The 209997-nt window shown below is 36.9% G+C and overlaps 9 protein-coding genes across 65 annotated transcripts; 3 read left to right on the top strand and 6 right to left on the bottom strand.

Annotated features, from left to right (window-relative positions):
* Window positions 1-11962: 11962 nt before the first annotated feature.
* Window positions 11963-24758, bottom strand: LOC139121519 (semaphorin-3D-like). Of its 8 annotated transcripts, none has more exons than XM_070686470.1 (8): window positions 24564-24758; window positions 22539-22752; window positions 22114-22185; window positions 19904-19950; window positions 18167-18199; window positions 15751-15837; window positions 14247-14446; window positions 11963-12682 (listed from the first exon to the last, which is right to left on the bottom strand). In XM_070686470.1, exons 1-8 carry the CDS (start codon window positions 24700-24702, stop codon window positions 12677-12679), a joined length of 798 nt encoding a protein of 265 aa, XP_070542571.1. In that variant the 5' UTR covers window positions 24703-24758; the 3' UTR covers window positions 11963-12676. The 8 variants fall into 8 exon arrangements, with proteins under 8 accessions (XP_070542571.1, XP_070542573.1, XP_070542574.1 ...); XM_070686472.1 differs by having other exon boundaries at window positions 11964-12682; window positions 14247-14443; XM_070686473.1 differs by having other exon boundaries at window positions 11964-12682; window positions 15751-15813.
* Window positions 24759-24820: 62 nt separating this feature from the next.
* LOC139122219 (semaphorin-6D-like) lies at window positions 24821-33028 on the bottom strand. Its single transcript, XM_070687643.1, has 10 exons — window positions 32414-33028; window positions 29838-29982; window positions 28208-28494; window positions 27825-27912; window positions 27472-27606; window positions 26445-26533; window positions 25856-26000; window positions 25564-25615; window positions 25046-25196; window positions 24821-24862 (listed from the first exon to the last, which is right to left on the bottom strand). The coding sequence occupies exons 2-10, from the start codon at window positions 29968-29970 to the stop codon at window positions 24821-24823; spliced, it is 1122 nt and encodes a 373-aa protein (XP_070543744.1). The 5' UTR covers window positions 29971-29982; window positions 32414-33028.
* A 6638-nt stretch (window positions 33029-39666) lies between these two features.
* Window positions 39667-136881, bottom strand: LOC139121513 (semaphorin-1A-like). Of its 50 annotated transcripts, XR_011549299.1 has the most exons (23): window positions 136727-136881; window positions 127264-127355; window positions 111318-111424; window positions 94195-94268; window positions 81346-81508; window positions 64081-64228; window positions 61696-61982; window positions 61345-61432; window positions 60822-60956; window positions 59727-59815; window positions 59154-59298; window positions 58837-58888; window positions 58344-58494; window positions 57874-58075; window positions 57150-57363; window positions 56714-56785; window positions 56165-56211; window positions 54597-54629; window positions 52216-52302; window positions 50845-51021; window positions 47525-47722; window positions 46988-47072; window positions 39667-44397 (listed from the first exon to the last, which is right to left on the bottom strand). XR_011549299.1 is itself a non-coding variant. In XM_070686424.1 (22 exons), the coding sequence occupies exons 6-22, from the start codon at window positions 64214-64216 to the stop codon at window positions 44111-44113; spliced, it is 2478 nt and encodes an 825-aa protein (XP_070542525.1). In that variant the 5' UTR covers window positions 64217-64228; window positions 81346-81508; window positions 94195-94268; window positions 111318-111424; window positions 127264-127355; window positions 136727-136881; the 3' UTR covers window positions 39667-44110. The 50 variants fall into 50 exon arrangements, 44 of the variants coding, with proteins under 44 accessions (XP_070542525.1, XP_070542526.1, XP_070542527.1 ...); XR_011549300.1 differs by lacking the exon at window positions 52216-52302 and having other exon boundaries at window positions 50845-51024; XR_011549301.1 differs by lacking the exon at window positions 52216-52302 and having other exon boundaries at window positions 47525-47725; window positions 50845-50916.
* Window positions 136882-140333: 3452 nt separating this feature from the next.
* On the top strand, window positions 140334-144615 carry LOC139121518 (heparan sulfate glucosamine 3-O-sulfotransferase 1-like). Its single transcript, XM_070686469.1, has 2 exons — window positions 140334-140721; window positions 141828-144615. Exons 1-2 carry the CDS (start codon window positions 140664-140666, stop codon window positions 143021-143023), a joined length of 1254 nt encoding a protein of 417 aa, XP_070542570.1. The 5' UTR covers window positions 140334-140663; the 3' UTR covers window positions 143024-144615.
* Window positions 144616-146522: 1907 nt separating this feature from the next.
* LOC139121520 (uncharacterized) lies at window positions 146523-148619 on the top strand. The gene is made up of 2 exons (XM_070686479.1): window positions 146523-147352; window positions 147752-148619. The coding sequence occupies exons 1-2, from the start codon at window positions 146851-146853 to the stop codon at window positions 147895-147897; spliced, it is 648 nt and encodes a 215-aa protein (XP_070542580.1). The 5' UTR covers window positions 146523-146850; the 3' UTR covers window positions 147898-148619.
* A 2-nt stretch (window positions 148620-148621) lies between these two features.
* Window positions 148622-150138, bottom strand: LOC139121521 (protamine-like). The gene is made up of 3 exons (XM_070686480.1): window positions 149863-150138; window positions 149267-149481; window positions 148622-148813 (listed from the first exon to the last, which is right to left on the bottom strand). The coding sequence occupies exons 1-3, from the start codon at window positions 149951-149953 to the stop codon at window positions 148748-148750; spliced, it is 372 nt and encodes a 123-aa protein (XP_070542581.1). The 5' UTR covers window positions 149954-150138; the 3' UTR covers window positions 148622-148747.
* A 5608-nt stretch (window positions 150139-155746) lies between these two features.
* LOC139121512 (CST complex subunit CTC1-like) lies at window positions 155747-179557 on the bottom strand. The gene is made up of 29 exons (XM_070686422.1): window positions 179390-179557; window positions 178602-178719; window positions 176224-176391; window positions 175091-175227; window positions 174376-174460; window positions 173938-174055; window positions 173565-173630; window positions 172861-172936; window positions 172416-172502; window positions 171932-172024; window positions 171525-171728; window positions 170848-170909; window positions 170411-170510; window positions 170015-170095; window positions 168928-169055; window positions 167761-167805; window positions 167305-167464; window positions 166551-166730; window positions 163286-164170; window positions 162715-162888; window positions 162301-162410; window positions 161830-161960; window positions 161302-161440; window positions 160313-160420; window positions 159678-159854; window positions 158631-158732; window positions 158178-158340; window positions 157658-157808; window positions 155747-156233 (listed from the first exon to the last, which is right to left on the bottom strand). Exons 1-29 carry the CDS (start codon window positions 179441-179443, stop codon window positions 156091-156093), a joined length of 4245 nt encoding a protein of 1414 aa, XP_070542523.1. The 5' UTR covers window positions 179444-179557; the 3' UTR covers window positions 155747-156090.
* An 861-nt stretch (window positions 179558-180418) lies between these two features.
* On the bottom strand, window positions 180419-185921 carry LOC139121510 (telomere repeats-binding bouquet formation protein 2-like). The gene is made up of 6 exons (XM_070686421.1): window positions 185708-185921; window positions 185478-185559; window positions 184806-184945; window positions 183316-183481; window positions 182429-182499; window positions 180419-181387 (listed from the first exon to the last, which is right to left on the bottom strand). Exons 1-6 carry the CDS (start codon window positions 185778-185780, stop codon window positions 181293-181295), a joined length of 627 nt encoding a protein of 208 aa, XP_070542522.1. The 5' UTR covers window positions 185781-185921; the 3' UTR covers window positions 180419-181292.
* A 244-nt stretch (window positions 185922-186165) lies between these two features.
* Window positions 186166-197247, top strand: LOC139121508 (methyl-CpG-binding domain protein 2-like). The gene is made up of 5 exons (XM_070686419.1): window positions 186166-186610; window positions 188465-188765; window positions 192303-192393; window positions 192973-193070; window positions 197060-197247. The coding sequence occupies exons 1-5, from the start codon at window positions 186498-186500 to the stop codon at window positions 197240-197242; spliced, it is 786 nt and encodes a 261-aa protein (XP_070542520.1). The 5' UTR covers window positions 186166-186497; the 3' UTR covers window positions 197243-197247.
* Window positions 197248-209997: the final 12750 nt, after the last annotated feature.

Below are 209997 nucleotides of genomic sequence, written 5' to 3'. Positions count from 1 at the left end.
ACAGATGGAAAAATTTGTGAATTGAGTTCTTGTTGAACTCACCTTCTGTTTTGAAGCCATCAAAATGGTGCTGGGAAATTGTCTTGGTTTTTTGTTTTAAACACTTTGATCATTAACAAATTTAGACACCACCCCGGTTGGCTCAGGGAACTGAGTAATGGCAAGCGGTGTGTGGTGTTCAGTGCAGAAATATAGGAGAAAGCAACAACAAGAATGAAGAAACTATCTGTTTTGTAAAAGGTAAAAGAAAAGAAAGTTTAAAACAATATCACTGCGAAAAATAAATCATTTCACTCTGAGGTATAATATGCCTGAATTACATGTGTATGAGCCGGTCAGTCTCTTCCTTCCTCTTTGTCATTCAATTTCAAAGTTTGGAAATCTTAAAAGATAAAGGGCAAAAAAATTGAAAAATTAAAAAGTGACCTTCCAATCCTCCCAGCACCATAGATTTATGAAGAAAGAGAGAGAGTACTTAAATTTTACTTTGTAAATATTGTTTTGTAAAATAATTTTAAAAGTGCCTTTTTTGTAAAGGCCCATAGCAAAGCTTACTGACGGATTGACTCTGTACTTTAAAATTCTGCAATGAGATGTTCTGCAGTATAGAAGTAAACAAAATTGAACCAGCCAATGATAGGGTTGTCCTGATGAAAAATATATGATATAAGATTACACTTTGTTCAAGAGTATATACTGGTCAGTATTCCAGATTAGAATAAGTAGATTTGACAAATTTGTATCAAAATTCTCAAGTGCCTTAATTTTCCTTCACAGTGTAGAATTTGTATACAAGAAACTATGTGTTTATACCAGGCAGAATGACAAGCAAGTGGAGCAAAATCTTACTAAAGTGCTGCTGCCCTCATTGTCAGACATTGTGTGATATCTTTGTTTTTGTGGAAATCCTGACTGAGCGTTTCTACTTAAATCCACAATTTTCAATCCCAGGTTCTCGCATTAGTGAAGTTCTCCTCCCAGTCAAACACTTGGCCAGTACGATGTTTGATTTCTGTAACATTAATTACCCAAACTGATCTCAACCTTTTGTCACCCTTTGCTAATCCTGCAAACAAAGCTTATACAAGCATTTGATTGATGGTCGCTTCAAATCGTCAACGGTCATTGATTCCCCACCACTCAACGCATAAAATTTCCTAAAAATTGTCTTCCAAGTCGTGTTAGAATTTGAATATAACCAAAGAGTTCGATCGGCAGCAACTTCGCGCTTACCGCTTGGCAGTCTGTCTGCGTTTTTGCAGCCAGAAAAAACTAAAAAGTGGCATTTTCTGGAGCTTGTGCCCACATGTTTCCTGTTTGATGTCCACTTACACAATGAACGCGGCCATAGCTTGGCGTCCTTTAAAAGGGAGGCTCCGCCTTAAAGGCACACAGTCTTCCGTCCCAAGATTCAAGTAGGGCTGTGTTTGACTTTTTACAAACCTCTGGTGGATACTGGTTTAAGTCTTCATACAGCATACTAAGTATTTTATTTTGATAAGTCACAATGAACTTGACAACAAAGATATATCACTGAATACTTAAAAAGATGTCTTTTGAGGTAGCATGCCTTTTTTAGCTGATGTTGCTAGTCAGGGGTTTGCTGATTAAGACGAAGCTAATTGAAACATTTCCCCACATTAACAATTGCATAGGTGCCTTATTACGTACAAGTGCCTTATTTCCTCAATTAGGAACCTAGTTAATCACTTCAAATTCCAATCTAGTTATGAATGCTGGTTATTCAAAGGGTTGTACAGTATTCTGATACATGAAATGGACCTCTGGACAGCTCTCCTTATCTGAGCAATCATACTCAAGGACCATCAGTTTCCATGAAAAATCCAATGACATTTCCTGTGGTATTCATAGAAAAATTTACATTTTTGTATGGCTTTGTTTTCACTTTTTAAAAAAAAATCATGCAATTTACAATAACTTTGATCTTAAGTTTCCTTCTGAGCTGTTATAAGGAATTCTATGTTCTTGCATTGTTTTGTAAATGTTAAACTTTAATGTATAGGCTAGAAGTGTAAAGTATATAATTTGCTGCAAGAAGAAGAATATTATACTGTGTTTTATGAGCAATTTATGAAACATGACCCGAGTGCGAATGGTCAAAGCTTTGGTACAGTATTCTACAGAAAATATAGGAATTAAAAAAAATGCATGAAACATGTTTTCCCTTTGTGGTCTGTCATGTTCAAGTGAAGTGTATTGAACGACGTTACGGATATGTGTGTATGTGTACAAGGTATCATTTTCAGCTTGCATTTGGTATATGAATATATACCAAGGAGAGCTTATCTTATAAGGTGAATCAGTTCATTTGCATTTCATTTGCATGTCTGTATATATGTATGTATGTGTATACGTCTGTTCATCCGTCCATATCAAAAACTCAAACCACAGTACCTACCATCTTAGTATTTGGTGAACAGGCGCACCCAGGGATGGAGATGTGAATTTGTTCAAATGAACATGCCAGTGTCAGAAATATGCAAATAAGGGGAAAAAAGGGAAAATTCTGCAAATTGCTAAAACTCTGTAACCGTTGGTAAGATTGGGTTGAAATTTGGTATGCAGGTTTCTTTAGGTCTTCTAAATTAGGTGTGTACAAATTTGGGAGAAATTTGCATGTTTGTAAGTTTTTTGGTAATTTTTTCAGTTTTTCATCAAAAAGTCATCTACTCTGAAATACCTTGTCTGATTGCTTCGAAAGTTATATCCATATTCCTCAGGATGACCTCAGTCAAGTTTGTACAAATTGTAGTGAAATTTTGGTATTTGTAATTAAGGGCAATTTTCGGTCAAAAATTGTTTTCGTCAAACCTGCTGATCTGATAGCTTTGATATTTGGTGTACAGGTTCCTAGGGTTTATCTTAATATGTTATATTGAAATGAAATCTGCAATTTTGTATTTTGTGGTAATTTTTGCCATTTTTGAACAAAAAATTTGTTTCTCAAAAACTACTTGTCAGATTAGCTTTGATATTTAGTACACATGTTCCTACAGATGATTTTAATGAAATATGTTCAAATTATATTATAAAATCTTTAATTACCGCATGTATTTTTGCGGCCATTTTGGGCTATCAAAGATTATTTTCTTCATCAACACATGTCAGTGAAGTAATTACATGTAGAAAGAAAGAGGTAGGTGTCTTCTATTTTGTCACAACAAAGTTTACATTTTCGTTACCTTTATAATTTGCCCAGTTGAGTATGTATCCCTCAAGATCAATAGAATTTGTTCTAATTTTAAAAATTAAAGACTAATTAATTAATTAATCAATTAATTAATGGGCTTGCAGGTGCTTTACATAATTGTCTAGTGTATTATCTTTTTTGAATTCGGAATTGTGTTGCGAAGATTTCATATTTTCAATGGTTTACCAAAACATCTTGAACTAGTCAGCTATCTTGTATAATAGAGGACCTTATTTATAGAGATGATCTAATCCATTGTCAATGAGAATATCATGTACATACTTTGGCCAATTCCATACCAACTTAGCATTACTTTGATATAATTTATTGAGAGTAATAAAGACTACTTTGGTCCAATGTCTATTTTTTGTAATCTATCTAGGTAATTTACACATGATCTATCAAGCAAATTGTGAATATCCATCCAGCCCAGATCACCTAAAACTGCAGAGCTGGCAACGTTTTTATTTTCTTTGAAAAGAAATTTTTCAAATAATGGTATTGTAAACTTCTCAATTTCCTAGTATCTTCTTTATTTTGTAACAACTATACACTGCTGTCATAGCTGATTGATGGCAGAACAATATTGGTCCATAGAACATCACCATATAGAAAACTATTATGATGATTAATGAGTGATTTACAGTATACAATCAGTTTCATTCCTTTTTGGTAAATCATATTAAAATGTTCATGATCTTTTAATGAGCTTGTGATAGTCAGCCCTAAGTAATTATATAACTTGGTTTTTTTAAATATTATCACTAGATTTTAAAACTATCTTTTGTATGGAACTTTCTACCAAAATATACAATTTCTGTCTTCTTTTGATTAAACATTTTCTGCAAAATTAGCAGAAATGTTAAGAAGAGTTTGTAAATCTTTGTGATTGTTGGCTATCAATGAAACATGATAAGCCCAAAAAGCCCTGGCGTTAACTGTTTATTAATGTGAACACCTAGATTTGAATTATTCAGCATTTTTTCAAATACATTAATATAAATTGAAAATAGCAAAGGGCTGAGAACACACCCTTGTTTTACACCTAGTTTCAAAATAATCTGTTTCAATGTCATTAGATTTAAGGTAGTATATGCGCCTTGAAAGTGAAAGACTTAAACTTTTGCTCAAACTTTTCTATATGAAACTTTTAACCATTCTCTTACCAAATCAACAAAAAAATTAGACGTCACTTTGCACAGTTTGGAACTAGTGAAACAAATTAGCCAACATTTTGCTATATTTGAAATTCAAAATGGCCACCATGGGAAAAAATACAATTTTGGTTTTCCAAAAACTAAGACGATAAAAGTTTTTCTTTCTCCAAGAGCTTTAAAAAGAGCCCCCACAGGTGGTAGACCAGAAAAGAATTGTGGAAATTTGAGAGTCGGAATATCTGTCCCTGAGGTGCATTCTACCTGAAGTTAGGCTCAGAGGCACCCTATCATACATGTCATCATTTAGTTTCTCATCGTATTCATATTGCATAAAGGATGCAGTGACACAGTTTTTAGTCCCCACAGATATAGTCCAGGGGGCTTATAGATTGGGTCATGTCCGTCCATGAGTCCATCCGTGAGTCCATCCGTTCACACAGATATCTCAGACACTTTGTCACGTGACCTTGATGACCTTTGACCTCAAATATACATATTTGTCCATAACTCAGTAACCACAAGTGCTAAACCTTTCATATATGGTATGATGGGACACCCTATGACGCCACATATTGTACCTCATTAATTATGCACATATCTAATTTGAGCGAGCCAATAGAGCTGAGGTCTGATTTTTGGTATATATGGATAACTTAGCATTACAATTTTTTTGACAAAATGTCACTTAACCTTGGTGACCTTTGACCTCAATATACATATTTGTCCATAACTCAGAAACCACAAGTGCTACAACCTTCATATTTGGTATGATGGGACACCTTCTGACGCCACATATTGTATCTTATTAATTATGTGCATATCTAATTTTGAGCGAGCCAATAGAGCCAGAGGTCTGATTTTTGGTATGTAGGGATAACTTAGCAATACAATTTTTTTGACAAAATGTCATGTGACCTTGATGACCTTGGACCTCAAATATACATATTTGTCCATAACTCAGTAACCACAAGTGTGCTACACCCTTCATATATGGTATGATTGGACACCTTATGAAGTCACATATTGTACATCATTCATTATGTGCATATCTAATTTTGAGCGAGCCAATAGAGCTAGATGTCTGATTTTTGGTGTATAGGGATAACTTATCAAGACAATTTTTTTGGTAAAATGTCACGTGACCTCGGTGACCTTTGACCTCAAATATACATATTTGTCCATAACTCAGGAACCACAAGTGCTACACCCTTCATATTTGGTATGATGGGACACCTTATGACGCCACATATTGTATCTCATTAATTATGTGCATATCTAATTTTGAGCGAGCCAATACAGCTAGATGTATGATTTTTGGTATATAGGGATAGACTATAGGATAGAAATTTTTTGACAAAATGTCATGTGACCTCCATGACATTTTACCTAAAATACACGATTATGTCAATAAATAAGTAACCACAAGTGCTATGTCCTTTATATTATGTAGGATGGGAGACCTTATGACAACACATGCTTTACCTCATTAATTATGCACATATATAATTATGGGCAAGCCAATAGAGCTAGAGGTCTGAATTTTGGCATATATGGATTAATAAGCAATACAATTTTTTTCAAAATGTCACATGACCTTGATGACCTTTGACCTTGATTATGCATATATATGCATAACTAAGTAACCACAAGTTCTTTACGCTTCAATTTGATAGGATAATAGGCCTTAAGCTGTCACATCTTGTACCTCATTTATTATGCGCATATGTTTTTCTTGGCTGGCCAATACAGCTAGAGTTCTGATCTTTTTTCCCGATTTAGAACCATAATTTAGACATGGCTCATGTTTTCAAATTGGGAACAATGACATAGACCTATGTGCCCATAGATCTGAACATACACTCCAGTGATACTTCTTAATGACCACATTTCCCTGCCCCATCAAGACTAAAACTCCTATTACAAGTGGGGACTATGTCATTGTCAATGACTTCTTTTCCAAAGATTCCCTCTTATCTCCACATGCCATAAAATCACTCTGAGACCATCATGCCATACTTGGTCAAACACTTTGGAGAAGTCTACACGAGCTACGGGAAGCATGATGGGCCCTCTGGTGCTTTCGTAGTGAGACTTATTCATTGACTTTCTCAAGGCAGCTATACCCTTCAAAGTAAATATATTATCCTCACAACATCTATTACCTCTAAAGACTCCCTGGATTTCTCCGAGTGTATTATTATTTTCAATACAAGCCTCTTACTTTTGTTTCAATAATTTTTGAATACAGTTTTGATACACAAGAATTTAAAGTTATACCTTTGTAGTTGTTTAAATCTTTCAAATCTCCCTTTTTGTGTATTGGTATTACTATTCTTTGCTTCCATTTATCAGGAATTTTTTTGGAAGTATTTTTAGAGCATTAAAAAGACACATCTGTGACAAATTTTGCTCAAAATCACTTTTTGCAAAGATTTACTCAATTTTCACTAATTTGTTAACCCAAGATTAAAATATTGGTTGGGTTCACCCTGTAGCAGAATCAGCAGTTGTAAGTTTGGTGAAGAGAATTGTAAATTTATGCAATGTATGCAAATCACCCAATGACCTAGCTTCTTTTTTCTCCTGTTTTCAACATGTCAAAAATATTTTACTCCAATCCTGCCAGGTAAATTTCTTTGAAATTTCACATTACATTTTCCATGTTCTTTAAGTACTATATAACACAAAGGCAATTTTGTTTGTTGATAAATTTCTTGCATTTTGAAAAAAACATTTCAAGTTTGCTTATCATGATTTTAATGATATTTTTAATGACAGTCTTTCAACCCCCGCCATTTATGAATAAGAATAGATAATGCGAAACAAAATAGTCCTTTTTTGCTCACGTGTTGACACACGTGAGCATATGTCGCAGCGATGTCTGTCTGTCTGTCTGTCTGTCTGTCTGTCTGTGTGCTCAATATCTCAAAAACTGCTCATCAGATCAGAATCAAATCTGGTACATAGATTCAGTTTGCAAATGGCAAGAACTGATTAGTTTTTGGTGGGTGTGGCTTGCTTACTTTTTGCTCATTTGCATAATTAATGATTTTAGAAAAAACAGATATATATTGACAACGACTGCACACAATTTGATGAGATATGCTACAAATGTTGATCTTACCAAGATATATCAGCTGTGAAAGATATTAAGGGGTGACATAAAAGATAATGGATAATTTGCATATTTAATGAACTTTCCTAATTAGGGATATATATCTGATTTGGCTTGATCAAAATTGACAAAACTTGGTATGTATATTGAAGATACTATGATTTAACATTATTGAAAGTCATTAAGCATTTTTACTTCATCAAACTCTTAATTTGCATATTTAATGAACTTTTGAAATTAGGGATATTTATTTGAATTGACTTGACCAAAATTGATGAAACTTGCTATGTACATTAAAGATACTATGATCTAACATTTTTGAAAGTCATTAAGCATTTTTACTTCAGCCAAATACTTATTTGCATATTTAATAAACTTTCCTAATTAGATATATATATCTGAATTGACTTGACCAAAGTTAATGAAACTTGCTATGTACATTGAAGATACTATGATATAACATTATTGAAAATCATTAAGCTGTTTTACTTCAGCCAATTCCCTATTTACATATTTAATGAACTTTACTAATTAGGGATATATATCTGAATTGACTCGACTGAGGTTGATGAATCTTGCTACATATATTGAAGATACTATAAAACAACATTATTGAAAGTCATTAAACTTTTTTACTTCAGCCAATTTCTAATTTGCATATTTAATGAACTTTCCGAATTAGTGATGTTTCTCTGTATTGACTGGACCAAATTTGACGAAACTTGCTATGTACATAGCAGATACTATGATACAACATTGAAAGTCATTAAGAATTTTTACTTTAGCCAATTCCTTATTTGTAAGTTTAATGAACTTTCCTAATTAAGGGTATTTATATGTCTTGACTAGACCAAAGTTGACGAATTGCTTTTTACATTAAAGATATTATGATACGAGATTATTGAGAGTCATTTAACATTTTTACTTCAGCCAATTCCTAATTTGCATTTTAATGAGAACATTTCAGTCAATTCCTAATTTGCATATTTTAATGAACTTTCCTGATTGGGGATATATACTTGGCTTTAGAATCAATCTGTGGTAAATATTATTCATTATGTTGATCATAACACTTTCAATGAAGTTGCAAACATGTGGCGAAGGTTCAAATTTACAAATAACTGCAATATATAATGAAACACGTGAGCATTTACAGTTCATATCTGGTTTCTACATATGCACTATAGTTTCAAATGAGATATTCAATGTCATAGCTAAGTAATATCAAGTGTTTGACAAATTGATTTTTATCAAAGTTTTTTACCAAAGTTGATGTAATCTACCCTAAATATGTATCCCTTTATTCTTTGAGTAAACTATTGCTATAATACTAAATTTACATTCTCTGTTTTTTGAAAAGATATAGTATGAATATTTGCAAAAAAGTGATTGCAGTACACCCTTAACAAACACACATCTTTTCAAGTGTTTTCAGTATTTCTTATCAAAAGTGATATGCTATATCTTTTCAAAAAAACAGAGAATAAAAATTTAGTATTACTGATGAGTATGTGCGGTTGATGGCTGATGTATGAATTACTCGGCTTAAGTTGAGAGATAGTTTAAGGTGTGATGAATGGTTGCAATGATGCACCAGAGGTTACACAAGAGAAAGACTCGTCTCTATACATTTAAATGCTTTTTTGCTAGGACTTGTAGATTAAAATATGTCTAAACAAATGGAACTAGTCTTTAGTTGGTGATCACCATCTATTTGACTTACAGATTGATATATGGCTGGTGCCACACATGGGGCAGGATATGTTACTTTTTTAGAACCACCTGACATCACTTCTTGGTATTTTTGCCAAAGATCCATATATTGTCAACTTTATCAGATAAACAGCATGTCGGGCATCAGGCACTTCCCTTATCGTCTATATATTAGACTCTTAATTAGATGTTATTTGATATTATCGATTTTATTGGATATTATCCAATAAACATCATGTCGACCATCGACCACTTCCCCACTTGTCTAATATTAGACTTTAACTTAAATGTTAGACAATATTACCAATTTTATCAGATATAGTATCCGATAAAACAGCATGTCGGGCATCAGCCACTTCCTCAACCTTCTAATATTAGACTCTAACTTAGATGTTAGATGATGTTATATCGATTTTATCCAATGTTATTTGATAAAACAGCATGTTGGGCATCAGCAACTTCCCAAACCTTCTAATATTAGACTCTAACTTAGATGTTTGATGATATTATCAATTTTATCCAAGATCATCCAATAAAACAGCATGTCGGTCATCAGCCCACTTCCCAGCTCATCCAATATTAGACTCTAACTTTTATCTCATAGTGAAATGCCTTCTACTGTTGGGGTGATTTAATACGACATCTGGAATTATCCTGGATCCAAATTTCTCATCAATTCTTGTGTGTCTTACATAGAAAAGTTGCAAAAATTGGTCCACAATGAAAAAATTCACCTCAGCTTTGTTTTCTGGATCAAATTTTCCAACAAATTGATGATTATGTTCACAGCCGTCGAAACTGTCTCACAACATATCCTGGGTTGGTGTAGGTCAATTAAGGTCACAAACTGAGAAAATTACCTAAAATATGAAACTTTGGGGGTTTCCCAACACTTTGAGCAGAAAATTTATCTCATAACATCCCTCAGGACTTTTGTACCAAATTACAAAGTTATCAGACAAGTAATTTTGGGAACAAGTTTTCTTGACCAAAAGTGACAAAATTGTCTTAAAAATTCAAATTTGTATATTTCAGGACAATTTCTACATATCTAATTATTGTCATCTCTGGAGATCTGTGTACCAAATATAAAAGCTGTCTGTCCAGGGACTTTAAAAAGAGAATACTTTTAAGATTTTTGACCAAAAATGATAAAAATTGCCCAAAATAGTAATTTTCCCAATTTTGTCATAATTTCAATTAATTAGAAGAGTAACACCCTCTCAAACATCCAACCAAAATTTGAGAGTGATTGGGCTGGCGGTTTAAGAGAAGAAGAATTTTTACTTAAAATGAGAAAAATCACCAAAATAATCAGCAAAAATACAAAATTAAAGATATCTTCACGATATTCATAAACTGTATAAAGTTCACCTAAGGTATTTGCACAAAAATTTTCAAAGCAGTCAAAACAGCGGTTCTCGAGTTATTAATTATCAAGTTAGCTTGACTGTTGATAGTCTATTATACACCAGAATTATTTTATTGTAGGCCTTGGAAAACTTCCATTGCTGAAATAATACGCCATTTAAGCATTTTTTATATCATAACACAATGGTTCAATCAATGTATATTCATCGTATTTGATTTGACATGCTCTGGATTTGAGTCGTTCAAATAAGAAAGACACCTTGTGCATGCGTACACACACATCCTCAACATCCTTTAACATGCTTCACTTGAACATGAATTAAATCACGAAGAGAAGACAGTTTTCGTGAATTGCTCATAAAACACAGTATAATTTTATTGTTCTCTCAACAAACTGTACACTTTTTACTTCTAGCTTATACTAGTATATTAAACATTTACAAGACCATGCACGAACGTACAGTTCATTGAAATCGCTCAGAAGGTTATTAAAACTTGCATGATTTAAAAAAAAGAGAGAAAATAAAGCATAAATAAAATAAAAATTAAATCTCGTTATAAGTCGTATGTGGTATAAAATATGTTATATAAATGTTTAATAAAAAAAATGGCTGACTTTCTCCCTTTAAGTGTGCTGTGACAGTGGTTCCTCCAGACATCACTGGACATGTGAAATTCCATCGAGTTCGAAAATCTCCCAAGTTTTTGACTTGAGATCTGTTGGCAAGCTCCTTGAAAGACCTCGCTACAGTTTATATTGCCTATATATACTATATGTGTGAACTGGTTATATTATGTGATGTTCAAGTGCAATATGTGTTATTTACACAGAATGGCTTCCACACAGACAGAAGTACTGGTACTGCGCACACACAAAGAAATTAATACATTTCACTGTTCCTACAATCCACCATGTGCATTACCATATAATACAGAAACTGTTACAGTTCCAAAAAATGCCAACGACTCAAATACAGCTTTGACACAAACAAAGTCTCCAGTCTTCATACATATTAAACAGTGCTTCACAGACTTGTCACAAATGCAGAACAAAGTTATCCATGTGCTGTTCACAATGTTTTGATGCAGATAAATGCATGCAGGTATATTTTTCATCATTGCTTGAATAGGTATGTCCAGAACCAATTTTCAATGACCTATTTTAAATGACCTATTTTCACTGCTCTCTGTGATGAAAGCATCAGCTCTTTTCTTTTTATAATGATGTCCTACTGATTGTCTCTGCCTGTGCCTGTATCTCTCTCTCTCTCTCCCTCTCTCTCTCTCTCTCTCTCTCTGGCTTTCCTGGTGTGTTTGCTTAGCAGTGTGTATAAGTTTGGTGCACATGTTGCTGACTCTGTGCATCAAATGATTCAAAATGAGAGAGAGCGGTCTTGCAACACTGATTTCCTCTCTCGTTGCTAAGCGTCCTTCTGCGACCTTAGTTTTCCATGGGCCACTGGTTGCTGTGGATAGATGGTGACCAGCACTCTAATCCACGGAGTACCCTTTACTCTTCATACTCATTGTTACATGACATCTTGATGGGTAATCCAACTTGTACAGGAATTTTTCTCCATGATCTTTTTCTGGGATTGTTTGTTATTCTTCCAGTTCGGCAGAAAGTAAGTAGTTGGATTCACCTCTCTCATGAAATTTAACAGTGTTTTGCCAAAAGAAAATAAAGTATATAATAGATGCCAATTTTTTCTTTAACATAAAAAGGGCTTTCAAAATAATAAGTGGTCATATGTCTTGGAAGCTTATGTGCTAGCAACCACACTTTTTTCTGCTTTCAATGCCACTATCATTCTTGGGCATCAACCTTTTCACCTCCAATTGGGAATTTCAGTGAGCTTCCTCCGTTGCTGAGGATGAAGCTGTTTTTCAGCTCCCTGTTAATGTCTTTGATACTGTCCCTTTGCATGCTGGCTGGCCTGTCTATAAGACTGTCCCTTTGGATGCTTGATGGCCGGGAGAGAGAGTTTTGGTCGTAAGTCTTTGGCTTTGGTGGCACCGGTGGTTTACTGGGCTTCTCCATGTTGTCCTGCTGGATGTTTTTGGCATTTTCTGTTTCGATATAACTGAACACTGGTGATTCTGGAGCTTTCAACACTAGAAGAGGAAGAAGGGATTTAAAAAGTTGAAATTTTATGTCATACAGCTTTCTGCATAAGCTTGTAAATAACCTTACTCTTGTTTCACCACTACCTTTTTTGAACACTGAGGGCAGAAGGCCCAAATGGTTTCCTATGTTGCCTCCATGTCAGTCCAGGTGTGTGTGTGTCAATCTGTCCAAAACTATCTTTCAGAATGTCATGCAATTTGGTACATTATCATCATAGAAAGATTCAGATCTGTTCAGATTTTGGTGGATGTGATTTGCATAATTAAGTTGTTAATAATTAATGAATTTTGCATTAGGATTTATCTCAAGAATTACTTCACCAAATGTGATGAAGCTATGCAGGTACTCAAACTGTTCTATGGTCTAACTATGCTAAAATCTTGGTGGGTGTGGCTTCCATATCTTAGCTCATTTGCATACATAATGAATTTCTGTAATTAGGCTCTTTATCAATACTAAGCGCCAGATTTTGACAGGACCCATGGTGTAAATTGATCATACTTTGGTCTACCTATGATGTAAATTTCATGAGCATAGCATTCTAATTATTGGCTCATTTGCATATTTAATGACTCTGTAATTAAACTATGTATTAATATTGAGGGCACAGATTTTAACAGTACCTCTGCTATTAATTGACCATACATAGGTCTATGTTGTAAGTTTGATGAGCATTTTGATTGTTAGCTGATTTGCATATGTAACGACTTTCTGTAATTAGGCTCCGTATCAAAATTGAGAGCATCAATTTTGACTGGACCACTGCCATTGGTTGATCATACCTAGTGTTAGTACAGTAAAAGTATGTTGAGCATAGCATTCCAGAAAATGTCTCATTTGCATATTTCATGAAATTCTGGAATAGGGCCATGCATCAAAACTGAATGTACTGCATTTGATTGAACTTCTGGGGTACATTACTGTCACTAGTACTGGTTATAAAACTTAGATTTTAATATTCATGCTAAAACTTTGATGACCATGAAGTGCTTATTAACAGCTTATTTACATAATTAATGAAATTCTGTTTATAACTGTAAGCTACAGCAGCTGCACTTATTCCAACTCATGCTGGGGAAAAAACAATCCATGTAGTCTTTCATGGAGGCAGGTGATCTAATTGTGATAAGAATAGTCTTTAGCGTTCCATGAATTACTAATATCACATGCTATATTGTAACCCTATAAATGATATGAGACAAAGAGAAACGAACTATTCTCAGCTGTTTAGGGGTAGTAGTACTCTGACAACACGTAACCGACCAAAAAATTCCATTGTGGGTGTCAAATGGAAAAAAGAATGACAAAAAAATTGGAAAAGTAAGTTTCTTTACAATTTTGTGCTTGTATATGAAGGTTAACATGATGCAGGAAAGTGCAGATAATATCTTTACAGCAATCTAATTTTCCAGCATTGAATGAACAGGTAACATGGAACTGAACTGAAAATAACTCAATGTTATTGTGGTGCATGTGTATTAATGATTGTGGATATTTAGCCTTTTGGTCAAAAGGGTGTTGTGATAAATGTACCATGGGAAGATAGCTCACCTTGTTCTTGATGTTTACTGACATCCATCTGCTCTCTCTTTGAGTACACTCAACCCTTTGCCTCGCCCTCTTGAAACAAAAGTAGATTATAAGAATGCTGCCAAGGATTGCAAGAAGAATCCATCCAATGATTGCAATTACTGTGAGTGCTGTACAGTCACTGCTAGGGTCGACATCTTTTTCTGTCCTTCCGGGAACTACTGAAGCAGAGGGAATATTTCCAGATTGTTATCGAAGTACTATTGCATGCAAAATATATGTACTATACAGAACATATATTGACCTGACACAGTCACATTATTCCCCAAAGTGTACCAGAATACACCTACAGTTATTGTAAATGTTGTTATATTTTTAATTGTTCTGACTTTCAAATGCAAAACAGATAGGCCTGTGCTATTCAGAGAAATGAAACGAAACAAAACCAAACGGAGAGGTGAACCAGTACTCCTGGCAGGACTTAATTTGTCAGTTTTAATCTTACTATTTTTAGTTTTTGTTCTATCTCTATTACTGATTTTAATGATATTCAGGTATCAAAGAAAGTGTTTCCAGTTAAAGCTGACGTGAAAACTGACTGACACGATCACCTGTATTCAAACAACAATGTGAGAAAGTTCAAACACTAATATTTAAGTCACTTTGTTGATGTTTTTCCGGTAATTACAGAGTTCACTTCAAGTGCCAAGCACCTTCTGTCGAGAATGACATTCACCTTTAACTTGCCCATGTTGAAATATGACAAATGATTTAGTTTCGTTTTGCCAAATAGTAATAGCCATGTGGGTATTGCTATTCAGAGAAAGGAAACGAAATGAAACGAAACGAAACGAAACGAAATGAAACGAAACGGGGAGGTGAACCAGCACTCCTGGCTGGCCTTACCCTTTTAGTTTCATTTTTACTATTTGTATGGTTTTCTAACTTTATTACTGATTTAATGATATTTGGGTATTTGCTGAAGACAAAATATATCAAAGTTGCCAGTTAAGTCAAATGCTTGTTAAATTAAAGTCGGGAACATGTCATGGGTTTGTCCCTGGAAGTTGCTTTTTTATGATGTGAAGACTTTTTCACAATCTGCTGATAAGGGGAGCAATATACTTGTACACAGGTTTTGGCGCATAATCAAATAATAATCAAATAATCCACTTGTGTCTGTCGGAATATGAGCTAATAGCGGTTTGCTGGACATATTTAACACTTTCCAACTAATGGCAATTGATATCTTATGAAGTATGGATGACAAAAATGTACAGCTTGCAGACATTTGGAATATTGAAAAAATTTCGAAACAGTCAAACCAAACAAAAGCATAATTAAAAGCAAGGGCGCAAGTAAATTAATATGCAAGACTGAAAGCACTCAACATATATTCTGGCGCTCAATATACATCGTGGAGAACCAGAAATTACCTTTATTGAGATAATGAGAATATTTTACAACACCGATGAACCTTAAACCCACACAACACCAATCAGATGGAAATCCAACTATGAACTACCTGTCATATTAGTTGTCGACTGACACTCGGGACTAATAGTACTGGTAGTGGCTGTAGCAGTCACTGGGGAGGGAGTAGATCTAATCTCTGTTATGATGATGAGAACAACGAGGGAAAAAAACATTACATGCAGTGAAGGGGTGATTGTGTGGGAGGAGTCTGGGGGGAACAAAAAAACAGAGACAGAGGAACAAAGCATTAGCGACTTGGTGTTAACCCTTTTGCAGGTGTTTCTCAATTAAAAACAATTGTGTACAAATTGCCATTTTTTCTGAAATCATATGTGTTATATCTTGTTAGTGACTGATTACATGAATTCTGTGTCTCTTTTAACAGATACTTATACATGCAAATGTTAAAAGCACAATGCTCTAAATTTCCTCCTAATTTCCTTATTTTGATTGACACCAGCAAAAAAAGTCATACCAAGTAGAAGCACATTGACAGATAAAGAAGGCAAGCAGAATAGGGGACAAAGAAGATTTGAGCATCATGTAAGCAATGAGTTGTTAAAGTATATTTTTTGCAAGTTTCAAGAGACAGCATGACAGAGGAGATGAAGCATGACAATTGGATGCATATGTCAAGGCATCAAATGATATTTATGGCATAACAAGATCGTGGCAATGGAATAAATAAGCAGTTAGTGGCCATCCAACCCAAGGTCACATATCAGCCATCTTCAATAAGGCTTTTCTAAAGTGTGATACCAGCACCAATCTCAAAGTTTTCATGAAAAATATACACATCTCAATGAGACTTTTATAGATGTGGTGTTTTTTACATCCTATTAGTGTTAATTTAATTTACATCAGTGCAAAAGGCGGTGAGTCTGAACCTCACATGTTAAACCACTCACAGCACATTGAAAAACAAGCAGCAACACACAAGTCTATCTAGTCTAGAGCTCACTACTGCTTTTTACACTTTTTTATATACTAAGGAAGAAGATCCATAAGTATCTTGCTGCAAGTTTTCTCAATGCCAGCAAGGGGACAGTTTAGAGTAAACACAACATGACAGAGATGTGGGTGTGGTATGTTTGTTGATTCTATGATCATGAGTGCCTGTGTTTCTAAATTTGGATGAACTTATATCTCAGGACCATTTGGGCAACATTGACAGAAAATCCCAAATATACTACTGTAGAAACTTGTAACATTAGCATGGATTACAGTTAAATATAAATGATACTGACATATGCCAATGATATGCAGTGAATTTTAATGATTATTTCTAAATGACTGTTCCCTTCTGGTGGAAATGGTACATTGAAATGAGTTATGTAAATGACCAGTATTATACATAAATATATTTAGACATTACATAAAATGATTCATTCTTATGAATTAAAAAATATTTTAATGTAAATGTTGTTAATGAGTATGACAGCATTTTTCATTGTTGTTTACTGATGGATAGACCATAACTGCAGTGTCACGGATAGCACACGAGACATACACTAAAAACAAACACACAGACTGAAACACATACCACTCTATGACTTGTGTTAGTATGAAGTCAATAATTTATGATTTCTGTCTTTACACTCCACAAGGCAGTTACAGGCCCAACAACTGGAAGTGTGACTGTCTTTTGAAGCTCAATGATACAATGTAACTCTCTTGAGAGAACATTGCTTCAATGTATTACTCTCTTTGGAATACAGTGAAACAGTGTAACTAATTCAAGAGGTAGGTGATACAATGTAACTATCTCAAGAGATGGGTGACACAATGTAACTATCTCAAGAGATAAATGATACAATTTTACTCATTTTTGCTATAGTGAGACAATGTAACTATCTCAAAAGATAAATGTTACTCATAGTGTATCTCTTTATCACATATGATGACACACTTGAAATTCCTTTTTGAAGCATGCTGATACAATGTATCTGCTGTTTAGAACTTTGTGATACACTGTAATTACCCTATTTTGGAGCAGACCTGTCAGCCAGTAAATTTTCATGTTCATTCCACACTTTCAAGTAGTACTGAGCAAACTCTCCATCTTTGTACTGGAATGTTGTGTTTATCTTTTTCAGTAAATTGTTTTCAGCCAATAAGATACCACAAATGTAGATCGGGCACACTTTGTTTGAAAAAGAATAATATGAAAGCAATGTGTACCAAGCCAAACTGAAAGTGTCATACAGACACAACATGCAAAACTAAGATTTGTGTATAAAATGTATGTGCTTGAAAAGCTATAAAAATTGAACGCTCATACTGAAGTGAACGATACCAGATGATGTGTATGGAATCATCGCACATGCCAACTTATGGCTGACATGCTTGCAAAAAGCATACAGGAACTTATGAAAAGAAAGAGACATAAACACATGAACATGAAAACAGAAATTGAATAAAACACAAAAGAGAAAAAAAACCATAAGCAAAGCATGAGAACTAACCGGTTGGGGGTTCTGGGCATTCACAGGTGATCTCTGGGCGGTGGGTGTGATGGTTGACAGCAAATAATGAACAGCAGGTGACAAAATAAATGGTTGCCCGCACACAATGGACACAATGGAATGGAATGAAATGGAAAGGGGAAAAAATAAAAATATTTCATTAATGTTACTGTAATAAATGAAAAGAAATATTATTTGGTGACTTATAAGTCCATAGGGCCGGGCAACTTGAGAGTTGCAGGTCACAATAATAAATAAATACTACTATTACTACTACTACCATTGAAACATTACATCATTATTTTACACACTTTAAAAACCACAAGATATATCTATATATATATATATATATATATATATATATATATATATATATATATATATATATATATATATATATATATATATATATATATATATATATATATATATATATATATATGTACATGTCGTACTAGAGGGGTTTATAGGCATTTTACAGAAACCAAAAGCCATTTTTGGAAGAAGACAAAGTGACAAAGTGACAAGCACTCTGTAAAGCTTTAATGTTTGATGTACAAGCATGTTTTTTCAATAGTTGCCTCTTTCTTTCATCGAGACCCAACACAAGTAAACACTGACTGAGGTTTTTGATTGAGCTACAGTATAGACAGAGATAGTAACATTTGCATACCAGTAGACAAGAACACATGAGTCTTGAATGATACGATAGCATGCACACAGGGAGAAAAAAGTACTACTTTTCACTTTCCCTAAAGTAACACTGATTCCCTTCCACTGAATTTGTGTAGAACAATTGCTGTAAGTGTGGTGTGATTATCGTACTTGTATTGTGCATAGCAAATCATTTATTGGTCTTTATTCCACCACCATGTCTGCAACTAAATCTGGTCTTTCACTAGCAAAAATGTGTACAGCACCAATAGTTTTTTATTATCAACTGTTTTGTATTGAAACTTGACCATAAATGTCTCTTATCTCACACACTAGGCAATAAATTATCTTTCTGGTTTTGGCTGATTTGATATTTTGTTTTGAGAAAATGAACATGTACCTCTCATATGTCACATCTTAATAACTGAGAGGGGGTTCAATAAAACAAACACAATGACACTTAAATACAACTATTGTTGATGCGAAGAAAAGATACAAAGTTAAATCTGATAATTAAATGATGTGGTTTCATATTCTAACCCTGACACCACTTCATCTCTCTGAGCAGATCCAAACTTCTCCTTTCAAAGTGTCGGGGAACAGATATAGACCCAACAACGGAGACAAAAGACTTAATTGACACACAAATTGCCTTTAAAATTTACAGGTAAAGTTGCTTTCATGCCTTTAACCTGTTCTCTCCACATTCATCATCTATAACAATGGGTGCGGCCCAAACCATGGTGGTGACAGGGTTAATGTGACACACATTAGAATTGTTTCTCATGATGCAAAAGAACACTAGCATTTATCTGAAATAACCATCTTTTGCATCTTCTGCATTAAAAGCACAATGCCTGATTATGGCCAAAATTCTCTCAAACCTTTAATTTGCTGACTAAAATTATTGGATTAGCAATACATTGTAAAATTATTTTAATTTGATTTTTTTTAATCAAATTCAAGAATTTGATGTCACTTTACTGTATGTGAGCAATGACTGCAACCTCAGCATTGAAGAGGTTAAGCCAATTGTTTCAATTTTGCTCTACCTTTCATCAGTTTTTCTCGGTAGTAACTTACCTTCGACAGGACAATTCTCTCTGGCAGTGATATTTTGTTTGACAATGCTGAAAAAAATACCAGTCATGTCACATACTGTACACAATGGTTATGTCAAGACACATCAAAAATAAATCCCTGTTCCACAATAGTGTATACTCACAATCTCTTTATACAATAAGTCTTCTGCCATTTGCATTTGAATTTATAGAATTAATTATTCTCATTCATTGAAAAACAAAGGCACACAACATTTACAGTATGCCATTCCCTGTGTCACGATAATAATTGTAGGTTTCAGGACATAACATCTTTTTCAACATAAACTGTCATTTACAAATGCAGTGTTCTCCACAAATGAAAATTAAAGGCGGGCGGCTAATTAGCATATTTATTTGCATAATATTTGCATACAATTTACATATCACCAGGGCTATTCACAAGACATTCCAGTGATGAGATATACTTCTGACATTTTTAATATTTTTCTCCATTCAGCAGTGATAAATGGCAAGCTATACAATTTATTTTTAAATTTAAATTTAAATCCTTTTTATTTACATTAAATAAATAATAAAACATCAAAAGTGAAAAAAAAATGAACAAATACAAACAATACACAATTTAGTAAATATATTGCACAATACCAACATGAAAATTCGAAAGTAGGCCTACATGAGAAGTAATCAGTGTTCAAAATAATCGGTGGCAAATGGTGGCCTTTTTTCATATGATCCTCTGTTACTATATGTTTGTCTGTAGCCCGATTGGTAAAGCCATGAACGTCTTTTTTTACGTGCGGCGTCCATGGCAAGTTGATACGGGACTGAATATTTGCACTACAATGCGGAGTCAGAGGAGCATGCCTGCAGAGAAACATACGTTGACTTTAAAACTCTATTCATAATAAAGAGAGGCCCGAAAAAAATGATACCAGGTATTTCCAAGAGAAAGATTTGAAATTTCATCGACTCATAGTTCGGCAAACGTATAAAACTTTGACAACTGCGCGGCGTAGGCTGCCCTGCATGTTTGTGTGGAGCACGCTGGCGCTCTTGATCTCGATCACACGCGACCTTTGAACTATGCAGTACAGAACCGTATGTATTCGGATGATCACACGAATGATGATTTTAGCTCGTGCAGTTTCTTTTTACTTCATTTCATTGTGCCTTTAATATTTTAAAATGGTCACGGATTTTGAAACTTGATCAAACGCAACTGCTTCTCAAAGTCAATCGAGTGAATCGCATGCAAGTTACGAATGCGTGACAGGAAGTGACACTCATGGCTTCAACGTCATGTGGACGTACACGGATCTCAAAATGGCTAACTCGGCTGGCGGCTCGGATACGCAACGACCTGAACACGCGAAGTACCATACTTTTTTGCATCTGATATTTGTGTCGACCAATCGTACGATTTTAGCCACATCTGATCGAAATCACTTTTCCTGACCTTCGGATCCTTACAAGTACGAGACATGGGCGGCAATGGTAGTTGCCTATAGTATAGATGCTTTGACTGAGTGCCCGCTGGCAAAAATGCAACACCGAGCCTTGTACCGTGTCCGTTGTATGAAATGGACGGTGTCTGTACGGTACGGTCGGCAGCTTAACACATTTCAAGCTTTTTGAATTGAAGTCTTAGCCAATGTTCATCGGCACTACGGCCGTTTCACACTAAAAGCTCGCTGAAATAAAAGCGTGACAAAATCGCCGCTGAGAAACAATAGGTCTTCAACCACATTTACTAAAGAGTATCGGCGGATATGAAAGAGGATCGAGCGAAAAAAATAAAGGATCGGGGCCGATCCTGTTAAACGGCCTGGGGAGAACATTGACGATTGCATGCAGTCGCAAAACAAACCGACAGATGTGTGAACGGCCCCTCTTTATTACACGACGTTGTCAGTTGCTGTCATTTTTATTCAATAGGCTTTCAGATATTGTTCGGACAACTGACTGTGAAAACAGTTTAGGCTACAGAAAACAAAGGTGGGCGGGCAAGATAAAAGGTGGGCGGGCGAGATTAAAGGTGGGCGGCGACAAAAAGAAGCCGGGCGCACCGCCCGTCAAAAACCCCTCGTGGAGAACACTGAAATGGACATAAAGCTTAAAACTAACCTTTGTAAATTTCTGTGTTACTATTGAAAGAGATTTGACTTTCACTTTTGTCATATTTTTAAAATATAGAACAATATTTTAGAAGGAATAAAATTGTAAACTTACATATTGGGTTTGTAAATTTTACATGTCTTTGAATTTCCATCCCAACCACAGTAGGGGTCTTGAACACATCCACTATAATGAAGACAGAACAATGCATTGATGATATTGATAAAGGTTTGACTGAAGCCAGAACTGATTATCAAACTACTGGTATTATGAGATTTTATTGATGGCGTCAACATTTCTACTATTTTCTTCTCTATTGTATTTTCCTTTGGCATATTTTTTCTGGCCTTAGCAGTGAACTTTGAGAAAAAACCTGCTGAAAAATCCTAACAGATCCAGGATCTGAATCCAAAATTAATCTTGTCATTTACATGTATATTGAATATAAGTATCTTCAAACGTATTTGTCTAAAACACATTGTAGTCAACCTAAATGAACCAGCAATTACAGTGTAGTAAAATTCTTGCAATGTACTCACCATTCTTTTAGTTCTCCACACCTCTGAACATTGATAAGAACGATCCCACTTGGAGTGCCAACCAGGATAAACTTGTCAGTTTGGTTCCCTATGAACTCCATACTGACAACGGGTTCTGGTTTCTCAGGATCTGTCACTGTTATTTCATCAATGAGATTGCTCTGCAGTTTGCCATTTATGGTCATAATCACAACTTTCAGAACTTTGCCATTATCTGAAGGTAATAATAAAAATAGTGACAATGTCACTGGTCGCTCCCATATAGTTATCAAAACAAGCTAAAATCAAGCTAAAAGATTTTTTTATCACAAATAGAAACAATTCCCCCAATAAAATAAAATTATACAAATTTCACCAGAATTTGATCAAATCTTACTGACGTCACCCGTAAAAACCTCTACACTAAGTTTCAACTCAATCGGACATGTGGTTTCAGAGTTAAAAAAAATTTTTGATCAAAAATGAAAAAAATAGCAAAAAAATGCAAATATGCAAATTTCACCACGATTTGCCCAGATTTGAGAAAGGTCACTCCTATGCACTTCCATACCAAGTTTCAAATCAATCAGACTTGTGGTTTCAGAGAAGAAGATTTTTTGACCAAAAATGGGAGAAAATTACAAAAAAATTCATGAAAAAAAGCAAGTCCAAGATACTGACCCAAGATGTGCACAATCATTTCAGGTCAGCCCAAAGTACTTACATGCTAATTTTTCATCTAATCTGCTCAGTGGCTATTGAGATTTTCAATAAAATGTAAACTTGTAAACATATATACATATGGCTACGGGAGATAACAAGTGACCCAATGGTCGACAGAGCTCTGCTGTGTTATGTAGAGAGCAACGTTTTGTGACATATGTATTGATGAAGAAGGTTGAGATCTTTGATAGCTCATTTCAGGATGGCCTGACCTAAAATGGCAAAATTAGCTGCAAAAATACAAAATTGATGATTTCATCATAATTATGTATAAAAATGTATACCAAATATCAAAGCTATCACATGAGTAACTTTGAGAAACAAATATTTTGACCAAAAACGGCAAAAAACTGACCCAAAAATACAAAAATTGAAGATTTCATCAAATTTCACTATATCACACTAAGAGAACCCCCAGGAACCTGTATACCAAATATCAAAGGCATCAGACAAGTAGTTTTTGAGAAACACATTTTTGACCAAAAATGGCAAAAATTGCACCAAAAATACAAAATTGCAGATTTCATCATATATTCTGTATATCATATTTAGTTTATCTGTAGGAACCTGTATACCAAATATCAAAGCTGTCAGACAAGCGGTTTGATGAAATAAATTTTTGACCAAAAATGACAAAAAATTCCTTAAAAATACAGATTGGCTTATTTCATTACAATTTGAACAAATCAAGTTGGGCTATCCCTAGAGACCTGTATACCAAATATTAAAGCTGTCAGACAAGCGGTTTTGATGAAATAAATTTTTGACCAAAAATGACAAAAAAATTCCTTAAAAATACAGATTTGCATATTTCATCACAATTTGAACAAATCCACGTTGGGTTATCCCTAAGGACCTGTATACCAAATATCAAAGCTGTCTGACCAGCGGTTATGAAGAAGGAGATTTTTTACCAAAAACGCCTTTTTTGGCACTTATTTGCATATTTTTGGCAATGACAACTTCATTTGAACAAAATCTCATCTACAGCCCATCCTCTATGTACACACCAAATATCAAGATGAAATGTGCAGCGGTTTTGGAGTTTTTGATGTTGACGGACAGACATACAGACATACAGACATACAGACATACAGACATACATACATACAGACATTTTCCTAGCCTATAAGAATAGCTACCATTGCCATATATACATATGGCTATGGGAGCTAATAATAAAAACAGACAATCTCAGTGTAAATAGTAACGATGGCACTTTGAAATCAGAAAAATCTTTTCATTGAAAATTGGCACAACTTGTGTTTGATGCAAGTTTAGAAATGTTCTAAATGCCATACAAAATTTGAATGATCCACCAACCTGTTCCAATAAACAGTATATCGTAGACTGTTTCCTCAACATTTTTAACAACCAGTATCTGAGTGAACCTGTAGTCTTCCCTTGTCATGGTGAACAATGGAAGTCCATCATTATCGCTGGGTTCTACGTTGTCGTGCATCAGCGTATGTGATTTGGCAAACAACAGGACATTGTAGCTGAGACTAGTCGAGTCATTTGACACTGAAATTCAAAATAACAATTGTTAAGAAATTAAATTTAAATTTTGACTGCTTCTCTCAGAGATTCAAATGCTTAAATTTTAGGTTACGGTTAAGTTTCTGAGACAGAGCAAAAAAATGCCAAAGAGATGTTATGAGTCTCTACAGCATCCAATCTGAAGCATGCAGATGTAGTCATTCCGCATTTCCTATTAAAGACATACAAACTGTATCTACACAAACATTAAAGCTACTTTGCCGTGAGGCATTAATCACAAAAGAAGGCAGAAGATTACAACTTACAGATCCAGGCCTTGGGCTGGGCACTTCACTGTCGGGAACAGGCAACCATGCATGCTGGGCTGTCTGTTGTTCCTTGAACTTTCCCTCGTCAAATACCTCGGTGATGCTGCTCAGGTCATAGGTACACACCGCTGATCCTGGGATAGAGTTACTAAAAACAGACAACAGAAATATATTAGGTATCAGCAGAAGTAATTAACAGGTAAAGAACTCATTTCTACCGTCTACTGCTGACTACCATCAGATGACAAAACATGAAAAGTACAGTTACTTATACAACGAATGGAGTAATTAATAATATGTGTAACTTTCAACATCTTTTGCAATCAAAAGTTTTGGCTGAAAGGTACGTGTCAAGTTCACAGTAAGTGGATTATTATTTTTGGTTGAAATACCTGACAGCTTCAACTGCATCAAACTATATCTAACCTCGATCATGAAGTCTATCAATATTTTGTACCAGAACAATACAACTGTCCTGACCTTTTTCATCTAATCTATTTCAGGGGGGTACTTACTTTGGTGTTGTAAAAACTCCATAAAATTTTCCATTCAGTTCAAAAGTATCCTCTGTAAAAAAAAACACAAAAGGCACACTGATGACTGCACATATTGTTAAATAGGTAAAAATAAGAAAATACCTGATTGGCTTGCCTGACTTCATATATGACAAACACAACACAACTGACCAATGAGTGGCTTCTTATGACAGTGTACATTAATGCAACAGCCATACCTTGACACACATTTCAATCAAACGGAAACACATTTCCCCTAACTTCCTGAAGCTGGTAGAGTAATTGTACTTACGAATCTCGTTGAAATAGAACGGAAAGTCTCCCGGAATAGAGCAGACTATCCTTGCTTTGAGAAATGTTGTCCAGATATTATCTAACAAGTGATCACTGCCGCCCTTGTCCTTGGTACACACCCTTGCCACTCTGGAAAACCGGCTCTGTAATTACATAATCATATTTTGAGGTTACCATATCTTACTATCAACTTGTGGTAATGTATTACCTTGAATGGAAATGATTATTGGACCAGTTTAATGTCACATTGCTATAGATATGAAATAAATCTTTTTAATAGACCTGTACTGTCCATATCTGTTTCAGCCTGCCCAGTTTGACCCTCACAATACAGCCAAAAATTTTAAACATTTGTGACTACAGGAAATTTGACTATGCAGACATAAAGGGAGGGAGGCAGCATGTTGATCAGAAGTGTGAAACTCCTGTAAATCATCTACTCAGCAAACATATCAAAGATCAAAAGATTCTGTGTTACATCGAGCATTAAAGTAATTGTTTCATGTAGTGGGTGGCAGAGAGGAAAGAACTTGAATAAACAAATCACATTGTTCTGATGGATTTTTTGAAACTAAAAATTTTCTCACCTTGCCAACACTATTATACTCAACTGCAGTCTCCCGCAGGAAGAAAAATACTTCCTCGCCGAGATGATAGGATGAAATAAAATCAGGTTCTGAAAAATGAACAGGGATGGATAAAGAGATGAAAAAAATTGGGCAAAAGCCAAGCACGTACATGAATGCAAAACAAGTAACATTCTACAACTTGTATGTAATGACATATGAAATGAACATTGTTCAATTTTTGTTGATGTCAACTTGTGTGCTTTGAAAAATACAAATTTCATGTGCATGGTTCTCTTCTATAAACTTTAACCAGCATCAGCCTGCATTCAGGACAAGCTGAAATCACCTGATATATTTTGTGCATTCCAAAGACAGAAATATACTCTTTGATTCTGTTGGCTAGGTCAGAGAATAGCAAGTCTGATTCACATGAACGTATTTCACTTTGTGTTTTCCCTGATACAATAAACACGTTTCTTCACAACTCAGTGATGTCAACCTTCTGTTTCATTTCAGGTGACAGTGACAAATGTTCCCATGGTCCTTTTGATCAAATGTCCACAAAAAATATCTTGACTTTTTGGAATGTTAATCACAGGAATCACCGTTAAAATTTTATTCAAGAGACAAAGTCTACTTCATGTTCCTGATTGGAATCTGTATATTCTACCTGTGAGTTGGCTTAGAAAAGCTGGCTGTTCAGCATGTTCCAGAACAATATCCTTTATTTTTACCATGATTCAAATTCAAAATCCTGGAATCACAAGCTGTCAATTATCCATTACCCACAAATACCAATTTTCACTCAGGTGTTAGTGATGCCTACATGTAATTTCACCTGAAGTCAATATTCGTACCCAACTTTTTAACAACCACAAGGTAAATTTAAAAGAACAATGTATCCAATTTTTTTCATGTCCAAATATGGATGAAAGCATGAACAAAGTAGGTACTATCATGGTATCACACTGAAACTAAAACTGTTTGAAAACTGACAAAACTGACTTCAATTACGAAGTGAAAAGGCAAGTTTCCGAAACCTTACCATTCAACCATTTGGAATCAGAATCCTCTGTTACGAGGTCCGTTTGAAGCATGACGGCATTTGTATCTGCACTGCGAACTACTGCTGATTTAGTGCCTATGGAGTCCAACACGGTACCAGCGTAAAGGTCCCCATCTAAGTGTGACAACAGAAAGAAGAATTAATTTCTGAGTCCACCACCTGCTAAGGCTTCATTTAATGTACAACCATGTATTTGTACAAGGTTTCCCATAAATTTGATACTTTCATGTCTTGAGACTGCAAGTATTCTCAGGTGTTGCCACAGGTGTTTTTTTCAAAAGCTATAAGATTGCTGACCTGCAATTGGACTGAAAATTGCTGAATAAACTTACCTGCAAAGATTGCTTGAGTCCGCTGACCAGCAGCGAAGGGTGCTTTGTATAAACCATTTATCGTATCACTGTTGGTAAGACTAGAATCCTGTAACAGACAAAGTGGGAAAAATGTTGGAGGCCTCATTAAATTTGTTACTACCATGCTAATTAAGTTCCCTTCAAAGCAGAGATATATGTGACCTGTTTCTCTCCTACTTCAAATGGTTTTTGTTTGTTTCCTTGGCAGTACATATTACATTAATTTTTAGTTTTTGTACAAATCCATAATTGCAAATCTTTTAAAGTTGCTTATCTGTTTTCAGTGATAATTAACTTTTCTAATCAGATCAAATTGTCATGATCAGAAAGACACCCTCTAAGAGATAAAACTCAATACTCACATTAAAGTACTTGCAGCTCGGCGCATTGGCATTGGTACCACACACAAGAAGTCTGTTTTTGTTTTGTTCAATAACAGTAATAAAATTTTGGCATTCCTCCTCTTCTTTGATTAACTTACAAAACCTCTTGTCATCTTCATGTGGCGGCCATGAAATGTCATGTTGTAAATGAAAATTTCTGTTTGTGTCATACGCATATAATGAATTATTCGACCCAATATAAAGAATTCCATCTATGAGTTTTGATATGGAAATGGGTCCTGCATGGATTTTTCTGATATCTGAAACTAGAACAGAACAAGAACAAATATTTACTTGTTTATGACGTAGGGCAGGAAATTTCATGGGAGCGTTTTGTGGATAGAAGCTAAACGCAGTGGCTGCTACTCTTTGAATTTTTAAAACAGACAAATGATCATGAACATAATTCTACAAGTAACATTCAGTAGATAACAAGTCATCGTTGATGACACAGTCCCCACTTGTTAATGGGTATTTTGATTACAGGTCCTAAAAGAGGATAGAGTCCTCTTCATTAGGTCTGTGATAAAAATACTTTTGAATGAATTCGCTTGATACATGTCTGAGTTATGGTTCAGGACATGAAAAAAATCGTAACAAAATGGTCGCACAGTGGCCATATTGGATCGCATCACAAAACAAATTGATGTGCGTAGCTATGACATTGGTCGATGTCCTTGTACCAACTTTGAATAAAATTCAAATAAAGATATGCCTGAGAAATGGCTCTGTACATGAAAAAATCATAATAAAACGGCCGCACAGCGGCCATTTTGGATCGTATCACAAAACAAATTGCCTTGCACAGCTATGACATTTGTCAATGTCCTTGTACCAACTCTGAATAAAATCAGTCGAAACATGCCTTAGTAATGGCTCTGTACATGAAAAAATCGTAATAAAATGGCCGTCTGGCGGCCATATTGGATTGCATCACAAAACAAATTGATGTGCATATCTATGACATTGGTCAATGTCCTTGTACCAATTCTGAATAAAATCGGTCGAAACATGCCTGAGTAATGGCTCTGTACATGAAAAAATCGTAATAAAATGGCCGCCTGGCGGCCATATTGGATCGTATCACAAAACAAATTGACGTGCATCTGTATGACATATTTTTGAAGTAATCCTTGTATCAAGTTTGAATGAAATCGCTCCAGGCATCTCAGAGATATCTGCGTGAACGGACGGACGCACTGAGGCACGCACGGAGGCACGCACGGACATGACCAAACCTATAAGTCCCCCCGGAGACTAAAAAGAACTGACTCATTTGAGTGTCAGGATAGAACACACATGTTTTACTCCAGGGTCTAGTTCAACCCAGGCTTTGTCCAAACAAAACATTTCAACAGTGCCAGAAGGGTGCATGTCTCAGGGAATGTACAGTACCTTGTGTTTTCAATCGTATGAACACAAAATTGTACAGAAACAATATGTTTGTGATGTTCACGATATGAATTTTACAGTTTTCATGGCAATCATTGATCGTAGCCAATTTCTCATAATCATAATTTGTGTTTGTTCAGCGGTATTTGACTTTGACAAAACCACTGTCAGTTGGCAGAGAGCAGTAACATTCAGTTGAATAAACTCACAAACTCACCTTGCACGGTTTTAGACTTTGGGACTTGGTCTCTTGGAAAACCACTTGTGGATGCAACGTCTAAAATTACTAGAAGACAAATGCTACAGAGAAGAATGCTCCTTTCAAATAATAAACTTGTAGAAATTGCCATCTTGATCTCTATCTGTAAGATAAAACACCAAATCTCATCAGCTGCAATGTCACAAATGAAGGAATGACAGCAATCCATGTGCGTGAAGTACGTTTTCTGGATTGACAGGAAAGCAAAAATGACTTCATATTTCTTAATTTTCATTCTCTACTTGAATACATGTATGGTAAAACCCAAAGACAGTCCAATGATTCAACACCAAGTTTTACACTCCATGAAACTCTGAATAATTTGTAATGACAACATTAGTTTCACATTCATGTTCTTAAACAAGGAGTTCCTGTATTCCTGATTCCTTTCAGGACATTGTGAAATGAAATATCTAATTTTCTCACTGAGATAACAATTTATATGAATACTGATATTTGCTCATGATCACCTGTGGACTTTACAGTCCAACACAGATGTTTATCATAATATCCATTCTTTGTAATCTCATTTCAGCAGTTGTGGAAACTCATTGTAGAGGGTAGTCTGATGTATGTGTGTAGCGCCCTCATCAGGTTCAGTTTTTAATTAAAGTACCGGGATACAGTTCTGTCCTCTGCTGCTAATGTGTGACTGAAGACTACTTCTGGTTTTCGATGGAGATGGACAAAAGTTTGAGCAACAGAAGGCAAAGTTTCTTGGATATTTGAAACTGTAGAAACTAAAGGGACAAAGTTAGCCATTTTTCATGAATTTTGTTTGATGCAAGATACTACTTATATTGTGTTTGACATGTCGAAAGAATGAATGGGTGACCATGCATATATTCAACCCTGGTTTTAGACACAATAAACGAAACCTGTATCGTGAAAATGAATTAATGGTCATGAACATTAATTCATTTTCGCAATGGTTATGAACATGGAGGCTGTAAGCGATATTAGGATCTGGGCAATCCCTTAAAGGACATTGTCATGACACCAAAAGAAACGGAGGTGCATCCAAAATTGAAGAAGTACTGTATATGCATTTCTTGGATGATAAAAGTGTCTATAGTGGGTGTTTTTTTTAAATCTAGTATTAAACTAGCCATAACGAGCAGTAACAAGCAATAATGACCTAGACAGAACAAAGCCATTATGACCCCAAAAAATGAAATGTCCATGAATTATATTACCGGTACAAGCGCAGTTCCTGCCAATCCTGAAAATCACGCCCTCTATGGCATGTTTGGACATGGTTGCTTGACATATCACCCATAACCAAAATTCCTCAATATGCAACTTAGCAATTCATTGACGTAGTGGAGCTACAAGTTTTTGTACGCCATCACAACATAGTGTAAGATTAAAATCTGTACCAAGTTCCATCAAATTTGATGCAGTATTTCTGGACATATCACCTTAATTACGAAAATTAATTAAATATGCAAATCAGCACTAATTGACATGATACTGCTAAATGTCTTTACGTACTTTTACAACATTGTGAGGTCAACATCTGAACTAAACTTTTGTCAAATTTGCTGCAGTATATCTGGACATTGCACACTAATTAGGAAAGTTCGTCAAATATACATATTTGCAATAAATTGATATGATACTGCTAAATGTCTTTGTACACTATTATGGCACTGTGTGCTCAACATTCCCCTGCCAACCAGTTAAACTAAGCACCACTCATGTAATCTTTTGAAGGACAATGAGGTTACACAGGTCATCTTCATAAATTTGTGAAAAAAAAAGACAAAAAAGAAAGTTACCTTGATAAATCTCTGCTCCCGAGTATATACCCTAGTAAGGTACCTGTACTGGATACAAAATTAACCCTACTACAAAAATTTCTTGGCCAGTAAACAGGCACTTACTTACACTATGTACTGATTGTGATTTTACTGACTTCCCATGTATCGGGGAAGGGAAAGCTTGAATGGTCAGTCACTTCCAGCATAAGTTACACCAAATAGGGGAGTGTCAGCGTGGGTGTGGAAACCAATCAATGGCTCCTATGGCTGTCACTTAATCATGCCTGAGTGTTGTGGCTGTTAAGTCCCCTTTAGAGGTAGTCTCTTAATAACACGTTCTGTCACAAGGTGTAAGCCCGGAAGACGGTTTATCCTTTATGAGGTTACACAGGTCACCCCCAAACTTGTGAAAACAAACCCACACACTACCTTGATAAATTTCTAATGCTCCTGTTCCCGAGTATTTGAAGATACCATATACCCTATATAATATACCACATATTCTAGATAATCTACTGGATACAAAATTAACTTCGATACAACAATATCTTGACTTGATATGCGAGCACTTACAGTGGATTGTGACTGCACTGAGCTTCAATGTCAGGGAAGGCGGGGAGATCTTGACACACTCACTTCCTGTGTATATGTGCCACACCAAATAAAGGGGTGTCAGCATGGAACAGGAAACCAATCAATGGCTCCCATAAAGGCATAATGTATGACTAAGTAATCAGGCCTGCAGCCTGATCAGTGTTGTGAAATACCCACCTGTTAAGCCTGGCTGTTCTCCTTCAGAGGGATGGTCTCTTCTTCTGTTAAAGGTCTTGTGAAGAGTAAAAATGATTAAATAATGCATGGAAAGGCACAAGTAAAAAAATTACGGCAGAAAAATCGCGTATTTTCCGAAGCTTAGTCACTTTTTCCCGCGAAGAAATCAAACCCGGAAGTGTGACGTCACTTAAGGAGCAGCCTATCTAGTATCTGTGCTTGCCATGCCTCTGCCTTGAACGCGATGGTGACCTCTGAGCTCTGTGTAGAGGACGAACAACAGCTAGATTTTGGGATGTACATGGTAGCTGTAGGTCTCTATCACATTGTGTCAGTCATACTGACAAAACGCTTGCCGGCTCTATCGTACTGTCGTCCTCTGTTATGTTTAGTCCTACAATGGATGCTGTTTTTTACATCCATGGTCCTACTGAAAAAACGCTCGCTTGCACTGTGTCAGTATTATCCATGAAGGTAAAACTCTTCAGGTACCGCCGTGGTATTATCGCACTGTCTTCCCTTTCAGTCCTGACAAAACGATATGGGCTATAGGCTGCACCGCTGATAAAGGCCGAAAAGGCTGCTGTCATCGCCGAACAAACCAGGGTTGACCAACTGTACTATGTCAAAGGTCACGCCCAGCCAGGGCTTGCCGAGCTTCAGGGCACAGCGCAGCCAGCGGTAGAAATGTGCTTTACATGTGGATCAATCAATCTTTATGGTATGATACATCAAGATGTGTTACAAATGTAAGTGAACAATACAGAGAAAGGAAAACAACCATTCAACTCTGTAATACGAAAATATGCAATAATTACATGACCCGACATTTGCCAAAGTTTTCCGAAGATTTGTATCTTTGTTGCCAAGGGCGTCGCTAGGGCCTTTACTGGGACCTGCAGGGAGTGCAGTTTTGAAAAATTCCAATGCAGATCTTTTTTGGCCATTTTAAAGGTCTTGTGAAGAGTAAAAATGAATACTTTGACGAATAAAGCCTTACATAAGACTGTTTACCTCTGAATCAGTAGCCTGAGTAGGTGAGTTTGGTTTATACAAGTATATGAGCGTTGGTGAGGTGTCGTCCGCCTGAGGTTTGGGTCCAGTTCAGGGAGCCATCATTATTTACGGCCTGGGGGGTCGGAGGAATTGCTTTAGAAACTCCAAAATTTCGAGTAACCCCCCCCCCCCACCAACCATGACGTGTTTGAGTAACCCCCCCCCCCCGCTCTCTGCTACAGAAATTTTGAGTGACCCCCCCCCCAAAAAAAAAAAAATTGGGAAAGTTAAATATCTATACAGTAAAATGGATTGCTGCTGCAACAGGCCCTGTACAGACCCTGATTAAACCCTGTGGTACAGGTCTGTGTTGGAAAGAGGTTCCATTGCTGTGACAGGGGCTGATGTACAGGTCTGTATCCAGTGCTCTGATGACATGCAGTGTTCTCTGTAGAATTTGTTTACAAGAGGGCGAAGATGTGGTGCGAAAGCACCACAAGCAATAGCATAAGCGGTCGCGGGGGGAGGTCAGGAGGGGGGTGTCCCCACTTCTGCCGTTGGAGCTTTTAAAAATAGAGATTAAAATGGTGTTATTTGGTGGCACTTGGGGAGTATTTTTTTCAGATTTTTTTTGTATAAAAAACTCAAAGGAACAGAAATCTGAGACAGTATTCCAAAACTTATATTCCAGTTCACTGATTTCAATTACATTTTTTGAAAACAAAAAAATAGCGACAGACATACATTTATTCACATTTATTATTTATTATTATTTTCCTGCAATAAAAGATGGGTTTGTTGTCAAGGCATTCCACTGGTTTTAAACTTTATAGAATCAGAATTAGCTTGCTTTACACATTTTCCCCTATCGATAACCTATACAATGTAGAATATAGAAAGCAGACGTTTCTCATGAATGATCAGGCAAGTATATCAATCTTTAATCAGGAAATACTGAAAAATGTACTCAGTACTAGCCTCTAACATAAGGCTTGCCACGTCGAATAGCAGATCATTCTCGTCTGAAGATCACAATAACGTGAAACACATAGTGTAATGAAATTTTAGTTTCTACTTGAAACCACCTGTATATATATATATATATATATATATATATATATATATATATATATATATATATATATATATATATATATATATATATATATATATATATTTGTGTGTGTGTGTGTGTACACAAATACCAGGTATGAATATACATATCTTTACTATTATTGTTGTATTAATTCGTAACTCCACTAAATGCTTCAGTACACATCAACAAAATTGAGTAGCCCCCCCTTTCTTGTTTTCCACTTTTGAGCAACCCCCTTGTAGCTTTCGATTTTTTGAGTGCGCCCCCCCCCCCCGATTCCTCCGACCCCCCGGCAATAAATAATGACGGCTCCCTAAGTTCCAGCTAATACTGGCATCAGTGATGTCTGGTTTAAATACACAGCTGGTGTTGCAATGTAATACTTTGCGACCTGACCCTGAGACACTGTCTGTGGGGTAATGGTACCTGCCAGTTATCATGGAGATAATCTCATGGCCTGGCTGTTCTGAAGAGGGTGATAAGACAGTTGGTCCAAATGACGTCAAAATTACACAGCAGCTAGTGAATATGTAATTGTGATGACAAGATAAAAGTCTGAGTTCACTGATTTTAGTTTGAAAACTGTAATTTGTGTAAATCAGTAGTGGCACCACATTGTTTGCCAATAAAGCTATGAATGAAATGCTGACCAATTTAGTTTGTCAACAAAGTTACTTCCAAATTTCCAGAAATTACTGAACTTTACAATTTGGGCAAAACACTGCACTCGTTGTCAACAGTTGATTATAGCAAACCATTAATTAGGTTTGATTTCTATGCCATGGATGTAACAACCAAAGTCACTTACCATTTCTCCAGTTGTTTAATTCGATCTCACTATAACTGAGCCAATTAAACTGACAGGCTGCTCTATAACACTGATATTTAACTAATTTGAAAGTCAAGGATTACTTATAGGAGAATGATATTATCCGCAATCATGGTCTACATGTGCTATATTTATAATTCTTTGTAAATCTTTGGGTTTATTTTTTTATTCTATGTTATATAACTTGTAATTACCTACATGTACAGATTGTCAGAGTCTTTAAGAAGCAAATGAGTTCAAATCACTCAGTAATTCATTTTCTTCCTCCTAAATGTATGTATTTGACTCATTACTTACATAATTTGCATATATCAACTGATCCCATGTCCAGTCAATTGTCAATTCACTACATTCTTTTCAGAAGAGCAATCGTATTATAGTCTCTTATCAGCAATTTTATGAGCTACTAAGGCTATGTTTTTACCGGTCCGATGGAATGAACAAGTGTAAGTCTCTTATCAGTCATTTTATAAGCTGTCTTGATGTAGAGGGAAGGCCATGTTTTTACCGGTCTGATGGAATGGGTCCTTTAAAAATACCGTCAAGGACAGTGTGCTCATATTTGGTTTGAATTGGTCCATCAAGAAATATTTAAACCAGAAAAACAAGAATGAAATAAGGTCTGAAACTTTAGATACTGGAGGTCAACTTAAGGAACAGGCTTAGCAGAGGAATGTTTCAACACAATCCTTCATGGTTTCAGCAGGTCTGCCAATATGTATCAGTTCATGAACAATGACAGGAAATGACTCGAGGTCAGTGGAGTGGCCTGTTTCAGTTAATGCCACCAGTCCCGCACACTTGCAGGATTTCCCCTTTTTCTTACCTCATTTGCATATTTTCGACACTAACATGTTCATTTGAACAACGTCATATCTCAACCACTGGGTCTACCTGACATTAAATACTGTGATGGTAGGTGTGGCCGTTTGGAAGCTTTTGCGTGTGACGGACATACATACATACAGACATACAGACACCACAGACTCACCATATACGCTCTTTTTGGTATTTATATACATACCAAATATGAGCTAACTAGAGTGAACTTTTATCACTTCCTACATGTTTGCACAGTGTATATTATAGCCAAAACATGGAACTATGTGCCCAAGGGTAGGTGACCATTTGCCTGACGTAAGGAGGGTGGAAATGGTCTCCTGCCTTGATGGTACATAGTCCCTTGTTTGGGCTATAATATTTTTATTACATAACTCTCTTACGCAATTTTCACTCTGAATATTTAGGTTTATTGGCAAATGATAATCAAATTCTTTATTTCCATTAAATCCGTTAAAAAAATGGAACGATTCTAGTCATTGAATGGCGCATTGATATGTTTAAACCACTATTATGCGGTTTATTAATTTTTTATACAAAATTTTCCAAAAACAAGATTTCCTAAGCAAAATTTCAGCATTTTCACATTCAAAAGTTGTCAAGTTGAAAATAGTTTCGGTTCAATTTCAGTCAAGTGATGACAATTATTAAGTGATGACTATGACCACTTTGTTTGATGATACGAAACCCCTCCTCCAGAATACTTCACTGGAAGTGACAAGTTCATGCATAGCTGTGCGATCAATTAGTGCCTTTCTAGTGGGATATCCTGGAAAAGCACATTTTATGTAAACTAAGGGATTACTAATTTCTTCATTACACAGAATTTTACTCAAAGCGATGGTAAAAGGGTATAAAATTCACACCACAACCACAGAAACCATTGCCTTCAAAGTCATGGTATTTCAGTCAAATTTAGCTAAACAACCAAAGTTCAAAGTTATTATTATTTGATGTTCAAACATGATAATATTGTTTCAACAGCAGTAATTTATTTGCAAACATGATGTGCATAAAGCATTATTTGATGATTAATACTATTTTAATTGTTCAAACTGTATAATATAATGTTATATAGTTCAAACATTAGGAGGTTATGTGCTCAAAGAATTATTTTTTGTGCCGTTTAATGATTTTTTATGTATATATCATAATCTCACATGAAAAATAATAAAATATTTGTTTTCTCAGCAAATGCCACGTATTATTTGTATAAGCCACTTTTTATTTGGTTTTGTCTTAGTGTTATAACGTTATGTTAGAATGTTATGAACATGTATGAGCTTTCTATATTATATTATATTATAAGCTTTCACTTTTCCACCACTAGAGGGCACTTTTTATGGCACCAATCAGGTGAGGAATTGTAACTTTGCCAGGGTTGTTTAAGTTGAACGCTACCTGTTATCGAGCAAGGTCAGCTAGAGTGACACCTGGACCACATCAGGGGCAGAAACGGAAAAGAGATATATGGACTTGGACCAGTCATTTCAAATGTCTCACAGATTGCTGTGCCACTAAGGTACTGTCAAGTGTAAAGAAACAGATTCTGGATAAAGCAGAACTAGGTAATAAGAAAATCAAATCAGATGTTGAATGCAATGTTCCACAGAGGATTGAAAATTTGATGTCTGCTGAAATGACAAAAACTGACAAAGTAAAGATGACCTACTATATAACATTATATGGTACAGTTTGAACTTTAAATAATGGTATTTAATCAGCAAATAATGCCTGTTGCACATAACAACACCATGTTTGCAAATAAATTGCTACTGTAAAAACAATATTATGGTGTTTGAAAATGAAATAATAGTAATTATATCATACCAGTATATCGATGGTGCAAATACAGCGATCTGATTGGTCAAGATACGAAAAGAACCATGGTATATTACCGATATACCACAACTGGCATGCTGGCATACACGTGAGCTCTTAGCTTGAGCAGAAATCCGTATTTGACGTTCAAGCCAAAATTTTGATATACTTTTGAGATATCGCACGCAGCAATGGTATACCACTTGATTTTGACCAGTTCACTTGCTATCGCTCATGCATATGTCGTGAACTGATCAAAATCTTGTGGTATACTGTGGCTTGGTGTGCTTTATTACTTAAGGATGTACGAGCGGTACGCGCGCGTGGAATTTGTCATTTCCCATAGGATTACATTGAAATTTGCTGGAAAATCAATTTCTACTAATGTCATTTTCATGAAAATTTGCACCAAAGCTCAGTCTAGAGAAATAAATAATACTGATCAAATAAAATTATATGGTCACCGCGCTAAATTTTGAGATAAACAGCATTGAATTATTTCATCCATAGAAAATGCATTGGTGAAAAAATGCTGACTCAGCATTTTTTCTCACAAATGGCAAAATTCATGGTCATTTATCATTTATCTCATAAACGAGCGCGGTGACCCCTATATTTTATCACACATTTTGATAATACTTACAAAGGAGAATCCAAAAATTGACAATTCAGAGAAATGACATTACTTTTAATTTTACCGATCGTACATCCTTAAATAAACTTGATATATACTTTATGCAAATAATATCTTAATGTTTTCACATACAGTAATGCATAATGAACATAAAAATATAGTGTTGGCACATATAGTATTCTTCAGTGATAAAATAATTATGCAACACCCTAGTATACTACTATCTGTAAACTTAAGTTAGCTGTGGCTTTCCATCAGAGTATGTACTACACCTTCATAATTTGGGCATAAAAACTGATCCTTATTCAGGATTCAAGTGCAGTAGGGTACTTTTGTAGGTAATAATTATAGAAATATTAAATTTTTATCAACAATATTTCTAATCAAAAAATGATTAACATGTTATGGCTAATAATGCCTTATTCATTCCATTAAAGAGCAGTCAAAGTTTTGGACCAATTCTTTTACCTAGATATGTAAAGTCCCAATGCCGCCTGTCAGCAGTAAAATTATCATGAGAAATGATGCATCTGGGACTACCAAACTTGTCAGGATCACAGCATTAAGCCTTATGGTGATCCTATGGACTACTATTAGTCTGTGGGTTGAACCCTGAAAAAGGCTCTAGAAATTGACTTTTTTCAAAGAGGATATTGGGCACAACGCAAACCACTGATATGGCTTTACTTCATATACATATTTCAATCAGACACTATGTCGGTACGACAATAATTGTCAGCATTTGTCTATGAACAACAAAATTGCAAGCTAGAGGCTACAAGGTAGCTTGACTGTTGATAGTCTATTGTACCCAGAATTATTTTATTAAAGGCCTTGGAAAACTTCCATTGCTGAAATAATAGCATTTTTTATATCATAACACAATGGTTCAATCAATGTACATCCACCATATTTGATTTGATATGCTCTGGATTTGAATTGGCCAAATAAAAGACACCTTGTGCATACGTACACACACATCCTCAACATCCTTCAATATGCTTCACTTGAACATGAATAACCACAAAGAGAAAACATTTTTGCATGAATTGCTCATAAAACACGGTATAATTTTATTTTTCTCTCAACAAATTGTACACTTTTTACTTCTAGCCTATACATTAAACATTTACAAGACCATGCAGGAACGTACAGTTCATTGAAATCGCTCAGAAGGTAACTTAAGATCAAAGTTATTAAAAATTGCATGATTTTTTAAAAAAAGAGAAAACAAAGCATACAAAAATAAAATTTGTCTCATTTTCACCTTTTCCATGAATATTAAAGGAAATGTCATTGGATTTTTCACAGAAAATGATGATGGTCCTGGAGTATGATCGCTCACATAAGAAGGGTTGTCTGTCTAGAGGTCCATTTCTCATAAAAGAATACTGTAAAATGCTTTGAATAAGCAGGGTCCGGTTTCTGCTAATAAGAATTTGAAGGATTTACTAGATTCCTAATTTAGGTTACAAGAAGCTTTTATCATTGTTAGTGTAGGGAAATGTTTGAATTAGCTGCATCTTAATCAGCAAATCCTTGACTTGCTAAGTTAGCTAAAAAGGCCTACAAGCTGAAAGAGACGTTTTACAGTATTCAGTGGTAGATCGTTGTGGTCAAGTTCATTGTGACTTATAGTATTAAATAAATTACTTCTATGCTATATGCAGTCTTACACCAGTATCCACCAGAGGTTCTTAAAAAGTCAACATAGTCCTACTTGAATCTTGGGACGGAAGACCTTGTGCCTTGTGTAGAAATGCTCAGTCAGGGTTTGCACAAAAACAAAGACATCACACTATGCCTGACCATGAGGGCAGCAGCACTTCAGTAAGAGTCCATGTTTTGCTCCACTTGTTTGTCATTCTGCCTGCTATAAACACATGGGTTCTTGTATACAAATTCCACACTGTGTAGGAAAGTAGGCACTTGAGAATTTTGATACAAATTTGTCAAATCTACTTACTCTAATCTGGAATACTTTCTCTAATCTGGAATACTGAGCAGTATATACTCTTGAACATAGTGTAATCTTATATTATATATTTTTTATCCAGACAACCCTGTCATTGGCTGGTTCAATTTTGTTTACTTCTATACTGCTGTACATCTCATTGCAGAATTTTAAAGTACAGAGTCAATCCATTGGTAAGCTTTGCTATGGGCCTTTACAAAAAAGTCACTTTTAAAATTATTTTACAAAACAATATTTACAAAGTAAAATTTAAGTACTCTCTCTCTTTCTTCATAAATCTATGGTGCTGGGAGGATTGGAATGTCACTTTTTTATCTTTTTAATTTTTTGCCCTTTTTTTTTTCTAGAGTTCCAAAATTTGAAATTGAATGGCAAAGTTGAAGGAAGAGACTGGCTGGCTCACACAAACATGTTATTCGGACATGAAGCTCAGAGTAAAATAATTTATTTTGTAAACTCAGAAGGAATGAATATGTTCAAATGGTGCTACGATAAGTCATTTGATGACAATTTTTACTCAAAAAGAATCATTTGTCCCTTTGACCAAGCAGGTCTTACCTGTGGCTGTTTTTGTTCTATTGCAGCTTGAAAGATGTAGTCGAGTAAAAATTATTTGATTAACAATTCTTCTGAACACTGCTTATCATGATCGCTGATTACTATTGCGCCAATATAACTTAATCAATGTCAAATTTTAACATATTACACTGTAGTTTAATAACCAATGGGCTGATTATAGGACAGGCCTGTAAAAAGCTAATCCTCTTATGGGTATGTCCAGGCTAAATAAGAGCTACAAGAATCTCCAGGCTCTTAATTCACTTAAAAAACAGAAAAAGGTTCAAAGATTTTAATGCTATTAAAACTTCTATCAAATGTAGAAATGTTTCAATAAGCGCAGAAGTACTCAAAACATGAGAGGTACACCCTAACTGCATCCTGGTATGTAGAATTAATTACACCTGCCTTGTGTGTGTATCAGCCAGCCATGAGATAAAGGAATGTGTTAGTCTACACACATAATCTGTGTCCCTCACCGAGAGAACAGAGTCTCACCCTGCCCAACTACTAGACCCCATTTTTTGTCTTCAACCTAACTCATCCAAGGAGCTAACGAGTCAACTGGGGTGGTGTCTAAATTTGTTAATGATAAAAGTGTTTAAAACAAAAAACCAAGAACATTTCCCAGCACCATTTTGATGGCTTCAAAACAGAAGGCGAGTTCAACAAGAACTCAATTCACAAATTTTCACCGTCTGTTTTTGTAGACATTTCCCAATCCTAATGAAAAAAATAACACCAACATTGCATAGCAAAATCCAAAGAGATGAAACTCAACACCATAAACTGTAAAACAATTCAAATAACAGCCAGGAAAAATATAATAAACTGTACAAATTATAAAGAATCTTATTTGCACACAAAAATAGATAAAACCATTTAGAATTTCATCGGAGCATGGCTAGACTACAACAAATAGTTACCAACTACTGTCTATTTGTTTTTTAATCTATCATCTATTCACCAACTAATGTTTTTTTTTATCTACGAGCATCTAACTGGCAGTGATATTGTTTTAAACTTTCTTTTTTTCACCTTTTACAAAATAGATTGTTTTTTCATTCTGGTAGTCGCTTTCCTCTACATTTCTGTGCAAAATACAGCTTGCCATTACATTGCAGTCAAAATTCAGAAATTTGAACACCCACCGTAAGTCTATTTGTTTTTAAAAGTTCATGTCGTGCCAAAGAGAGTGGCAGTGAGGGTTACATTATGTTTTGAGGAGCAGTACATGTATATTACACAATGGAACTTCAAAAATCTTACTTTTTACTAACAAAATTGCTTTACAACGGCATAAAGGGACAAAGGTTTTTAAAACAACGTCTATAGTTAAAATTCTATGAACTGATTGGTCTGAGGTATCCAATTGCAAAGGCCCTTTAGTTTTGTGACAATTAACAGGTAAATAGACCTTTACAGATATCACGTTGACAAAATTATCCCCAGATGGATTCAATGGTTTTTACTGCACAATTTTTGATGACGAGCAGAACAATAAAATTTTAAACTATGAGAAGTGTTTATGCAGATTACCTCTAGGACTAACTTCAACTCCCAGAATCAATCTTCTTCCATACCATAAGCTGCTTTTTTACAGAAATAGCAGTTCACACATCCTGTACTGTTCCATTTGAAGTATAGGCATGTCGATAAGGATACAGTTACTAACGTGCTTAACCTTCTTCAAGTGACTAATTTTTTTCATTTTTTCATTTTTTTAAAAAAAACAGAGTTGTCGCCATGATTTAAGTGTACTGTGATGGTAGTTCCTCCAGACATCACTGGACATGTAAAATTCCATCAAGTTTAAAAATCTAAGTTTTTGACTTGACGTCTGTTGGCAAGCTCCTTGAAACATCTCTACATTTTATATTGTCTTATATATGACTATGTGTGAACTGGTTATATTATGTGATGTTCAAGTGCAATGTGTTATTTAGGCAGAATGGCTTCCACACAGACAGAAGTACCGGTATTGCACAAACACAGCAATACATTTCACTGTTCCTATGATTCACCATGCTACCAGATATGCGATACCACACAATACAGAAAGTGTTACAAGTTCCAAAAATGCCAACGACTCCAATACAGCTTTGACACAAACAAAGTCTCCAGTCTTCATACATATTGAACAGCGCTTCACAGACTTGTTACACATGCAGAACAAAGTTATCCATGTGCTGTTCACAATGTTTTGGTGCAAATATATGCAGGTATATTTTTCATTGTTGCTTGAATAAGGTATGTCCATGACCTATTTTCAAACCAAGGAATCTGGTTCTGAAAATTCCAGGCACTTGTCAGTATGTCTCTGTGACGAAAGCATCAGCTCATTTCTTTTTATCATGTTGTCCTACTGATTGTCTCTGCCTGTGCCTGTATCTCTCTCTCTCTCTCTCTCTCTCTCTCTCTCTCTCTCTCTCTCTCTCTCTCTCTCTCTGGCTTTCCTGGTGTGTATGCTTAGCAATTTGTATAAGTTTGGCGCGGTGCACATGTTGGTGACTCTGTGCATCACATAATAACACTGATTTCCTCTCTCGTTGCTAAGCGTCCTTCTGCGACCTTAGTTTTCCACGGGCCGCTGGCTGCTGTGGATAGATGTTCCTTGGTGACCAGCACTCTAATCCACAGAGTACCCTTTACTCTTCATACTCATTGTTACATGACATCTTGATGGGTAATCCAACTTGTACAGGAATTTTTCTCCATGATCTTTTTCTGGGATTGTTTGTTATTCTTCCAGTTCAGCAGAGAGTAGGCAGTTGGATTCACCTTTGTCGTAAAATTCAACAGTGTTTTGCCAAAAGGAAATAAAGTACATAATAGATGACAATTTTTTTCTTTTAACATAAAAAGAGCTTTCAAAAAATAACAGGTCATGTCTGGAAAGCTCATGTGCTATGGCAAACATTTTTTTTTGCTTTTGATTCCAGGTACTCTCAGACCCTGTCACCACCTCCAATCGGGAAGTTCAGTGTGCTTCCTCCGTTGCCTATGATGAAGCTGTTTTTCAGCTCCCTGTTAAGGTCCCTTTGCATGCTGGCTGGCCTGTCTATAAGACTGTCCCTTTGGATGCTTGATGGCCGGGAGAGAGAGCTTTGGTCGTAAGTCTTTGGCTTTGGTGGCACCGGTGGTTTACTGGGCTTCTCCATGTTGTCCTGCTGGATGTTTTTGGCATTTTCTGTTTCGATATAACTGAACACTGGTGATTCTGGAGCTTTCAACACTAGAAGAGAAAGGGATTTAAAAAATTCAAATTTATGTCATACAGCTCTCTTCATAAGATTGTAAAAAAAGTTTACTCTAGTTTCACCAGTACCTTTTTTGGACACCGTGGGCAGAAGGCCCAAATGGTTTCCTATGTTGCCTCAATGTCAGTTCAGGTGTGTGTGTGTCAATCTGTCCTCCAAAACCATCTTTCAGAATGTCATGCAATCCAGTACATAGCATCATGAAAGATTTAGATCTAATTAGATTTTGGTGGATGTGGTCTGCATAATTAAGACATTTGCATAATTAATGAATTTATGCCTTAGGCTATATCTCAAGAATTACTCCACCAAATTTGATGAAACTATGCAGGAACTCAAATTGTTCTGTGGTCTAACTATGCTAAAATCTTGGTGGGTGTGGCTTCCATATTTTAGCTCATTTGCATACATATAAATTTCTGTAATTAGGCTCTTATCAATACTGAGTGCCAGATTTTGACAAGACCCATGCTGTAAATTGATCATAGTTTGGTCCACTTATGATGTAAATTTCATGAACTAGCGTTCTAATTATTGGCTTATTTGCATATTTAATGACTTTCTGTAATTAGATATACATTAATATTGAGGGCACAGATTTTGACAGTACCTCTGTTATTAATTGATCATACTTAGGTCTATGTTGTAAGTTTGATGAGTATTTTAATTCTTAGCTCATTTGCATATGTAATGACTTTTTGTAATTAGGCTCCGTATCAAAATTGATAGCACCCATTGAGACTGACCTTCGCCATTGGTTGATCATACCTGGTGTTAGTAAAGTAAAAGTTTGATGACCATAGCATTCAAATTAATAGCTCATTTGCAAATTTTGTGAAATTCTGGAGTACGACCATGTACCAAAACTGAATGAACAGCATTTGATTTAACTTCTTTGGTTCATTGGTTATAATTAAATTTATTCATGCTAAAAGTTTGATGACCATGACTTGCTTATTGATAGCTTCTTTACATAATTAATGAAATTCTGTTTATAACTGTAAGCTACAGCAGCTGCACTTATTCCAACTAATGCTGGAAGTTGATGGGAAGACATATCATATTTAGCTCATTTACATATTTAATGACTTTCTGTAATTAGGCCACAATCAAAAACTGAATGGAGAGGACTTGATCAGATTTCCAAGGTGGATTTGACATACTTACTTTTGCTAATGCGGAAAGTTTAATGATCATGACATCTTTATATTATACTTACATTTCGTCAAGCTGGAAGTTTAATTAGTGCGACATATCATAATTAGTTCATTTGCATATCTACATATGACTCACTGTATGTAGGACAAATAGCAAAGCTGAATATTGTGAATTTGAACAGGTACAACATTGATGAATGACCTGTGTTTACCTTCAACATAAGTACGATTAAGAAGAATCGAGTTTGTGTGTAGCATACACAGGTATGGATATAAACACCTCTGTTTGTCATTTTTGCTTACTTCCATACCATGTTTCTTATACTTTCCTTTTGGCACACGGTGTCCATTTAAGTCTTACTTTAATTGAGTGATCTATTCTCCTTATAACATAATGTTATTGAATTTTCTCAATGGCTTCATAGACTCAAAAGCTGTTTTCCAAGAATACTGCCAAGTGTTACCAATTTTGGAAATTAAAATCAATTCTTCACTGAAATACCATAATTGTAAAAAATATGACCAAATGAAAGACAAGGGGAAGCATTCTCAAATCAATACGAAAACACATTCAAATCATTTCAGTGTAGTCATAAATCCATTCTTTTATCCTCTTTCTACCAAGCATGTTACAGTTTAAAATTGTCACATTCAAGAAAGTTGAAGTAAACTCAATTTTCAATCAACTAACAGTCAAAACTATCTCCAAGACATTCCATTTAATATGAGAATTCATCCATTAAATGTCAGTTGACAGTGTGAACATGGAGCTTTATTTTTTTTATATTTAAAAGTGATTGAACTACCATTTCTCAGTTGTTTTCAACTTGAATTTGTGATACTTTAAAGATGTCAAAAATCAAATGTTGCAGCAAATTCTACTTGGCAGAATGAGGATTGAGCAAAAAAGTCCTTTCTTTGTTGCGACTGTTGTTTCAAAAACTTTCAAGTCGTATGAGCCAAGGCAAACTGGTGCAAAACATGTGAAGTCTTGAAGAAAGAGAAAGCCACCAGTTAATTTAGTGAAAGCTTGGCAGCTGACAAGAACCACAACACCACTGCAAAGCCTGATGGGAATGATGCATTGTGGGATGGATTGTGAGAAGTGTGCCCTCTAGCTCATGAACTCTTTGCATTGATTTCAAAATTCTGAAAATTTCCTCTGCATAAGCCCTATACCAGTATGTGTAAAATGTGTAAACTTTCAATTCAGCTAAGGAGCACACTGTTGGTGAGGCTGCATGGAAGATATCTAGTAAAAATGTTGTTAAGCATGCGGAAAAAAACGTTGCTGCCAAAGATGGTTTATCGGTTTAAACTACTTTCTACTTGAAACAGGATAGGCAGATGGTCTACATATCCTTTTTTAACATTTAAAACAACACAGAGAGAAAAACAACCCATGTACCTTCATGGAGGCAGATGATCTAATTGTGATAAGAATAGTCTTTAGCGTTCCATGAATTACCAATGTCACATGCTATATTGTAACCCTATAAATGATATGAGACAAAGAGAAACGAACTATTCTCAGCTGTTCAGGGGTAGTAGTACTCTGACAACACGTCCTACCGAGCCAAAAAATTCCATTGTGGGTGTCAAATGGGAATAAGAGTGACAAAAAAATTGGAAAAGTAAGTTTCTTTAGGATTTTGTAATTGTGATAGCTTGTGTACGACAAGACAAATAAATAATTGTTGACAGACTGACGCATAGCATGATAAATGTTGAAAAACAGTTTTTTGATATGAAGGTGAAAATGATACGGGGAAGTGCAGATAATATCTTTACAGCAATCTAAATTTCCAGCGTTGAATGAACAGGTAACATGGAACTGAACTGAAAATAACTCATGTTATTGTGGTGCATGTGTATTAATGATTGTGGATATTCAGCCTTTTGGTCAAAAGGGTGTTGATAAATGTACCATGGGAAGATAGCTCACCTTGTTCTTGATGTTTGCTGACATCCATCTGCCCTCTCTTTGAGCACAAACCCTTGCTTTGTCTCGCCCTCTTGCAACAAAAGTAGATTATAAGAATGCTGCCCAGGATTGCGAGAAGAATCCATCCAATGATTGCAATTACTGTGAGTGCCGTACAGTCACTGCTAGGGTCCACAACTTTTTCTGTCCTTCCGGGAACTACTGAAGCAGAGGGAATATTTCCAGATTGTTATCGAAGTACTGCTATTTTATCTTTCACAAATCAAGAAGCATACTGCATGCAAAATAAGATACAACGGAACATATCTTGACCTGACACCACCGTCACCTTATTCCCCAAAGTGTTCCAGAATTCACCTACAGTTATTGTAAATGTTGTTATATTTTTTATTATTCTGACTTTCAAACGCAAAACAGATACTTATATAATTGAACACACCAAATAGGTCATACACAGCATGTCTGTTAGATTGTTATTAGTTTCTGGATTAGTTCTAATATATTAAAACAATTGTGTCTCGCATGTGCATGGCTTCAATTCTGTTTCCAAATTAGCACCACATTGCTCTTCCCTTTCAGGTATAGTACCTGTGTTGTTTAACATGTGATGGGAGCAGTATGTAGATGTGTGAATATGTAGCTGTGTGAAGCGCACATGAAACAATGAATGTATGTGAAACAGCAATTCACAACTTTGGTCCTGAACAAATCGTTGTCATGGAAAAGTGTGTTCAATGTTATGGATGTGAGTGTATGCAATTTCTGGACTGGGTACAAGACAGACTGCAAAACACAGACACAGTTGAGACAGGTTTCAATAAACAACAGCAGGTTACAAGAATTTATATCTAAGAAGAGGTTCAATCAGCAGGAAGCTTTCATCCTTTTGGCAAGAAATCGAAATTTGCTACGTAGCTTTTTGAAACTTCACTTAGATTTTGAAATGTTTATAAGTACTTTGTGGGAAAGCTACTGCTGGTATTTCATCAGATGTTGTGTTGACGTGCAGAGAGAGGTATACTTTTCAGTTCAGGTCGTTCGGTGCAGGGAGGGATAGTGCAACGTTTTTCTGAAAGGATCCACACTAAGGGACATCAATGCCAAGGTTAAAATCCGGGTTAATCATGCAATTAGAAGGACCAGTTAAAAGAATACAAGGAAAGCAGTGATAGAATTGGGCAAAAGTTCATTTGGGAAAGCTGTTCAAAATTTCAAAGGTTGATTTTTGGGACATAGGTTTACTGAACCGATCTTGTAATAGTTAGTAGTACTATGGTGATAAAGTTTGCCATTCTTCTTTGGACATATGACAATTGGATTTGACCACTTTAACTTGTCGTCTCACGGTTGACTTAGTTTATTGTCTCTGACTCTCATTTGAGGAATTTTCAGAGAAAATATCAGAAAATTTATTTTTGTTCTTTTTTCTTCTTTTAAAATGGTGGGTAATATACTGAATTCTCCACCACTTCAATGACAGGGATGTAACGTTGATGATGATGATGATGATGATGTGAATATTTGGAAGCTCAAAGCTGCTGTGGCGGAGAAGTTGAAGTCTTTCGCAAGCTGAAAGATTACTGAAAAATGCATTAGTGGGTTGGCGCACTTAGGGAAATGAAAAAACAGAAAAGAAAAAAAAGACTTTTAAATGATGAAGACATCACGCTAGGAAGAGGCAATAAACAAGTTTGGTTAACTTGCTGTAGGCTCTGCAACCATAGAAGTATTTTGGTTTCTTCTCAACCATTATGGTAGCTGCTCACTTGTTTTCAAATTTTCCTATGGTCTCCATGACCACAACAACATTCTCAGAGCTGACACCATAATTGGCCAAAAGGCTGTACTGAGCATGCTCTATCAATATCAGGCAGTGAATTGTGGGAAACAGGGAGGGGGAGTGATTGACAGGTGCTACTTGGGCATTAATAGAGCATGCTCAGATGTGGTTACAGATTTTTTTATGTTTCCACAATGGCGGCAATACAAATGAAAAGAACTATATGAATACACGGTCTTGGAAGAGAGAACTTTAATTTGTTCTAAAAGGATTACAACTAATTTTGGTAGATCATGCAGAGTTCAGTGGAAGAAGTAAGTACAGAGGCAGAAAAGAATTATTTCTTCCAGCGTGCCGGGCAGAATGGGATGACAAGGATTGGTACAGGGAGGCTTAAGACATGCACAGGTTAACAAAAGAACACTAGTAAAACAGACCGGAGATGATCATGTTGAAGTTGAAAAGGAGACAGACAAGAAACATACTTTGTAACATGTATATCATGAATGATATGAATGCGGTGGTGAAACTGAGATTTCCAAGCTTTATAATCAAACAGACATATCAGTCACAAACATGTGTAGCTCCCTATACCAAACAACTATCCATGGCACACATATAGACATACATATATACACATTATACACATTGAAACAATTGATATCCATAGATTCTCTGACACTGTCTTTTGTTGCGTAGGCAACAACAAACTTACAAGGCACAGGCGTCTCAGCAACTCATGCTATGTTTTGTCTCAATCAAACAATTTGCGTGCAAATGTTTCTGCCATGCACATGCTGCGGCTTGCACAACTATACTAGGTTGACTTGGTTTTTTGTTTCTATATTTTCGGCATATTGTTTTTGGCATGTTACAGCAATTTAGTTAAGCAAATGTCCATGAGATATTTTGCACCCACTTTGTAGCATTTGTAGCAAATAAAACTGCCAAGCTCAGTTTAAGCATACATTGCATTGCTCTATTTCCTAACTGCCTGAATTAGTGCAAATTTTTATTCCCCTCATTGGCAAAAAAATGGTCACCTTTCACAACATTAGTGCATGTGTACTGTCTGATGGTGAGACAACTTGCAACAAGGCTTTCGTGATGTTTTTACTTATTCCATTTTTGCAGGTATAAATCTATTTTGAAGTTTATTTCCTGTGAGTCTCTGTAAAAAAATGCATCTGCAGATCTTGCTGAATTGCACTTGACCAATCCAGTGTAACAAAAATGTTGATTGCATAAGTCCATCTAACATAATAGTGTGGGGATACCCTTAGAACAGATGAAAACATCACCAGTTGCAGTTGTCTCCCCTTCTATAGTACATATTGCAACCTTGGGCACTTGGTAGTAGAATTTTCTCATTTGCCACCAAAAACATTCTAAATCTACATCAACCTATTACTTAAGCAAAAACCAAAACAAAACACGACACGATTAATTATTTTGCATGCTAAGTATTGTTATAAATCAAGGAAAATATAAAAAAAATAACATTTGCCGCCATTGTGAGAAACTATTTTATGGGCCTTACCAATTGGTTGAATCGCATTGTCTATATCAGTTGTATGATCCCTCTGCCCGCTTGTGTCTGTCGGAATATGAGCTGATAGCGGAGGAAGTTTATTATCAGCAGTGTGTTTGGGGGATAATGAAACACCTTTGGTTGTTTGTTCTTCAACCTTCATAGTTGTGACCCGGGTTGACGGCACTGCTATGATGCAAAAAATACCAGTTTTTTTACATTTTTTGGTTCGGATTTCTTTGTGTTTTGTAAGAAAAAAATGCACAAAATGAGACAGAGGAGGGGACAGTGTTGTTATCTTAGACAAAACATAAAATGGGCAGAGAATTTTTAAAAAATGAAAAGTAAAAAAATGTGCTTTCTCACTGCATGCTATTTGCCGACAGGGTGAAATGATATGAGGGATGGCATTTGAAATGATCTACAAACTACTGTGTGCCTCTAAAAACTATGTGCCTGAATTTATCACATATCTTTAGACCTACATATGCTTAATATATTTATAAGACTACGGTTAGTTAAACTTTGGGAAACTGTTATAATTTTTTTATTTGACTATCAAAAATTACTTATAGAATGTTAGAGTTTTTTTTACATTTTAGTTAGATTAGAATGAAGAGTTAGACTGACTTTAACAAACCTATTATGTAATTCATGTATTTTGTGCTTGTGAGTGTCTGCATCATGGTTGCGATGTTTCGAAATTTCAACAACAGAAAGATCAAAAAAGTTTTGTCTCAGTCATTTTGCACTTTAAGAATACGGAGTCATGAGAAATTTGTTCTGGTTTTGCCCAAACCTGTTGAGATGAACTTTCATGTCCTCTGTCAAAACCAACTTTACAGTTTGAAAATACAGAGTCGTGATGGCACCTGACTCTGTAATTTCACTTCAGAAGTTGGCTGGCACCGATCAATTCATACAAAACAAAACAGAATTATAAATGTAATAATACTCTTTTACAAATTGTATGCATTTCAAATTCCTACACGGTATACTCTTGAATCTAACACTATTTTTGGTAGTTAAGTTCGCTGGACATATTAAACACTTTCAAGTAATATCTTATGAAGCATGGATAACCAAAATGTACAGAATGCAAAAATTTGGAATATTGAAAAAATTTCGAAACAGTCAAACCAAACAAAAGCATAATTAAAAGCAAGGGCGTTACGCTGTTTACAAAAAGTCAATCCTTTTAAACACTCGTAAGTAAATCAATTTGCAAGACTGAAAGCACTCGGCCTACATTCTGGCGCTCAATATCGTGGAGAACCAGAAATTAGATACCCTTTATTGAGATAATGAGAATATTTTACAACACCAATGAACCTTAAACCCACACTACACCAATCAGATGGAAATCCAACTATGAACTACCTGTCACATCAGTTGTCGACTGACACTCGGGGCTAATAGTACTAGTAGTGGCGGTAGTAGTCACTGGGGAGGGAGTAGATCTAATCTCTGTTATGATGATGAAAACAACGAGGGACAAAAACATTACATGCAGTGAAGGGGTGATTGTATGGGAGGAGTCTGGGGGAGAACAAAAAAACAGAGACAGAGGAACAAAGCATTAGCGACTTGGTGTTAACCCTTTTGCAGGTGTTTCTCAAAAACAATTGTGTACCAATTGCAATTTTTTCTAAAATCATATGTGTTATATCTTGTTAGTGACTAATTACATGAAATCTGTTTCTCCTTTTACAGATACCTATACATGCAAACATTAAATGCACATGCTCGAAATTTCCTCCTAATTTCCTAATTTTGATTGACACCAGCAAAAAATGTCATACCAAGTAGAAGCACATTGACAGATAAAGAAGGCAAGCAGAAGAGGGGACAAAGAGGATTTGAGTATCACGTAAGCAATGAGTTGTTAAGTATTTTTTTGCAAGTTTCAAGGGACAGCATGACAGAGGAGATGAAGCATGACAATTGGATGCACATGTCAAGGAATCAAATGATATTTATGGCATAACAAGATCATGGCAATGGAATAAATAAGCAGTTAGTGGCCATCCAACCCAAGGTCACATATCAGCCATCTTCAATAAGGCTTTTCTAAAGTACGATATATACCAGCACCAATCTCAAAGTTTTCATGAAAAATAAACACATCTCAATGAGACTTTTACAGATGTGGTGTTTTTTACATCTTAATGAGTGTTTAATTTACATCAGTGCAAAAGGCGGTGAGTCTGAACCTCACATGTTAAACCACTCACAGCACATTGAAAAACAAGCAGCAACACACAAATCTATCTAGTCTAGAGCTCACTACTGCTTTTTACATTTTTTTTATATACTTAGGAAAAAGATACATAAGTATCTTGCTGCAAGTTTTCTCAATGCCAGCAAGGGGACAGATTAGAGTAAACACAACATGACAGAGATGTGGGTGTGGTATGTTTGTGGATTCTGTGATCATGAGTGTCTGTGTTTCTAAATTTGGATGAACTTATATCTCCGGACCACTTGGGCAACATTGACAGACAATCCCAAACATACTACTGTAGAAACTTGTAACATTAGCATGGATTACAGTTAAATGTAAATGATACTGACATATGCCAATGATATGCAGTGAATTCTAATGCATTATTTCTAAATGACTGTTCTCTTCTGGTGGAAATGGTACATTAAAATATAATGAGTCATGTAAATGACCACTATTATACGTACATATTTACATATTATGTAAATGATTCATTCTATGTAAATGTTGTTCATGTATGACAGCACTTTTCATTGTTGTTTATTGATGGATAGACATAACTGCACTGTCACGGTTAGTACAGGAGACATACACTAAAAACAAACACACAGACTGAAACACATACCACTCTGTGACTGGTGTTAGTATGAAGTCAATAATTTATGATTTGAATGTCTTTTCACTCCAAAAGACAGTAACAAGGCCAACAATTGGAAGTGTGACTGTCTTTTGAAGCTCAATGATACAATGTAACTCTCTTGAGAGAACATTGCTTCAATGTAACCCTCTTTGGAATACAGTGAAACAGTGTAACTAATTCAAGAGGTGGGTGATACAAAGTAACTATCTCAAGAGATAAATGATACAATGTTACTCATTTTTTACTATAGTGAGACAATGTAACTATCTTAAAAGGTGGGTGATACAGTGTATCTCTTTATCACATGATGATACAGTTGAAACTCCTTTTTGAAGCATGCTGATACAATGTATCCCCTTTTCATATCTTTGTGATACAGTGTAACCCCCTTTTGGAGCACATGTAGATACTTGCAAACCTGTCAGCCAGTAAATTTTCATCATGTTCATTCAACACTTTCAAGTAGTACTGAGCGAACTCTCCATCTTTGTACTGGAATGTTTTGTTTATCGTTTTCAGTTATCTGTTTTCAGCCATTGATACAATATAAAGGCTAACACAAATGTGGATAGGGCACACTTTGTTGGAAAAAGTAATATGAAAGCAACATGTGGCCAGCCAAACTGAAAGTGTCATACAGACACAACATGCAAAACTAAGATTTGTGTATAAAATGTATGTGCTTGGAAAGCTATAAAAATTGAACGCTCATACTGAAGTGAACGATACCAGATGATGTGTATGGAATCATCGCACATGCCAACTTATGGCTGACATGCTTGCAAAAAGCATACAGGAACTTATGAAAAGAAAGGGACATAAACACATGAACATGAAAACAGAAATTGAACAAAACACAAAAGAGAAAAAAACCATAAGCAAAGCATGAGAACTAACCGGTTGGGGGTTCTGGGCATTCACAGGTGATCTCTGGGCGGTGGGTGTGATGGTTGACAGCAAATAATGAACAGCAGGTGACAAAATAAATGGTTGCCCCGCACACAATGGACACAATGGAATGAAATGGAAAGGGGAAAAAATAAAATAATCTCATTAATTTTACTGTAATAAACAAAAAGAAATGTTATTGAAACATTACATCTTCATTATTTTACATACATAAACAACCCAGAAGATATGTAAATGTACAGCACAGCTCTTTGACTTAAGCAAAACATTTGTAGTGAACTAGAGGGGTTTATAGGCATTTTACAGATACCAACAGCCATTTTAGGAGGAAGAAAAGCACACCATCATAGGAAAAAAGTGACAAGCACATACTTTGTAAAGCTTTAATGTTTGATGTACAAGCATATTTTTTCAAAGTTGCCTCTTTCTTTCGTGGAGACCCAACACAAGTAAACATTGACTATCGTTTACGATTGAGCTACAGTATAGACAGAGATAGTAACACTTGCATACCAGTAGACAAGAACACATGAGTCTTGAATGATACGATAGGATGCACACAGTGAGAAAAAAGTACTACTTTTCACTTTCCCTTCAGTAACACTGATTCCCCTCCACTGAATTTGTTTAGAACAATTGCTGTAAGTGTGGTGTGATTGGTACTAGTGTTGTGCATAGCAAATCCCCCACCATAACTGCAACTAAATCTTTAACTGGTCCTTCACTACCAAAAATGAGTACAGCACCAATAATTTTTTATTATCAACTATTTTTTTTGAAACTTGATTATAAATGTCCCTTATCTGATAGACGAGGCAATAAATTATCTTTCTGGTTTTGGCTGATTTGATATTTTGTTTTGAGAAAATAAACACGTACCTCTCATGTCACCATCATAATAACTGAGAGGGGTTCAATATAATCAACACAATGACACTTACAACTATTGTTGATGTAAAGAAAAGATACCAAAGTTCAATCTGATGTGGTTTCATATTATACCCTTGTCACCACCACATCTCTCTGAGCAGATCTTAACTTCTCCTTTCAAAGTGTTAGGGAACAGACTAGACCGAACAACGGCTACAAATCTTAATTGACACACAAATAGCCTTTATAATTTACAGCTAAAGTTGCTTTCATGCTTTTAACCTGTTCTCCCCAATCTCAAGTACAAAGGCCCACATTCATGATCTATAACAATGGGTGCGGGCCAAACCATGGTGGTGACAGGGTTAACATACATTAGAATTGTTTCTCATGATGCAAAAGAACACTATGTCAGAACCATTTATTCCTAAATAACTATCTTTTGAACCTTCTGTATAAAGCACAATGCCTGATTATGGCCAACATTCTCTCAAACCTTTAATTTGCTGACCAAAACTATTGGATTAGCAATACATTGTAAAATTATTTCAATTCAATTTTTTATCAAATTCAAGAATTTTGATGTCACTTTACAGTATAACTTACGTGACAGATGACTACAACCTCAGCACTGAAGAGGTTAAGTTGGGTGTTTTTATTTTGCTCTGCCTTTCATTGGAACTTACCTTCAACTGGACAATTCTCTCTTGCAGTGATATTCTGTTTGACAACACTGAAAAAAATACCAGTCATGTCACATTAACAATGCTACATACTCTACACAATGGTTATGTAAAGACACATCATACAGAAATCCCTGTTGTACAATAGTGTATACTCCATTATCTTTCTACTATAGGCCTTTTGCAATACATGTAATGTATTTGCATTTGAGTTTACAGAATTGTATGTTAATTGCTCTCATTCAGTGGAAAACAAAGGCATACAACTATCTACTCTATGCTATTTCCTGTGTCACATAACAACTGTAGATTTAAGGATTTGCCAGCTTTTTCAACATATAAACATTTACAAATGACATCAAAGGAATTAGAAGAATAAAACTTGCCTTTGTTAACTTCTGTTACTGTGGAATAGGGATTTAGACTTTTATATATATATGTCTTTTCTTCAATATAGAATAATGTTTAGAAGGAATGAAATTATACACTTACTTTTGTCATATTTTTAAAATATAGAACAATATTTAAGAAGGAATAAAATTGTAAACTTACATATTGGGTTTGTAAATTTTACATGTCTTTGAATTTCCATCCCAACCACAGTAGGGGTCTTGAACACATCCACTATAATGAAGACAGAACAATGCATTGATGATATTGATAAAGGTTTGACTGAAGCCAGAACTGATTATCAACCTATTATGAGATTTATTTGATGGCGTCGACATTTCTACTTTTTAATCCTAGCTGCTTATGTAAGAATGACAGTTTACAAATTACTTGTCATTGTATTTCCTTCTTTATTGTATTTTCCTTTGGCATATTTTTCTGCCTTTGACAGTGAAATTTGAGAAAAAACCTGCAAAAAATCCTAATAGATCAAGAACAAATCAAAAAATCTTCTCATTTACATGTACCTTTAATTTAAGTATCACACATGAACCAGCAATTATGGTGTATTAAAATTCTTGAGTTGCAATGTACTCACCATTCTTTTAGCTCTCCACACCTCTGAACATTGATAAGAACAATCCCACTCGGAGTGCCAACAAGGATAAACTTGTCAGTTTGGTTCCCTATGAACTCCATACTGACAACGGGTTCTGGTTTCTCAGGATCTGTCACTGTTATTTCATCAATGAGATTGCTCTGCAGTTTGCCATTTATGGTCATAATCACAACTTTGAGAACTTTGCCATTATCTGCAGGTAATAACAAAAACAAACAATCTCAGAACGATGCCATTACCTATAGGTAATAATGAAAACAGACAATCTCAGTGTAAATAGTAACGTTGGCACTTTGAAATCAGAAAGATATTCTCATTGAAAATTGGCACAACTTGCGTTTGATGCAAGTTTAGAAATGTTCTAATTTCAAATCAGTGCCTTTTAAAGGAAACACTGTACTCCCTTCTAACAAACTTTATTTCCCTCGTAATGTTGAGTTAAAGATACATTTTTCTTTTCACTTCTACAACTGGTCCAGAAAAACACACCATCATAACCTCACCCTCTTTTTGTGTATGGACACTTTAAGGCACATTTGGCAAAACACTTTGTTTTTGACGGTGTGTAAAGAGAGGCTAAGATGGCCCCAAGAAATGCTGAATACAGACGAGCAACATAGACAGGTTTATGTGTCACATAAGGTATACACAGAAAATCTAGATATAGATTAAATGCCATACAAAATTTGAATGATCCACCAACCTGTTCCAATAAACAGTACATCGTAGACTGTTCTCTCAACATTTTTAACAACCAGTATCTGAGTGAACCTGTAGTCTTCCCTTGTCATGGTGAACAATGGAAGTCCATCATTATCGCTGGGTTCTACGTTGTCGTGCATCAGCGTATGTGATTTGGCAAACAACAGGACATTGTAGCTGAGACTAGTCGAGTCATTCTGACACTGAAATTCAAAATAACAATTGTTAAGAAAGGAAAATTTTGACTGCATCTCTCAGAGATTCAAAAACAATATTTTAGGTTATGGTTAAGTTTCTGAGAAAAAGCAAAAAAATGCCAAAGAGTCACTATGTATTTCTACAACATCCAATATAAAGCATGCAGACATATTGTCATTTCGCATTTCCTACAGACATACAAACAATCTACTCAAACAGCTACTTTGTTCAGAGGCATTTATCCAAAAAGAAGGCAAAGGGGTTGCAACTTACAGATCCAGGCCTTGGGCTGGGCACTTCACTGTCCGGAACAGGCAACCATGCATGCTGGGCTGTCTGTTGTTCCTTGAACTTTCCCTCGTCAAATACCTCAGTGATGCTGCTCAGGTCATAGGTACACACCGCTGATCCTGGGATAGAGTTACTACATAACAGACAACAGAAATATATTAAGTATCAGCAGAATTAATTTGTAACAGGTCAAGTGTGCTGACTACCATCAAATGATAAAAACCATGAAAATTACAGTTACTTATACAACTGATGGAGTATTTAATGATATGTGAAACATTCAACATCTGTTTCAACCAAAACTTTTGGCTGAAAGGTAGTGTTTACAAAGTGTTTATTGAATTTTGTGATGAAATACTTCACAGCTTCAACTCAAACTGTATCTAAGCTCATGAGCAATCCACCTTACATTTGTACCAGAACAATACTACTGTTTTGACTTTTTCACCCTACCTATTTCAGGGGGGGTACTTACTTTGGTGTTGTAAAAACTCCATAAAATTTTCCATTCAGTTCAAAAGTATCCTCTGTAAAAAAACAACACAACAGGCACTCTGATGACAGCACATATTGTTAAATAGGTAAAAATAAGAAAACAACTGATTGGCTTTGCCTGACTTTATATATGACAAACAAAACAAACTGACCAATGAGTACTTGGCTTCATATGACAGTGTATACGGGTGAACTAGCAATACCTTTGAGTTCATGCAACAGCAATACCTTGACACAAATTTTCAATCAAACGGAAACACATTTCCCCTCACTTCCTAAAGTTGGTAGAGTACTTACGGATCTCGTTGAAATAGAACGGAAAGTCACCCGGAATAGAGCAGACTATCCTTGCTTTGAGAAATGTTGTCCAGATATTATCTAACAAGTGATCACTGCCGCCCTTGTCCTTGGTACACACCCTTGCGACTCTGGAAAACCGGCTCTGTAATTACACAATCATATTTTGAGGTTACCATATCTTACTACCTTACCATATCTTATGAAATAAATCTGTCAGACCTGTAATGTCAACATGTGTTTCAGCCTGCCCGATTTGACCTTCACAACTCCCCTACATTAAAGGTAATACAGCAAAAAAAGTTGAAATATTTGTTGATACAGGAAATGCCACTATGCAGATATGTGGGAAGGTAGGCATCATGTTGATCAGGAGGTTGGAAATTAAACTCCTGTAAATCATCTACTTGGCAAACATATCAAAGATCAAAAGATTCTATTATCTGTGTTACATCCAACATTTCAAGTCAGTGGCTCTCATGTTGTGGTTTATGAGGTGGCAAAAAGGAAAAAACTTAAATCACCCAATCACATTGTTCCGATGGATTTTTCAGAAACTAAATATTTCCTCACCTTGCCAACACTATTATACTCAACTGCAGTCTCCCGCAGGAAGAAAAATACTTCCTCGCCAAGATGATAGGATGAAATAAAATCAGGTTCTGAAAAATGAAGAGGGGTGGATAAAGAAATGTTAAAAACCAAGCATATACATGAATGCAAAACAAGTAATATTCTGTAACTTTTGCGTAATCAACTATTTATTTGAAATGAAAAATGTGAAATTTTTGTTAGTGTCAACTTGTGTGCTTTGAAAAATACAAATTTCATATGATTTTCTTCTCATAAACTTTATCCAGCGTCAGGAAATCAGCATTGCGTTCAGGACATGCTGAAATAAACTGATATACTTTGTCCATTAGAACGAGGAAATAGAATCTTCTGATCCTGTTGGCCAGGTCAGAAAATAGGAAGACTATGTTTATCCACATGACCATTTTTCACTTTGTGTTCTCCCTGATACAATAAACACCATTTAGAGATTTCCTTTAAAAGTGTGATGTTATAACCGTCTGTTTCATTTCAGGTGAAAGTGACAAATGTTCCCATGATCCTTTTGATCATCTACAAAAAACATCTTGATCTTGTGGATGTTAATCACAGGAATCATCCACCATTAAAAAATTAATTCCAGAGACAAATTTGCCTTCATGTTCCAATTGGAATCAGTACTACCTGTGAGTTGGCTGTAAAAGCTATATTTCACACATTTACAATTAGTTCACAGACAGAATCCTGCATTGTTAATCACTGTTTCACGTTTAAAATCCTGGAATCACAAAGCAATCAATTAATGTTCACCCACAAACACCAATTTTTAACTCAGGTGTTAGTGATGCCTTTATGTATACTTCACCTGACGTCCATCTATGTTCCTTATCTTACTACTGTTTGTATGCAATTGTTTAACACCCACTCCGTACAAGGTTCATAGAATTAGGACAATGTATCCAATTTTTTGACAGAGAGCCCAATGTCCAAATATGGATGAAAGCATGAACAAAGTAGGTACTACAATGATATCACACTGAAACTAAAACTGTTTGAAAACTGACAAAACCGACTTGAATGCTTACAAAGTGAAAATGTAAGTTTCTCAAATCTTACCATTCAACCATTTGGAATCAGAATCCTCTGTTACGAGGTCCGTTTGAAGCATGACGGCATTTGTATCTGCACTGCGAACTACTGCTGATTTACTGCCCATGGAGTCCAACACGGTACCAGCGTAAAGGTCTCCACCTGGATGTGACAACACAAACAAGAATTAATTTCTGGCCATGAAAAGTAGTGTGCTGTAAAAGGGGCAGTCTTCAATCCCTGGTTCTCGCATTAACATTTATTGACATCGACTGTTTAGGTGATTTCAGTCCTCTGTTCTCTTTGAAAGTTGTGCACGTTCAGTCAATTTGTTCACAGCTGAAGCTGATAAAGAAACTGCCCCTTTTCACAAGAGTCGCCCACCTGGACAACCATTTATTTGTACAAGGTCCCTCCATATATTTAGTATTTTCATGTCTTTATAAGACTACAAATATTCTAAGATGTACCAAAGGTTTTTTCAAACACTCTATCACAGTTCCTGACCAAACTGACTGCAAATGGACTGAAAATTGTTTAATATACTTACCAGCAAAGATTGCTTGATTCCGCTGACCAGCAGCGAAGGGAGCTTTGTATAAACCATTTATCGTATCATTGTGGGTAAGACTAGAATCCTGTAACAGACAAAGTGGGAAAAATGTTGGAGGTCATATTGTTCCCTTCAAAGCAGAAATCTTGTGACGAGTTTCTCTCCTTTGTTAAATTATTTCTGTCTGTGGTTTCCTTTGCAGCACATTACATTTATTTTGTTAAAAATCCATAATTGCAACACTGTGAAATTTGCTTATCTTTTTTTCAGTGATAATTAACCTTTCTCATCAAATCAAACCGTCATGATCAGAAAGACACCCTCTAAGAAATACAACTCAATACTCACATTAAAGTACTTGCAGCTGGGCGCATTGGCATTGGTACCACACACAAGAAGTCTGTTATTGTTTTGTTCAATAACTGTAATAAAATTTTGGCATTCTTCTTCTTCTTTGATTAACTTACAAAACCTCTTGTCATCTTCATTGGGCGGCCATGAAATGTTATGTTGTAAATGAAAATTGCTGTTTGTGTTGTACGCATATAATGAATCCTTCGAGCCAACATAAAGAGTGCCATCTATGAGTCTTGATATGGAAATGGGTCCTGCATGGATTTTTCTGACATCTGAAACTAGAACAGAACAAAAACAAATATTTACTTGCTTGTGACGTAAGGCAGGAACCCTTTTATTGAACTTAAGTCTTTTCTGCATAAAAGTTAAAGGGCAGTGGTTACAACCCTTTAAATTTCTCAAAGTGAGACATGATTATGAACAGAATTTTATGCAAAGTAGGCATTCACTGTTTGAGTAAAAACAGCAGAGAACACTGAACTGTCATGGGTTTTAAAACAATCATGGAACCACATGATGACAAACACATGATTCTCTTGTGTATATGTAATATGTATATATTTTTATCAGTTAATCAACAAGTCAGCATACAACTTCAGTATACCTACTTTCACCAAATGACCAATACCTCATGGCATATATCTGTCAAAAGAAACAAAACACAGCACACTCTATTTCTTCGGGTAATAAGGAGCGGCTTGTGATTGGAATTTCTATTCTTCAAGAAATCATTCTTTCCTCATAACTAGCACAACTGCAAACTTTTCATTGACAAGCAAGTATGGTTGTTCACGTAAATAGGACAAGGAGGTGTATGAAAATTTGTGGCTGTCCATTTCTGGAGTTAACAGGTTATTGTCCCCTGAATACAATCACCTACTTCCTTCAAAGTCTACTTATTTCTATGACATTAAACCTTCCGGGAAATCCATCATGATTTCAACACCTGGAGGTTCACTTCACCAAACTATTTTGAGTCAGGCTGGACTTCGACTTTGTTGGTTGGCTATTTGGGACAAAGTAACATCCAATACATGGAGTTAAAGGGTAGATTTGGTGGGTTTTCCCGTATGTGAGATACTTTTGTGTTTCCTTTTGCACATTGTTTGAAATATTGGTACCAAGAAACAGAACCTGTACGAGCACAAGTTACAAGTCTCTCTATCGTTGAAGTACGTGAAGACCTTCAAGTAAATATTGATTAAACCGTCCATCCTCAAAACAAAACATAACAACCTGACGACAATGGACACACAGTCATTCTACCTTGTCGGGTCACATCAGAAGTCAAAACACAACAAAGGTAATGAAAATTCCTGTCTGATGACACCATCTGTTGATCATAAAATTTGATCCTATTGTCTCTGAGGTGAAAAATCGGACATCCTTGATACCATGTGACTTGATTATTTGGAAATAAATTTGATCAAATACAAATTTAAAAGTTTGAGGTTAATACATGTCTAAGAAGGAAGAGGACAACAAGATCCTCGCAATTCAAAATGCCGATTGTTTCCTCTCTCTCAAAATAGGCAAAGTTTGTGAATGTTGAAACAAGCATATGAACAAACATACAGTAGGATCTAATCAAGACATGGGGCTTCCACTTGTTAGGTTCCTTCAACCAAATCAATGAACCACTTCAACGATCACTGCTGACCTCACTGCTCCCCTTTTTCAGCAACTTTATATTTCAAATTCCTCATTTTCACCTCTTTGATTTTGATTTGCCATTATCCGACCTGCGGGCTCAAAGTCTTTCACGACTTTGTTCAAAACTTCTCAATTATATAGGAACTGGCCATTCAAAGAGACACAGAAGTTTAATGGGTTTGGTCGGAATTACCTTGACACCGGGTACGGCTTGCAGCAATTTTTTTCCTCCTAAATTGAAACCCTCTTCTTGAGAACACCTACGCACCATTCACATGCAAATTTACTACACAATGTAACCCACTTGAAACCAAACTATAGTGGCACATGATTGTGTGTCTTCATCCTGTCAAAGTTTGTATCTCCAGACAAAAATTTGTAACTGACACAACCAAACAATCTTAAGCTATCTGATATAGTATTTTGATTTGCCAAGTGTGATTGGCTCACTTGAAACACTGGAGTGTCACCTCATGGTATCTCACAAACACACATGATGAGGACATGTACTTCAGATAATTAATTACAGAGAAACTTTTACAATATCTGTACTACAAGACTAATCAAACCATAGCGCTAACTTGTCTGTTTCCTGACAGAACTATAAGGGACTTTTTCAATTAGCTTTACCTGCTGTAGTTCCCTCTGGTCACAGGGTCACAGCTATCTAGCTTTTTTAAAAAAGATGCTTCAGCCTGAATAAGAAGAGTTGTACAAACTCACCTTGCACTGTTTTTGACTTTGGGACTTGGTCTCTTGGAAAACCACTTGTGGATGCGACGTCTAAAATTACTAAAAGACAACAAATGCTACAGAGAAGAATGCTCCTTTCAAATAATAAACTTGTAAAAATTGCCATCTTGATCTCTATCTGTAAGATAAAACACGAGATCTCATCAGCTGCAATGTCACAAATGAAGGAATGACAGAAATTTATGTGCGTGAAGTATAAAGTTTTCCAGGATTTACAGGTAAGTGACAATGACATCATACTTCTAAATTTTCATTCTCTGTTTAAATGTGGTAAAACCCACACACAGTCCCGCGATAGAACACAACGTTTCACACTGAATGAAACTCAACCAATTTGTAATGACAATATCAGTTTGACAGAGTTTCTGTTTCAGAGAGTTTATTCCTGGTTTCATTCAGGAAATTGTGATATGAAACATCTTATTTTCTCAGAAAGATAATAATTCACATGAACACTGATATTCGATCACGTATCAAACTTTGTACTTGACAGCCCTACACAGGTATTGGGAAGAGAAGTGCTACACACAAATACACAATGTAGTAATGCTCACACGTACACACATTAAATTAACTGATACATACTCAGGTACACACTGTCCAAAACCACACGTACAGGATACCATACAGCCACAATTTTAGAGTGACTCTATGAGACACACACTCTGTGGACTTTAACACCAAATAGGTATAGAATAGCCTTTAAGTACGGCAAGACTTTAAGAGACACCGACATTGCCCACTGAAAAAGATCCGATCAATAAACGATTTTTGATGTTCATCCGTGAGGGAATTGTCGCCAATCAATAAAGCTGGCAAAAGAGCCGGTCGTCCGTGAACAGTTTACCAAATGACAACAGTGTGTCAAGGGGAACTTCAAGGTAATCACCAAAATGTGCACCGAGAAGAAATGACCTGCCAAAAAATAGAGGTAGAGGTACAAAATTTCCATACAGTACAAACATGACGGCTCAAGTTGTCTTCCACTTCAGTTTCACGGTACATGAGCACATTCATTCACTGAAATTTGCATTTTTATGTGAACAGCTAAATGTTTTATAACCGTCTTGAGTTTTCAAAATAGTCAATACAACAAGCTAGTCAACAAACTGGAAGAATGAAGAAGCTAGAGTACTACCTAGAGCTGCTAAACTGTCAAAATTGTTAGAATAAGGTGGACTGAAAATGGATTGTCAAGTCCTACAAGCCACTAATACAAAACCAAGTTTTGATTTTAAGGAATTCAAACTACCGTCAATGTTTTCTTTGGCTCACTCAACATTGTGAGAAGTGATTAGGGTACGGAACAATTCAAAACTGGACAACCATTTGGAGACATTAACACATGGTGTTTAGTACAAGTAGTATCATAAAAGACACGATTCTTTACATTCGCTCAAACATTTTCAATCCAATGTCATGGAGGGTATGTCGATACACCTCCTACCAACCAGTAAAACCGAGCACCATACGTAGCTTGACCGTTTAAAGGCCAATGAGGTTACACAGGTCAACCCAAAACTTGTGAAAACAACAACAACAAAATACATTACCTTGATAAATATCTAATGCCCCTGTTCCTGAGTATATGGAGGTAGATAAATAATCTTCTGGATACAAAAATAAAACTCTGATATAAAATTTTCTTGGCTAGTATAGGAGTACTATTTACACATTATGATTGCACTGAATTTCCATGTATCTGGGAGGGAAGGCTTGAACAGTCCACACACTTCCTGTGTATGTGTCACACCAAATACGGGAGTGTCAACATGGGTGGGAACCAATCAATGGCTCCCATGGTTATGACTGATAATGGTACCGGCCAGTTGTCGTGGAGATAACCTTATGAACCCGGCTATGCTTGAGAGACTGATTAGACAGTCTGTCCCAATGACGTCTTTTACACAGCAGTGTATGTAAATGCAATGACAAGATAAACAGTCTTGAGTCTTCATTCAGTGATGTTAGCGTGAAAGACGGAAATTGTGAACAATGCCGCCACATTGTTAGCCATAAAGCTATGAATGAAATGCTGACCAATTTACGGTTTGTCAAAAAGTTACTTCCAAATTTCCACAAATTACTGTACTTTGTAAATTGGATAAAACTGGACTGGCGTCAAAAGGTGATTAGCAAACCAAATTGATTCCCATGACACGTACATTCGACGTCACTTTCCATTTCTCCAGTTGTCTTCCTCACTACTGAGCCAATTAAAATGGTAGACTGCTCTGTAACGCTGATATTTAACTAATTTGAAAGTCAAAGATTACTTAGAAGAGAAACACAATGTGATTAACTGTTTGAGCTGATGATACCTTATCCGCAATCATTGTCTACATGTGCTGTTTCAGTACAAAATAATTCTTACAAACTTTTTAGTTTTTTTTCTGTTATTTCATACAACTTATAAGCTTCATACAAATTATCAAAGTCTTTAAGAAACAGATGAGTTCAAATCAAATTCATTTTTCTTCCCTTTGTACGTGACTCATTACATAATTTGCACACATCAACAAATCCCTTTTCCAGTCAAACACATTGTCAATTTAGGAACACTACATTGTTTTCTGAAGAACGATTCGAAGTCACTCATCAGTAATTTTATAAGCTGCTTTGCTGTAAATAGCTGTGTTTTGACCAGCCTGATGGAATAAGTTCCTTTTAACCAGACTGAACTTTGAACACTTAGTACCTCTCTGCATGGTGTATATCTCATGGCTGTACAATTGAGAAAAAAATTGTGCTTGACTGCGACCCTGGAGGTGTTTTTTTAATTTAGGAAACCCCAGATGAGATGGTACTTGAACTGATGGTGCTTAAATTTTTGACTACTTAAAATGTACTTGGAATACTGCACATATTTTACATGTGCATCTATGGGTCAAAATTTAAACACATTAAAAAAATCAATATAATCAGCGTCATAAATATACTCTTTTCTTAGACGATTAATAGTATATTTGTTTACCTAAAAAAAGACTAATCTGTCAATTTTCGGAAACAACTGAAGGCCACAGGTTGGATTTAAATTTACAGCATGTGATAAAAAAACCTACTAAAAGTAATATGAAGAGATTTGACATTGTGACTCGTGTGTACACAGTAATATCCTATAAAATTTTTCTCAAATCCTGTACGACTGACTGTCAGAATTTTTGTCAGCTGACCAGACAAGGGACCACTTGGTTTGACGATACGAAACCCCTCCTCCAGAATACTTCACTGGAAGTGACAAGTTCATGCATAGCTGTGCGATCACTCAGTGCCTTTCTAATGGGATATCCTGGAAAAGCACTTTTTATGTAAACTAAGGGATTACCAGCTTCTTCATTACACAGGATTTTCACTCAAAAAGGTGAGGAAAGGGTGTAAAACTCACAAGACAACCACAGGGACCCACCCTTGACATTCATGGTATTTCAGTCAAGTTCAGATTAACAACCAAAGTTCAATTTAAACATGCCCAGGTGTTCACAGGAACCACATTTCCTCCCTACGGCTAACATCCTGAGACAAAACACTTGTGTCTACAAAAAAATGCCCAGAATAGCCAACATACAAAATGAGTACAATGCACATACAGCCAAGACAAACTGTGCTGGCATGAAAGCTCGAAAAGGTGGAGGGCATTCACATGGCAATTGTCTCCTGTCATCCAACTTGATTTTACACTAGACAGAACGATCATCACTTACAGAATAGTTCAACACCACCAATCACAATCATGCTACAGAATATTACGACACAAATATTTCACTGAAGTTCAATTATGTCAGGAAAGATTTTCTTTTAAGATTGCCTGTTCAAACTCACAAACAAATGTCCTACAACATATTCAGCTGGCCTTTCAGAGTTAAAAGAGACTGAATTTGTATACATGAAATGACGGTTGACCACAGAAGTACGTGACCCGCATCACAATACAGGAAGAACCTATAGCTAACAGGACCTTGGTTTGAACAGGTAGCCACGGAAACTTCAGAGGAGATAACCTCTATGCGATTGCAGCGACAGGTTTGGACAATCAAACCAGGGAAGGAAAGGTTCGGAGGTCAATGGAAAAAATCAGGCCTGAGCTGAGGGTCTGTGACCTGGGTTATATACCATTGTTCAAAATAGAGCATAAAGAACCTTTGAAAAATTCATCATGATGGGACCTTTAATTAGACTAAGCCAGAGTATTCAAGATTATTTGGGAACGAAGTCCAGATTATCTGCAATACTGTATGTAGGGATAAGTCCAAGATTCAAAGGGTGTTATTATTTCTGCAAGTCAAAGCCACTCCATACAGACCAAGTCCAAGAGCCGGCCTTGAGTTTGTATGTAAATTTAATTGAAAACAACAACCCTTTTTGTCAATGATTTACCACCAACAGCTTGGGATAAATTGTTATCTACTACTATCTATCAATCCAACTGTTACGATCTCAAGGTTCTGGGGGTCACAGACAGGTAAAGATATAGGAATTTCCAACTGACAAAAATGATATACTTAAAACGGGTAGAAAGCTGTTGGATTAGGGTCTAGGGATCTATTAATAATTCAGAACAGGTTCTTTAAGCACCCTGACAGTTACAAACGGTAACACATTGCCATAATTCATGAAATACTAGTACACAAAACTTTAATCATGAATAAATTTGAAAGCAAACCAATGTGCGGTCACACCTAAGGACATGGTTGTTGTTGGTTTTTTTGCGTTTTGTTTTCATTGCAAGCATTGTCTTTGTCTTTTTTTTTCCACAATGCATGTTGAAGAAAGACCGGATTTGGACATCATGGCAAGCTGTGAGGCGCATAAGTGGCAGGTACTTTTTTTTTTGAAATGTCCGTGGAAAGTCTGTTGAATGGTAGTACTATCTACAGGCAGACTTATACAGGGCCATCGGCACGTCTGAGGGGCAGTGGCGGGAAATGAGGCAGGTATACAGAAGTGTAGAGTCTTCCATTAAGGTGACTGAATTGCTGTCGCTGTGCACATTTAACCAACAGCCATCCAAGCAAGCACTGAAACCCTAAACAATGACTATGTTGTTATCAATAGGGTTTCTTTTTTTCTCTTTCCTTTGAGCTCCTCTCTATAGACAGGCTCACAACGGTTTCACTGGGGGAGTATTTATATGCAAATTGGAACCTCACCGATCTTTTCAAACTGGACCTCAATGGACAGACCACTGAACAAGACTTAAGACATCAAAAAGAGTCGAGATGAAAGACCAGGGGTCCTTCAGACTTAAAAAACCCAGTAATGAGATGGTATCATAGGCCTTGGGAGGAAACCTGTTTTTCACTTGCTCTGTTCACATGCAAGCTACTGAGAACGGCATCAGCTTCAGTACTGCTATTTAACTGCACAGTGATTTTTGTTTCAACATAAAAACTGCAACAACTGCATGCATGCACAATGCTTCACTTGGCCTGAACTCTGACCGTGTTGAGGTGATTAATTAAGCGCTGCAAAAGTTGCAGCTTTCTGAATTGGTCAACAAAACATGATTCTGCAGCCCGGGGAGAAACCTTTGCACACGGTGGAGGACATCAAAGTGTCTGCCAGGTAACGAAGCCATGCATCTATTGACCAGCTCCAGGCTATTAACCTAAATCAACACGAATGCACTGAGCACTTTTGTGGAAACTCTCTGCGAGCATGACAGTTACAACTGTCCCTGCCCCCTACAACCGCCATGCAACACAATCAACCCACATTTGCACTTTGAACTTCTTCATCACGCAGTAAAAACAAATGCAACAGGTGGGGCACTATACCTGATAGCTTCGTCAGGATGTAAATCAGGCACACAGGTCCACTACCTGAAGGAATATATCCAAATGTTGGCAAAATTTTCAGCTTTTCCAAACATGGCTGGGACAGTTGCAGCACTAAGATATCCACAGGTCAATTGTGTACACACAACAGGTTGAATTTTAACAGTCAAGGGATTAACAATAGGCCGTACCATTATAAGAAGGGGTGGGTAAGCCTCATTCAAAGGGGTTGGCACATTAAACGATGTATGAAAACCACTTGTTAAGCTGTTTTAAGTCAGGTAAACACACCAGCTTCGAATCTTTTCCTCTTTCGCTTTCTCTTTCACCTCGGTCAGAATTCAGTCAGACAAGCTACGAAAAAGAAAACAATCTTGCCAAGGTGGATTTCACCATGATGATTTGCATTTTAAATGGAACAATGCCAAAGTCTGCCCAAGTGTGTACACAACTAGCACTTTTCTTGTTCATGGTCCTGTTGTGTTGTTGAACTGCAATTAAGAGGTTTCACACTTCATTTTACACAGACAATTCCATTGCACACACTCAAATTCAACATTAGATTTGGCACTAGTTTTGCCTGGTTACTACACACAAGATAATCCATAATACCCCATAATTGGTGGCTACAGCAGAACAACACGCAGGCCAGTCTGCATGTAAAGATGTATTTATTTCACAGATCAAAGGTCCAGGCTAACATAATCATGCAACATTTGAAAATAATCTGCAAACTCTCTCTAGCATAGGTAATTTACACTATAATTAGCCTTTAATTACACTTTATCATGGTAATTATTGCATTTACATAAGCTTCATCCTCTCATTTTAATTTCATTTCCTTTATTTTTAATTAACAACCAAGACTTTTTAGTCACCTCCTTTAGTTTTCATTTCGTTCCACCATAGACAGTCTCCCTTCTACTGTATGGTTCGACAAACCAGTCAAGACTCTACAACAGCATATGTATATCATATTTTGGGGGATGAAATAGTAAACAGCCTATCAAGTGTGCTAGCCAGGCTTGCTGTAGAAGAATTGTGTGTGATTGTAGGAACAGCAAGTTTGTTGGCATATGTCCAGAAAAGACTCCATGCCGTGAAAGAGATCTTTAATAAGAATGGTCTCTTGTTTCAACAGTTGGCTAGGCTGCAATGACTTGTGAAGATAGCAACAAACCAGGGTGTATTTAAGCTCTGCATGGCATAGGGTGATAGTCTGCAGGGAATTGGTAGAAGTCTGGGCACTGATTAGCTGTTGCTTTGCATGAGCATTCATAGAGGAACCAAACATTGACCAATTTTTCTACCACTGAAAGAACATAAACGCAGTCTGTAAACAGCATATGCTCAGCAAACACTACTCAGATAAACAAGGAGCTGCATTGGTCTAAAGTCCACAATCAAAAGAGCACTCCTGTGAAATTTGTTTCACTCAAAGCAAATCCTCATTACTTCTTAGGAGCAGAAAAAATGAAAACACTGCATTTCGTAAAATATGCACCTTTCATAGAGTTTATTTCTCAAAGAACTGTTGTGAATGACATGCCATACATCTCGAAGGAAGTCTAGCCATCTGATGGTTGCTAGGATACCACTCATCTTGACTAATCAATAGAAATATCTTGGTGTCCAAACTTTGCAATCATGTCACGATGTTATATTAAAGAACATCAACAACTTGATGAACCAATACACAAATCAAAACCAATTACTCAAGATTAATAACAATGACAAGACAACTCATTGGGTTAGAGAAATCTTTGCTCAGATCTTGCTCTGGTGTATGGTAATATTTGCTCCCAAGAAGTGTTGTGTAACAATACAGATATATAATGGAATCACGTTTGGGACACCTGAGTAATTCATTGTTCCTTTATTTTTTATTTTTCTGCCCATTTCCTTGCTTGCAATCGTGCAAACATATTGAAATAAATACCAATTTGACTGGTACAACAAGAATGTCATTATAAACATTATCTGGTTGGATAGGACGTTAACAATAGGTCTTTTCAAGACACTTCACTCCATGCGAGGAATTCCTTGTAAAACCTCCGTCTTTTTTATGATATTTTTAATAGCAAACACTACTATATTTATAAGTTGACAAAGTGGTGCTAACACTGGAAAGATATATTGAGTTTACTGTGGAGATCAACTAATGATTGCTGTAAATGCCTATGCAGAAGAGTTTCCAACTCCACAAACTTGCATTCATAGCTTGTCTTACTGATACTGTTGTACCTATTTGTGTATGGTTGTTGTGTCAGGGTTTTTTCACTGTTTTTGTTGTTGAGTTTTTCAAATTTTGAAATGGGCGGACAGTCTGATTCCACTTCAGCTGTTGTTGTTGAGGAAGGTTTCAACATAACAAGTGTGTTTTTTTCTTTCACATCTTCAGTGTATGGCAACACGCCAGTTAGCACTCCTTCAAATTAAGTACTCTTTACTTTCATAGTAGATCACGTTATATTTAAGATACAATACTTTACAAAATTGGGTCACAACCGCTGGTTGTTGAAACTAGATTCAGGACCACAGTGACAAGTTACTGACAATCTCATTTCACAGTTTTTTGCATAAAGCTTAGTTGAAGGTTGTTACAAGGACAACCGAGGTTGCAGATGGTCTACCCACAGTACTTCATTTTTATAAGTAAAATTCTGGAGTGAATAAAGAGCACACACAGCCCTCCTCCTGGACCCTGCCACCTTCAAACAATGGTGCAGCCCTATTGTCTTGAATAAAAGTTTTGGAACTTTGAAAGAGAAAATGGGGTGAAATAACGGAAAGCTCATTGTCATTTATAAGTATTGGTTAACTCATGTCGCATTATTCAGTTAAGCACATATTGGTGGGTATGATTTTAGTATGCATAGTACGCTTACCATGTTATGACCAAAGGACTATGGAAAGCTTGAGAACAAAAATGGCAAACCGCTAACCACATTGGATCAAAGCACAAAACAAATCAATGAGCATACCCTGGATGTCTGCACACCACAGGTCAAATGTGAAGTGACATATATAGCATGCCAGACAAAGCAATAGATATGAGCAAAATCAATGGGTGAATCTTCAGCTCATCCTCTGGGATCACAGCAGTGCAAAGACTTTAACCCTGTGAGCTCCAAAGTCAATTTTTGTTCCCTTTATAAATATACCCCAGTCACTTTTTTTCCAGAATTTGGCAACAATTTTGATAAAAATCTATGGCCGATGAAATGTGATGCCATTCGGTCCAAAATTATCAAATAAATAACAGAAAAATTCATAAAAATTGGTAAAATGTTGCACTAAAATTTTGGTGGGAAAAATTACAGCATTCAAAGGGTTAAAATCCTGTGCTCCAGGGCATTGTGAATGACCGGATAGTTTATACTTATGTTCTATCTTTAGTACAATACACACTGTTTCCGCTGTGATATGGCATGACTGAGAAATGCTAAGAAATACACTGGGCCAACTTCCTTCACACTTGGCTCATGATCTACTGTAATCATCCAAATGGTTTCTGTATGGCTTCGTTTGTATTTATAACTACTCCATAATGGCAACCATACAAGTCCACAAAAGTCCTTGAAATGGATGCACTTACATGCATGTAGAAATTTTGATTCGTTCCACTTCTTTGCTTCTTCCTCGGCATAATTGATCCAATATACTGAGTTCCTAATGTGGTGTAAGTCATACAGCTATAGTGCTGCTATGCTACAGCTTAGCTACAGGTAATTCAAGAATTGAATTTTTATACTCGCTCAAAGAAGCGCAACTACCTGGTTTCAGACAAGTACCACAGAATAGACCTGCAGACCATTTTCTTGCTATATTCAGATACCTGTCAACCTTGTGAAAGTGATTGAAATGAAACAGATTATCTGGAAATAACATTTAAAAGCAGAAAACCCTACAGTCCCCGGTCAAGGGCCACAAAATGTTTCAGCCTTGACCAGTGAAGCATTTGCTATGGATACCGTATATCCACTAGTTCACCAGACTCATGAATGCTAACGGTACTGTGTAATGAAGATGAGTGTACGCCAACCAAACTTCATTTAGTCTGCAGAACTGCCTGATTTTCCCTGATAGTGGTTCCATGGCACTCAAATCCTCTAATCCTTCACTGATTTGGTCACCCATGCAATCTTTTGACACTTGGAAAACTAGTTGCGACGGCTCAAGTTTTAAAGGCACACATGTTTCTATGAGAACAATTTACACTTGTTTTTTGTGTTTGTACAAGAGCCAGTGATCACTATCTACATGAAAACCATCAAATTGTTCTTTGTTGTGGAAATCTTTCCTTCTTTCTCAGAAGCGTTGTAAAAACCAGGTAACTGTTTTTTGTTATTGTTGTGGAACTAAAAACCACTTGCTGGCTCACCGAAGCATGACCACACCCAGAGGAAGAAATCATAGCAACGGAACATTGGCGTTGTCTGTTGCCTCGAAATGTTTGGCAGAGATCTCGATTTGATCCATAATCTTTCCATTCACATCATGCTTTGTGGCATCAAAATAATCAAGAAAAATGTAAACTTCAATCACAAAAATTGAAAAATATACATGGTTTCTGTTGATAAGCGTAACAGACCTGGCAGCAAGCCAGATTGTCAGGGTTTTTATGATGAATAATGATGACATTCAACACAGAGAAAAGAACTAAAACAAAAACTGAAACAACACAGTGGTACATTGATTTCAGAGTATTATCTGCTGTATCCCTTTTGATCTCTATGAAACAAAATATGTGTCTTCATCCATGTCCCACTGGACACCAATCAACATCACGCACGACATGTGAGAGACAGCAACCAGCATCAGATGGTTTTGTGTCATGATAAACGCCACAGGAAGATGCTGATGCGTTCCCCTCTATTTTTTACCCACTTGGGCTGAACCAGACTTTTGAAATATATGCAGTCAAACCAGTGACCCATTGGAGGTAAAACAGGGCCTAGGGTGGGAAACTGCAATTCACTGAAGGATAGCAAGGCTTTCGGTCTGCTGGCAAGTGATAATGACATATTTATTTCTTTGTGTACCTCAATCTCTTCAATTGATGTAAACCTAGTGAATCAATAAGATAGCTCTACCCTAGGGGTTGTAAGTTTTCAGTACAGACAATAATAGTGGAGCCTCCATAAATCATTGCCAACAACACCAATTGTAAACATATCTCAGCCAATAGACAGGTAGGCCTTTTTATGGGCACTTGGTCGTTTCTGTTGTCTTCCAAAAACAGATTTATGGTGTGCCAGAGAAGGACAACAGGCATTAAAGAAACAGTAAATGTGGCCACTGCATTGATTTATTATGGCAAAAACAATAAAAGTGCGTCAAAGTATTTAATATATGCATTATTGGTGATTTTGAAATTGAATACATGGTTGGACACCGAGTGTAGCTGCATATACCTTTAAAACGATTGGCAAACGTGTCGCTGTGGTGGCTGGCTCACTGTCCGCTGGACTGTGCATCAGAGTTCATGTGTGTCATGTCAAGGTCAAGGACAAACCCCTATATTTAAACTTGGTGCAAAAGGGGATTAACGAGTTCAACCAGGTATAACATAATGGTCCTCAGTAATAATAGGTACGTTCACAAGTTTCTTTGCTTGTAAACACAAGAAAAAGGCCCCATAGGTGACTATGAAAATGGAGCATGCTCAGTTAGGTTCGCTCCATGAGTTCCTCATGACATTATATCTGTTATCCTCTCGTTCTCACAGAAGTAGAGCTGTAATAGCTTGCCCTAAGCATTTTCCACAACCCTGGAGTAAAAGTCTAGGGGTATTGAGCCTTCGCTTACAAATCTCCAGCTATTAATGGAACTTTGAGATTGGGAACCAAATCCACGGACCAGCTGAATGAGTTGCTGAAGCCATCTCCCCCCAGGGTGAAAGACTCCTTATAGATCAAGTTTCCCTGACCTTTCACTGTTGCGGTTGAAGTATTCTATCTTGCTTTTACAAAGTGCAGACATACCCATAACAGAATACCCATATTTCTGCAATGTGTCTGAGGTCCCTAGAAATGGTGAAATTTTGAATGTCACTCTGACCACCATCAAATCTTATGAGCAAACAGAAGTTTGCGTGTGTGCAACCTGTTGTTTGAAGGGATTGACCATTTGATCTTGGGAGGGGTGGTTAGAATGCCGACATGCAAAGTTTGGTTTTCATGTTCCAAAATTGAATATTTTTTTCAGGTTTTGCATTGCACATATTCTGCTTTCGAGACTTCTACGCGTTTTCGGGCCAACTGTCTCATGAAATTTTATCTTCCCCGGAGCAGCAAGACCGGAATGAAATATTTCTCTGCAGGATTTTTTCTCCTTTTCTCATCCTCTCAAAATTTTCGAATGGTTGACTCCCTGTGAATTAATCAATGAAGCCATGGAAGGTGCCATCACCTGCATCACCACGGGCTTTCCACTTGCCGTTTGTTTAACACATTTACAGCTGAAGCACATTGTCACCAAAGTATCAAACAGTGGACTCAATATGGTGTTGACTGACAGTATTTGACTATAAAAACACAAAATGTTTGACTGACACGACAAGAAAATCTTGGAGTATACTCTGGCTGGACAGGTAGACAGAGAAAAATCAGAAACCTAATTTTTCAATGCAGAAAAGCAAATAGGGCCAAATAAGCAATATGGATTCAGAAAGTAAATGATCTTGGCTATCACTCACCAAACCTGATATAATTTCTGAAAGTTTATAAAACACAACCTGTCGTAGTGCAGTGAACAAACACAGCAGGAAAAAGTTCATGCTAAGTGTCACAGAAAACACCATGACTCAATATTTGATCTCAGGGAATGCAAATAGGGTGCTCTGCATTGACTGGAGGGGCTGTTCTATCTGTTGTTTACAGAACAAGCGTCCATCCAGCCCTCAAATCGATTTGAAGTGTCTGAAAGATAACAGTGTGCCCTGGCATTTGCAACTGATTGACTGCAGGTGAAAAACCACAGTATTTGTCCAAACAGGTTAAATCAAATTTTACCATTTGCATTCGCTAATTGAAGGAGCATGATGTAACATGACTGAAGCAAATTTCAATTATCGAAAAAAGAAACACAACACAACGCATCTTCCACAGCAGTGACACCATTTGCAAAAACGATCACTTTGCTTCTGAAAAGATCTCCTTTGCAGACGTAGAGAAACTGGCATAATTTTGTGATCGAGACCTTTACTTATTCAAAAGGATTCAAATAACTGACAAAATATGCTTGAATGGCGCAACCTCTCAAGCTTTGAATACACACATTCACCAGGCTATTTTTGTGCCTCTTGACAAACGCCAAAAATCCAATCTTGGAAAAGCAAGTCGTTGCACCAGCCAAAACAAGCACTCTGGGTGTTACAAAGCCACATTGCAACAGGTCACCGACTCACTATATTGATCAGTGTCCATGAGTTCTGCATCATTTGATGTGAATACACACAGCCTGAAACAAACTTTAAGTCACGGGACAGGAACCACAGAAAAATACCTACAATGTCGCAGCAAATTCTTCGCCACCTATCCAAGCATTCGCATGCACCCCATGACACAGGAAGTTGTACATCAAGCAAGACTTGAGCATGGATAAGGTACATAAACCGGCTTGGAACACCCTGTTACGATCAGTGTACCTGCCAAAATTTTTAGCTCAGACAAACATGTTGGTCATGCCCCTCTACATGCAAGTTTCGCCAGCCGTTCAATTATGCAGGCACCAGTGTTGGTTCATCAAATACCAATTTCCTGATAAGAATCATATTTCAAATCCTTGATCAATCTTCGTGTTTTGATGACATGGCAGTGTGGAGTCTGCCTGGCATTGGCTGGGCGTGCAATAATTTCATTCTTTTACATGTATGAAAGTTTAGAATACATTGGGATCAATTTGAAATCAAACAATCAAAATTGGTAAAAATATTTATCGTAGAATGTGGACAATTTTTCATATCTTTGGTTTTAAAGCCACGTGGATACATAGTCTGTGCCATCACGAAAGGCCATGAATGAAAGGGCCGCATCTCAATATGCAGTGGACTTTTATGTAGTGAACTTTCCCAAGGCAAGTTTGCCCTGAATTGCAAAGCTACATATAGCCTTCTTTCATTCCTGCCATTTCATATAATTTAAGATATAAACATAATATGCAAACATTTATATACTTATCAAACAACATAAATATGAATTCACAGATAGACAAGTGCATACAGCACAAAACTAAACTTTTTTTCTGTAACTGTATCCCAGAAGCTTCCATCAATATCTTCATGCTCTTTTCCACAACCAGTGCCATTACCGAAACCAGGCCACCCTAAATTAGCCGGAAGTAATATTCCTCTGCGATGGTCTTAAAAAACCCACAACAGCCTTCACTGCTCACTCAAGAAGAAAATCAAACGTTATTGACTAACTTTGTCTTTCTCTTCTGATATTACAGAAAGTCTAATTTAAAGTTTCCCTTGGCATCCTGAGGCCATGATTTGCAAGGTAGTTAGTTGGCCTTATAAGGATAGCAAAAACTTGTGCCTTAGCTCATGCCGGCACTTTCTAACAAATCTTTGGCATCTTACAGACAATATTGGCACATCAGTGCATAAGTGCTATGTTTTCAATTCAGTACAGCAATGAAATTACTATTTTCAAGTATCTCTAATACACTCAATCACACTGGTGTCTGCCTACCTGCCAACCCGTGCCAGTGTGAAGCAATTTCCATGATTCACAAAACTGAATATATGTATGGTGAATTAATTACTAATGCCCTGAAACATAAAGGTTTATGAATTTCAAAACCTCAGCCTCAGATGTATATATTTTTAGAGAAAAACACAATTAAAAAGTTGACATGCTTTCTCCTATATTTCAAATCAAGTTCATGATAGGGAAGTACAATTTTACACAGTGATACTGCTGCGCAGGCTTTTTTGATGACGTTGAATAAAAAAACTGAAGTTCCTTTAAATTTGAATTACCATGACGCAGTCAAACCACAGGCGGGCAGGAAAATGGGTCAAAGGGTCAGTAAAATACATTAACCTGAGAGACCTATTGCATCATGCAACGTTGATTGAAGTGGTCAAAACGTGCAAATCCTCACACGTTATACTAAACACATCATGATATTCCTATACTCTCATTTGACACTATTTTCCTGGAGATTTCTTATATTTCTGGTGAATGGCAGGAAGAGCTAACAGTTGCTGGGTGTTTTGAAGTGATCGTGTTACATAAGTAAAGAGGAACGACCTTCATTCAACTCAACACTTCTGAATTAAACACACATGCAAGGTAACCTACCTGTCACGCAGACAGAACAGGCGATTCAGATCAGAAATTTGAGAAAAACAATTCCCTCTGTTTGTATAACAAATATTGGATGGCATTGGGTCCATGACCTGTTGTCAAAATTCTAGAAACACTGGGATAGATGTGACAGCAACAGGCTACACAATCTTTTCGCAACAGAATAAGTATTTTTTGGTTTATTTCCCGTTGGTTTGTTTCCTCACATAAGGGTTTCTGTAAATTGTACTTCACCTAGGGGTTCACAGGCACATTCAAGGACAGACATTTTCTGATGTTGTCACTTTTTCAAACAGTACATACAGCATCAGCACATAACCCCTTTTTGTGCACAAACCAAGGTCAACATATAATTCAAAATCATAAAATTAATGCGGATTTCACCGAAGGTCAACACTTGAAGGGGCAATCGCACGTACGGTTAAACTGTGTACGACCCTTGATAATGTAATGTATCTCATAGCTGAGCAAGAGCCGGTGGATTTGCCAAAAGCTAGAACTTCAAACTTAATACTATCAATTGACTGGTATTGCTCTTTCAATGGTGGCACTGATTGTCAACAACAGCCTTGCCTGAAGCAGGAATTAAACTAACAGAGTTGAATAAAGGAAGCAGCTTGGAAGCACAAATTTGCTTCATTCTGCCTCAGCGACCCCTACCAAATACACTGCTATACAAGTCACAGCACGTATTGAAGACTCTGTCAGACCAAAGAAAACTTGATCTTCGCCAACCATTTCACCTTCAGTTGTTCATGTAATATGTATTTGTTGTTTCAACAGTTCCTTCTTTTTAAAGCATTCCTGTTTCTCTACTTTGTAAATGAAACCAAACAATCTTACGAGTCACACTGCGGCAAAAGTATTTTTTAAACGCAGCACCATTATTTTTATCATGCAGCAGAATGTTAAGAATTGAGGCTAAATATATAATTGGACTCAAGACACTTTAAAGGAGGTGAGAAAATATTAAAACTGCACTAAAATCCATTCATTAATGACTTCACTGAGCTCTTGGTGCATTGCGGGAGATCAGAAATGTTAAGAGTGGTCGATGGGAAAAAGGATGTATACACAATTTGTCCTTTGCTGATGGAACTGAGACACTTTCCCTCACTGGCAGGCCTGCTTTGATCCAAGTTAAGTGTTGCCAACCTGAAGGACACAGATCATTTCACTGTCCAATTTCTCACTTTTCAAGCACTACCAAAAGACGCACCTGAAATAAATATGCCACTCAGGGACAAAGCCCCCCACCATCCCCCCCCCTCCAAAGGTGACTGCAGTATGTTCAAAGCACGCTCCCCTGACCAAAAACCGCAGAGATATTATCAGCAACCAGGTGTCTTGCTTCAGTCAGACAGCTGAATTTACTGAAATCCTGTACTTCTGTATACCGTTATCCTGGTGTCGTGTCGAATGCGCGACTTGTTTTCGTCATGCCATCCATTATTGGCCCGAATGTGCAACATTCTCTGAGTCCTCCAAGCAATCGAAGTCAAAACTTGCATAAGTCTCCTGTAAATCCTCCCTCTCTCTCTCTCTCTCTCTCTCTCTCTCTCTCTCTCTCTCCTTCGACAAACAAACAAAGGAATTCATATCAACTTTGAAACACACATTTCACAAGGTTTTTTTTTGCAAACCATTATAACATCTCCACTCATCCAGAAACACAGGTATCTTACATGTACGTGTTATGAAAATTTCCCCACAAAAATCACCCCAAACTGCTGTCATCAAACACAAATCTCTCCAAAATTACCACGGCTTCTGATTAGTCTGCCAGCCTGGTCATTTTTTTTTTGAATGAAAGCATTCAGACAACTGCTCAGACCTTGGATGTCTGGTGCCGGCATGTATCTGTACAACAAACAATGATTTCAAGGCAATTTCTGAGGAAATTTCACTCAACATGGTACACACAGACCCTTAGAGAAAATGTTTGACTTCTCCAAATCAAATGCAGCTGTCACAACACATCACTTCATCCAGTGACTTATACCATTCCTGTCTCCTCAAATCAAATTCATCCCTTCTTTGCCAACCTTTTCCACTCATCCCTCATTATCTTCCAAACTCTTTCACTCTATTTTTCTCACTTTTGAATCAAAAGATGAAAAATCTGCATCGGGACTACTCACCTTATCTAAAGTATTCTGTGAGTAACTACATAAATGTTGAGGAAAATGATAAAATCTTCAAAAGATCTTCACACCATAAATTTAATCAGAGAGACTCTTCTGACTGCTGTGTGGAGGCAGCACTCTCTTTGTCGAATATATGCAAACTGCACGGATTTAAAACCTGAAATGAAATAATAGTTTCAGGTCACAACAGGCTGGAATAAAACACATTTTAACAATAGTGCATGCTTCCTGTGATAAAAAGAAAATATGAGTAAAGTTTCACACCTTACAGGGGAAAGTTAAATTTGCATACTCGGTACAAAACCTGAGATTACCTCCGTTCCAAAAGTAAATCCTTTCAATTACTGAAATTTTCAAATATGACAAAATTTCAGCAAGCTGGCTGGCTCTTCTTTTTACGCAACAGGCAAAGACAAACACAGCTGACAACATTGACGCAGGCTTGATACTGAAAGACTTTTGAGAGGGGAATGTGGTGTTTCAACAAATAGTGAAATCTACACTGGATCACCTCACAGCACGAGTTTCGAGGGCATCGTGACCTGACAGACAGAAATCCAGTGTTTGATTACGTGTTCCTTGAAGTTCTGAGAGTTATGAAGTCACAAGTACCGAGAACTCCATCTTACGCAGTACAATGTAGGTGGTGTTTGTACCAATTAACACAAATGGTATTCTTCCTTCACCTAGGCTGAAAAAGTAACGATGCTATGACCCCTGGCTGTCTTATCATCCATCTAGGGGCCAACAGCTCAATATCTCTCATAATCAAAATTGCCAGTACGGGATATAAACAGTGTAACACCATAAAGATATTACTCCTTAAACAGTCATTATGAGCAGTTCTATCGTATACTGGCATGACGGTTTTGTAAGGGACAATGGCTGCACTTTTGGTAACATTTTCATTATTCTTATTGATCTAGGAAATGACCATGTTTTCTCATTCTTCTCAATAGCATATATGTCAGCCGTGCCATCAGATCACACTGTGTACCACATATGCAATGTTATGATTTTCAACAAATGACTTCTAGTTTAGACTAGAATTCACTTGTCAACAATGACATTCAACAATAAATACCCACAATTGCAACATGATTTAGGAAGTAGAACAAGAAACCACATTTTACAGCGAGGAAGAAATCATGAAAAAAACAATGAAAAGTCACAGCTAAGACCCACTAAGAGCAAGGGGTATTAATAATTTACCCTGGGTTCAACTTTGCTTTTGTTTCTATGTGCCAAATAAAAGTGATGCTCATCTACATGTAAATGTATAATACCTTTTGCTCTTTATTATCAACTTAATATCTATTTCAGCCAGAGCAGTAGTATCATGCTGAGTAAAGAAAACTATCTTCATATTTAAACATCACTGTAACACATAGGTACAACTTCGGTAAAATTTGTACAGCAAAAATGAACCTTGAAATTTCACGGTGAATTTTCAAGGCCTCGTCAAAAATTATTAAACTATTATTATAAATTAAAAAGTTTTACAAAATGTACTGATAAAGAAACAACTCTGTACATTGTCTTGTAACTCACAGCTGCAATACCGTTGATATACATACTGGCAGCATTTAGGAACAACATACGTGTATGTAGCCTTTGTCATGTATCAGCTAGTAGGTGGGAGGTGGTAGGTGGTGGGTGTCAACAAGTGCCAACACCATAATGTTCAAGTTTCATTATGAAAGAGGCTGGAACACATTTTGCATTGTTAACTATTGGGATTTTCATTGCACTACAAAATATAATTCCGTAGGTTTCGGTTCCATATCATTGTTCCAATGTGCACGACGTCAGTGGGCACTCATGGTGGGATACAACACAATTCGTGATTGTTGAGCGTCATTGTTGTGGCATCAAATACCTGAGTTGCTCAGAAGGAAATCTGTTTCAGTGTTTGTATTATTGCAGAATAAATGATAAACCAATGACACAACATGATATGAGGGTTTTTTTATTTCTCAGAAGCAACACTAGGGGTCTCTCTACTCTGAATACTAAGGTGAGGTCAAGTCGGTGCAACGAGGTATTGAAAGGTCTGCGTCCCTCCTGGGGAGAAGTTTATTATTCTTCTGCTGACCTGGCCATGGGCAGGGTAACCTGTTAGATCGGAATTGACTGAAAAACACCAAGATACAGAGAGTGGATTGGGTGACTGCACGCTACAGGTTGACTGTCCACAGGCACAAAGCAAGAAATCAAATGCAAAACTAACATAGCACCACAGGGGTGCTTCAAAGTTATTATCAAAACTGGAGGAAAGAAAACACACACACAGTTGCTATGACAACATGCCAGAACACCAACAACCCCTACAGATGCAAAGTTTACACTTAAAAGCACTGTCTTTGTAGCGGTCTTGCTTTAAATTTGCTAGGGTCACAGAAAGTTCATGATGGATTAAAAGTACCTAGCAATACAGAAGCTCGTTTGTCATATACATCAGGGGGTCATGACCCAGCATCCTGCCACAGGAATTTCCATCAGATACCGGCACTGGTGTCTTGCCAAGACCGGAGCAAAGATGGACGTTCAAACTAAAAGAGTTTCTTTTGAGATTGACGTCCAATAAAACGCTGTCAGTACTGAACTCTTGCTAACAAGCAGCGCCATTTACAAACATGCATGTGACACGTATCACGTATTTCTAGTCCTCAAGACTTCCAGGATAAATAAGTATCCAGATGTAGACATATGGCATGTTCTCATGATGCAATTGCGTGAAGTCTTCATTCCCGCAGTAAATAAAATGAATCAAGTTATACACAAGTAAACATATGATCATTGTGTTTTCAATGATAACATTTTATATCCTAGCATTCCGTATCTAACAACAGCACACGGTCCCTCATTTTTAGGTCCAGCAATATGCTGTGTATGAAACTGCTGTAAAATTAAGTACAGGTAAAATTGTACCAGGGTTGATCTCTTCAAGTGAATGTTTAAGGGCAACCATTTCTCTTTTTTGCAAAATCGTGAAAGTGGAACCGGTTAAACTGTGATGATAAATGATGTTGATGACTATGCAAAGTGATAATAATGATAAGATATGGTGATGATGATGAAAGTGATGATGACAATGACAATTATGATCATGATGATTATGATGATGATGATGATGATGACAATCAATATGATGATAATGATTATGGTTGTGATGATGGTGATATAAGACATAATTTGACAAAAACAAGAAATTACGACTAATAGTGATGGTTTTGTCTTGCAAACAGTGACAAAACTGTATTGGCGCTGGTGAAAAGAGTACAAAAAATGGTAAAATACGATGAATCTAAGATAATTTGTTTTCATAAAAACATATATATGCATGGAAGAATTATTTGAAACTCACGTAATTATTTGAAACTCACGTAAGTTAAAAATTTTTTATGATGATCATAAACTAATCAGTCTTTTCATAAAATGCAGTGAAAGTTATAAAATGACATTGTAACCTAGCAGTACAAGGACACAGAATTGGGTCATCCAAATTACGAGGCAAGCAGTAAATTTATTGGATTTTAAATTTAAACCACACTGACACAATGTCATAGATATGGTCTTTTGGGGTTACAAATACTTTTGCATGGCCAGCTTAGTCTTGACCATTAAGGAAAGAAAATATGTCACACAAAAGTTTTCGTTTCAAAATTCTTATTCAATGCTCACTTTTTGTGTTATCCATCTCTGCTTTCCATTAAAATATTTGCGAAATTACCACAGGTCTTGTGGCAAGACGTCACCTTTCTTCAAACAAAACACAGCAACAACATAAACTGCTCTTTTCAGCCCAGTGCGTTAAACATCACTTCTATGACATGCCATTTCACTGTTGGCAAAAACCCAAGACACATCTGAAGAGATGGCCGTATCTTTTTCATGTGCACTTCCTACGGACATATGAAGATAGCTGATGACAGGTGCATATCGCCCAATCACTGTGCAACTCAGCAATGTGTGCAGGTATGGACAGACAAATTTCACAAACAAGTTCCAACTGACAAAGTACTTGAAGAAAGCATCCTGTCCAGAGATGGGTCAAAATAACACAATAAACACACTCTTACAAACACACACCAACTAACTTGTGTGAAAGAGTACATACAGTCTCCCAGCTACACGTCTAACAAACTCCCATGAGATATATGTAGAGTAGACAAACAAACAGTAATCTATCATATGGTATTCCACTGCTGTGTGCCACTGAAAGATTTTAAAAGAAGACACTGTCCGATAAGGTGTTATCCATATGTTATCGACAGCAACTTGCATACATCGCAAGGTACATCGACACATTTGATCATCAATCACTCCACCTAAGAAATCATCCACTCTGAAACTTGATGCAAACAGGCTTGATATGTATCAATATTTCAACAAAATTACCTCCTGCCTCAATGTAGCCGTTGGCTTTTAATGCATATGCTATTTCCAATTTCCAATATCTCTTTTTTATGAGTATTATTTCATAATTTCCTGCGTGTCTTCTTTGACAATTTTACTGATCCAGTTTCTAATGCATACGTAATAAGAGTGGATACGTTTGTAGAGAGGCAGGACAAACTGAGAGATGATCTTGATATACATCCTGGACGTTATCACCGATAGATGCATTATGCATCATCGATTTGAAGTTGGACTTCCAAAGGAAATTTAGAACATCTGTCCGTTCTGAAACAAGAAACTTTTAGTAAATCACACTGGTCGGTGGCAGTTCTTGGCATCAATGATTTGAAATGTCACAGATCTGTTAAGGCGACTAGTGAAGTGAGACCAATTTAAACGTCATTTTCAGTCAGCCAAACCAATAGGAAGGAAGAACTTCACCTATTACCAAAATTACACCCTAAAAAGCGTACCACACTCTAGCCCTTGCAAACACTAACCTAAGTGCAAATGCTTGTACTGGGATAATCACAAACAGACCATCACCATAAAAGGTATGAATGAAATCGCACGTACAACTGAAGCCATTAGTGTCAATTCAATCCCAAAAGATGAAAAGAAACCACTGCTAGCAAAAAATTTACGAGCCTTTTAGTTTCACCTTGTGCACTGCAAGGATAGCACAGCACAATCATACTCTGTATGAAGTTTTTAGGTTACACTTTTTTCAGGGTTAGGCCTATTGTAATACATGACAGGAAGTTGTTTTTTTAAGTAGAGTGACCTATGACCTAAGGATGAGAACTGATATTCTGCATGGTGGGGGAAAATCTGCAATCGGTCATATTCAAGGCTGGTTCTTAATACCGCTTTTCATCCACTGAAAGCAATGATGATGATCTGATGTCCTCCTTCCAAACAAAATCATGATTCGCAGACAGAAAATGTTCCATAAAAATTTTAGGGATGGGTCGGGATTTCAAGCCATGGACACCGCCTCTATTGTGACCTTTCTAGTGACCTTTGACTGGCACTGACACTCCTCTTTGAATGTCACTGTCCATACGTACGACTCTTAAAAAGAGCCGCAACAGCAACACAAGCTTCAGAACTCAAAATAGAATGGCAACTCTTTCCTATTCTCTGGTTACAAAACATTTTAGCATATGTGATTCTCATCAGCAAACCAATCCCTCAAGAATGCCAAGAGATCAATGCTCAATATCCAACTCAAATCCTGAGCCCTTGGTGCTTGGTATGTGTCCCTGAGGGTACTCGAACGAAATGACACGACTTAATTTTCAAACCATCAAGAACAACACCACTTGATCATCCAATTTGCGAAGAAAATAAACTTTGCATGGGGTTGGTATGTGCTACAGTCCCTCTCGATTTAACTGGGCCAAGATGCAATATAATTTATCAACCGCAAAATACTTAGGCCATTAATTATTAATGATGAAACAACCTCTGCTTCAGGAACGTGGCAAATATTTCATGTAAAATGGTTTAATCTGTACATACGCCCTGAGTAATAATACTAAATCTTGGATTGTGGTACAAAGAACAGTGACAAATAAATATAGAAGCAACAACAAGAAAGTCTTCATGCTGAGACACATACACAGATGTATAGAGACACTAAAGGGTGACTGTCCGATGATACTGACAGGAGCAAAGTTTTGTTTCAGGGATTCTAAAGTGTCTTATAATCCTCTTTTCTGTAAATATTCGACTGCGGGAATCGTAAACACTTTCCATGTGGTTAAGTGTCGACATGTAACCTTGCAAGGCTCAAAATCCCACCCAAACAGAATAAAGCTATATTTGAACAGATAGAGAATGGAACTGCAACCCATATGTTTCGCACTCATTTAGAACAAGGCCTCTTTGGTTTCTTTCAGCATGATTATAATTCCGTGATTGTGGTTCTGACATTGGTTTTCCAGATGGGCAGCCTTGGGCAACTGACAAGCAAGGCTGGGGCAAGCCACAGTGACAAGTTTGTGAAATATTGGAATAAAAGCCTATCAAAAAGGGCTTTAGCATGTTCTCTCAACAACATCTACACATATGCCAGTCTGCGCGCGCACGCACGCACACACACACACACACACACACACACACACACACACACACACACACATAATCACTTCATGTGCAAATGAAGGCTGAAGCACAAAGAATAAGATGCAGGATGGAAAAAAGAACTGTACTTTTGCACATCGCTCTCCTTCACATCTTCTTTTAGCATTTCTCCTAATCCAAGTCATCATTACAGAATACATCTCAAACCATCATACTCCCACAAATTTGTTTTTCCAGGGGGGGTTTAAATTCACTTTAACTTTTTCCCCTTCCACCAACACGCATTTCGTAAAACACTAAGTCCCCCTTTCACAAGCTTCCTTTCCAAGTGCTATGTGTCTCCCAATCATTCCTGTGATTTTCCACATGACATCCTGTTCACCACCTCTTTTCCTACTTCCACTTCCTGGATTTTGACATCCCCCATCACCCCCTCCCCATTCCGTTGTCCATCCTCATCTGTTCCCTTCCATCTTCAGACTCGGCGGCTCCATGCTGACTCAGTGTCTGGAAAATCACATTCAAACACAAGATCTTGCCTACGTGACTCAACTGCCGATATGCTATAGTCTGTCACCTTCAAATGCCAATGGGCTGAGAAATGAGCTGAACATGAACCAAATTCCAATTTGAGAAAACGAGGCTCTTTTTCTACAGATTGTATTGAAAGAGGAGATAGCTGTTCAAAGAAGAACAGTGTGAAGTAACCTATAGAAACATTATCAGAACTTACTTCATCACCTCATTAGCACCCAGCATGAGCACATCCACCGTCTTCTGTGGACAGAACGTTAACGTTCCTACGTCTGGTCGACATGACAACACCACACTCCATAAATCGTCGCTGAGCATGCAGCAAATTGGAAGACCTGCTCATTCCCTTTAAACCCACGTACCAGCTCTTGTAATCAGATATAAATGAATTTGGCAGCTCCTGGTTATAGCTGTCCTTGCTCAAAGCGCCAATGTCTGGACAGACTGCGGTAATGATCTGTCCGACACTGCAAATGTTCATGATAGTGAAGCTGTGTCAAATCCCAACGGCACAATCAAGTATCCCATCAGACCATGAACAGGAAGCCACATCCTCCTTCACAAAGTGTATCACAATCAATATCAATAATTAAAAAATTTCACTTTTCAACAATTTTTTATTATGTTGTTCACCCTGATGTTTCTTGTAATGAAGCTAAGATCACACCCCTTATACATTTCTGTTATTTTGAAAAACATACACCATCGTTATGATCACTCACAAAATGAGTTAACCAAGCTCAACGGTGAGGTGATATTATGATACACAGGACAAAAACAGCAGCATTTACTTTTTCCATGCCCAGTGACGTCAAAACAAGACTGACTAAACAGGAAATTATGATAAACTCTAATGAATAACTGATAATTTCTGCTGACGACGAAACCACTTTATGAAACCACTTTACTCGTTCACAGCACATGCAATTAACGTTGAATGTTCTCCAGGAAGTATTTATGCATGAAGGACAACTATTTATACATCATTTATTTTTACACAGGTGTTGAACAATGGCCACCTTACAAATCTCCAAATGAGAGCCATTTCCGGAAATGTTTGTAATTATGAGCGTAACTGTGGAAAAACCCATAACTCCTGCTGACATTGACCTTTACATCGAAAATTTGACCATCACTGGAAATTACACATCCGAATAAATCCGAAACTTCATCATTGAAATTCTTATGTAGACATCATTGAAATTCATAAGTAGGCAAGTGGTAAAAGTTTATCATATTTTTCCTAGCACGTTAACTTCTCATTACTGCAACCCAGTTTCCTGGACAATTTTTAGAAATCGAACAGTCTGATTCTTATCCGTTATTGAGTAAAATTCCAATTACCGGTGATTCTGTTTGATCATATGCTTGTTTGCGATTGAAATGGAATTTCTCTTTGCGCTGGCATTAAAAGAAATGAGCAGCAAATTTATGTTCGATGCCAAGTACGTGATATTAATTCTTGAAAGTCAACATTTGGACTTAAACAAATGTCAACCACTTGGAATTTACTTGACAAATGGCTTTTACCTTTTTAATGACATTTTCGTCCTTAAATTCATCTCAAAGTTCCAGATGACGGAACTTACAGCTTTTTAAACAGAAAATTCAATATCTAATCAGTTTCTTTCCCAATTTTTTTATATTGTTACAGCTATAGTTTATGAAGTGGCTTCAATCTTGATACCATCTTTTTAGTGAATTGTGGCTCCCTCTACAGGTTTCTAGATATTTGTTGTTGGTTTCTAAGATAAAACATTTATTTTATGCTCACCTTTCAAATCTAGAAATATTGGCCAACTTTCTAGATTCATCCCTGAATTACTTCAAGTACACATTAATATTCAAAATGCACAATTGGTCATTTATGGCACACAGCGATAAAACATGTAAAATTCAATTTGAAGTTACAGCGAGTGGGAGTAAATGACATACCTTTCCTTAGATATCACACCGAAAATGACCAATGATATCTATCTTGATTCTGTGATTTCTAGATTCTTAACGAAAATATTAGAAATATTCCAATTTTGAATGACACGTTTCAATTCTGGAATATTTAAACATGTGTGCCACTGCACCTGTCTGCAGATGTTCCTAAAATTATTACCCGGTAATATTATTCACGCAATCAATATTTCATACTTCAGTTACATTTTACGAGACTCGTTAAATATATTATGTCGTAAGTTCTTCACAGCTTTTCCCGAGAGTAAAGGTGCTGAGATGAGGGCCATAACATGTGCTGGTGTTTGTTGGATGTTTTGAAGATCACATTTTACATGTTTGAGTAGCGTTTCTGTTTTCGCAATATCCATCATATAAATGAACACCTCATGTTTCATCTCATTTTCTTGAAGTGTTTAGTCGCTTGATAAGCAAACATTTTTTCCCCAGTATTCAATATCAAAATTAAAAGACTTACACTTTTGCCCCTACTTTCCTCAAGAAAACTTTCAACCATTCCCTTTCGACTTCAAGAATAATAATCAGGGGTCACCGTGCAAATTTTTGTACTAGACAAACAAATAACCTGACCTTTACCAATATTTGAAATTAAAAATGGCTGCCAACCCTGCATTGACTCTATCGGGAAAACTTTATTTTAGATTTCAAAGAAAATAAGTCTGTTAAAACTCGTTTACTTCGCAAGTTTCAAAATTGGCCCCACTGTCACAAGTAGTACAACAAAAAAGTACTGTAAAAGCTTGAGAGATCAATTATCTGTCCCTGGCGCGCACTCTGCTTCAAATAGGACAAACGGTATTTTATACATGACATGAAATTGGAATCTTGAAACATATGTATGAATATAACAGTTTCAGTTGATGAAATTTACCTTCTTTCATGAGAAACAGAGTTTGAAAATTTATAACTTTACATTTTCAACAATGTTAACTATATTTTGGTCTATCAGAAATTTCAATTGGTGAAAGGTTTGTTTCTCTGTAAACAAACAATAAAGTCGGTAATATGAAGCTGCAAATTCAACAATTTTCAATTAATTCTCTGTAATTACTTCTTCCAATCAACTGCAGATGAAAAGAAATTACCCAATGGACATTTCCTGTGTACTAGTTCTGCCAGATGATAGTATTTTTATGAGCTAAAAGTATTTTCCATTTGAACAGAAACAGATGAAGAGTTATCACTTCTATGGCCGTGTGACTGTTAATCTCCACACTAAGACTGCCGCCTATCTGGCAATGGTTTGAGCAACATTTCCGTACCTTTTGACTGCAGCAGATGTCTACCCCGGAGGAGTTGTTGTCATACCCTATGGGTGCGAATCTGATAAAAAATTTTAATACTCAGATGCAAAATCAGACAACTAACATCAGATTGTGCCAAAATTTTCAGGTAATACAGCCATGAAATGGAATTTTCCATCTGGCAATACCATATCGGATATTCGATTCAAGCGACTAAAATTCAACAATCCATGGATGACTCATACAGTTTATTCTATCAGAGGAGTTACAGAGTGTTTTATTATGCAAAGATTAAGGGTCGGATTAGCCTAGCATTGACGAATATTTTTTTCAGGATGTAATTTGCTGGGATTCATTTGCTACAGCTAATTTTGGTGGCCTGTCTACCAGAATATATGAATGACATTCCAGGTTAAAAATATCGTTGGCCATTCACGGCAACCTCTGGAAAATCACTTAAGTCATTACGGCAGTGGACAGCTTCAACAACATTCAGTTAGATATCAATTTCCACGTGTCAAATTTAATATAGCAGTGGACAGGTTGACAAAGATATCCCAGAGCCAAGCTTGCCGAAAATGTACGAATAAATTTGTTTTAATTTGCAGGGTAATATACAACAGCGGTATAGATCTGTATCAAAATGTACATTAAATGAAATTGTTAATTGTGCTTACAGTAACCTTAGGTACCCCAGAGCTTAGAGATTTATGTTTAACTCAAGCTTCACCAAGTATCTTAAGTTGACACATTGACAAATTAGAAATTGTACAAGCTTCATCAATTTTTTCTATCCATATACACCAATAAATCACAATGTTGAATTCCTGCCCTTAGATGCCCGTACCCTGAATTAATGGAACAGCTCAACATCAAGTGCAAAGCTCTTTTATCATTGCTGACATCTATACAGCCAACACCCAACATGCATACAGCAATTATCCAACCAATCATTGACAGCTGCCTGTGCCCTATCGGAAAAAATTTACAATTCCACAAGCGCTGGCCAAGCAAAATCCAATAAAACTTTACATCATGGATTTGGCAGTCACTCAACTCTCTAGCTGAATCATTGAGATGATGACCTACTTTTACGCTGGAGGTAATACTGTAGATTGGATACAACATCTCTTGAGGATTTGTACAATTCCAAAGAAAACATAGGAGGGGATGATAAGCACAGATCCTGTGCTGATATCGGTGCCTATGGAGGTTCCTTTGGTGATTGTAAAAACTGTAGACTTCTTGTCTGTCCTTGAAATTCGTGACGGCATGAATTCGAAAACTAGCAATGTCAACTTACACACTTTGCTAGATAATTTATGGGCTATTCAGAGTATCAAATGTAGTTAAGTCACTGCTCCGACACAATTTTGCTGACATTGCTCATACTGGTTCATTGAATCTGTGAACGTGTAATTTCATCAAATTTGACTAATTTTTGACAGGGTTATGTGAATTTGACTCTGGGAAGGGGACCTGCACCATTGCTAACACTGTCACTCAAAATCTATCATGATTGCATTCTGGAAATTTCTAAAGTTAGATCACGACAATCTCAACCTCCTCTGTGTTAAATCGGACAGAAGAGACTCACTTCATCATTTTTTCATCGCAAGCAATTATGTTCCATATGACTGATTGTTGCTATGGTAGCCAGTGGAAGAAGACATCTGGAGACTGATTTTGTTTGGGAGAATTGATTTTGCTCTCGGAGAATGTCACAGACTGAATCGAGGTCAGCGTTTCACTGATAATTGCAGCGCCATTAGAGACATCATCATACACCGTAATCATCCCTCATCAGATGTGTTGTCATTCCTTTCAACTTTACACAGTCTCTCATCTCATACTGTTATCTCTTGAGAGATAGAGGGAAGGTTTACATTTTTAGCTTTTACAGGCAAATTGACAGATTTTCAAAGATGAACACCGGCTCAAGCTGATTGAACATAATGTATGTCATTTCATGCGCAGGAAACTCAAATGACGCAAGTCAGCAGAACAGAGAAAACTGGGCAAATGGATTTTGAATTTGCGATGAATCTTTTCTCCATTTCCGAAATAATCTCATGCCCTGAGCATTTACAAAACAGATTTTCAAAACCTTCCATCACTCGTAAGAAATGTCTCCTTTCATGTCAGAAACATCTGATGATTAAGACGCCTGCTCCATCCAAAGCCTGACAACACAAACAGAACCCTCATTACCTCAGCATCCTTTCAGCACAAGATCTATTGCTCCTGAAACGTGAATGCAAACAAATCGAACACGCAATTTTTCATCAGATAAAATGAACCTTCCTGTGTGCTGCTATGAGTCACACACACAAATACTGCAGGATACTTTGTAACATGTAGACCGTCTGCTGGGTTAATTTACAGTAACTATCCGCCTTGCAACAGACAGCGACCTTGGATGAAACACTGTGAAAAACACTCAGGAAGAGACTGCTAATGAGTTGTTCATGTGTGATATCAACTACACATACATGCCTTAGGCTGAGATTGTCTTATTTGTATTCTTTCTTTTAATTATATAAAATCAACTCAAGGATTTTTTTTCATTTTTTGCCTAATAACTTTAAAATATTACGAAAAATCTTACCTTACTCAGTTTCTGGCGTATCAACCAGCATTAATGGATATATAAGTATTCTTTCAGGAATCTACATGTGCGACCTGCAAGTGAAGCAAACATAAGATGCTACATGAGTACTGACTTCTGGAACTGTGATGGTTATATTAAAGGGACAAAGTCGGCCATTTTTCATGAATTTTGTTTGATATGAGATACTATTTATATTGTCTGACATGTTGAAAGATACTGAATAAATGGGTGGCCATGCATATACTTTGTCCCTTAAGGTGAAGTACTACGAATTACGTCAAAATTAAGTTGTGGTGTCATTTTCTTGAAACTTTGCACAAATATTCTTGGAAGTTGTGCAAGTGCAAAAATAAAATAAAAAATGGGGGTTACCACGCTCGTTTCCATGGAAACGGCCGTTAAAATGGCGTCGTTAGAAATAAATAAAAATGATATAATTCACTTAAACTAAAGAAAGTAATTATAAAAAGCTTAGCAAATGAGTAAATTTTAATAAATACCAAGACTTAAGATCCATATCTATCAAATGTATAGTTTTCATGATGTTTGTAAAGAAATTTTTACATAAGTATCGATTACAAAATGACGATATCGAAATTACATCACTACATAATTTTCGAACTTTCTTCCTGTCGCTTTGAATGGTGTCATTTTGACCAAACTTGGCGAATAAAATCCTGACATAATACAATTTAGTTTACACTTTTAACAAGTCATCGTGGATGACACAGTCCCCACTTGTTAATAATGGGTACTTTGATTACATGTCCTCAGAGAGGATAGAGTCCTCTTCATTAGTTAGGTCTGTGATAAAAATACTTTGATACAGATGGCGCTCAATGGCCAAGAATGAGTTCCATGGTGATGAAAACATAAAACCAATGTAGGCCACCATCCTAAAGTTCATAAATGAGTCAACTAGGAATTAATCAACAGGATGTTGCAAAACATTTTTGCATACAATTCTAACACTTAACAGATTATCACTGGTACCATATTTCATAAAGTTTGATGCAGTATTTACAACACTATGAGATCAACATCTGTATCAAGTTTCATCACATTTGACATTGTATTAATTTGGCTATATCACCCAAATTAGGAAAGTTCATTACTTATGCAATTACAAATTAATTAAAATGACACTGATAAATGTCTTTTTCAATGTTAAAGCAATGTGAGCTTAACATCGGTTAACATCTGTATAAAGTTTCATGAATTTGATGCAGTACATATTTCTTGACATATCAGCCTACTAACGAAACTTCAATAATGACATGTTACTGCTACATGACGTGAAACAAATTGATGAGCATATGTATGAAATAGGTCAATGTCAACTTTGAATGATACTGGTGGAAATATGTCTGAGTTATGGCTCTGTACATGAAAACATCGTAATAAAATGGCTGCCTAGCGACCATATTGGATCGTATCACATAAAAAATCGACGTACATATGTATGACATAGGTCAATGTCCTTGTACCAACTTTGAATAAAATCGGTTGAGATATGCCTGAGTTATGCCTCTGTATATGAAAAAACTGTAATAAAATGGCCGCCTAGCGGCCATATTGGATCGTATCACAAAACAAATTGACGTGCATATCTATGAAATTGGTCAATGTCCTTGTACCAACGTTGAATAAAATCGGTTGAAACATGTCTGAGTTGTGGCTCTGTACATGAAAAAATCGTAATAAAATGGCCGCCTGGCGGCCATATTGGATCGTATCACAAAACAAATTGACGTGCATATCTATGACATTGGTCAATGTCCTTGTACCAACTTTGAATAAAATTGGTTGAAACATGTCTGAGTTGTGGCTCTGTACATGAAAAAATCGTAATAAAATGGCCGCCTGGCGGCCATATTGGATCGTATCACAAAAAAAATTGACGTGCATATCTATGACATTGGTCAATGTCCTTGTACCAACTTTGAATAAAATTGGTTGAAACATGTCTGAGTTATGGTTCTGTACATGAAAAATTGTAATAAAATGGCCGCCTGGCGGCCATATTGGATCGTATCACAAAACAAATCGACCTGCATCTGTATGACATATGAAGTAATCCTTGTACCAAGTTTGAATGAAATCGCTTGCTGCATCTCTGAGATATCTGTGTGAACGGACGCACGCACGCACACACACACGCACGCACGCACGCACGGACGCACGGACGCACGCACGGACATGACCAAACCTATAAGTCCCCCGGATGGTGTCCGTGGGGACTAATAAAAGGGTGTCACCATGCTACTTTTTACAATATCTCCAGGTGAATGGGTAATATGCGCCATGTAAATGGGAGAGAAATGTTAATTTTTCGCTCATATGAATAAAACCAGCTTCCTAGGGGGTCAAAATATGACAAGGTTATAGGTCACATGTATTTCTAAGAGACTGGGTCAAAAAATTAGGTAAAAGCGCAATTTCAACAATGACAGGTGATGTTAAATACATGCTACAAAGTAACCCATTTGCGACAGGCTGGAGTTAAATCTGCGCAGAAACGTTCTAAAGCGTGTGCGCGTCCGAATTCGTCGCCCTTTACCTAAATGTCAGTCAATTTGCAGTTGTTAAAATATCTCACAACATTTTATGGACAAAAGATTTTGCAGGTTTTTACATTAAATCTGGCAGCCAGCAAGTAATGAGAATTTTTTAATCCCTAAGTCTAATATACATGTACAAAACGGTCCAAAAATTGAGTGAATTTCAGTAAAAGTGTACTTGCAGATGATACAAAGATTACAGCAGAAAGAAAATAATTGAAATGTTTCCCATTAAAATCATCACATGCTGTGACAAAGCCTCAGTACCATTAATGGTTGTGAGGGGATTAAGATGAGTATATAAATAGAAAAATGAGTATGTAAATAGAAAAATATAAACACTGTGATTACACAAAAAAATTTATAAAAAAACATCGCAAAATTTAAACTGTAGTCTGACAAAAAGTAATAGATTCATCAATCACTTTCTTTGAAGAAACATACGCTATATATTTGCATCCAGTATTTCAATTATAAGCAAATTCTCTCCCAAGTTGTATCCAGTCTCCTTTATTCTGCAGAGACACACTGTCTTTTAGGATATTACAACATGGTTCGGTAGAACCCGCTCAACCATTGCTTCCGAAACCACTTCAGGCAATTAATTTTTATCAGTGTTGGCTTTACGGTTCCTCAAGTAAATTTTTTCAATTTGCATAATCCTCAAGGACAGAGCAAAGGGAGCTTATCTCACTGCAGAGGCCTCACTGTTGCTCTTATTAGATGGTTTGGATGAAATCACGCAACACCAGTACAGCATCTCTGATCTTTCACAAGGATTGATATTAATTTTGTAACAAAATATACAGAGATTGCTGATGAAACACTTACACTGGGAACACAAAATATTTAGGACAGCAGAGCCTCTCCTGGTATTTAAAGCATTCGAAATCACTGTGGTCATATACACCAAACTGCTGAGATCTACTGCCAACTTTTTCATATCTTTCAGTGCAAGCTTATTGATTTACAGTCTCAAAAATTTTTAATAAAATTTTACATAATACAATCACAACCTATCCCCGAAATATGAAACACTCAGAATGATGTAGTTTCATTCTTGTAGACTTTATTTTGCAATTGTCCTTCACCCTAGAACACCCTTGAACACTAAGTGCCAATAAAAAATTCCAAATCCATTCCAATAAAATAACCAGTCTGTATCTTGAATTACCATCACTAGTATCAAGGGTTGCGATCCATTTTGAAGCAAGCATCACATCAATCTCCAACAATTACAGCTACAACACTGGTCATCAAAATGTTGTAATATCTTCAGAAACAAAGCAAACATCACAGGTTTTTTTTTCCCCCGACTTAAGTTCTTCACAATTTCTCGCAAAAAAGTTACCAAGATTATTGTCCAATGCTCTAATACAGTGATCACTGGGCAGCCGAGTTACTATAATTACTGAGAACATTCACAACATAGCAATGAACATCAGTCAGAGATCTAGATGCCAATGCCTACAATAAGCCAAATTTAAAAAGTCAAAACTTTGTCAAGTTTAGGGTGGCACACGCCAAGTCTTATTTTTATATGCAGATAACTGTAATGCTAGCTCTGTCTCATTTTGCAAAATGGTAAATCAATACTCTATAGACATTCTAGTCATGCCAATTTACAGTTAATGGTTTTTTAAAATTTTTATTTCTTATCACTGAATGATTCAATATTTTCCTCTCCTGTGACGCCATAAGAATTGGTGACTCATTTATGTAAATGCCACAAAAATATCCTTTATCTAAAATATTTCATGATAAAATATCACAATGCTGGACTATTTACATATAAACTCTATCAAGTAAGACAGCAGGGGCCTGGCAGTAATTATTACTGTTTACAGTCAACATATACCACAGCGCAAACAATCTATTGTTTCAGAGTCCAGGGTCACTCTTAACGGGATATGGAATTATGTTTGTGATTTCTTGTAATCTTTGGTCATTGCAAACACAAAAGTATCAACATGTTTATTCCATGTGAAGTGGACATGTGAAGAACACAAAGTGATCAAGCTGGGGCTTGTTCATATCATGTGCACCAGAGCAGTGTACACACAACCCTCTTCACATTTAGGAGATCAAAATACCGACGCAGCTCACAGATCAAATGGCATTGACCTTTCTCTGTAAGATATACCAGTGATCCCTCCTATGCTTTCTTGATGGACATTCAGTTTTCTATTCAATCGAGTAACACTGCATTATGTTATTAAAATTATTTGCCAATCGCTTGAGTTTCAAAGTCGCAAATCTGAAGAGGTTTTCAAACTCTTGCAAGTTTGTCCTTGAGTTCCGAAATCTGGCTGTCTATTAACAACAACTGTTATCTTACCTGTCACAAATATCCTGACAAAACCAACAATCAATCCTGAAGACAACATACAGATATAGCTTTTATAGCTCAGGCTACCATTTCATGTAATATGCAACCAATACGATGCAGCAGATTTCAAGAGCAGCTTTACGTGTTATGCATATACACATACTGGGATATTTTATGTTGGTTGAATGCCAAATGTTTGCATAAACACAAAAATATCTGATAATATTTGGCACTCACATTCAATGACTGACAGCGCATTGTATTGCCTACACTGAGTATTTATCTGTAACATAACTACAGGGTAATGACAGAAAATACACTGTGTATATACTCACAATGTTTGCTTTTAAAAGTAATCCAACTGCAGCATGAGGCAGAGATATGGATCTGCCAAGTTCATTATGAGCAGTTAAATTGTTTGCTGTGCTAGCTTATCAAGAGACAGCCCATCCCATCAGTGACGGGCCAAGGTTGAAATCTGTCACACTGATAATAATCCGAGCATTGATCACAGCAGCTGACCCAAGGTCATGTGTGTAGGGTCAAACCATGCACAAAGTCCTTGGCACCTCGACAACTGCACAGTGTTTCCAAAATGGACTGAAGATAGGACTTTGTATGCAGTTTCTGATGTGCACATTATGTCAGCTCCCAATCATGGAAAATGCAGGACGTGATATAGAGAAAAAATCTAAATTTATGTTTATATAGTTGTGAAGTTATAAACCATATGATAATGATGGGGAATCCCAGATCACTCACACCAGACTAAATGACCAACACACTCCAAAGTTTTTACACACTCTGTCCCTTCATCCCTTGCTAATGGTCCATTGGAAACAGGGAACCATGACTGTTCAGACTGTTGGTCGCATTTAACATCAAGACAACCCTCATGAACAATAACTACATAAGAACACTGGGTAAATAACAGTGTTTATTGTGTAAATATTAAATAAAAGACAAAAAATTCTTTCTATTTTAAATTTCACAAAAACAATGAATGTACACACCCATAAATCAACATTGATTTATACAAGCCCCTGTAATGTGTTGAATCAATTGTTCCAGTTCCATCCTTCTGAAATGCAGACAAAAGGTCTTTACTGCTGTGTCTCATTTTTATGACATCATTAAACGTGATTAGCGAGCTATTGTTATAAATTGCTGCACATTCACCGAGCCCAGGAGGGAGACAGGGCACTGCAAGCCTGGTTGTTGTTGTCCAGTCTGGCAGCTCAGCTCCAGGGGAGAAATATAACAGCAACACAAGTTGATTATTCACCGGTCGGACAGCTTAGCTAGAGGGGGAATGGAAAGTTTAACCTTTTTTAGGCCGGTCTATGGTTGCAGGCGATGCTCTACTGTTACAGGCGATGGTCTTGAGCTCTACGGGTTACTGGAACTGGGAATCCCCCTGAGGAATTGGTTGGTGAAAGGCAGAACCAAAGTATAGGTTTCAGAGGGCCTCCTACTGATTGTTTGGTTAGGTTCCTAATGAGTGTTTCACTGAATGAAAGATCATCCCATATTCAATAGACAAACAGGGCAGTGGCTTGCTGGGTATTAGTACAGCTCAGTCTGAGGTAGAGGGGGTAGAGTGGATTCCAGGGGACCTGTGCTCAAGTGGCAGCCTTATAGGAAACTTCCTGGAGCAAAGTTTGTTTCTGCCATTTCCACCAGCTATTCCATGCCTGGCTACTGTTTTGACATGCACTGGCGCATGAAGCAGGTGGCACACACACCAGTAAGCTGTCAACCTAATGTCTGTTGCTCTTCCTCACCTTCTCGTGTGTAAATTTGGGAGCAGTCGAGTCGTGCTTGAAAAGTTGTTAGGTTTGTACAACCAGAGACAATGTATCCAAAACTTGTCATCATGCATCTGCAACGTAATCCTTGGAACACTATACTTGTTCACTCATCATAATGCGAAATATCTGACATGAGCTTCTATCAGCACAATGAAGGTTTATACAGTTGGGTGTACAAACTCACTGCTTACATAAAATTTCAGAAATGATTCATTGATATAGGAGAACACAGACCACAAGGAGTCTACATTACCGGGAACCTTAATCACTCCAATGATATACGACGATTGCTGCACCTTTTTGACCCATCAACTCAAACTTTGATTTGTCCTTTTGACACGGCTAAAACACTACTGACTATTAATAAGAGTCAGGCTGACAGCCAATGCTGTTTACATGACGGAGTACACAGTTACTATAGTAAAAGCAAAGCCATCTGCCCGGATCCATCACTACTTGCATGGTTGACTACTGTCCATCTGTTGGTAATATCTTACCTCCAATAACAAGTCATTGGAAAACACAGAGAGATTACAAAAACATATTGATGACCAAGACGTATCATAGCAGTAAATGCTATTGGCTGAAAATTCCAACAGATTATATTTTGGAGGTTGGTTTGTTGTTAACCAAACCACCTTGACTTGAGGGTTTGCTGTTATTTACATTCCAGTCAATGGTTAAGCTGCATCTTGTAGACTTAGAAAGCCATTTTGCCCAGCAAAACATGATCAAACAATCAACTTGTTCTGGCTGAAATATGTAAGCCAAATTATTAAATGTTTCACACAGATTTACAATCATTGATTATAATTATACCCTCATTACAATCAACTACATCTTTAGAAATCTGAGCCGGCGAAAAATGAGTAATTCTTCTGCCACACCATGTCATCCAATCAGTAAAAGAGTCCAGCTGAGTGATTGATGCACAGTCTCGGATTGTTCAAGATATCCAGGCATGAAAGTGGAAATGTCGTACCGAGTCAAATGCAAATCTAATCACAACATTGATAAATACTTTATCTCTGACAGGATTACATTTTTCAAACTTGAATCAAGCCTTGCCAGATCGCTGGCCTGATTCCAGAATCCAAACTAATCCGGCTGCACAATATCGTACTTGCAGAAAGCAAAACTTTATCCAATAGGTTAGGGGGTCTACTTATGCACACAGAGGATGATACTAACTGTCCCTGGAGGTCTGATCTCCAGGGTCACATGTCAATTGATGCAGACAAGTCTTATTGTTAGAATCAACAGGAGATGGCTACACATGGGGGAAACAAATTCAAAAGCCAGTGAACTTGAATGTTGGCATAATCCCTATAGGAATCCACCTAGCTAGTGCAGAATCCCTGAAACTCAAAAAGAGAGCCAAAATTAACAAACAACATTGTATTCTATGATGGAGAGCATTCTGTTGGGTAATAGAGTAAACCAATATGATTTCAATGACATTGTACCTATGCTGCATCAGTATGCTTACAACAATAAAACACTGAATATACTTTTTACACATACAAAATATCTGAAACCATGCATTGTCAGTGGACTAAGCCGGCAAAATACAAATCCCTCTGACGTGTCTTTGATGCCTTTTTGGATCCATCTACAGCTTGCCCAAGGCCATCCAGACTAAATCCCATTTGGTGAACCATTTTGACTAGTTTATAAACTGTGCGAGGTACTGAAGTAAACAGTTTGCATTTACAAATACAACCGCATGTATATCAGCCAAGATGATACGTCTCATTCACCATGACAGAAACTTATCCAAGCTGTTGATATTTCTGAATCAAACATAGCAATGGATGGAGAGTCTGAGGTGCAGAAGATCAAAGATAATAAAACTGTAACTCAATTCAGGATGGGTATATTTATCAAATCAATTATCAAGCCAAAATCTTTTGACAACAAACTTCATCTCCAATAGAACAGCAACATTGAAATCTTCCTGATTCACCGCAGCGTGTAGCTACTATGCGAAAAGGAAAAGCCAGACAGCTGTACCTCATAATGTAAATCACCGTACACAGTTTGATTGAGGCTCAATTTGGCACCACATCTTTCACGTCAGCACAACATCGGAACTGAAATTCAAACAGCGTCTGCTTTTGATTTGCAACACAGTCGAGCCATTCTCACACTAATTCTAAACAAGGAGCATATTATTCACAGAGAAAGTATAAGCTTTGTTTAAAATTTGTTTGGGCAGACCTATGTCTTGATCTCAACAAAGCAGGGGATGTTGTGGTGAAAGACACAGACAGAACCATGGAGTATCTTGCTGTTGTCCATGTTCATGTCTGTATATAGGTCAAGTTGCAAATTGTTTGAACAAATTGCGACGGCGAGTGAATTTAGCCTGCGGGTGCAATGAATATATTACATTCAAAGCACCACAAGAGAGGATTAATCATCAAATGAGAAGTACAGGAGATCGGTGAATTTATGTCGAAATATCTTGCAAACCTGAATTATCCATCATACTCACCGACCGACCTTCAAGCAAATTTAAACCATGCACAGACATGGACATTAGGTCACAGTAATGACACACATTCGCCAAGGATATGAGGATGTTCCAGATCTGAAGTACTACATCAGATGCATCTTGGTGGATTTTACTCAACGAGTTGTATTCTTGTACAAGCTATAATGCTCTCCTACCCGCACCAGTAATCCAAAATCTTTAGACTTCGATAAAAATCTGGCAGAAATCAAACTTGTAAGTTATTTTACCAGTCTTGCTGAAAGTCCATGGAGGGTTTTGATTGACTGATGAAACACGGCCCACTTCCTCACATCCGATCAAGCATTTCTCCTCCTCTGCGTAGCCTGTACCATTCTAAGCTCATATCCATATGCAAATGAGCTGGCGAATCTGCCCTCTCATTGGCCCCTGTTCAACCTATGTTAATTTTTGGTGTAAATTGAGGTGGTTGCCTGGTTACAAGGACTTCACAGCCTGTTCTGGACACTAGGAGCCGGAATCTCCAGCATGGCTCAACTAATTTGGAGCAAGATTTGCCTTGAAGCATTATACATGTACCTATCTATGGACAGTAATATTCAAATGAAGCTGACAAACCTTTCAACAGCAAATCCATATGGAGTTGATTTTACGACCTTTTGCTCAAACTGGAGCACTGTCGGCCCAGTATCATGATAAATGACTATATCAGTATTTATATATGACACACCAGGAGTGAAATGAAAACATGGTAATGGAAATGCAATCTACAGCCATAGCTGCATGACTTCAGTCAAAAGCCAAAACCTGCCACCATCAATTCTCCAAAAAAAATTAGGTATGACATAGAGTACGTCTAATGCAACTTTGAGAAATAATTTTTAGTAAAGGGCCAAGTGGGCAAATAATATTTCTTGTTCTGGGGCTGGGAAAACATCATTGTAGATCTCACTGGGGAGTATATGAATTTGTCATCATCCTGGTACTCCTCAGAGCATTGTCATCTGTAGGGATGTACATGCCATGCATCATTAACATCTGTCACTGTATAAGCTATATTGGAACATACATCACTTGGCCATTTGGCCCAATCCACCTCAATGTTATTAGTCTCTCCCTTGCTCTTCATACATCAAAAACTCGTGAAGGCAAAGATGTACCTACAGAATGCTGGTGTACAAATAACTCACTGACCGAGAGTAATCACATGATTTGTTAGCCAGGACAGGAAATGAAGACAATTGGAACAAATGAGAAATTGCCGGTGTGGTTGCCGAACTGTTACAGGCAGGTATACACGTCACAATGCTCCCGCACAGGGTGGAGTCATCAACAGCAAGCGAGGACAATTGTCACAAAGAGAAAGGACAAAAGGGTGACCGTTTTCACTGTCACTGGCCATGGTGGTGCAATATTGCACCGTTTTACGCTAGAAAATGCCGTCATGGACGATATTGTCCTGACAAGAAACCTTAAGGTCAAAGGTTTCTGAAAAGAAGAAGACATGACATCAGTGATATTATGAATGCAGTACAATGGGGAAAGTACAAAGGAGAAAGTTATGGAACACCTACATTTATTGGGGAGGGCCTAAACCATGAACCAGTGGGGATTTACTTCCAAAAATTTGTATGAAATTCTAATACTTTCAAAAAAGGTGACTCAATATCAAACACTGGAACATACAATCACAGCATTATAGCCACCATTCACAGGTGTTTCATATGGGCTCTTTGAATGTTCCCACTGGTCGAAACAGGACCTCACGCACAAACATTTAAAGGATAAGCCAGCTCATTGGCGCTACCAACTTAATACAACTGTTGTTCTTATCACCGTGAGGAGCTGCTGGTATAAGACATTAACAAAACACGGTGGTCAGAGGGGAGTCCTAAAAATCTACGGAAGCAGACAAGAAGACAAAACACTCTTGCTTCCCAGATTTCTATTTTCTGGGTTCCTATTGTTCAGCATTAATAGCGCAATGTGTGCTTGCCCGCACCTTGTTTGATGTACATGGAACAGAACAAGAAAGCATTCTGTTGTAATTTGTACATTGTAAGAACAATGAAATGCCATGAAAGATGATATGCGGGGAAATGTGATAAATGCCGGGAAATTTCATGGTTGGGGAGACAGAGACAAAACATTGCAGGTAAAACATTGAAATGACTGAATCAGTTGTTCTGCTTTGTGAACAAAAAGTGTTTGCACACAAAGTTCTTTTGTTTCAGCAAGAGAACCCGCTGAGTTGATCCTCATAATTTGCTCTTTTGTGATACTTCTTTCCTTGTCTTTCCGGCATTCATTTCCTGTATAACCTCCCTTTCCAGTGACTCTGTCCAGGTATGCAAGTACAAAACGACATCTTCAGCTCTTCAGAATAATTCAAGTTTTCATTGAGCATTTGTAGTGATGATGTTTTGAATTTTGCAGGGACGTATTTTGGCAGTGAAAGTGCTAAAGATTTTTCTCTCATGACAGAGCAATAAACTGGGTCTGTATTTTGAGTCTGCTGAGCAGACATGTTAATCGCTTAGCAATTACACATTTGCAATTCAGCGCTGCTAGAAAATGAACACTTCTCATGCCGTTGTAATTAACTTATAACAAGTAAACTGGTTCACAGATGCTACATTATTTTTCTCCTTCAACCAGAAAAATACCAGTGTCATCAAAGCAAACTGGCCTTTGTTTCCATATAGATGCATTTTCTCCTGGATGCTATTTATCAACCTGACAACAGATGGAGTTGTTATTTTTGGGATGAAAATTTATCAATGACCTAGATCTCCCTCTATGCAACACCACCTGAATACTAATCATCTACAGTACTGTGAATGGACTGTCTGTCAGAGCAATTCTGATCAAAGGTAATATCCACAGTCAACAATGGGTTCTTTTTATTACTGTCCAATTGCTATACGCATGAATCATACCATGGATTATGCTTCTGTCAAAATGGCAAACTTTTTAATGCTGAGAGGACAGATAAAATAATGAAACAGAGAATACATGGACACATACGATTTAGGACTACGATGATTCTATTTGACTATGTTACACAGGCGAGTTGGAATGAAAATCTTAAACCTTACCAGCCAAGATGACAGTTCCCCTCAATCGCTCGGTAAAATCTATGGATTTGTGGATTATGCCAACTACCTCAAGACGCAAAACAATCAGTGGTATTCCATTCACTCATCTTCAAACACAACACGAGAATACCAATCCACAAATGTGTACATGCTGGAAGATTCCAGGGTCTAATAAACAGGGAAGGCCTGGAATCTGACATACATTCCATGGCTTTCCAATGTGTGTGGAAAAAGTTACGGCACAAATTTTGAATGGAATACTTCATCGTAAAATTGATGAAATTCCAGGGATGGCATGCACTGTGGGACGCAAGGAGTGTGTCCACACTTGTGTCATTAATGAAGTAATTACACAAATGTGTTATTATTCTCCACGGACATGTTTTTACAGAAATTAGCATAAATACACCATCATAACAAAGTTAGGATGAAAAATGTTGGAACAGCAACTGATGCCCTAATATTAAATTCATTATGAATTCCATTCACACAAGGTCCAATATATCAAATTGATGAACTCCCCTGATACCTCAACACACAGTACTCCAAATGATAACAATATTTCAACAACTGCAAGAATAATTAATATAGTCATCCGGTAATCATCACACATGCCAGCTATGGACACCTGACAACACATCAGCAGACCAAAGACTCACAGAGGAATTGATGCGGAGACAGCTGGCAGAAATTGGCAACCTTCTATGGATGCAAACAGAACCAATGAATGTACATATGAGTATGTAAATGTATCCGTACGTACGCCATGGCCAGAGAACTTGGAACCTGTGAATTCCTTTGATGGCAGATGTCTTTGAGAGAGAAGTATCCACCAGGGCAATGTAAGTTCCACACGCATATCTGTGTTGATCACCTGCCAGCAAAAGACAAATGCACATTCCAAGTTTTTTCAGAATGCATCATTTCATATCTTTTATATGAATTTTCATTTTTCCTGAGATTTCCTTTCATTTAAAAGTTGTTTCATTCACTTCCCATATACGGTATAAAACTGCTTAATTCTGTAGAGATTCACATTTTCTGTTCTGAAATCCACACAATATCACCAGGACGAAGTATTTCATTCCATGCTAATTCATCTGAAGAGCATCATTAAAAACTTACAACATTCCCTCAACTCTGAATGATTTTTTTCCCTTTTACGGCAGTTTAAAAGCTCATTTCAAAATCCTTATTTGCCTGCAAAGCTAAAACTATTGATCTGACCGAAAAAAAAAAAAGGATGAAAACACGACTTACAATTGAAAGGAATATCATTCACCATGCCATCATTTCAAGCTTGGATTCACATCCAGTTATATTATACAAATACTGAAACACACCATTCTCCGGGCAAGCAGAAGAATGTACGTGTTTTATATTTACACTGCGCTAAAATTGGAAAGAATTGAAAATGAGCTTTTTGTTTTCCATTCCAGCAGGCACGGCTATGGGTTATGGCTAATTTTCTGTGTATCTCCACATGACTGCACATGCCTGCTCCAGATGTAACAACAACTGTGTCGCCGGCCATGCTGCTTTTACACAGTTCGGGGCATTGGTGTACGCATCACTAGAAGCGATTGAAAAAACACTTTGAATATTGATATTCGTCTACACTGTGTGCTCTTGGTCCATTTTCAGGAGGGGTTGTTTACAGAAGGCAAGCTGGACTCATCCAGACAAAAGAAGTGATAGCTGTAAAGTAGATGAGGAAAAAGGCCTCTGCACAGATGGGTTGACTCGTCTGCATTTCCATGCTGTCTTGATTCTTCCTCCGGAAAGAGCATGCCAGTTACTTCCTTGTTGTTTTTGGTGAAGCCAAGATGTACACGTACAAATGCTATTCCGATTTACGTTGGTCAGTAATGCTGTTGTGATGTGCTATCACAAAGGATAATTCACTGCTGCACATTGTGATAATACATGCACACATGTGTACAGACACACACACACACACTAACACCATTATATATATATATATATATATTTTGTGTATATATATATATATATATATATATATATATATATATATATATATATATATATATATATATATATGTATAAACACAATACATTTTTTGTTTGATGTGTTTTTTTTTGTTTTCAAGTAGATTTTGTTCTTGACTATATATTAAAGTGTGATGTCCACAAAGATTATGATGTGTTATGACATGATATAAATTCATAACACAATGGTATTTTCAAGTGCTTAATCATGCAAACCATACATTGCTATATGCACCGAACCTCACTGAATCTGATTTACATGTGTTTTGGTCAAACTTCATGATTTACTGTTGTTTAAAAGATGCTCCTGTTTCATGACCTGAAAAACAAACACTTTAAATTTGATTGATAAACAAATTAGCACATTTCATACCAGCTATTCAATGACTTTGTTAAAACAAATTAATGTCTGCACAACTTTACTGCCACTCTGTGGCACTTTCTTCAAACTCACAACCCTTCTGAATATCAAACTAATACAATGCAAGTCAAATGAACAAACCAAGCCTGTTCAGACTGCTTTCATATTAAACTTACAACAATTATATGTGAGCTGAGTCAAAACAATGTTTACTAAATGCAACACCACACAAGAGTACCTGCACACCCAAAGTGCTTGTCAAATACATCTATCATAAATGTATAGTACATTATATACACACAGCCTCTTGGTTTGCCAAGTCATGAATTCAATCAGGCTTGCTATTTTATAAAGCGACTACTATGAAGAATGCACAGCCAGGGCAGACAGGTAACTTTTTGTTAAGGTCAGCACAACCCTCACCAGGGTGTTTGCATGCAGCTCCAATATCTGCAGCATCAAAGTCTAACGACCTTTTGCAATTTCCTCCACATGGATAAACCTGCAGATATCTCCCCAGCACAACATTATACACAATGAAGCCCCATTCACATCTGAAAGCACGCCTCCATAATCCAGCAATTCCAAGTCAGTCCGGCGATGAGAAGAGGTTTTAAGGATCAATAAGTCAAGACCTTTCCTCCGTCAAACACCAGTCAGTGAACTTTTACAGGGACCACACCTTACCAGGTTTTACTCATGCACAAAAAGCGCAAAGAGACCAGGTGAGTGCCTAAACCCATTTTGGACAGAGTTGACGGAAGGGATGAAGCTGTCTCACTTTTTTATCTGTCTGTTCAAACAACAGAAGGGATAAACCTGTCTAACTTTTTACCATCCCTCTGTTCAAACAAAATGAAAAGAAAACCAAGACAGCAGAAACCGAGCATCAACTAACTCCCTGAACTGTTTATAGTGGCGTGCCAAGGCATTGAGACCCGACTGCATAAACCTTTGACAAGCTGATTTCCAATACTTTGAAACTACGGCTTCATTCGCTTGACTGAGCAATGACAGTCCAACAAAGCTGCTCATCTCTCCCTACTTATCTGTCTTAAAAGCCTGTCTTGCATTCATACCCTCAACAAAACCAACACAAACATCCTCAAAACAAAATCTGCCGGTCGTCCTAGCATCTGTGTTTTCAATACACTTCAGGGCCAACTATCCATCCAGATTTTACCTTCGTGCAAAAAACACCCCATGGTTTCACAGTCACTTTGTAATTGCCTGTATTTATTTAGTAGCAAGGGAGCTCAGAAGACAAGATCCTTCTCACCAGGAGTTTTTGCTTTTACATGTTAATTCTGGACAACAGGAGGGCCGATCATGGCTGGACAGCTGGATGAGCACGCTCTGAGACGATGGGGGAGTATATGTACGTAACACATGTGTCCGGTAGCCAATGTGATGAGCCCATTCATAACATATGCAGCCATCATCATGCTGACTTACCGCACCACTGAACAGCATGTATCGAACATTTTCTTTGTTTGTAAACATCTCCTGAACTTTTCAAGTAACACTGTGTCATTCAATGTATAATTACTTTTTAAGGTAAAGTAGTTTTACGAGGGTTTTAAACTCATTTACAAAAGTTTCTCAAGGTGTGTGTCCACAGTATTTCAGAAAGCAATGTTACTATATGCATAGTAGTTGCCTATACTATATAATGCCTATACATCGCAAAATCCTAGTACACACTTGGCTCTAACCATAGACCCTCGAGAAATCACTTTATATTCAGAGAGAGGGGGTTACTGTAAGAGTGATGACAGCCAAATATGGAGAAAAACTTTCTGTAGCTGAGAAGAATACAACAAACAAATACTTGGAAAATTTGCCGTCATGGAGACAAGAAAAAAGCTTGCTTGTCAGAAACAGTCCTCTTGAAATATAATATGATTCATTCCCTAGCACAAAAGACAGTTTGAGAGAAGTATTACTTCATACATCATAATGCAACATCTTCAATGAGGGACATATGTGCATCCCAGAGCAGCGGTCAAATTTCAACTTTATGAATGGATAAACCAATTTCCATCACCAAATCCTCTCATTAGAAACACTTTGAATCATCTCAATGTAATTCTAGAGGCACAAAGGATAGAGTGTTATTACTAACCCATCAACATCTGAAAAGTAAGCATGACTAGATTAATATAGTGAATCCTGTTCCTCCTCAGATATTTGTTTTAGACAATTAGTTTGAAAGTTTGACTTTCATATGAAGAGAAAGATTATATTGACATGCTTACAACATACTGCAGACAACATAACGGACAGATTAAGTCCTTGGTATTTAAAAACCACATAACACTTCCTGCCTGTTGATGGAAAAAGTCCTGGCAGACCCAATTAGTTTCCGATGGCTGGAAGCACCACACCATGTAATAAGTCTGAGGTGCAGAAAGCATGAAATCTTATCAAAGCAAACACACTGGGAGAAAGATGAGACAGCAGACAGCAAGTACCTGTCCTTGGATGCTGATAGCATTTACATAAAGCGCTCCAGTTCCACTTCCAAGTCCGAAACAGGATCAGAGTCCAGCACACTTCACAGACAGGAACCAACAGAAATCTGCAACGAAACAACAGAAGACAAACCAGTCCATGAAACTGGAATTTGTAGATACATGAGCTGCGAGACAATAGCAAATGATAGATACCAATACAGGCGGTGATTAATATTAAAATTTCTCTTGATAACTATACATATACTGCTGTGACCCTTCACCATCTGTTCACTGGTATCAATTTCTGTCTGCATCTTCAGCTGTTTAACATAAACCAACTCCCTTTTCACAGTGTTCAATTACCTTTTGTCAAATGTTACCTTTGTCAAATGTTTCCAAGGACTCATACCCGTACGTTTGGGTATTTGACATTCAGATAAAATGTTCAAAATTTTTCTGTAAAACAGACGTAAATAGTACGCAAGCATGGCTGTTGTATAAATAACAGCTTTTAAAACCCTCAAGGACATTTGATAAGCTAGCAGATGACAACAACATCCTCTTTTGCCAAAGGATCATTCAAAATCAGAATTTTCATATCAGCGTTTTTATGTTTTTAAAACAACTTGGTTGTAAGTTATCTTTGTCTATCTAAAAGTGAACGCTATACTACACAAATTAAATGAAAGCAAGTGCACATCAAAGCAAACCTTGTTACATTTTCGAAAATACAATTTTACAAATACGCTTCCTACCCCAACTTGTACTATGCCAGTCCAACTTCCACTGAATGCACATGTGTTATTCCAAATTTAATTATTATAATGGGGTTCTAGAACCATTTGGGAAGCCAATGAATATAGTTCAAAATTAACGGTACAATGAGATTTGTAGATCAAGATATCAAAACTGACATCCACAAAAGGTTATGATAAACAGTCACATGCATCCACACAGTTGTATAACCAACAATAACGTATCTATTTTTATAAAAACTTCTAATGAGTTATCCGTTCTTTCATATCTACATTTTTATTGAAGAGGCGGCGCCACAAAATCTAACTATTTTATTTTATTTTCTGCTGGAGAGTTAGTTCCCCTAGCTACTGTTATGTGACCGAACAACATGTGGTGTAATGTTTTGTGAGGAAAAAAGAATTTATAAGTGATGTTAATATCTTTCAACAGATAGGTGCTATTTTGGACATCAACACAAATATTTTCATTTTCCTTTGCATAGGGCATGTTAGGATTGTTGGCAACAATGTGATGTTATAACATTTATACTGTACACAGCTTCAAATGTTTGAGCTGGGATGGTTAATTTGTACATACTATACCGGTATAATATTTCCATATTCATATGTTATCTCAAACTTGAAACATTTTTTTGCTATTCAATAAACATATAAACAGCCTGCCATCAAAAACAGGGGTAGTAGTACCTTGAAAGTTTTTCACATTCGATTCACATGAACGGACCGCAGCAGAAACTGATGGTATTGCACTTACCGCTGCCTTGTGCATAAATGGATGATTTGAAAAAACCTACTATCACCTTTTCCAGAATTACCTTGTCCAATATCACTCATCAACCTCACCTCTGCAGATATCATCAAAATTCTTCAAGACTGAAGTCATAAAACACAGCATGGAACAACATTCAACTTCAAAACAGACCGCAAGGAGGCAGAGAAATATTTCACTGTAGTACACATTGCCACATAGGGAGATCTGCTCATTACATATGCACAATGAAATATCAGGTCTACTTCCAACAGGGAGACATATACTGTCAGTTGGGAAATCGTCAGATAAAATGATAGCCATATGCTGCCATGTCTTCCTCAGACTGCCCTGTCCAAAAATCATCCAACGTGACCGAAAATAAACTATAAGGTACCTTTAAACACAAAACTCTACGCATGGAACTATGAGCTGCATTTATATGCCATTTCTGCACAAATCATGGCACACTTTCATCGGATAGGTCAACCTCTAGATCAGCAGGTGCTATGTATGTCAAAATTCCAATGACATCATGGATCTGGCCCTACATAAAAACTATCACCTCCAGCCAGTATCCCCAGGGTTGCAATACTGGGAAAGGTATACCCAGATGGCCTATATAACGTTGTTGAGTCTTGAAAACTTTGAGTTACTGCCTGTAAGTAGTAAACCGAGCTGTTGCTGTATCAACACATCAGCACAGTTTAAACACTGGACTCACAATCCTTTGATCCCCTCCCTGTCTCTGCAAAAAAGAGTACGTCAGGCTATTTATACAGAGGCTCCAACATATGTATTAAGTGGAAAATTGATCTTCTCAATTAACTTATCTGGACGATAAATTCAATGATTTACTTTGGCCATCAACAAATATTGAAGATTTCAAGTTTGTTTAGTTTTCTTTTGGTCAATGTATCTGAGCAGTGATACAGAAAGGGGAGCACAATCTCATGGCCAAGGAAGTCTGGTGTGCATCTTCGGTAGCTATCATCCAATTGGGTGGCTGAATCTTACAGTATAATTAAATAATACAAATAGACTCTCTAAGTTGCTCTGAATAGTGACAATCGACCAATTAGATTTAAGCTTCCAAGGACACTGCACATCAGCAGCCAAGGAATGGAAGGAAAACCCAGGTACTGAGTATATCAACATTATCAGTCTGTTTGGCCAGACTTTCATTGCCCATCTACTGTCATATACAAGTAACAGCTGCCTTGCCTCCTAAATACAGTGACCTGAATTCTGGCCATTACGGGCAGATACCCAATTGGGACAACACATCATGTAACCGAGGATATATACTATTCACACCATACACATCTCATAAATACAATGGACCGGTGATCCTTGGATGTGCAAAGTACACAAATGGAACTAAAAGCAGATGGATTCAGTTAACTGGAAGAGTTCGTAGATATCATGGACATACCTTGATTGAAATTGTAAACATGTGCTACTAGTGCAATTTGAAGACACCACCACAACTTATCTTATCAGCCCCTGAAAAATCGGAAGCATGACGTTTCTTCATTTACATATTCTTTTTCATTGAACAGATTTACCCTCCTAACTTTGACAAACAAGAAAAGTTCACTTCCGGGCATTCTTACCATGCCGGTTGAGATTCTCAACAACCAACTGTAATCATGACATCAGCACTGCTTTAACGTTTTTCATGCAAATCACAATAACATTTGCATGACAAGGCCTTACTTTACCAGGCTGCCGCTGTAAAGCTTGGACTATTCTTTGTCCACACAGAGACAGTCCATGGTCTTTTCCTCAGAACAGGGACGTGGGAAGTACAAATCAGGGGGATTACACCAAATTAACAAGAGGAAGAATTAACCTTAGCGCTATTATTAAGAGATTAAAGGAAATCCTCTGAAACGGACGTCATGGTGATGATGAACAAGCGGAAAAAAGAGAGAAAACTTGTACAGCCTGTTAAACTAAATTGCACAATTTTTACAAACAAGACTACAAAGGCGGCTTGGTTGAACTTCAACCTTTGAACTATGCAGAGATCTGGATATTGCAATGAACCAAGAGTAAACCATGATTCTGATTCTGTGTTATTGTTACCTTTAACAAGTTTAAAGTGGACGTAACACAAACACACGTCTTGTGTGTTTATTGAAATGCCCTGCCACACGTCTTTGTTTTCAAAAAAACTGCCTTAAGCTAAACAAATCCATTTGCAGGTTGCGTCACTGTAAACAAGTAATTTAATGAATCAGACTACCCTTGTTTGTCACGGTACATTTGTTTAGTCCCAGCTTTCACTCACAAAAGACACTTTTACACCAATCCCAGGCTTTTAGGTTTTACGTAAGTTGAAGATATTTTAAACATCTCCCCCCAAAAAAAAAATTTGAATCTCTTTACCAGTTTGGATATTTTGTTTAAGAGCATTAAACTTATTTAAAGGAACTCTGCAAAACATACACCCGGTCTAATTAACCTGTCAATACCTTCTTTCTTCCTCTCATAAAGATCTACATCAGAGACAGCCATGGTTTTGAAACTGAAAGTAATTAAAAGACTAAAACAGGTAATAGTTTTTATGTGAGGCATAAACTTTTACGACAGTATCTTTTTTTGAACTGACCGCCCTCCTTTCTTTTTTGAGCAGACAATCCTGTGAAGTTAGGCATTCCCTTGATTGAAGTACTGACAATCAAAATAAGCCATACACTTAAAATAGAAGAGGATGTGGCATCACGCACTGACAATGCCGACCCAATTGTGAGTTCCTGCAGTAAGTTCTTGGATGATCATCAAAGATTTGTTCTCAGTGGTGGTCTAGAACATCATAGTACTACTGTAGTTTGAAAGTATACCAAAAGTAGTTTGAAAGTATACCAAAAGTAGTTTGAAAGTATACCAAAAGTAGTTTGAAAGTATACCAAAATCTATGGGATGGTTCAAGAACTACAACAGTGGCGACATCATCATCCCCCCTCCCCTCACAAAAACCACAACAGCAATGAAAATATCAGCAAAAACATAAATTTCCAATATAAGGCTTTTCTGACCCACAGAAATTCATCCCAATAGCTCATGGATAAAACATACATACATACAGACATACAGACGCCACCAACTCACCATATAAGCTCTTTTTGGTATTTATATACATACCAAATATGAGCTAAAAATTGGTTCTTCAAGAAGACGCATACAATTTGTATTGAATTAAGTACCGTGACTAACGGCTCTTTCAGGAAAATGGCTTTTGAAACAACGCAGTAACTAGCTAAATGTTTGGCAAAAATTTAACACAGCTAAAAAATAACTATGTGAGCTACAATGATTTTCTTTACGCTAATCTGCTAATATCTGTTTTTCTCCCCCTCAAAAAGTTTGAAATCATGAATACACTTTCCTGTATCAACTTTCAAGGGTTTTGCTTGGGGAGGATAATATACAAGGGTAACAACTAAGCACAAGTTCTTGGCATTTCAGAATACGGAACAGAACTGCAATCGTCAATAGAAACAACAGCTGACAGACATCTCTTAACAAGTCATTTACAGTCCAATACAAAAAGCAGTTTCATTACTGAATGGTCTATCTCCCAGCAATTATGATGAATTCAGCTTCTTATAATGATGTAAATCTTGCAAGCATGCCGTACGACGGCAGCTGTAAATTTAGTTTGACAATATTTCAGCAACTGACATCAAGAATCAAAGCTTTTATCCAGTTCAGCATATTGCATGTTATTCTGGAACCTAGTTTTGCAATTAGAGGAAGAGACTCCACACTCTGCAAAGTGTTTGCACATGTTTACTTTTTTGTACTTTAAACCAGTCAGAACAGTCTATGACCTTTACATCATTTCAGAAATTCATTATCAATTATCAACCTGTAAAGAAACAAAACAGAGTTCCTGTTTCTAAGTTTAGCAATGTGCCAGGCAGGAAGACATACATTATTTTTATCAGAAAAGAGACTTCTCTCGTCTGGATGACATCCAATTCACCTTGGAATGAATAACCATGTGGCCAAAAGAGAAGCATTAAAATATATATTTTTCTTTTCAACCGTATTGTGAATTCGTTGTTGTTGAAGGTGGTATTATGTCCAGCAACCTTTGCGGCCTGAAAATTCTGGACTGACAGAAGTACTGAATTTTCAGCAAGCGATGGTGATTGGAATAATGACTAGAGTGATTAACAATCAGTTTGAGACAGATAGGTATCTGGGTTAATCCATGATTTGCAAACTTATCACATGCTCCCACCAACATCAGCGTGGCAATGTCTTACAGAAGCAAATCCCAAGGCGGCCATTTTCTTGTCTGTGGTCATCCAGCCTGTCTCTGAATATAATCCAGTCTAGGTCACCTGTGACTGAAAAAACAATCTGCATCCTCTCCCAGCACTTGAACGACTACAGGTGTATAGACGTCAACAGGAAATATTTTAATCTTGGATCATAAAAGCTGTGAAAACACCGGCACCTGTTTTGATTTTTGGTGGCCTTGAATCCAGCTGACTGGCAAATCCTATCCCAATCCAATGACAACATGTGTTCATGAAGAAACATTCACATAAGTCTTCTGACCTGCCAAAGACCCTTGTTCTCTCCATTTAGTCCTCTATGTTTTCAACTCCCCACCCCTACCCCATCTCAATAGGGCTATACCAAAATACAGGGTGAAAGGGTTATCTGTACTTGATATACGAAACTCTCTTGCAACATGTGCAAAAGAAAGTCTTTAGAGTTTGATGAATGGCGCTGGCGAGAAAAAAACTTTACTACCACCTAAGCTGCCTACACAGCACAGATAATACCGTGTAATAAAGTCTTGCACAACAGTGATATATTACATTTGTATCTCTAGGCTAAACCATAAAACTTAACACTTTTGTATAGCTCTCAGCTACTGCATGAACGAGATTGACGAGTGCATTGTCTTCCCTTCCTGAACCATAAAATGAAGAGGTTAAAAGATGTGCCTGTCGTGTCATTTCAGTCTTGGGCTAGGTGTGTCACTGCTGTTTCAAATCCTTTTTCTTTCTCCGTAAATTGTACGGCCAAAAATAAACTCACAATAGGGCCGTTCACAGTTTACGTCACTGTTCTCTTATTAATATGCAAAAATAATATTTGTCCGCATTTTCAGATAACGCTTTTGAAAATTACGCATGCAAGAACGACGAAAATACATCTCAGTGGGTGACTGCTAGTGTAACAATGAATACTAAAAAACATATTAACGACTCTGAGTAGTAACTGCAAAAACGGCCATGTATGCAACATTGATAAAATTTGTCCGCATTTCAAGCTGCGTGTGCGATGTCGCGCGCGTACAGCTATATTTAGTAACAAACCTGTAACCGTGAACAGCGCTATTGAATATCTTGTAATGATCTACCTACCAAGGACAGTTAACTTTTCACTTCATGGGTACCTAACTACTTGGAGTCATTCAAAAGATACCTTAGAATGATAAATTGAATTGATCCTTTATCAATCTCCCTGCTCCACCCTTCTTATCAATGTCTTCTTGCTCGACGGAAAAAAACAGACCGGATTCGTAGGAAAATTAAAATGGCTGTTCAGATGATCACAGTTCCGGTATCGAGTGAATTATCAGACTTGACAATCTTCTGATGTTTTTCAGCTGTGTGGCTTCCTTGTTCCCTGTTGGCTATATCGCAACAAATCAGTGACTCTCACAAGATTCTGCAGTTTTTGATATGAACTTACACTCTATAATCAGAACTGGCTATCTATTGATAAGCAAAGACCCTGGTGTAGGCAAGCAAAAATATTGTAACATCACAACAGCCGTCACAACAATGTACAAAAACACATGTAACAGTGCTCAAACTTTCTTTTTTCTCCTTCTTAACAATTTACTCTATTATACACTCACAAGAGGGTGTTTTGTTGTAAAGAAATAAACCACTTTCAAAATATCAAGAAATTATCAGCACGCCTGTAACATTCAGCATTTGTCACATGACCCTTGACCTCTGTCTACTTGCCCACATCCTTGCCTTACTCCACACAGACACTTGCTTGTTTAGACAAGGGGGAAAAGGTGTGTTGCTTGACACTTTCTGCGTGGTAGGTGATGACAATGGTTTCAACAAGAAAGCAAACGCTTTGATATCATCTTAGACTTGAGGACAGCCAGTTACACTATTATGTAACACTGACGTCAATCAAAGAATTGTTGGCACTCTGCCACCACTGGACAAGGCCTCATCATGGTCGATTCCTCCAAACCGATCCATTAAAACTGTACATCAAGTTAACTGCCTCTCAACACATAGAACTGTGGCAACATTTATGTTGGGTAATTTGTAAGTCTCTCAGGGTGAAAGCTATGATGTATACAGAAAGGAGACATTACTTGTATCATTACTTGCAACATAAAACTACTACATTAGGAACATGAAGAATTATGTTTTACTGACATACTTGGGTCGGTGGAAACATTACCTGGTTGTCAAGATAAGAGGACATCTCTCAAAAGCCAGTGCTGCATCATGGGAGCAGTTGACCATTGATAACAGTGGGATTCATCCAAAGTACTGGCAAACCGCCAGAAGAAAAGACCATGTATACAGAGTCTTGTCACTTGTCACGTGCTCAAGACAAACGAATAAATAATTGCCCAGACTAAACTCAGCACCTCCTGATTGGTTTCTTTAAGTGTGATGTTTGCACAACCCAGAAAGTCAGACACAAAATAAGCAAAAAGGATGGACATCATTCTAGAATTACTTGTACATGCTCTGAGCTACAGTTGATTTGACTAAAACCCCGACTGTACTGTATTCTGATTTCAACTGTGTTAAAAAAAACAATTCATCCAAACTTTTCAGAGATACAACAAACCACGCCCTCAAGACAACTCCTTCAGGATTAGTGTTTTATCTTGTTATACACGCTTTAGTTTTACTCTACATAACAATAGAGAAACATGAAACCAACACAACTAGTACAAAGAAGTATTACAGACATACCAAATATCAAACTCCCCCAACCCCAACTCTGGTCACCACACACCCACCATGAGAAGGAAGCACTACGGAAGAAATATCAACCTGTTGAGTCTTTCAGATCCATATTTATCCTCTTCAAACGAACCTGTCTTGTTAGTACGGGAAGATATGTCTTCTTTAACCACTTCCACCTTCATGAGAACACCCAAAATGATGACGTATAACCACTATGTTTCCTTTTTCAAGTTCCTACTGAAAATATTCTCATAATCCTCTTCGTGGTTTGAAATTGCTGTCAATGACGATAGTCATCAGGTTAATTTTTAACCAGAAGAAAGCAAGTCACCATACTCATATTGAAAGATGGAGGAATGATCAGTGAATCAGCACATAAATACAGGGACAGGTGGTGGTATTGTGATGATATTTTCACTGAGTACCAGTACTACAGTGTCATTTACCTTGGTTCAGAGCTCACATATAGGGAAGATACCACAAAATTCCATTTCACCTCATTCAGGAAGTCCAACACAGCTGTAGGACAAATATGATATTCTTGCGGCCACAGCCAACCCTTTTTTTTGTTCACAGAAAACAAAGGTAGTACAGTACAGGGACATAGCACTGACACATATCAAATACGTAATCACATCACCACAAGTCTACTGAAAATGATACTGAATGCGCCAAAATACGACACTCAAAGGTTTACCACATGTAAGAAACACAAATTTTAGAAAATCAAAAGTGCCTCAGTCCAGGAACAATGCACAACACACAGTATGACTACAAGGAGAATATATGTATCATTACGTGGTCTGTTCATACTAGACCAAAAGTTGGGTATGTCATTGATTTAAACTTTCCACTTGTATAGCAGGACCATACTTTCTCATCTTGCAAATCCCAATATATATTTGCAGTTTCTCATTTTCATCTATGTCACATTCAGAAATAGCCATGCCATTTTCCGGCTACATCTATGGGTTACTTTTTGAAGTTTTCATGGAACATTCAGCATGGAAACTCAGAAAGTTTCAGAACAACCATGACTATGACACATGAAAGAACATTTCCATTACAAAACTATAAAATACATCACTGATTCACACAGATAAGCAAGTATTTACAACAGGACAAATGTAATGCAGAAGCAAAACTAAAGTACAATGATTTTTACCTTTGAAGATACCACTTGGAAACTTCCTAAATCTATCCAACTTCAAACGTACCCACTGCAGGAAAGTGTACCTCTCACTGAAACATCATCTGTCTAAGTAAGATTGACCATTGTCATCCAACGTTTTCAACAAAGTTTATCGATTCCTGAGACAAATCTCTCCAATTTTTTTCTCTGGCACACGAGTGGACGTAGGGGGATTAGAACCCAGAAGGAATGCTTTGAGAAAGTAATCGGCTGGGACAGACAACATGTATGTAGGTTTTTTCAAAAGCCAAGAAACACATCAATAATATTGATCTTAGCCTGGGTACTAGATTACCAATGCTGCATGCCTGGCATACGTCGAAACCAAAGGACAGAACCAGAAACAATTGACAGTAAAGACAGTCATTAGCAGAAAGTATGCACTTGGAGTTAAGAAAGAATTCCTTGACCGTTAATCAGGGTTATAAAAAGCTACCAGATCTGTGCAGGAAAGAAGGAAGTCCAAAGAGATTTGAATTACCGTGAAATTCCTCATTCAAGTTGTACATGTATCAAACTTGGTGACTACACCTTGACTTACAGATTTTGTGTCCAGTAAAAATTTTTGGAAGCAAAATTTTGGAAGTAAAAAGTATTCTCCAACACACATGTCACAGTCACATATCCCCACTACATTAAAATTTAAGATAGTTGAAAAACTAGTTCGGAAAAAAATTTCCTAAATGAAGCTATGGCATTTGCTTGCACAGGAATTTTACAATTGTCCTTTTTCAAAAGGATAAATAGCTGGGCATGAACATGTGCACGTTAGTGATGAAACTCTCACAGGCCCTTACATTTCCAGAAACAACCAATATTTCTACCACCATAGAAAAATACAGGCCCTTTTCACATCCACAGTTGATTTCATAATCGGGTTGATCAATGACATCGCTTTTTGAAATTCTAAATTTTTATGCATGTCAATCCACCACACGACAGCTATCATTTATATGTAGTGTTTTCACAGGTATAATTTTCTCTTAAATATTGGTCAGGTACACCCCTTCAGACTCTGTGTCGCCAAAGTGACCTTACCTGCACACAGTACACATATTTATTATCCTCTTTGAAACATGATGGGTACCATTACTCAGTAAAAATAAATAAAAAACAGTCATTTTGTCAGATCATGTTGGTTCAAATTTGGTTCAAACGCGAATTCATCATGTCCAATCTGACTGCATAATCTTTCACCTGTCCTTCATTGGCACAATAATCTCACTATACATCTAGGTTTTGCATTTCGCATTATTTTCAAACATATGTTCTATATTCATGAGTTGACTATTGCCATGTCAATCCATATATACTTGTCTTTGCCCCAGAAATACATGGACAGAATCAGAGAATAAGATACAATGTATACCCTGTGCTTGTGATGTAGCAGCTTGGTAATTCAACATACACTTAAATGTTATCGGAAAACTCATGGATCCATATCACAATATAAAATCAAAATTTTCCATGCAAACTAAAGCACATCAGTTATGGATTGTGTTATTCAAGGTCTGTCTCGGGCATATCAGCAGGTGACAGCTGTGGCTGCATATGCTGCAGACAGCAACACCGGCATCTGATTATGCATCATGAGGATTTCCAGTTGGCAGACAGGTTTCAAAACAATTCACCAATTGATAACACTGACTGTGTGAAACTTTTCTCAGGCAGAACATGCAAATGAACCAGGCTTTCATATAACACAGTAACACTTCATGATATATTACGTGTATGTCAAAAGGTGTAATCCTTTGACTATCTGCTTTTTATATCACGGACGTATGGACTAAATGTCTCTCTTTTCCAACTGGAGACAAAAACCTGTGAGGGTATTTTATTCCTTCAACTCTCTGTGAATATTTACAAATATGGCAATTTGGAATATTTGAAAATACAAAAATTGACTCCCACACCCCACTGGTAGGGAGAAGGTATTACATCTTGTAGGCTGAAACAATTGATTGTCAGCATTTGGTATTCCTACTATCCTAGTGTTAATCTTAACAACAAATTGCAAATAGCACTTGTCAAAACATGAACTCTGTAAACCCTTACCTGTAAGGTTGATTCCACACAATGACACACAGATTACAGTACAATAGTATTAACGCTTATATGAGATCGGAAGAGGTCAGAAGAAACAATGAAGTTGGCAATTATAACACAATTACATCACACAACCAATATACTACCTTTTCCTCCTAATATTATTATCAGCCGGAATACAAAACACAATTATCTAATTTTCACGAATTCTACACCCACATTTATTAAATATTCCAGTGACTAAAACAGGACTTATTTACATAACTACCTTTTAAGATATCATTGGTCATGGTTTCACTAATGAAAAGTCGTGACACTCTGAAAATGTAATAAATTACACTAAACTAATTTTGGAGCAAGACACTTAGTAATCTGCAGACAATTGGTCACCAACGTATCACTCTATATTACTTTATCGATGGATTTCCACAGCAATTCACGTAAATTCCTTCAACAGTTTCAAAAATAAGTTGTCATTATTTTACTGAGGGATGGTAACTGACATCAGTTTCCGTGGGTGGATTTTTAATGAAAAAGCAAACTTAAAATGTCACAGGTCAAGTCTTATTAGAACAGGCTTTCTGAAAGAACTTTGACAACGTAGAAAATGTATATATTTTAACAGTTTTCACCAAAACTTGGACACTGATAACTGTAAAAGATCATAACTTTCCCCCCTTGTTCAAAAGGTAATATACAATCAGGACTAAATGACCAATTTTTAACAAGGTCATTTCATTATTCAAATGAACAGTACAAACTAAATGGGAATAGAGTTTTATTACCAATAAGAACTGCCCTGTTAAAATCCATTACCATCATTTAAATCATGTTACTTTAAAAATACACCCCTTCCAATCCATATTAATATTCCATCCACAAATCTGATATACATGCAAAGGGCAAAATCTGCCATTATGAACTACAAGTAATTATTCATGGATTCATTTATGACAAATTCTGTTTGAAATATTGAAAAACACTTAGAAAGACACCTGGCAACCAAGATCCATTAGACGTTGACTTCCTCTCACGGTTTACTTATACTCAAAAAGTTTTAAAAACCTGAGTAAAAATCATGTTTACTAGTTCTAAAAGTGAATCAGTCCTGTCACCATGGATACAAAGTAAGCTGGCAATTTCTGAGGCAATAGGCCAAACCCGGAATTCGAATCGACCACGGTACAAACAAAGCCATGTGCGCAAACGCGCATAGACGTACGTGTATTTCCATACCCGTTAGTACACATGTGGGTTTGTTTGTACCGGCATCACGTGATTATTTGGGCGTACTGAGTCTGTAGCACGCATCGCGTCCTTTTTATTCCGGAGTAGAACCATTGCAGGAGTACACTGTACACCGAGGGGAGATCTTTGGTATCCACATTTCGCAATTGGATAACTTAAACCTACGCAAAGACCGATGACATCACTAGTGTGCGCATGGCAATTTTCATGACATCAAAAAACAATGTGTCCTTCATGGTGACACAAGAGCTAGCCCATTCACTTCAAGCTGCATGACGCACATCCACTTGCTGATGTCACAGTAACACTCATGCATGATATTTAACACATGACTGCATTTAACACTTGTGGACAGAGAACACTATACCCACACGATGGTATCGGTATCTTAATGCCCAATGAATAGAATATCATCAAAAGGGTCAATAAACTGAAAATCTCACTCAGAAGCTTCCTACAATTGGTACACTGTACGATTCTAGCAACAAACAAATACACAAATCCAATTAAAATCTGTTTTGCCACTATTTCCTCCCAAAATTAATAATTTATTGTTTCTTTTCTTTTTGCTATTATTCCAATCAATCTAGATACTTTTCAAATCATACAATATCCTGTTTTCGATTTTATGACAACTTTTACATGCCCAATGAAATATCAACCTGGCCGATTTGAGACAACAGTCACTCATCAAATTCTTTTGTGACACATGTATGTATAAATATACCACAAGGTATCATAACACATACCATAAAATCCTGCATATGTTGAGTAGTGACCTCCTGTTTCCATTTGATATGTAAATTATGAATATCAATGTATGCGTTCATCTTCAAATTGGGCTATAGACGTTTAATCTGTCAACTTTGCTATGATTGAAATGACTTGTCTGAACTATGCCACACAGGGAGATGCGGTAGTTTATTTTGAATTAATGACAGAAGTACAAAAACACACACACATGTCCCAAGGGATGGAAAAAAATAAAAGTAGTTATAAAACGGTGGCCTTGGCGCTCTATTTTTGGAAATCTGACATTGCTACATTTGAGGAGAAACACCAAAGGGCAAATGATGTACATTTATACACGTCACATTACTGAGAACGAGGATAGGAGCTTGAATTACATATCTTTCTCCATTCAGAAAATGAACTAATTGTCTTGGCATCTGTAGATGCACTGTGAAATGACACCAAGACCCCTAGGATCACAGAAATGATTGAAAAGTACAAATGTTGTACAATTTTAGATGAATCACATATCATGAGACATTGTCCTCTTCGACTCTTGTTTGAAATGGTCGTCATATTCAGAACTCGTTTCTTATTGCGCTGTCTGTGTTTTGCCACGGAAAGAGAAAAAAGATCAAGAAAACTGAAACTTTATTTTTTTGACTGGTAATATGTTGTACAACATGTAAATGGTAAATATTGTGTAATCACCAGCTCCTCAAGTGGACATGAAGAGTTACTAGTAAACATCACCCATATCATGCTTTAATAATTAACTACATATCATTGGTAAAATCTTAACTGGAAAGACCTATCATGTTAGAGGACTGTTATAAATGTGAAAAAAATTATTAACATGTCAACATGACGGCTCGACCTAAATACAACAGTTACATGACGGTGACATTTGACTGCCATTTCACACCAATTATCAACGTCAATTACCATGTTGTTCTATAAATAAGTGCTGATGAAAATAAATATGAAAACCAGTCCATCCATTTTCCAGTAAAGAACAAGGATGTGTGTTCTGGGATTACACTATTGAACGGTACCTTTTATATCGGTGACATTTTCCAAGTACAAACACCACAGTCAGATGTACATGCATATTGTATTATTTCATTAAACTTTTAATATCAGCAGTTTAAATTTAGATCAGTACATCACGCGATGTTTTTGATGTGAAGGTAGATACACACATATGTGACGTTTTTATTAATATTCAGTCTAATATGATAACAACAGCTGTTTTCTCAGAATGACTCCACACAAACGACTGACGTACATCACAAGAAACAGTTGGCGAACTAATGTTGTTTTTTAAGCATATATGTGGTCTCAAATGGCAAATGAGGCAATCAACAGACCAACATCATAAATAGTAAAATAGACCAACTTAATGAATAGTAATGTCACTCATTCTATTTATATCATCTCTTCTTCAACATCATCCACCGCCTGTATTTTTCTTCCTTGCACCATTGTTTTACTAGTAACTAATGAAACTGAAGACTTAATATGGCTGCCTTTTTCACGTATTCCACACAGTATATCATTCTCTTTCACGTACATGGGCTTTTTTTAAACTTAATATTCAAAGTTGTTGAGCCAAACATCCATATAGTTCATTTCATTTTATCAAATAAACAACTCTCTTCCCTTTTCCCAGTGTCTGCACGTCGTCTTTATTTCACAGAAAACCTCACTATGTTGTCTGCTGCAGGTTTTAAACTCTCTGTGACCCTTGACCCCATGCAGACTTTCTCATCACTGTCCCGGTGGGCCAGGACAGCAGGTGAGAGCCCGGGGTCAAACAGGGTCAACAGCTGAAGTACTTCTGGAAATTGGACATCATGTAGCAGTGGTCTCAAACCGTGAATGGGCAGACATTTTGATACACAACAGCACTGTTTGAAAAAGTCTTGGAATCGCAGACGGGTGAATGTACAGTGTACAAGATGGCAGACATGACCAGCACCAAAGCTGACAAAGTACAGCAAAATTACATGATTTGCCCGATTGACAACTGAACACATATAGTGTACAAAACCCCATAGCAGTGACTAGAATTTACTCAATAACTTTCAATTTTACTTTTTTCAGTCTTTTTTTTAATCAACATATACTTACTTGAAACAGATATGAATACAAACAAAGCTGTGACTGGCATTTACTTGATATTAAGTTTCAATTTTTCTCTTTTTATGATTTTTTTTTTATTCAATATATCAAGTATTATTATACTTACATGTCCTTCAAATGTACCTTCCTCTGTCCAGGTTTCTACGATAACAACCAGATATTACAGGCCACTTCTGTTTTCAACGTCTATAAAAGTTCCTGGTGATAAAACATAATTACAATTTTTGTAACAGTACTTCTAAATCATTGTGACAACCAAGAGATAAATTTTATGGAGACAGCTCAGTCACCTTAGCAATGCCATGGCAACTGTATCATTCCATTCAACTGAAGATGGATTGAGGGTGCACACAAGCATGTTTCCTTTCATATTCCGATGAATGGCCACGGAACATAATTGATGGAACATGGGAGGTAGGAACTCACAGGGGCAGCCAGATGCTTTCATTGTCTCTTGGAAAAACGACAATTGAAAAATTACGGAAATCCAACATCACGATCTGATTCTCAATGAATCGCTTTTACAGACATGACGTCACCCCCTACCCCGAGGGTGCTCTTCGCTTCACCAACAGACTGAAAATTACCGGCACATTGACGACTGGAATTTCAGAATTACATGATCCAGAGAAGGAATCAACATAAAACTAGAAGGCAGTTTTATACTGTCTAGTGATTAACTGTAAGCGCAAAAATACAATGATCACAAAAGATTCTCTAAAAACACATCAACCATATTTTTCATCAATATGTTAAGATGTTAATTAATGGCAGCATTACATGTAATTTTTCAATTGTTTGTCCGATGTATGTCAGTTTGATCAATAATTTTATTGACAAACAGATTAACATTTAAATAAGAATCTCTCCTTTACAATACAAGAATATCTGCCTGATGATCATCAATGGTTATACAATGTAATACATAATTGTTCACACAAAGGCAATATAATCCAAACATACCTTTGCACAATGAGTATTTCCTGAAAATTCTGATTTTTACATATTTGTATGTTTTATATTTCCAGTGACCACAAACATTTGTAAATACACATGTGCTTTGACATTATTTACACGTTATGCTACATCGTCATTTTTTCAGCAAATTTCTTTCAATGCACTGAAGCTGAGCCAATGTGAAGTTCATGCAAATATACCGTACATGCAGAAAATGAGAATGTGTTATGAATGTCTACTTGCATGTTGGGGGTCGAGAGCTATGGCGACATCCACGCCTATATGGTAACGCAGGATGGCTTTGTAGGGACACGATTGATCATTTGTACGACCATGCAGGGACTGTGGTAAAACGATCAAATTTTCCGTTACTCCACGTGCCTTGAGCTTTGTCGCACTCACATTTACAGTTACTGTAGACATGTGAACGTTGCATGATTTGAATCCTCTACAGCCCGCCTTTTTAATGTTTGCCTGTCACAGTATTAAACTGGGCATGTCTCATCAAATGATTTATGATCTTCCTTTTATCAACTCCATTACAGCTTGCAGGGTCTCTGAAAGCCTATACAGTGTATTCACTTTAAACTGCGTTTATCTTCCATATCTGATGACTTGTTTCATCTGAATTTCAATGCACAAACAACATTCAATTTTATGACTGTGATAATTTGTGGGACATAATCCGAGGCAGTATCAGGACCACTACCCATCTATATACAGACCACACTATTTTAGGTGGGTGAAAGTACATCTATAATTATTGCTCCCTGTCAAAGAATTCTTGATTTAAGTAGAAATACAAACACTGGAGCCTGAAGGTATTATAAATTTTATTTTGAATCCCTTGCATTTCAGCCATTTTGCAGTTCTGTAGAACACACACCACTGCCGTCAAATTTACTCGCAGTTCAAAATTGAACAGATTCTTCTGTTAACTGGTAAAACAGCAATGTTAAATTTAAAGCTGTGAACCAAAACGCCACACAATGCAGTCCTTTCATGCACCATTTCATGAAAGTCTCAAGAATGAGTCTGTGTAATAAAGTACACTTTGTGCTCTATTATTAGTCCCTGTGTATATATATTTCACCAATTTCCACCTTCTTTTCATGCAGATCATTAATTAATCAATGTATACAAATAATAGTCTGGGAAAAAAGCCTCTTCATTATCCTGATTGGACTATTCACACCTATCTGAATGAAAAACCACTTACTTGAAACCTTTTATCAACCATATAATGTGTAGAAATTGTGGATGTGCTGCATTAAAGGATTCTTACATTACTATACCACCAATACACACATTCTGTAAGTACTATTAACTTTATATTAATTATTCAAACAGCCTGCTCCACTATACTGACACAAATCAGATAATATCATACAAAACAGGTCAAATTTTATGGTAAAAATTATTTCACATCAAAGCGATAAATACTTCGCTGTCAATTATCAGTGTCATGGAATAACTAGTACAACTACCCTTAGGAAAAATGATTCAAAATTTAATACCATTAGTATATTAACATAATTTATGCAACAGTTCAATACACATAATTATGAGTTGAAGTGGACAATCATCGGACACTGAGTCTTTGAAAGTGATTTTTCATAGTGCACCTTACATAATTCTTCCAAACAATGAAAGCTTTCATGAACAATAGGAAATGCTTTGGGCATTAGCACTGTACTGTGAAGATACCAAGGAAACAATATGGGGTGCAACATGTGTTCATATTTATTCACTGCGTAAGTCTGTTTCTGTGGCGCTCACCGTGATAACGACGACTGCGCTATCATGCCTGTACTGCCATGTCTACAATGATAACAGAAACTTTAATAGTTTTTTTAGAAAAATTCATCAATTTCTTTCACAAATTCATGGCAAGTACTGTATAGTCAAGATAGATTTGATAGCCTAACATGATTGAGGAGAGTTCAATGATTGGCTAAGCTGCCTGCCCACTCCAGAAGAGAAGCAGTGTTGCCATGAGACAAGCACTCCAGACTTTCACACGTAGGATTCAAATTTTAATGGAAAGCAAGGAGTGTGAATAAAGTGAAAAGGCTAGGCAAAGATGAAGCTACACTCCCTTGTGTGGAAGACACAATGTTCAGAGATCTGCTATTGAGATATGCGGGAAATTTCCATAACAATTCCGTTAAAGTAATTATCAGATAAAATATGCAGATACAGCGGATGACGATTTCACTGTTTCAGTGTAATAGTAGTGAAAGAAGCTGACATCATTTATTGACTTATAAGTGATGAAGAAGATGAGAGAGGAAGAATGAGGACTATACCAACATACTGATGTATACAAGAGATATCGGGATGAGACCATTTGAGATAACCACATTAATGTCGCTCAATGATGACATCATCATCTTCTGAAATTAATGGACGGAGTAATCGCATCTCACTTCATCAAACTGGAGAGCTATAAACGACAAACCTGTCTTCAAAATCTCAGTGAAACAATGGCTTCCTAAGACAAACAGTTTCAAGAAAATTTTTTTCCGCAATTTTCCAACTTTTTGAATGCATATTTCATCAATTCACGTCACGTATGGAATTCTCGCCCACTTGTGCACGATTGTGGACGTTCAATGGTTCTCAACATCAGGCAAAATTCAACATGTTCAAAAAAGGATTTGAACAAGTCATTGAAAATGCCAGTCAACTCAACTGCCAGAGAAATTATGTTTTCTTTCAGTCAGACGTACATTAGTGATATTAATTCATTTGGTTCTTTCCTTGTGACAAGTATAAACCTGCAGACACAGTGTGTCAGTATTGATTACTGTATTTGAATATATCGATGAATGAAATCACATCTAAATTTGGAGAATACTGGGTAATGCTTGTACAAGCTGGTTTGTTGAGGGTAACACAACACAATATTCACAAACGGTTTGAACATGGTTTTCCACGAAATGAAATGTTTACACATACAACATAAAGATCTCTGAAATCAATATCAGAAAGCAGCGCCTACGACAAGCCAGACATCGGTGAATGTGCGTATCTGCCATCTGTGCATGTTTCATCATCTTTCTACAAATATTTCCTTAATTTCCACCTCCTGGTTGCGGGATTTCACATATCACCATGTAAGCGCTAGCCGTAAATGTAGGAAATAATTTTTTATGGATGTATTGAACATTATTCTGTACCTGACTGTAAAATATCATGTGGAAAATCTCAGGAATGGTGATTTACATATCAAAAAGACAGTATAAAATGTACAAGGATACTTCACTCAAGCTTAATTAAGTGTTAATTTAAATTTTAATACACCTGACATAAAGCGTCAGTTTCAATTTCTATTATAGAGTATAATGACCAGGAACTGTTAGAGATTATAAAATTCATACATCAAGTGAAATATCTGTGCTTCAACTCATAGAAATTTTTAACTTTATAATATTTAGATTACAATAATTTTTGACTATTTTTTCTTCATTTTCAAATTTAATTTCCAAGAGAAACCTTACCCTACAAATAAACGAAGATTTCCACACACCTCAATTTTTTTAAAAATTGACAATTTGAATATTTTTTACTTTTGACAGAATGGGTGTGCCCCCTTACAAATGAGTAAAATTTCTAGCAAAAGAAACTAAAGTAATAAGTCCAGACGTGAAATCAAATGATTTCCACTGAAAAACACAATTTACAGAAATGATTTAGTATTTTGCCCTTAAAACACAAGTCAAGCAGTTGATCGCTATGGCTCCCAGGCAGTTCTGTGCATATATATTGAAATTTACTGATGCAATTTCTCTTACATCATTCTCTTAATCAGTATTTTCTGTTATGAACTCTCTAATGGACTGATAGCATCTATATGAACACGATTTCCATTTTGAACAGATTTCTATCGCACAAAATTTGAAAAATGGAAAAAGTAATTTCGCATTTTTCATCTTAATAGAAATGAAGCTGCTTGGCTTTTAAATCTGAAATGCGATTGAATTTCATGCAATGAGTCATTCCTTAACAATTTTGCAGGACATGTACTCCATCAATTAATAACAAACGATGGATTCTATTATAAATTAGCACAAAATGTTTGACGACTGACTAACGTTGTCTTTCATTTCAGGATCAATTTGATGTTTCCATTGTAAATAAACAGAGAATCGCCAGATGGTACTCAGACCAACAATGTCCAAGCTGGAAGAGAGAATCGCCGATGGTTCAACATTTGAATATACATGTAGATGATGCATGCATGTACAGCTCTAGACATACATGATTATTGTTATAACAACAATGCCACAACCCATTTTCCTTTCATACAAGCACTGATGTCTCTCACATCAAACTGAGTTACATGAAAAATAATTCGAACAGTCTCACCCTCCATCTTGGCATCCAAGATTTGAGACGATCTCTGAATGAAGAAAACGCCCTGTTTTTTTCTCCTCCATCCACTCGCCCACAGCTGCTCGATGGACGTCTAGAGATCGTCTGAAAAGAGCCGGCTTGCAGGACTGCCGGTAATGTATTCACTACACAGCAGTTTCATTCACACGCATTCAGCGCGTATAAATATTAATGGCCGTTCTCGAACGTTTTAATATTAATGTCCTGACATGGCGATGCCAAAGACTGTCGCTGGATCCGATGCATTGACTGAATAACAACAGAAGAACAGACCTGAATGCAAATGCAGGATATCAGAGAAGGAAGAACAAGAAGCTGTGATGATGTATGTACGTCGGAAGTTATATCACAAAACATCATGAAGAAAGAAGCGAACACAAAATTGATTTTCAGACGGTGAAATCACATTAGAATAATATTACAGTAAAATTGTCTGTGAGCCATAATAATTAAACACTGAAAAAAGACTACTGTACCATTTGCGAAAAATTCATCTGTAGACCTTATCAAATGTTGCAAATGACCAGAAATCTTTTTAATTGTATGGTAACCTGTTACTGAATCCCTCACGAAAATCACACCAAATTATACACTCCGTTGAAACGCACAAGTGAACAAAAATTCTTTTAGCTCCATCAATGTTGCCATGGCAACATCACAACACAGAGACATTTTTAACATAATTCATTAAATTTATTCATCTTGCATGGTCTAGCCCCTTGTTTCTTTTCAGTTTGTCGTTTTCAGACTAGATAACAAAGACAAGTTCCTGGCAGCTGGAATTACATCAGAAATCACTCCTTGGCAAACACATGAGTGTGTATGTATTGAACCCCTCCCCTCAGAAGATGAAAGACCCCAGACAACGTGCTCTGATTCACAAAAGAAGTTGCCACTCTGCGGGCATAACTTATCGCTGTCACTGTAAGTGTTCCAGTTTGCCAAACAAACCACACACAGAACGTGGACTACGTGTGATGTGAAGTCACACCAAAATAACTCTCCCTTGTAGGTGAAGTACCATCTCAAAGACTGACATGATCTGTGGTTGCCATTTTAAGCTGTACTGAAAACACCATTTCAACGTCAATTGTCAGATGAGTACCACAAGGCTATCTTGTCCTATCTCAGATGAGATGCACAAAACCTGTCCAGACACTATTAATCAGTAATACACACTCAATTGTTCACGGTCTCCAGGATAAATTTACATACACTGATATAACACAGTGTTTATCAGTTTGGTGAGATTGCCTGGGATAGCACAGGGTATGACTTTGGGCAAAACAATACAGAATGTAGTAAAAAACAGTTACAACAAACAGCGTTTGGAGTAGAATCTACCGCTGGGAATGTAATAACAAAAATACACCCTCTGCTCTGAAGAAAAATGAAAAGGACATTGCCCGGCGCTAAGAAATCCAGGGACCAGAAAGCTAGAATTGACCACTACTTTTTGCAACCCAGACACAACATGTACTGTATGTCGTACTTCTTGGGATCGCACAAACTTGTCCCCATCTCTCCTCCTCCCCTAAAAATACCTCCAAAATACTTCTATCAAGATACAAAATTTGAAGACAGCTGGTTACCATCAAGGCATTGATTATCAAGTGGGATTGCGACACTGTGAATAAACGGACCAAACAGGCACGTGCCACTACGATAAACGAAGCACGTCAAAGGGAAGTTGATCCCTGGCAATGAGGTAAATACACTCTCTCTCCACAAGTCCACTGGGGTCAAAATTTGCATAAAGGCACCACCAACTTGAGAACAGAGAACATGTTTGTATAGTCAGTCTACTGGGGCCACTGAACTCTTGGACGATGTTCCACACAATCAAAAGTACAGACTTATGTTCAACAATCATTCTCTAGACACCAGACGCAAAGAAGGTGTAAACATCTTAAAGACTTGCGTGTAAAATCAAACTAGGGTGGTCTTCGATTCAATCCAGTGCTGACTTTGAAGTTCACTAAAACAATTCTTTTGGAACACACCAGACAGTATCGCGGCAGTTTACAACTCATAGAAGTTTTGATGTTTCCCCAAAAACATAACAAGCAGCCATGTTTAGTTGAGGTCTTGCTGTCTAGAATCAATCTGACCACGTTTTCAGAGTAGATTTGCATTCACAGACCCTGAAAGAAACATGTAGCAGTGTGGATTCTAGACAGTTTTTATTAAGACTATGGTTGCTTTGGGAAAGAAATTCATAATGCGGTAAAGAGATTCTGGTGAACAATGGCTTGGCAGCTATCGTTTGACAATAGTGTTGGAAATATACCATAAATTCATCTAGTAGTTTTATTGTTGCGCACTTTACAAAAGACGTCATACAATCGGGTCCATGTCCAAAATGACAATGCACCAAGATGATTCATTTCTGATCGTCCCAATATATGAATATCATGTGTACCACGTTGTTAAGTGATTGTAATTGTTGATCAAATCTTGCTCTGCAGAAAACTATTATTGTTTCCTATGGTTTTATAACTTCATAACGATAACAAAATTATACCATGGCACACCATCACTACTGTCAATCAAAGTAAGACTTTCATAGCTTTGAAAGCTATTACTCCAGCAGTTTTGAAAAAATATGTTTTGACACAAAATGACAAAATCGGGCCCAACTATTTGCATATCCAAATTTTATCATCATTTGGTCATATGATAATAAGGTCATCCCAATGAAGCAAAAAACCAAATTTGAGATCTACCAGACAAATGGTTCCTGGAGGAGAGAAGACTTTTAAAAACAAAAGACGGAAAAAATCTCCGTATGCCCCAAAATACATATGTGCTAAATTTAAATGCTTATTTGAACAACCAGGGTGGGTGAATTACTATTTTTCTAGTCCTTACGCCTCACAGCAGGGCCGGTGAATGAGGATTTTAGGGTCCTTTATTGAACTTATCTTTATTTGCAATGATGTAGTTTAGATTTGTCATATTTACTTTGACATAAAAACTGCCGGAATGTACCCTAACATTAGCTATACATGTATTTCCATCGGAAACTGACCCCAAAACATTGCCATGTGTTGATGATGTGGTGACGTGCATACATTAGTACATGGCATTGATAAAGTAAAGTCGATGAGCATAGCAGGCCATCTCAATGATAAAATTATTTTAGGAACGTTCCTCAAGCCTTGTCACTTTGTTTAATCTTTAATCGTCATTTTTGGCCCCTGGGGTAATAAGGGAGGGCGAAAAAATCGATGCCTTAGGTGGGGGTCGTTTGTATGTTGGTAAAACATCTATACATTGTCGGTGTTACCTCTTTTAGACGCTGCTGGAAAATCGATAGTTATTTGTGTTTACATGATGAGGCTTACGAAGCTTCCAGGCTGCACGCAAGAGCATATTGTGAAAGAAAGAAAAGGACATATAAAGTTACATACTTAATAATCGTCATATACACGTTTTAACTTTCGTCTTATGTAATTAGAAACACTCGGAAGGTCATGCATGCAAATTTCAGTACTACTGGAACATCGCATCGTAGACAACGGACGAAACCTGACACCATGCCGGCAGTGCATGTAAACCGTTCGACACCGTGCAACTATTGTAGGCGACATGGTTCAGAGTCGGTGACCATGGAGCTAATACGCCAAAAGACCGAAAATCGACAAAATGGTAATCTCTTCAAGTCACATGCAATCGTGGGGTAGCTGAAATACCGGATGCGGTTGTTGTAACATCCGTAAATGTATAACTAGTGATAATTAACCATGGAGGTAATAGACGGAACCAAACAACAACTCCAAAGGAATTGCTGGGGAGTTGCTCGGTGTATGTTTTCATTTTCTGATACGTACAGTAATACCACGATACCTCCACGGTAATACTGTGTATATACAGTACTACATACAACACAATCCACAGAAATAAACTGCAAGTATTCCACAACAAACTGCACAAAATCAACGCCCACACAAGAGAAGATGATCGACACCATGTCATTCGGAACATATATTATGTGTACGTGTATTGACATGTTGGTTGGTTTTCATAACGCAGCGGCGCGATTCGTTCGTGGAGCCTTGGACAGTATTTACTTCAGTTGAGAAGCTGCAGTGTAATGTACGAAGTTCTCTCCTGCCCGATACAAATATCAACCGATTGTTGTTGTTTTCGAATGGTGTCGGCGGTGAATCGTATAGCTACCGAACGGAAATCACGAGAAGCAATTTACTTACGGTTTGGAATGGATCCGTTGGCAAAGGACGAGCTCACAGATTTTGTCCACAAAAAAAAACACGTACGTCACGATCGTTGGGGTCAATCCGCTCAGCGAGTTCGTGCAGAGATACCATTCGACATGGGCTGGCATGCAGCCAACGTTGCTTACAAATACCTCTTTTGTTATGATAAGATACTGTTTATGTTCTTGATTCTGATTGGCTTGAACTCTCATGATACATATTCAAAATTTACTTTGCATATGAATCAGCTACTTTGGTCGGGCGTTGACAGACTCATGAGACTGGTAAAATACTGACTTCTCAGGGATTCGTTTACGCATCAGCTTATTAATATGATATTGCCGAAGCTTTCGGCAATCGATACCGATTTATTTAGCAATCAGTGAAACTATGTCAAACCAACTAATAGATTTACATTAATTAGAATTAAAGTTAAACATTAGCGCGCATTGATTTTTTTACTTATTGGGGTTAATTGTATGATTCATGATGACTGGACAAAAGTTATAAAAGTAAACAAATGCGAAAATACCTTGTATTCGCATCACTTTTTAGAGTATGACTACATGAGGGAAAGTCATTGCATAGATCAATATATGATACTGATACGGGCACAAATGATAATGCGTCTAAAAGCATAACTGACGCCATAGCAAGCCGCGCCCAAATTTACGAAATTTACGACCATAAAAAAACAAGACAAAAGAAAGCAAATCCATACATGTGCATACTTCATCACTGTTTCAACAACTGTATCGAAAACCTTGGCCGACATCATTTGTTCATCACCTTTATTCAACTTCACAATGACTGATCTGATTTTATTTTCACTTATTTTGTTTTTAATGTCAATAGTTTCCAGTTTCACTCCCAAATGCATGTTGAGATATACAGTCATCTTATTCAACTTGTTAACTCAGCCTGCACATGTGTGGAATGCATTGCTGTTGTTAAGTAGTGAATTTTAGTCCGGACTAGAATTCATATGAAGACAATAACCAGTGCATTTTACATGTATATACTCAGTATTAAACAGGTCTTTAGTCATGTGACAAAACATATTGAAAACATACCAAGTTAAAAAAGATCATCAAAAATTACCTATACTGTTAAAGTTGATTTAAGAGCTGGGATTGGAATGGTGTTGCGCGTTAGGAAGATGCAATTTTATGAGTGATTACAGTTCCTATACTTTATCTTTAAAAAATGTGGGGTTTTCCCCTAGTTTCTTTCCGTGAACATCACAACGATCTTTGAAAATTTAACCATGAATTAGAGAATGTTTCATCATGGATCGTGGCGGTCTATTTTTGGCTGGCGAAAACAGCAGGTAGGGCCTACTAGTACTTACAAACATTGTGGCGTGATCATGTTACTTACTCGGAACGACGAAAATATTTATTACTTGCGATATTTTGATACTTTCCAAAGAATATACAGACTCGTCTTTCACGTTCAATTTAATTGTAAATTTTTAGCATTTATTTCTCATCTCGAGTTTCCCCAGGGACCCGATGCAACTTTCTTGTCACATTTTTGAAATACGAGTTCTCGTTTTTACTATCAAGGTTTTGTCAAAGTGTCGGGTACATACTAAATTTGTCAGCACATCCTGTGAGTGTGTAGTGTCCAATATGAGAGTTGCCATCTTAATTTTAGTTCGAACCATAATTCATTTGCAAACAGTCGGGAACATTGCATCCTGGGCCCGTCCATCTGTGATATCATATTGTCGCAAGGCTAATTCTTACAAAAGACACTTACTTTTCCTATAAGACTAAAATAACAAAAAAAAACGCTCTTAAAAGTAATCTGGTAATTCCAGACGTTGTTCCTTCAATAACAAAATATTTCAATATTTGGTTTCCGAGAATCGAGCTCTTGCGATCAACTGTCGGGTAGAAGATTTACTGTAATTCTCAGGTTCAAAAATTAAAAATATACACCTTGTTCTCTAAGCTGAACATTTCACATGTAGTATACACAACATTGCGAACAAATAATATCGAGAAAACAAAGATTAAATTATCGGGATTGAAACTTGACAGAACATTGACGGATTGGAATTGCTTTAAAATCTGACATATATTCAGTCAAAACGCTAAAAGATCTACAGTCATAGGAACCGAAACAATATCATTACATTAATATTAGTGTTTTGAAGGCAACGTCCCCGATACACGTCAGGGGTGCGCGGTGGTTGCATTGCAATTCTATTCGGTATGCCTTTTCGTTGGAGTCGTGTAAGAAGACACGGTTATTTATCTGCATTGTTTACATAGATATTTTACATAAACCTTCAATTCTCTTGGGAAAAATGCAATATCATCTCACCTACCGGCACATGGCCTTTCGTAATTTGTCTCTGCCATGGAAAACAAACTTGAAACTAGCGTTACATTTAAAACTATGAGGGCGCTCATCAACAGAAAGTTCAGCATACTGGTACCCAATGTTTCACTATTTTTGTTGTAAATTTCAACTACAGTTTCTTGTTCTACTCCCCAAATCATGTTGCGATACACATATACAGTATACACATTATTCAGCTTGTCAACTATAAACCTTGTACCTATATGTGTACATTGCATTTTAATTATTATTAAGAAATTAATTTCAGTATGAACTAAAATTAAAATGGAAACAGTAAGCTTAACTGTGCATTTTACGAGAAAAGTTGTGTTGACAAGATAAAATGTCTTTTTTTGTTGTTTTTGTTTTGTTTTGTTTTGTTTTTAGGAGTATACCAAGAACTTGCAGTGGATATACAGAACAAAACTAGCTAAAAACTATCAAAAGTTTAAAACGGGTGGTATTAACATGGCTTGGTTTGCAACGACTTGTAAGAAAGGGTGACGATACTAGCACGGTACTCACAGACATCGAAACCCACTTACCACGGTGTTCTTTTACTTGTGTTTGCAACGATATCAATATGTTTGAAACAACAACAAAACCATAAACCATGCATATTAGTTTTCTCACATACGCAAGAACAACAACCTGAGGTCTAAATTCCCCGAGAACATGCATATTGTCACATGTCACTATAAGTATTTACCCAGGGGGGAGTGCTCGATCATCTGTACACACACGTAGAAACGTAGAAACGAAAAATGAACCGATAAAGTATTGAAGTTATCGGTCATTCATAAAACGATATGACTAATATAATTTTGAGGGACACCTGCAGACACCCTGACTTGCTTACAGCCCACGGAAATTGAAACCCGTGAATATTTTATCATTCAACCCGATACGTGACGACAGGTGTGGCGTTGGACGATTGATAAGATCAGAGGCTTGCGAGAGGTTAAGATTGGATTTTGACGATTATCAATATTGGATTTAAAAAATGAACAGAAAGTCTTCTTTTTCCTTCCTTCACAATGATCATGATATTTGCTTATCGACTTACAGAACTGTTGACAATCAGTTGTTGAAAAAAATACGCGACATCGTCTTCTTGGGCGCGGATGTTTAGAGGAATCATCACGTTGTCACTTTCTACTCATCCGTCTTCGATGTATGCTGATTACATAATGTGTCTTGTCTGTTCGTCCTACGTGTATATCTGCATAACAATAGGAAAGTATTATCAGTGCAAGTGTCACCCGCTGGCAATCTTTTACCGTAATACACACCTCAAAGCTTACCAACAAGGACAGTGCTGCGTAAGCACAGATGTGCCTTTCGCCACTATGGCTAAAACTCATCGGTTTCTGATTTGAGGAAGGAGTAATGTTCAGTCCTCCGACAGCCATGGACATAATGCTATACATGTATGTTGCATGATTCAAGGTGTACAGCTAAAAACGATACCCGGTTCAAATTACAAACCAATGACGCCATAAAATATTTCCTTCGATCGAGTGATTGCTGTTCAACTTATGCCAATGTTACCATGGTAATTGCCTGATTGATCAATGATATGGGAACGCAGATGCAGTCGATAGCCAATCTGGTTAATTTTCTATGCAACTATGAAGGTGAGTTAATTAGAGTAATTCCGGAAAGCAATTGCTTTATAGTAATTATTGGCCCTTGCACATCAGCCTCGGCAGCTAACTGTCAACCCTGCTTTTCTGATCATACACTGAAAGTTGTCCTGGCCAAAACCAGCGACGTTTCTGACACCCGAAACCCTATTACCTGCACGATTCTACATAGGTTAGATCAACCAGAAATCGTACTTTCACTTGTTCACTGGTTGAGACACGGATAATATGTCGGTTTGTTTGCATGATTACGTAACAGTGCTAATACGTTCCAGCGTCCTTCCACCAAATAAGTCTGCACCAGATACGTCTGACAAAAGCGATATCGACGACAAAGCACTGACAAATAAATTCAAATAAATGCAGCTAGGCACAGTGGACTGTGAATCACACTTTTGTTTGCAGTCTTCCAGCTATGTTTACAATTGACTGTGGCAAGCATATAATGCGATATGCAACGAGTATATGTAAACATATATATATATATATATATATATATATATATATATATATATATATATATATATATATATATATATATATATATATATATATGAGTGTGTGTGTTCTGTTAGAATAGTTTTATGCCTAAAACTCGTGTTACAGACACACAATACAGTTGATGGTCTCATGAGAATGAGCATCATATATAGCACTTCTCAGTTCTCTCTCTCTCTCTCTCTCTCTCTCTCTCTCTCTCTCACTCTTCTCTCTCTCTCTCTCTCTCTCTCTCTCTCTCTCTCTCTCTCTCTCATTAAAGAGAGGGGTCGTCGGAACGGCACTCAAAAGTCGTATTTGATCCATACAAAAAATCCACACATCATATCCAAGGTACGTCGGCGATTGATGAAAGTTAAAACATGCTTGTCATAATGTATATCATAAAATTAATATGCTGCAGATATGTTGACGTGGTGCATCTAGATATCGTGCATGAAATACAAATCGCACAGGTACACTTTCGACGACCCCTTCCCTTTAAATGGATCTTAGCTTTACGTAACTAGTCCAAAGTATTTGAAAAACCTAATTATGTTCTGTTGATCAGGCTAGGAATCATAATAAGAGAGTCATTCTTGTTTAAATTTCTATTTCAGGGAGGCGAAGTTATTACTCTCTTCCGGCCATCGCTATTGTTGTTGTTGGCACCATAATCCTCATTTCAGCAAGCTTCCACACACTTGCAAATACGCCTGACAGACTCGACGACAATAAGAAATTACTGAACAGGATCCATCGTATCGTGCTCAGCCCAGGTGAAAACCATGGCAACGTCAGTAACAATTTGCATGTCCAGGAAAATTTACACGCAACTCAACTTGTCCTTGATCTGCCAAAAATGGACCTTAAAAATATATCAGTTGAGACAGATAATATATTCTTGAAGGATGGAACACTGGAAGATGTATTTCTGCAAGTTCATAATATCTACAGAACGACTTGCTACTGGCTTGACAAGAAAAGTAAAATGTGGGGGTTGAGACAAATGCCCGCTCTGAAGAAGAGAGGTTGTGAACAAAAGCTGCCAAACGTTGTAGTTGTTGGCGCCAAGAAGTGTGGAACTACCGCTCTGACTCTGTGGCTGAGCACGCATCCCCTTATCGCTGCTGTGACGGCTGAGAAACACTACTTTGACGAATATCCCGACCGGAGTCTGGAATGGTACCGCAGGAAGATGCCGTTTTCGACTGAGATTCAGATAACCATGGAAACGACGCCGAAGTACTTCGTCTTCCCAGAGAATGTCCCCGAAAGGATACACAACGAAATATCCCCAAAGACTAAGATCATACTTATTCTATGCGACCCTGTTGGTCGAGCAGTTTCAGACTATACGCACGAGTTTGAGCTGAACAAAACCACGGGATTTTACAAAATCCGGGATACATTCGCTGCATCGGTGCTGCGAGAAGATGGGAGTATTGATGCAGATAACGAACTGATCGACACCGGTATCTACGTCAAGCATCTCAAGCGATGGCTAAAATACTTCCCCGAAATATTTGTCGTCGACGGCACGAGCTTCAAACAGTCAAACCCAGCACCGACACTCATACGAGCGGAGAAGTTTTTGGGTCTTCCAAGATTTTTCGAAGAATGGCAGTTTTACGTGAACTCGAACAAGGGCAACTATTGTTCTAAACTTTCCTTCCCAATGCACTGTCTGGGGGCAAATAAGGGTCGAAAGCACCCAGAGATAGATGAAAGTATTTTGGAGAAAGTCCGTGCCTTTTACCAGCCTTACAATTTACAAGCCAGTCAACTCCTGAATCGAGACTTTACATGGGATTAAGTATAGCCGATGCAGTGTACGTACTGATTGTTAATGAAATATGAATGGTGGTCTATACTGATGTTATTGATCGATTTGCTTTGTTCACTATATTTTTGCAGCAGTTATGCTCGAGATTTTTTTTGTATCGATGATAACTTTTGGCAAAATGTCATTCAGTCTTGGAAAGTCATGAAAATGATTACACCATAACATGTAATGCAGCTATGCAAAGATTTGGAAACCCTGATCTTCAGAAACTGAAGTATGAGCTTCTTCCCGAAGTCCATCAAACAGAACGGCTATGTGCTGAGTTCTCTGGTTGCAACTACAAATTGTTTATTTGTTTATTTATCAGGTCTTATTTATGGTTTTCGAAGAATCTAACATCTGTATTTTTAAATCATAGATATATATTGACAGGTGAATTCTTTAGATCGTTTATATAAAAGCTGGTGTATAAATTGCATATCTTCTTGGTTTGTTGACCAGTGATGTCGCAAAATATTTGGCAATTTTCTCAGACATTATTTGAATTATGTCCATTTAAAACGAAAAACCATTTCAATTCATTTGTGACAGAAAAGGCAATTATACCTGACAGTTTTCATTTTATCTTGAATTCCCCCCCCCCCATTTTCAGAAACTGGTGATATTACAAATAAAATATCACATCCAAAGGAAGGACATTCAGTGCAGTGTAATGATCCACGACAATATGTTCTTTCTGTTAAAATAAGGGAGCCGTCATTATTTACGGCCTGGGGGGGTCGGAGGAATTGCTTTCGAAACTCCAAAATTTCGAGTAACCCCCCCTGCCAACCATGACGTGTTTGAGTAACCCCCCTCTCTGCTACAGAAAATTGAGTGACCCCCACTCCCCCCCCCCCAAAAAAAAAAAAAAAAATTGGGAAAGTTAAATATCTATACAGTAAAATGGATTGCTGCTGCGACAGGCCCTGTACAGACCCTGATTAAACCCTGTGGTATAGGTCTTTGTCGGAAGGAGGTTCCAATGGTTCTACTCCGGAATAAAAAGGGCGCGATGCGTACGGCGTTCTACATACTCAGTACGCCCAAATAATCACGTGATGCCGGTACAAACAAACCCACATGTGTACTAAACGCGTATGGAAATACACGTACGTCTGTGCGCGTTTGCGCACATGGCTTTGTTTGTACCGTGGTCGATTCGAATTCCGGGTTTGGCCTATTGCTGTGGCAGGGGCTGATGTACAGGTCTGTATCCAGTGCTCTGGTGACATGCAGTTATTCTGTAGGATTTTTTTTCAAGAGGGGGAAGATGTGGTGCGACCGCATAAGCGGTCGCGGGGGGGGGGGGGTCAGGAGGGGGTGTCCCCCCTCCTGCCATTGGAGCTTTTGAAAAATAGAGGTTAAAATGGTGTTATTTGGTGGCACTTGGGGAGTATTTTTTTCGTATAAAAAACTCAAAGGAAAATAAATCTGAGACAGTATTCCAAAACTTATATTTCAGTTCACTGATTTCAACTATATTTTTTGAAACCGAAAAAATAGCGACAGACATACATTTATTCACATTTATTATTTATTATTATTTTCCTGCAATAAAAGATGGGTTTGTTGTCAAGGCATTCAACTGGTTTTAAACTTTATAGCATCAGAATAAGCTTGCTTTACACATTTTCCCCTATCGGTAACCTATACAATGTAGAATATAGAAAGCAGACGTTTCTCATTAATGATCAGGCAAGTATATCAATCTTTAATCAGGAAATACTGAAAAATGTACTCAGTACTAGCCTCTAACATAAGGCTTGCCACGTCGAATAGCTGATCATTCTCGTCTGAAGATCACAATAACGTGAAACACATAGTGTAATGAGATTTTAGTTTCTACTTGAAACCACCTGTATTATGATATATATATATATATATATAATATATATATATATAATATATATATATATATATATATATATGTAATATATATATTATGTGTGTGTGTGTGTGTGTGTGTACACAAATAACGGGTATGAATATACATATCTTTACTATTTATTGTTGTATTAATTCGTAACTCCACTAAATGCTTCAATACATGTCAACAAAATGAGTAGCCCCCTTTCTTGTTCTCCACTTTTGAGCAACCCCCCCCCCCTTGTAGCTTTCGATTTTTGAGTGACCCCCCTCAGATTCCTCCGACCCCCCCCCAGGCCATAAATAATGACGGCTTCCTAAGTGACGATGCACCATCCTGATAGTTTTGGGTTTTTTGTTTTGTTTTGTTTGTTTGTTGTTTGTTTGTGTTGTGAGGGATTACATAACTGCATGATGGCGGCCACATTTCAGTGGGACAACTGCTATTATATGTACTTCGCTCAAACTTCCGCATGCAGTTGCAGTCAATGGCCAATATATGGTTAATAATATCTGTATACAAATCGTCCAATATATTATATGAACCAATTTCAATTTTAAAGATAAACCATGAAATTGTGTAAAATCTTGGGTATTTAAACATGTAGACGGTGATTTCTCGACAAGTCGTGAGTAAGTCTCATCCACATTTCAAAATCAACGTATAACAAGCACACAAACTAGAGAAAAGGACAAAAATCCCTCAGGCGTCTACAAACTGCAATATAGCATTGTTCCTTCAGATATCTTCCTTGTCGTTCGGCAGAGGGCGTCCTAACAGACAAGATCAATGCCTGGCTGACGGATGAGACTAAACCTTTGTCATTTTTTTCAGCTATAGCAAACGGTTTTCCTCAGAAAAATTTGTAATATGTCGATCCAATCCAAAGATATTCTCGAGGACCGAATGGAGAGGGCCGATGTATAGCGACGATGGCTGGAGGTTGTAACATTTTGTTGGAGGTTACACCTGACCAGACAAACCAAACTAGCGAAAATCTGATCACACTAAATGCAAGTGATATTAGTTTTGGTTAGAAGTAAGCGACCAAATATTTCCATCTTTTGGAAAAGTATAAAGAAGGCCTAGAGGACATCATCGTCCGGCCCGCATAGCTTGGTTAGGTCAGAGTAGTATATACTACATTAGTCTCGCCAACCACCGTTGCTTTTAGTGACAGTCCCTGCCCGAATAAATACCCTTGGCTAGCGAAGTTGATAGGACTTCGTATTAGGCCCGTAGTAGGATTCGTTTTGCCCAATCCTGTCGTGGTAATGGAAAAAAAAACACCGGAACTTCCTCAGAAAAGAAATGGCGAATTAGGATCGAACAATAGTTAGATCATGTCTGAATATTTGAGAAACTAACGAAATTGAGACGAACGACTACTACATCGCATTGGAAACTTTCAATCTGCCATCAAAACGTTGTTCCCATTGCAAAAATTTGTTACCAATGACTTCCTAGTCATGGACCGTGCACAACGAATGGTTACTAACCTTACGAACAGAACATTTTCGGTGTAGGATTTTGGATGTATGATATGCTGGGAACACCAGAGCGGCCAGGCACTGGGCCAAAGTACGTTTACATACGGTTAAATACGGGATAAGAGTGCGAGTATGCAGAACGCACGTCCCGTACTTTTTAAACTCTTTTCACAACAGCGTGAGTGGGTACTGAACAGATATTTGCGTCAGAATACGCAATTTATATCCAAGGCGTCGATGCTGAACTTTGTAGTACGGGACCTACATTCTATCAAACATAACAGCGAAAAATTCTTGTTTATTACATCCTTGGTGAATGTTTGGCGTCAACGCACCTGGACTCAGCACATAATTGCGTCAGAAATGCGTTTACTCGAATGAGAAGCGATCCGATCGATAGACGATTCAAGCACATCTGGGTGCACCTTCATTTCTTCACTCTCAAATGATCAGCAAAGATGGAAGGCATGAGTGCTGCTACCAAGAAACAATGGGCATCCTTGACCAGCGCCGCCGATAAATTCCACGCCAAAACCAATCTGGACGTGATTGTGATTTCAAGTCATTTCGACAAGATTACGAAAAAGAGAAAGTATGTCGTTCACGGAGCCGAACCGCCCATCCATCCGGAGCCTTCCACGGAAACGACGCCTCCGTTACCCGGACAATCATCATCCACTCGGCCACAGCTGCCAGACTTACGGCAACACCCCAACGGGTGCCTGACTTGCCTCGCCTATTATGACCTGCGAGAACTGCTCCCTGTCCTTGTGAAGGAAACCGAGAGACGAGCTCAGCCGCTGTGGTGTAAAGAAGAGCGAAAACCGACGTGGTGGCCGAAGGACATTTTGTTCGAAAACCCGAGTAAACCAAGCAAAGCGGTTGGCCATAACTGGGTGGAGCAAATGAGACGAGTTGCACGAGCATGCTATCAGCATTACTCCTTATCGGAGCTTACAGGTAAGCTAGGAAACGCCCAATTCTCCCGGGGGGGAGGGGCTATCATTCTAAAATTCAATAGCTTTGTTCGACATCAAGACAAATACAGAGATTCTCGACATCAGTACTGGAAAAATTTTATACATCACATGAGGGCGGAGGGGCCGACAGCAAATACAAAACAAAAGGTTCTCAATGCCATCACCTGAAATCGTTTAAAAATCACAGGGAGAGGGGCATCCAATATAAAATCAAGGACTTGTGGTTTATTGAGAACACAATATGTTTCCAACATTACGTTCGGGATGGGCGCAATCTCAATTATTCTGTGCATTTGTTTTCATTTGAAAAAAATGTTTTTACGGGGAAAATCCATTGACCAAGAGATCAAATTGAAGAATTACTTCCCCCCTTTCGCAGGTGACGTTGACAGTCAATGCACATATAGTGAAGATTTGAAGGGAGGTGATCGTAAACGCAGACGAAAGCAGGCTCGACCGTCGTCAGTCTCTCGCACGGAAAGACGAGAATCTATTTCAGTAGAGAGCGATCGCTCGGGAGAATAACTTTCTAGAGAACCCAAGACAAGCAAATATTGCGATTCTGAAACCACTGAGACCAAACAACTTATCTCCGTGAACCTAGATGCCGACAGGTGTGTACAGGCTGTTCAGAAGAAAGCTTACTTATAAGCTGTTACCATGGCACGATGAACGCGATTCTTGTCGTCGGACTTTATCCTTCCACGGAGGAAAACTGTTTGTCTGTGTTATTATGTCGACAATCTGGAATCTTTTGCACTCGGAAAGTTTTTTTACAACAACACAAAGAAAATCCTCAAACCTTTTTTAAACGAAACTGTGTATACAGTAGGCCCCAACTGATGTGATACCCCTTTTCTCATAGAATGGACTGGACTGCCTACTACCATTCGGCATAAGTACTATGATCGCGAACAATCTACATTTATGTCAATAGTTCTACATTTCTACTGAAATGTGAAAATGTAACATGACCATGGCACGTGACATCGAAAATGCACCTACTTGAGGTCTTTTGTAAAGTTTCAAAAACATACATAAACTTACAGACCTCTGCATCTGGTCCTTTGACTATGATCCCAAATACTGCCAACTACGTTTCTAATTTATAATTTTATTTTCAATTTTAAAGTTTTTAACCTTGTTTACACAGCGTATCAGTATTTCGTAATATATATTTTATGCTATCAATTTTATTCCAATTTGTAACTGACATCTATGATATTTGAATAAAAACTCCATACGGACATTTTCTCTTAGTGTGTGCTGTTTATTCACATGAATCGATCACAAAGTTAACACACTTCAAATAATATTTCTATATTCCGGCCAGCAGAAATTTTTATTTTACATCCGGGTTCTCGAACAGGTCCTTCTAACAAAGAGACGCTCTTCTTACGGATGAACGACGCCGGCTCCGCCTAGGGGCTGCCTTTGGTTTCTGAGGAAAGAAAATATACCAAGATTCAGATTACATATTAATCTAAGTCAATCCGTTTGCTCTCTTTTCGAATGAACAAATCCGTAAACAATGTGCAGATCTGCGCGCTACTCACAGGGGAATGTAGTTACAAGACATTCGAAGATAACTTTTACAGGAACTGCAAACTTTGATAACAGTTATAAACCATTGTCACGATTTGGACTACAGAAATTACAAGCCGACGAATCCAACCGCAAGCAGTATATACGTAGCCAACATAAAATCTCATCAAATATCTGCTGGAAGCAGCCAACGCTACCACTTTCTCGTAGTACCCACAGTTCAAAGTAGTCGTGTCGGCTTCCCGGGTTGGCTTACAGTAATTCTTTCTGGTTTGGTGGAACAACAAAACCATTAAATATATTTTTTGTAGCAAACAAATGAGAAAGTAAGAGTGACTGCATGACTCACCTTTGACCCAGCAGTGGAGCCCCTCCTCTTCTTTGAAGCAGTGGAGCCCCTTCTTTGCTTTGAAGCAGTGCTTGGGCGGCGTTTTGCGCTGGCAGAGCCTCGACGTGCGCTAGCAGATCCTCGTCGTGAACGTGCACCGGCTTTCTTCTGGGCAGTCCTTCCACGAGACTTCTTAACCGGTGCTCTTCTTTGGGGTGAAGATGCCCTTTCAGAGGCTAAAATAATAAAAGAGGAAAAATCTTCAGGACTTAAAACATTGGAACATGGATGATAATGCACCATGTAGCAGAAGTCCAGCCCTTGAAACAACATTGCGATAAGTAAACTTAAATTAAAATTGTACGAGCAACAGTGCGTTACTGAACCGTTAGTCTTGACCTAACGAAAATGAATTCTGCGAAGGAATATCTTATTTTCATGATGGCAAATGACAAGTATTTTCACCTTAAAATACGGAGAAAAATTATGATAAGCAAAGGAAACAACGCAACGATAAAGAAACTAAAGATGCACTAAGAACGAGCGACGGGTACGTCTAACGGAACCATAAAAATCTATACCTAACGACTACAACATTTAACTTCCGAAAAACTTGCCTTTCACAACAGCCAAGATGTGTTTGAATACGGTGGCGGCTCCGTGGCCTTTACTACCGCGGCGAATAGAGGATCTTCGCGTGGTACCCATCTTGTTTGTGCTGATAATTCTTAAAGTTATCGAAAAATTGCGAGCGAAATCGGTTTGCGAAGTTTACCGGTGAAAAGAATTTCGAAAGTGAAGTTTCCTTTCCTGTCCAGAACAAAAGAACAGCAGAGAATCGAATAGTGACGTCATAATGCCGTTAGCTAGATCTCGCGGCTTTCGCCAGCCACTTTTTTCTTCCGAGAGGTAATAAGGAATTCGTCACAATATCGTGTCATACAATTAAAATGTGTAAAAACATCTTTGTTTTGTCCGTATAGGAGTAAGGTTAGATGGAAACAGAGAAATGGAAAAGTTTGAGAATTTCACGTCGGATAGCGCGTTACTCGCACCGCGTGAAATATCAACGCTAAGATCGCGCACTTTCACGCGAAAACTTTTACCGTTAGCTGTGCCGATATGGACGCGCGAGAAATCATACGCGCGCTGCCACTGTACAGTTCATGCGTATATGCTCGCATCTTTGCGCTGCGTAGGTGTTCCAAACCTTTCACTTTGGTCGTATTTCGATGATAATACATTGGAAATTTCTACATTTTGTGATAATTTCATCTTGAGCAATTGTGTCGAAGGGAGCTCATGTATTTTTCCGCGTGCTTCATTTTCCTCAAAAGGCTTACTGTTTTAGTGCATACTATTAAAAGGTCTTAAATAATTTCTTCATCTTCGCTGTAAGGACGCGAGCTTATTTTTTTTTTAAAATATGAAGTTCTTTGAAAGCTTTCCCCATAGAGTTAACACAAGAATGTCGGACATTTTGAATTTCAAATATCGGTCAATGTTAGTTTATTTATTTCAAAATTTGCAACGGATTCTAGGCTATTTTTTCCGAAGAAAACATCCTTGCAATATCATGAATATTGTAAAAACAACCAAAGATATCATTGCTATAGCAATGCTTTGTATTTTTGCACTTCTTGGTGACTTTTCAAACATTTTAGGTGCACATTACGTATTTGGATTTGTCGAATTCCAAGTATATAAATAGAGTAGTGATAAATATACAAATCTAATATTTTTGATGTAAAGCTGACGTGACTTTACATAAAAGTGGATAAAATTTATGGCTATTTATTTTACATGACATCAATATCTTTCTCCCGTATGTATTTTTAAGGTGGCCCTTCTTCTTCACTAGTGATTTACACCATACTTTGAGAAGGCTACCGTCATGAGTATTGGGAGTTGTTCAAAATTCCTTTTAATTGTTTCAATATATCATACTAAATTTACTTGTCTTTTCATGACACCTTTCTTAAAGTTTGCGGATAATTAGTTTGGCTGGTTTACAAAAACAGTATTACGAAATTGGTTTGGTGTCCTTTCTAAGATTGTTTTTCGTCACACGATTTCCTTTGGCGATCTTCTAACCATGCAAATTGGTTGGACTTACATGCCTAAACGAAAAGTCTATCACCACCCTGCGATGACTTTCTTTTCAGATGAGCGATTCCTTTCCTGAATAAAATTACTCTATCGTCGGTTATCAAACCACCGTACACCCAACTGTCTCAGTTGAGGTATGTAACTTGGTTGCAGAAACTTCGATGACAAAACAATAAAGACAGTTTGACCATACGATGTCGTCAATGCACAGAGCAATCTCTCTTCTACATTCGAGATGTCCACTACGATACTTCGTCGATTGTCTGTTGGCTTTATATTTGAATTCTTTCCTCATCGAGTCGTTGAAATGAATTATAGGCTTACATAATAGTGCGATAGGAAAAGTTAGGTGACGTCAAAATTGTAAATTATTTCGTTTTATTCCATCGTTCACAATAGTCATTACAGATACCAAGCACTACCATTCCGGCCAGCAGAACCTGTGGTCTTCTGTTACAAATTTTAAAACCTATTGACTTTGACCTTGCCACTTCTCAAGGTCATTTTAGCAAAAGTTGCCTTGGATACGGCAGTGTTCTTGGACGCTCTCGCTGCACTCGTGATTGGACGGCTAACGGATCCCTTTCGTCGACCACTAGATTTTGGTCCCGCCTTCGGGACAGCCTTCTGTTTTTACAGGAGGAAAAAATAGCAGACAAAGAACAAGAACTTCAATATTATGTCATCAAATAATCAAATATTCAAAAAAGAAGTACATGTGGTTGTTTAGGAATGCGTCCCGGGGACAGATATTCGGACTCTCAACTTTTACAATTCTTTGCTGATCTACCACTTGTTGTTCTTTAAAGCTCACGAAGTTTAAGAAACATTTTCACGGCCTTTGTTTTTCGAAAATCGAATATTTTGTTTTTCTTTATTAAATTAAAACAGGAATGGCGACCATTTTGAATTTAAAAAAAATAAAAATATTATAGTTATTTTCCTCTATTACCAAATTTTAAAGGATGCCCCCTATTTTTATTCTCGATTTGATCATCATAAGAGCATGGTTGAAAGTTTCATTGAGGAAAGTTCGAGCAGAAGTTTTGAAGTATTTATCAACGAGTCGAAATATTACCTTGGTGCGTTTTTGTTGTGCCGCTTTCTTGGCTGGAACTGCTGACTTGCCAAAACTGAGGCGACGCTTTGCGCTGACGGAACCTCGCCGCATACGAACACTGGCGGTCTTCTGCGCTGCCTTGACGGACTTTGCACGTACCTTCTTCACCGGTGATACTGGCTTGGGTTTGGACTTTTTAACGGGAGTCGTCTTTTTAGAGGCTGCGTATTTGAAATGGAATTAAAATTACCGAACGATAATGCCACAATATATTAAGCACGTTGGGAAAAACCTTTTCACCAACATATTGACGTTGAATTAAAACTAAACACGAAACAAAACGCCTTACCCTTGACGACAGCAACCATACGTTTGAATACCTTAGCCTTACCGTGGCTTTTGCTACCACGGCGAACTGATGATCTGCGCACAGCGCCCATGTCGTTTGCTTTTGATAAGTTAACGCACTTTGTTTAAACTTTTAAAACTTTATCAATAAAGTTGTTTGGAGGTTTGTTCTGAGATCGATGCTTAGGCCTAAGTGTATACTAGTTGGCCTGAACTTCGAAAGCTAAATTTGCGGAGTTACGCACAGAATAATAGCCATTGTGACGTAAGAATGCATGGTTCTTGATAACCTCTTTATGTCTCGTCTGCCCTTTCAGTAACGTGGACATGAAATATTATAAAGATATGAAATAACCTTGAAAATTTTTTTAAATATGAACTTCAATAATCGATAACTATAAGGAGGTAATAATTACAATTTGCCAAAACACCATTTTTTTTCCACACGAAGTACGGCACTTTAGTGCCGCGTAAATACGGGTTTCAGTGCCCGTATGTTAACCCTCTCGTTTATAATGTCGCCAGTTAGTCTTTTCGCGTTATTTAATCCATCGTACTGGTACACTGCTACTGTTCAAGGACCCACCAGTGTAAAGTAAGAGTTATTTAAAAAATAAACCGCAGAGCGGGAAACGCGATTTTCGAGTTCGATTCGAATGTAGAATACATTCACAGATACCCCCCCCCCAAAAAAAAAAATCGGTTTTTTTCCCATCGTTTATTGCATGTAGATTGTTGATGTCACAAAGTTTACCTATTTTGGTTCAATTTCGGAATACTTTCATTTAATTTCTGAAACCCTTTTAAGAGCTGGGAGAGAAACAAACAACGGAGTCGAAATAGTGCATGATGATTCGACATTGTTTAGTGCAAAGAATACACGAATGTTAGGAACCTGGTCAAAATAGGGGTTAACATTAAAAAGTACGTGTGATAAATATAGGAGCAGTTATTGCTGGATGGAAACCCTTGTTCTTCCCTAAATATATTCGAATTTTTAAAAACCCATTTCCAAGTCCAATGAATCAAATTGAAAACAACTAAATTTTTCCAAAGTTTTGGTGAAGAAGGACTGTCTTTATTTGCAGTGTATGTCAACAAGATATTCTCCCAGACAAGTTGGGGGACTGTGTTCCAGATTTTTCTTACATCAAATCAAAGAAAGCACAAATCTATTTTCTACCGTCTATGATCAAACTTTCAAAAATGCAGGGGGGGGGGGGAGGGCGGCAGGAGGGTGTCTAAATTCTAGAAGCCTACATACTGTTAGCATGTGAGTATTAGCTGTCTTGTGTAAGACAGCAATACCAGTTATACCATTCATGTATAGATACAATCCCAAGCAAATAAAATTTGATGAGGGTATACCAAACAGACTGACTGGCCATATTTGGAAAACAGCATACATTTATTTTCCCTTGGGCCTGAGAGTTGCCAAAAACAGTGTTTCCTTTGGCGTACGGCCTCGTGAAACAGACTGTTTTGGAGAGACTCAGGCCCTCAAGCAACAAACATATTTGTCATAGCCAGTCAGCATACAATCTAATGAGAATAACTCAGTAACAATAGTAAATATTATAGAAAAAAGGGCGACGCGCTGACCATTAACGTTTATTTGTTGGCAAGGGCGAGAGGAAAGCCAAAAATTAACGTGCGAGGCTTGCCGAGCCCGTTAATTTGGCTTTCCTCGAGCCCGCGCACACAAATAAACGTTAATGGTCAGAGTGGAGACTGTTATTTCCATTATATTATCAACGAACCCAAGAAAACCGTCAAAATTTCCGAAAAGTTCAGGAGCGAACGACAACTGGGCCCAAGAAACTGAGCAATACGCGACGCACTGTCACGCTCGCTGTAAAAAATTGGCAAATCCGGAGATGTTTTCAGAAAAAAGTATCTCAACCTGACTTACAAGTGCTCCATTTTATTTTGTGATTGATTATGATTTACGTTTGAGCTGTTGAGTTGTTAATCTTATTATTCATATTCACGGGCATGTAAACAGACCATTACTGTGTATTTGTGGCCAGTCACGTGGTTCAGCTCGACCAATCAAAATGCAACGGGCAGGGCATGGTATTAAATATAATAATGTATTGCATATTGCCTTTTCTATACTTTTGGGATACAAAATAATCCATACACCATATTTCAGGCTTCTATGTAACCCTATTGACTTCTGTCGTCTGATTGGTCAAAAGTTCCTTTCATTTTCTCCAATCAGTTCTTTTCAATATCTGATGCTATTGATTTGGCATCTCATACTAGAAACACTGACAAATGGAATATTTTTATAGAAGTATGTACATAGGCCTGTAACACACCTTGCTTGGAAAAACTGTTGACTGTGGAAGTTTGAAAGTGCCATCTACGCATGCACACATTCTAGAATGCGGTAAAGTAAATGGCAGTGCCATCTGCGTGGTGGTAGTTGAAGAGTTAAATTTATTGGTGACAAAATTGGATGAGGGTATACCAAACAGACTGAGTGGCCATATTGGGCAACAGCACCCACTTGTTTTCCCTTGTGTCTGAGAGTTGCCAAAAACAGTGTTTCCCTTGTCCTACGGCCTTGTGAAACAGACTGTTTTGGAGAGACTCAGGCCCTCAAGCAACTAACATATTTGTTATAGCCATTCAGCATACAATCTAATGAGAATAACTCAGTAACAATGGTAAATATTGATGTATTGCATATTGTCTTTTCTATACTTTTTGGATACAAAATAATCCATACACCAAATTGCAGTCGCGGGTTTTAGCCGAGTTCCTGCTACCTCGAAGATTCTGTTTTTCAAAGTGCTACAAGGAATAACATGCAAGGTTTAAAAAACCATGTACGTATGTAATAGATGCAAAGTTGGAAAACCTTTGGTACGAAATCCATGTACTAAATTCAAATTATTTCTTTCTTAGTTCATACACCAAATTTGCGACATTGACATTAATTTAAAATATGACAGACAATACAACTATAAGGCATTTATGATAAATATGTATTTTATTACAAACGTAAATCTTTGAAAGTAGTTTGATAAGATCAAAATTGGTAGCAACTGCTTCTATATAAGTGTTCCATCTCACAGGTGTCTGTACAAGGTACAGATTGTTATATGAAACATGAGCTCGGTTACAAAAAGGTATCTTCCTTTGTTTTCTGCATAACATTTTGTAATACAGATTAAGCCGAACAAAGAACAAGAGTACAGTACTGTCAATTTTTAATTTCATATGAAATCGTTTTTTTTTATGTCCAACAAAACTCACAATGCCTGCAGCTTATGAAGTAAAGGAAGCCACTATATGGCTGTATAGTCATGTTTGATGGCTATGACGAAACTTCTGACATCAACTGTTTTCCAACTGCCTTGAAATCCATTGACTCCAGTGAGATACAGAATAGACTAATCGGAGGCAGGAATTTTGTCTGGTACTGCCTTTCACCGACATCACAGGTTCGAATCTGGTACTCTGCAAAGAATTGAAAAATTTTAATGGGTAAGGTGCAGACACTTTAAACAAGGCTCAAAAAATTGTTGCTGTTATGATAACAATTTCCATACCATTTATGTCCAATATCATAACAATCAAAATGTTTTCTCTATTTATTTTCTTTCATCCTTTGTTTTCTTTTTCTGTTGCAAGACGAAGCACATACGCAATACATAGGCAGTAAGGAAATGTGCATCTTCTTGACAATATTATCACTAAACTTGTCTTGTCAGGTAGAATTAAGAATATAATTAAAGGGGAAATTTACCCAGACTTTCTTAGGTAATCAGGTCGTTATTTAGTGAAAAATAAACAAAATAGCGTTGGTTTCATTCACTTTCACTTGCGCGTATTAGCGCAGTGGCCACAAGCTGAACGCACGGAAACCGGAAGTGACGTATCAAACTTACTGGTCACAGCGGGTTCAAAGCGAGGTCACTTATGACCAAGCTCTTCTACGCCAAGTAGAGTACGCGTACGCGGTACGCAAACCTCAGCGCTCGACTAAAAAGCATAATGGCGAAGATAATCGGTAATAACTTCAAACCTGAACGAGCAATCGATGATCCAAGACTGACATCGTCAGAAAGTTACAGCGGCTCGAGTTCGGAAAGTGACTATTCTAGCTCCGATGACGAAGTTCAAGTTACTCTCGGCGATCAATCATGCCTGTCATTGTCAACCCAATCGCTGTGAAATCATGCCGACACTGAAGTAATGCCAATGCTCTAAAGAGATCGACTTTAATTCTAAGAGTGCGAGCATTTTTAATGTGTTACAGAACACCTCAATGTAGCCATGATAAGTCTATAGAACCAGCGGTCCTGTCTACAGCGTTCCGTTTCTAGTGCCTAAGCGTACGCACAGTCCCATATGTACAAGCAAAGCACTTGGGGCTGGATATGCCCCGGGCAGTTTTCTTTTAGGCTAGTAGTTCAGTAGTTGGACTTGCAACTTTCGGTAAAAGCAGTCCTTCTCAAAGTGGTATTCGCAGAAAACTTTATTTCTGCTCGACTTTAACATCGACACCGAGTGCTTCCCTATATTCTGTAGCCATTCTATACACTGTAAGTGTGCAGCTTACACTTACACACGTCGACTGCTTCAATGACCAAGTTTACGACGTCATTCCGATATTTTAGTACACCGCTGTTTGTTAGCCAGTGAGTGAAAGTGAATAAAATCGACTGGAAAGCCTTTCAATGACCATATCAGTTTAATATGCCAAATTAATTTTCAGGGTAAATTTCCCCTATAATTAAGACAGTATAAACACTGAGCAAAAACTTTATAACGTAAACTTTAAATGAAATTCAGAGTGTTCCAAGGCAGATTTATCATCCCTTTTACAACAAGTAAGCAATTGAATGACAAAAAAACCAAAAGGTCTCATAAACACTTACCATTGCTGTTCTGAGCAGACCGGAAGCCAGGGTTACTATGCTGATGAAACTGTTTACAGTACAAGATGATAGGTCGGCAGACATGTTGGCTTGTACAGAGTTTTTGTAGCATCCTCTCTGCTGGACTTATTCTTCCATAATGCTCACTCTCCTAAAATCAACAGAATTGATACATTATAGAGTGTTTGTCAGTTTTCAACTATGCTGTCTGTATCAAGGTTGAAAGATCATGCAGAGAAAATCAAGCATCATAAATTTATACACTAGAAATCAATCAGTACCATGGGCATAAAATAGATGCAAAGCTATTCAGATTAGGACAGTGTGATCAAATTGCAAACTTTGAATCAAGGAAATATTTTGCTTTCTTTAGAATGGCCAACTTTTTTTATTTTGTACAATCACAATGCAATGGCTAAAATTTAAAACAACATCTTCCTGAGTGTATGTGTAAAAGAATCACATATTGTAATAACAAACTCCAGAGATCTTCATTAATCAGGAGCCAATGAGTACTCACGACACTGTATTCATTGCCACGATGCCTGTGAACAGCCTCTCCTGATTGGTAGATGTACTCCTGTAACCTTTGCCACTGCTGGGTTGAAAGGTCAAGTAGCGATGCCACCTGATCAGAATTACAGTGGACACGTGCTTCAAAGGTACCATCATCAATGATAAAACTGGACAGAACAAAAAAATTAGAGAAATTTAATATTTGTGTGAAAGGGTAAATCTGGTGTTTGATATAAAAGTTACTGATATGTATCGAACAATACACTATAGAAAATTTTAAAGTGAATGAAATTTGAATGCTGGGATGCTCATTTCTTGATAACTGTGTATTTTCAGACTAATTTGAAATAGAAATAAATTTCACATTTTTGGCACATTCATCACACTTTCAAAATCAATTTTTGTTTATCTGAATCAGAAGCAGATGTAAAGTTAGTGATGCTTTTTCCCAACTGACCTTGCTTTGGCTTGAAATACTGCAGATTTGGAAGAGACAGCATTGCACTTGTTTCTGCATTGTCCACCTTGGAACGCATCACCACATCCAGCACAGGAATACCTGGTTAGGGATCATATGGAAGGAAAGGAATGCAAGTTATCAGATGAAACAGAAACCTTGGAAAACTCAGAAAAGTGAGAATTCGGAAATTGAATAATTAGAGCAGATTATTTCTGAAGTGTCTATATGACATGGATCATTTGTACACAAGAGTGTGAAGCATAAATCTGTCAGATTACAGGTAGGATGAGCCTGAGCGACAGATATACTCAGACTCCCAAATTTCTACAATTCTTTTCTGATCTACCACTTGTGGGGGCTCATTTTAAAGCTCTTGGAGTAGGGAAAACTTTTATCATCTTAGTTTTTTGAAAATCAAAAATTTTGTGTTTCCCCATAGAGTTAACACAGGGATGGTGGCCATTTTGAATTTCAAATATTGGTAAATGTTGGTTAATTTGTTTCTCTAGTACCAAAATTTGCACAGTGATCCCTATACGATTTATTCTTCAATTGGTAACAGAATGGTTAAAAGTTCTGTTGAAGAAGTTCGAGCAAAAGTTTAAGTCATTCACTTTCAAGTCACATAGTACATTAGAGGGAAATTAGCTGTAACTTTTGAAAATACTTTTATCAGTTTCTTTCTACAAATCTTTTATTTCTCTCCCTACAGTTGGTTGCAGTGCAAAGTATTAGCCTTGCAAACACAATGCATTGACTACACCAGAGAATGGTATTGTTGACAAATGAATTCTGGTCCAGGCTGAAATTCAGATGTCAGCAATAACATTGTACATTACACATGTACAGGCTACATTAACAAGTTGAGCACAGTATTTCTATGTATGATTTAGAAAGTAAAAACAAGGAACTGTTTTTGGCAGACAGAACAGATATACTGTGGATTATGCAAAAAATTTACAGCTACTGAGACTACATTGTATATAAATGCTAACTTGCAGAGTGGATATGACTAGCAACATAGATTTAGGAGGAGACCTTTACCGAAGACTGATATGCTGCACCATAACAATGTGGGCATGTATCCGTGATACAACTTGATGGGCTCTGTCTGTGTTACATAGTCGCTGCTGTACGTACTCACACAGATAACGCCGTGGTAGCTTGCTGAGATCACTGTTGTCACTGCTGTCTGCTGCGTGACTCACTGCATCATTATTACTATGAACGAAAGAGTGTGAAGATTTATCAATATGCTTACTTTTCTAGAATGCAAAATTGTATCCTGAAGCTCTGCATGAAGTGAATGTTGGTAACGTTGAAAATTGGAAAACATTGCAACATATTACTAGCAGTGGCCCAAACGTACATCTATGGCCAATGTTGCACTTTCAAGGTGCAAGGTGGCATAATATCACAAAGTAAAAACGGGCTGATCTCTTTTTTGAATGTTGAATGTTTGATGAGAGAAACGCACAGAATATCACTTAGCTTGATTCATCATAAAATAAAAATACAAAAACTATTAAAGTTGAAGATGTCAATTTTCTCCTTTATCACTTTAGTTTGTCTTCTTGTACAGTCATACAAAAAACAAAACAGTCCATGGTCTACAGGGCGGTGAGAAAAGTTTACTGGTTGTGAAGTATCACATGTAAATTAAGATTTTTTTGACTCACCTTACAGGTGCATCTCCCAATGATGGCAGCTTCTCTATTGTCACAGATGAGTTGGCTACATACTGGCAGTAAATGTTAGATTTCCTTGATGTACATTTATTGAGATATCTGTGCACAGAAAACAACACCTGTATTATTCATCCATAATGACATTTTGATATGGGAAAAAGTAAAACGACAGTGATCCACAGAGTCAATCATTGCAACTTTTTTGAGTAACAGCATTTTCAGTCGTGTCTACATTTCAGTTTTGTAAATAGCCAAATGGAATTCTACATAATGTGAGAAGAGGATACAAGTCATTGTAGTGTCTGTGCAAGAAGAACAGTTTTGTCAGAAACATTGTGCCAGGGGGGCAAACCCCATGATATTGAATTGCAATGTGGGTAAAAACTTCTCACCACAGCAAGTTTGAGATGGTGATCTGATAAATACTTATGACACTAATATAATCACTGTGATGGCAAAAAGTTCTGTTTGTTAATGAAACTAGCTTAAAACTCATTCATCTTTTCATCTTTTTGGCATTTCAGGCATGAAATTCGTGCAGAACCTAAAACTAACTATGACTTCTGTAATCTTTTGTGATTTACCTGTAGAAATCTGCCATATTGAAAATAAGGTCGACCACCTGAGACTTTTATGATTCATTTGGCTGACAAAATCATATTTAAGGTATTGAGAATAGCATTGGCTAAAATTCAAACGAAGGAAACATTTCTGAAGTACTATCATTGAATATTTGTAAGTACATGTTACACATTAATATTATAACTGCTACTTGATTTTATGACAAAATTAATGTTTTCTAGCTCTTGCACCCACTGCAGATATTTGAATATGCAACCTCATTGCACCGATGCGACAATATACAGAATAAACTTGAACAATAGGAAAGAAATCTGATAGATGGACTCTGTGAACCTGAGATAAAAGTAAAACTTCTCTCACACAGAAGGATAAGTATAAATGCTGGGTCAAAAACTTGCCTGAAAGTTACAATTGCACCTGGTAACAAGGCCAGTGGGTATGAGATCCTGTCCAAGTCAAGGTAGATGAACAAAGTGTCTGGAGACGACAAGTCGCCAACCAATAAACGGACGGCTCTGTTGTCAAGGGTGGAAACACCTGTGGACAAAGCGGAAACAATAACAAAGTAAATCTTTATGTATTTTAAATGTTAATCCATGGCATGTACTTCTAAATGCGCTGATGGCTGATGCTTATTCTGGTCAAGAAGTGGAAAGTTTTAACATTTGTACTTTCATATGTGAAAGCACAATCACACCAAATGAAATACCTGGAAAGAACAACTATATTGTCAAAGAGTTCTATGTTTATATTCATTACATGTACAAAAAAATTTGAAACAGTATACTATATGCAAGTCAACAATGCAGTATCATAACAGCAAATCAAGATGTAGGGCAAATAATCCAACAAAACTAAATTCAAGTTCCACAGATTGTTTTTGTATTTGATTCACTTTTTACTGACGCAACAACTGGAGCACTAACCTAGAGAAGTCACTTTCTCAGCATCGCTATCATCAACAATAATACTTCTGAATTTACTATCAGGAGTGTAGAAAGTACGGGAGATGACCCTACACTTGACAGATACCTGATGAGATGTGTCCGATGTGGAACTGAAAAAATAAGCAAAACTTTATAAATGTTTGACAACATTGAGAATAAAAAACGCTAACTATTCTATATTATAATCATGTAACAGAAAAAACGAATGAATTTGACTTTTGCAGAAATTTGGTTGAAAATAAATTTTAAGTTCAAAAATGACCAAAAATAATGAAGTCGGCAAACAATATGATGAGGATGACTTCCATAAACAAATTTTATCCAAAAATCTCCCTCGCAAATAGATTCTAATCTAATAGGAAAATCTGCACAAATTTCTGCAAGTGTAAGGGCAGTGAGTTATAAAGGATGGTCAAAAAAAGGTGGCAAAATTACAGGGGCATTACATACCTTGACTTCATGACATCATGAACTGTTTGAATCTTGTTTGCCTGCTTACAGCTGAGTCTAGCTGACACTCTGTCGCGTAATTGTGTTTCATCAGCATTCATGACAAAGACCTGACATGCAGATACGATACACAAAAGTGGATTTTCAGATTGATCAGTTTCTGATTGGTGCTGTGAGTAAACAAGAAAATTCCCAAGTTCCATGAAAGTACAACTTGTACAAGCAGTGAATCCCCAAGTTCAAAGTATACAAGTCCTACAATGCCATGGTGAACAAATTGAAGCAAATCAATAAAATGATGACCTGCAGATTCATTTGATATTTACATAATAATGAATGAGTCTGTCTATCATGATTCTGTTTGAAGGATAATGCTGTTGCTATCGAGTACACAGTACAGGTATACATACTCACCTGGTCTGGCAACTTTGCAAGCATACTGCAGTCTGTCTGTTTGAATGCAGATTGGCAGACTGCTGGCATAAAGATCATATCGGCTGAGACAGACACACTGGTCCTGCAGTCTGTGATCGACACCGCTCTCTGTAATGCTGCTGTAGGTAACTGGGCTTGAAATACTGACAGGTCCTGTAAATTAATCAAAAAATTCCATTTATGTTTTTAACAGTAAAAAGTTTGGGAATGGAATATCTTCGACAGAATGGTCTGGTACAATCATGATGTGAGATTACCGCTTCTGATTGTATGATGCTAAATGGCTTTATAAAATGGTTAAATCTGACAGATGAAAATAATCAGTGTATTTTAGTGTATTTAATTTAATTTTTAACTCAAGATCTGATGATCTTTAAGAAGAATATTCCGGGTTCATGTTCACTTAGAAAAAAACCAGTAAAGGCTTGAAAACATATCATTTACAAGTCATGGTTGAATTTAGAAAATTCTGTACACTAAAACACATGAAAGGCATATCAATGGAAAAGAATCTGTCTACATACACAAGGTCATCCCTGAGAAACCTCACCTTTGAACTTGGCTTTATCAATGCATAGGTGTGCCCAACTTCAAGTAAATTGCACCATTTAATACACTCCTGCCCTAACATCAAAACCACTTGTTTTACATTGAGATTTGTCGTTCTGGTTGCCCCACAGCTCTGCGTTTGATCAACTTCATCAGTTCCTTTTTGTTGATCACAAACAGATCCGGCAGTTGAACCCTGTATCCCTATATTCACATCCAGGCCATTGCCCCCACGGAGCATCTGACTGGCTGTGTCAACCTCCTGCAGTAAGTTTGTCCTATCACTCTGGACTACCTTGGTAGAGTCAAGAAACGTGACAGCTATTTGACAACACAGGTTTGAGGGGTTGTCTTGAGTCCTGCCCACCTGACTCAGATGAAGCGAGTTTTTGTGAGCAACAACCAGCAACTGGACAACGTCAGTTGATTGCGCAATATCTGATGCACACTGTCCCTGTTTGTCATCAGATGTTCCCGCTCTCTCGTCTCCAAGTTTTCTCTTTTCTGCCTTTCTGTGTTGGTTTTGCTTCCTGTGTAAACTCACTGCATCTGACATCGAAAACTGCAGATAACACCTGATGTGAGATTTATCGATATACACAGAATCTCCAACATGTTGCACTGATGGGAACTTGCTGATGGTGAAACATTCAGTGACGATCTGATATCTGTCCAGTCGTAGCAGTTGCCCTTGACACCAAGTCTTGACGTATGGACAATGAAATGGTGTGTCGCGACCCATAGTTGGGTAATGACACTCGTCAGTGCAGGTGTGCTTGTTCAGAGGTCCACTGTGATCGGCAATGATGCAGTCTATACTACCTGTTTGGTCAACCAATTGCAGATGACCGGTTTGGCTATTGGCTTCCAGATATCCAACCAGCAACTGGAACACGGAGAAAGTAACTTTGCATCAATTAAACATTATGTAAACATCCTATGATTCGATAACTACTAAAACACCATACACAAAAAGAAGGCCAAAGTCCCTGAAGCTACTATAGACATGGATACAAAATTAAGTATTTCTTGACTGTATGAAATTATCTCACTTAGGTCATCCTAGGGACTTGTAAACCACATATTAAAGCTGTCTGACCAGCGGTTTTGAAAAAAACAAGCAACTCAACAGTTGACAGAGCTCTGCTGTGTTATGTAGAGAATAACCTTTTGTGACACATGTATTGATGAAGAAGGTGGATATCTTTGATAGCTCATTTCAGGATGGCCTGACCAAAATGGAAAAAAAAAATCCGTAAAAATTCAGATTTGCATATTTAACAAATCTAAGTTGGGTTATCCCTAGGGACCTGTATACCAAATAATAAAGCTGTCTGACCAGTGGTTTGAAGAAGATTTTTTACCAAAAACGCCTTTTTTTGCGCTAATTTGCATATATACATACACGCATACATACATACATACATACATACATACATACATACAGACTGATGGTGCACGCCAGACGGATACCATCCCAATAGCTTCTATAGACTATATTAGTCTATAGTCTATAGTAGCTAATAAACGAGAGTTAATTACATTCTAATTAAAGTAAACAAGACTTGCTTAAATCAAGATTTACGTCATAAAAAAACATCATATCTGTCAGGTTATAAAGAATCTTAAGCTGGTTACCTTATCACTATTTTCATCCTATTAACCAAGCACATTTTAACTTTCAAATTAACATTTGAAGTAAGTTCTGTTGAATACGTTGAGACTGTACATACTCAGAGAAAGCACCCTGAAGAGACAAATGTTTGAAACTTAAGAAGTTCAAGGTCATCAAAAGCATTATAAGGAATCATGTAACTTTCATTGCACTGTTTACACAGATTGCATAATTGCTATAAATAGCACATGAGGAATCTTACAGGCCAGCTTTACCATAAAAACCCTATCACTTTGACCGCTCTTTTAATTGACCACTCTATTTTTTCTCAAAAAGTAATTTTATTTTATCCTTACCAAGTCAACTATAAATGGAAATTAGAACTTTCTCTATCTCTATCTCTATCTCTATTGACTATTTTGAGCAATTTCTTTTAGATAACATACAGGGCACAATAAATGACGGTTCAGAATATGTCAAAGTTGGGATTCAGGAAAGTTGCCTTTACATGTTTTAATCCTCCAAGATGGTAAGCATTTCACTGAACTGTCAAAAAAAGTTGAACTTTCTGATAATTCTACAATAAAATTATTTTGGCTTTGATGATTTCCAAATTAATTCAATTATTTGAAATCATATTAATTATTTTTTTCTGGGTGAATTGATAGGGTTTGTACAGTACAAGAATTACATACAATGTAAGTCAAATTTTGACCAAAAATGACAAAATTCCTTAAAAATACACATTTGCATATTTCATCACAATTTGAACAAATCTAAGTTGGGTTACCCCTAGGGACCTGTATACCAAATAACAAAGCTGTCTGACTAGCGGTTATGAAGAAGAAGATTTTTTACCAAAAACGCCTTTTTTGGCATTAATTTGCCTATTTTCAACAATATCAAAAAATTAAAAAAAAAAGTTTCTCAAAATCATATTTTTCATCTACACAACAAATATCAAATCAGTAAGTATTGCAGTTCTCAAGATATTTGAGTGGACGGACGCCTCACAAACGGACATACATACATACATACATACATACAGACTGACGCCGGACGCCGGACGGATACCCATCCCAATAGCTTCTATAGACTATAGTCTACAGTAGCTAAAAGAAAAAGGCTCATGAAAGTGTCTTTTAAACATCATATACCTGAAAACAGTAAAAGAAAACTGAAAAACACGATTATAAAAATCCTTTTCAAGACTTCATGGTTGAAGGTATCATTTAGTACTCCTAAAGCTGGCACTGTCTGGCACCCTGTGAGTGGACATGCGAGTCCCTAGCCCTGATCCATAAAAAATTATCTGGCAAAAAATTTCACAAAACACATTATGCAATCTATCCAAAAGACATATTGGGCTACAACATTGGGCTATTGGGTACCTTTTCAAGGCTAGTAACTCTGGAAAGACGCGATTGTCTAATGTTTTAGCATTTCCCTGGTTTTAAATGAAAGCTGTCAAGAAAAGGGTGAAAATCATGGGTTGTCAAAAAAATACCGGTACATTATAAAGTTGCCAGTTTTCCTTCTTTAAAACTGTTCTTCAATTCTTTGTTATAGTGTCACTTGTGAATGCCAGTAAAATACCCAAGTGCTGTATTAAATTGTGAATGTCAATCCCAATGTCCATTTCTTCCCTTACCATGGTTGGTTTGAAATCCTTAGGTTGGTAGATTTGATGTTTCCAATACAGTGCTTCATTCAGTGCTTTGGTGTTGTGTGGTGATACAGACTCTGGTACCTGCCACGTCTCTGCCCTGGATGATTTCTTCTTTACCACAGCTTTTAATTTTTCAATGGTTGCGATCCCAAAGAGGTTTGCCTGAGATGAACAAAAAAATCAAGGCCAGGGCAATGTATGAAAAGTCAATCTATAAATTCTACTTGTATGACACTGCTGAGCCAGAGGCTTTTCTCACAAGTCTATTGTGTGAGAACATTTTCATTGTAATTTCTTCATTACATACAATATGACTGATGATAATTTGCGTCCCTGTTTTTCAAGTGTTGTAGGAATAGAAACTTGAAAATTTGAAAGTCACTAACAATTGGTCACTTGTCAAATCAGGATTTCTCATGACTGTTCCTTTACTTTACAGTGCCAAAATATTGTTGACATGTAAGATTCGTATAAGTTCAGAAAATCTCTCTGTTTCATGATTTGTTAGCATATATATCAAATGAGTTTAGCATTGTCAAATCAATATAGCAGTTGTGAAAAATCACAAAACATATGTTTTCTTTTCAAACAAAATAATTGTCTTTTGGTATATAGCTTTCAGTTTGATGCAAATTTTGACGAATAATGTGCTGAGGGGTGATAGATTATGGCACTACCCTATTGATATTGATATTGCAAAGTATTTTTATGATTTGGCAAATTGTAACTGACTGACCCTTGAACTTGACTGAGATTCCATCACCGAGCAAGGGTGCTGGGGGTCCATAAACTCCCTGTAAATATTCCGGTCGGCTTGTGGCAGTAAAAGTTGCTGTGTTGACGGTGATGGGATCCGAAGTAAATTGTAAAACACACCAAATGTCTTTCGATCCGAGCTGCAATGAAGGCAAAATTATGAAATGTTGGTATAGCACATCTATAGGGCCAAGGTGGTGTTCTTGACCAAAGCATTGATATGAATTTTTGAAAATTTTTTCATAATCTTGCAAATACAGACTGATATCATTTTCTGATGGCAATCATGTCATAATTACACTTTATGCCAAAATGAGTCTCTCCACACTGAATGCCATGTTGATATATTTCTCAGTACACATCATGTAGTCTATCCTATGGAGACATAGGATTATTACTGTACTACAGCCAAATGTATTTCTGAAAGATTGCTTACCTCACTCTCTGCCTTGATAGCTGCACTCCCATCAAAACACTGTTGCTGTGACGTACATGAATGAAGACAAACCAGAAATTTAAGTAAATAAGGTCTGAAACTTTAGGTACTGAAGGTCAACTTTAGCAACATGCATAGCAGAGAATCTTTCAACCATGGATGTACAAAAATAGACATCTATGGTTTCAGCAGATCTGTTAATATGTCACAGTTCATAAACAATGACAGGAAATGACCAATTAGCTGTTCCAGTTACTGCTACCACTCCCAAACATAATAGGTACCCTGCATACAAATAGGTTAAAGGTCAAAATCCTCTTATTCAGATGTGTGGGCTGATTCAGTTCACTGCCACCACTCCTGCACACTTGCAGTATTTCCCTTTTTCTTACCTCATTTGCACATTTTTGACACTGATGTGTTCATTTGAACAAATTCACATCTCAACCCCTACATCTACCTGTACACCAAATACTGAGACGGTAGCTTTGGTGGTATGGGAGCCTTTGTGTGTGACGGACATACATCCGCACATACATACCCACAAATATACAGACATACAGACACCACTCAGACTCATCATATAAGCTCTTTTTGGTATTTATATATAAAACCAAATATGAGCTAAAAATGCTGGATATCAGATGACAGCAAAGGTACAGATAGGATATGATTTGAATGGGTATGCATTAATTGCACTTGTAACATTTGTCATTACTTTTGAAATCTTGGCATGTTCGTTTTATGCTGTTTTTCGTGATAGTGATACTTTTACTAATGTTCAACTGTTTTTTAACTTTTGCTTCTCTGATATTTTGCCTCCCTATGATATCCATTGCATCTCTTTTTATTCCATGCATGGAAATCCATTCATCATGTATGATTGACATAGGACATAATATTACAATTATTTCAAATTGAAATATACAAGGGCTTGTCTCATACATCCGGAACACTAACATTTGTGTATGTGTACATAAGAATGTAAATAGTATTGTCAGCATATGGACCATTGGATGAGGTATAGTATTTTGCAAAATCTACCGGTATATACTCACTAAAACTTACATAGATAAACTAAGTTGACTCAGAGAAAAATGTTATAAAAGGGATAACAATAATTCTTTCATCTTACTAGTAACATCCGGATGTACCCATTATCCTCACCTCAAATGACTTGGTAGGAATTTCTCCTTCATCTCCTCAGCTGCATCAACCATCCATTGGTAGTTGACAAGATTCAGATGGTAGAAGAACAGAAGATGTATGAAGACACTCTGTTGACAAATAAATGGCTGGCAAAGAAATGAGAATATATTAAAACAATGCAACCGGTAAAAATTTCACCAGGAAATCTTTTGTAGAGATCAGAGTATTCTTATTGTATGACACAGATATAGATATGTGTCATTTCCAAATGTAATGTGATATTTCTTTGAAATCAGGTATGGTAGTTTACTATGCATACATCTAATACTTGAAGCATTACAGTTGTCTTTCATCGATACAAACTGTATCTATTCCTGGGTATTGTGTATATATATATATATATATATATATATATATATATATATATATATATATATATATATATATATATATATATATATATATATATATATATATATATATATATATATATATATATTTATTCAATAATTACCATCAATAATGAGTTCATGTATTATAGACTCTACACCATATTTGTACCGGTTGGTTTTCAGAAAATCTACGTAAAGTGCAAAGTGCATTTCATCAGTGCTTCTTTGGGTCTACAACAGTAAATACCTAAAGACTTTGGTTGTTTAATCTCTGCTAAAGATTTAACAGTGACTATGTCTTCAATTCACAGATTTTCAGTACATCAATACAAGGTTAATCAAATTAAAAAACTGCAACAGCTCAATTGTAGACAGTGTCTTTGTTGAGGATGGTAAGAAGGTAAACGTTATCGGAGTGCCCAAGTCATTTTACTGGGGTTTCCATTTAGTGTATCAATGCAATCAGATTAGGGGATAGCAGAAATATTACCAGGGTTCCCGAGTCATCTTCCCCAACCAAAGAAAAAACACTGGTAGATGCATTGTTGACCAACCCTTTTTCATTTGATCTCCACAAGGTACTTTTCATTACTGGCACATATCATGACTGCAGCAATTCAGCCACAGTGCGATACCATAATCGAGTTCGCTGGCACACTGAAATGTAGGTTTTGAGGTCAACTTAGGCGATGTTCACTGAATGGTCAACTCACCTGATACGGCGTTGCCAAGGGAGAGAACTTGACAATGACAACTGAACTGAGGGTACAGCAACACATTCGAAGACAAGGTGCCTGTCAAAAGATATCAGAAGACATTATTAAATCATGTTTACTGTGACAAATAATATTTTTTCCACTACTTCGACTGAGCAAGAACTCAATTAATATTCATATTATTGGACTTTTATTGACCAATAATATTTGTAAATGGTAGATTTTTATCATCACGATAACATCATTACTACACATACATACTTGTACAATTATTTCTTCTGCATGTGATTTTGAACTTTTCTAAGGTCATCAGTTTACTATGATTTTACTTTATATCCCAGATCTTTCTCCATGGTTTACTAACAGTGACCATCTCCTAGATGCCACCTTTACCTGTTTGAAAGTCTTGAAGTGACAGCTGTATATATTGACCTTTGCCCCCACTCTCATCCCCCTGCCTTTGCTGGCACACGGCTGGTGACAGATGTACAACCTGAAAGAAAAATTTAACGAACAGTAAAAATTTTGAGGTTAAAGTCATGTAGAGAACTGACCAGAAAATATTGATCATGAAAAATATGTTATGAAAATATTTAGCCTCTCTCAAAACAAAAATTTAATACTGATCCCATTCTGGTATTCCTAAATACAGCAATGAGCTTTGTGACGTCATGATAGTTCACAATGCCACATAGAACCCAGGGAAGAGCTTCAATGAAACCATTCACTCCTCTCACATCAACGAACCATTTCAAATTCAAGTTTGTTCATCCAAACAATACCACTGGTAGACATGTTTGTTATGACACAGGTATAACTTGCACATTTACCGTATTTTGTCATCCAGTTCATAAATTCCTGCTCCAGCATTGGTAACCTTGGTAATGGTTCCCTGAAGGAGAAAATATACAAATGTAAATTAATCTTCTGTTTAATGACAGCATGTTCAAGTTCCTTGAATATAATCCCCCACATGTAATCCACAAAACTCTTTTGTTACTTCAGAAATATATGTTTAAAGGTCAATCAGTATTATGAAAAACAGTCTGGGTTGTAAAACTCTGTAGTGAAAGACTATACCTGTACAACAACATCGTTTTGACAAAGCTAAATAAAAAGTCAATAGAAACCCAGAGAATTGATAACTTTTGATATCTAACGATCATGAAGTCATTTTTTAAGAACTCTTGAATCACATGTTTTTTCTCAGATGTGTCCCACGAGATCAACAGCTTACCATGATGTACCTCTTTAGTACTACCCATATTTGAAAAATGATGTCCAAACATGTGTCAGGGATATTTAGAATTTTTTAACCTGTTATATTAATAGAAGCGTAATTCATTGAAAATCAATCTTGATTACCCAGGATACACAAAGATATACAGAGAGATAATTGGACATGAAAGGACTTGTTACTTCAACTAATCTGTATTTGGACAAATTGCATGTTGAATTCTGAACTACTGTTACAGCCAACGTTGCAAAATTTATTCTAATGACTCACTTGGTATGAAGACAATGTTTCTTCATTGGTGCGTCTACTGTAGGAGTCAAACTGACTCTCACTAGATGGAAGACTCCAATCATCTTCTTTCTTACTGGGACCAGGCTCCTGATCACCATGGCAACCATCTTTATCTATGGCATCACCACCCACAGCTGATCCAGATGTTTGCACCTTCTTGATGGTAAACTTTTCTTTCAATTCCTGCAATATTTCAAGATGTGAACATAATCATTTAAAACACTTTCCTAAAATGATAGGATGTAGTTGATTGCAGCAGAGATCCACTGTCAGTAACAACCGGGGATATTTTCACTTTTGATTTTGAAATTTTGAAACCAATGTAAACAGTGCACACAAAAGTATTGACTAAAACAAAAATCTATAAATAGTGAAAGGAAGCTTACCCACAAAGTGGTGATCCTGCAGTCTTCCCTACTTATCTTGGACAGCCGTGACTTTCTTGTAAATGCATATACTAGAAAAGAATTGGCACTGCCCTGAAGGAAAATTGGATACTTATGAACATATGCATCTGATAGCTGGATTTACAAACCATTGACATTCCTATCTGTTGCACTGTTTTTCCTTATTCAAAATACTGTTGGAAAATTTGTCTGAAGAACAGAAAAAGTGTTGGGGCATAATTTACCACGTTTGATGTCAGCTCAGCAGACCAATTGAACTTGGCTTGGATAAATTTTAGCCTTTAACAAAAAGAAATCTTTAGAAAATTTTGCAAAATTTTCTGCAATTGCTTAAATATGACAACAACAACATGAATTACTGACACTTCTATATTGACGACTTGAACACCAAGTATGGGAAGACTTACACAACAGAATGAAATATCAATGGAGTTATATGTTAACTTCGATGAGTTTCACATACCTTGTTCAGCGTTGTTGGTGAAACATTTGTAAATGCATATTCTTCATTTATTTGTATAAAATGATGCCAGTGAGCAAACTCTGCACCCTGAAATAAATCGAACAAATTGCTCAACACCTTTTTTGATCCATTTTCAATGCAATGATGAAATTGATGGAACAACGGATAAGTTTGCAAATTCTTTGACCAGCTTCTACATCTTGTACTCGTCAAGAAATGTCACAGTGTCTGTCAACAAGATAAATAACATTTTACATCTGTTGTGAATAGATTGCCAGTGAGTCATTTCTTTGTCACTGTGGGACTTTAATTTCAGTTGAAAAAAAAACCAGGAAAGTTATTACGTTTCAACAATGGCTGGGCAAGACAAGCATTTTCCACGTACACCACTACATGACTAATGTTGGTGTTACTAAAATGGCATTCCCTCTTTCTGATGAGTTACCTTGACAACCAGGCATACATTGGCATGTGAATCCTTAGATGTGATCTCAACAAAGAACATCACTGAATCCCGAATTCTGAAAGAAGAAAACACACTGCTATGACTTTCAATTTCATTGTGTGGGGTGCTGTTAAGTTATGCAGGACTTATTCTTTTATGTACAACAAAGCTGTACATGTGTGTATATGTTTACAATCCATTCAATTTTTTGGATTTCAAAATTATTTTTTATTGCTTTTAGGGCAACATTGCAAGTTTTACATAAAATTTCCTTTTAATGCCTTCAATATAGTACATTCAAATTGTAAATTTTGATATCAAAACCTGACTAATCTTCAATTTTTTGTTCTAACATTTACTAATAATATTTCATTTACCTTTGAGTAATATTGGGAGCTAACTTTCATTGTAACGAAATACATTCAACAAACAAGACAAAGTCTGGATGAGATAACTGGAAAAACACGTCTTTTGTTAAATGAAAACAGATATAGCAATTTTTAAAAGACCATATTGGTGAGTAAAGGCAGATCATACATTTCAAATAACTTTTGTCTATTCCTGGTAGGGCAACTGCAGTTTAATTTACTTGCCTTAGCAAACCAGAGAATTTCAAAACAATCTATGTCAGTTTGAATTGCAAGACAGTGTCGTTTAAAACACCGACTGTGCGGCATAAGTGAGAAATGAATTGAGTGGCATACCTGTGTACAGGACTGAGAGCAGTGATTGCGCCATGGAGGTCTATCAGCTTAATACTGTATGCATCCCTGTGAACAAGGAGGGAGGAAAAATACAAAGGTGAGGGGGAACGGCAACCAGACGGTACATGTGCACTAAGTTAGCAAAAACCAAATTATTCATAAAATCTACAATCAAATGTGAACTTTAATTGAACTTGAAACAATGAAAATTTCTAACATCAGTGCAAATTTTGACTTCCAACACAGCATGTAATCATTTTGTGCTAACTTGCTCAAAAATCATGTATAAGATTTATGTAAAAAGCAAATAATGAAGTCAGTAAATGATAGTAAAAATGATCTTTGGATAGTGAATTATGAGAAAGTTACAGACCTGTGCTGTAGAATATGCTGAGCTAGTTTTGATGGAACAACTGGTAAACCATGTTTCGCTTTTGGAGATGGTTCACAGCCTTGTGGACACATTTCTGATATCTCCAGGTAACTGTTCCCTATAGTGAAAGTATTTAATACGTTACTTTGCAGTTTTTTGTTTTGTTGGCCCCTTTCCTGCGAGGCTTGTTTGTTGTTCGACTATTTTCATATTTTGCTCTGGTACCACTGTGCAAAATTGGAACTATACATGAGACGAAAGAACCCGGCGGGTTGACCTCTTATAAAGGCAATGAATCTAATAATAATCTAGGATAGCCTGGATCACAACCCAACAGTTTTGAGGATGTAGGACAGCCACATTGTCATTGTGTCAATACTTGGGTTGAACCAAAATAATAGCGTGGAGTGGAACAGAGACAACTGTGGCCAGCCTTACCTTTCTGTTTTGGATCAGATGGGATGTAATTCCACTCCAGTGCTATGACATACTGATCTAACCATGCCACATCAATATCCAAACACTGAAACACAAATTATAAAAAATCAATGAGTACTTACTTAATCCTCTTTTTTTACTTACTTTTTTGTTGAACATCTTTTCTCAGGCATGACAACATCAAAGATATAAGACATTTTAGTTCAAAACCACTCACAATATGGAGAGCAATTCTGATATTTCAAAGTTAAATTTATGCATTCATACTGTATAGATGGCATACAAAACCAAATGAAACTGGTTGAAGATGATTTGATTTGCAAATTCATTGAAATTTGACAAAGTTCAACTTAACTAAACTTGATATGAATGTGAACTAAACAATCACATAGATACCATTTCATATTTACTAAATGAATATTTCATGTGGTGTCATTGAGTATTTCAAAATAATGGAAGTGCATTTTCTGCCTTCTGTCAGATTGCCACATTTAAGTTTTAACAAGGAAAGCTTAGTGTGTTGGAACTAGATGATACATCTTCAGTTCTTGTTAAACATCCACTTTTTGATTCAAGCAATGGGAAAGTTTCTTGTCTTCTGTAAACCTAAATCTTGTGTCAATAACAAATTTGAATTACGGTAGAAGAAAATGAACGCTGGCTTCATAGTGACGACAGACAGCCTTCATCAAATATTGGAAGATGTCAAGAATACCTGACACAAGAGGGCTCCAGTCCCATCTTCCAAATACAGATCACCACATTTGTCTTTCTCTGTTGGTGTGTTGGTCCTCGGCGTAGCTGTGAGTTTACCAATCAAAAGACAGTTAATCCGATCCAGTGGCTTGTGTCCTGTGTGAAGAAAATTGATGATTATGAGAAAGCTGAAAAGCTGAGATCTCAGATATAATTAATTATCCACAGTGATATGATCCAATGCCATGGAAACCATTTAGCAATGAATTGCAATGAACGGAATGCTTGCAGTGTTATCCTTATTATATAAAACGCTTCAAAGCAGACAAACAGACTGGTTCTTTACCAATTAGTAACAGTGGCATATATCAGTATTTACACATGTACTGTACTGAAAGGTGCTGTCCGTAAAAGTATGAGGTTTTAGTACTTTTCCTAGAAGCAGCAAAAGTAACTGGCACAGTGTTTGATGCAATTTTACATGGGTATGTGAGAGTAGGGTGTTATGTTTACAATAAGATATATACTGGTACATGATGTACATGAACAAGTCAAATGAACCAAGTTCCAGGACCAAAAATACTTGGCTTAGGCCTTCCTGGTCAAAGCAACCCATGGACATCTACAGCAAAAAACAGGATGGTTGGACAGTCTCATATACATTACGTTTACTTTTTTGTACGTAGCATACAAGTTTTGTAGATAACACTGTAGATAAGAAGAGCCGACTCATTTGAGTGTCTGGATAGAACACACAAGGGAATTGCTAAATTACTTGTTGAATTGATAGTAGAGACTGAAGTTAATTAGGACAGCACTCTGGCCAAACAAACCATAATACAACGTAAACGTACTGATGTCAATCTGTTTTTATAGACACACAAAGATAAACAGTGGAGTGGAGTGTTACATGATTGGTATTTCACTCAAATGAGTCGGCTCTTTTATCTACAGTGTTAACTACAGAACTTGTGGGGGACTTACAAAAAAGTAAACATAATGTATATGAGACTGTTCAACCATCCTGTTTTTGGCTGTAGGTCAAACATAAAATAAAGACTGGGTGCAAACTACCATACTAGCCAGTACGGATGGAATTGGGTGTCTGTGCTATGTGACAATATGAAGCGTGATGGAGGAAAGCTTCTTTACCGTCCACTGAAGTCTCTCTGACAACTCTCTTCTGTTCTTTTGATGAGATTTTGAGACTGGAGCAGCACGACAAATTATGTGATTGCATCAAAGTCTTCACGGATATGATGTTGTAAGTAATAGGAATTTCATGGCTACTGATATCCTCTTCTTCCATGCCATTGTACTCTGCAGGCAAAATGACAATTATACATTACGTTATCGGCATGTTAGAATTGTTTTGCTTGAGCTGTCATGTATGTCATAGACAGTTGCTATCAAACAAGAAAATACCCTGTATCAATACTTAATCAGCAAGGCACACTAGACCAAAAGGGGATTCTCTCCCAATCGGGAGAAATCTCCCGATCGGGAGACTTCATAGAAATGTTACAAGTATTTAGTTACAGCTACTCGATGACAGTTTTTCTCAAAAATGACAGAAATCTCCCGATCAGGAGATTTTGTCTAAAATGTGTAACAGTTTCAAAATGGTAATGAATGAATTCCGGGACATGACTTAAATTGACCTTAAACAGTTCAAATGGAGTTGATCCACACTTCAGAAATACATTTTTCATATAAAGTGACAATTTGCTGTATGGCTTTTCTACAGAGGGTATCACTATTATTGAATAAATGTGAAAATATACAAAGAAAGCAATGGTGAACTTTTTCGGAACAATGGTAAACCCAATCTCAAATTTGATAATGAACATAATGGTACACTTTTCTAAATGCGCAAATGTCTTTAAATTCACAGAACTACTCTATCAAAAAAAGTCTCTGTATCAGAAAAAATTCTCCTGATCAGAAGGTCAAAGAAAATCCCCTTTTGGTATAGTGCGCTTATGCTGTTAATGAAGACAGCTAAAAAGTTTCAAGTTGTAGTGGTACCTTGTATTATTGCCTCTAGAAATTAAAAAAAAGGTAACACTAACAAGAAAGAATACGTTTATTAAGTTTGATTCAATTTTTTTACAGTTATGCTCAACGGAAAGTAGACGATGAGATTAAATGATACCTTACTCAATTACTAATTTACATCAGACACTTTATTTCTAAAACTACACTAGTACCTCACAATATTGCTTGCGAGCGGCAAGTTCTCAAAGACAAGAATAACAAATACCAGACCTAAATGATTCCTTAACATAACAGTCGCTTGCCTGCTTCTCTGCCGACATGAGTGCCTTATCTCTTTCCACTGGTTTATTGCCGTAATCTTATACCACGATACTAATTACACAGCGACAAAAAGACAACTGTAAGTTGGCTGAAGCATGAAGTAACATATGTGCCTCTCAAAGAGATATATAAAAGGCAAATAATGAAACATCTTCATCATTCATGAATCAAACGTTTTGTCTGAAAAGCTCTTGCAAAGATATCTTGAGACAGACAATAATTATATGGTTTCTCTGGTTTGGCGAGTAAATCTTGTAGAGGATTACACAAATCTGTAATTACCCTCATCAATTTTGAGCCATTGAATAACAGATAGACAAAGTCTCATTTGATTGGATATAATAAACACAAAACGTTAAACATCCCAATCAAATGTACTTGGAAGAGTATGCATGAGAATAGTTGCACCACTGTTTGACTGCTAGAAGAGATACACAGAACAGTGGACACATAGACAGTATTTCACATTAATCATCAGTAGCTTAGGTAATTGTAAAGTTGGCGATATGGTACATAGCTAGAGACCCCCATGCGTGATAACATTGCCAAATTAAGTCAGTTTTATCCAAATGTTTTGTCCACACTTATCTTCATTCTAGCACAAATTACAGAGTGGCAGTTGATTGTAACATTTTCACCACCATGGTTTGGCAAAATACCCATTGTTATCAATCGTAAGTGTGGACCTGTTTTACAAAGAATTAGGGGGGGCTAGGTCGAGGCATTTTCATACAAGAATTAGGGGTAATCTGTTTTAAGGCATTTTAGTGTCAAAGAAAATGAAAATTGGCAAAAGCAGAAGTCATGATTTTAAGATTGAAAAATCCAATCTACTTGACACTTACTGAGCAGTGTCTCAAAATGTCGCCGGTCTACCCCGGCGATGACGTTCATTTCAGCAAGAACTACAGTTGTCTTTTTGTCGCTGTGTAATTAGTATCGTGGTATAAGATTACGGCAATAAACCAGTGGAAAGAGATAAGGCACTCATGTCGGCAGAGAAGCAGGCAAGCGACTGTTAAGTTAAGGAATCATTTAGGTCTGGTATTTGTTATTCTTGTCTTTGAGAACTTGCCGCTCGCAAGCAATATTGTGAGGTACTAGTGTAGTTTTAGAAATAAAGTGTCTGATGTAAATTAGTAATTGAGTAAGGTATCATTTAATCTCATCGTCTACTTTCCGTTGAGCATAACTGTAATACTATTTTTTACCTTTGAGAATCTTTTCAACCGTTTCTAATGCCACATTGCTAAGGCTCTCTTCTTTAGAATCTCTGCAATGCCAAGATTCTTCAAGACTGGTATACAGGTTACTCAACCAACGTTTCTCCTGGCATGACACAAGAGACAACAACATTTATCAAAGTCATGGTTGATGTTTACTAAATTGTTTCTTTAGTACAAGGAAAGAGAGAAACAATAACAAACTAAATTAGTTACTTAATTTCAAAGAAAGAATTCTGGTATTTTTTGTTGAGAGCAGAATTATCAATGCCATGCACCCTCAATTCTGATCATTTGAATAGACCGAAACAGCCAACATCCTTAAAGATGCCGAAAAAGTTTAAGATTCACCATGGTGGAGGTCACCTCCTCCACAATAATCATCACCATTTCAAATCAAATCCTGGAAACACGACTGCACATTTTTACTAGTGATGTCACGTATTCGAAACGCTATATCTCTGTTGACAATTTTGATCATTTGCCGTCCGTGACTAGGACGAGTTGGTTTTGTAAAGAGTCAGTTTGGGCATATTAACTAATGGGTGTCGCAGAATCCAGGCTTCAGTCTGGGATTGATTTCTGACGCTGTCGCTCGATAAGCTTAGCGACTTCATCACGACCACAGACGCTCGGTCTTCGCTTGCTGCAATTAACCACCCCCTGGGGTATCACTTTTCAAAACAGAAAAGAGAGTGGTTGGGCGATGAATCGCAGCAGAGCCGACGGCGTGAGCGAGCAGAGTACATGTAGCGAAGGAATTGGGCGTCGCTTACCGCACCAGTGTTTCCGATGCCCCTTTCCTTGGCTTTGCTAAGATATTCTTCCATTATTACGGCCTCCTGGTGTGTCTTATGCACCAGCTCTCAACTGAAGACCGGGCGATCTGCATGGGAAGCTAACTCCTGGAACGTGCGGAAGTTTGCATTCGCCGCCATTTTTGTGTGAACTTTGCCCCGATGGGGAGGAGTCAGAGGTCAAACATCACTTTTAGGGATGAACCAATAGATTTTAAAGAGGGTCAACTGTTGCCCCAAAGGCTTTCCGATTCCTTTAGCAACTTTTGAAAATTCGCATCTCCTGGTGTTGGTTAGAAACTCGTTTATTCAATTAAAGTCAATTCATTACATTATAAAAGTTCAGCAGCCGTATTTACAGCAATTACAGACAGCCATATGTTTGTAATGAACAAACTGTGACCAAACATGATACAAATTGCATCTTCTGACTACTTTTTGCACAGAGTGTAGGTGAAAGTTTATATATTTGTTAAAAATGTATACTTATGTACTTAGCTTTACCATGCAGATTTTTGGCATGTTTACCCTGTACATAACATTTGTCAACAGCTTTTGTTCTTCACTGTAACTGGGGGTGCATTACAGGTGTCCAAAACTGTATAAAAATACTTCACATAATACATCATGTTGACAAACGTTTTTGCTTGCACTCAGTATACCGTGGTGTCAAGTTACAAAGAACAAAAATAGTTTTATCAAGAGTTCCTCATTAAAGTATTCACTGGTGAGTTCAGAGTTGAATCTTCAGAAATCATGACCCTGAGACTCTATGGGACAGATTGTGATCAAATCCTTCTCCTGGTTAAATTGTAGAGACACAGAAGTGAAATAATGGATATTTTTGTTTCAAGATTACACTGCAAAACTACTTTCAAAATCATCAGAGGGGGCTCTTGAAATACTGTTGTTTTGATGGTTTATAATGATGGATTTAAATGGTATCCTTGTAAGGCTCGGTCTAGTCTGAGTCAGAACTAGGAACATTTAACAAACACCAGAGAAAACGTGATATATTAAACTTTATTCATCAACAAACAATTACAAAAGGCGCAAAACTAACATAATTATCCACATTACAGTGAATGGATGATGTCTATCTGAAAGAAAAACTTCAACATAACTCCTTAAATATTTCATTCAAGTTGATCTTGTTTTCCTCCAGTAGTGTTTCTGAATTTAGAGTGCAAAACTTAATCGACTGAAATATATTCTTTGAAGCTGTGTAAATACCCAAAACATTTCTACCAACAAAACTTGGATACTATCCGGTGTTTCCTCTACCCTTGTGTGCAAGTGGTGGAAAATGATAGGACATGAGCATAAAGCTAGCGACTGTAATCACAGACAGTCATGTACCGGTATGATACTGTTTGCCTCACCATTGAGGGCGCTCAACTCACAGCACAGTAGCTATGATTACACTGATGCTATCGGAATGTTCTCTGAATGCATTTAATGGACTAAGGTCACTCTTTAGCCAATATTATGTCATCTTGAACTGTAGGAGAAGTCTCTACATTGTTCAGCACCTTTAAACATGGTGAAAGAGTAGTTGGCAGTACAAACTTTTCATTTATTTCAGTTGTTTCTTGACCACAAAACAATGCAAATTCTCACTTTGTTCACTCAAACACTGGGCATCTTTAGAGCCCATAGATTGCCCATATATAGATTCCCTCTGACTCCCTTATACTCTTAGCTGTTGTGGTTGTTGTGCTTTTGAATCATTAAAATTTTAGCTAAAATTCATCATCAGGACAAAAGCTTATTTTTTGTGAAATTTACACAACATTAACAACTTTGAGGGTATTGTAAGTTCAAACCATCATGAACTTGACAGACAAAAAATTCTTACAGGAAATCTTACAAAGTTCTGGTACTATTTTTTATATCTGACTGTACATCCATTCTTGCCGGGCAAAAAGTCTCTCAATGGACCCTGGACTGCAGGAAGATCATCGACATGCGGAATATCTGAAATCAGGCACAGATCATACGGAATGTTGTCAAAGTGGTCGAAAAAAGACTTGCTTGTTTGATGGTAAGTTGTCTGGACATGTGATTTATGAGTGAACCTATAGAGAGCTGCGCTACACTTAGTGTCATAAGCTCATTTCTCCCCCTCGCTACATATGGATACATTTACAAAATTCAGAGTGAAGCATTGACACTTGGTAGGGCAAGTATTGGATCTCACTTTCATAACTTGATTTTAAAAGCTCCCCCATGTACATAGCGCATGGCTTGTGCACTGAACAGTAACACATGCATTGGGCATACACTTGCCACAGTGTGAGGCTAAACCAGCCACACAAACCAAGAGTCATCGAAGAAAGTGGAGCAGCTACACAAAACCGTTCGGTTTACCAAAGTGGTGACATGAAAAGGTTAAACTAAATGTTAACTTTTTCTGGCACATAAGTTTCCAAAGAGTTTGTTAGTTTCCTAACATTTATTACGCTAGAAAATGTGCTCAATGTTCATTTGGCTGGACTTTGATTCTGGAACTTTATATGAATTTCTCAAGACATTATTTGAGAAGTTAAAGCCATTAGCATGTCAAACACTTGTACTGTCCCTTGTCACGTGAAAAACTTAAATTTCTGTGGTACCTTCTCAGAGAACATACAATTTCAAATTTTATGTTTCCTTAGTCAGACGATTTAACAACTAAAGTTACAGTAATAGGACAATTAAACTGAAATGCATGTTACCATCACCCCCAAAGAATTTTCAGAATTGAAAGACACTTGTCTGCAGCATTTCTGAACATAATTGTCAGCTTTACCTTATTCATTTGACAATATTTTCATACCACAGCAAGCATAAATGTGTATCTAATCAGCATTTATGTGTTCCATACAATTTTCAAAAAGACCGCAGGATGACAATTTTCGTCCTATAAAACGACAAACACCGGTACTTCGCAGAAACACTGTTGTGGAGTTTTTTCTTGATAAAGCAACACTAACAATAGGTATTAGAAAGTTTCTGTACAACTGTCAATGCACTAACCTTTCTGTGCAATTGGATAACAGAGATGAGTTCCAATGAAGTCTGAACTCCTTGTTGTACTTGCTGATGTACTGTTTGAAAGAAAGAGTAGTATTTATGATTTTTACACATAAAAGAGCACCAATTCTGTTCTTGTGCTGGTGACACACACAACATGATACGGTTGTGCATTGGAAAGATCTGCAAGACAGCATTTTCATCTTTCCAAATCATCCGATTCTCCATGTCATATATAAATTTATTCAATAATGCCTATATTAAAGGTATACAATCACCTGAAATCTAAATATGCCCATATATGGTCAAAGGGGCGTTCCTTGGTATTCAAAATGCCCATGTAAGGGCGCTGTTTTTAAAAAGTGGCCACCCGCTTAAAATCTGTGATTGGTTAGATTTTCTCTTTCCATGGTAACTGTGGCAAAATTGGAACAGGTGACAGTATACCTTTAATAGGCATTATATTTGGATAATCAAATCAAAGATGAGTCATTTTAAATTGTAAATATTAATTACCCTGATCTACTAGTATTCAAAATAATTCTGATCATTGTTGGACACAAATGTAAGGATCCGTTTATGATTTTAAGTCCCACATTAGGCATTAAATAGAGTGAATGAAATTATTCATATTATCTTTTAATACATTCTCTACTATTTTGTTTGAAATCTGGGTCCAATATTCTATGTAATATTGTTGACTGGATCATGAGAGGAAACACTGACAACAACTTCAGATTTTTTGGTATCACTCTGCCATATTTACAAGATAAGATTTCTATGTTAGGGATGCCATGTATGTAGTCCTTGTTTACAATACAATGCATTTACTCTGAGTTATCTAATTGTGAGGGACAAAAAGATGAGGGTCATGATATAGTGTTAGTTACCTTTGTGATGTAGATGACGCCTGTACATCTTGATGTGTTCTGGCTGACCGCTGATTACTATCACCTTGCGCAGTTTGTGAAGTTCCACCACCACTTGGTTGAGTTGGTGCATTTCGTGTTGTAGGTGTCTTTTCTTCCCATTTCATTGTAATCTGTTGTCTGATAACTGGCAGTTTATAAAACAATGTACAAAATGGCAAGGGAAAGTTATCGACTCTATATCTCCATTGGAGATGAACATCTTACTGGTTGCTAAAGTCAATTTTACAAAGATTGAAAGTAAGGACGGCTGAAGACTAGAGGACACACCTTTGGTTGCGAACTAAAATGGATTTTCTTAGGGGGCTCTAAATAATAAGTGAATGTGATGGTATGAGTGGACTCCTTGGGTTACTAACACGCCAAACAAAATTTCTTTGTGTCAACTTATCTTCAGTCTGGCTAGCTGTGGAAACGCAGCTATCTGTTGGCAGGGTAGCATGCATCGCTATGCGGGTCATCAAAAGGTCAACCCCGCCACAGATAGCTGCGGGCCAACTAGCGGCGAAAATGGTCCATTACGACGACACCACTTGTGTCGGAACTTTGAATGGCAAAATAAACCAAAATGAGTGTAATTCAATAAAATGACCTGTACTTGCCTGAACTCTGATTATTGCTCATTCCCTAACTCCTTTTGTGAACAAAATTTCTGGTTCGTTTACGTAATTCAGCTGATTTTCCAAGGAGTACTCAAGATTTTCACTCCAGCAGCATACTTTGACTTCTATTGATATGCTAATATGGACGTCGCGCGTTCGAACGTGAATAGTGTGATGGCCGGTCAGAGTAAAAATCTTGAGTACTCCTTGGAAAATCAGCTGAATTACGTAAACGAACCAGACATTTTGTTCACAAAAGGAGTTAGGGAATGAGCAATAATCAGAGTTCAGGCAGGTATAGGTCATTTTATTGAGTTACACTCACTTTGGTTTATTTTGCCGTTCAAAGTTCCGACACAAGTTGTGTTGTCGTAATGGACCAATTTTCGCCGCTGGTTGGCCCACGTCTATCAGTGGCAGGGTTGACCTTTCAATGACCCGCACGGAGATGCACGCTACCACGCCAACAGACAGCTGCGTTTCCAGAGCTACAGTCTGGCCAGTAAGTGTTGTTTTTTACTAATTTTGGAGAGATGTCTACACAAAATGTTACTCAACAAAGCTCATTTTAGGTATACTCAATATATTCTCAAAGAGTGTGGAGAAATAAATTGTGCTGTTTTTCTTGAAAATAATTTCATACATGTACATGTACTCTGAAATCGCAAAACTCAATATATAGAGTAAGTTACATAAATGATTTGCCACGACAAAGAAAGCTAACTGTCAGGGGACAGGTAACGTCAAAAGATGGAAACTACCAATCAAGAAGTAACCCATCATAATCTACAATGATATTGGATAAACTGCTGCAGTAATGAAAACACTGCTTTGTCAGTTTGTACTTACTGTCCTGTAGGCCAGGTGGAGGTAGGAAATATTCCCCAAGTGCTACCTTCTTCATCGACTCCACTTTCAGGCATGCATCTACGTAACTGGCATGGAAAACTGTGACAGCATCGTCATTATATGCTGGAGATAAATATATCCTAAAAAATCAAAAAGGTCATTATCAGCTCTGTCACTACTGCACATTATTCTCATTGCTTTCAATGGCAGAGTTGAGAACATGAACAGGGAACAAGGGGTAAAGGAGAACCACACAGTAGGTATTGCTTCAAAAATCTGGAATGAAATCTTTATCTTATATGCTCATACTTCGCTTTCAATATTCTTTTCTTTGCATGTTTTACAATTAAGTTAGAACCAAACTGATCAACAGTAGAATCAAATTAATCTTTCATTTATTGCCACCCATCTATCCATATGTTACAACATGCACCATCAAAAACCATAGACTGCAGCTGAAGATTGCAGCTGAAGATTGTCTATATAAATGAGACATTGTGTCATCATGACAATTTGATACACTGATACAGTAGACTTTTTGAACAAATACATCTGAATCTTATTTTCATACTTGTAAAAATATCAGTCAGCATGCTCAAGCAATGAGACATTCAAATCTTCATGTTGAACGATACATGTTTTGGTGATCCAAGAAACGTGATTATATTTCACCTTTTTGTGTCTTCTGCCTTGGCATCCTCACTGAACAGAAAGTCAGCAGTGCCTTTGTCTGCAAGTTTTCCTCCTTGCCTGACTGTTGGTAAAAAGGAAATATGGGTAGTGTATTATCAGGGATGAAAGTGTTGATCATTGTGGCAGAAAATGCAAGATCGCTTGGTATCAATTTAGAAGCGACATTTCGGGTTTACACAATTTCGACGACTGATATCCGACGAACTTACCCCAAAGATCACTCTTCTTTTTTTCTACGCTGTCTGAAAACCAAGCACTTTTGTTTTCGAACAAATTTAACATTCTCGCCGAAACTTGGACAAGATTCGATCGCGATCGTCTATAAAATATGACAGCTAAGCTATCATCAAATTGTCAACGAAGAGGAAGAATTCACTATTTTACCACTACTTGTAATACCCGCCATTTATTTACTCCCTAGGTTGCCGGAAAATAAATTGTCCTAGCGCTGTGGGTTCGGGAACAGCGTACGAAGTCGTCTTTGTGATGTGCTTTCTAATTTATCAATATACATCATCATTTTTATCCATGACATTTAAAATTTCCCCTTTAATTCGAATAGTAACTTCCATGGTTTCTAAATGCAATCACCATCTGACATGCACTTAGGGCCAGAACGGTGTCACTTGTTATATTAAAGAAACAAACGATTTATGAATCTTGACTTAGGTGGCGCTAGCTAAATGAAGCCCTTTTACATCTTTTACATTTGCGCAATAATATACCGATAAGGTTTCCTTTCGTACGTCGCCAAAAAGACTAAATCTTGCACGGAAATCAGTATTAGAAAGTAGTAAATATTTTAAAACCCAAATCTTACAAAGTTTTCGATATATTGGGTCAGTTGTATCTAAAGAGGTACTTTGTGCGGAAGTTCAAAAAGTAAAGCGGCTTAGCTGAGGTGAACGAGGGAAAAGTAAAGCGAGGGACGACGATTGTTGTCAGCCTGTGTGGTACGTGAACTCTCCTCCTCCCAACAGAAAACTTTTGGTATCGTCGATGGAGCGACGGAAGTTAGAAGAATGTCCTGCATTACCAAAGGGTTGGAAGAGAGAGGAAGTTATCAGAAAATCGGGTCTTTCAGCCGGAAAAACAGATGTTTATTACTACAGGTCTGTAGTGTGTGCCCACCATAACCTCCCACGCGACTTCATTGTTATGTTACACGGCCCGGAGCAACGTGAAAGTAAATTGGGCAATTTTGACACCCTGAGTGAAATTTTAGTCGTGAGAACACACCATGCATTGCTATAGTTAATTCTTTGAATTATGTTTTAGCATAAAGTTCTGGTTTGTTCCGCAAAGCAGCAAAGTAGTCTTTTTACCCCTTTACCGGACGCGTAACTATTTTTGTGATGACGTCACTGAATGGGTGTCTTGCCTGCGATAGGGTTAGGGGTTTCCAAGAAGCATTTTAGTAAAAATATCACACAGGCGAGTTAAAACAGGGCACCTGATACTTGAACTGTCGCGTATCCCACATTTATTTGTTTTTATTATATTTGTTTTGTTTTGTATTTGAGGGATCGGGGTACCTTGAGTCTTGAGTAATGTGTCGGAGTATTGAGTAGCCTCAGTGCACTGTGCAGGGTAGTCTGATAGTGCAGAACCACCTTTTCCTCATTTGTGGTGACATGCTGCCCATTCTATGCAAGATGATGGTAGTCCAACTCCGAGAACCTAAACCTGTAATAATCACAAACACCTCCCCTTCCCCCCCCCCCCATAAATGATTTGGTAGGGCTAACACACATGCCAAAACTATCAACCCCAGTCTCAGACACAACAAGAGAATGTGTAATGTAGTGTAGTCGAGAGGCCTTGAGATACCGTGTGTCATATACTTTACGTAATAATAATATACGTTATGACAAAATAGCAGTGCTGTGTACACAATGCTGACATCGATAAACTTTGCCGACTGAAAGGACATTGCATATATGATGGAAACAATGTTCTGTATGAATATGATGACAGAATTCATCAAGAAGTATGGATAAGTTAACCCACAGTCCCTCTGGACTGTGGTTAACCACTTCTTGTTCGTTCAAACCCAATATCGGCCACAACTCCTACAGTATCCTTTTCCAACTCATGAAAGAGTCCACACTGCAATTTACAATAATTGAAATAACAAGTAAGGATAATGCAATTCATATTATATCGGTAACAACTTCATTATATACAGTATGGTCTGTAAGCCAGTGGAATATGAATTTTTAGTGTTTTAGCGTGAATATATTTTTAGTTCATGAATTGGCTAAGACTGATACGAAGGAAATTCCATACATTTCAAACCTTTTTGTGGAAGTTGGCACACTGGTCAGGTACATCTCTGTCATTTTATGGCTAGTGAGTTCGCAATTATGCATATATATGTCAATGATAAGGACAACGATATTTGCATCGAATTGGTCTCTAAAGACCTCTGTATCATGCAATGTTCTCCTGAGGAATTCCTAATGGCATAGCAGCTAATTTGCATGACAATTATATGAATTGTTATGTTAATGGTTTCTATTGTTTTACCAAAATTAAAGAGCAGTGGCCAGTAGCTTTAGTTGCTCAGGGAGAACACTGGTATGCTCAACTTCAACATGGCATCACAATACCAGCTCCAGTTACTTATTATGATAACTTGATTCTCCCACCCACTCCCTTGGTTGTTTTCCTAGAAAAATGAAACAGCCATGATCCTGATTTTGAACAAGATCAGTGGATCAGTAGAAACAAACCTTTGAATAATAAAAAGTATAAAGATTATTCCAGGACCTTTAGCTATATACTAGTACTCTATCCCTAGCCCTAACAACTCCCTAGGTGACCAGTAGTTAATACGAATGTGTTTCTGTGTTCATTAATCTTCACTCGTGCTCCTTATTTGTACATGTATATGCTATTTGTATTCATTCTTGCTTTAAAGTAAAAAATGTGCATATTGAATTTTGTTGAATTTTCATTTTCAGCCCAAGTGCAAAGAAGTTCCGCAGCAAGCCACAGTTAGCGAGGTATTTAGGTGACACATTTGATCTCAGTACCTTTGACTTTCGGACTGGCAAAATATCAGCTGCTAGTGTGAGGAAAAGTAAAAGACTTCGGAACATCCATTATGACTATAGCAAAGGAACAAGACATGACGCCACACTTTTGTTGCCGATTAGGCAGACTGCATCAATATTCAAACAACCTGTGACCAGTGTTTCAAAGCATGTGGACAGCAAAGTGCGCACAGATGGAAAACAGGATTTAACAGACCAACCGAAACAGGTGAATACATTATCTTGCTTGTAGCGAAACATATGCTATTCATTTTTGCAAAGAGAATTGATGAACATTGTTTAGGTATGACAGTCTGACGTTAATGATGTAATATCGATAGAGCATGTTCATTTATATCAGATTATGCATAGTATGGAATACACATTTGCTTTGCTAAAGGAGTAGTTTAATCAGTCTCCCTGGTTTAGTGGTTAGGATAAAAGCATAAACATATGAAAGTAATCATGTGAGAGTGTATTCATTGGAGATGTACAGATGTCTGCAGACACTGCTTATATATGTACATGTAGTTATTCCATTGCTATGTAAGGTCAAGCCAGTCTTGTTTGGATCATAGTTTACATACCCAGAATTTATAACAAGTTCTGGTTGATACAATTATGTCAACTGTAAAATTTGCATGAGGACATTGAGTTCCCAGTTCAGGGGGACTTGTGATCTCTAACGCTTTCATTCTATTCTGTGAATGTGAGTATATCCATGCTATTGAAAAAAAAGGATCCAAATAAAAAATATGCGTGTTTCCATGCCTCCAGGAAGTTGGATTGGTAACTTGTTTTTGTTTGTTTTGAACAGCAAAATTTTACAAAATCATGCATGATATTTCAAAATGTTAAAAATGATTAGGGTCAGATGGTTTTAAGTAGTATAGATCTGGTTACTGGAAACACAATGACATATTTTTTAATTTTGGCTAAGTAAGATGAATATAATTACACCAAAGTGAAACAGCAAAGGGGTAAAAATTGCAGCCTTTGACTTTGTATAACTGGTGACGTCAGAAAGAGACCAATAAAAATGTTCCTATAGTTTGTTCAATTTTACCGTGTTCCTAGAATGAGGACAAATGGTAACAACATATATTTACCAACTTGAAAGATTTAATGATTCAGAGATGCATAGAATCGTGGTTTAAAATCTAACCCACACTTAATCAAAATGAAGTATTTAAAACTATTTCATTCAAGCAGTGCCAGTCTTGTTGACATTTTATAGATACAAACACTTCATCTGTAGAAATTTACATGGATGTATTTGTGATCATGGATGAGATACTTGATCTTAGGCCTGTAATTTTTTGTGACAGACTTGCTTTTGAATATTCTCACCGGTACAGAAGGGGACAGATAAACAGAAATGATAAATTGATACAAAAATCTGAAAAAAAATTCTTGAAGAAAGATAATTTGATGTGTGCAAATGGGAATTTCTGTGGCCACTAGGTGAATGACATGAACATCAATTACAGGGGATGAATCATGCAATGAGGAAATGTAGTGCAGCGTCAGTTACCTTCATTTACATTTTGATATATTGTAGAAGATTTAAAGAAAATGAACCACATCTGGTGTAAGTCTGATCGATCTGTGTACACTCCCTCCGGATTTGTCATAAATTAACATACTGATAGAGATTATCTGTTTGTCGTAGCTTCTCTTCACTCATCAACTCCATGAGAGAGTTCATAAGTTCAAATGTGAAACTGCAATAGTGATTGAAAAATGTCTGACCGTACAGTCATGTTCAAATAAAAGTCAAAACATGTTTGCTTGACTATATAGATAGATAAAGCACCAATTAAACTCGCCCATAAACATATGCTATAATATGGTGGTATTTGTGTTTTATTAGCACTTACAAATCTACTTCTGGATCTCTGTCACTAAAAATGACTGTCCTTTTGGTCTGACCGTACAGTACATGTACATGCAGTGATCAACACTCAGGCGCATCTTTACACTGAGCACATGCCCGTAGAATTCTCTGTTGTATTATATCAGTGTACCGAGTGGGCCAATACATCATTCTGATTGGACGAGAGCTAACACCAGCTGTTGTACAGTAATAATATACCAGAGCTAAAGGCTGTCCCTTGACTAGCATAGAAGGTTTATGATGAAACAAAGAGCATTTTTGGGAAATCGGCATCAGAACAAACTCAGTGGTTTATATAACCGCATGAATAAAATTTAACCCTTTGAGTGCCAAAGTCAATATTTGTCACCTTATTAATATATAGGGCTCAGCCCTTGGTGTCGCGCCAGGCGTTGAGATTAAAACTCTTATTTGTATCGATTCATGATTAGTAATCATAAAGGATAAAATAGAATTAATTGTTACTTTCTATATAGTACGTTTGTACAAGTATGACCGGTTTAGGCCTACCCTCTGATGACAGTTCATGTACACTATGCATATGTCAGACCCTGTACGTATAGATTTTCTGTTATGTGTACAAAAGTTTTACATAAATTTGCAATTTTAACCATGATTACTATCTATTCTGTTTAACAAGGGACGTATTGTGCCATCATTAACTTTGCAATAGTAACTGTACCACCCAACTTCTGATATTGTCAGCTGAAACCCAGCGTTACTTCTAAAAACGGGTAAATTTTGCACATAGTTATTGACACAGAGGGCGCCTTTCTAAGATTCAATCCCAGCATTCTTTGCGAATGTTCTCGTTCATATGCACGACAGTTTTCTCTCTTCTTTTAATTTTTAGGCGTGATAAGAAATTTTGTATCAGCGACAGGGTGGATAATAATAATTACTCGCTAATAAAAAGATATATTTTATTAATGGCATGTTATAAAATAATAGAGAGCACGCTTCGAATTTGTTTATTTACGAGCACTCAAAAAAACATGGCGGCGCCCACGAAAGAAGGGTACACTTCCGGTTACTCGCATAGTATATTATGAATAAGCGCATGCGTAGTCAGTAAGCCGCTGGCGCGACTATTAAAATATACTCCAGTCAAAATTTTGATGACAAAATGAAGCCAATGAAAAGTGATGTCAATTTGGTCTAAAATTATCAAAAAATTACAGAAAAATTCATAAAAATTGGTAAAAATGTTGCACTGAAATTTGGCGGGAAAAATTACAGCGCTCAAAGGGTTAAAAAGCGTTGTCAATCTTGTAATATGTTACATCCCTGAGAATCATTTATTTCCACGTAATATATTAGGGGAATAGTTTTGTCTAATGTGGCTACAAATCAGCTCATAGGAGGATAAGCTCAGCAATTCTTCAACTTGTGCTGTCGAAGCTTTTGTGTTGTTGGTGACCAATACTTTTTATCTTTAATCTTGTCATGCTGCATATTAAGTACAAGGTCAATTTGAAGATTCAACTTGTTTGGGGTATCGTTACATTATATCCAAAATTGAAACCATGTTAATGATTATAGTTTGTGAGGACTGAGGTCATCTTGTTACCCAAATAGTTGACAGACTATTCTTGGAATGAGCAAATGAACTTCCAGTCCAAAGGACAAAGTCTCACATAATTACATTTAGATGTCACCATACGTTGTCAGCAAAAGCAATCTTCATTCACTTTTGATGTTTATATGACTTATCAGAAAGGATTGTTTTCCTGATTCACTATGTACTGATTGGAAATGTTGACATGTGCTGTAAGAAAAGGGATACTTTTGAATTGTATGGTTTTATGCCATGCAATGAAATATTTGGTCAAATCTGTAACTTCATGTCATTGAAATATTTTACAACAGTTGTTTTGGGAGAAGAGACTCCAAGGATCAAAGGCATGTGATACAACAGAAGAAATTTTTAAGACGTTAGAGTTACCTGAAGGACTTACCGGTGAGCAAATAAACCTCTTAAAATGTAAAAATGTAAGAGGAACAGGTGATTTTCATGATTAATGCACCATGTTTAGGATTTTCTTGTCTGACATTAGGTAACATCTTGTGTTTGATGTCTCAAATTATTCACTTTGTGGAAACTTCTGTGTGATTCAATTTTTTAAAGCACATTGAGATAACAATCTTATGTTTACATCAAAACGTACCTTCAAAGTATAAAACATCAAAGCATGTACATCGCCTAAGTATTGTTGGACTGGTCGACCTGTTTTGTGGAGGTAGTGGAAAGGGGAACTGTGGAGGAGAGGAGTCTTTTCAGTTCAAGCTGTTTTCCAGGTTGATCTTTTCCTCTGGTATGCTACAACATTATCGTTTCAGGTATTATTATGAGATGTGATGTACAGGGTAATGAAGTATAAATTCCAAGAATTGACTGGTATTGTAATGATAAGGGATATCACTTTACTTTGAACTGATCTGAAGAAAATCATGACAGCAACTCGCACTTCTTAAATTGGTCGTTATCGTCATTCTGAGATTGAGCACATTTCAGACTTGATAACTCATTGTTTTTCAGGTCTAGGACCAGGCTACACAAATGAATCACTTCTACAGAGTTTAGCAACAAACCTTCATTTAAGCACCCAGCCAGTTACGGGACAGGCTGCTTCACAGGTGAGTTAAAGCAGTATGCACCTCGAAAATGAAAGACTTAAACTTTTGCTCAAACTTTCCTCAAAGAATATTTCAACCATTCTCTTTCAAAATCAAGAATAAAAATCTGGGGTCACCGTGCAAATTTTGGAGAAACAAATTACTCGAGATTTACCAATGTTTGAAATTCAAAATGGCCGCCATCCCTGTGTTAACTCTATGGAGAAAAAATAAAATTTTCGATTTTCGAAAAACTAAGACGGAAAAAAGTTTTCTTACGCCAAGAGCTTTAAAACGAACCCCACAAGTGGTAGATCAGAAAAGAATTGAAAAGTTTGAGAGTCCGAATATCTGTCCCCGAGGCGCATTCTACCTTAAAGTGGTACTTACAGTCAGCAAACTCTACACTTCACCAGTTTTGTCACAGTTTGATTACACAATGCCTTTTTTGTTTCAGAATTCATAGTCTTAAATCTAGCCAGTCATTCTGTGGCTTGTGTTTTTCCTTTTGCAGAGCATGAAAATTGCTGGCTAGATCCTTCGCTACAGTTCTTATAAATGCATTTCAGTCAGTTACCAGGTTTTAATAAATAAGAGTATCACTTTTGTGTCTCATATAGCAGATAACCTGAAGGGGTTGGATTCTTGGTTGTTTACAGAGCTAAACACACCTAAACAATGCATACCCAATTACCTTCCGTAACCCTTATCCAGTATCCTGCCAGATTCATATGTCTCTATCAGATCAAGTTTGATAAAACCAGCAAGCATAACACGTCTCATACATTGCAATTTAACAAACTTGAATATTTAAAGGCCCCAAATATGTATACTGTAAATATGGTTTTTACTGACCAAACCTACTGTAGCATACCAAGCCAAGTAGGTGAAAATCCGTATAAATTTTTCTCAACACTGCTTTTAAGCTCACATTTGGTTATACCAATGTGAGTTTATCATATAAGCTGAAGTCGATGGCGCCTGTATGTATTGTGAATGTATGTACGTACGTACAGTATGTCCGTCAACATCAAAAACACGCAAACCGCTGCACATTTCAGCTTGGTATTTGCTGTGTGGATGCATCCTGGGCTATAGATGGGATTTTGTTCAAATGAAGTCTGCCCAAAATTATGCAAATGAGCTTACAAATGTGAAAATGGTCAAGAATTATTATCTCAAGAACCGCTGTTTTGATTGCTTTGAAAATTGTGTGCAAGTACCTTAGGTGAACCTTCTGCAGTTTTATGAATATTGTGAAGATATCCTTAATTTTGTATTTTTACTGAACTTTTGGTGATTTTTCTCATTTTCAGTAAAAATAATTCTTCTCTGAAACCACCTTCCCAATTGCTCTCAAATTTGGGTTGGATCTTTGCGAGGGCATTACTCTTCTAATTTGTTGAAATTATGACAAAATTGGGAAAATTACTATTTTTGAGCTATATTCAGGAGGGGGTAGGGTCTAGAAGACTGATGAGGTAGCATTACTTTTTTACCAGATCCCTTGTACATTTTTCTACCCACTCCCACCTTTTCTTTTATCAAACCTTCTCTGTCTATTTTTTGTTGTTGACACTTGCGTATGTATTTAGGATCTGCTTGTCCCACTGCTATAGAAGTTGATATGCATGTTCCTAAAGATGACCTCCAGTACCTAAGTTGGAGACCTTGTTGCTTTTGTCATTCTTGTTTTTCTGGTTTAAATATTTTCTCGAATGGACCAATTCAAACCAAATGTGAGCACAGTCCTTGACGGTATTTTTAGTGACTTGGCACATGGAGAAATAACACTGTCTGGCAGGATTGTCTTCCCAGCCTGGAAAATTATATTACAATACATACTTTGCATATTCTTTTGTCGTGAAAATGTATTCTTTCTTGTGTCACAATTTACATATGAATAGATCACATGAAAAAACAGAGGGGTGGGCCACCTCTGAAAATTCCTTTGTGGAGACCACTGATAAAGCATCTCTCAGTAGACTTGCTCCATTTCATGATCATGGCCTTAGAAATTGTTATGGCAACTACCTAGTGTGTACAGGAACATGGTTCTGGAATGTTCCTCTGTACCTTCTTATGAACAACAAGAAATGGATGGTTAGGCCAGAAAGAAAAATAAATTGTTCATCGGAATCGCGGCTTTTAACTTTGCCCGATTTGGAAATTGTTTTTTATTCTGAGAGCATGTTGAAATACTCAAGAATATGTTGTGCAAACACCAACTGTATATGTAATTCCCTATGTTAATTGTTATTTTTGAGAAATATAGTGTTGCATTCAATAACCAGTATCAGTGTATCTTGTCTGAGATATTTCTGGTTAGCCTAAAAGGGGATAAAATTATTTTGCCTTGTCTGCATCCCGGCAAAAAACGTCTGAGGACCGCAGTTACCTTTGGTCAAAAAAAAACAATTTAAAAAAATTTCACTCGTTGCTCCTGAACCTTGGTCCAAAAAATCCGATGAACAAGATTTTTTTCTCTTTGGCCTTAAAGTATTTTTTTTTGATGAAATTTACTAATGGCTGACCTTAAAACCTGTAAAATAAATTTTCTCATAAGAGGAAGCAGAGAACTTACTATAGTTTGAGATGAATATATCCATTTTTTCGTGAAACAAACATCAATTTCAAATACAAGAGGAACTTATATTTAAGTTATAAGTATTAAAATTGTCAGTTCCTCAAAAATCGTATGTTGGACAATGTATTGTCAATGATAGGATAGGTAGAGCTGCTTTCCACAGAGACAAGCTGCTGAAACAGATGCATGTAGACACATGTCACACCACTTGATTACTCATTAACATTTACATATTGTATTGATATGTGTCCTCAGAAATAATTGCTGTAGCTCCATAGAAACTTCCAAGTATGTACAAATGTGTGTTGTTATCTATGTTTACAACGGAAAAGTAAAATTACCATATATTTTGGCAAATTAAAAATTTAAAACGGTGCCATTCATTTGTGTCATGTTTAATGGTAGTAAAACTGGACCTTTCATCACAATGAATTGAGCACACAAACCACACATTTGAATGTGGCTGCAAAAATAAAAAGAAAGACTTTTTTAGCAAACGGCTTCCTCAGTTTATACATCTAACTTGTGTCTTTAATACCGTCCAAGTGATATTATTTGAATGGTGGAGACTGAAGTTTGACTGTTACAGTATTTAAATAACACCCTAAAAATTCTGTCGTAACCGTGTATTGTCAAAGCAGGGAAATGTAACTGACTTTCGATTCAATCATTTTAGTATTCTGAGCTGGCAGATAATGTGACAGCCAATTTTTGTCGTATCTACCTATGAATTTTATTTGTGTAACATGCCCAATAAACAGAATGAACAATATCTAAATTTTTTAAGCTAGTTTATGATTGCTTGTCTCATAAACACCGTGCTCCATCTTCATTGATTTTCTCTTCTGAGATTCATGCCAGCTTTTGTAATTTTTTATATTAAAAAAAGGTTATCCCTTTTCCTGCAAGACAGTATCCCTTCCCCATCTGCCAAGTCAGTAAAAAAAGCGGTATTCCACCACAAACTACAGTATTTTTTTACCTTTTGACTTGGTATATCATAGCAGCGATACTCAGTGAAAATCATGCATGCAGTATCCATGTTTCCACAGGCTAGGCGTTCAAATGTTCAATGTCTTTGGTAAAATGCACCATATTGTGTTTCACTAGTCTTAACTAACTTTACCTGATTTCTCCATCTGTCAAATCAGTGAATGGTAGGCAGTATTGAGGCAAAACCTACACACATTTTCACCTATAGCATGTTAGTAAAAATCATGTTTACAGTATCTCTGTTTTCAAGGGCCTCAAAATGTTATAGTCTTAGTTAAAATGTAACATACGGGACATGTTATGTGTCACTGGTATCAACCAACTTGATCTGATGGTGACATATGAACTTTGTAGAATAAAGGTGCTTCAGCATTCTCATTTATGAATCTCCACCGAGTACATTTTGTCATTTTTCATTTTCATACCACAGGTGACCATAGAAAAAAATCCTGGCGTGTACCTAAATACTGATCAGCCGCTTTGCCCGAGGTTTGTCGTAACTGATGCAGATATCAAAAAGCAAGAAGATAAGGTTAGGGCCGCAAGGAAGAAACTTGAGAGCTTGATGTCAGAGGATGTGGAAGTAGTTATACAGGACTGTGCCACAGAATGAATCAGGTAAGACTCGGTTTGTGTAGCCAGATGTACAATGTACTTTACAACTTTTGTATAGAACATTATAGTAATCTGAATAACTATTAGTCACTGTTCACATCTAAAATTTGTAGATATTTTATATTTGTATGTTTCCATGGTGTGCCAACCATGTGCCTAGAGGACACCGCGATGTTTATTCCAAAGGGTAAATGGTATACCAGCCCATGAACAAAATAAGAGTTCCCTGTCCAAATACTTTTAAAATATTCGATCACGTGAAAAAACTTTTTGTACATACATGTGAGAGAATGTATGACCTAACAACCTGGCAAATTTGCTGACTTGTGTTGTAAAAAATTGTAATAATTATATCAACACATAGGAAAACAGCAAATTACACACGTAATGATATTCAGCTGGCCAAAAGAAAATTAGGAGGGACAGGAACTCTCCCCAATCAAGTACTTCTTTCTCATCTCATAAGAGGAGAGCTGTATCGAGGAAACACTATTGTTCTGTGGTGGAAAATGTCCCCTTATTCTAAATTGTGTAAGTCCAATAGAAATCCAATGTACGGCTGTTCATTAGAGAAAAAGCCTCATTTCACCAGAGAGGGCGCTGTACACAGGATAACGATAGCATTTATATGGCTGTTGATAAATCTAGAATACTGCCATCTGTAGTTCAGTAAATGGCACATGCAGATAAATAGGCAGTCACATAAAAGTTCTGACTGAAAATCGCTATCACAGAGGAAGTTATTAAACATTTCTCGAAAATTTATTACAGTCACCTTCAACTTCTGTCTGTGTACAGAACATCTGCTCTCAAGGTGCAGTAAAGTGTATTTACTGATGCACTGCTCTCTTATTTTACAAGTACATGTATTGACATTGGCCTTTGTACTTTGTCCTTGTAGATGAGCTCTGATATCTACGTCTCATGGGAAGCCATCAATAAAATAGTTCTTCTAATCTTGTGATTTTCATATTAAATTATCTACAGTGGTTTTGGTGTATCTAAACATTTCAAGCGTGTGTTCAAATACGATGAAGTGTTCCATTCTGCGTAATAATTGAGTATTCAAGGTGTAATCAAGACTACTTGAAAGCTGGGAGAAAATGTACCATATTGTCCAAAAAGTGTAGAAAACAAAACAAACGTCAAAGACACACTTGTATTATGCAGATTATTTTATATTCGATCCAAATAGCATTTTTTAATTCAAACACTGATCAATATAGTATGCTACACCAATTTGCCTATTGATGTGACTTTTCATTTCATAAGCGTCTGTAAAAAATTATTTTTATCATCTGTGTGTTACCAAGGGTAATAATGCCTGCAGGTTAGTGATGTTTTCGTGGGTGATGTGCTCCCCCTTCCCCCTTGCTGGCCCCCACACTTGCTGGCAACAGCCTTGAGCTTTTGAAAATAGGCGGCTGTCATTGACTTTATGAAATCCATTGGGTAAACACGAACTACGGACAGACATATGCAAAGCACCAGCCATGTGATGTCGTTGAGAAAAACAGAAGATAGCCCATGAGAAAAATATTATTTACAGAGACCACATTGCATAGATAATGTTAGACAAACATAGCAGCGCTGTCAGAGCGGTAAATTTTTAACCTGATGCTCTCCTGTTTGAGGGCTGTAATGGATCAATGTCAGAAACCCCTAATGCAAAGTCCCAATCCTCAACAGAGACTACCAAATATGATTTGTGGGTTTTTTTTGTCACACACTGGATATTTTCTACCAAAAAAATCCAAATTTATCATCCACTGTATGTTATTTATGGTATTGGTTTTATTGATGTTCCCATGGCAATTACAGACTTAGAAAGATGATACTCTGGAGTACAATTCATCCATCAAGTCTTTCTTTCTAAATGATAGCATTATGGAAAATACCCACAGTTCGTAACATCAGGAAGTATTGTCGCATACCCCTGGTTAATAACCATCACACCATCATACTCATCAATCCATTATCGATAGCTGCATTATCTTTCACTGTCTATTTTCTCTTATTCACTATGAAATTGAGATTTTTAAGTGATCGATCTTTTTTTCTACATGATTTAGGGACATTTGTTTTGCCAGATTTGTGAGATAACCTGTGCCCAGAACACAAATATTTCTCATGCCATCCGGACTACTTCTCAAGAGCGCCCTCATGAGGAATTTCAGGGATAAACTTTAAAGCAGAACTGGTTTTGTTGAGAAATAACCAAATTCCTTATCAGTCTTGTCAGCTGATGTTTGCTAATGTAGAAATCTATGTTTAAAAATGACACCGCTCCACAGTGACCTAACAGAGGAATATCAAGTAAACAGTTACAACTACGTTGAACTTTGCAAAAACTGAAGCAGAAATTTCAACCAGCTGGATTAGTTAACAGACATTTACAACATGTTATTTTGATACTGACGAAACCACAGATGCTGACCGGGATTGAGCTAAATTAGCTTTCAGTGTAATTTTACACCATGATAAAAGGCATATACTTCCTAGGAAATGGTTCAAAATTTCCCCATCAAATAGGACAGGTATGAAATGACGAGAAGGCACAACCAGGTACATTTATCCATGGATACTTATAAAAGTGGATATTGATGAAAGGGGACTGCTGGCAGGTGACAGAATATGCAGTGTCATGGGTGTGTGGTATGCATGGTATGGTGTTAACAGGAAACAAGTCAATACAGTGACTTCTTGTAAAACAAGTGACCCTCTGAACCCCAGTATTTCACCTTTCAACATCAAAAGAGACAGGTGTTTGTTTGCCCACACCTTTTTGCTCTACAGAAAGGCATGCTGATTACAGTGAAGAGTTATTAGTTGCACTGTGCATGTACAATCTGAACTGGGATTTAGTTCACAACATGTGTGGGTTGTCCATTTTGATTAGATTTTAGCTTTTAGCGGGAATGGGTTTCTTGTGGGGAAAAGTGCAGAAAATCCAGCCAAGAGGCAGTGCTGTACTGGAGAATAACGTTGTCGGTTTAGGTATTAACTCTGGTGGCATTCAAGAAATGAGGAGAACACTACATAAGTTGTTCAAGTGAAAATAACTCTGAGGGAATTGTGAACACGTGTCGGGGTTGTGTTCACAGACATCAATTTTTTTGTAAATCCTGTAAAAACCACCACTTCACTGCACCGAGGACCTTGAAAAGTCCACTTTCAAAAGACGAGTGTCAGGCTTCAAGCTGAAGTGTGTGTGTCACAGTGAAATTGTGCTTTTTGTTGAGTTGACACAGAGGAGTACTTTAGACAGTTTCTACAAGGTTGAAATCAGGCTGTCCCTACAACTTAGCAAACACATACATTCCGTGTGACATGCACAAGTGGGCAATAATGCTAAGTGTATCAGTTGTTCCGTCTGTGATGTGTCTGTGTTTGCTACACTTTTGTGATGTTTAAAAAAAAGATCGATGAAAGGAAATTTGTAATAAAGTCCAAGTTTAAACCTTAGTACAATCAGAGAAAAGTAGCTGTATTTTTTTCAATACTTGTAAAATCAGTGTTTAGAGCAAAATATGCAATCTTTCTTTGAAGCAAGAGAACATGATAACTCTAACTAGCAGTCTTGTCTGTGATTGGAAATTTTGAAGTGCAGCTGAGTTTGAAGTGCAGCTGAGCTCCATGTATACAGGAGAACTACTTTTATAGCCATAGAACATTATTATTACTCCATTCATGTCCTTGGAGTAAATATTTTTCTGTTTTATATTACATAGCTCCTTTTGTAACCATAGAAATCTAGTGATATAGCACAAAATTATTTATTGGAAAATTTGCATTTTAAGTTGAATATTTGATCCTGAAACTTGAAAAAATCAAAAATGTGCATTATATTTCACTACAACAACAAATAGGAACTATGTTTTGGTATTTCACTGGAATTATTGTTATAGATTGTGCAATCCACTGAAAATTTTTTGTAAAAGCAAGGATTTCAACTTCATACAAATATAAATAAATAAATGTGTAAATTAAGAAGAGAGGAATCGAGCAAGAAATCCAAGCAAATCATTAATGACACCAAATTTCTTTTTGCATAATTTGTCACATTCCTGCCTTCTGTATTCTAGAATGACTGTACCATTATACTAGCAACATCAGCACGTTACACAATGAAGATTAATTTATTCAGTAAATTGTGTTTTGGCTGGTGATGATAATTCAGTGTTCTAGAGCCAGCTAATTGGTGCCTCTTTAGGTGTCTACACTGGACTCTCCACCTTAGCAACAATTAATATTGATGAACAAGGAAATGAATTTATAGTAAGACATGGAAATTTTGATAAACAAACACATTTCACAACACTTGTTCTCAATTTCTGTCACCTGTATATCAAGATGTAAGTGATAGAAAGTGGCAGTTTCCTTGTGAATATTTTTCTTGATTAGTAATCTTTTTTGTTTTCACACTGCAAACAACTTTAGGCTCTCAGAATAAAATGTGCCTTGCAAGCAAATTTCCTCTTTTCAAATTTTATAAATCTGTCACCTCTCATATGCATACTCTCTCATTTCAGAATTTGAGCAGAAATTTTTAATTTAGCCATTTTTTCCAATAAGTTAATGGAGATAATGGTGACCATTTTGAATATCACAAAATATCATATTTGTGGTTATGTGTTTTTCTGATCCAAAAACATTTGCATGGTGACACCCCTATATTTATCGATGATTTATGTGGAAGAGCAAAGATCAAAGTTTCTTTGATTAAATTATGATTTTCAGGGTGCATGTTGCCTTGCACATGTTACCTTAAAATAGGGAAAGGTCTTACGTTGTTGGTGAAACATTACACAGGCAGTGTTTGTCAGCTTTGTTAGCTCCGCTGTCAATGAAAATGTAGCTTGTCAGATAGGTGGATTTTCTGCCGTCGTCCGTCAACATTCATCTCATCCTCAGACAGCACTAGTTCCATTGCTTTGAAATTATGTATGCAGGTTCTCAGGGGTGACCTGAGGCACAGATGTTCAAGTTGTGGCAGAATTTAAAATAGTTGTATTTTGAGACAATTTTCCCAATTTTGGTAAAAAATCTCTGAAACTGCTCGCCCCATATTTGATATACAGGGTGCTTGCGGTAATATAAGTCGGGTTTATTCAAATTGTGGATGAATTTGCATATTTGTATTTTTGGGGCAATATTCACCAATTTTGGTAAAACAATCTTCTCTGAAACTGCTTGTAAGATTGCTTTGAAATTTTGTATGTAGGTTGCTAGAGATGAACATCGTCAGGTTTGTTCAAGTCATAATGGAATTTGCATATTTGTATATTTTGACAATTTTCATGTTTGAAAAATTCTTCTCTGAAAGTGTTTGTTCTTTGAATTATGGTGTAATTTTGCATATTTGTAGCATATTTGTATTTGGGGTCAATTTTTCCTGCTTGTCCAATTGCTTTTAAACTTAGTATTGAGACCCAATTCAGATTTGTTGAAATTATGATAAAATTTGCATACTTATATTATTAGGGAATGGTTTGGTCAAACACTATGGTGAAATGTTAATACTCGGGCAGAGTGCGCCAACAGTCACAGCCAGCACTGATAGATGCTAATGATCACAGGTCGGACTTCCCAATCCATATGTCCTATGTTCATCAGTATTCCTTGGATTGACAAACTGGCCAAACTTATTATCTTATATAAATATGACAGCAGAGCTATATCGAACACTGGGTTGCTTATTTCTCTTTGTCAACAAAACTGAGAAGTAGGACTGTATTCATGAATTGAAAAAAAAAGAATTGTCAAGGAAGGAACATACAGATTATATGTAGAGGAAAAGGAACTATGATTTAAATTTACTTAATTGTTAAGTTGCATTGGTAAAATAGTGTCCCTGGTTTGGGAGTTGTAACAAACTTGCCACAGATTGGTTTTATCAGATGATCATACTTGATTAATGTCCATTTCAGTGTTTTGATTGTTTTTACCACTTGTGTGGCCTTCTTTCCGTTGTTAATTTCCTTGGATGAGACACAGATGAAGATCATTTCAAATAACTATGAATAAATTAGCCTAATATTTCACATTATAAAAATGGTCCCAGTAGAGTTGTAGTAACATGCTTCGTGTTAGCTTGTTGTTTTTATGATATTACACTAATGTAATCATTCATTATAACACAGAAGTAGGCTTGAGATTGCCAGTGTATTAGTGCTTTTCTGTTTATATACCCAGTTCATATCAATTCCCCAGTGTACATGTCTACCCAGCATATTGAAAAAATGGGGGATGCACTTGAGTCTGGTGGTGAAAGGTTTAAACCACAACTGGTAAATGAGATATTGGTCGAAGCTAGAAATTGATAAAAATTGGTTTTCAGTGATACAGGTGTAATCTTAACTCATGTAGTTCAGCTGTCGCTTCTGACATTGTTGTGTCAGTGTTGGATCCTCCTGTAAAACTCATGCCTCAGAGAAAGCCAGAATATTAAAGTTCATAATATTGAACAATTAAGGTAATGTTTGGTAATGTAAGCTAAGTCGTGTACCAATATGAATCTAAGTAAAAACTGAAATTAATCAAAGGCTGCCCTCTGGAGGTGAGACTGTTTACTGAGTTGAAAAGTTTACCAGCCTGTTTTACAATATTGATATTGAAATGTTCTAGTCTGTCTCCGGAGCTGTTAAGTCATGAAAAGTAGCCTACAAAGAAAATGTCAAGCTAGCTTGTATAAATTTTAGATTGATATCAATTACCTATTTGACATCAGACATAATTGAAAGAAGTTTTAAAGGTTTGCTGTCAATTGACTTTCATAAACTTCAGAAAACAATCATGGCACGATTGTTATTTACTCAAAAGAAGCTGAGTAAACACAGGGCTTTTAAGCTTATTCAGACAAAGTACACCGTCAGTCTTATTAAGAAAAAATATCCCAGTGCCTTGGGACACAGAAATCCATTAACACCTGATCTGGTGATCACAATTTTTACTGTGGTGATGAATAACGGAGGGAGCACAAAGTAGCTATTAGTCATGGCATTTCGCAAAGTTATCGAGTCAGACATGTGTAAATTTTAACAATCACACACATCAAGCTGTATATCACAAACACAAAATCTATGGGTTTTTAGGGAAGCTTTAATATGTGGTTGCATAAGTGGCAAAGAAAAAGGTGGTTTATATTGATATTTATAATATTGGAGCCTGAATTACGGGTGCCTGTCTGTAACTTTGACCCTTTTGATCCAGGCATTGTATATTAGGTGTGGATAAAAGCCTTGGTGATAGATGTCTTCCGTGCTTCATCCTATGGAATATTAGTCCATTCGGTTATGAAATTTTACAAGAAGTTGGATGCTGAAACGTCATAAAGTTGTAAAGCAGTTTTCCAAGAAATTCTGTAGGTCAATTGTTGCATTCCCCTGGTAAATCTAAGAATGGTTAGGAAGATTTTTATTATGGAAGTTTGTGTACATTCTTGTATTCATCCATGGTAGGTTTTTGCAATTTGTTAAGTTTTTTAATCAAATCAGCAGAATATGCTGTAAAGAGCAATGCTTGCATGAGGAAATATTAAGATAAATTCCCCTCGCATTGAATATTATTTTATTGCATGGCATTTCTCTCTTTGACCTCTCTCTCAAAATTCCCTGCGTCTGTAGAGGTTTGACATGAAAAAATTTTGCGCATGAATGATGAAAATAATTTATCTATGACATAATATGCATGACTAATCACCTACGTTTACCGAGTGATCATTATCCTAAGTGAACGTTAACCATCACTATGTAATAAGTTCTCATTCATCGACGTGACAAATGTTCATGTTAGCCCAGTCAGTACATTACTATTCCAATAATCAATGATGTTTTAACAATTTCATATTGCATTCAAACTCTATCACCCACTTGCATGTTCTTTGATCCCTTCTCAGCTACTCGCTTTGCCAGATAGTGTGTTAAATGCTTAATAAATTTAAAAACATTTGAGTATATTTCTCAGGGCTTTCAGTTCGATTCACAGCAATTCCAATATTTCTCAGAGCCGTAATCAAGTCTTCTTGTAAAGTGAATGAACCCAAACAACCTGTGGTAGCCCTCATTTACAAGTGTACAGTTAAAAATCTTTCTAGGTATAAAAGTTCATAAAAAGTACCTGTATTTAACAATGAATCAGAAATCATTGACAGGGTAAACGTTAGGGTCAAGTGTTAAAAATCACTCACAGAGCTATTGTAAGTGCCGATATATTCTCTGGTGTTCCAATAAAGAGTACAGCATTTCTATTAAAGGAAATTAAAACGAATGAAACAAAAAACTTGGGAAAAGTAGAGTTTTGCAAATCTGCTGTGGTCCAATAAACAGAAGAGTTTTCCCATTAAATTATATTGAAAAGGAAATAAAGAATGGGAAAATATCTCAGCAGTTTTTAGCACTCTTTTTGAGTAGTAGTTTGGTACATGTTGGCGGATGGATAGAGGGGGAAGGAACATAGAAAAATATTTCTGTATCCTCATTTGTATGTAATTGAGTGAGTGAGAACTTCAGTAAAAGCCAAGCTGATGAAATTCATGCCAAATGTTCAAAAATAACAATAACAAGACCAAGTCTGTGATGTATGACTCATAAAGGCTGTCCAGAAAATGAGACGTAATCAGGTCAGCTGCTCTGTCCTTTGATCCATGGGACTGAAAAATGTAGAGTTTCTATCTGATGGGAGTTGGGTACATCTTCCATCTACCTTAACAAATCAGATATTTGATAGATAGCATGTCTGTAATATCTAAATAGGAATAAGAAGGATGAGCATTTGAAATGAATTGGGAGGCTATTTCTTCCATTATCAACAATCTATATATATTTTACTTTAGTGCAGTGTGATTGGCACTCTTCTTCTTTTGATGAATTGAAGTTTTCTAATGATTTGTCATGGGTATTCAGATTTTTACGTGGGTGGACAAGCTGCTGTCTGCATTATCAATGTCTTGTTAACTCTGCCATTAAACTTATCAGTCACGAGCTGTGGTGTCACCTGATTGTTGCTATGCAGGAGGTTTGTGCAACTGAAATTTGAACCCGGAGGAGAAATGCTAGGAAGTGGTGAGTGTATTTTAGGCATGCAGGGGATTTCTCTGGCATAGCTGCACGTCTTGGTAACATAGCTATTTTCTGCACTGCCTCAGCCTGTGTCATTGCGCAAAATAAAATCAGACGTGGGTACGTGACCCACTGAACTCTGAATCACAGGTCACACTTGTGCTAGTCATGCCAGTGTTTTGACGTTGATCTATTCTCTACTTTGGTTTAAACCACGGCTGTGTGCATGCATGCTGCTGATTCAATCGTGAATGGCCTTCTCAAAGCTGTTGTTGTATGATCAATATACTTGCCATGTGTTCTGTGAACTGTCTGAATAAATACTGTTGTTCATTGTATTGTCCACAGAGGCTTAACCAAAGGAACTTCCCTATAGGAAGGGCTATTGTTATCTTCTGCACTTCAATAAAGGCTTTGTCAATGCTTGACCTCATTTTTGATTCCCAGCAAAGAACCGATAATAGCAGTGAGTCAGTATTTGTCAGAAAAAAGGAGATAGTCTCATTATTCTGGACTTTGGATTTTCCAAAACTAATTGGGGTGTATCCACTTTTTAGCTCCGCTGTCAGCGACGCGGAGCTTATCAAATAGGTTGATTTTCCGTCGTCGTCCGTCGTCGTCGTCGTCCGTCGTCGTCCGTCAACAATTGCCTTCTCCTCTGAAACTGCAAGTCCAATTGCTTTGAAATTTTATATGCACTTCACTTCGGGTAACCTCACTTCAGTTTGTTCAAATCGTGGTGAAATTTGCATATTTGTATTTTTGGGGCATTTTTTGGTGTTTTTGGTAAAAAAATCTTCTTCTCTGAAACCGCTTGTCCGATTGCTTTGAAATTTGATATGCAGTTTACTTAGGGTGACTTCAGTCAGATTTGTTCAAATCGTGGTGAAATTTGCATATTTGTATTTTTAAGGCAATTTTTGTTGTTTTTGGTAAAAAAAATCTTTAAAAATCTTCTTCTTCAAAACTACCAGTCAGATAGCTTTGATATTTGGTACATATGTCCCTAGGGATGATCTATTTCAGATTTGTTCAAATTGTGCAGAAATATGCAAATTTGCATTTTTAAGGCAATTTTTGCCATTTTTGGTCAAAAATATATTTCTCAAAAAGTACTGGTCTGATAGTTTTGAAATTCGGTATACAGGTTTCTATAGATGAACTAAGTAATATATATTGAAATTATGATGAAATCTGTAATTTTGTATTTTTGGGGCAATTTTTGCCATTTTTGGTCAAAAAATGTGTATTTCCAAAACTGCTCATCTGATAGCTTTGCAATTTTGTATACACATTCCTACAGATCACCTTAATGATATTTATTGAAATTATGATGAAATCTGCAATTTCGTAATTTTGGGCAATTTTTGCATTTTTGGTCAAAAAATGTGTTTCTCAAAAAGTACTCATCTGATAGCTTTGAAATTTGGTATACAGGTTTCTATAGATGAACTTAATGATATTTATTGAAATTATGATGAAATCTGCAATTTTGAATTTTTTTGGCAATTTTAGCCATTTTTGGTCAAAACATATGTTTCTCAAAAAGTATTGGTCTAACAGCTTTGAAATTTGGTATACAGGTTTCTATAGATGAACTAAATTTGATCTTTTGAAATTATGATGAAATCTGCAATTTTTTTTGGGGGGGGGCCAATTGTTGCCATTTTTGGTCAGAAAAATTTATTCTCAAAAAACTACTCATCAGATAGCTTTGGTTGACATGTTCTTAGGGATGATCCGATGTGATATATTCAAAGTATGATGAAATCTTCAATTTTGTATTTTTGCAGCTATTTTAGCCACTTTTTTCTGGCCACTGCATTGAGCTATCAAAGATTTCCACCTTCTTCATCAACATGTGTCAAAAATAGTTATTCTCTACATAAACACAGCGGAGCTATATCGGCCGCTAGGTCGCTTTTAAAATTTTCAAATGTCTCCAGTATCCAGTCCATACCAGAACAAGGAAAGATTGAGTCAACTAAACTGCCAAATCTGTGTGCGATTTTTACAACCATTTAAAAGCAGTTCATTACAGGCCAAATTTAAATGCAAAAACCATTTTCCATTTGTCCACTAGGAGAAGAACATTTAATTTTGGGGATGGAAGTTGGTTGAAATGGGCATATCCTCAGAGAATATGAGAGAATGTTTTGTGTTACTTCTGTCTGTCTGAACAATTTTTTCTCAGGCCATTACAGGATCAATATTTTTTTCATAAAATCCTCCACACCCCCCCTCAGAAATCAAATGGTTCGCCCCTAAACGTATAGTCTTTTCACTCCTATTCCCAAGTGATCAGCTATGTCAACCCCATCTTACAGTAAAGGCAGCCAAACCAAATGATCAACCAAACGAACAAAATGAAAAGGTGACTGTGAGGAAAAACCATGAACTTTCTCACAGTTTTATCAATGCACAGCAATATTCCTTAATTGATCAATTTGAAACTTCATTTTGTGATTTCTCTATTTGTTAACTGATATGCTGTCATTTCCTCAATGACACAGTCCGTCCTGTTCCTCCAAAACGCCCACCAAGTTTTGACTTGTTTCTGTCAGAAATAAACTCCAGCTAGGTTATCAACCATAATCAGTCACCAGCTAAAGTGACAATGACCAGTTGCTATGCTCAATAGATTCAGCTGTTATCCAGGTCTGAGACAGTCAGGGACAATTATGGCGGTTATGTACAATATCCAGTATGCCCTCTGGTATGAGAGGTTTCTGAATTCTTCAGTCAGTTCAAGAATTTCCAGAAAATATCGTCATACCAGTTCGTATACCAGGGTTAATGCGATGGAACAGGCTTTCATGCTTGGACCATGAAGAATGCCAGTGGGTCCATGCCACATGATGCACTTTGGGGAGAGGTCATGCTGATGTTGAACGATGTGTCTCTCCATTCACATTGTGAATAATTTCCAAGGTGGAGATTATAGCACAGGATTGGTGTAACATCATGTCATCAATCATCACATGTGGACAGGACATGTTCAGACAGATTCTTGTAACAGTTGATGTGATTTGTGCCAGCTGATACTGGGCGCCGTAGAAGGTCATGAGGCAAAATTGTGAACCAGTGATTAGTTTTGTTTCATTCCCAATTATATTCTCAAGCCTGTGTCATGAAACGTGTTAATATGTCAAAATGCCTAAAATAATTAACCATCAGAGCCCTCCTTTTATCAGATAAAACCACAAAATTTCAGGGGGGGGGAGTCGGTTTATAAATAATTCACAATTTAACAATGAATAGAGTATCATGGGGTGCTTTTCAATACAAAAAGGCAATGATGAAAAGTTACACATCAAACCATATCAGCTAGACACCCCCAAAGTTGGCATGTTAATTAAGTGTTTTGGGGCAGTTCAGCTAGTGTCAGCTTTACAAGAAGTTGGTTGGCATTGATAGCCAATCAGAATAAAAGTAAAATTATTACCAGGTTATTCAACCTGTCCTCTTGAACAGTAGATGGAATATAAGATTGACAGATAAATTTCACAAAAGTGATTGCTGTATTGAATAGCTTCAGTGCAATTCGAGTGAAGTAGCCAGTGCATGTTGATAATGGCTGGGGAGAGGGGAGTGTACACGAACACACACACGCACACACTACTGGTTGTCCACAATCCAGTGTTTCCATAAAATGCTTGAAGAAACTATTGGAATTTAGTTTCTGCTTGCAAGT

The sequence above is a fragment of the Ptychodera flava genome, chromosome 21, assembly GCF_041260155.1.
Source record: "Ptychodera flava strain L36383 chromosome 21, AS_Pfla_20210202, whole genome shotgun sequence".
NCBI classification, from domain to species: Eukaryota; Metazoa; Hemichordata; class Enteropneusta; family Ptychoderidae; genus Ptychodera; species Ptychodera flava.
The sequence above is the reverse complement of the archived record's forward strand: the minus strand, read 5'-3'. Positions and strand labels throughout refer to the sequence as shown.

Excerpts from the sequence above, each read along its gene's own strand:
- LOC139121512 (XM_070686422.1), bottom strand. The coding sequence starts at position 179,443 with ATGGAAGAATATCTTAGCAAAGCCAAGGAAAGGGGCATCGGAAACACT. Across the intron at positions 170,511-170,847 it reads GAACTGGATGACAAAATACG|GTTGTACATCTGTCACCAGC; the intron begins GTAAATGTGCAA and ends TTTTTCTTTCAG. Across the intron at positions 159,855-160,312 it reads TTGGGAGATGCACCTGTAAG|TAATAATGATGCAGTGAGTC; the intron begins GTGAGTCAAAAA and ends TTTCGTTCATAG.
- LOC139121510 (XM_070686421.1), bottom strand. The coding sequence starts at position 185,780 with ATGTTAAATTTGTTCGAAAACAAAAGTGCTTGGTTTTCAGACAGCGTA. Across the intron at positions 183,482-184,805 it reads TCCACCTGGCCTACAGGACA|TTATCAGACAACAGATTACA; the intron begins GTAAGTACAAAC and ends ATAAACTGCCAG. Across the intron at positions 181,388-182,428 it reads TTATCCAATTGCACAGAAAG|ATATTCCGCATGTCGATGAT; the intron begins GTTAGTGCATTG and ends GCCTGATTTCAG.
- LOC139121521 (XM_070686480.1), bottom strand. The coding sequence starts at position 149,953 with ATGGGTACCACGCGAAGATCCTCTATTCGCCGCGGTAGTAAAGGCCAC. Across the intron at positions 149,482-149,862 it reads CATCTTGGCTGTTGTGAAAG|CCTCTGAAAGGGCATCTTCA; the intron begins GCAAGTTTTTCG and ends TTATTATTTTAG. Across the intron at positions 148,814-149,266 it reads GCTCCACTGCTGGGTCAAAG|AAACCAAAGGCAGCCCCTAG; the intron begins GTGAGTCATGCA and ends TTCTTTCCTCAG.
- LOC139121520 (XM_070686479.1), top strand. The coding sequence starts at position 146,851 with ATGGAAGGCATGAGTGCTGCTACCAAGAAACAATGGGCATCCTTGACC. Across the intron at positions 147,353-147,751 it reads CTCCTTATCGGAGCTTACAG|GTGACGTTGACAGTCAATGC; the intron begins GTAAGCTAGGAA and ends CCCCTTTCGCAG.
- LOC139121519 (XM_070686470.1), bottom strand. The coding sequence starts at position 24,702 with ATGCACGACAACGTAGAACCCAGCGATAATGATGGACTTCCATTGTTC. Across the intron at positions 22,753-24,563 it reads TATACTGTTTATTGGAACAG|ATAATGGCAAAGTTCTGAAA; the intron begins GTTGGTGGATCA and ends TATTACCTTCAG. Across the intron at positions 19,951-22,113 it reads AAAATTTACAAACCCAATAT|CATTGTCAAACAAAATATCA; the intron begins GTAAGTTTACAA and ends TATTTTTTTCAG.
- LOC139121518 (XM_070686469.1), top strand. The coding sequence starts at position 140,664 with ATGGGAACGCAGATGCAGTCGATAGCCAATCTGGTTAATTTTCTATGC. Across the intron at positions 140,722-141,827 it reads TTTTCTATGCAACTATGAAG|GGAGGCGAAGTTATTACTCT; the intron begins GTGAGTTAATTA and ends TTTCTATTTCAG.
- LOC139121508 (XM_070686419.1), top strand. The coding sequence starts at position 186,498 with ATGGAGCGACGGAAGTTAGAAGAATGTCCTGCATTACCAAAGGGTTGG. Across the intron at positions 186,611-188,464 it reads ACAGATGTTTATTACTACAG|CCCAAGTGCAAAGAAGTTCC; the intron begins GTCTGTAGTGTG and ends TTTCATTTTCAG. Across the intron at positions 193,071-197,059 it reads CGGGACAGGCTGCTTCACAG|GTGACCATAGAAAAAAATCC; the intron begins GTGAGTTAAAGC and ends TTCATACCACAG.
- LOC139121513 (XM_070686424.1), bottom strand. The coding sequence starts at position 64,216 with ATGGCAATTTTTACAAGTTTATTATTTGAAAGGAGCATTCTTCTCTGT. Across the intron at positions 61,433-61,695 it reads CCAGCTGCAAGTACTTTAAT|GATTCTAGTCTTACCCACAA; the intron begins GTGAGTATTGAG and ends TGTCTGTTACAG. Across the intron at positions 60,957-61,344 it reads GAATCAAGCAATCTTTGCTG|GTGGAGACCTTTACGCTGGT; the intron begins GTAAGTATATTA and ends TGTCACATCCAG.
- LOC139122219 (XM_070687643.1), bottom strand. The coding sequence starts at position 29,970 with ATGGCAATTTCTACAAGTTTATTATTTGAAAGGAGCATTCTTCTCTGT. Across the intron at positions 28,495-29,837 it reads AAAGTCTAAAACCGTGCAAG|TTTCAGATATCAGAAAAATC; the intron begins GTGAGTTTGTGA and ends GTTCTGTTCTAG. Across the intron at positions 25,616-25,855 it reads GTTCTATTTCAACGAGATTC|AGGATACTTTTGAACTGAAT; the intron begins GTAAGTACAATT and ends TTTTTTTTACAG.